General features: G+C 58.8%; 2 protein-coding genes and 1 long non-coding RNA gene across 4 annotated transcripts; 2 read left to right on the forward strand and 1 right to left on the reverse strand.

Annotated features, from left to right (window-relative positions):
• Positions 1 to 8298: 8298 nt before the first annotated feature.
• Positions 8299 to 11596, reverse strand: CHRAC1 (chromatin accessibility complex subunit 1). Its single transcript, XM_037499954.2, is given in 4 exon segments — positions 8299 to 9501; positions 10121 to 10247; positions 11417 to 11502; positions 11505 to 11596. Coding segments are annotated over 4 exon segments (387 nt in total). The 5' UTR covers positions 11563 to 11596; the 3' UTR covers positions 8299 to 9385.
• Positions 11597 to 30712: 19116 nt separating this feature from the next.
• LOC129145257 (uncharacterized) lies at positions 30713 to 34543 on the forward strand. Its single transcript, XR_008550502.1, has 3 exons — positions 30713 to 30748; positions 31282 to 32245; positions 34238 to 34543. It is a non-coding gene; the product is annotated as an uncharacterized LOC129145257 (long non-coding RNA).
• Positions 34544 to 35663: 1120 nt separating this feature from the next.
• TRAPPC9 (trafficking protein particle complex subunit 9) lies at positions 35664 to 240436 on the forward strand. Of its 2 annotated transcripts, XM_054691956.1 has the most exons (23): positions 35664 to 35691; positions 41618 to 42211; positions 50242 to 50387; positions 52282 to 52410; positions 59871 to 59897; positions 69405 to 69526; positions 70301 to 70426; positions 77671 to 77887; positions 80411 to 80554; positions 90764 to 90890; positions 93435 to 93580; positions 94896 to 94981; positions 97294 to 97420; positions 99434 to 99566; positions 101241 to 101404; positions 101804 to 101956; positions 115364 to 115488; positions 173984 to 174126; positions 183538 to 183648; positions 199410 to 199562; positions 204924 to 205015; positions 239150 to 239370; positions 239796 to 240436. In XM_054691956.1, the coding sequence occupies exons 2-23, from the start codon at positions 41628 to 41630 to the stop codon at positions 239961 to 239963; spliced, it is 3444 nt and encodes a 1147-aa protein (XP_054547931.1). In that variant the 5' UTR covers positions 35664 to 35691; positions 41618 to 41627; the 3' UTR covers positions 239964 to 240436. The 2 variants fall into 2 exon arrangements, with proteins under 2 accessions (XP_054547931.1, XP_054547930.1); XM_054691955.1 differs by lacking the exons at positions 35664 to 35691; positions 59871 to 59897.
• Positions 240437 to 277737: the final 37301 nt, after the last annotated feature.

The raw sequence follows: 277737 nt of genomic DNA on the forward strand, positions 1-277737 counted from the left end.
TGTCAGAAATGGCCTGTGCCCACACGCAGCAGCCGGCCAGTGCCCACTGCCTCGCACATCTCTCCTCCCGGTGCCTGCGCCCTCCTCCCCGCCCCCGGAAGGTTGGTGTTTGCTTCCAGACACCCCCGCCCTGCTCTTCAGTGCCGGGGGCCGGGCTCGGCGGGGCAGCTGGCAGGCGTCTGGGTGTGCAGAGGTGGCTCTGCTCTCCTGCTGGCCACTCCTCAGACCCTCACTTTGGCACAGAGACATTCCCAGCACATCACGCCTGGAAGTCCTCGCCTACAACACCCGCTCGGGCCTTGCCGCCCTCCGTGCTGGGCGCTGCACCTCATTCTGCTGGGCCGGCGTCCTCCGTGGTCTTTAAGAACGTCTGTGACTCTGCCCCTGCCCCACTCGAGGCGCCGCGCATCTGCCTGGTCTCCTTGCAGCTGCCCCAGCAGGCAGCTCCGGGCTGCAGCGAGGCCTGCGCTTCCTTGCGCCCCAGGCTGTTAAGGGGCTTTTTGCAGGCACATCCCCAGAACCCGGGCCAGGGGCTCTCCCACCACCTTTGCATTCATGATCGGCTGTTTGATGAGCCAAGGGAAGGTTACTGGTGCTTTTGTTAACACTTTTCTATCTTACTGGTTGATGAGAAAACTGCAGCCGCCCATCAGGTCTCTTGGCGCCCTTGCTGGCATGTCCGAAGGGCTGAGTGCTCACCACTCCCCTCCCCTTCCGGGGGCTGGAGGAGGCTGATTTATCTCCTGCCTTTTGTGACCTCTTTGGATCTAAGGAGTTCAGAGTTCACGCTTAAAAGACCAAATACTAACACCCCCCACAGCCCCCCGTGAGTGTCTCCAGGAGCTCAAGGCAGAGCCCAGCCGCTTTCACCCCGAGTCTTCAAGGTTCTTGAAACCGTGAGTCAGCCCCGAGAGCGCCCACCCCTCGGGCCAGGGGCGCCACTAGCCGGAACGAGCAGGGGTGGCTCCTCTGCACACTGGAGGTTGCAGGGACAGTCCTGAGGGGTGTGGGGCAGGCCCACCGCCCAGGCAGCACCCAGACCCTCCCGGGTCTCGTGGGTACTGGCCCGAGCGTGTTCGGGAGCACCCAGGCTCAGACTGTGTGCCTTGCAAGTCCCGCCCTCAGTGTCCCTTCAGAGCCCTGCTGGGGCGGCGTATTTGTTGGGAAACTGGCCAGCACCTTCTGTCACTGGCCTGCCGCTGGAGCGCCTTGGGCCCTGCTGCTGGCTGCCGGGGCTGGGCACGCCGGGCCACGCCAGGAAAGTGTGCAAGGCCCTCTCTCAGCCATTGACCTGAACTTCGGCAAAACCCGGCGGGTTGGTTTCCAGCCTGTTAATGAGAACGCTGGGCGCCTGGAGCCAGACGGTCCAGGAGGGCGTGGGAACTGGCCTGACGAGGCCCCAGAGCCGCGCCTGAGGACGCCAGTGCGGCGCGCTCCCCCTTCCAGCCAGGGGTTGAGATGTTTCTTGGCTGATGCGCTAATTAAAGGCCACCCTTCCGGGTCAAGGTTGGGGGATGTTGGTGTCCAGGAAAGGAAGGGCTCACCGGGATTTCTTTGAGAACATAAACTCCTCAGTGGCTCCACTTGGCCTTTCCCTCCCGGCCCTGTGTGCGTGGACACGGCAGGGCCCTGGGCGCTGCTGGCTGCAGTTTGGGGTCCTCTCCAAGCCAGAGGCAGGGCGCCGCCGGGAGTGTACAGACTGGCCTCCGTGGAAGCTCCGGGCCCGAGCTTGATAGTGGGTTTTGATGTAGTTGTTGAAGGTGTGAATCCCAATTTTCTATCTGTAGAGGCAAGTGAGTTTTTACTTTTTAAAAACTTCTAAGAGAATAATTGTAAGTTTCTGTGCAGCAAAGTGGCTAATTATTCATTAAATACAAGAAAAGAATGTAGTGTCTAAATCCAGATCCTTCTTACCTCCGGTGTACTTCAGCTCACTCACCTAATGTGTATTGAGGGGTTTTGAACCCTGAGTTTTATCAACTTTTCTAGTTTTATTTTATTTTTATAAAATAATTGAAAAAGAACCAAAAATGAATTCAGAAGTTCCATAGATAGATCTTGTCCCTTCTTAATTTTCCACCGCGATAAAATATTTTAGAAGACATTTTGAATCAAAATGTATTATGGCCGTTCCGAGTTTACAGTTTTCTAAGAAGCTGAGCAGCCGGGGGTCCTGCCTCGCCGGCCTCGCCTGCGCCGCGGTGGGCCCTGGGCCGTGTGTCGTGCTTGCGATGGAGAACCGCGCCCTGCAGTTCTGTGCGTTGACTGTCCTGTGGAAGCTGGTGTGTGTGGACCGGGCCTGTCCGTATAGTTCCTCATTTGCTACGTGGACTGTAACATTCATGATAAGTCGCAGGACCGTTCGACCCTGCTCGGAGGCTACGTCCCCGTCTGGTTTCGTGCCCTGTGTGTCCTGAGGCGGCCGTGCTTGCCGATGCTGGGTGGTGACGCCACTTTACATTAAGCCTTAATCAGATGTTGAATTTGTAAGTTTCAGAGTATGCAAAAATACTAGGCAGCGTGAGTTCCACCGTCCGGTCAAGTTGCTCGATCAGAGTTCAGGTCGCCTTTTGGCCGCCGTTGCAAAGGGACAGTCAGCGCCGCGCGCTCCCCGGGGCTCGGCGGGGCGGGCGCCGGCCTTCGGAGATGGCCACTGCGCACTTCCGGCGCGGGCAGTCGGCAAGACCTGTCGTGAGAGTCTTGAGGCGTCTTCAGGGTTATTTTTAAATGTTTGGTTTTATTCCCTCCAGTCTGAGGTTTCTTTGCGGCTGACGGAGAGCATGATTTGGGAGTAGATCTTATTCGCAAACCTGCTTGTGTGCTCAGCTTTCTCCAGGTAGTGCCACCTGTCATGGCTTCTGCAGATGATGAAATGGATTTCTGTTTTTGTAAAAGCATCTTTAAATTTAGACACAAAATGGAGGGGACCCAGCTTTCTTTACAATGTGGATCTACCTCAGTTAAACAGTTGGGTGCTATTTACTAAGTCTGTCAAATTTAATTGGAAAAAGTAACCACAGTGAGCTGTAACTCCACACGAAGCTTGAAGTCATCATTTCTGTTTATTTAATAACTTTTATTTATTTTGTGCCTTTTGTGTTGAATCCTAATGCATTTTTAAAAAATCACTTTGAAACTAAGTATTTTATATTACCCGATTGGCCGTGGAATTCGATTGATTTCCCCCCCACCCCCAACCAACTACTCACACGTATTGGAATCCCAGCTGCCGTCTTGTAAACAGGAAAAAAAAATTATGTCCAAGAACAAATTTAGCATTTACAAACAATAAATTCCAAACTCTTCTATGCACATATTTATAACTATTACTTCATTTTCTGTGCCAATGAAGGGACGGCCGAAAAAAAAAATCGCAAGTACTCTTACCGTTGCTTCTGTAGCCCTCCGCGCCCCCTCTTCCTCTGGCATGTTTGTAAGGTTTATTTCATAAACAGCAAATGGACTGTTGTCAGTTTCCCGCTCCCGACCCACCTGGCAGAGGTGTTCGTGACCATCCAGAGGACCGGGGAGCGCGAGGCTGTGTGTGTGTTGGGGCGGGGCGGGGGGGGGGGCTGCACTCAGCAGCAGCCCCAGCATTTCTGTGACGTGAGGAAGTTTCCTGGCAGGTGAGGAGATACGACAGGAGATCGATGACTTTCCACGCTTTTCTATTTGGCAGTTTACAATTCTAGACTTTTCCTACTATGGCGATCTTTTTTAACTTAATTTTTTGGAGGTAACACAATATTTTGGAGTCTTTAGAATTTGATTTTGTACCAATAAGAAATAAAAATTAGGGCTCTTTCCTGTAGTCTGTAGTTTTACTATTTTAACGAGATCTCTGAATTTTACAAAGAGAACCAACATTCCTTAGTGGCGAAATTTTGGAAGTTGATTTGGGAGGCTTTTTGCTGCAGATCTCAAACGAAAAAAAGGGATGATGCTAGTGAAATGTTTTTAATTTTACACTTCCATCAGGTGGATACGTAAGCTATATTTTGTAAAGAGTAGATCATCCTTTGGTATGCTGCATATAAGATCGGCGTCGTTGCACTTTCTCGCTAATAATAAATGCCCTCCAATTGGCTGACCAGTAAGCATTTTGGTTTTTACCTATCAAGAGTACTTGGGGCAGGTGATTAAATTTCTATAGGTACCTCAAGAAAAAAGAACCTGAATATGCTGCATTTTGTTTCTTTAGCTTTTATATGTAGCATTTTGTTTTGCTCTTATTTTGTTTAGATGTATGCTTTTTGGACCCCAATAGACTGTTGAAAGAAATTTTAAAGTTACTCTTATAGGGATACAGTATCCTTTTTTTTTTTTTTTTTTAAACTTACTGCAATATCTGGTTCAAAGGTTACCCACCAGTAGAATAATACTTCACCCAAATGCACCAGAAAAAAGGATACCATGTTTATAAGCAGACAATAATGTTCCCAGTCCTTTCTGTTCACGCACTTGCTGGACTCTCCTCCATGGCCCCGTGGGTGGGCGCCTTTGTGGCCTACGTGCTCCGGGCAGACCCATACCACGGTGTGCTCCGGCGTCTGTGCGTTGGCAACACAGGTCTCCCGTGTGGCCATCGAGTAAGCAGCGTGACCCTAAAGGTACTGCTGGCGTCAGGCAGCCAGCTCCCCTGGTCTCTGGAAGCCAGTCTTCACATCTCTCTATCCCCAGCACACACCCGAAACTGCACAGGTAGGGGTGGTCTCGATTGACAAAAGATAAACTGGTGAAGAAAGCGAAAGGCTGAGACACTGAGCATCTATTGTCGTGTTTAAGCTTAGCCGGGTCCTTTCGAGTTTGTTTTACAGCTTACTAGGTTAAGTAGTTTGCACTATTTTGCAATAAATTCATGGAAAACCCAACAGTTACTTGTTTCGTTTCTTACTGTGTGTATATAAACTAATACTAAAAGTTTGGCATAGTGTTTTTCACCTCCTTACATAAACCTTAACATGCACAGAATGCTGTAAATCTGATAAAATATGATGTGAATGATATTTTATAAAGTTATTTTGTATGGTGTCAATTTTGTTTTGCCTCATAGTATGTCAGCAAAAAAAATAAAATAAAATTCCTCGTATTTACAGCTGCCTCTCCCAAAGGTCTCAAGTTACTTGCACTTTTTTTGGGGTTCTTCTACCTGCACAGGCGAGGGGCCAGGTCTCCACGGTGGGAGTGGCCTTCTAGGAGAGAAGTGAGGCCTGGCCCCCAAGCAGCGGGCCCGCCTTGAACAGGACGCTCAACAGTGCCAGGCGTTACCCCGGAGAATCTGGAGTTTAGGGCTGAAATCACAGGAATGAACTGGACAGAATAAAGAGGGTGTCCGGGACGAGTGGGGTGGCTCCACTCTAGCACCCATGAGAAAGGATGAAGGAAAGAGCTTTTCACCCCAGCCTGATCAAGTGCGAGGCCTGAGCTCCATTTGGGGGGATCAGCTGACCACATTTGGCTTCTCCATCTGTTGGGTCCCTTGCTCCCTGTGCGCTGGCTGCTTTGCACCCAGCGGTGCAGCTCCGAGCTGCCTGGGGGCCTCGCCATGGGTTTGACTTAGTACTGAAAGGAGTATGTGGTGTAGGGGAAGGAGGGTTGGTCTGAGAAGGTCCAAAAACGGCAGTAAGTCCTGGCTTAACATCGGTGTGAGTTCTGAGAAACTTGGAGACGAGCCATAAGGAGAGCAGTGAGGCCACGGGCCAGTTGATAGTTAAGTCCCTGGTCCTAAGAACATCCCGAACTTCTGAAGACCCAGAACGCTTGTGACCGCCAGCAACGGTTGCTAATTCACTTCTCAACCTGCGTCTCCTAGTCAGTGCCGCAGCAGCCCGAGCCCGTCGTGGCAGCTCCAGGTGCAAGGTGGGCCCCCACCCTGGACAAGACACTCACCCACTCGCTAGTCTGGGACAGGGAGACACGCCGTCAGCGCAGGCGCACGGCTCTGGGACACGGGCGGAAGCCAGGAAGACTCGGGGTCACACGCAGAGCACTTCCACGGCGGCCCCGCCCGGCAGCCGTGGGTCTTTCCTCAGCGTTAGGATAACCCTCAGCCGAGACGTTCCATTCTGGTGTCGCTTACAGCTGTTTTCTAATTTTTTCAAGGATAATGTGTTCATTGTAGAAAATGTGGAAATTGTGTTAAAGATGAAAATTTTAAATGATCTAATCACACTGACAGGTAATTACTGTTAACATTCTGGTGTGTTCTGTTTTTCAACAAAATCTGGTTTGTTTTCGTTGATGTCCAGGACCCTGTGCATCTTAGTACCCTAAACCGCGAAGCGCCTGTGCCCGCGGGCTCTGGAACGTGCCACAAACAAGGAATCTAGAGATTCGTGAGGTGTGCCGCAGCCGTCGGAAGCATGGCTTCCCTTACCACATTCCACACGGGGCTGCTTTGTTAACGTTTCCTGAGTGACGGTTACACCAACGGTCATGGCCTGACCGAGCGACAGGGGTGTATCGCTGGTAAGAAAACCATGAAGACGAGAAACAGCTGAGGGGGTCAGGCCGGCTGGGCATATGCACCGGAGGCGGAGCCATCTCCCTGGGGGACGTCCCTGCAGGAAACAGGACCGAGCAGTGAGGTGAGCGCCCAGGGCCCTGGCTGCCCAGTGAAGAGCGGACCCCATGGACAGCGGGGAGACAGCCAGTCTTCAAGCGGATGGTCCAGTTAAGTCTGGTCTTGAGCCCCGGCCTGCCACGTCCCAGGCATGCCTTGGACTCCTACCTGAGCTTCTGTTCCCTTCTCTGTGTAACGTGACTCCACCCGCCGCTGCGAGAGAGGAACAGGAAGAGGAACAGAGCACCAGCTCCCGACAGCCATTCCGGCGTCAGCGCTTTAACACTGACCAGGAAAAGGACACTCGCCTTCCTAAGACTAGGCGGTGGGAGAAGACCTGCAAAGACGGGGAGGAAGCCACTGAGGAAGCACCTGGAAGACTAGCATGTGGTTCAAGGAGAAGTAGGAAGGGTGTGCGCGCCCCACACCTCTGGAGCTCAAGGCTTACATGGGTGCAGGATGCTTCAGCCGGTTCGTCCGCTTTCTTCCCCGTAAGGGGTGTCTTAAGCAGCGTCACACTGCTGCAGGCAGGGAGACTGGAGCCCACCTACAGTGCTGAGAAGGCGGTGACACTGAATGTTGTGCCTCTGGGTGTGATTTTAGATACAACAACAAAAAAAGCATCCTCCAAGAAAAAAATTGGACTTCCTCAAAATTAAGAACTTCTGAAGAGAAAATAAGCAGAATTTCTGCTCTTGAAAGATGCTTTTAAAACGGACCACAGACTGGGAGAAAATATCTACGAGTCACAGTCACAAAGGACCTGTATTCAGAATGGCGAACTCTCAAAACTCAACAAAAAGACAACCCAGTGAAGAGACGGGTCAAACGTGTGTGCTTCCCGGAAGACCCACAGATGGTAGCTATACATGGAAAGCTGCTCGACACCATCTGTCGGGAAGAGAATGCAAAGCACACCCGCCAAGGTTTAACACAAAAGCCGAGAGCAAGTTTTGCAGAGGAAGCAGAGCAAGGAACTCTGCTTCGCGCTGGCGGGAAGACGGCACCGCCACTTGAGAGAAGTGTGGCAGTTCCTTCCAAATGCTCAAGTCTGCCTCTAAGCGTATTCTCCAGTGAGATGAGCTCCTGCGTCCGCACAGTCCCTGTACACAGGTGTGTCTAGGGCTCTGTTGGCAGCTGCCAAGGTCTAGAGGCACACTGAGAATGACCCAACTCTCCACACTGGCGTATCCAGAGTGGGCGCTGCCTCAGTGACGAGGACGACTATGGCACCTGCAACAAACTGGAGACCCTCAGGTGCATTCCCCACACCTGGAACACCAGACTCGGCCGCGCGCGGTGCAAGGCCATCGATGGCACTGTGGAGAGACAGCGGACACCAACCAGCCTACTCTCTCCGGATGGGCTGGAAACTGAGAATGGCTCTTACATTCTTACATGGCTGGAAGAAATCAAAAAATGTCATGACTCATGAAAATTATGCAAAATTCAAATTTCAGAAATAAACTTTGAATACAGCCACACTCGCTCCTGTATGTATTCTCTAAGTGGCTCTTCTAGAACCAGCAGAGCTGAGCAGCTATAACAGATCACACATCCCACAAATTGAAATATTTTTGCATGGGCCTTTCCAGAAAGTCTGCTGATTCCTGCTGCAGGAGCAAGAATAGCTCAGTGGCTGCAAAGATAAAGGGCAGATGCATTTCACCAGGAGGGGCTGGTGGGGAGGTGGCAGGATGGCTGGGGCCTTTGTTGCTGGGGCGGCGCCATGACTCGCATCGTCCAAACTCAGAACCACAAACCAAAAACTGGGTTTTGGAATATTTTATTTCAAACTCACAAAACATGAAGGACAGAGAATATCTGTGGTCGCCTGAGAACAGGACTGACACCCAAGGGGGGAAAAGGGGGGTGGTGGGCTGTGGATATCTTCATTGGTTACACACCCAGCAGACTGGACTCTAAAAGGTGATTTTACAAAATACAAATTGTTTTTGAAAGAGTGAGGAGTGTCAGAAACTAACCCTATGTAAAAAAAAATTAGGGCTTGGGTGGGGGTGTCAAAATAAAAATTGGGCCTATGGCTCTTATCTCTTTGTAGATAGTGGAAATCCTGAGGATATACAGAAGCGGACAGTAAAATGTGAGTTATCATCAACATACAAAATGTTTTTAAAAAATACGCTTATTCAGAAGAAATAATTCTTGTACCCAATAATTTGGTTTGGAATTTTTTTCTGGGGATGAAAGTGTTGGAAATGCTTTTTTTAAATATCACAAGTCCAAGAGAATAAGCAAGGCATTAGAATAGTTTCAAGACTAGTCCCACAAAATTTTACTGTAAAAATATGTCCAGTTCTTTAATAAGAAAATCTTATTTGCTTACAGTTTAAAAAATGGACTTTGGACCGTCAAAACAGGTTTTGAAGTACAAAAACGCAAATGTAACACGCTACCCACAAACTCTGTACTAGCAAAAGCTCAACCAAGCTGTTTACAAGAATTTCAAAATATACATACATGAATTTACACAACTGATATCGTAAGCTCTTCAAAATCTACCTATAAACTAAAAACCCAAACTATCTTTGCCTCCAGAGCCTCCCGCTGCGCTTTGCTTAGTACCGTGGCTCTCCCGGCCCCTCCGCCGCAGCAGAGGCCTGTCAGAGAGAGGCTGCTGTCTGGGTTACTCTCCTTTTGGCCACGAGGGTAGGTGCATCAGAGGTTCCGGCGCGGCCGAGAAAGAATGGAAACATCTCTGAGGGGAGGCTCGAGGCGCAGCAGTGCGCTCCCTCCGCAGTGTGGAGCTGATGTGGAGGGCCCTCAGCAGCAGGCTGATTTTTAAAGCACTTCTTTTTTGGTTTAGGACTCTGCTTCGTCTTCACTTGCATCATTGTCATTCTCTTCCTCATCTTCTTCCCTCTTCTCTTTAAGCATTTTCAGATATTTGCTAGCTAAAATCTTCTTTGGTAATATATCTTAAAAACATAAATCTGGCATCAGCAATTGGTTATGGTAGACCATGAACACAGCAATGCAAATTTCAAATGCACTAATTCCTATTTTCCAAAATAAGACAAAAATTGACTACACATCTGGGTGAGGTAGCAGGAGACTTGCACTGTCTTCCTGACCAATGCTAATGGGCCCGTTTCCATTCCACCGACTAGTCGAAAACCCCGCGCTTCTGCAAGCCAGCAGCAACCCCCTGCCCAAGCCCAGACAGCAGACTGGCCCGACGGGCAGACTTAAGCTCTCTTCAGCTGTGGCCCACACAAATTGCCCACGGACACTACTGTCAGTTTCCCCGTTTCCGAGAACAGAGTTTTCCCTTCAGTGAGAGGACACCTGAAGGGGTGGGTCTGCAGGATCTACACCCAAACATCCCTGTGCAGATGTTGCTGCCATTATGGTTCCAGGTGGCCCACACTGCAGACATACTGAGAACTGCAAATGTCTCCCTGGGCAAGGTCAGGGCACACTTGGGCATCTGGGAAAAGCAGCAAGACGTTATTTCAACAAAAGCAGGGAAAAGGGGGGTAAAGGCTGCAAATTACTAAGTATTTTTATACTATGTTTCAAAGGCTAAGTAAGTACCTGCAAGAAACTGGAAGGTTTCCGATTCCTCTGCAGTATGTGACAGGTCATTGTAAGTGAGAGCTTTCTTTTCTTTTCCACTGCCATGTCTGTAGGAGTGGGTGGCTAGATACTGGACAAAGAGTTCCTAAAACAGAAGGAAAAGATAAAAGTGGTGGGCCTAGCGCCGCGCTGTGGAGCTGCCCGCAGCCTCTAACCGGCGGCCGGCGAGGGTCCCACATGGCGCGCAGACCTCGCCTGCCGCCCGCCGCTCCCTCAGCAGTGAACCTCGTCGGTCTGCCTGCTCTGCTCCCCGCTCTGGCTCTGGTGGATTCTCACCCTCCCGCGCTTCTGACTGTGCCCAGTGCTTGTGTAAATCAATCTTTTTTAAAAATGTGCTTTGAAAATTACCACAGAATTAAAGAAAGAAACGTAAGTTGAGAGGACCGCAAATGATCTCGATCCCTCAAATTACAGGAAATCACGGGAAATACGAAGTCAGAAAGCAAAGCCACATGGAGGCTGGTGGAGAAACAGCATCTCCCTGAAGCTCGGATTCTAACCTGCGGGGCGTGCTGAGGAGACTAACGCCAGGTCCACCCCCGCGGCGGAGGCGGAGGCCCCGGGGCGTGCGGCTCGGTCCCGGGCCGGGGAGGCAGGGGGTGCGCGGGAAGCCCCCTCCCGCGGCGCCCGGGGCCCGAGGCGGGGCTGCCGGTCTCGGCCGAGGCGGCCACGCGAGCCAGCGCCCGCCAGCGCCCGCGCGCCGCGGCGGGGGGACCGCGCCGCCGAGTACGGGCTTCCGGCCCCCGACGGGGCCAGCCCGGGGCGTCCACTGCCCCCGTGAGCAGCTCGGCCGCGCACGCCGAGACACAGAGCGGAAGGGAGACAAGGGCGGGCCGCGGGGCCCGAGGTCCCGGCGCCGCCGGAGAGCCCTGAGGAGATTCGCGCCAGCCAGCGTCGCAGCCCGGGCGACGACCGCCCGAGGCAGGGCGGGAGCGGCGCGCTGGCGAGGGAGCGAGCCCGGGGCAGGGCGGGAGCGGCGCGCGAAGCAGGGCGGGAGCGGCGCGCGAGGCAGACGGGAGCGGCGCGCTGGCCAGGGAGCGAGCCCGGGCAGGGCGGGAGCGGCGCGGGGTGGGCGGGCCAGCGAAGGAGGCGCGCGCGCGCGGCGTGGGCGGAGCGGAGGCGCCGCGCGGGGCGGCGCGCGCGTGCCCGCGGAGGGCGTCCGGCGGCGCGCAGGCCGGAGGGGCCTGGACGCTGCGGCGGAGCCGGGCGGGCGGGGACCCCCTCCCCTCGGTCCCCGCGCGTGGCCCGCCTCACCGTGGCCTTGGCCGTGAGCACCAGCGCCTCCTGGTTGATGCTGGACACCTCGGGGGAGCTCTTCATGATGACGCGAATGCGGGACAGGGCAGCGACACGAGCCGCTGCTCACCGCACTTGTCTTTGCCGGCGACCACGTCCGCCATCTTTGCGCCCCTGCCCCGGGGCGGCCGCCGGGGACCCGACCGCGAGCGCGCCTCCGCCCGCCGCCCGCCGCGAGGTGGCCGGCCGAGGGTGCAGGAGCGACGTCCCGCTGCCCCGTGGGAGTTGTAGTGTCGGGGAGGCGCGGCCGCGGGCACCCGCCGCCGCCTCGCCGGGGCTGGACTACAAGTCCCGTGGTGCCTCGCGCCAGCACGCCCCGAGGCTGCGCAGAAGGGCGACAGGGCGGGGGCGCGCGCCGCCCTCGGGGGCGGAGGGCGGGGGGGCGGGGGGCGGGCGCGTCCTCCCTCCCGCGGGGGTCGGGGCCCGGGATGAGGAGGCGCCGCCGCGGTGCGGCCAGGCCGGCTCGGGCCGCGCGGGGCGGGCAGCAGCGCGCAGGGGCTGCGGGGCTCCGGCCCTGCGGCGCGCGGGGGTCGAGGCGTGACCAGGCCGCGCCGGCGGGGTTTGCACGTGCTGAGCCTGCGCCGAGAGGGGGGCCCCTTGCCGAGAGGGGGGCGCTGCCGGAGGACACGGGGCCGAGGTCTAAGCGCCCCGGGGCGCTGGCGGCGCGTCCCCGACGGGAGCAGCGGGCGGGAGGCGCCTCGGCGGGGTGAGGCGAGGCCGCCGCCGGGGCGAGCCTGCCCAGGGCTGCCGGGTAGTGGAGCGAGCGGACGGACCGGGGCCACGTCTCCCGAGGAGAGGCGCGAGCCCAGCCAGGCCGACCGGGAGATGCCGTCGCCTGGAGCAGAACCAGGGCCGCGTCCACGGAGCCGCGGGGGGGCTGTCCCCGAGGAGGCGCCGACGAAGGGCCCGAGCGCTGCTGGCGAGTGAGCGGCGGCGCCGACCCGCCCTCAGCAGAGCTGCCCCGCAAGGGCGCTGGTCTCTCTGCGCGCCTGGGCCGGGTGGCTCGGCCCGGCCTGTGAAGCTGAGCGCCCAGCGCCTGGCCCTGTCAGCGGCGAGTCGTCCGGCGCCCGCCGCCCGCGTCCGTCAGGGGCCAGGGCCGCGGCCGCGGGGAGGGGAAGGCGCTGGCTCGCCTGCCGAGTCTCCTCCCGCTGCAGCGGCTGGTCAGGCCAGTCAACTTTGATGTCAGAGCTGATGTGGAAAGAGTCTAGAATATTCAGAGCCGGTCTTGTGTCACCCTCCTGACTTCTCGTCCGCCCGTCGCGTAGGTAGCGGTTCCAGCTGCCACTCGCGCTGGTGGAACTTGTTCCTGCGAGTTTAGTGGCTTCTGAAAATGACCTGCTCTCAGTCTTCCTGAGGAGCCGACCCCAGGGGAAAGTCCTCTCACAGCTGCCTCAGCAGTGACCCAGTAGCCTTAGCGCCTGCTGCGCGCTGCGTGCCTCAGGCGAAGGGTAAGAAGGCCGGCGGCAGCGCCAGCGCCATCAGGTCCTTGAAGAGTGTGTCATTTGATGTAGCTTTGTTACCAAGGTAATGAGGGGCCTCCCCAGTGGCGCAGCAGGTTGAGCGCAGCCTCTGCAGCGCGGGTTCGATTCCCGGCCCGCCAGGGAGATTCCCACATGGCGCGGCAGACTCCTGTCACGCCCGCTGCTCCCCTCGGCAGTGTACTTCGGTCCTTCTGCCTGTTCTGCTCCCTTCTCTGTCTCTGGTGAGTTCTCACCCTCCCGCACCTGTACCCAGTTCTTGTATAAGTAAATAAATCTTTAAAAAAAAAGTTAATGAGAAAGACGGCTTGATTCCCACCAGGCCCCTCGTCTGTGTGGTTTGCACATTCTCCCGTGTCCTCGTGAGTTTTTCCTGAAAACTCCGGTTTCCCCCCATGTGCCAGAGATGTGCTCGTGAGAGTCATTGGCATGTCTCCACCCTCTAGTCTCGGTAAGTGAGATGCTCCCTGCCGTGAAGGGGCACCCTGCCCAAGTGGGGTCCTGCCTTGCACCCTGACCTGGCTCCAGCCACCCAATACCCTGAGCTAGAACAAGAGGGTTGGAAAATGAGTGGATGAGGCATCCAAGCGACTGGCGCCCGAAGTGCTCTGGGGCTTTATTTACAACTTCGGCGCGTGTAAATGCGCCGTTGGAACTTAGCTCCGCCGCTCTTAACCTGTACTGAAACTGGTATTACACGCCCTTCCCGTCAAAGCCACACTCGCCCGGGACCCTCGGACCTGCTGGTCCCACCAGGCACAAGGGGCACAAGGGGCAGCCAGTGGGCAAGGCAGCTGTAGTCACCTCCCACGGAGCTTTCAAGTGCAAGGGAGACAGAAGGCAGGGCCTCTCCGACGGGGAGCGCTGTGTGGTGGGCCGCGGTGGGAGTGAGGGATCGGCCTGAGGAGCCGCTGGGCTCCGCAGAAGAGGAGGCAGAGCAGCCGTGCCTTGGGGAAGCAAGGCCGGTGGGAGGCCTGAGGCCTGGCGGTCCTGCTGAGCAATGGGAAGCGCAGCTTGGAAGTAGGGAGCAGGCCCCGCTGCAGCCCCGCCCCAGGAGGCTGTGCCCGCCTGCCCTTGCTGAGCAGAGGCCCGAGGCCCGTCAGCCCTGGGTTCAGCCCGGGCACTCCTTTCCCTTCACACTCCGGGCAGAACCTGCCACACAGGGGGCCTTTGGGTCACCGAGAAGCGGGCCGCCCTGTGGGTGTGTTTTCAAGCTCTCCGATGTTCTGTTTCTCAGGCTGTTCTGGGGTGAGAGTTGTCATTCTCTTCGGGCGCATTTGAGAGCGGGGGGGATAAGATGCGGACCGAGCACAGGAGAGGCATCTGGAGAGCAGAGGGAAGGAGGAAGAGGGAAGCAGCCGCAGTGGGGGTGGCAGGGGACCCTGAAGTCACTGTCACGCTGAGGAGGAGGAGGGCGGAGGAGACCCTCAGAAGAGGGGTGTGCGCACCTCTTCGAAATGAGCGCTCCAGCCTAGGGCCAGAGGCGGCAGGCGGGCCGCAGTGGAGGCTCTGGAGGCGCCCTGCGATGGGCAGGGGTCGGTGTCTGGGCAGGGGTCGGTGTCGCTGTCAGCTGGTCACCAGCCTCAGGAGGGAGCCGCTCGTGCTGAGGCGCGGTTCCCATCCTTGCCTGCGGCCTCCTGTCCCTGTAGCGCAGGACTCCAGACGCCGCTGGCTCCTGGCTGGGGCCGCAGCGGGAGGGAGGGCGGCGCACTGGCACTGCCCACGAGGTGGCCCTGCGCGGTGGGCGAGCGCCAGCAGCAGCTTCCCCCAGGGCTCTGCTCTGTGGCCGGTGGGCGCCGGGGCTCGGGCCGGGCAGCACCAGCCCTGCTCTCGCGCCCCCCCGGCAGTCCCGGCGTCCCGGAGAGCCGTTCTTGGGCCGGTCCCGCTCCGTCGCGAGCCGCGGCCGCTGCGCCAGCTTTCCTCATTGAAGGCTGGAACCAGCACCCACGGTGCTTGGAAGCGGGCCGGCGGGGACGGGCCGGGGCTGGGCATCTGAAGGGGTGGTGCCGTGCAGAGGCGGCCTCTCCGGCAGCAAGCCTGGCGCAACAGTCACTGCAGTTCCCCTCTGTCGCCGGCCGGCCGGAGTGCCCGCTGAAGGCAGCCTGCCGCCCAGGGCCCAGGGCTTGGCCCGAGTGGAGACTTGTGGGTAGGCTGCCTCGGATGGCGCTGCGGACCTTTCAGAAAGAGGAGCGAGCTGCTCGTGGCCTCCCACGTCTGTGCTCGCCCCACGCGATGCTTCTCCTCACCAGCTCTTTGCCCTGATGTTGGGGTTCTGGGAATTAGATCGGGGGGGAGTTGGTGGGATGCAAGAAAACCTTAAACCCCGCACTTTGTCCGTGAAGGCCACCCCTCTCCCCACCTTGCCTGAGGAGATTGTCTTTGGCTGCTTGAAGTGCTGTTAATGAGCTCACCAGCAGTTCTCACCTGGCAGGGGCATGCTGCCCTTGATCCAGGCTTCTCCTCGATCCAGTCTCTAACTGGAGCCGGATCCCCACATGCCCAGGGAAACCACTGCAAAACCCAGCACGCTGAAGGCGCAGTGGGATATTCTTGCACTTGTAGCAGAAGAAATTGGGGAGATTCTAAGGTGTCAGGTGGCTGGAGAGAGCCTAAGTCGGCTTGAGCTGAACTTGTCAGCAGAGCTGACTTGGCAGAGATTCTGCATCTGGGAGCGCCTGAGGGTTTGCTTCACCTGGGCAGAGTGAGTTGGGCCTTCTGGCCTACCCTGGGGGCTTTGTTGACTTTCAGGGACTCCCTGATCTTCATTCCCCTGGGCCGCTCTGGCCCCTGATAACAGCAGAAAAGATAACTGGGGTGTCTGTGTAGATGGCGCTTTGTGGGGAGTGGGCACAGCGGGTGGAGCAGGGCAGCAGCTTCACATTTGCGATGACCCTGGTGGAGAGCGAATGCCAGGCGGGGAGAGCCCCTGTGACCCGAGCTGTAATGCACCATGGGGGGGGGGTGGTGGCGGGGGAGGTTGATGTATACACAATGCCAGCCTTGGGCAAGCCCCAGGGGCACAAGTGAGTGGCCTGAGTCCCAGAGCACCTCCCCCACCTCACAATAATGACCTCATGGGGATTCTTTGTGGGCAGAAAAGCAAAGAAGAGGGCCTCCCTGGTGGTGTAAGGGTTAAATCTCAGCACTAGGAAGCTGTCAGCAGTTCGATTTCCAGCCAGGGAGCAAACCCACAGGTGCCCTAGACCTCTCCTGTCTCCCCACTGCTCCCCTCAGCAGTGGATTTCAGTAGATCTGCCTGTTGTGTTCCCCACTCTGTCTCTGGTGGATCCTCTCACCCCCCGCATCTCTGGTATGCACTCCAGTTCTTGTACATATAAATAAATCTTTTTTTAAAAAAAATAAAGGCAGGGAATGGTTAGTAAGTTAGACACCAACCAGTGTCTACCAAAGTCCCGCCGTTGCCCAAGATGGCGCTCGCGCATCTAGCGTGACGAGTGGGGAGGTCGGGCCGCGCTGGCCTTGCCGCGGCACAGTCAGTGCCACATGAGCCGCGTGCTTCTGTGTTTGCCACCGGCCCCTCCCTCTCTCACTTACCTGTTTTACCCACTTCACTGCCTGCTTGGCCCCTGATTTAGGACATTGTTTTCTAGAGGGATCTGCATGCTTGTTTCTCCTACTGGGCTGGCACAGTCTTGGCATGAAAATGGAAATGGAAAAAAAACCAAACAAACAAAAAAGGCCCATCCAAAATAGCTGGGTTTATTACAGGAGAGAAGAGGCAAAGTCTTCGCCATCAGAAAGACCCGAGCCCAGTCATCCCTCTGGCCTCCTAGCTCCCCCAGTCCGGTTCTCAGTTTCCTCGTTGGTGAAAGGGGGGTGATAGCATCTGGCCTCAGCATCGCCAAGAAGCACATGTGAACTCACACATAAAGCCCCAGGCCAAAGCCACGGAAGCCCCCAGTCCCTTCTCCGAGGGGGACAACCTAACTTGAAATGAAGTTGGGATAGAATTAGGAAGGCAGGGCCTCCCTGGTGGCGCAGCGGGTTGAGCGCCATGCTGTGAAGCTGTCCGCAGGTTCTGCAGTGCAGGTTTGATCCCGGCCAGCTGGCGAGAATACCACATGGCGCAGCAGACCTCTCCTGTCGCGCCCGCTGCTCCCCTCAGCAGTGGATTTCTGTCATCTGCCTGTTCTGCTCCCCACTCTGTCTCTGGTGAATCCTCTCACTCTCCTGTGTCTCTGGCCTGTACCCAGCTCTTGTATAAAAATAAATAAATCTTAAAAAAAAAAAGCATCAGGAAGGCAGGGCCTCCCTGGTGGTACAAGAGGTTAAGATGCAGCACCATGAAGCCATCAGCAGCCTCTGCAGCACGAGTTCAATCCTGGCCAGGGAGCAGACCCACCTGGAGCAGCAGACCTCTCCTGTCTCCCCATCGCTCCCCTCAGCAGTGGATTTCAGTGGATCCGCCTGTTCTGCTCCCTGCTCTGTCTCTGGGGAATCCTCTCACCCACTGCATCTCTGGTCTACACCCCAGCTCTTGTATGCATAAATAAATAAATCTTTAAAAAAAAAAAAGAATTAGGAAGGGAGATTTTAAGAGCTGAGGTCATGTCTTACTATCTGCATGGCTGGAAGTGCTTAGTAAATATTTAATAATGATAATAATGATCATTTAGCTCTGTAGAATATCATTACACAAATTATAAAATGTAAGTTATGCCAGACTGTCATTACGGATCAGGCCTGAACCCAGGGAGAATGAGGAGCACACCAGAGCCCACTCTAGGGCGACCGCAGCCGAGAGAGCCTGAGAGCCCCACGCGGGGTGGGGGGATTGTGGGAGGCCTGGCATCTTGGCAAGAGGGCAGAGGGAGCAGTCTGGACCACAGGGAGAAGTTGTGGGAGCCAGGCCACAGAGCCAGGAGGTCCCGGATGGGCTGTGGACACGGCATTGAGCTTTCGGCAGATCAACAAGAGCTGATATATGATAAAAAAACAGTAACAATAATACATGATATAGGGGTCTTCCTGGTGGCACAAGGGGGTAAGTCTCAGCACTATGAAGCTATCTGCAGCCACTGTAGCACGAGTTCGATCCCCAGCCAGGGAGCTGACCCACCTGGCACAGCAGACCTCTCCTGTCTCCCCGCTGCTCCCCTCAGCAGTGTATTTCAGTCAATCTGCCTATTCTGCTCCCCACTCTGTCTCTGGTGAATCCTCTCACCCACCCCCCGACACCTCGGCCTGTACCCAGTTCTTGAATGCATAAATAAATCTTTAAAAAAATAAAATAAAGCTGACCTTTGAAGCCATGTTTAAATGTAGAATTCAGTGGCGTCAAGCACATTACATTGTCTTGCAGCCTCCAGAATTTTCTCATGTCTACAAACTGAACCTCTGTCCCCATAAACACCCCAATCCCTGGCAACACTCTCCCACCCTCTGTGTCTGTGATCCCGGCTGCTGTGGTGGCTATGGAGGAGGGGGCTTGCCACGCCGTCCTTCAGTGGCTGACGTCACCCAGCATGTTTCCAAGTTTCGCCCCATTTTAACATGTTAGAATCGCCTTCCTTGTTAATAATGTTCCATTGTGTGTACACAACACCTGTTTTCAGTTTTTTAATCTGTCCACCCTTGGTGAACTCTTGGGCCACTTCTCCCTTTTGACTACTCTGAATGGCACTGCTGTGACCCAGGGTGTGGGGTGCTGAGGCTCTGCTTCCAGCTGCTTGGGGCAGCTGCCAGGAAGCACAGTTGCTGGGTCACGTGGTCATTCTATGTTTAATTTCGGAGGCACCACCGCACTGATTTTTGCAACAGCTGCACCATTTTACATTCCCACCAGCAGTGTGTGTGGGCTCCAATTTCTCCACATTCTACCTAGTTCTTATTTTCTGTTTTTTCCCTGAAAACATCGCCATGGGCGTGAAGTCATAGCTCATGGTGTGGCTGCGTGTTTCTGTGCTCATTAGTGAGTTCAGTGTATTTTCACAGGTTTATTGGCCATTTGTACATCTTCTTTGGAGAAATGTCCATTTAAGTCCTTTACTCATTTGTGTGCGCGTGTGTGTGTAGTTGAGTTGTAGGAGTTCTTTTTTTTTTTTTAAGATTTATTTATTGGGCCTCCCCTGGTGGCGCAGACAGTTGAACAAGGCACTGTGAAGCTATCCACAGCCTCTGCAGCACCAATTCGATCCCGGCCTGCCAGCGAGGTTCCCACATGGTGCAGCAGACCTCTCCTGTCATGCCTGCTGTTCCCCTCAGCAGTGTATTTTGTCAGTCTGCCTGTTCTGTTCCCCGCTCTGTCTCTGGTGCATCCCTTCACCCTTCCGCGCATCTGGCCTGTACCCCAGTTCTTGTATAAATAAATCTTTTTTTTAAAGATTTATTTATGCATACAGAGCTGGGGTGCAGGCCAGAGGTGCAGGAGTGAGAGGATGCACCAGAGACAGAATGGGGAGCAGAACAGGCAGATCTACTGAAATACACTGCTGAGGGGAGCAGCGGGGAGACAGGAGAGGTCTGTTGTGCTGTGTATGTCAGCTCCCAGGCCGGGAATCGAACTCAGGCTTAACCTGAGACTTAACCCCTAGGCCACCAGGGAGGCCCTTGGGATGAATTTTTCTATTTCTGCAAAAGGTGGTGGTTGAAGGGGCCTCCCTGGTAGTGCAAGGGGTTAAGACACAACCTATGAAGCTATCCGCAACCACTGCATCGTGAATTCAATCCCCGGCCAGGGAGCTACCCACATGGCACAGCAGACCGCTCCTGACTCATCTGCTGCTCCCCTCAGCAGTGTATTTCAGTGGATCTGCCTGTTCTGTTCCCCACTCTGTTTCTGGTGAATCCTCTCACACACACCCCATACCTCTGGCCTATACCCCAGTTCTTGTATGCATAAATAAATACATCTTTAAAAAAAAAAAGTGGTGGCTGAAGTCAAGGGCAAGTTACTCAGTCTTGCTGGGTGTCTCCCATGGATACAGGAGGTACACGTGTCATTATTAAGTTTCATTTTGGCTTTTAATCTTGCCATCCGGTCTGATGCTTGAACCCAGAGGGGTAAAGGATTCCCTTTGCACAGGTGACCAGACGGGAGTGTTGCTATCCCATGCCATCTGCGTTAGCGGTGACATCGGAAGGAAGGCTGGCCACAGTCCCATCTGTGGTTAGGACTGCAGGGAGGCAATGGCCAGGATGCAAGCCCAGCCGGGGGGAGCCGTGCGAAGGGATAAGGGGCAGGTAGGAGTCAGAATCAGCTTTGACGCAGGAAGTGCACCATTATATCCATGGAGCCTGCCCTCGGGTCTGTAGAATTGAGTTCTTGACTCATAACCCACAAAACTCTTAATTCTACCCACAGGGATTAGGCTCAGAAACCCCTGGCAGGGATCAGGGCCCCCAGAGCTCAAAGCAATGACCCAGGTGGGACTAGAGTGAGCCCAGGAGCCCTTGAAAGGGAAAGAGGAAGAGGCGGGCAGAGAGAGGCCAGGAAAGCGGAAGCAGCAGGAGGAGAGGCTTACTGGCTTGGGAGAGGGGAGGGCCTGACAGCCTGTGGGGATGTGGGGCCTCGGTCCCACATCTGCAAGGAACCTCACTCCTTCCAAGATGCAGACGAGCTCAGAATGGCCGTGCCCCTCGGCTTTCCCCCCTCCTCCCCGACACCCTCACTCGCTCAGCCTCTATCTCCCCGCAATTCCAGCAACAGAAGGCCAGTACCCTCCGCAGCTCCCTCGCCTGGGGGTGAGGGTGGGGCACCCCAGCCCTGCTTTCTGGAGTCCTGGCACTGGTCTTTTCCCGCCTGAGGCTTGAACATGGGCAGGATGGCAAAGCTGCATAAAGGCCGAGCTGCTTGGCTTGGCCCAAGGAAAGCTCAGATATGCGAGTGCGTGTTCAAGAAAAAACACCAAGTGCTGACCCACTTTTTCCTGGCTGCTCCGGCTCAGACACATCCCTCTAAAAGGAAATTTATTTCCAGTACACGCTGTTCCCAGGGCTGACATCACCACCTCCGCGGGCAGGAGTGGGACTTACTGGAGCACTCGGTGCATCCAGCATCTGATAATGGAGCCGACGTTCTGCACGGAGCTGGGGTTTGCTTTGTTTTTCCTGCGTCGGCCTGGAGTGGAGGGGCTGAGGTTTGGTCAGAAGGGCTGCACAGTGGTCACCCACAGCCTGGTCCTCCAGGGTAAGCCTTGGGGTCACAAAATAGGACAACTGCCTTATGGCACAGACACCAAAGCTGCCCGGTTCCTGGGACCAAGGTGCCCCTGGAAGACCTCCCAGGGCCTGTGTCTGGAAAGGCCTGGGTGGGTCCAGGTGGTGGCCCTGAGCCGTCTCTGAGGCCCACCTGCACCCCGAGGCGAGATGCAGCAGGTAAGGGGCGAGATCGAGAACTTGGACTGGAGTTGGACTGCTGAGGCCTGGGCTCTCCGCTTACTGAGGAAGGACCTCACGTGAGGCTCCCTTGTCCCCCTGTAAATGGGGGTGGTGTCAGTTTCCTATTGTGGCTGTAAAAAGTCACCCCAGTTGCTTAAACAGCACACGTTCATTATCTGTACATTCTGGAGGACAGAGGCCTGAAATCAGAGCATCATCAGGACTGAGTGCCTCCTGCAGGCCGGCGGGGAGGCTGCTGCAGGACCCCAAGACCCAACCCTGAGGGCCAAGCCTCCTGCTGGGGAGCCCCAGGCTAGCAGGAATTCAGCCAATAGCGGGAAAAACAGCCTCCAGCTGCAGAGGCTTCTGGCTCTCAGGCAAGGACTCCAGAGCCAGCTGAAACCTGTTGGCTGCCTGAGGAGGATGGCAGAGGCTGACCCAGAAGCCACCGGGCCCCATCCCGCATGTGCGCCGCCGCTGTAGCAGAGCACCACAGACGGAGGTGCCCCAGGGGCGAGGCCTAGTTTCTCCCAGGGCTCTGCTGGGCTTGCAGGCGCCCCCCTCTCGCTGTGTCTGCTCGAGGGCTTTCCTCTCTGCCTGTCTGGGCCGTAATCTCCTTTTCTTCTGAGGACACCAGCCAGATTGAGTTAGGGTCCCCCTTTTAACACTCTTACCTCTGTAAGGGTCCTGCTTCCAAATGCTGAGCCCTGGGGCGAAGGCGTTGACATGCAACGCTGGGAGGGACCATTCTGCCCGGGGCTTCGCAGGCCAGCGAGTCAGCCTGAGGCTCTGCTTCACGTTCAAAGGCAATGAAAAAGGAGGAGCTCCTAGTGGAGCATCTTGGCCATCTGTCGGATGGACACCCCCATCTGGGCGTTCACCCCCGCTGGGAAATGGAGCCCTTCTCTGCCTTTGAGGCACTGAGCTGAGACTCAGGAGCATAGAATTCAGGGGTCACACACCCAAACCCAAAGGAGACTCCCAGTCATCCTAGGGTGTCCCGGAACCCCCCGGAGAGGCGCTGCCCGCCCTGTCTTCAGCCTGTGAGGCCAAGAGCCGCCCACTCCCTGGGGACTGAGGAGGCCTCTTTAGGAAAGAGAAGACCAACGTGTCCCGAGCTGCCAGTGCAAATGCCTCTGAGCCCGCACCGGCCTCCAGGGCGCCTCCGCCCGCCAATGCCGCCACTTGGGGGGGGGGGGTTTCCTTTTGGGGACTTTGTAGTTTTTATACCAAATACTGTTTCAAGATTCAGAATTTTAAAAATTTTTTTTGCTCTTTGCTTATTTACAAATAATTAAAAAAAATAACCACTGTGCTGAGATAAAATCCACACGCCAGAAAATCCCTGAGGGCGTGGGCGGTAGTCGCGCGTGTTCACACCGGCGCGGGCCTGCGGGTGCGTCTGGGTCTTCATCCGGCCACTTTAGAATGTGTTCATCGCCCCAAAATCAGCCCCATGCCTGTTAGCAGAGCCTCCTCGTTGTTCCCGGCACCCCCAGGTCTGTCTTCTGACTCTAGACTTCCCTGTCTGGGCGTCCCCTGTGGGGGGCCTTTTATGATGTGTGACCTTGGAGCCCGGCTGCTCTCACTAACAGGCGACCCCGGGTTCACGCGTGCTGTGGGGTCACGTCATGCCCTCTGTTGTTGAGGGGGCATGAGGGCCCACTTGAGGGACCCGTGGGTCGTTTCCTCCTCGGCCTCGGGGAGCGCTGCTGTGGCTGCTCCCGTGGGGCACGGGCCAGGGTTTTCACTCCTTGGGCGTCTGGGAGTGGAATCGTGGGTCCTGGGGCGCTGCTGCGCTTCACCTTTTGAGGAGTTGCCAGATTGTTTCCCACTTTCCAGCCCCACTAGCAGTCGGGAGGTCCCCAGCTTCTCTCCACCCTCCACACAAGCACCTCAGCTGTCTGTTAATTCTGGTCGCGCTGGCGGGAGGTGCGGGGCCTCCCGTGGCCTTAGTCAGCATTTTCCTGATGCCAAGTGTCTTTTTGTGCTAGTTGGTCATTTTTTTGGAGAAATATCTAGCCAGAAGATTCTTTTTCTACTTTTCAGTCGGGCCATTTGAGTTGTCACAGTCCAGCAGGTGTGTGGATGTAGCGCTTTCTCGGTACATGTTTGCAGTTTTTCTTCATTCTGGGTCCTGTCCCTTCTGTTCTGGTGCTGTCTCCTCACTTTCTTTCTTTCTTTTTTTTTTTAAAAAAGATTTATTTATTTATGCAAGAACCAGGGTACAGGCCAGAGGCGCTGGAGGGTGAGAGGATTCACTAGAGACAGAGTGGGGAACAGAACAGGCAGAAGGACTGAAATACACAGCTGAGGAGAGCAGTGGGTGAGACAAGAGGTCTGCCATGCCATGTGGGTATCTCCCTGGCTGGCTGGGAATTGAACCCATACTTCAGAGGCTGTGGACAGCTTCACAGCACTGCGCTCAACCCACTGCACCAGCAGGGAAGCCCTCTTGTGTCTGTTTTTATGCAAATGCCATACTGGTTTGAATATTGTAGCTTTGTCATAAAGCTTAAATTCAGAAGTGTGATTCCTCAAGTTTTGTTCTTTTTCAGGCTACCCAGGGCTTTTATGAGTCCTGGAAATTTTTATGACTTTATTCTATTTATGTGAAACATGCCTTTAAAAGCTTGATAGGGATTGAACTGAATCTGCAGATCATTTTGCATCATATGGACATCTTAGCCATATTAATTCTTCAATTCATGAACAGGGAATATCTTTCCAGTTGTAGAAGAGCACTGGTCATACTGTCAGCACTCAGTACCCGATAGTCATGAAGAGGAGAGATCTGTTCCCTCATAGCCGGTGCCTTGACCCCTTGAGCTCTCCCCGGGCCTTCAGGTCATCCTCGCATCTCAGGGGTTCTGATTCAAGCTTGCTTTCCCAAGATGCACCCCATATTCTATGACCATTTCTCTTTTACTTATGCGATAACCATCCACTGAAGTCTTCACCTGCTCCCCGTCTCTGCTGGAGAGGAAGCTCGAGAGGTGGCTTGAGTCAGATGTGCGGACAGTCAAGCAGAGTGTGCGGCGGAAGTCTCAGGACCGGGAGATAGAGGTGACTGAAGGAGCCTCCAGGACAGAGGAATGGCCTCTGCCGGAGGAGGAAAGGGAGGTTGCCCAAAGGGTGAAGGAGACTGAATTAAGACTCGGTGAGTGAGTAGGCCTCCCCTGGCGGCGCAGGCGGTTGAGCGCCGCGCTGTGAAGCTGTCCACAGCCTCTGCAGCGCTGCTTCAATCCCGGCCAGCTGGCGAGGGTCCCACATGGCGCGGCAGACCTCTCCTGTCGCGCCCGCTGTTCCCCTCAGCAGTGTATTTGGTCAGTCTGCCTGTTCTGCTCCCCGCTCTGTCTCTGGTCACCCTCCTGTGCATCTGGCCTGTACCCCAGTTCTTGTCTAAATAAATGAATAAATCTTAAAAAAAAAAAAAAAGACTCGGTGAGTAGAAATTTAATGGTCATGGTAGAGAAGAGAAAGAAAGAGAGCAGTGTCTGCAAGAACCCAGCCGTTGGGAAGGTGACATTCAGAAGCTGGAGTAGTTGAGCATGCTGGGACCACCGCGTGAGGGTCGAGACGCTAGGGGCGAGGCTGGGCTGGCAGGCAGGGAGCAGTTTTTAAAGCAACCCTCTGGAGGTCTAAGTCTCATGGCCTACACAGCACTGGTCAGAAGAGCACGCTTTGGTGGCTTTTAGTGTTCATGGAGTTGAAAACAACCGGACAGCAATTTTTGAAATCCGTGTAAGGTCCTATTGAAGGTGGCCTCCCTGGTGCCCCCTAAAGTGCCTTTGGGAGGCTGTACACATACATGAAGACATGAAGCACAGGGTTTGAGTCCTGGCAGGAAAGAAAAAAGGCAGCAGCCTTTGCCCTGAGCAAGGCGTGAACTACAGCAAGTGTCTATGGATGGCGAGGGAGGGAAAGGAGCCTCCCAACACCCCCGCCCTGCACAGGCCAAACTCTGTAACTGGGCTTGGGTCTTGCTATCCAAGCAAAGGCCACTCTGTGGCCCCCGCAGGCCTTCTCCCATGGAGGTGGGACAGGCCAGGTGCCCAGAGGATCCCTGGGGAGGCAGCGAAAGGAGCCCTTGCAGAGAGCAGCTTAGGGTTCTTGTTTGCAGTGGTACTTTTTTAAGTGGTGGGGGGAGACTCAGGGGCAGGAACGGAGAACAAACGCCTTGGGCTCAGAGGCTGAGCTGAGCCGAGCCGCTCTCATGGAAGGCTTGTTTTCTTAGCTGCCCCACGATGATCTGGACGAGAGGATGAGGAGAGGAAATGGTTCTGCACGTACAGGCTGAGTTTCCTGTTCTCGGGCCAGGGGAGCAGTTGCTTTCCAAACTTGGCTGTGCTTTTAAAAATACACATTCAAGGCCACACCTCTGCTGTCCTCCAGGGAGTCTGGTCAGGTCCGGAAACGGGGCTGTATTTTTAACTGCCGGACTCTTTGTATCCTCCTTTGAATAATTGTTGGATAACTTGAAACTTGTGTCAAGTACAGTACAAATAGCTTGTTTTCCTGAACCATATTGACGCAGGAAGCTGTTGCCCGAACAGCCCTAAACAGTGATAGTGCGTATTTCCCCCAGCAGCTCACCTCTTCATCGCCACAGCTCACACACCGGGAAGTCACTGCTGATGCAGTGTTAGGTCTGGCCCTCCGCCTCCATTCAGCTCCTACCACCTGTTCCAGTAATTTGTTTTTGGCAAAACGATCTAGAATGTCCTCCTCTTCTTTAATCTAGAAGATCTACTCTGTCTTCCTTGGGCTCACAGATTCTGAAGCTCACAGGTCAATTATTTTATAGGATGTCCATTGTTTCTTCATGGTTAACTCCAGCCCCTGCATCGAGGGCAGGAATGTGGCAGAAGCGCGTGGTCCTGTCAGGCGGTGAGCGATTGAGATGATTATATTTGGCCCATGACCTTTGATTCAGCTTGACTGGAATCTTTTTTTGTTAAATTGAAGGATTGAGTCACGACTGACATACGTGCTGTGCAAGTTTAAGGCGTGCATTGTTGATATGATGCACTTTCGTGTTGTGTGACCTACACTCAAGCGTGGTGATGGATCACAGACGCCTGCATCTCCTCACGCAGCTGCCCTTCCTACCCTGCGGTCAGAACAGGTAAGATCTGCCGCCTCAGCGAGTCCCCGTGACACAGTGTCCTTGACTGTACTCACAGGCTGCCGGTGGATCCCCGGGTCTCTCCCCGGCCCACCCCTCTCCCACCTAGCTCCATCCTGCTGTTTCTCTCCCTCCCTCTCTCTCTTTTCTACTCTTTCTGTGAGTGATGTGAATCCTCTTCAGAGGAGGAAGGAAAGACATGGCTACAGCATGGATGACTGAGGTTTAGACCTGTTTAGGGGTGATATGTGACCACCAGGGAGGATTTCCCAGGGTCAGGCTTGTTGCTTCATTCTGGATGTGCTGACCCCGGCGATTCCTCCCAATGTGGGAAACTCAGCTGTGGCAATGGGCGTCTTGTGGGCAATTTGTGGCAGTGGGGCGTCTGCATTCGTTATTTCCTGAAAATTTTTTTACTTGATCAATGCTATTTGAATCATTTGATCTGTTATTTGAATAATTCAGATAGATCCTGCATCAAGTTCGCAGGGAGCAGACACATAGCCTCCATCTTCCCTTTAAAAAATAGCCTAATGCAATTCACACACACAAAAGGTATAAAGAATAATATCAATTAGATAATAATAGCTTGATTTTTAAGACACATTATTTCAAATTAGATTATATGTTATTGTATAGGCAACATATATAAATATACCAATATAATGTAATTCTCAACCCATCCAGTACGAGAATTAAGCCTATTCAGTTAAATCTCTTGTGAATTTTTTCCTAGCTTCGGTATTTTTCTTTTCCTAAATTTGCACAGAATACACTGCTGCCTCCCTTGATAGAGTGACAAAATCCAGGCCTCCCTGGTGGCGCAGGCAGCTGAGTGCAGTGCTGTGAAGCTGTTCGCAGCCTCTGCAGTGCGGGTTCGATCCCAGCCAGCCAGGGAGCTACCCACCTGGCACAGCAGACCCCTCCTGTCTCCCCGCTGCTCCCCTCAGCAGCGCATTTCAGTCAGTCTGCCTGCTCTGTTCCCCACTCTGTCTCTGGGGAATCCTCTCACCCCGCCATATCTCTGGCCTGTACCCCAGCTCTTGTATGCATAAATAAATAAACCTTTAAAAAGTGACAAAATCCTAGGTTTTTGAGGCAACTAGGTCCTCATTCAGGCCTGCAGGGATGGCTGGTGTTCCTTGAGTAGCTACCTAGCTTATTTTGCCACCTGGTGGTCAGATTTGGAATTGCAGTTGCTCCAATGGTACTAGGATTTTTCTCTTTGACGTTTTTTCATATTTAAACAGTATTTTGAAATGTAAAATCAGATTTTTTTTGAGTTGGATGTATTATAACTTACATTTACAAATATTTAAAAAATATTTATTTATTTATGCATACAAGAACTGGGGTACAGGCCAGAGGTGCAGGGGGTGAGAGGATTCCCCAGAGACAGAGCGGGGAGCAGAACAGGCAGATCCACTGAGACACACTGCTGAGGGGAGCAGCGGGGAGACAGGAGAGGTCTGCCGCACCATGTGGGTTGCTCCGTGGCTAGGGATCAAAGTCATGCTGCAGAGGCTGGTGATAGCTTCATAGGCTGCGTCTTAACACCTTGAGCCACCAGGGAGGTCCTTACAAGTCTTCTTGTTCTACAAATGGCCACCACATATTGGTGGGAGAGCTTAAGTGCTAGCTGCTCACGTTTATAATTTTTCAGTCTTTTTTATACAGTTTCTGTGTGTGTGTGTGTGTGTGTGGGGGTGGTGAGTATGTACATGCTTGTGCATATTTGGGGACTCCTTTTTGGTAATTCCAAAAATTCATTGCTAACATATATATATATATATATATATATATATATATATATAAAGATTTTTTTTTAAAGAGGCATGTATTTTTATTTATTTGTTTGTTTGTTTGTTTATACAAGCACTGGGTGCAGTCAGAAGTGCGGGAGGGTGAGAGAATTCACCAGAGCCAGAGCGGGGAGCAGAGCAGGCAGAAGGACCGAAGGACACTGCTGAGGGGAGCAGCGGGAGGCAGGAGGGGTCTGCGCGCCATGTGGGACCCTCCTCCGGTGGCCGGGGAGTAGCTGGGGATCGAACCGGCACCGCAGAGTCTGCGGGCAGCTTCGCAACCCAGTCCTCAACCACAGCGCCACCAGGGAGGTCCTATATTTTAAGATTTTTAAAAAACATTATTTATTTATTTATATAAGCACTGGGTACAGTCAGAAGCACAGGAGGGTGAGAGAATTCACCAGAACTAGAGCGGGGAGCAGAACAGGCAGACTGACGAAATACACTGCTGAGGGGAGCAGCAGGCGGCAGGAGAGGTCTGCGCACCATGTGGGATCCTTGCCGGCAGCCGGGAATCGAACCAGTGCTGCAGAGACTGCGGGCAGCTTTGCAGCCCAGCGCTCAACCGCTGTGCCACCAGGGGAGGCCCTGTTGCTAATATATGACACCTACTTTGGAAGATGTTAGCGTGAAAAAATAATTATCTGGATGGCAAATTAATCCAGTGCTTTTGATTATATTTCACAAAACAGGAAGTCTCTTTATTCATCTATAAAGGAAGGAAACCTAGTATAGTAAACAATATTTACTGATCACTGATTATCTGCTTGGTGAACACATTATTTCCCAGAAAGTCTCACAGTGCAGGTGCATTGTGTAAGATGAAGTAACAGTAAACATGTACTAGGCTATATGGTAAATGTTCTTGAGATGTCTGTGGATGTTAAATTCGCTCATGAAGAATAGATTACATGTGAAATTTCATCTCCAAAAATTCATGAATCACTAAATTACAATAGAAAAATAGTAACATTTGCAGTGGAGAAACTTGGCAGGCTCCACCTTAGCCAAGTGACTTAACATCACAGTGAGACAAACCAAAGCTGTGTGCCTCTGATGTAACTGCAAGAAGGACTCACCTCACTTGGCAAAATGTTTTAGAAATAACACAGCCTGGGCCTCCCTGGTGGCACAGAGGTTATAGTCTCAGTGCTCTCAAGCTATTGCCAGCCACTGCAGCATGAGTTCCATCCCCGGCCAGGGAGCAACTCACATGGTGCAGCAGACCTCTCCTGTCTGCCTGCTGCTCCCCTCAGCAGTGGATTTCAGTCAGTCTGCCTGTTCTGTTCCCCGCTCTGTCTCTGGTGAATCCTCTCACCCCCACCACCTCTGGCCTGCACCCCAGTTCTTGTATGCATAAATAAATCTTTAAAAAAAAAAACAACACACAACCAGAATCTAACCATGAGAAAAAGCGTTGGGCAAACTCAAATTGGGACCATTCCACAAAATACCTGATTTGCATTATCCCAACATAATAGGATCATGAAAGACACAGAAACTCAGAAATTGTTACAAAGGAAAGGATACAAAAAAATGTGTCAACTAATTGTAACCTGTGGTCCTGGACCGGACAGGGGGAAATGGCTACAAAGTATTTTTAGGGCAGATATTTATCTCTATCTTTATCTTGAAATATAAAACAAATGAAGCAAAAAAAGTTACCAGCTGGTGAACACGGAGGTGTGGGGGAGTGCTTTTTACAATTCGTGCCGGTTTTCAGCTTTTGAAATTGTATATTGCAAAGTTACTCTTCCAGGGCCTCCCCTGGTGGCCCTGGGCTGTGAAGCTGCCCGCAGCCTCCGCAGCACCGGTTCGATCCCGGCCGCCGGCGAGGGCCCCACATGGCGCGCAGACCTCTCCTGCCCCCGCTGCTCCCCTCAGCAGCGTCCTTCGGTCCTTCTGCCTGCTCTGCCCCCCGCTCTCGCTCTGGTGGATCCGCTCACCGCCCCCCACCTCTGACTGTGCCCCGGCTCTTGCGTGCATAAATAAGCAAATCTTTAAAAAAAAAAAAGTGTCCCCAAAGTAACAAGGTCCTTGAGAACACAGCACTGGTCTCCTTAAAAATAATTAATTTCCCCCCAGAAGTCGGACGAGTGACCACCCTCGCAGGCCACAGGCCTGGCTGCGGGGGCGGGAGGAGCCCCGGAGGTCGGGGAGCGGGGCGCGCCCGGCGGGGGCCCGGGGCTGCGAACACCGGCCAGGCCGGGCACGGACGGGCCCGGCCGGGGAGGGCGAGGACGCACGCGGGGCCCGCCGGCCGGGGCCGGGCGGACAGGGGCCGGGCGGGGCGCGAGGGGCGCAGGGGGGCGCGGGGGGCGGGCAGCGCTCTCCGCGTCGGCGTCCCCGCGGCAGGCGGCCCGGCCCGGCCGCCCGCAGGCCCCGCCGCCTCGGACTCGGGGAGGCGCGGCGAGGAGCGCGGTCGCCAGGGCAACGGGCGCGGGCCGCCGTCCTTCCGCCCGCGCCGTGCGTCACTTCCCGTCGCCGGCCGCGGCTCCGCCTGCGCGCGCAGAGCTTCCCGCTGGGGCCGCCTCTTCAGGTCTGAGGCGGGTCCTCGTGGGGCTGTCGGCAGCCGAAAGGGTGTTCGGTGTTGCGGGTGGGCCCGGCGTGGGGGGAGGCGGGAGGGACTCGGCTTCCGCTTCGCGGCCGATCGCATTCCCTGGGCGCCGCGGGGCCCGATCCCTCCCCGCCGCCAGGCCTGGAGCATGCGCACTGCTCCCGCGGCGGGGTTTGCGATCCGCGCTCCGGGATTTCCGCGCAGCCGGGCTGGAGCCACAAGGGCGGCGGGGGCGTGGCAGGGGGGTGGGTGGGCGGGGCGGGCGAGCCGGGCGTGGATTGGTCAGGAAGAAACCGGGAGGCGGAGCCGCCCCAGACCCCGTGGCGGGCTCTGGGGCTCCGTTCATTCATTGTTAGTCTGAATGGAATGATTCCCGCACGCTTCCCGGGCGCGCCGCGCGGGAGCTGGTGCCAGGCGCTGGGGAGCTCGGCGATGAGTCGGTCGCGGTCCCTGCCCTGCGGGAACCCACGATTTGGCTGGCACTGCGCGGTGTCCCCACCTGTGTTTCTTTGCAGGCTTGTCCCTTCTCCACCGCAGGCTGGCGTGGGTTGGTTTTGCACGGGGAGCTCACATCCAGCCTTTCCGGCCCCTGGGGCCTCTGGCGCGTGCCCAGGTCCTCGAGCAGCAGCGGAGTCCCAATGTTACGGAGAAGCCCCCATATAAAACTTGGGTTCCTGGCTGTGGGTTCTCACTTGCGCGCTTACAAGGGACTTATGAATACTCCACTACAGGCGCACACAAAAGGGTAATAAAAGGTTTATTTACAAGGGAAAAAGGAATTAAGGAAAATGTACAACTCAGGGAGAAAATAGGGAAATAAAGTCTTTCATGCGTCCTACCGGATCCGCCGACCTGGAAACCCAAAGGCACTCTCAGAGCTGGCCGGACGCTGCGAGCTGGTGGGGAGCCAAAATGGGGGACCCCTCCAAAGCCCACGTGTCTGGCTTTATACCAACCTGGCTGCTGAACCCCACCCTCAGGTCCCAGCCACCTTCCCTTAGTGGGATGGGATTTGGAGTTCCCAGTGGCTTTGGTTTTGGCCTGGGGTGGGGGTGGAATCCACAAAGCCCATATGGAATTAGCTTTAGGACAGCCTTTCCCCCCTAACACCAACAGGGTGGCCCCTCCCATCACTGCACATTCACCCCTGAAAGAAGAGTGGTTATCTGCAGGGGCTTGCGAGGTTGCAGACCAGCTTTGGCCCTCATTAGTTTGTGGGACTTCGGCCTGTGGTGGTCCGGCCTGGCTGACACTCCAATCGATCTGAATAGTCTAGGGTGCAGGAAGTCCTAAGCCAAAACCAAAAGTTTGACTTCAGATCTACAGCACCTTCCCCAACTAACATATCGGTAATAAACTTGACTGGTAACTATCCATTGTTTCATTCCTGTGTCTGATTTTTTCAGTTCCACTCAGAAAGGGGAGAAGAAATGCTATTGTTTCGTCATCTTTAATGAGAACTGCTTCGTAAGGTCACAAGTGAGTGAATTATATGAGAAATGTGTGCCAAGTACATTTGGCATTACCTGTCAGGTAAATGGTGGCTACCACGATGTGTGATTTTGAGAGAACAGATGTGACTAGATGTCCTGTTCAAGTGTCTGGCCCATAAGTAAGGGTAGTTAAAAAAATGAATCTTTTCTCTCTCAGCTTGGGAACTTGAACCTCCAGGTGAGACATGGCACTATGGACAGGTGTCCATGTGCACTGCAGGGCAGGAGAGAGTCTTAGAACAAGGATAGGCACAAGGAGCTCTTTAATTCTGTCTGGGAATCAGAATCCCAAGAAGGGCCCCTGGTGGTGCAAGGGGTTAAGTCTCAGACTATGAAGCTATTGGCAGCCACTGTAGCAGACTTTAATCCCTGGCCAGGGAGTTACCCTCATGGCTCAGCAGACCTCTCCTGTCCAGCCCACTGCTCGCCTCATCAGTGTATTTCAGTGGATCCGCCTGTTCTGCTCCCCGCTCTGTCTCTGGTAAATCCTCTTACCCCACGCACCTCTGGCCTATACCCCAGCTCTTATATGCATAAATAAATATACCTAATAAAAAAAAAGAATGCTGCGATTCAAAGCAACAGGCTTTACACAGAGCAGTACTGATGTTACGCTAGCTGAACACTTTCAGCCAGGACAACAGGCATAAACTTGGATCGTCACCAGCAAATCAAATTAATGAGGTCACCTTATCCCAAAGCCATACAAGGGACAAATGACATACTTGAGGTGGAATTTAGGTCTGTCCTAGAGTGCTTTCTCATACTTGGCTTTATTTAATACTGATAACGATCCTATGACGTAATCCTCTCTCCTGTTAGATGAAGACATTAAGGTTATTTTCGCAGTTAGCTATGGAGCAGGTGCTCCCACCTGTGCTGCTGACTCCAGTTGCAGCGGTAGTTCTCAGCACCCCGTAGCCTCTGGGTACTGGCCTTCTTTAAGTTTCCATTGGATGTTTCAGGGAAGCATATTCTGGCTCATTTGACTGTAGAACTTTCTAACACGGCCCTGTATCATCAAACTTCTGTCTCTGTCAGGACATCTGTGTGGGGACCTGTTGTTAGTTTGAGGTTGGGCCTCATGGTTTTAGAGGCTCCTTCCAGTCCAACTTCACATCTCTACAAATTCTGTGAGAACAGATTTTGGTATATTTGAATTCCTGACATTCAGAGGAGGTACTTGGGAAATGTTAATGCTCTCAAAGGAGCACAAGCCCAGGAGCAAGTGAGTCCTAGAACTGGTCAGGACATCCCCATTTGATGGCTGTGGGACTTAAGCAAGTCTGACATTCTCAGAGGTGTGGTGTTTTAAAAAATGCAGAACAAGACCTCCCTGGTGGTGCAAGTGGTTAAGCACAGCACTCTGAAGCTATCTGCCAGCCGGCCAGGGAGCTACCCACACGGCAGCAGACCTCTCCTGTCTCGCCCGCTGCTCCCCTCAGCAGTGTATTTCAGTCAGTCTGCCTGTTCTGCTCCCCGCTCTGTCTCTGGTGAATCCTCTGACCGCCCCCACCATCTCTGGCCTGTACCCCAGTGCTTGTATGCATAAATAAATAAATATTTTCACAAAATGTAGAATAGCTTCCTCTTCCTGTCTCCCCCTCACCCAGCTTTTCTGGGACAATAAAATATAAGGAACATGATAAACAAATAAATACTGTACAAAAATAGTAATTTTCCTTTTGCCAGAAATCAGTCTTGCTTTCCAAATTCCATTTGTGGAGGCGATAAGAACAGAGAAGAGCCATGGAAAGAGCCAGGTCATGCAGCCGGACAGGTGGACTTGAATCCCTAAATAGCTAGCACCAGCCACTTGTGCGACCCCAGCCAAGTGGTGTGTCCTGTCTGGACCTCAGGGCTAAGAATAGTTACCTTCTATGGGACTTAAGAAGATGTGTAAACTAAATTGAAGCTCTCTTTCTGACACACAGACCTCCAAAAAAAGGTCCCTTAACATCTGTTTTCTGCATTGTAGGACTGTCAACCCGCACCCTAAACCATGGCTCAATACCCTGGTGGCTTTGTGTGGTGTCCTGAGGTTTCCTCCCTCAGCATCTCTGTTGAAAACCTTTCCTGCCTGCATGCTGGAATTCCACTCTGCCTGTTTGGGCCTGAAGCTGTGTTCTCTTTATAACTCATTTCTACTCCTTGGAAAAGGATTCAATAAAAGCTTAATTGGTTTTCCACTGGTCCTGGGCAAGATGAGTGTTAGCATATTATTATTTTATAGAAACATGAATAATAAAATAAGTCATAAGTCATGAAACAGCACTGGGCACATAGCAAAGTCAATAAATGTTTCATTTGAAGAAAAGTGACGGCTCCCTTTCTCCTTGCTGCTGTATTTGCAGAAATAACCACTCCTGTCCTCCATCATGAGGTGGTGGTTTTTTTTTTTAATAAAAAAAATCCATGCATATGGTAAAATAGGTATTTTAAACAGATATTTTAAACAGGTATTTTAAACAGATCACAAAAACACACAAGAGAAAGAAGGTTTTGCTGGTCTCTGCTTTCCTAGCCTTCCCTGGGAGATGCTATTATTTGCAATTCCTTGTGTATCTTTCCAAATATGCATATTCCAACGTATGTATGTAAATTCTTTCTTAAGTTTATTGCTTTATTTTTAACATAGAGACTTTAAATCTTTAAGTGGATTCTGCCCCTAGATAGCTGGGGTCCTGGGCCCTGGAACTAGGGACAGCTGCCCTGCCCTGGGGGTGCGGGTGGGGGCGGGGGGCTGTTTGCAGCCCGGGCTGTGGACGGATTGCTGGGCCCTGAAGCCAGGAGCGGCGCCATCCATCAGGGAGGAGCCCAGGCGCTGTGCGGGCAGCTCGGCGCGCCCGGGGACCCTCCTCAGCTCTCGCCAGCCTCTGCAACAGTTCCGATCAGCTCGCCCCCGGGCGGGAGGTCACCGGACTGTGCCTCAGTTTCCCAGCCTGTGACGGGGCGCGTTTATGCTCCGCACAGGAGTCGTTCTGCGCCGGCCGGACGGTGCCCGCGCCGCTCGGCCCTGGACCCGAGCCCGGTCGGGCTCCGGGCTGTGATGCTGAGGGGCTCGCCGGGGCCTGTGCCCGAGGGCCGGAGCCTGCAGTCAGGCCGGCGGCCCGGGTTGAAGGGGGCCCCGGCGGCTGAAGCTTCTCTTTGTTCCACTGCGGCCCCTCGGGCCTCCTCCTCCCGCCCCCCGCGCCCCGCCCCCCGCTCCTCCCGCCCCCCGCGCCCCGCCCCTCTCTCCCCGCCCCGGGTCTCCCCGCCCCCGCCTCCCCGGCCGCGGCTCTGCCAAAACCCGGAGCGGATCGCCGGCCCGGGACGGGATCGCGCATGCGCAGGGCGGGGCCGGCGCGGCGCCGTCGGAAGCTCCGGGCCGGGGAAGCGGCCGCGGACGCCGCCTCGCCCGCCGCGCAGGCCGGGCCGCGACGCCGGCGCCAGGTGGGTCCCGCCGGGCCTCGGGCGGGCGGCGGGCGGCGGGCGGGCGCTCGTGAGGGCGAGGCCGCGCGCGTCGGGCTGAGGGGCCCGCCTGCCGCCCGCGGGTCCGGCCGCACCTGCGTCCCCCGCGCACCTGCCCGGCGCCCCCCGGCGCCCCCGGCCGCCCCCCGCCGCCCCCGGCGCCCCCTCCTCGCCTCGCCGCCCCGGCCCCTCCCCGTCTCCTCTGCCCCAAGCGCTGCTCGGCGGGGCGGCGTCCCGGGGCCCCGCGGGGACCCTCCCGAGAGGGCGCGGGAAGCGGGGCGCACCTGGGCTTCCCGCCGCGGCCGCCCGCGCCGCCGGCTCCTGCCTCGGGACGGGGCGCCCGACACCTCCTCGCGTGTCCGGAGACGGCGTCAGAGGGCGGAAAGCAGAGCTGGGGGTGACCCGCCCCCCGCCCCCCGGGGGTCTGAAGGCCGCGCCCCGGCCCGGAGCCGCCCGGGGGGTAGCGCAGCCCCGAGGACCTCGGGAGGGGGTTCCCTTCGTTTCTCCTGAACTGTGGGGGCCTGCGACGAGGGGGACGAGGGCCGTCGGGACACGGTGGGGAAGTGTCGGCTCTGCCCAGGTGCTGTTCACAGGTGTCAGGTCCCCCCCTTGAGGACGGTGTGCAGGTCAGTGGCGTGGCCTCTGGTCACCGGGGCGCCGCCAGCACATTGCGGACTTTTCCTCGCTCCAAACCTCATGTTCCTGTTATTCTCCCCCGCACACCCCCTGCAGCCACACGTTTACTGTCTGTCTAGACTCGCGTATTGGGGCCGGTCCTGAGAACTGAAGCACACGCAGGTGAGCTGTTGTGCCGGCCGCTCCGCGTTCTCAAGGTTGGTCCTATGGAGGCAGCGCCAGTGCTTTATTCCTTGTTATGGCTGGCTAGTAGTCTGCCAGTGGGTAAGCCACGTTTTGTTTATTCATCCATTGATAGACTTTCGTGTGGCTCCTACTTCTTGCCTGTTACAGAAAATACAGCTGTGGACATAGGTGTGCAGGGCGTTTGGTGGGCGTATGTTTCAGACCTCTCTGCTGTGACCTAGGAGCAGATTTACGTTGTGCGTGGTAACTCTACATGGAAGCTTTTGAGGAATCGACAAATTAAAGGGGTATATTTTTGATGTTCCAATGTCTGTATCAGATTGGTCCGGCCACCAGAACTGCCTCCAAGCTCCGTCTTATGCTGTAAGCCTCGTGGAAACCCACGGAAAATCCTGGACCCTGGAGCTTGACTCCTGGAGCGTGTCCCTTGCAGATTAGGAGAACTTGAGCTCAGGCTTCTTCAAGATGGATGATGTTGATGCTTGTTTTTTTTGCTCGTTGTGAAGTCTGACTATGAGTCCAGTGCAGTTCCTTGTGGGAACCTTGTAGGAGAAAAACTTCCTGCTGTGTTAGGTGCATGTTTCAAATTCAGGGCAAAAATGAACAAGAAATTTGCAGAACTGCTTCAGGGCAAACTCCTGTTTGAGGTTGATAGGATTACTGACCTGCAGCATGGATTAGATTGCTGGTGTGATTTGCCACGCCTTCTTAGACCTGGAAGGGACCTGGGCCTCTCTGGGGCACAGGGGTTAAAGTCTCAGTGCTATGAAGCTATCGACAGCTACTCGGTCTCGGTAAATCGTCTCCCAAGCCCTGCACTTCTGGCCTGCTCCCCAGTTCTTCCATGCATGCATAAATAAATAAAATAAATCTATTTTTTTAAAAGATTTATTTTATACGAGAACCGGGGTACAGGCCAGGTGCGTGAGAGGGTGAGAGGATTCACCAGGGACAGAGTGGGGAGCAGAACAGGCAGACTGACAAAATACACTGCTGAGGGGAGCAGCGGGCGAGACAGGAGAGATCTGCTCGTTATGTGGGTTGCTCTGAGGCCGGCGGGGATCGAACTGGCACTGCAGAGGCTGCGGACAGCTTCAGAGCGCTGCGCTCAACCACCTGCGCCACCAGGGAGGCCCAATAAAATAAATCTTAAAAAAAAAAAGAACTGGAAGGGACCCAGCGGGATCATGGAGTCAGGGTGCCATAGTGGTTTAGATGTCACAGATCGGTAAATCCCAGAAAACGGCAGCATCAATAACAGCATTGTCCTTTTTAATTTTTATGTGGTTAGACAGTGAAAACACAACCACCATCTACTTTGACCATCGTTTTACAAAAGCTGGAATGCATTGACATTGAAACACGAGGAAGTTCAGAACCTAAAAATAAGTAGCAGTAATAGGTAATATATATGAGACACGAAGTTGGTGTAAGTGTGGTTTTATGAAAAGCTCATATGTTATTCTTACTTTTTTGGTTTTGCTTCAGGCCAGAGAAATTGAGCCCTCCTGTCCTCAGCCCCGAGTCCAGACCTGTATCTGTAGACGCCGGCCTTTTGGTGTTTCTGTGATTTTGGTCAGAGAAGGGTATTGCAGAAACAGCAGATAATCTACTGGCGGGTGAGAAGGGCTGAGACCAGGCTCTCTAACTAGACAACCTGCTGAAAACTAGGCCAGGAACTCTTCGAGGTTGGGTCGTCTTCCTTTCTTGAAATACATCTTCGTGAAGTGTGCGGTGTCAATGTGTGGGTGCGAGAGTCGCCACCCCGGTGTCTGCCCTCCAGCTAGGAACACTCGTCTGTTACTTCTGAAGCCTGTTTCCCTCCCAGCCTGCGCTGCTCCTTGCCACCCCGGTTACAACTCTTCGGGTTTATTTTTTCTCTAGCGCCTTGTCATAAGTGTCAGTACCCTGAAGAGTACACTGTTTGGAGGGGCCCGTGTTAGAACTTGATGTGAGTGGAATTGCACTGCTGGTGTTACCCGTGACTTGCTTTATTTGTCCCTCCATCTTGCTTTTGCCGTTCATCATGCTGCTGCATTTTACCCGCAGGTCATTCATTTTTTCTATGGTACCTGATCGTGCCAAAAGACCACACTTTATTTGTTCTTCCTCTTGATGGTGGACATTTGTTTCGTCTCTAGTTCTGGCTCTGTGAGCCTTTGCTTGTGCCTGTGGCCGGCCAGATCCCAGTCTCTCTAGCCGGCGAATTGCCGGGCGTAGGATGAACCACTCTTCTCGTCTGCCTGTCTGTCTGCCTGTCTCGTAGGAGAGGTGCCTTTGGGCTGCCTTTTGCAAACACTCGGTGTTTTCCATACCTAAACCGTTTGGTCTGTACACCCATGTCCTCAGCATTATTCACAGTAGCCCAAAGGTAGAAAGAACCCAAGCGACCTTGAGGAATAAGTAAATAAAATGACGTGCTCATCCACTGGAGGGGTTTCGGCTGGAGGGAGGGGTATGCTGCCGAGGCTCAGCGCAGACAATGAGGCCTGCGGTTCCTTCTCACCAAGTAGAACTATTGATACTTACGAGTCCACTTATATGAAGTCCCTAGAGCAGTTAGATCCATAAGGATAGGAAGTAGAATGGGGGGTGCCAGGGGCTGGAGGAGGGGGTCAGGCAGCCACTGGGGTGCAGAGTTTCAGTTGGGGAAGATGAGAAAGCTCTGGAGATGGCGACACAGAATGTAAATGCACGGGATGCTGCAGAAATTACATGAAAAATGCTAATTTTTATGTCTATTTTACCACAATCATTTTTTTTTTTTTTTGGTCAGTATGGTGGGTGTGACAGGGCCTGACACTGTGATTTTGACTTTGCTTTTCCGAGCACCGTGGAGGTGGGGCCTCATCTGTCCAAGCCTCGCTGCTGGTTTCCTCTCCGAGCCGCCTGCTTGCCCCTCGGCCCGTCCTCCTGGTGTTCCTCCTGGCACAAGCCTCTCTTCCTCAGGCTGCGCCTTGCCCCGGGGCCCGCCTGCAGGAGAGCCAGCACCTTCCTCCTGCCCTGTCGCCTCCCCCGCGAGTCACGGGGGCCTGTGTGTGTGGGTCTAGCTCTGGGCTCAGTTAGGGTCCGGTTTTCTCTTTACCCCTTGGTCAGTACTGGGCGGACGGCAGCTTTTCATTTGTTCTTTTTCCCCACCCACCAGTTAGTGGAGCTATAATCCACACGCCTCATAGGTCCCTCATTTAAATGTAAAATTCAGGGGTTCTCACTGTGTTAGCAGTGCTGTGCGCCACCACCACAGCCAGCTTTAGAGCATTCCAGCACCCTGGCCCCTGGGAGCAGCTGTATCCAGTCTTGGGGCACATGCTTCCCCCACTGTGGTCTTTGGAGGGGTTTCTTTCTTTTTTTTTTTTTTTTAAGATTTGTTTATTTATACAAGCACTGAGTATAGTCAGAAGCGCGGGAGGGTGAGAGGATTCACCAGATCCAGAGCGGGGAGCAGAGCAGGCAGAAGGACCGAAGCACACTGCTGAGGGGAGCAGTGGGCGGCAGGAGAGGTCCGCGTGCCATGTGGGACCCTCGCCCGGCGGCCGGGGATCAAACCGGTGCTGCAGAGGCTGGGGGCAGCTTCGCAGCCCAGTGCTCAACCGCTGTGCCACCAGGGGAGGCCCCGGGGTTTCTTGGTTACTGACTGCACATTAACTTGTCCCATTCTGGGAATCCTGGTAGGAATCCTGATCAGAACGGCTGTGTGCCCGTGTCGAGTTGGGGGATTCACGTCTTCATGACATCACATGTCCACTCGTGAGTGTGCCCGAGCCTGTGTCTTTCCTGGGGCTCAGGAGGTCCTCACTAACTGTTGGGGATGTGAGTGACCAGGTCACACATTGTTAGTTTCAGCTGCAGCCTTTCACAAGCGAGAATGCTCAACGTCAGTCAAAGGGGTGACTCAGAGTGACCCCCAGAGCTCGAGCCAACTGGATGGACTTGGTGCTTGTCACCGGAGTTCTCTGCCACCTACCCCAGGCGTTCTTTGCGTGCTGAAAGGTCTGTGTTTGGGGAACTCTGCCTGGCGTGGTGCTGGCCCAGAGTGCCGCCCAGCACACGCTGGAACGGGGGAAATGCAGTAGTGTTGGAATTTCCTTTATGCTCAAGAGTCTCAGTTTCTACAACCTGTTAGCCCTGCCTGTAGCCTGAAGTTTGGACACAAACATTGAACCACTTGAGGACTTGTCTTTGCCTGGTACTGTGCAGAGAGCCTTGTGTGATTTTTTTCCTTCTCTAACACTCGTCCTCCTGGGCCTTCTCGTTCCTTCGTGCGTTAGTGCTGCCCGCGGCTTGCCCGGGGCCTGGAGGCCGTCCTTGTTCCATAAGGCCTTTCCCTCAGCTGCCCGGGCCCCCTCGCTTTTGTGCACAGCAAGCCTCAGACTTGTCTTTCAGTTTCTCTTAAACCCAAGACTGCTTTTGAGAAACACGGGCCTCTCAGCTCCACCCTCATGCCAACCCTTGTGGTTCTGATATGCCCCCACGGGCTTCCATAGATCCTTGTTGAAAGTGGGTGTGAATTTGGTTCTTTCCAAGGTGACTTTCCAGAGTGGTGCAGCAGAGACTCTTCGAGAGTTCCTGCTGGGAGGGGCGGGCAGGGCAACATCGCCCTTCAGTGGCAGGCTGGAGTGCGTGCTTGGGTTTAAATCTGCCTCTGCTGTGGCCTCTGACCTTGTGCAAGTCATCAGCCTCTCTCTGCCTGGGTTTCGTCTGTAAAGTTGAGGTGCTATTTAAAGGATTACATGAAATAATTTACATATATGCCAGTTCTGTTCCAGGCAGAAGCAAAATATATTGGGGGACTAGGGATTCCTTTTTCAAAAAAATCTCACTCACACCCCTCCATCCACCCATCCTCCCACCCATCCAGACATTTCTGAGAACTGGCTCTGCCTGGCTACTTGGTGAGGGACCCAGAATGCAGGCCCGTCCCTGCAGGGGCTCAAGTCCACAGCTCCCCTTTGCGGTAGACCCTGCTAGCCTCTCCCTGCCTAAGGGCCGGAGGCGCCGTCTAGCCCCCCCAGGCCCTGCCTGGCATGTGTGCGGGTCAGAATGGCCACTGGGGCGCCTCTAAGTCTCCCTTTTTCTCTCGGAGCAGGGGCTTCACCATGAGCGTTCCCGACTACATGCAGTGTGCCGAGGACCACCAGACCCTCCTGGTGGTGGTGCAGCCGGTGGGCGTCGTCTCGGAGGAGAACTTCTTCCGCGTGTACCGCAGGATCTGCGCCGTGAGCCAGGTCAGCGTGCGTGACTCGCAGCGCCAGCTCTGCATCCGCTACCGCCACCACTACCCGCCCGAAAACAACGAGTGGGGCGACTTCCAGGCGCACCGCAAGGTGGTGGGCCTCATCACTGTCACCGACTGCTTCTCGGCTGAGGACTGGCCACAGACCTTCGAGAAGTTCCACGTGCAGAAGGAGCTGTACGGTGCCACGCTCTATGACTCACGCCTCCTGGTCTTCGGGCTGCAGGGCGATGTGGCCGAGCAGCCACGCACCGATGTGGCCTTCTACCCCAGCTACGACGACTGCGCCTCGGTGGAGCGGCGCGTGGAGGACTTCATCGAGTCGCTCTTCATCGTGCTGGAGTCCAAGCGCCTGGACAGGGCCACCGACAAGTCCGGGGACAAGATCCCCCTCCTCTGTGTCCCCTTTGAGAAAAAGGACTTTGTGGGACTGGACACAGACAGTAGGTAAGTTTACCCGGTGCCCCGGCACCCTTGGCTTCGCCTGGGTTGCTGCCTCCCGTCAGGCAGAAGCAGATGGGGGACTGGATTGCAGCCAGGGCAGGTGGGTGTTCCAGCTCCCGAAAATGACAGCTTCTGGTTCAGGGAGATATTTTAGGGCTAGTGGGTGTAGCTGTGCCCTCCTTTTCAGTCAGGACCCCTCGGGGCTGCCCCCGCTGCTGTCCAGTAGGTGCCCCTGGGTGGCAGGTCTGGGCTGAGATGTATGTAGGTGGCCGGCATCGGGTTACACACTTAGTGCAGGCAGAGGGGCCCAGACACCTCATTCATGTTTGTATCCAGATTACCTGTCAGAGCCGTAATATTCTATACATACTGGGTTAAATAAAATTTATTATTCAAATCAGCCCTGAGTGTTTTGCTTTTAATGTGGCAACCAGAAGACCCAAATGGACCTGAGTGGCCGCGTCCTGTTCCTACTGGGCGTCGTGGCCAAGAGCACAGGAGGAAGGTCTGTACGCCTTGCGCCTCTGCTCTGTCCAAGAGACGCTGGCTCTGAGTGGCGACAGAGGCAGGAGGTTGTAAGGTGGAGCGGAGCCCCATCTCCTGCCTGCCAGCCGCGAGTCACATTCCTCCGTGCTTGGGGGTCAGCTGAGCCGCCAGGGGCTCAGCATCCTGGCCCAGGGGGAGGAGTCTCTGGGGTGCCAGGCAGTGTGGGACAGAGCAGGAAGTGGCCGGTCCTCACATTTTCCCTGCAGTTCAGTCTATGTCTTTCCCTGCATCAGAACAGCAGGCTAGCTTGTCCTGGTCTCTGAGCTCTTCTCTTTACTGCCCTGGCAGAAGGGGCCAGAGGTCAAGATAGGGCCTTGGCAGTCCCCTTTGCTAGGCAGAGCCGGGTGACTGCTGCCCAGGCATGGCCCCGCGCCTTGCGAGGATCCTGCTGCGGTGTGCTGGTAGCGCCCCTGCACATGCTCAGCACCTCTCGACTTTGCCTGAGTTCAGACACCGACTGTGCTGGTTGGCATGCCAGGGAGCGTGTCCAGGTCAAGGAGCCAGGCCAGGTCAGCCCTGCGAGTCAGCAGCAGAGCCTCCCAAACCACACCTGAGCAGCCCGAGCCACACCTGCCTGGGTGGTTTCGCCTCCTTACCTGGGCGTCCCGTGGCCTCAGGAAAGGGCAGGGCGTGACTGTGTTCTGCCCTCGAGGTGGCCCTCTGAGCTCCCTGCTGGAGCTCCCTGCTGGCTCCCTTCTCTCGTCTTGGGGCCGAGGGGCCTGGGCTTAGACTCCTGGGTGCTGTTGAGGGCAGAGCAGCGGGCACTGGGTGCCTCCTGGGCTGCACCGGCCCCTCCTGCTGGGCCTCGGTGGTCGGGCGGGGAAGGGCTGGTGGCTCCACCACCCACACCCAGCCATGCGGGCTGGGAACCCTGCCCAGACCTCCTGCCCGGCACCTTCTCCTTTGCCATACAAGGCACCGGGAGGTTTTGCTCACTAACCTCTTGACTTGGAGGGTGCAGGCCCACCTGAAAGTGCCAGCTCACTTTTGCCTTTGAAAGTGGGGGACATTTTCAGGAATGACGGGACTGTTTCAGGACCGGGCCTGGCCTGCGAGGGTGACACGTGTTTGGGGAGCGGCCCCGCTCTGGACGCAGACCTGGGCTGAGCCTCCCGCCCGCTGGTCCGAGCTGTCCTAGTGGGACCCCCATCCCGGCAGCCTGTGAGCGTGAGTCACCTATGACCTCCCGTCACATGGTGTCCCCGAGCCCCTGTTGACCTCACTGCCCTGCGTCCTCTGACCTTGAACCCGTGATGCGGCGCCGGAGCAGAGCCCTGCTCTCACCTGCAGCTCTGCAGGCGTAAGACGTGTCCAGCGGGCAAAGAGATCGCGTTTTGTGGCTCTGAGGACCTGTCTCCACACGGGTCGGGCTTGGGCTCCACATGCTGACCTGCTGACAGGTCCGGCTCCCCCCGCCCCCCAGGCGTCCTGCCCCGAGCTCCCGGGAGCCGCACTTGCAGTGTAGCCGTCAAGTCACTTTTGTTCTGGTGTGTTTCTAATTTTTGCTTGTTCCTCTTTCTTTTCTTTTTCTTTTCTTTTTTTCTGTCATACCGCCCTGTGAGTATGTTGTTGGGTCTGAAAAGGTAGGCTGCGAACGGATCGCCTTGGAGCAGCTAGTGCGCCCGCGCTGCCCCCGCGCCAGCCCCGCTTGGCAGCGAGCAGCTGCCCAGGCCGCGTCCGCCCGGCAGCTCTGTTTTCCGAGTTTTGAAGCGTTAGCTTTTTGTTTCACAGCACATAATGCACGGGTGTTTGATTCCGTTAGAGCACCCGCTTCGGTCTGATTCAGCGCTGCGCGCCCGGCGAGCCTCGCCGACTGCGGTTTGTGTTGAGGAAGTGAGATGCTGGCGCACCAGGCGGCTGCAGGGGCGTTTCGCGGGCGCCTTTGACTGGGGAAGCGGAGGGTGCAGAGCCTGCTTGCCCTGGCTGTGGCATGGCCACGAAAGGCGCCTTGCCGGCTGCCCGGTGCGTGCTGGGGCAGGTGTGCCGCCGTGGGCCTGGCAGAGGACGCAGCTCCAGCTTCTCTTTTGCTTCTCCCTTGAGCATGGCCTGCCCTTCCCCTCCCCCGGCCGCGTTCCTGCACATGGGGCCGAGGCTCCTCTGAAATGTCATTGGGCTTTGCCCCCTCTGTGAGGGTGACTTTCCCGGGGATCAGGAGAATCCCTTCTAGCTACTAGAACTCGCCTTCTAGATAGCGAGTTCATCGGTTTCTTGGGGGCCAGGTACTCCCATAATTACAGTAGTCCCCTCTGCTCCAGGGCCTGGCTGGCGGGTCACGCATCCTAACTTTTAGCCCCGGGTTGGCAGGACGTAGCTGTCTCTGGCCTGCCCTCTTGGCCTCCTTCTCAGCGGACCTGTCAGGGGACGCAGGGCTCCCCTTAGGGGTGACTCTGCACACGTTTTCCTTGACCTTGCTGGATCCTGCCCCAGGCCCTGGGGGACCACGGCTGGCAGAGGCCTTCAGAACGGAAGTGGTAGGCCTGGCTACTACGGACGGGGCAGGCGGTGCAGACCGGGCATGTGTGAGGCTATTACTGACAGGGGGAGGCTAGGGGCTGCCTGCTGGGGTCCAGTTCCAGAGCCCACGCTGATGTACTGTTTGGAGGCCTGTTGGATGTTCAATGACGTCTTCAGGATCCTGGCGCTTGGTGAGGGGCGCGTGCAGACACATGTCACTACCAGCGCTGAGCTTGGGCTTCACTCTGGGATGTGGTGAGCCCTCGAGCCCTCGAGGGGTGGGGGTCGGAGGCGACCAGGCCTCATCCCTGGTGCTCCTGGTGACCGGGCTGGGAGGGGGCCGGGTCACGGAGGTTAGTGTGTGAGTGCAAGGAGCTCAGGGGGTTCAGGAATTGATGTGATTTGTCCTAAAGGGCTGGGGTGGGGCAGCTATTAAGAAAGCCTGATGGGGGGGTAACTGGACCAGACTTACATCTTAGAGTGATGCCCTGCAGGGTGGAGGTAGAACCTCCTTAGCAGTGGAGTTGCCTGTGCACATGCGTGTGTGTGTGCACGTGTGTGTTAATGCCATCCTTGGGGGGGGGGGAGACGGGCCTGAGGAGGGTGGGTACCCCGCCCAGTGCACTCTCTCCCCATGGACCAGAAGGGCGGAGAGAAGATCCGAGGAGAGGGGGAAGGGATTGGTCTTTCCATCTGGAATGGTCTTTCCCTCCAGCCAAGCAACTCCAGTGAGCTCCATTGCTCCGGTGGAGGAGGTGGCTCTGTGTTGATCCATAAGTGCAAGGCCCTGTATGGACGGACACACAGATGAGTAAGCCGCTGTCCCTGGGCTTGTGGCTTCTCAGGGGTGCGATGTAAGTGTGGGGGAGAAAGGGGCGGGAGGGGAGCTGGCACACAGCGCAGGCCCTCAGCACCCCGTGGAGTTGCTCGCATCACAGCAGGGCCTCGGAGGGGCTGGGGCAGGCTGGCTCAGTGGAGCAGGAAGCATTCTCAGAGAGGCCAAGCGCACAGTCCAGTTCTGCACAGCCAGCAGGTGCTTGACAGGACCCCACACCGGCTTGCTCAAGGGTGCGCCCCCTTCCAGTGCGCTGTCCCCCCTGCCAATTCTGTTACTTCCTTCTATCCCTGGATGGGCGGCAGAGCAGGCGGGAGCCTCTGGGGGGGGGGGGGGAAGTCTCTTACTGAATTGCTGCAGGCCCGGCCCTGGAAGCAAGGGCTTCGCATTCCCCAGAGCAAGGATTTTGCTTCACTGCTGTGATAATGACATGGGTGCAAAATAAAAGCTTAGAAGCTTCTGGACTTGTAATGCAAACTTAGAAGCTTCTGGACTTGTAATGCAAACTTTGCAGTTTCCCCAGGCATACTCGGTTCCAGCAGAGTGCCAGGCAGGTTGGGCCTAGGTGTGCTCTTCACCTGCTGAGGTCTGAGTATTCAGTTCAGACGGAGGGAAGTGACGTCAGGAAACGACATCAGGACTTGGTTCTTTATCGGACCGGCTGCGGCATCGGCTGGTGGTCCCCGTGGTAGCTGGAGCCTAGGACACAACATGGCCTCCTCCTTTCTCTGGGGACTTAGGGCATCTCCTGCAGAACCTGAGCTCTGCCTCCCTCCCAGGCATTTGTCTGATTGCAATTACCCGAGGCAGTTAATCCAGGCTCCTGCGCCCCCAGTTATTCCAGAGAAAAATTATCAGCTGTTGCTAGTCTTTGGCTATGCAAAGAATTCTAAAACTATGTAATAAAATAAAGGTTGCCTTGATCAAAGTTCCTTTGGATTTTATTTATTTATTTTATTTTATTTTAGTTTTTTTAAAGAGGCATGTATTTTATTTATTTATTTATTTATTTGTTTGTTTGTTTGTTTGTTTATACAAGCACTGGGTACAGTTAGAAGCGCGGGAGGGTGAGAGAATTCACCAGAGCCAGAGCGGGGGGCAGAGCAGGCAGAAGGACCGAAGCACACTGCTGAGGGGAGCAGCGGGCGGCAGGAGAGGTCTGCGTTCCATGTGGGACCCTCCTCCGGTGGCCGGGGAGCAGCCGGGGATTGAACCGGCGCCGCAGAGGCTTCGGGCAGCTTCGCAACCCAGTGCTCAACCGCTGCGCCACCGGGGAGGCCCTGGGTTTTATTTAAAAAAAAATTTTTTAAGGTTTATTTATTCATGCATATAAGAACTGGGGTACAGACCAGGGGTTCAGGGGGTCAGAAGATTCACCAGAGACAGTGGGGAGCAGAACAGGCAGACTGACTGGAAAACACTGCTGAGGGGTGCAGCAGGCAAGACAGGAGAGGTCTGCTGCACCATGTGGGTCACCTCCCTGGCCAGCTGGGGATAGAACTCGTGCTGCAGAGGCTGCGGACAGCTTCACAGTGCTGCGCTTAACCTCTTGCACCACCAGGGAGGCCCGGCCTTTGGATTTGAATTGCAAACTTGGGTTGAGCAGTTCTAGCTTTTCTTTGAGTTGAATATATATTATTTCAGGAAAATCAGTTTTTGGGCTAGAATACCAAGCTCTTGTTTTGTGAGCCACATTTGAATTTTAATTGACTTTAAAAGAGAGAAGGAAGTTCAGATTGCTGCCTCCTGCCACAGCCTTGAGACTGAGTTAGGTGCTTGGTTACAGCCCCTAGAAGGACGCAATTCCTGTGGAGCCTGCCGGTCCTTACCTGTGATTCAGTCATGACTGATTTTAGACCACAAGGAAATAGGGTGTATCGGGTTGATGTTTTTTTATCCCACTTTAAATCTAATTCCTTTAACCCGGTGTTTATGCCTTGCTCGGGAAATAACCTGAAATAACTTTCAAGTTCTGTTGCTCTTGGCTTTGAAGTTCATTATTGGTGTTAAAATTGACGACAAGTTAATGGCATCCTCTCAGTATTTGAATTCTGTGTTAGCTTTCAGTTTATTTGCAAAAACAAAATATAAAAAAACCCAAAAACTTTATTAGCTGCTTGTCTCCATGCTTTTTTCCCACGTTTTAAGAGGGCGGGTTTAGGAGGAAAAGGAGGAAGCGGAAGGGTCGGCGGGCAGGGGCTGCTGACCAGCTTCCCTTTCCGGGGCCCTGCACGCCCCGCCTTCGTTACGCTCGTCCAGCCGCCCCCTGGCTTGATGACTTTAATTGCTGCATGTGTAAGAGTTTGGGACGAGTAGAGAGACTTAAGATCAAACTGATTTCACCCTCCTCAAGGAAAGGCTCCGCGCCTTTTTGCAAAGAGGATTCTGGTCAGAAAGCTCCTATTCTGAACGTTAAGTGAAAATTGGCTTAACGTGTGTTAGCTGCTTTTCCACATCATAGCTAACTAGACATTTAATTGTCAAAATTCCATTTTCTGCTTCTTTCTGTGCTTTTCAAGGCTTGGGACAGAATTGTTTACAATCTCGAGATGGTCTTGGGGCGCAGATCATTGCGAGGGTTCAGCACTTTAATTTGTGTACATCTGAGGCAGGTTTACCTTTTTTTTTGTATGTGTTTTGGAGAATTTCCCCAAGTATCAGGATTCATTCTATTTTTATGTCATTTAAAATATTTTATATATATATTTGAACCCTGTGACCTTTAAGCATCTTACATTTGTCATCGGGACACCTGTGTGGCAGCGCGCCTAGCGCTCAGGTGTAGGTGGCTGAGGGCCAGCCTGCGCGGCCACGCCGTCATGTCCACCTGCAGCTCCCAGGCGTTCTTCCCCGTGCCACTGCCCTCGTGGGAGCAATTATGAGAGTATTTTGATGACTCCTTTTTGTAAAATCCCTGTTTTCAGAACTAATTGCTTGTGATTACAGTGATAATATTTTTTATTTCAAAAATGTTCTGGGCCATACTTTGCTGCTGCAGGTGTGCGCCTCGTCCAGTGCCCGTGACGGCGCAGTGCTTGCTCCTTTTGAAGAGTTAAGTCTGGGGCAGGCCAGCCGCGATGTCACCTAGTCTTTTTTTTTCTTTTAAAGATTTATTTTCTTTATTTTTGTGTAGAAGAGCTGGGGTACAGGCCAGAGGTGCAGGGGTGAGAGGACTCTCCAGAGATGGAGTGGGGAGCAGAACAGGCAGCTCTTCATAGGGCTGAGACTTAACCACTGCACCCCCCAGGGAAGTCCTGTTGCCTGCTCTTAGGGGGAGGATTTTTAGGGACCACCCCAGCCCTGCCCCGCTGCTGAGATGCTCCCGAGGAAGCCTGGTGCTTTCTGTCCTCTCCCCTCTGCTCAGGATCTCACAGTTCAGTCCACACTTGGAACAGGAAGGCTGGCCTCCAGGCCCGTGAGCGTTGGCTGAACCCCGGCTAGCGTTAGGGCTGACGGATCGAGCAGTCTGGTGGGACGGAGAGCAGTGCATCCCTTTGGCTGGAAACTCACATCTTTTTGGATTTCCAGAGAGGTTTTTATTCTTGCTAAGGTTGCTTTTTTGGTGCGGGAGCGGGTAATAGTTATCATTTCTATTTAAGGAATCATATCCTTTAAGAAATCTAATATTCAAAAGACTAGAGATATTTATTTGGTATAGTTTCTTTGGCTCCTGAGTTGACATGGAGGTAGAAGCCTTTGCATTATTTAATAGCACATCCTGGCCGATGTTTAAGAGCTGTTAGTGAGTGTCCTCCCGCCCCCCAGTGCTTTATTAACATGTGCCCCGAAACGGGAGATAAAGGTCTTGCTTGCAGAAGCCAAGAGGCTGGCTTACAGCAGGCAGCACAGCTCTCTAAAGCAATATCAGGTTCGAAGTTGAGAACATGGGCGATAGTTAACTTTTTTAAGGAGCGAAGCAGAAACTTGTGGCACCATGGTGATGGGACGGTGAGGAGGAGGAAGCCGCCCTCCTGTCCGAGTGTGTGGGGCAGGCGGCCTGGCTGCCCGCCACTTGGGGGGCAGCTCGGCAGTGGCGTTGCCGTGGGGCCTGTCCGCTCGCATCCTGGCCGTGCCGCTGCTGGCTTCTGCTCCAGAGTGCCTCCACGCAGGGCGCCTTGGCGGGGAGGGTGGCGTGCTGGCCCGCGTGCTGGGGCAGGCCGTGCGCGGCAGCGACACTTGTCCACGCCTTCTCTTGCAGACATTACAAGAAGCGGTGCCAGGGGCGCATGCGGAAGCACGTGGGGGACCTGTGCCTGCAGGCCGGCATGCTGCAGGACGCGCTGGTGCACTACCACATGTCCGTGGAGCTCCTGCGCTCCGTCAACGACTTCCTGTGGCTAGGAGGTAAGGCGGGGACGGAGGTGGCTGTCCTTGTGGGGATGCCCCGGGAAGGAGGTCGGGGAGAGGCAGTGAGCCCACCGGCTCTGCATGGGTGTCTGGGGTGACTGCCCACCCAGGTCCGAGATACTCCCGTGCCCCCTGCGGAGTGGCAGCCCCGCGCTGTCCCTGACACGTGCTCTCAGAACCTCCCCGACGGCCGCGCGGCAATGAACACGGCCTCAGAGGGGCCGGATGTGCCAGGCCGCTCTGTGCCGTGCAGGATGGGCAGGACAGCCAGACCCGTGGTGGCCACCGTCACGTGGTTGCTCGCCGGGACTAGTGAGAGGACCCCGGGGGTGACTACTAATAGGAGTGGGGTTTCTCTTGGGGTGACAAACCTTGTGGTATTAGAGGTGATGGCGGCAATTGTACACTTGGAGTGGGTATGTGCTGTGGCGTGTGCAGCACCTCTCAGTTTAAGAAACTAAAAAAGCAGGAGCCTGCGTCAGGGGCCACTTCTCCGACCCCTGCGGGTAACAGGCCGCAGCTTTGCTGTGCTGGAGAACCCTGTCCTGGTGCGCCCTCCTGCAGGAAGCCCGGCTTCCCCGCAGGCCTGGCTCCTGCAGCTGCTGCAGACAGGCCTGGGCTGGGCAGGGCCAAGTGTGTTCCTTCCTGGAAGTGGCTGCATGGCCGAGGGCACCTCTGTCAGCCCTTCTGATAGGGCCAGCGTGAGGGGTGGAGACTGAGCTCTCTTCCAGAAGATTCACAGAAGGCATCAGGCACATCAGGGGTAAGAGCTGATGCAATGGGTGCAGTGCCACTGTCTGGCCTCTTACAGCGGAGAGGGAAACGTGGGAGAGAGGGGTGGCAACTCGGGGCCCATAGGAAAGAGAACGAACAAAGGACCGGAGGGCAGGATGTGAGGGTTTCTTTGTTTTCTTGGAAGAAAGTCTAGACGCCTGTCAGTGAGGCGGGTGCACGGCGTCCCAGGGGCCGTGAGGTCAGGAGGAGGAACGGCCCCCCTCCTGCCCCGCCCCACACGGGGTCCGGGGGAGAGTGTGTGGTGCGGTGGGCGCTGCGTCTCCCGCCAGCCTCACACAGGCACGTAACGTGCAGACGCCGCCGCCCCAGAGCCCGGCGCCTGGATGAGCTAGCCAGGGCAGGGGCCTGCAAAGGAGAAGCTGCGCTGCCAGGCCTCGTCTTTGTTTTGAAAAATGTAATTTCCCAGAAAAATTTAACATTTAATGGGCTTAAAATACTTTTAAAGGAATCAGCACATAAACATTTAAACCCTTTCCAGTGTTGTTTCCAAAACCATAGAGAGCCGTCGTGCCTGCACGGAACAAAGCTCTCTGGCCCCGGTGACCGGGCGTCCGGGTCCCGGACCGACTCTGAGCACCTGAGCGGGTGATGACAGAGGCGCCCTGGTGGGGCTCGCCCGGCGGGGCAGGGCTGAGGTGCCCAGGCCATGACGAGGGAGGGAAGCCACACGTACCGGCTCTCTGAGGAGGACACGTCCGCCGGCCCTTGCTCCAGAGGGAAGGCAGCTGCCAGGCGTAGGGCGAGAGGTTTCCCGTCCGGCCTCGGCCACATCAGCCAGGCTGCTTCTGCCCCTCTTCGGGGTGTGATGGTGCGGTTGCCGAGCATCCCTTGCTGGGAGTGTGGGGCAGTGGGTGGGCCTGTGCCCTCAGGGAAACCGCCAGTGTGAGTCTTCTGTGTGACCTGCCTGGGCACGGCCCGCAGAGACAATGGTGGCCCGTTGCTGTCCAGATTAGACCGGCCGTGGAGGTTTAGTGTTTGTTTTGGGGAAAAACTGGCACTTCCAAAAATAAACTGTTCTGCTCATTCCTAGCCACTGCAGTCTGGGCCACAGACGTACTAATCGTACCTTGTTCTGGTTTTGTCTCTAAACGCCCAGCTGCCCTGGAAGGGCTCTGCTCCGCTTCTGTCATCTACCACTACCCCGGTGGCACTGGCGGCCCGGCCGGAGGCCGAAGGTTCCAGGCTGGGGTGCTTCCTGCCGAGGCAGCCAACAGACACCGGCCAGGTAAGCCCCGCTGGCCGCCTCGCCCGGCCTGCCTCTCCACGCCTCCCCCCGCTCCCGCCCGCCTCTGCTTCCCAGCGAGGCCTGATGATCCTGAAATCAGGTTTGCTACGTTGGAAATCTAGCACAAGACGTTTTCTTCTGGCTTTATTGACTATTTATTGCTGTTTTGAATCTTAGTGAACAATATTAATGGGTGGCAGTGACGGGCTGACTTCAGGGATGCTGGCATGACGTGGCGTGGTGGGCTAACCGCCAAGAGTCATGCCTGGGTCTTTTTCTTGATTTCTATGATTTGGTGAAGCTGCTCCCAGATGCCAGTTTTCGCAGCAGATTCAGGGCCTGAGCGCGGTTTCCTGTGTCCTGGGTGAGGCGGATCCTTACCGGGTTCAGGCTGCCCTGCGCGTGCCTCTTGGCTCAGAGGGGAGTGAGGTGTCTGCGGAGAAGCAGACCCAGATTTGCTTGCCGAATGACCTTGCCCCTGTGCTGGCGCGGGGTGCGGCTGTCCCAGGGTGGGGTCTCAACGGTAACAGCAGGAGTCGATACATCAGACAGCGCAGTGTTTCTGATCCATGAGCTTTTTCTATGTGTGTTTCCCCCAGAGAGAGCCTGCTGTAGCTGATGTGTACTGGATGGAGATGCCTGGATCTCCCCTCTGGGGGCTCCCGGGCTGTGCCGAGTGCAGAGGCTGCCTCCTCGGGCTGGCTGCTGTGGCGGCTGCCACAATGCAGGGCCATTCTGGAAGGGGTGGAGGGGATTCTCGGGGGTCCCACCTTCCTCAGTGCAGCTTCCCGATGACATCAGTTGCCTTGGTGGTTTGCAAGGAGAGTCAGCCGGCTGGGAGGGGGAGAGCAGAGGGCTTGGGGGCGCTGCCGTCTGTTCCTCTGAGGTGTTCCCCACCTGTGTCTGCTGGTGTGGCAGCAGCTGTCCCTGGAACGAGACCGCAACTTGTCGGTCATGTCCACCCTGGGCTGCTGCTGTGGGCTGACATCCCCACTGGTCCGGGAAGGGGCGGCCTCTGTTCCCCAGGCGTGCCTCCCGCTGCTCCCCGAGTGAAGAGGAGTGCAGGGACCTCCCACCCATGTGATTAGCTCCTCTAGAAAGCCCCAGGGCGGTGCCATTTCTTCCCCCGTTTCTTCCCCACGCTGAATGGAGGCAGCAGAACTTTTGAAAGACTGCTCTGCCCGCTGCAGTGCATCGTCTTCACTTAGCTTTGCAAATTGGAAGTTTGACCACTGAAGACAGTCTTAGGGACACGTCCAGCAGAGGATGGGCGAGGCTGGTCTTAGCGGAGAGGGCGGCCTCCTGCCTCCGAGGAGTGAGGGTCCAGACCCACCGGTGTGCTTGGCCTCGGGCTCTGACTTCCAGACCTGATGGTGGTGGGGCCTCCTCTTACGCCAGAATTCACAGCGTCACAATCTTTTTTTTTTTTTAAAGATTTATTTATTTATGCACACAAGAGCTGGGGTACAGGTCAGAGGTGCGGGAGGGTGAGAGGATTCACCAGAGACAGAGTGGGGAGCAGAACAGGCAGACTGACTGAAATACACTGCTGAGGGGAGCAGCGGGCAAGACAGGAGAGGTCTGATGCGCCCTGTGGGTCAGCTCCCTGGCCGGCTGGGGGTAGAACTCGTGTTGCAGTGCTGTGGATAGCTTCACAGTACTGCGACTTAATCCCTTGCACTACTAGGGAGGCCCCCCACGGTGTCACAACCTGAGGTGAAGACCAAACTTATCACTTTATACCTCCTGGATTTATACCTCTAGGTAAAGTTTTTTCCAACAGAAACATGGTTGGAATGTCCAGTCACTTAGTATCATTGTGGCCTAGGGCAAGTTGTTTAATCTCTCTGTGCCTCAGTTTCCTTATCTGTAAAGAGAGAAAGGTAACACTATTCTTACCTCCCAAGGTCCTCAGGAAGCCTGCATGAGACACACCTGCAGACCGGGCGTGCCCCACGCTGGCGCCCCGTCAGGGCCGGGAGCTGCTGTCCCCGTTGTTGCTGACAGGCAGGAGTTTAAGGCTTAGTCCTGTGACTCCATGGATAACGTGAGGAGACTGGACCATCCAGGCTGCATAGTTTCCAAGTAGATTCCGCCTGAAAATAGAACTGCTGTAGCTTCGAAAAGAATTCTATAGTCCCTGCCTCACTTTGCTTTAATTCTCTTTCTGTTTTGATTAAAAAAATGTTTTTACTTTCTTAATATTCAAAAATTAGAGGACACTAGTTTTGTTTTGAGACTTGTCCATGAGCCTGTGAGTGAGTCTGTAATTAATGGACACAACTTGGAGTATCAAAACCAGACATTCTGCAGTCAGTCCAGAAGGAGCGGCTTGCTGACTGTCAGTGTTTCTCCTTAGTGGCTGCTTCCACCTCCCAGTCTTCCTTAGCTGACTAACAGTCGTCATCGTCTTCATCGGTGAAAGTAGCTCCGAGTTGCTCAGCGCCCACCAGGTCAGCGGCTCTGCCCAGTGCTTTCCTCTGCGGACTTGGCCTTGTTAGTGGCTCTGTGTGGCCTGGGTTGGGGGCAGTTAAGGTTTCAAGAGATGAGACGACTTGCCACAGCCCCGTGGGCTGTGGTCCTGAGCTTGGCCGGGTTGGTGTGGCTGCATGCATCGAGACGGCTCCTCGGCCAGCCGCACGCTCCTGAGGGACAGATTTGAGTGGTGTCGGCCCGCCAAGGCCGAAAAGGAAAGACCTTGCTGAGATATGGAATTAAACACCAACATTCTCACAACATTCTCCACCAAAATGTTAATGTTTTTTATTCGAACTCCGTAAGCACTAAAAACAAAACATTAGAAAGGCTCACGGTGCAAAACGCAAGGGAGCTCTGACAGTCCAGCCTTTACGGCCACTCGCTCGTTTCCCTGCACTGGCGCTTGTCAGAGAGACAGCCGTGGAGGCCGAGCTGGCCTCGTGGTGTCTTTCATGTGGCAGGAAGGATGAAGGCAGCGAGGCCGAGAGAAGGGACGCCACCACGCCCTCTTACTCCTGACGAGATGTGGGGCCTGTCGGGTTTGTTGATGGCCTGAGCATCTTTCCTCATCTGTGACAGTTGAATAATATCATTTACCTCCTTTGATGTGTTAAATTCCCATATACACACAGCGCTTGAGAGAGGCCTGGTGAAAACTTGCTGTCACAATAAGGTAGTTTGTGTAGAAGCATCAACTTGCATACTGAGGAGGGTGGACTGTCTCTGATGGAGATTCAGCTCATTCATGCTGGCAGTACACAGGGGCATGATCAGAGTGATAGGATTCAGTACATTTTTTTTGCAGTATGAAATCGGTGTCATTCTCATCCAATAGGGAATAGCATAGATGCCTTAGGCTGGAGGGTTTACTGATTAGTCGTACAGAATATATATATATATATTTTTTTTTTTTCAGAATATATATTTTTGCAGGTCCAAGTTCACATCATCATGTAATCATCCGCTAACACCTTAAAATTCCTAGGCCTTTGACCAAAGCCATTACGTCTAGAAAAATTGATATGGAGCTAATCGGGGAATTTTGTGACTGAAGAAAATCCTGATTCTTTCCTCTTCTCATTATGGGTTAAAAGAAATCATCATGTTGATTTGACATGTGTCACTTTTCCCTTGTAGCAGGAAAAAGAGGGGACCTTGTTAAATGACTCACGCCGTTTCAATATGTAAATGAACATTTCTGTATTTCAACAAAACGGGGCAGTTTATAGTAATGAGTCCTGCCAGAAGAACTTTGCAAGACACTTAGACCCCTCCTGCTGGAAGGCGCAGACGTGGCTTTATGAAAATGGCATCAGTATAGGCCCCTGGGTTTTGGAGCGGTACCTGACACTAGCACTGGGAGCCAGCTTTGCCCCCGAGGGCTGGAAGGGCAGGCCCCGGCCTCGCCTCCCTGTCTGTGCAGCCAGCCCAGACGGATGCCCAGACTCCTCCCAGCTGCAGGACTGGCTTCCGTGAGCCTCCGCTTGCTTGCGGCCAGGAGCACCGAAGACCCCAGACTCAGCACCGCACGTGCTCCTGTCTGGAGAAGGGCAAGCCCTGGCAGCGGTCTCTGAGCGTCCCTTCCATGGCTTCTGACCGCAGGCAAGTTTTTGGCGGCCTCCTTTCCAGCAACGCGGGAAGCCGCTGTTGGGCCATAGGTGGCGCCGTTGCACTTTACGAAGTTCTTCCTCCAGTTTGTGAAGAAGACTCACGCTAGCCTGGGGCTCCTTTAATTTGATTTCCTGGACTAATGTTTCAGAATAGCACAGTGTCCCTTATGTGTCAATACCTGGAAGAAGCGTTCTAGCCTTGTCTTATTTTTGTTCTGTCCTCACAGCGTGAGAATTTCAGATGTGCTGTGTGAACGATGGTTGTATCAGAATCTAGCCAGCCGTGATTTTTAAAAAAGATTTATCTTATTTATTTATGCATACAAAACTGGGGTGTAGGCCAGAGGTGTGGGGGGGTGAGAGGATTCCCCAGAGACAGAGTGGGGAGCAGAACAGGCGGGTCCACAGAGATACACTGCTGAGGGGAGCAGCGGGGAGACAGGAGAAGTCTGCTGTGCCGTGTGGGATGCTCCGTGGCTGGGGATCGAACTCATGACGTGGTGTCTGTGGATTGCTTAACCCCTGCATCACCAGGGAGGCCCCCAGCTGTGATTTTGTAACCAAGACAGACACAGCCCCTGGACCACCTTAAAGTTGAAACACACCCAGCCCCGCAGCATGGAGGCAGGGCAGGGAGCCGGGGTTCCGGGGAGAAAGGCCAGCTCTGACTTGGCAGTGGGGCTGCTGTCACCCAGCCTGGGGACTCAGCCGCTTCCTTGGTTTCCCTCACTGTGGGGTGGGCAGCCAAGTACCTGCCGTGCAGGGCTGTGGGCAGTGGAGAGGTGGTGTCAAGGATTAGTAGCGAGATTACCCACCAGAGAGCTCAGGGGTTTTGCTTGCCATTTTGTACGAAGCCCCCCCTTACTAAGGAGTTCAAGGGGAGAAGGGCTTTGTGAAAGACCGTCCTGGGGGGACACTGCAGGAGGGGGCTCCTCTGTGCAAAGTCAGCAGCAGCGTGAGGCAGGGCTCAGCTCCCCTCTCAGCTCCCTTGCACCTCCCAGAAGCCCCAGAAGGCTTTCTAAGTTAATATGTGTTGGGGCTTAAGGGGGCCCCGATAATTCCACTGCCATTTTTTACACCTGTCAGCTGAGAGGTGAGACAAGAGGGCAGTGGAGACCCAAAATGTCACCTTTATTACTGATGAGGCCACGGTCTTCCTGAACTTCAGGGATACTGGAAAAGGGGTGTCTTCGTACTGGATCCCAGAACCTGACAGACACCCCCAGTTTCAGGCAGCTCTGGGCCCCAGTGGGGGTGCTTCCTGAGGGGTCTGGCACCCAGGGGGCACCAGCTCCCGAATGTCCTCAGTCCATGCACATGAGGAGGACCAGCTGCGGGCGGGGGGCCGGGCGTGGGAGGAGCCTTCCTCCTGGACAGTGAAGCAGTGGGGACGAAGTGTCTTCTCTGCCCCCTGCCAGCAGGTCATGGGGTGTGCCCCAGGAATTTGTAAATAGGGAAATAAGAACATCCTTTGGGGCTCAGACCAGCAAGGAAATACGAAAGATGATTAGTGTGGGGGTTTTGTAAAGCCCCTTGGTAGTTAGCATTTGCCGAGAGTTTACTTGCAATGCACGTTATTCTCAGTGTTTTATGGGAGGCGAATTTAACCCTTTAATGCTGCTACAACCCGTGAGATGGGTTCGATTATTCTCATTTTGCAGACATGGAAACTGAGGCACAGTGAGGGTAAGTAAGTTGGCCACGGTCACAGAGCTAGTGTGTGGCAGAGCAGGGACTCACACCCCGGCGGTTCGGCGTGGCGCCATGCTACAGAGCTTGCACGTCTGGGATCTCAGTGTCCGCAGCGGCCGGGGGGCTGGTCCTGAGACTTGGGGGGTGGAGAGGCCCGCGAGTGTCATAGTTGTCTTGGCCTCTTACCGAGGAGAGCCACTGTGACCAGTCCTCGTTGTTAGTGTAGGCAGCCAGTCTGTCCCTGTAACAGAAACAGAACCCACAGGTTAATCTAGAGCACCCCCTTCTCTGCTTCTGTGTGTGCTGGCTGCCTTCTTCCCGGCCCGAGCTGGGCCTGCAGGAGAACGCGCGCTGAGGCTTTTATGTCTCCTCCGTGTAAGTCAGGCCTCCGGCCTTCTGACATCAGTCTGTTCTGAGTTTGGTTGATGTGAGTCCAGTCTGTGGCAGCCTGACGAATACTGATAATCAAATTTCTGAGGACATTGAGGTACTTCTACCCCGAGACCTGGCTGGAGGGTGTCCCTTTGCTCACGGTGTGATCTCTGCACGCAGCACCCCACTTGCCCAGAAGCGCTCCGTGAGCGTAGAGGCTGTGGCACGGTGTAATAGATTTGGCCAGATTGTTCACGGAACAAAATGTTTGTAGGGTTGTCTGGAAATCTATAATTCCCCAAGGTCCCGCACAACCAGCTGTCTCCCCGCTGCTGCTCTGTCAGCTCAGGTCAGGACCTCGGTGTCTCGGAGCGAGACAGGCGTCCTCGCCGTGCCTGGCCTGCCGCTGGGTCTCTGTAGGGCGCTCGTTGGCACTGCGGGCATGAGCTTGGACGGTGCTTGTGCTCATGGTCAGCGTGGTTTCCAGGTGGCGGTGATTTTTAGCCTGCATTTAAAAAATAGAGATTGCGGTTCACAAGACGGCTCTGACAGAGGACTGTGGCGTGGCCCTGGCCCCTCGCAGACCACGTGAACGTGCTGGCTCCGGTAAGGGGCTACGCCACAGGTCCCTTCTGGGACCTTGTTAACGTGTTTAAAGAGAGCAGAGCTGGAGGGGACAACGCTGTGGGGACCAGTGTCTCTGGGGAGGCTGCTTTTCCCATGGGAGCTGCGTGCTCGGGAGAAGGCTAACTGGGCACTTGGTATCTGGAGCGTTACCAGCTCCTCAGGCTTTCAGAGCCTTCTTGGTGATGAGGAAGTTAATTTTTTGTGTTTTAAACTAATAACAAAGCTATCTTCTACAAGTTAGAAACGCTGACCTTGATGCAGTTTCCAGTAACAATATATGTTTGCGAGCGAGAGAATGTGAGTGTGTGCGTGTAAGAGTTGGGGGGACCAGAGAGAAGCCTCTGCCTGTCCCCCCTCTCCTAGGTGAGGGCACATGTCTGCAGAGTAGCTGAATCTCCTTTCGCAGTTCGGCTCATTTGTGGCAGTGACGCCCTCACGTTGGAGGAGACTTGGGGAGGGGAGCTCAGGAGGGGGTGGGAGGGGCACTAGCAGCCCCTCTTTGCTGTCCCCCGCGGAAGCGGGAGGCCGCTGCACTTACAACGCACCGTTCCTCAGAATCGCTCCTCTCGAGTTAGAACTGGCTCGGATTTTTTCAAGTGAATTATGAAATACACTTAGTCGTTATCTGTGAAAGTGGTTTTGCTTTCCAAATAAGAGACCATGATCTGTTCTTTCTTCCAGGGGCACAGGAGGTTCTCATTGACCCAGGTACAGCATCTGTGTTCTCAGTCTCTCTCCATGCTTTGTTAAGTGCTTGCTTCGTGGTGCTGCGAATGAGTGGTTGAAATTTCTGGACTGTGATTTTTGGAACATTCTGATTTAAGAGAATTAAATCAGAACTGTTAAAAACCTGATTATCGTTTCATCCTTGTTTAATGGGGCGCCCTGTGATTTCTGTTGTCTGTGAAAGAGGGACAATCTCCCCCTCGCATGTGAAGTGAATGATTTGCAAAGTGTGCCTTTAAACCTCCTTGAATGCACTGAGCATGCTTGTCCGGTTAATTTTGAATTTATTCATGGTAATGACTTTGCTCTGATTCTGTGGTTTATGCTCTTTATGCTCCTCTCAACATGAATTTTAATTCTCAATTGCATTTTGTTTTATGTTCTTAACAGGCAAAGGATTTTTCCTTTTTTTTTTTTCCACAGAGGTGGGTTCTCTTTCCCCTCTTAACACTGCCTGGAATGAATTCAGCCCAGACCCCTTTTATTGCAGCACTTAATTATCCATGGTGAGCTCTTTTAACTTTCAGGCTTCCAGAAACTGACCACAGTAGAATAACAAAGAAGCGAAGAAGGCCCGTCCTTGGGAGAACCGGCACCCGATAGCCACGCATGCCCGCTGGGCCCCGGCGCCCCGCTCCTGTCTTCTGTGTCCGGGCGTGCAGACCGTTCCTCCCTTGTCTGTGCTCAACCTTTCTCCAGGCCTGAGCTTCGCAGCGCTTCCTGCTGGGGTGTGCTCGGGCTCTGTTTCCAGGAGGCCTGAGCTGCGGGTGGGAACTCAGCTGAGATGGTCTGAGGGACAGTTGTCATGCTGGGTGTGCTGGGGCACGACCTCGGGGAGTCCCCAGGCTGATCTGGCGAGTGGTGCCTGCTGGGAAGTGTGGGTTTGCGTGGGGGCGGTTCACCTGCAGAGGATCCGACGCTAGTAGGCGCCTGAGCGTGAGCGGGAAAATAGCATACGTGTTTTTATCTCTGAAACTTTTCAAAATAAGGGTATATGGAGACGCAGTTGAGTGTGGAGTGGGGGTAGAAGCGGGGTGTCTTGGGGTTTGGCCACAGGGATAAGTCGAGGTGCTGCTATAAGGCCCAAGCCAGCGGGGAGGCTGCAGACCGGAGGCTGCAGACCGGAGGCGTCTCTGGTGCTGCGGCCTAGATGCCGGACTTGCTGCTGCCTGACTTGACAGCTACCTGCCGGGGGTAGGGGTCAGGTCAAGGGCGCTGCCCCTGCTCTCCCCACCTCCGATCCACCCCCGCTTGCTTCGGGCCTGGAGCTGGCCTTCAGCTGCCCTCTTCCCCTCAGAGCCGCGCTGCGCCTCAGGCCTCTTCTCTCTCAAAACACCAGCAGACACAGGTGGCTGATGTGTGGTGGGGAGGCTCTCCCAGCTCTGGGGCCATGTAATATGATTCCTCTTAGCTTCTAAATCTGAATGGCACCCCCTGCCATTCCAGTCACAGAATTGTGGGCCCGGGAAGCCAGCCCGAGTCCATGGTTCGGTTCAGCTTGGGACTGTAATGGATGGAGCATTCACAGCAGTGGTTTCAGAATTTCCTCTTTTTTGCTACCTGCTTTCCCCATGCCGTTTGGAACCCCAGAAGAAGAGTTTGGGGGTGTTGGGCCTCCTCCAGTCATTCTAGCAGCTAGATGCCCCACCCCAGGCCCCTCGAAACAGAGCACTTCCTGGTGCCAACTGCTGCTTCCCGGCGCCCATCCCATCCTGTGCATTCCCTGAAGCAGCTGCTTCAGGCAGAGCGACCTGTGGGCAACCTCAGGGAGCTCAGCCGTGCTCCTCCCACTTTCAGGCAAGGGGCGTCTCCTCTTTCTGGAAAGCACATCGCAGGTACGCGCTAGGTGCCGTGTGCCAAGACTCCTGTTTCTAAAGACACGTGCCGCTTACGTGGGCGGTGATGGTCAGCTCGCTCCCAGCCCCCTGACCCTTGCCACCGGCAGTCTTAGGACATCGGCATCACCCCCACAGGCCGCCCTGAACTGCCCTCCCCCGCCCTCCCCCAGCCCCAGGCACCCACCCCAACGGTCCTGGCGGGCGGTGAGCGCGGAGCCCTGCTCTCCAGGCCGAGTGCCATCCGTCGCGTGTGGACGGGCCTGTCTGCCCGGTCATCAGTTCACAGACATTCGCTGCCACCCCCCAGCTGCAGGCGTGACGGCACTGTGAGCGTCAGTTTTTGTGTGGCCAGAGGTTTCCAGCGGTCCTGGGGATGCTGAGCTCTGCGGCAGCCAGTGCTGAGCTTCCTGAGGAGCCGCCAGGTTCTTGTCCCCGCTGGTGGCCCTGTTCAATTCCTCGCCGGTGTGGGGCACTTGCCCTCGGCCTCCCTGCGCCTCCCTGCCCCGGTCCTGCCCCACCAGGGCGGAACTTCCCTGGTCTCGAGTGCCCCAGCTTTCCCGTGCTCCGGGGCCGTTGTGTGTTTTCTTTGGGAAACGTCTACTCGCGTCCTTTATTACCCCTTTTTAATTGGGTTGTTTGTGTTTTTATGAGTAAGTTGTCAGTCTTCTTTTATATTCTAGATGTAAGTCCTTTATCCAGTGTATAATTTGCGAGACTTTTCTCCTTTTTTTGTGTTGTCTTTTCACTTTTTGACGGTGCCCTTTACCCTTTGCTGCTGTCCAGTTTATCACGTGTCCTTTGTGCTTTGGCAGCATAGTGAAGGCCCACGATATTTATGTAATCTACACGTGAGGCAGTTTAGCCCTTCCAGCGGCTCTAGGAGTAGGTGCTGTGGCACCCCCAGTCTCTAGGCGAGGAAGCTGAGAGCGAGAGAAGGTCGAAGATGTGTTTGAGGGCCCAGCTGGTCAGGGTGATGTGGGCCTCAGAGGCACCACATTGTCCCCCTGCAGGAACCTCTTCCTAACAGCGCCTTGCTGCTTTGGTTTCTTACTGGGCTTTTTCTTGTGGGGAATTTCATCTTTGTTTACCTTGCAGAAGTCGGTGTGGGTTTAAGTGTAACCCAGGGGGAAGCTTGCTGTCAGAGAATTTCTGCAGAACAGGACCCCTCCCTCCCCCCCCAAATGTGCCATTTACATGGATTTGAGTTGAAGACAATTGAGACCCAGTAAATTCAAGAAAAAATTTTTTTTTAAAGATTTATTTATTTATGCTGGGTACAGGCCAGAGATGCGGGCAGGTGAGAGGGGAGACAGGAGAGGTCTGCTGTGCCATGTGGGTAGCTCCATGGCTCGCCAGGGATCAAACTCTGTGCTGCAGGGGCTGCAGATTGCACAATAGTGCGGCGCTTAACCCCTTGCGCCACCAGGGCGGCCAAAGAAAACAATCTTTTTAACACTACTTAACTACCTGAAAGCATTTTGGAAGGGGTCCTGGCTCAGAGGAACTGTTGGGAGCTGACTTTTTGTCCAGATGGCCTAGCTGTGTGCAGCATGAGCGCCAGCATCGAATTCCCAAGCATCTGCTCTTCTTACCTGTGATCACCCTGGGACTTCTCTCCTTCCCCGAAGGTCCCACCCCTCCCCACTTTAGCACAGCGGGACGACCGCCCCCCCCCCCCCCCCCCGCCAAGGGCCGACGTCTCTGGGGTCTCATGTATTTTTTTGGGGGCCCCCATGTGCATGTAAATAAATTTGATTTTCTCTTGTTACCCTGTCAGTTAGATTGCTAGACCAGCAAGGACCCAGACAGGAGGAAGGGGACACACCCCCCCTCCCCACGCCTGTGGCGGCTGGCGGACCCAGCATGTCTGCCCACGCCTCCTCTGACCCGCCACGAGAAGCAGAGCCGTGGCTGCGGGTGTTCAGGGGAAGACTTTGATCCATTGCTTTCTGCTGACAAGGGAAGCAACCCCCCGTGCCAGGCTTCCAGAACAGTCGCCGTCTGCCTGCCTCTTGTTTTCTTGACTCGCGGTGTTCAGACGGTGCTGGGGGTGCTACAGACAGTGCGCGGGCTCGTGACTCACCATCTGCCCTGGCAGAACTGCCACAGCAGCCCCTGTTCATTTCGCAGGGAAGAGGGCTTCTCAGGTCTGTTTCAGGACCCCGGGATTTTGCGAAGACAGCCACGAACCGCTGGTGTCCCGCTGGCGCCAGGTCCCTCCTGGACACGCTCGGGTCCCCTCGCCAAGCAGATCATCAGTAGATTTGACAGGAGAAGTGTGACATTGATTTTTTGTCTTAATTCAAATAGTCTCCCTCGGCTAAGGCTACTAATGCTAACAAGTGAACGAAACTAGTCTTGCTCTTGAATGTGGCCCGGACAGAGCCTGCATGTCTGTTCCGCTTCTCGGAGCCCTTGCAGCGTCTCAGCAGTGCGCGAGCTGTGTTAGAGGCCCGTCGCGTGTCTGCGGCCGGAAGCGGCTTCATCCTGACTGTCCACAGACTCCCACTGTCTCCCGGGAAAGGCCTCCCTCCTGTGATGCTGAGCTCGTGTCAGAATGACGGGGGTTGTGATCTCCAGGGCTTTCCTCGCCAGGTTTTGAAGTTTGCTATCAAGTATCGTTGTGGTAACATTGCTTGTTTATATTTTGGAGGTGTGGGGTCCCCCCTTCAGGGGTTGTGACCATAACACCCCCACCCCCAAGCACCCCTAGACCCCCTCCACAGTCCACTGTGCTCCCTCCCCACTCAGTCAGAATTTTAGAAAGTGAATTCGTTTAAGTGTTGTAAAAGTTTCCCTAGAAACTTGATATTTGTGCTTTTGGGTTTTTAATTGATGAAAAATTTAAATGCATTCTTATTTATAAGCAGTTGTTTTCCACTAGGTATTTGTATACTCATTCTTAATGATGGGGAATGATTGTGTTAAGAGAGCACCTGATTTTTCTGTAATGTGAAAGTCATATTTGTGGTAGAGAACTGAGACAATATGGAGAAAGTAAATTTAAAGTGCTCTCCCCCACCTGGGACAAGTGGTAGTGAGCTTTGAAGTTGGGAGTTTTTCATCCTCCAACCTGTTCTTTTCTTTCTTTCCTTTTTTTTTTTTAAGATTTATTTATACAAGCACTGGGTACCGTCAGAAGCGCGGGAGGATAAGAGGATTCACCAGAGCCAGAGCGGGGAACAGAGCAGGCAGACTGACGACATACACTGCTCAGGGGAGCAGCGGGCTACAGGAGAGGTCTGTGTACCATGTGGGACCCTCGCCTGGCGGCCGGGGATTGAACCGTGCTGCAGAGGCTGCTGGCAGCTTCGCAACCCAGTGCTCAACCGCTGCGCCACCGGGAGGCCCCAACCTTGTTCTTCTTGTCCAAGGTTTTTTGCTTATTATGAGTTCCTTGAATCTTCTATATGAATTTTAGAATTAATTAGTCAATTTCTACAAAGAATCCAACTGGATTTTGATAGGGATGATATTGAATTTAGAATCCATTTGGGGAACATTGCCAATTTTAAGAATTTGAAAATAAAGAAAATGAAGGCAATATTAAAAGTCCCACTAGCGATTGGGGCATTGCTGTTAATATTTTAATTGTAACAGTGAAATTAAAAAAGGGAATATTGTGTCTTCTAATTCATGAACAGGTGATTTCTTTCCTTTTTTTTTTAAGGAAAGAATATTAATTTAAACCAGCAATGTACTGAATTTTGAGAGTATCATTCCATACTTTTTTGGTTAAAACTTTCCTACAAGTATTTTATTTTTTTGATGATATTGGGAGTAGAAGGGTTTTCATAATTTCATTTTCAGATTGTGTACTACAACTGTATGGAAATATAATTAATTTTTGTATATTGGTCTTCTATCCTACAGCCTCGCTGAACTCATTTATTAGATGTAATAGTCATTTAGTGGGTTCCTTAGAATTTTTTCTATGCAAGAACATATCCTGAAAACAGATATTTGTACTTTTTCCTTCCAATCTGCATACTTCTACTTAATTTTCTTGCCAGATTGTCATGGCTATATAACTTCCAATAGCTTGTCCAATAGTTGTGGTGAGAGAGGCCATCTTTGTCTTATTCATGACTTTTGGGAGAGGGAAACGTTTAGTCTTTTACATCAAGTATGATGTTTGCATTTTTTTATATGTTTATTCTTTAGTATTCTAATATAAAGAAGAGGTTTCCTTTCTCTCTCCACATCCACCCACCCATCCATCTATCCAAGTACCCACCCACCCACCCTCCTGTCATTACTGCTGTGGACTCATGGATGCTTGTTTCATTCCACGAGTGCTGACCCCCTGCTGTTCTGCTGTGCTTTGTAGTGCATTGGCAAGGGGGGTGAGAGGACACCCTTCAAGCCAGCTCCCCCTGGCCAAACCTGTCCTTCTTATATTGAGCACTTCCTCACTTTCTTGGTCAAGATATATGTGTACATTTTATGCTTTTTCTGTCCCATCTCTAAAATCGGACATTTCTCTACAGTGTTTTCACTGTTTTTGCTGGACAATGGCATTGAGAAGCCCAAATTGGAGCACTCACATGCTCATTGCCTTGACGGTCATCATTGCCTCACCCCTTTGGGACTTTCATGCTGCTGTCCGCGACCATGAGGACAACCTAGTTCCAGTCCTGAGCCCCGGGTTCTTCATGGCCTTTACGCACACTCGTGGCACCAGCCCTCTGTGATACACGCTGCAGACGTTTTCTCCCAAGTTACTGATTGTTTTGGCCTTCTGGCATTTTCCTGAGTTTTTATGTGACTAAGTCAACCTGATTGTGAAACGGCTGTTGGCTGGAGTTATCCAGTCAGAGGGCCTTCCCCACACCCTGAGGCTGGAGGGACTCAGCACGTTGTTGGAGCTTCTTCGTGCTTGGAGCGAGGCCGGCTTGGACTTCCTCTTCGTGTTTGGCGTCGGCGTGGGCCTGCTTCCATCTTCTCCCAGTGACCAACAGGTGTCCCTGTGCCGCTGCCCAGTGGCCCATCTCGGCCCGCTGTGAGGCCTGGAGGGGTTTCTTTTTCTTTTTTTTTTTTTTTAATATTTATTTATTTATTTATACAAGCACTGGGTACAGTCAGAAGCGCAGGAGGGTGAGAGAATTCACCAGAGCCAGAGCGGGGAGCAGAGCAGGCAGAAGGACCGAAGGACACTGCTGAGGGAGCAGCGGGCGGCAGGAGAGGTCTGCGCGCCATATGGGACCCTCCTTCGGTGGCCGGGGAGCAGCCGGGGATAAAACCGGTGCTGCAGAGGCTGCGGGCAGCTTCACAACCCAGCGCTCAACCACTGCGCCACCGGGGAGGCCCAGGAGGGGTTTCTTGCACACATGCGGCCTGTGTGATGCAGGTGTGGAGCCTCCCGGTCCTGCTGCCCCCTGAGGGCAGCTTGTCTGCTGTCCAGGTTGGCCTGCGGGCGTGGCCGGAGCGTGGCCTCGCGGTCTGCCCCGGGGGACTCCTCTTGCCCTCTGGTTCCTCTGTGTCTGGCGGCCTTGTGGCTCTCGCTCTCCTGCCTCTTATTTCTGCTTTGCCTCCTCCTGTCATCTGCACCTGTCTTGGGCCTTGTGTGTGGTAGGAGCTCGGCAGCTCTCCCTTGCAGCTCTTGAATGGGTCATCTCATGATTGTTGGGTTGGTTCTTGCCTCATGTCTCCCCTGTGCCTTCCACTCCTGCAGTCTGGGCTCCACCTCGGCCTGGTGCTCAGACCCTGTCCACAGCCTTCAGGCTGGGCCTTGGTGGTTGCTCACTCCCAAGGATCTCGGCAATGTGGTGTGGGGCGTGGGGCCACAGAATGTCGAAAGGCATCTTGAAGGACCGAACCTACGGCTGCTGCTGTTTTCAGAGCTGGTTGTTCTTTTGCTGACGAAATCCAGTCTGCTTGCCCCCTAAGTCTCCGGTGAGCTGCGCCCTGTTCCCTCAGACTATGTAGTTCTGGGGCTACACAGGGCACTGTGTCCCAGTCGCCATCCGGAGTTGTGAGCCGTTAAATGAACTCTCGTCATCAACGATGCCCTTTCTTCAAAAGATGGGGGGTCATTCTCCCCTCCTCCCTGGCTGGGGACCTTTCTAGCACTCTGACCGTGTCTGCCGTGTGGAGGAGATGAGGGCCGTGAGCCTCATTATCCATGAGCCTCTGCCATCTTTTCCTTCCTTTCTCTAAGCAGGAGCGTAAGATCCAGCAGCGACAAGCTGCATCAGCCTACCTGTCGTGCGCTACATGTTCTTTAACCAGAAACAGGTGGTCACCCGTGAGGCACGTTGCGTGTAAGGGTGCAGTGCGGAGGACTTGGGCCCACGAGGGGCCCTGTGCAGGAGGAAGGAGCTCCGGGGCCTGGAGAACGAGTGGGGATCCCACCCCTCTGAGATGCTCCACGGATGCTGTGGGGCGGGGCGTGCGTGGCACCCCCAGCACAGTCCTGGCTCCTCGGTCATGCAAAAACACGTGGCTTTGGTGGTGACGGTGTCACCAGCACCCCACGGGGAACCTGGGTGCTCCAGAGGGCGCCTTGCAGCTTGGGATGGAATTTCATTACTGTGAGGACCCTGGGATTGTGTTGTTGGGTCTTGCTGATTTGAATCTATTTTTTAAAAAGTCTGTATTTTTAGATTTTTTCCAAGCATAACCCTTTCTGTTATTACTGTCCTAGCTGTGTTTTCTCAAATGTGCAGGAAAACAAAACCCCAAGCCCCCGCCTCTTCCTGCTTCTCTTGTAGTTCTTTCTTCCCTGACCAGAAGAAGATTTTGCCTATGAAATTTTATTGAGCTCCTTTCTGGAATCTCACTGTCCTTCTGCCCACCTGTCCACTTATTCCTGTCTTGCTCCAAAAAGCATCAAGAGAGGCAGCTTGCGGAAGAGTAGGACGTGGAGTGCGCAGTGAGGCCCTCCTGAGCCGGGCAATGGGTGAGGGTTTGCCTGGTTGCGGGCAGGGCGAGGCGCAGGCCCTGGGCCCAGAGTTACCAGGGTTGATGGCAGGTGCCCAGGCCCCCGGCTGCCGGGAGACAGAGGTGCTTGTGGGTTTGTTGTGCCTGTGAGATAAACCGTGGGCAGGAGGACCCAGCTTGTCCTGCTCCTGAGGGTTCGCAGAATGTTTGGGGCATTTCTGTGAAATCAAAGACTTTACCCCCCTCCCCATTCTGTTAATGCACGTTTCCCAGAGCTCTTTGCCATGTGAGTTTGATGGCTGGAGAATTCGGGGTTGCCCAGAAACAGAAAACGACCCACCGCAGGACACTGGCAGTTAGCGGTCATCGTGGTCAGTGCCTCACGGTTCGGGAGATGCCTTCCTGTCCTCTGTCTCCATCTGAGGAGCTGCTGTGTGTTCTGTGCGCGTCCAGGGTGTGAGACCGGTGGGCGGAGCTGTCTGCAGAGAGCCCAGCCAGTGTTGGTGGACGGGTCACTTCACATGATGCGTTTCATGGTCTTTACTGAAGCTTCAGCAGGGAGGACATTTGCTCTGAGTCAACAACGCTGGATGCGACTCTTTGATGCTGAGACAGGGCTATACGAGCCGCGGGGTCTTTAAAAACAGTCTTGTTACTTAAATTGCAGTAGGGATATCTAAACTTTATCTTATTTGTGTCCCTCTCTTAAACTCACACAGGAGCGGGACAGGAAAAACCAAAGATTACCGTTTCCTCCTCTGGTTTGCAGGCGCCCTCACCACCAATGGCATCAACGCCGACACGAGCGCCGAGATTGGGCGTGCAAAGAACTGCCTCAGCCCCGAGGACATCATCGACAGATACAAGGAGGCCATCTCCTACTACAGCAAGGTGATGGCGCCGCTTTGCGAGCCCTGTGTGGCTTTAGCCGGAAGCTCTGACTTCACGTTGTGTGCGGCCCGACTTCCCCACGCTGCCCAGAGCACCCTTGCGGTCACTGAAATGCAGTGACAGGACTAGTGTTTGCACACTCCCAGATTGGTGGCAAGCACCACACCCATACATGGCCCTAGCCCCCCCGCCCTGGCCACCTCCCTCTCTGAGGGAGAAGCAGCACCCGAGCGACTGCCGAGTCCCCAGTCCCTCGTGGGCTCCCCGGGCCAGGTTGGGCACTCTGCCGTGTTGCCCTGGAGTGCGGCGAAGCCCCTGCTCCCTCCTTCCCTTGTCTCTGCTTGCCCTCCGCTTGCCCCTCACCTTGGGGCCGTCACGGGGTTGAGCAGCAGGAACGAGTAGCTGAGACAGAAATCAGAAAGCCAGGGACAAAGACGAGATACGAGGAGCTAGAATTTTCGCAGCAAAGTGAAATGAATTCACAGCCAGTGCATTAACGCCGCAGGGGTGAGAGGGCCCAAGGTGTGTGGAGACGGGGGTGTGACGGGGCGCGCAGCCATGTGGCCCCTGAGGCTGTTGTGCAGTTTGGTAAATGTCCCCGTCATGCTCACGTCACTTGGCCATGTGCACGCGCGTTTCTGTGGCGCACCAGCCCACCCGGTCCCGGCAGCCCCTCCAACCAGGGCCGCTCACGGGGCAGGGGCTGTCGGGGCCTCTGCAGCAGGACAGAACCTCTCCCCGCCGCGCTAACCTACGTGCCTCTCACCCCTGCAGTATAAGAACGCTGGAGTGATCGAGCTGGAAGCTTGCGTCAAAGCCGTGCGTGTCCTCGCCATCCAGAAGCGGAGCATGGAGGCGTCCGAATTCCTGCAGAACGCGGTCTACATTAATCTCCGACAGGTGGGTGTGCCTCTGCAGGGGCGGGGACGCGCCTTCTGGGACACCCCTGACAAACCCACGCGCCTGAGCGTGGTGGCTCCACCCACATGGCTGTTGCTCTCCGTCTTCTGTCGTGCTGCTCTGCGTCTCCGTGCTGTGGCCCTTTGCCTTCAGAGTTCAGAATTCTCTTTCTTTTCAAAAAATTTTGTTCCATTGGAGAAGCAGCTTTGCCCCGTTCCTGCTCCGTGACCTTGAACAAGCGTCTGTCCGCCACCTGGCTTTGTCCCTCGGGAAGTGGTTGCCATTTGTAACCCGTCCGGCTCCTTTTGCCAGCAGGCAACCCACAAATATTATTTAGTCCGAGTCTGGATAGGTTCCTAATAAAACAAAATCATTAGAACATTTATTACATAAGAACTAATTATGCACATACTTATTCCATAATTAGAACATTAGGACATAATAAATCGAAAACATTAGAACACGTCGCTAGTGCAAAACCCCAAAATTGGTGCCCTAGAAAGATTTGAGACTTCCAGCTAGTCCCACTTGGAGTTCACGGGAAAGGGCAGCAAAGACCCCAAGCAGGCCGCTTGCGTGCGGCGCGGGGCCGGGGCCCCGATGCAGGCTCTGGACAGCCCTTGTCGGTGAGTGCTTGGTGCGGTGGGGAGCAGGGCCTGATGGCAGGCCCAGCCCTCGCTGAGCTGGCCCTTCAGTCCCAGAGGCACACAGTTACGGGAGCTCGGGGTGCTGAGGAAGCAAGTGGCCCAAGGACCCAGTGACTTAGGTGGGGGAGGAGGGCCGGGGGTTCCCGCTGCCTGCGGGAGAGTGGAGAGAACCCCCAAGATGGGTGGGGAGAAGAGCGTCCCTCAGGGAGGGGGCTCTGCCGGTTCACGCTGGAAGGAAGCAGCCAGCAGGGGGCTGGTGGGGGGCAGCAGGGGTCCGGAGGGACCAGGTAGAGAGCTGGAGTTTGCTCTGAGAACGGTGGGCTTTGGCAGAGAGGCCGGGAGTGGGTAGAGTCTCTTTGTCTTGAATGGAGGCTGGCGCTGGAGGGAGCCACCCATGGGAGCAGCTGTCAGCAGCTGGACAGGCGAGTGCCCATCTGTGTGCTGGGCCCGAGGGAGGCCCCAGTCTGGCCTGTCTGGGGCCGGGTCATGCTGTGGGGTGAGGAGGGAAGATGGGACCTCAGGTGTGAAAAGACAGGCCTGTGGGCCTGGGGCTGAGGTTGTGGGGAGACCGAGCCTTGTGCCCACGTGTGTGAGTGTGTCTCTAGCACCCAGGTCCAGCACCCTCGCATTTTGCTGTCCTGACTGAGGAGCAGTTTCATTTTCTAAGTAGAAAGAAGTAAAGAGAAACCAGGGTTAATCGACACCTCGGGGCTCACGCGGCTCCTGCGTAGGCTTTGATGCCCCACATGTTTATGTCCGGAGCCTGGGGCTGAGTCTGGGTCCAGTCTTCCCACCCCTTAGCCGGCCTGTCTCTGCCCTCGGGCCCTCATCGTGGCCACTTTCCCAGCCACAGGACGGGGGTGAGGCCACCGAGTGGGTAAGCCTAGGTAGCTGCCTGCCTGACCCCGGAGGGGGAGACATCCAGAACAAAGCCAACACCCTAGCACAAGCGCTCGGACTGCAGGAGACAATGCCCCGAACCTGTCAGTTTTGGAGGGCAGAGCACAGGCAGCCAGTGAGCTGGCAGTGCCCCACAGAGGCCTGGCAGGGAGGGTTGGGAGACCTTCCCATAAAGCTGGGGGGTGCTTCGGTCACTGTGAAGGCGGCTGCCAGAAGAGGCCGCCTCAGTAGTGCTGGCGAATAGAGACCCCACCTCTGGGCTGTGTCCTTAGATCACTGACTGTGGTGTCAGGGTGTCTGCTGGGTGCTGGGCGCTGAGCCGGGCAGTGGATTTTGAGGGTGACCAGACCCAGGCACATGCCGCCTAGGGGGCCAGCTGAGGAGGTGCCTGCAGAGGTCAGGTGTGAGGAAAGCCCCCGAGGAGGGTCTCTATGGAGGGGAAACCAGTCGCCAAAGGACACAAGAGCCCTTTGAGGTGGGGGCTGGGAGCAAATGCACCTGGGCCTATACCCCGAGGGCCTGAGGATGGGGCATGGGAGGGACTATGCTGGAAAGGCAGGCTGGGGACATGTCCTGTAGGTTGCAGGTCCAAGCACAGAAGTGTAGGAGAGTCAGTCAGGTTGGCGCTGAGGGGCGGAGTCAGGGCTCCAGCCCCATCCTGCCACGTGGGAGCTGTGGGCCTTGAGCAACACCGTCTGTCTTTCTACCTGTTGAGATCTTCATCTGTACAGGAGAGAAACCCTGGGTCACAGGCGACTGGTGCTGGTGTGAGGCTCCCAGCCTCACACGGGACAGCCCAGGCGCTGTCCGTGTCTGCCCGGGAGGCCACCAGCCAGGCCGGAGGGCTTCGGGATGTGGTCAGTGAGAGCGGAAGGTGGCCACCCTGAGCCTGCGGGAGCCCCACTGCAGCCTCCCCTGCTTGCTGGGCTGGGTGGGGGAGACTGCAGGGCCCCCTGTCTGGGACTTGCTTGCCCCCAAGGACCAGTTGTCTTTGCAAGAGAGTGTTGAGCATCTGGGCCTGCTACCTAGCTGGCCTCACAGGTGGGGGGAATAGTGCAGATACTTCACCAAGTGGAATGTTTTTCCTTAACTTGCTCGCTCTGTCCTCCCTGACAACACTAGGGGTCAGCAGAGACCGCCGGAGGGCAGATTGCTGCTGCTGGGGCGGGCTGGCTGGCAGCCAAGCTCCCTGCCCTGCCTGAGTTCCCCCAACGTGACACTTCACTTTCCTTGACTCATCGCGGCTTTTGCCAGATGAGCAGACAGCAAAATAATGAGTTCTGGTGGGATTTTATAATAACAATAAAGCAGAGGGGTCTGTCATTTTTCTGAAATAGAATGGGCTTTTTGGTTCTTGATCAAGTGTGTTCCTTTGTGGAACTGATGAGTTGTATCTTCCTGGGGACGATCTTGACTAATGTGGAAATCTCGAAAGCGTTGGAGAAGCGATCGCTGCGGGTACCTCCTGCTCTGAGAAGCCCCGTGCAAACATGAAAACAGACAGACAATACCTTTGGTTGAATGGTGCAGGGCAGGGTGTCCGCCCCACAGGCACGGGTTTCTCTGCCTTTCGTAGGAATACGGACAGGTCTGTCTGGCCGTGTTCCCGAGAGCAGCTGAGGGTGATTATCCAGCTTCAGCACACAGCAGTGTGCGTTTTGCTTAATTACTATGTATAAATGAGTGTGTTGAGCAGGTAGATTTAAAAAAAAAAGATTTATTTATGCATACAAGAGCAGGGCAAAGGTGTGGGGGGTGAGAGGATTCACCAAAGACAGAGTGGGGAGCAGAGCAGGCAGACTGACTGAAATCCACTGCTGAGGGGAGCAGCGGATGAGATAGGAGAGGTCTGCCGCGCCATGTGGTTGCTCCCTGGCTGGCTGGGGATTGAACTTGTGCTGCAGAGGCTGCAGATTGCTTCATAGTGCGGTGCTTAACCCCTTGCGCCACCAGGGAGGCCAGATTTATTTATTTATCGATGCAAGAGCTGGGGCACAGGCCAGAGGTACAGGAGTGAGAGGATTCACCAGAGACCGAGTGGGGAGCAGAACAGGCGGATCCACTGAAATCCACGGCTGAGGGGAGCAGCGGGGAGACAGAAGAGGTCTGCTGCGCCATGTGGGTAGCTCCCTGGGATCAAACTCGTGTTGTATTGGCTGAGGATAGCTTCATATTGCTGTGCTTAACCCCTTGCGCCACCAGGGAGGCCCCATGAGCAGATAGATTTTATAGGCACATGTTGAGCCTATTAAAAAGGAGACAAACTTTGGTGCCCTTAGGATTCAAGCACCATTCATCACCGTGTGCCCTGGCCTACAGTGGCCCTGGCCTGCTGTGCGATCTCCCTGAGGCTGTTCACGAATCTGTGAGCGGGCTGCTGGAGTCGTCGTAAGCAGGCGTCACGTCAAGGTGCATGTGGAGCGCGGTGCCCCGCTGGGCCCGCCGAGAGCAATCAGTATGTGTCTGTCCTGTGGTGAGTCTGGGTGCCAGCGGCAGCTTGGGGTGCGTGGGCCAGTGAGTGGCACTTCACAGGCTGAGGACGCGCCCATTTTCTTGAAGCCCGTAACTCTGTATCACGTGCAGCGATGGCTGTGCACACGGGACAGCCAGGCTGAGAGCTGCAGGCTCTTCATTCCTAGGGTGACAGGGTCTCTGAGAAGCTGCTCCTTCCCTCGCTTACATAGCCCTAGAGTTGGGGCCGTGGGCAAGTCAGCTGTGGCCTCGGAGGCCGACCTGGGCCTGCTGCTTGCGCTTACAGCCTGGAGGAAGAAGCAGGCCCGGCGTGGACAGGCCTGGAGGAGGGGTCAGTTCTGCAAAGGAGGGAACTTGCCTGGCACAAAGGTGGGGGGACTGTGCAGCCCGGCGCTCTGGTGGTGTCAGCCCTAAGACTAGATCTGTCACCACCGAGGAGGGCGTGGGGAGCCCCCTGTCATGACTGAGGGGGACGCCAGCCATACTTATGCTACGTGAGCTCCTGCTTGTTGCAGGCATGTAACTAGGCGGGAGCAGATTTTGGCCACAGTCTTAGCTGTTGCTGAGCACTTTCTCATACGCAGTTTAGGGGCAAGGAACCTGGGGGTGGGGAGTTGCGGGCTGGGGTTCCCTGTCGGCACCGCCGTGGGCCCCTGCACCTCCTTGTCCCAGCCGTGTCGCTACCTCATGCTGGGCCCATTGATGGTAGGGAAGGACTTGTTTGAAAAACTAGGGAGAAAGCCCCACTCCTTAACAGATGTGGAACACCCTCGGGGGCCCCGTCTCTTCAGCCCCATGCCTGGCTTCTCCAGGCCTCTGTTCAGGGATGATTCTGGGCCACTGCAGAAGCTTTGGGCCCATGTGCCGTTGCCAAGGGTCTGTGACCTCTTGTCCCCAGTTAATTTTCTCTTCAAAGCCATTTGAATTTTCTGCAGGCCGCTCTGGCCAGATGGAAGAAGAGCCTCTTTAAGCATCTTGATGCAGTTCCTTGATGAGGCTGTTGCTAAGGAAACCTAGCCAACACCTGGGGACAGGCACAAAGTCCTTGTCACCGCAGAACTTGATGTCCGCTTAAGCTCCGAATCAGGGCGGTGGGGAGACTCAGAAAGGATCTCTAAGCTGGAAGGGCCCTGGGAGAGACCAGCTGGGTCCTGCTGCCCGGTGGAGTGGGTGAGGCGCTTGCCGCCAGGCCCTGGGGTGGCCTCAGATCCCCACTGGGAGCCCAGGAGGTGACGGGAGAGGGGCGAGTGGCTGTGTTGCCTGGGCTGGTCCGAGCTGCTGGGGTGAGCCCCATATGGACGTGTGTGGCTGGCAGACGCCGCTGTTGGCGCAACGTGACCTGACAGTGCCCTGGTGTCCTCCTTGGCTCAGGAGCCCTGGAGAGACAGACGCTGGGTCTCCCGGGTGAGGAAACCTACTCGCGCCTGCGTTCCTAGGGCCCAGCCGCCCTTGCCTACCCAGCCTCCTCCTCCTCGCCTGGATTTTTGTTGTTACATTGCATTTAGAGGATGGTTGAGACGCCTTCTTGGAATGAGGTGGCATGCAAAGTGTAAACAGAGCATAACAGATGCTGCTTTTAGAAATTCTCAGCTGTTTACCCCAGCAGTCGCTGAAAAACAGGCCTGAGAGCAGAACTGAGTGCTGTCACAGGCGGCGCCGCCTGCAGCCTGGACCGGGCCAGGCTCCCCTCTCTTGGCCAGGCAGGCAGTCTCGCCAGGGCCGGGCTCGGCCGTGTGTGTTGGGTGAAGTGGGGGTGGCATGCGGGGCCTCGGCCACAGCTCCGGCTCTCCCACCGCCGTGTTGGCCGCAATGGCAGGGACCTTTGCGGATGTGCGCGGGGTCGGGTCAGGAGCTTGGCACACGTTCCCGCGCCCAGCCTTGATGCCTCCTGTGTGGAGCCGCTGGCCACGTGTGATTTGCACAATTTAGAAAGATTTCAAAGCTTGTGGGAGTCGTGCTGTGCACAGTGCACCTTGCCCTAGGGGCTGGCGTTTGCCCATCAGCGCCGACTGCCTTGCGCGGGGCTCAGTGCGCTCTGGGGCCGGCTGGGCCAGCGCCGCCTCTGTTTATGGCGGGTGATACCCCACCCTGCAGGCTTCCCACGCTCTGCACGCTCATTCATCAGTGGATGGGTGTCGGGTTGTTTCCACCTTTGGCTATTTTGAATAAATGCTGCTGTGAACACTCTTGTGCAAATTTTCACGAGAACATGTGTCACCAATCCAGGTGGGTCTTTTCAGTTCCACCTGGGAGTGGAGTAGCTGAGTCACGCGGGAACGCTCTGGTTAACCTTGAGGTGCTGGGGCAGGTGGTGGATGCCGGCCTGGGCTTCAGGGCGTTAGTGTGGCAGCAGCACTGCATGGGCCAGAAGTCCATGTCCACTCGCCTCTGGTGAGTCTTGCTGCGGGCCTCAGGTGAGGACCTGGCAGGCCTGTGGGAGTGAGGCTGGAGGGAGGCACAGGGGAGCTCCGCTGGCAGAACCGAACTGTGGGCCTGTGCTGTGGATGTCCTGGGTGGTGGTGGTGGTGGTGGGGCGATGTGCCCTGGCTCGGCACGTGGCTCGCTGTGTCAGAGGCAGGGACACTGGTTCTGTCACTGCATGGCTGGGCGGCTTTGCACAGGCTCTTACTCTGCCTTGAGCTCTGAGTTTTCTTGTGTGCCAGTGGCAGTAACGGCGGGGCTGTCGCCTTGCTCACGGCAGGTGCGCTGGGTCGCTGGCGTCCGAGGCGCTGCTGGAGCACTGTTGGCATAGCACGTCCTGGGGCTGGTGGGGGAGCTCAGCGAGGTGGTGGGTGAAAGATGCCAGTGAAAGGCCCAGAGTCGTAGATGGTGTTGACAATTCACATTACTCGTGTGGGTCTGTTTATTTTCTGTTTTTGCAAAGTGTTGTTTGAGGGAAGTCCCTGCTCAAATCCCAGTGTCTGGGCTCACCCCCGTTATGAAGGAATTTAAGTAGTTGTCTTCCGTGCTAGCAAACTCTTGTTGCAGAGAATATGGGCCTTTTAGCAAAAAGACAGGATGACTCTTCCGTGGGGCTCGTAATAAGCTTCTAGAGCGTCCACGTGAATCGCTCCCGTGCTTTTCTTGGCGGGTGGAACGGCCGTTGTGGTCACTCCACTCTCCCTCTCTTCAGTGTTTCCCATTGTCTTTTTTTATGAAAAAGCTTTTAAAAAAGGTGTTCCCATTGTCACGTCTTTCAAAAGCCTTTCACTTTCTGTGCCCCAGCTCTCCGAGGAGGAGAAGATCCAGCGCTACAGCATCCTGTCCGAGCTGTACGAGCTGATCGGCTTCCACCGCAAGTCGGCCTTCTTCAAGCGCGTGGCGGCCATGCAGTGCGTGGCGCCCAGCGTGGCCGAGCCCGGCTGGCGGGCCTGCTACAAGCTGCTCCTGGAGACGCTCCCCGGCTACAGCCTGTCGCTCGACCCCAAGGACTTCAACAAAGGTGCTGGGCATCTGCGCCGGAGCGGAAAGGCTCTTCTTTGGTCAGCGGGAGCCGCCCGAGCGCCCGCTCCACTGCCGCGGGCGCGCCCCTGGCTGCACCAGGAGTCAGGATCCCCTCTGAGCGGGCATGGCGTGTCCTCCACACCTGCCCGAAAACCTAAGAACACTACTCGTAGTCCAGCTAAGTCAGCAAAAACCAACCCGGAGTGAGAATGCCTGGGAGCGTGCGGGTGCCGCTGCCACCCATGCCGGGCCTGACCTGCGCTCGCTGGAGGAGTGAAGCAGGCAACGTGTGGCCTTTGAAAATAACATAAATAGCACACTCCCAGCCACTCTCTCTTCTCGCGGGACACGCCCGCCATTTTGTGAAGGAGATGGGAGAGGGAGCCAGATCAGATAGCGGGAGGACATGATGCAGCTCAGCAGGCCCCATTCTAACAAGAACAGCGAGTCACCTTGAACCGCTCTTGACGGTGCCCCGAGGACTGGATGGAGACCCGCTGCAGGGTGGGAGGCAGCTGGCCAGGTCTCGGGACCTGTGCGTGCCCCCCCTCTGCGGGACGGGGCTTGCCTGCTGGGCCACGTGGGTCTCTGTCCGCGTGGCCACGCGGGAGGGTTTGCTCAGCCTTTCCCCACACAGGGAGTTAAATTTCCCGCAAGAACTCTTGGGGGGCAAGTGGATCTGCTCAAAGGTGACAGTTGGTGTTAGAAACTCTTACCTTGGCACATTTTTCAAATGCAGGAGTTAAAAATTTTATGACTGGGTCATATGCTGCAAATCTGTTTTAAGAATAAAATCCTTAAGATTCAGATTTTATAGGAGGAACAATTTGAATCACATAGAAATTATGACTAGTTCACTATTTCGTGTTAAGAAGATTTATACTCAGTCTCGCTCATAGGAGCTGAATCATTATCATTAAGAGCTCACTGAAGCGTGTTGGACTCCTAAGTGAGACAACCTGATGGGAAGGTCCGTTGAATTGGGTCACTTTGGAATCTGTCACGAGGTTGCCACGCTGACTTGGGCGTCTGAGTCCTTCTAAAGATCTCCCTGTTCCTTCGGCCTTTGACCGCAGCTCCTTTGGGTGGCGTGGGTGTGTTGCAGGGGCGTCTCCTCTGCTCTCCACCCCTGTTGTTGCTTGAAAGGCTCCGCCCCCTCTCCACCCCCAACTCTGGAGGATTCTGTGAGCCGACTGGTGGCTTTTGGTATGCGTCTGGGTCTGGTCAGTTCCCAGGACTTCAGTTAAGCAAATTCTGAGATAACTGAGATCTGTAGAGATTAGGGGCAGTGATACAACAAGCCTGTTGTCCAAGTTGAATGATCACCAAGGTGTTGCTGGATTGGTTTTTGCTCATTCCCAGTTGAGGGTTTTGACGGCAAACCCCAGACACCACGTGTCAGAGTGTAGGACTGAAGAGGGGCTCCTGCTTCGCAGGCTCTCGGCACGATGCGCCTGTGCTGAGTGCTTCTGCGCCGCACCCCTTGGGCCCGAGGGTACCTGATAGCAGGCCCAGCCGGCTGCAGGGAAATGAAGGGCTGACCAGAGAGTGGCCGGAGCTCACAGCCCTCCCCGCGCCTGCAGATAGCTTGGGGTCGGGGCGCACTTGGAGTGCAGCAGCACCTGGCGCTGGTCAGCTTGTGGGGCAGGGAGGGGAGGGTGGGGCTGTGAGAGGAGTAGCCCTCTCAGAGCTGGAAGCCTCGCTCCCCCGCCCCCGCTGCTGGGCACACCCTCCAGCAGGGGCTTATTTGTTTGGGTTCCTGCTGCCAGTCTTCTTCATGAAGGCTTTCAAGGTGGAAATACTTAAACAATACTGGTTGCCTTCCTGAGATGGGCTAGAGAACAGTGAACTCCTGTGATCCTGAAAAGACACGGCTCCATGGCTGTGCCTCGACCTCCCGCCTTTTATTTCAAATATGCTGCGTTCCCAACTTTTCTTTTTAAAAAGTTTTCAGTTTTTTTTTTTTTTAAAGATTTGTTTATTTATTTATACAAGCACTGGGTACAGTCAGAAGCGCGGGAGGGTGAGAGAATTCACCAGAGCCAGAGCGGGGAGCAGAGCAGGCAGAAGGGCCGAAGGACACTGCTGAGGGGAGCAGCGGGCGGCAGGAGAGGTCTGCGCGCCATGTGGGACCCTCCTCCGGTGGCCGGGGAGCAGCCGGGGATTGAACCGGCGCCGCAGAGGCTGCGGGCAGCTTCGCAACCCAGCGCTCAACTGCTGCGCCACTGGGGAGGCCCTGCGTTCCCAACTTTTCTTTCAGCTCACGCCACTGAAAACAATCTCTGTTTGGCTTCGTTGTAATTATTCCACATTGGGTTGTTTTGTCAATTGTGTCTTCGCATTTCTAACACGCGGGCACGTTGCTTCCTGGGGGTGGGCAGCCCAGGAGGTTCCACTGCATTTGCTGGCGGAGCCGGAGCCATTGGTCTTCGGGCACCGGTCTCAGGGCGAAGTAACCCGCTCTGAGAGGGACCTGTGCGGGGCCTGTCACCCTCGCTGAGGCCCGTGACTGTCGTTGCAGGCATGCACCGGGGCTGGGCCGCCGTCCAGATGCGGCTGCTCCACGAGCTGGTCTATGCCTCCCGCAGGATGGGGACCCCTGCCCTCTCCGTCCGGCACCTGTCCTTCCTGCTGCAGACCATGCTGGATTTTCTGTCGGATCAAGGTGAGTGGGCGGGCGTGAGTGGGTGGGTTCGCTGCTGTTGGCCCCGCTGGTAGGAGACACCTGCTTACACCGGCCTGGGTGTCCCTGCTGCCCCCTCACGCCTGAGGCGCGGCTCCCTCGTGCCAGCCCAGGGTCTCTTTCTCCACCCGGCTTCCAGCCTCCAGCACGGGCTCCCCCGGGCTCCTGCATTGCAGGCCCCACATGCCAGAACCTGACATTGAGGGAGAGGGTGCCCAGCTAGGCATGGGCCCCTGCCATCTTGTGACCAGTGCCCCCCACTTTGTGTCCTCGGGAATCCCATCTTACTCCCAGAACCAGAGGCGGACAGTGCTGGTGCTCACGTCACCTGGCATCTGCTCAGGTTGAGGCCACTTTCTGCTGCACTTTCCCTGGTCGTCTCACCTGTGTCCCCCACGTCAGCTGCATCTTGGGCTTCGGCCATGGTCTGTTTATTTCCAACCCCATTCCCGACTGTTTACTTCCCCGGCTGGACGTCGCTCGCTCGGGCAGGCCACGGGCCACAGTCAGCACACCCCAGAGGGACTGTGTGCTGGGCTCAGGGCGGGCCCAGGATGTGGAGGTGACCCTGTGCTCTTGGGATCAGCACCCATGCAGGGCCAGGAGTGAGGTGGACAGACCCCCACGCCCCAGTTCTCACCAGTTTGAGAGCCTGTGTCTGTACACGTGAGGGCAGCGTGCTGCTCTGTCCCTTTCCTGTGATGGTGGTGATCCCGTCCAGGGTCGTGGGGCGCCCCTGTCTCCCAGGTGGTCTGAGGGCCAGTGGTGTATGGCAGGACCTCCCCGTGACTGAGCTCTGAGCTCCACCATGGCACTTGCAAGCCGGGGCCTGGTTGCCTTTAAGATCACGAAGTAGCTCACCGCCTCCGGGAAGCTGTTCCAAGCGAGGCGCAGAAAACCTCCAGCACAGACGCGACACTAACACACGTTGGTGTTTTAAGCAGAAAAAAATGAGAACCCTAGTTTAGGACGCGGTTCCAAGGCACGCCCAGGAGCCCCGTCGGCTCCTCTCGTGTGTCTCCTGCCTGCCGTTTCTTTTGGCTGCTTCACACCAGACCTGTGAGCTGCCTTGGACGTCAGGCACGCCCTCCCGGCGGCAGCAGCTGCTGGCCCCGCACTCCTCAGAGACGACTCCCAGAGGGCCCCACGCCGCCTGTGCTGGCTGCGCCCCCTCCGCAGGTGTCTGCAAGCCGTCAGACCTCGTGGTTACTTGTGTCCTCCTGTGTGTGGGGCCCCAGGGACCCCGCCAGACACAGCTGGAGAGAGGTCCCAGCATCGCCTCCTGTGTGTGCCGCCCTTTACCTTCAGTGTCACCTTTGAGTGGCGTTTCCTTCATGCCACCTGCAGGCCCAGCAGTGGGAGCTGCTGGATGATGTGCAGTGAGTGAGGGACAGAGGAGCAGGCAGAGCTCCCGGGACAGCCAGAGCCTGGTGTGGGGCTGGGCCCTGCTGGCCCCTCTGTTGCTCATGTATGAATTTCTGCTTTTGGTTAGTGAGTAGCTCTCCCCGGCCCCTGAGGGTGCTGCCCACCCTGCTGCTGGTCCGCTGGGAGTTCTTGAGCCTCCCCATGGCCCAGGACCCAGTGTTCAGCAGTCATTCTGAGTAGACCCAGTTTCTAGTGATGTCCGCACCCAGGGCCCTTGGCTGTGGGTCTGTTCTCCTGGTGCCACATCCCCCAGGCCTCCCACTGAGGTGTGTCCAGCGTCACGCAGCTGAGTCCTGATCCAGTGGGCCCGGACCAGAGCAGCCCACCTCCGCCTGCCTCACCTCCAAGGTGTCCTCTCTGCGCGTCCTCCTGCCCGTGGCAGGGCCTGCCCTGCCCTGTCTCGCTACCACACGGCTCCTGTCTCCACTCTTGACCGCCCCTGGGAAGCCTTTCGCGGTCCCGGGCCGACGAGGCATTCCTGTTGCTTCTCTTCCCTGTCTTGCCGTTCTGGGGACAGGCATGCACCCCCCCCCCCCGGCCCCCGCGAGCCCTGTGCAAGCAGAGCTGGCTGGCTACCTGAGGCCGTTTTAACCAATGATCTGAGGACTCTTGAGTGTAAAGGAGATGAACCTGGACCTTTGATCCCATCCGACAATTAGCTGGCTCCCGAAAGGCCTGCGTGGGATGGCATTTGGCTAATTGGAGTCCTCTGAGAAAAGGGCAGAAGCCAGGAGGTGGGAGAGGTCCTTTCCACTCACCTCCACCTCTCGTCACCGCAACCCTCAGATCAATAATTAAGTTCTTCCTGGGCCTTCATTTTCTCATTTGCACAACTAGGATGTTACAAATTGTATGAGTTTGTTATTTTAATGGCAGAAGTTATAATTTATCGAATGACCTTTCTTCTGGGGCGCTCGTGGCATGTTGGTGGAGTTGATAATTAACATTTCTAAATATCGCTGCATTGAAATTAAGTGCGGGCTGGAAGAGCAGCCGAGGAAGAAAAATGATGATACTGGGCTTGACGAGGGCACCCTCTGGCCGCCTTCTGTGAGCAAACGGTCCTGGTTCCCTGCGGCTGAAGACGCGCAGTCCAGGACGGTGCCCCCGCCCGTGTGGGGAAGGCGGCAGCGCTGCAGTTTCTCGGGACGGGCCCCAGTCCAGGATCCCGCCACCGCCTGCAGGGCGGGCGTGGGGCTGCCCTCGGGAAGCCTGGCTGTGGCGCTTCGCATGGTCACTGGCTTGAAAGAACTGTGGAAAGACCGAGGCGTGAGGAAGGGCCTGCTGAGGCCGTGGGAAGAGCTCTGCATCCTGGGAGCCCTGCTGCAGTGTGGGGCGTTGGCAGTCGTGCGGTGCTGTGCCGGCGGCGGGGGTGCTGCCTCTTCCCCAGTCTAGCTGCTTTGCTAGGCCGGCTGGGACTGCGCCGGCTCCGCGGGCCGTCCGTTGGGCTGGAAGGGCTCTGCGGCTGCAGGCCCGTGTTTGCTGGAGGACTCTGGGTTTCGTGGAAAACCTGCATGAGCTCCCGTGCCCCTCTGACAGGTGGGGCCGTCACAGGTTGGCCTCAGCGCACCAGCTCCCAGACAGCCTCCCTGGAGCAGAACTTGCCTGAAGCTGTCTCTCCGTGTGCTGATGGCTCGGTTCTCCCCCCATGCAGCTCCTCAGCCTCTCCCTGTACCACGCCCTTCACCCCTGCGGCACCCTCAGTTTCCAAAGCGGCGGCTGCTTCTCGCTGCTCCCAGCACCGATCAACAAGACCCAGTGCGTCTGGCAATTCCTCCTTTGGCTTCCAGGACGCCTGCTGGTCCCTTCTGAGTCTCACTGCCTGGTTGTCGCCTGACCCCCACGGGGTAGAGCTGGGCCTCACCACTGGCCTGCCGCCGCCTCTGTCTGCTCCCACTCCCGGGCGATTTCTCTCTGTCCATGCCTTGAAATGCCCTTTAGACCCCAGGGGCTCTTAAATAAACTTCTGTGCCCCTGACTCTCCCCACACTTCTTCCCACACAGCTGTCTAACTTGGACTTGACCTTTCCAATAGAAGCTCATCTTTATTTCCTCCCGAAGATGCGCGTCACCTGTTGTCACCTGCAGTCCAGTAACATCCTTTGTCTCCGAGTCTTCTTTTCTCACACCCACCTCTGCCCTCCGGGGCCCTCCTTGGTGATCAGCACTCTCCCTGCCCTGGCCCCTGGCCCTGGCCCCCAGGAGGCCTGTTCCAGCACCGCCACGTCCAGCCCGGCTACGCTCACCATCCTGCCTTCCGAGTGGAAGGCGTCCCTCTGATTCTGGTGGAACCAAGTGGTTTCTCTGGGGAGTGTCGGGTGGGGTGGTCGGTGTGATTCTGGCGCGGGTGTCTTGGGAAGCAGGGCGGACGGCTGTCCGTCAGGACCTGCACTCCATCCTGCACGCGCTCAGGAGGGGAGAAGACGCGTCCTCTCAGGGCCGGTGCATGTGTGTTCTCGGTGCCGAGCCGGCTCCGCGGTGTAGGCTGACGGGTGCGTGACGCGCCGTGATCCCACACCCGATTCCTTCCTCCGGGTCCCTTCTCCCTTCCGTTTTCCTGCTCCATTCCTGCCTCCTGCTGGGGCTGTCCTGCACCTCTCAGGGCAGGAACCCCCCACCAGTCTTGTTCCCGGAGGCCTTCCCTGGACCTTTGAGACCGGCTGTGCCCTGGGAGGGAACTGGCCCTCGGAACATTTTACATATGAACCACGAAACTGCAGTGTGCAGTGTCTTGTGCTTGGCGGGATGGCTGCTGGGACCCCGGGACCCCAGAGCTGGGCTGCGGGCTGGGCCGGCTGTTCAGGAGGGACAGCCGACCTCGCTGTCCGGGGCAGGGGGAGGGTACCCGCGCGACTTCCGGCCTCTGTGGACTGAGCCTGCCTCCCATGTCTTCCGCTGCCCACAGTCGCTTTGACAGTCCCTGTCCTCAGCGTTGCTCCTCTGTGAGCTGGGTGTGCTGGGCGCCATCTAGGGTCAGCGGGCAGCGAGCGCGGCAGGCCTCCTCTGCGGGCTTCCCCACCCACAGGGGTTGTGCTGGCCTGGCTTGCCGGCCGAGCTAGCTGTTCTTTCTGTTCTCTCCTCAAAAGCAGCACCTTGGAGATGCAGAGGCAACGACACGACTTTGCTGTGGTGAAGGTGTCGGGTCCTGGGAGTGGCCGTGGTTGGTGTGGCCTGTGAGCTGGGTGCTGGGGAGTGCCTGGTGCCTGAACCCCTTCACGATTGCTCGGAGGGGGTGACTTTGAGCGGGTCTCATGGTGAAGACCACCCAGCCGGCCTCTGGGCTCTGGCAGTGTTGGGGGGACCTGGGAGCCGAGCCTCATCTGCTTGACTGTGTCCTCTCCATCCTAATGCTCGAGTTTCTCCCGGGGGGGGGGGGTCCCTTCGCCCCTCACACTCACATTCTCAACACCTGTTCCTTGGGTGGGTGCTCAGCTCTTGACACCGTGTCCAGTCCTGGCTTTGCTCTTGTCTACCCAGTCTCCACACGGAAGCCAGAGCCGTCTCGGCGTGCAAAGGGAGCCGGTCTCTGTCCCTGCAGCCCTGGCAGCGGCCGCCCGCCGAGCGCCTGAGCCCTCCGCCCTGCCGGCTTCACTCTCCTCCAGCCGCAGAGGCTGTTTCTCGCCCCCGCCTCGGTGACCTCCAGGCTTGACCTGTGTCCTTTGCTTTCCCCACTGAGCTCTGTCCTTGTTCTTTGTTCCCTGAGTGATGGGAAGGTGCTGGAGCCTCCCTGGCGCCTCCCGCCTCACCTTAGCCCATTCATCACGTCCTGAGGATGATTCCAGGCCGGTCCCTTAAGGGGCCACGAGCTCATCCGGAGCCCTTGGGATGGGGCCGTTTCTTCTTCGCCTTCCTCTGCTTTCAGACAGTGCCTTCACTAGAAGGTGGAAGTGCAGACCTAGATCAATGGAACTTTGTCTTTCTCGGGTTATTTCTTATGAGGCGCTCATCGGGGCCCGCAGGCGAGGACACTGGGGTGAGGAGACGGCGTCTTTGAAGGGCTGGGCCTCGAGCGAGTAAGGCAAGGCTCTTCCGAGCAGGGCGGTCCGCAGTGTTCACTCTCAAAAGGGTGAGTGAGGTGGGAAAGTTTTAGGCGCAGCCCAGCACGGCCACTTACCCCAGCGAGCACCCCGGGGGACCACGGACTCGCTGGGAGCGAGCACCTCCTGCACCCCAGCTTGCTCCTCTGTGCCAGGGGCACAGCAGCTGCTCCTCTTTCACCATTTCCAGGGACGATTTCGTGAGAACGGTGCCTGGCGGGCAGCATGTCCCCACCGGTGGCCACTGCCCCTCCTGAGCAGGCCCCGAGCAGCTCTGAGGCCAGGACAGACCGTGGCCGCCCGAAGCAGCCCCCCACTCTGTCAGGACAAGGGAACCCCAAGACTTTATTCCACTGACTTTCGGGTGCTGGTTCTTTGCTCAGACGCAGGATTCATAAACACAGCCTGGCTTTTCTTTGTAGAACTCTCCTCATGTAGGGGCAGGGCGGGCAGGGGGCCGGGGGCCAGGAGGCTGCCAGCCCCAGCCCCGTCGAATCTTTACTCTTTGACTCTCGCTGGCGTCGTCTCGCAGCCCCGCCTCACCACACTCACTGCCTCTCTTGGCCGCACTCACCGTCTCTCTGAGCCGTCCTCCTGGCTGAGTGACGCCGCCCTTACAGCCTCCGCCTCCAGGCTCAGCTGTGACCACTCGCACGGCCCACACCATGCTGCAGGTGCCCACCATCAGGCCCGCGGGCCCCGCGCCCACGCTCACAGGCGCGTACTGCATTAACACGATGGAGGCTGTGGGTGGTAGCCAGAGACCAGCAGCGTAAAAGCCTGACCAGTCCACTTAGCCCACAGCTGAAAATTCACCTTAAGCATTTTTGAAATCCTTTGTTACTTGCAAGCATCAGCAGAAAGGCAAGACGGTGCCGAACTCCCGCGGGCGAGGCTTCATGGTCTCAGCGTCCTTGTACTGCTTCCTTTTTTTTTAAATTTGTTTTGTTTTTTTAAATAAACTTATTTTGTAAGTGCAGTTTTGCTTTCTGTTCTTGGTGCAGCTTGACAGTTTCCATATTACGTATTGCAGACACTTTATAAATGTCCTTTTTAATGATTGCATAAATTTCCATTATGTTCCTGGTTCATAACCGATCAAATCATTTACTTCATAATTGGATGTGAAGATTCTTTTAAATTATTTATCGTCTCTGTTCTTAAGATTATTTCTCCTACTGGGTGTTATATTGAGAACACTACAGATACTTAAGATTTTTCTAGATAGGGTTTTAAATTGATGGCTATCTAATAAGTTGACGGCTTAACATAATTGCCTTTCATCTTGCAGAGCTTGTTAATATACTTGCAAAGAGCGAGGAAAAATGTTTAATCTCCTGGTGGACTTGAGTGATTGCTTGAGGGATCCCAACCCGTCGCATGTAATTTCAGTGGAAAACAAGGGGAGCTGGCGCTGACAGAGGTGGTTGGCAGGCTCGAATTGAGGGCGGTGCCCGCGAAGGACGGCCTGTCTTGCGACACGCACACCTCGGACATGCCCGGGTGGGTCCAGAGCTGTCGGCCGCGTGTCCGAGGGAAGGGCTGACAGAGAACAGCTGACCGAGACGGAAGCCGCATCAAGCCACTACTGCCTCCTGACCTTGTTCTGCATTTACAGCTCATAACAAAGAAACCCCTTTACTGTTTAAGCCAGTTTCAGTTTTGTTTCTGTTACTTGCAATCTAAAAATCTTAAAATGATGCACCTTAACCTTGAAACATCATTCGTGTTTAAAGTAGGTAAATGACTTGGATCTTTAAAATGGCACTTGGTATATGTTCTGTCTTCCTATTTTTGGGTAGAATTAGTGAACTTCATATCACAAGAGCAAAGGGTCTAAAGAACTTCTAAGGTTACAGTTTTGTCTTCACGTGATTTAAACTATCACAATGACTTTATTCTTTCAAACTAACCCAGTGCACTTAATTTCAGGTCAACGGTGTTGACATTATTTTAGATTTTTAAAAGCAATTGAAATACCTTATGAAGTAATTGTGCTTTGTATTGTGAATGCACAAAGCACCCAGGGAGATAAGCTCTCCGCTGGAGAGTCACCCAGCGCTTCTGCTCCGTGGAAGCTTTGAGTCTTGGTGGAGTACAAAGCATCGGAGCAATTTTCTGATAAAATTACTTCTTTACTCCAGCCTTAATCTGGGCTCATTTTATTAGCATACGTAACTTTTACGGCCCCCTTAGCATTTAGAGAGCAGTAGGAACTTTATTCTGGACTGGGCCTGGAAACAGCCGTTCTTTGAGGAAAATGCACGGCCGTGGGTGCCCTGCCATGCTGTCCTTGTACAAAGAAAGGGTGTCTTTGTACACAGAGTCTCTCGATTTAGGTGGTTCTTTATTCCTAGAATTCTTGTTTGACCCTTTTTTTAGGAATATGGGTTCTCGAGTGAATTTTCCTATCTTGCTGTCTGCTAAAGACCGTGTTAATCCATTAATTAAAAATCTGGCACTACTCTCTGCGCGGCCTGTGGACCTGCTGCTATCCCTGCTGGTAACTGTGGCATGCTAGCTGGCTCACCTGGCCCCTGGAAGGTGGACGGTTGGGAGTCCATGGAGAGCTTCTGGGCCCTCTCCTGTCTCTTCGCTACCTGCCAAGAGGCAGATCGTTGTATAGGGCCCGCCCACCGCCGCACTGGCCGAGGCTCCGCAGCCTCTGAGAAGCCGTTCTCGTTATCTGGCCTCGGCGTGTTTCCTCGGGTCCCTGCTCCTCTGGGCCCCACGCCCATGTTTCTCTCTACAGTGAGGAGGCCGCTGAGACGGGCCTCCTGGGATATTAAGATAATTTTTTCTTGTGTCATTTTTGATTACCCTCCCCACCCCTGCCAAGGAATGCCTTTCTTTCACTGCGATTTGATGGCCGACGGTCATTTAGAATATTCCGCTGTCCTTTTACTGAGTAGAGAATGTGCACTTTTTGTTCCTGAGCTAGGTGATTTGTGTACCCCCCCTTTTTTCTTGATCAGCTTTTCTACGGGTTCATCTATTGTATTATTCTTCCGGAGAACCAACCTTCCCCCACCTTCTTTTAAAATTAAAGTAACATCGCGTCGTAACATACAAGTCTCAGGAGCCTCCTTGAGCAGCCATGCGTGTGCCCCACATGTTCCCCACGGAAGCTCATGTCCCTCCACCCCGGCGCCCCCACTTGCTCTCCCCCTTTAGACCCCTGGAGGGTCTGAACGCCCCTCAGCCCTCTGCTCCCCTCGGTGCTCCCATCTCGTGAGGGCGCCCACGAGCCACTGTCCTCCCTCTGCCCTCCCCTGCACGCTCCCCTCCGGCCCGCGGCGTCTGGGGCAGGGCTGGGCGGCCCGGGGCGCGCTCACCCGCATCTGACCCCCAGCTGGCGCTGGCGCTGGCGCTGGCTCTGGCTCTTCCCAGCTTCAGAGAACCAGGTTTTGATTTTGATAATTTAAAAATTGTTTACTGTTTTTATCGATTGTTTCCTTTCTCTTTCTTTTAGATTTAATTTCATGTTTTTTTCTCCAGCTTTCACAACGGAAACTTACATAATTTATTTTGGGTGCTCTTCTTTTCTAACATCAGCACTTAAAGCTGTAAATTTCCCTTTGTGCGCTGCTGCAGGCCCATCTCATATATTTTGATGTTGTGCTTTTATTGCCTGTTAGTTAGAAATATTTCTCAAATTTTCCTTGTGTACTTTTTGTCCGCGTGTTGCTTGAATTTCAAGCATCTGGAGTTTCCGTGGCAGTGTGCTTGCTGCTTCTGCTCCGATGCCGTGTGGCGAGGGGCGACTCCTCTGGCTCCAGCCCAGTGGGATTTCCTGAGGCTTGGTTTGTGGCTCAGCGTGTTCCGACGGTTTGTCCACGCGCACTCAAAAGCCCTTGATGCCAGTTAGAGGTGGCGGCGATTCGTTGCACCTGCCGTAGCCTTCCCCACCGCCCGCTTCTTTCAGTCATTTTAACAGAGAAAATCATGGCTTTTTCATGGCTGTAGTCACAACAGGTGTTGCTTCCCAATGGGAGCTCCGCTATTCCCAAATTTCTGACCTCTCCCAGACGGGCGGAGAGAAGATGTGGGCTGCAGGCCAAGCGCAGGATGGTCCTGTGGCTGCACTGTCTCAGTTTCCTTGTTTGCAAAATGGCCCTGTGTTCGGACCAGTGCTTTGGGCCCTGGAACGGTGACGAGCCACGGAGTCTGGGGGCTGCGGGACACCCCACAGTAAGCAAACGTGAGGTGCTGCCCTGTGCCCTCTTCTCCCTCCTGGTGAAGGGCGTGGGGACGGGTGGAGAAAAGCAGCCTTATCCCACTGAGCTTGCGTTTGCCTCCTGAGCGTTGACTCCAGGTCATCCCCCTCCACACCTGCTGTGCAGGTAGATGCCGTGTCCCTGGGGCGGGCTTGACGCTTTGCTTGGTGCTCTGCTTTGTGCCTGTCACCACTGTGGAGATCCTTGTCAGGTCATAAAATGTGCCGGTTCTTGGCCCTGTGTGACTACAGACTTCCTTGGAATCTAGTCAGGATTTATTTTCTTGAAAATGGACCCGCCTAGGAGATACAGCCTGCTTTTCATCCAGAGGGCTGTGAGTGCAGCAGCTGCCAGTGGCCACTGCAACGGGCTCAGTCAAAGCCCCACTCTGTCCCCAGCTCTGGGTTATGGCGCCTGTGTTTCTGCATTGTCGGGGTTGGGTTAATAATTTAATTTTTGCCACCTTTGCTTTTGTCGCATGCATCGTTATCTTGTTCCTGTTTTCTGTGCAGAAAAGAAAGACGTGACGCAGAGCCTGGAGAGTTACACCTCCAAGTGCCCCGGGACAATGGAGCTCATCAGCCTCCCAGATGGCCTCGTCCTGCCACCTGTGCCCTTCACCAAGCTCCCCATTGTCAGGTGAGCCGGGCTGCCGGCGGAGGGGCTGCCAGCGGGACACCATGCGGCCGTGGCTCTGGAAGCCGCCATCCCTGGCTGGCTGTGCATGTGGCGCAGCAGCCCCTGAGAGCAGGCCTGTCAAGCGTGGGTATTTCCTAGGTGAGGGAGGCACGCTGGTGACGTCACGTTGCACACATAATGCGCTCTCAGCCCATTACCCTGTGAGCTGCAGCTCCCCAAAGGGGCCGTCCTGACAGGGGCTCTTGTGCTGGAACTCCTTGAGGGAACCACCCTGTCATGGGGTCAAGGATGCTGCCGCTGCTCGGCCCTGGCCCAGACTGCAGGCCAGCGTGCCTGCTGGGCCTTCCGGCTGGAGCTGCAGTGGGGCGCGTTCATGTGGGGTCAGGGCTTGCTGCCCTTTTTTTTTTTAGTTAAATACTAGAAAAGACTTTCTTATTACTGTTTTATCTGCTCCTTGATCGGGGTCATTCCTAAATTCACACAGCCTAGTGCTACAGAACATCCCGAGCCTAAGGAACATTCTAGATGTTTGATGCTGCTTTGGCATCTCCAGGCTCTCTGGCCTTTTGTCAGGCTGGGGCCGTGCTGGCTGGTCAGTGGAGCGCAGGACATGCTGTGCCTGTCCTTGCAGACTCGAAGCAGCGCAGCAGAAGATCGAGCTCTTGGGTTAGTTCCTCGCCAGCCTGTGGCCTTGAACCTTGGCCTCTGAGCCAGTGTCCTCAGCTTTAAAAATGGCTTTTAAAATCATCCCTCTTGAGGGCTGTGTTTAGCCGAGCTGGTGCTCACAGCAGCCTGGAGCACGTAGTCGGTGGTCAGGAAATCTCAGCGCTTGAAGACATGTTACACCTACATTTTAAAATAGCACATTGCTTAAAAAAATAGTATAATATTAACATGTTAATTCTTTAACTGTCTGAAAACATCAGCTTAAACAGATTGGGTAAAAGCATAATAGTCTGGCACTTAGGCAGATACTGCTAGGTCCGCTGTGGGCACTGAGTTTTGCGGCGTCTCTCACCAGTGGTGTCTCCGCGGCCCGGGCCGTATGGGGGTGCTTGGCCCGGCGGCCGGCACCTTTTCTGCTGCTCGGTGTCGTCAGCGCAGTTTTTAATAATCTGATTTTATGCACTGCCCACCGTCTGGTAGGTGTTCCCAGTGGGTTTGTAAAGAAATGAGCCCTGTGTGTTTTGATGACTCAGTTGTCGTGCCAGTCACACATGATCCCACAAAATCCGGAAATACTACACAGGCTTGGGTGTGGGGACCCAGGGGGCGACTCTTCAGCCGCAAGGGCATTGGCCCCGTTGGCAAAATGAAAGAATTGAAAAGCCCGAGCGCCTGGCCGCCTGCTTGCCTCGCGTGTCCTCCAGGGCCCTCTGCAGCTGGCTCTGTCCCCAGCTCTGAACGCGAGCCCCTCACTCCTCGATCCATAGACCCCACACCTGTGTGCAGGTACTTAAGAGGAGGCCGAGTGTGCCAACGGGTTTTATACCTCGGTTCAGGCTTTGCCTCCCTACTCTGCCTGGTGGTACTCACTCATCTTTCAGTTTCCTTCAGGAATTGTCTCCTCCATAAAGCCTTTCTTTGAAGCCTGCCTAGTGAACTATGAATTATTTCAGCTGCAGAGAGCAGAGAACCTTACCGTGGACAGCCCCTGCAGTGGTTATTTCCATGTTTATTAGGAAGGGGGCCTCCGTGCAACTCTGTCTTTACCTCACGACCGCCAGATGGCTGCTGTAGCTCCAGAGAACACATCTGCATGCAGGGCAGGAAGACCAAGGGAGGGGTCGGGGCAGGGATGCTTAGTGTTTGTTTGCTAGGAAAACAAAATGCTCCTGGCAGATTCTGCCCGCCTCACTGAGGAGGAGTGTGTCTCTGGCCGCCTCCAGCTGTGACAGGCTGAGGAGACAGGTGTAGTACAGCTCTCCCGGCCTCTGCCATGCATGTGGGCTGGGGGACGGGATCCGAAGCCGGTGTGCCTTGGCCCTCCGACAGCCTGTCTGCCCCGCTTTCTCCCTCAGCACTTGCAGAGGGGACTGTGTGTCACTGTTGGCAGCTGCTCCCCGGCTCATTAAACTGGGATTTAAGGAACCCCCTTCATGTGAAATTGGAGAAGTCATTGTTCTCCCTTTGGTGGGCTTGCACTCAGATCCCATTAGGGCCCAGGAGCGCACCCACGCCGCCAGAGCCTTCTCTGCAGGCGGGTCTCATTCAGGTGCCAGGTGTGCCTCCTCGTGGGCCACCCGACTGTCCCCTGCCAGCTCTGACTTTTGTTGTTTGAATGTGTTAAGCTGAATCTGAATTGTGACGTCGCTCTCACGATGCTGCCATGTGACTTTATTTACCTACAATTGCTATCATCAAAAGCCGGGGAGTCTCCGTGAGTTGGGGAGTCTCCGTGAGTCTGAGCGTCTCCGCGAGTCTGTGCGCCCCCGCCCATGGTCCAGCCGCTCTTTGTTTTTCTAACACGTGGCACTTGGTGTGTTTATGCCCACGCGAAGCCAACCAGGCAGGTGACGTGTTTGTGTCCACTTGAAACAACAGGCACGTGAAGCTGCTGAACCTCCCTGCCAGCCTGCGGCCCCAGAAGGTGAAGAGCTTGCTGGGGCAGGGCGTGTCGGCCAAGAGCCCCTTCATCTACTCGCCCATCATCGCGCACAGCCGCGGGGAGGAGCGCAGCAAGAAGATCGGTAGGCCTGGCTGGCCAGCGGCTGCCTCCCTCCCTCCCTCCCCGCCTGGGTGTCTGACACTCGCCTTTAGTCCTGCCCGTGCGCGGGCAAGTGTACACGGGTGTGCTGGTGTGAGCGCACGCTCATGGGTGCAGAATTATTACGAATTTGGAGATGGCAGCAGCGGGACCTGGACCAAATGTGGCCTCTGAACCTGGCCTCGCTCCCGTGGCCACTCCTCTGAAACCCGCTCTGCCTTTTCATTCTCGTCCCCCGGTCCTAAGCAGTGGGGCCTCTCCGCGGGAGAATGCTGCTCTGGCTCATCGCGGGGGCTTCCGCGCAGTCCAGGATGCGCTGGGCGCTCACTCTGCTGCTCACCGCCCTGCCTTTTCGTGAAGCCCAAGCAAGCGCATGGCTGTGCAAGGGCTTCTTAAACAGCCTCCCGGGGAGGCTTATTTCATGGCCTTCAGGGTGCCGGCTCTGGGTACCGCACAGGCCAGGCAGCGCCTGTGTAGTCTCTGCGCCAGCTGCCCCACATGGCGTTTGGGAAGGTGGCGTCTGCATGGTAGCACTATGGGTGCTGATCAGCCCCTGGGCCATCCTAGATCCCCATGAGCGCCAGGGCCTGGACTTGGGTGCTGCCGCCCGCTCACCTGCTGCGGGCTCCTGGGCTCATCCATTAATCTCTTTGGCCTTGAGATGCTTGAATCTGTCTCTTCGGGAAGCGTTTCCCCATGAGGACTTTACTGATTAGATCAGGCCCACCCAGGAGACTCTCCCTTTTGATAAACTCCAAGTCCACTTACTGGAAACGTAATTGTGTCTGCCAAATCCCTCCCCCCAGTCATGTGACCCATCTGATCACTAACCATGCCCAGGAGCTCCCGTCTGTCTTACATGAGCCAAAATGGCTGTCCTGGTCACACGTGGGGGTTGTGGGGGGAGAGGTACGTGGCAGGTGCACCCAGGCTGGGGATCTTGGGGGAGTCACATCAGAATAGAGCCTCACTGGTGTTGAGCTCAGTGGCCTGGGTGGTCTCTCTGTCTCAGGGCGGGGGTAGGGCAGCCAGCTTCCCACGTACTGCCTCTTGGCCAGCGAAGTTCTGTCACCTAACGTGCTGTCCGATTGGTCTGGTTTTGCGGAGCTGCGCTGGGTGTGCCGGTGTGAGTCAGCCCCGCAGAGCGGGGACGGCGCCCATCACATCCCCTCCCGCCAGCGGCGGCTTTGCCTGATTGTTTCAAGGTGGTCACCGGTACGCGGACCAGCAGAGGCGTGATTGAAGCGCCGAGAGCCGTGGGAAACGCCAGCTAACCCGCCTCTGTGCTGTGCTCCTAGATTTCCAGTGGGTCCAAGGAGACGTGTGCGAGGTGCAGCTGATGGTGTACAACCCGATGCCCTTTGAACTCAGGGTTGAAAACATGGTACGTGTCCCCCGTCGTCTGACCCGGGCTTTACAGCATCACGGGGGCACGTCCTGTGGGGTGCGCCCGTGTGCATGTCTGGGCCACAAAGCATGAGATGCCCTCAGCTCTGTCTGGTCTTGGAGCTGACTCAGTGGGGAGATCCTTCCTGTGGGCGCACGGGCGCCGCCGACTGGCCTGCGCCTGCCCTGCCTGCGCGTCTGCCTTGCTTGTTGCCACAGGCGGTCAGGTAATCCAGGCCTAGTAAGGGCCAGTGCGGGCTGGCAAGAGTTTAAGTTCCCATCGGCCTTCAGTTTCTGTTCTGTGGCGGGTGCTAGAGGCTCCCTCTGCAGGGGTGTCCGATGGAGTCCCCCCCTTGATTCCTGTTCAGCGGGAAGTTGCTGAGGACTAGCTCTCCAAGCTCATGCTGACACTGCCAGGGCAAAGCCAGCCGCCCCACGAGTCTTCTGACACTCACCTCCCGTCCTGCTCTGTGTCTTCTCAGAGACCTGCAAGCTCGGTGTCGAGACAGCCGGCACACTTTCAGCATTCCACGACTGGCATTGGGGTGCCAGGTGGGCTTTCTGTTCAATGTCTTGCTGAGTGCCCATGCCCTTGGGTGAGGCTCTGGGCCCTGGCCGCTGCCCTGACGGCCCTCAGGGTGCGGTGGGGGTGCCCGTGGAGAGATAGGGAGAGCTTCGGGGAGACCTGCTGGCTCAGCTGAGATCCAGGCTGAGTCTTAGTTCTCCAGGCAGGCCGGAAGCTGTTGAAGACGGTGTCTAGGGAGCCGGCCTCAGGCATGGCTTCCCCAAATCAGCTCGAGCTCTTAGACACTTGGCTGAAGACTCAGCTCACCGTCCTGTGGTCACGCAGAGTGGACCTTTGAGGATGAGCATTTTCTTCCTCCTGCTGTACAGGGTCACGTTTGTTTGACTATTTGGCTATTGGGTCAGGCCTGTCAGACTTTCTGGGCATAATGGTTGTTTAGAGAGTTTTCCCCAAGTGTTAAGTTAGTGTATTCCTGCCGTTCTTCCTTACTGTAGAGGCAGGATGGGCCCAGGGCAGGATCTCTAGGATTCAAGCAGATGGGTGAAGGAGGGAGTCCTGGAGCCCTCGGTGGCTTTTGCAGGTTTTATTATTAACCAGATACACAGCAGGTGGGGGTGCCGGGGGGCCAGGAGGCTGGTAGTCCTCCTAGCCCCCAGAAAATCTTCACTCTTTCTGGGCTCTCCGGCGTTCTCTCGTGCCCTCTCTTTCGCTCTCGTTTCTTATGCTATTCTGCTCTCTGCTCTGCTGGCGTCCCCTTGACGCCGCCCTTATAAGCCCGGTCTCAGCCCAGGTGTATCCACTTACATAGGCCCACACCCTACTCCAGGTGCCCGCCATTAGGCATCACTCAGGACCGCAGGGATCCATCATCCATCCTAATGACGGGAGGGCAGAAAAGCCTGATCCTTTTTTACCTTGCCCTACACTTACACATCTGTTTTTTTGTCTTAAGAAGTAGCTTTCATTTTTAACAGGTTTAAAAAGAACATGAATTTTAAAATAAAAAATTAGAAAAAAACCCCAAAGAACAAAATAAAAATTTCTAGTAGGACAAAGCCCACAAATCATGGTCTCAGGTTTAAAAAATTGAAACAGGAATTATTTCAAGCATAGGAGATATTATGGAGAATGATAAATACTCACGTAATCCACCATTCACTTTTAGCAAATGTTAGCAGTTGTCCATATTTGCTTTAGCTGTTTTAAAAAGAAATAAAATGCCAATATATTTGGCTTAGAGAAAATAACCCTGTAACTGACCTCTACCTCCGCCCTGGCCCGTGTCCGGGGTGCATGCAGCAGCTCTTAACCTGGCTCAGGTGTGCTCTCTGCCGCGGGGGCTGTTTGCCTCCGGGTGCATTCTGTGGACCGAGCTGGGGTGTGTGTGTGTGTGTGTGTGTGTGGTGTGTGTGTGTGTGTGTGTGGTGTGTGTGTGTGCGCGTGTGCGCGCGCGTACGCGCATACACAGCATGCACTGACACGGGTGCCGGGACGTGCAGACACGCCGTGCCCGTGCGTGTGCAGCACACACAGGAAAGCGGTGCGTTCCCATTTAGATCCCCATTTTATAAAACAACAAAGCAAACATCGAAGACGCAGCAAGCGGGCCGGCACCAGGCTGGGGCTGCCTGAGCAGCTCGGCGCTCTCCTTCCGGGACTGGCTCGTGTTCCTCCCACCTTCAGGCCTTTCAGAAAGGGCGCCAGCTCTTCTCCCTGGCGACGCCTGCCTGCACCACAGTCCCAAGACCCAGGCTGCGCTTCTCAGGCCGCCCTTCTTGCCGCAGGGGCTCCTGACGAGCGGAGTGGAGTTCGAGTCTCTGCCTGCAGCGCTCTCCTTGCCAGCCGAGTCCGGCCTCTACCCCGTCACGCTGGTCGGAGTCCCGCAGACGACCGGGACGATCTCTGTGAATGGTAAGGACGGCTCCTCCGGGTCTTCAGTGGGCTGCTGAGCTGTGTCCTGCCTCAGCGACTCCCCTCTTAGTTCTGGAAACACCCAGTGCCAAGCCTTGCCCAGGTGTGTGCGCCCTTTGACGTCCTGCCCAGCTATGCTGGCCCCTGCGCCTCCCCCGTTTCCTGGCTCAGAGTCCCTGCCCCGGAGCTGCCCCAGTGTCCAAGCCCTGGGCCAGGAGAGCCGCGCTCCTCCGCGCATTGCTCACGTGACTGCGTGCTTGCTGGCCTGGTCTGGCTGGCTCCACTGACCCCCAGCGCCGGCACACAGTAGGTCTTCAGTACGTGTTTGTTTGCGTGAGCCTTCCCTGGGAAAGGGCACTCACCATCACGGGGTGAGTTAGGAGGGGCTCCCTAGGGCCTGTGGGAACATGGGGAGCCAGAACTGAGAAGGCGGCCGGGAGCCAATTGTGAACTGTCCTAACTGGTGAGTTGGGGGCTGGGGTTCCAGGCCTGGGCCATTAGCGACGGCAGGAGAGGACATGGGGCGCTGGAGAAGTGGGCTGGCCCAGAACGACTGGCCCCGGTGCGGGGTGCGCTGCTGTGGGGGTCTAGGCAGAGGCAGACCCAGAGGCCTTGTAAATTCCGCCAAGGGAGTCCGTTGGCTTCTCCCGAGGCCTGGGCACTGCTGCCTTGTTTGGCTCGTGGGGACGGAGGGCTCGGTGGGCGGTTTGGGGTGCCCTTCAGGCTGCTGTGCGGAGGATGGGCAGCGGAGCAGGGTGAGCAGCTGGGCAGCTGCAACCTGATCTGGAAAGCACCCGCACCCCCACCCACCCAGCACACTCAGCTCTGCGCAGCTCCGGGGGATATGCCAGAGACCCCTCGCCGGGACTGAGCAGGGCGAAGGAGAGAGGTTAGGGGGAGGCAGTGAGGCCGGTGGGCTTGAGTCAGGGCGGGCGGCCGCCGGCAGGAGGCGAAGCCCGAGCGCAGGCAGCTCTTCCTGGGTGCGGGCTGGTGGGGCACCCATGGGTGTGCCCTGGTGAAGGCAGCACCGGCCCCCGTGAGCAGACTTGGGCCTGTCGCCCAGCGTGGCTGTCTCCAGGCTATGCGTGCCCTTGGCCGTCCCGTCGCACCCAGCAGTGCGCAGGAAAAGGAAAACTTGGACTTTCGTGGAGAAATGGACAGCAGAGGCTGAGCTGACAGAGCCATGTTGTACGAGGCTTTATAGAAAGAAAAGTGTGAGAGGGAGTTATTGTCAGATGTGGGTTTCCTGGGAAGAAAACGTTTGCAAGTTAAAGAAGTCTTTTAAGAAACATAGTTGTCAAGAAGGAAATGTGGGTGCTGGAGCTACTTTGGGAGCCTCGTTCACAGCGGGCAGAAGGTGAGGGGAGCGGAGAGACGCCCCTGGGCCCGGAGCCCGCGGCCCGAGCCTGCTCTGTGAGTGGGCCGTGGGGCCCGGTGAGCCCAGAGGAGCTGCCGCTTTGCCTCCAGACCCTTCCAGTTGTTTATAATAATCATCTCTCGAAAATTCAGAAGCCAATTTAAAACTGTGCTTAAACAATTTCAAGTGCTTACCTGGCGGGGGCGGGAGATGCGCTGACTTAGACCACAGCGCGCGCGGGCCGCAGCTAGATCCGTGGTCGGCACCTGCGCTTTCATCTTTCACATACTTAGCAAGCCACGCGCGCTCTGGGAAGGAGCTCACACTGGCTGCTGCTCTCATGTCAGCGCTGGAGACATTTGAAAAGCAGATTAGCCAAGGGATGAGTCCCGATTAAACCGCGCGGTGTTGCTGGTTGACAGACTTTCCTGGGGACGCTTGTGTTTCCACCTGTCCGCCGTGTGCCCTGGCCACTGCTCTCGCCGTCGGGGGGCCCAGGGGCTCGGTGGGGGCGAGTGGGAGCCGGCTGAGACTGGTTGGTGATGGTGCCCGAGCCTGAACTCAGCTCCTGTCCCCCGGGGCAGGGGCCGCCTCCGGGCTGGGTGGGACGCGAGCCTTTCCAGGAAGTGGTGCCAGCGTTCCCTTTTGTGCCCCAGGTTACCACACCACGGTCTTCGGCGTCTTCAGTGACTGCTTGCTGGACAACCTCCCGGGGGTGAAGACCAGCGGCTCCACCGTGGAAGTCATCCCTGCCCTGCCCAGACTCCAGATCAGCACGTCTCTGCCCAGGTGGGGGCAGTGCAGGGCTTCCGAAGGCACCTTGGCGAGAGGCGGCACCGAGGACTTGAGTGGTCGTAGTTGTGATCACGGGGGCGGGAGGCTTCCCCAGGCCGCCAGCAGGAACACGCTGCTTGGCTGAATTGGAACAGACTTGGGGTGTTGCTCCTCAGGATTACAACAAACTGTGACATTAGCCTTTGGAATCATACTTTTTCTGAAAAAAGGCTAAGCTTTTAGGGAATATGAGGAAAAGTTCTTAAAGAAGATTTTTTGACACTACAGGAAAGTATAAAGAAGAAAGGAAAATGACTCTCAGGTGGCCCCAGGCAGTGGTTCTGGACATGCTGTGGTTTTCCAGCAGGTGTGCGTCCTTTTATTCTAGACACATGTGTGTCTGAGTAGCTGAGGTGCACTACCTTAGTGTAGGGCCATCCAACTCCTTGGCACAGCCGTATGACACAAGCTGAAACATTTCTATCTTTTTTTTTTTTTTCAAAGATTTATTTATTTATGCGTACAAGTTCTGGAGTGTAAGCCAGAGGTGCGGGGAGGTGAGAGGATTCACCAGAGAGAGTGGGGAACAGAACAGGCAGACTGACTGAAATACACTGCTGAGGGGAGCCGTGGGCGAGGCAGGAGAGGTCTGCTGCGCCATGTGGTTTGCTCCCTGGCCAGCCAGGGATCGAACTCTTGCTGCAGTGGCTGGCCATAGCTTGATGGTGCAGTCTTTAACCCCTGCGCCACCAGGGAGGCCCAACATTTCTATTTTAATTGTTTCACAAAAGTGTATCATTCAGATATTTCCCCCTTGCATAACCATTTCCTTCCTCTTAGAATTTGGGATTGTCTTAATTTTTCCTCATGTGATTAATGCTTTAATGGACATCCTTTTGGCTGTTTTTGTGAAGCATATCTTGGGATTTTCTGACATGTTTCAAAGCTCACTGACCTGTTTAAAGGGCCTCTTCGGTAGCCAGGTATGGTGCCAGCTGCTGATCTGTTAGAATAAATGCGGGGCCAGGGCCTCCCTGCAGGCAGTTATGGCCACTGGAGAGACCGGCAGGTAGCCAGACCCTCCTGGGCCACCACGTTAGACTGATGGGGTCATTCAGGTGCTGAGGGAGGGATTTCTTCTACAAGGTGGCCTCGAGTGTAGTGTGAGGCAAGCAAGGAAGAATCGGCCTAGTATAATGGGTCGGCAGTAGGCTTCCCCGCAAACAGAGCTACTTTTTACCTGGACCTCAAGCCTGTTGTTTTTCTTGAATCAGTGAGAATGGCTCATTTACCTTTTCTTCTTAAATCTATGGATTTTCCCAAGACAATTCTGAGCAAGAGGTTTTTACTATTTTTTTAAGAGACATGCTCTCAGATCATTTGAATTAACTTTGTTTCTCTTTTGCCTGCACATCATCCAGCAGTTAAGTATTTTACAGCATCATGCAAGCAGGAGACACTGAGACCCCGGATGTGGGGCGGGGGGGAGTCACTGTGTGTCTGACACATCAGGGGCCGGGGAGGCGCCTGAGTTGGGGCTCACCCCCAATGGCCTGGTGCTGAAAGGTTCAAGGCCAGGTTTTCCTGGCTCTATTTCTGAAAGGCACAATTGTGGTGGGCCTCTGACTTGATGCAATTCTAAATGCCAAGTTTTACAATTTGTGTTCTTATTTATTACTGTTATTTTAGATCCGCACACTCACTGCAGCCTTCCTCAGGGGACGAAGTATCTACTAATGTGTCCGTCCAGCTGTACAATGGAGAAACGCAGCAACTTGTCATTAAATTGGAAAATATTGGCATGGAACCTTTGGAGAAACTGGAAGTCACGTCAAAAATTCTCACTACGAAAGGTGGGCATTTTTGAACAGTTCTTAACTGCGTTTTAACAGTAATTTAAACAGAAATGTTTATTCCCTTTAATTTGCAGTTTAAGTTCTGGCTGTCGCCCACCCACTCCCCGACCCCAGGCAGACAGTCCCAACTCCCCTGGCATGTTCCTCTCTGTAGAGTGTGGTCACACTTGGGTCATTATCCTTCCTGCCCCAAATTGTAATACTGCCTGCATCACGCCTCACAGCCTCCTCCCGGGCCTCCCTCCCAGGCACAGCGACTGCTTCCATGCCCACGATTCTGGAATGTTCTCCAAACTTTGCTCTATCATGTATTCAGTGCTTTGCTTTTTGGAGCGATTGGTGAGTCTCACTGTCTTGGTGAAGCGGCTTCAATCCCCATTGTTGCTGTCATTGTAGAAAAACTGTATGGCGACTTCTTGAGCTGGAAGCTGGAAGAGGCCCTTGCCCAGTTCCCTCTGCAGCCCGGGAAGGTGGCCACTTTCACCGTCAACATCAAAGTGAAGCTGGATTTCTCCTGCCAGGAGAGCCTCCTCCAAGACCTCAGTGACGGTAAGCGCCTTCCCAGCCTTGCCCGTCCTGGTCCCTGACGCATGGCTGCAGCCGTCAGCCCTGGCTGCTGCCCATCATCCACTGACCGGCTGCCGGACGCTTCTCCTGGTGCATGCTGCCGAGCAGGCTGCTGTGTGTAAGGGAGGTGTATAGCAGAACCGCTTTTCATCACACCGATGTCCTCAGCGACGGTGCTCCTGGTGGCGTCTCTGCCCTCAATCTGAGTGAAATTGCAGTGTGGGATTTGCCGTCTGGGGAGATACCTTCTCCTGTCTTAGACAAAACCAAATCGAAGAGCTCTAGGCTCTGGATTACCAAGGTCAAATTCGCTCCTGTGAGGCTGGCCTCATTTCCGGTCGCTTAGAGGAGCGCGTGCGAGTCAGACGGCTCCCTCCTATCGGTGCGCTTAATAGCAGCCTGGCCCGTGTGAGCAAATCCTAGCGTCTGATACTCGGAATCTTAGTGGCCATCATAGTGGGCAGGGTGGGCCCGGAGCCCATGGGGCAGGGGCAGCTGGCGCCTGCTTCTGTAGCCCAGCTGGGAGCCAGCAGGATGTGTGTAGCCTGAACTCAGTGGCAGAGGCTTCTCTGTAGCTCCTTGACCTGGGAGGTGGCCTGGGTGTGACTTACCCCCCTGGCAGCGTCAGAAACCCCCAGTGATGGCCCCCGCTGGCCCCGGCCTGTTTTTCAGGCTCGGGCTCACATCAAATATGGCTACTGGAACTGGATGCCACTTTTTCAGTGTGCAGCCATAAATAAGCGTCACGCCATCCAGGATACTGAATTCAGTGTGGACTGGAGACAGATGGGAGACAATTAGTATTTATTGAGCATTGTCAGAGACCACATGGAAGGTCTGGATTAGCCACTTTTGGAGTGTTATTTCTATTTAATATTCCCCAACAACCCTATAAAGTAGATGGTTTTGCAAAGATGATTCCTATTTTGTAAAAGCATGTGGGAGGACTATTCTACATTAAGGGAAATTGAAGAGTTATAACAATCAGATGCTATATGCAATCTTTAGTCATGTCCTCGGCTAAAAGAAAGTCTAAAGACATTTTTGGGACAATTGGCAAATTGAATATGTATTGTGTGGTATTTAATATCATTGTATCAATGACAAATTTCTTGGGAGTGACAAGGAAATTGAAACAGTAGCAGGATGTTCTTGTTCTTGGGGAGCATATGCTGAAGTATTTGAGGGTGAAATCTGATTATGCCTGCACTTTAATATGGTTCAGAAAAGTAAGAGTCTTGAATGTGAATAGAGAGAGGAATAAAATACATGTCAAATTATTAAAAATGAGGGACTTTGGATAAAGGGTGTAACTTCTTTGTGGATTTGCTTTTTTCAAATAAAAAGTTGGAGGAAGGGATGACTTTGTAGAGGCCTGCTTTGGCCCAGTAAGTCTCAATTTCCAAATGAGTCCTCGGAAAGTAGAGTGCCCCCCATTTCTCCAGCTCTACGGGAGGTTTTCTGTCTTCCACGCGCAACTGGCCGTGGGTTGAAGTCAACTGTTCATGTAGAAAATGGTGTATTCTTTTGCTACTTAAAATACCTAGAAATCTCTGATTTCTTGAATTTTCTGTTTAAGATACAGAAATCTTGGTAGGTGGTGGTGAATGTCGCAGGATTTGGACATCCCTGAGTTACCCCATAGAGTAGATGAGTAACTGGGAAAACCAAACACCCACAGGCACAGCATGCCTCCAAGCCAGATACCTGGGTGTCTCCCTGGGGCCCCGAACATAAGCAGATGCGGACACACTGGCTCCCTCTGGACCTGTATCTGCACCGTGCGGGGTGCGTGGGGCACGGTCACTGCCGGACGCGGGAGTCGCTGGGCGGCCGTGGGCCAGGCTGGAACGCGGAGGGGTTGGCACACTCTGAGGGAGGGATCGCGAGGGTTCCTGTAGACAGAGACCCGACTGGAGAGAAGCTGCTGGAGTAGATGGGGTGGGAGAGTAGGGACAAGGGGGGTCCGCTGAGAGAGGGGGCGCGCGCTCCCGAGAGCACAGGGAGAAGAGGCAGAGCGAGGGCCTAGGAAGCTGTCCCCTTCTCCTCTTCGACGCGCTCTTGTGAGCGGCCCCGGGTGAGGTCGAATCTGCTCAACGTGGATGTAAGGAAAACACAGTGAGGAGCAACGTGGCCTACGGACGGAGCGCGGGGCGCGGACAAACGTGCTCTAAAGCTGGTGAAACAGTAAAGTGCTTCAGAAGAAGCTGGAGTTGTTGAGGAGTGATGACAGGTTCGAGAAACAGCATCCGAAGTAGAAAAACTCAGAAACGAGCTGGGTGGCACTCAGGAGGGAATTAGAACTACAAGAAACAGTTTTTTTTCCCTTCCAGCAACGCAGTCTCCGTGAGTGGCTCTACCTCACAAATAATGCCTTAGGAGAAACAGGTGACAGGCCCAATAAAAAAGAATTGAGGTAAAAATGATTAAAGTGACATGTTTAGAAGACGGCCAAAGAAAAGCTGACATATACAAGGGCCCCCCTCACCCCCCATCCTCCCGTATCCTCTGCTATGGCGGCCCCCGAGTAGGGGAGTGGTGACGTGGTAAAAGGATCAATCAAAACTTTTCTGAAATTAATTAAAAATAAAGTCCTGGGAGGGGCAAATTCTGTGATTTCAGGTCAAAATAGCAAGTAGTTTATAAAGTAAAGACAGCCCGATCATCCCTGGCCTTTGGGACAGCGCCAGTGTAAGCCGGAAGAGCGACGCGTGCCTGACACACGTGTGGTGAGGAGTGAGCGGGCGAGCCGGGCGCGGAGGGCACAGGCCGCCCCACAGGGCTCGTGTCCTGGCGCTGCCTCCTTGGGCTCTGCTGGAGGAGGCACCAGGCTCCCCAGCGGGCCCCTGGGAGGAGGACATTGGGGCGCGTTTAACCTCCAGTGGCTTGTGCAGCTCGACCGTGCTGGGGGTCCCCCCACAGCGCAGCACCTGCAGTAACTGGAACGACGGGGGGAGGGGGCTGCATGCACAGGCGTTTTTCAAAAATTGTTTCGGTTTATGTTTGTCCCTGGCGTGGTTGAGGTAACTGGCCCGCAGTGTGGGTCTAGGGGTGCAGGCTCCAGACATGGCCTGTGGGGGATTGGTTGGCACACCGGGGCTGCTAGCGCCCCTTCACCGCATAGTCCCTTCTCCGTGTTGCACTTCTCTTGGGGGAGCAGGCGGAAGAGGCCCCCGTCATGGGGGCTGAACCTTGGCCCCATATCTCCCCCTCCTGGGCCTGAGCTTGACCAGGCTCGCCAGGCGCCTCCTGTGTGCAGCCCACGCAGAGGGGCTTGCTGAGATGCAGACTCCTGGCCACCCCGCTCTTCCAGAGTCACCTCTGCGGGCCCAGGCGGGTCTGTTTCTCTGACAGGTGCCCATGGTGGTTTCAGTGGTTTTATGCCAGCCCCTCAGCAAATAGGCTCAACAGTCGCCTTCAACATGTGGGCCATGCAGAACACTTGTGGTCCACAAAGGCCTCCCCTTGGCCACACCGCTTCCCTGCCAGGCTCCTGTCTTCCGTCTGTGAGGCTGTTCCTAACACTTTGTCCTCACCCTTGTGTCGCGTTTGTCCTAAATGATTTTCACAGCCCCTAAAACGAGAATCCCAGCGCTGTACTAATCTGGAATCTTTCTGCTCCTGTATTTTTCACTGGCTCCCTGACCTTTTCACCCAGCGGTCCCCAAAGCACCTCAAATTCAACCTCTGGAAACTGGTGGGTGCCGGCCACTGCCCGCCCACTGGTCTTTCCCTGCCTGCTCGGTTGACAGTCGCTCCCCTCCCCCGCTCAGCGCCAGGAAGAGACACTGAGGGTCCGTCGGGGCGGTGGAGATGGAGAGGTCGCCCGAGTGTCACCCGGGGTGGTGGCTGACGGGGACAGTTCAGGGGACAGCACCGATGACAGGAGCGAGCCAGGGCTGGGCAGGAGTGCCCATGCCCTGTGAGGCAGGAGTGGGGGCCCCCTTCCCTGCAGGCCGTCGCCAAGCACTTGAAGCGTTTGCAGCATGAGCTGGTCAAGCCGTTGCGCGTTCCTCTTAGAACTTACTCTGTCCCCACGGAAACATCATCTCCTCCTGCCGGAGATCTCCCTCGCGTATTGAGCTGAAGGGAAGTTGGAACTGGCTCAGTTCTTGGTCCCAAGCTGGAGACTTGTGTAAAAAACAACTGGATTTACATCTGGCGAGTCATTATGTTGTGCTTCTCCCTGATGTAGTGATAATGGCTCTTTCTCTTACTGTAGCCGGATCGGTTTATTCGAGAGCGGTCCCCAGGGAGCAGACACACGCGTCCCTCTCCCCTGCCAGCGTGCTCGGGAATGGGGCCGCTGGTTCAGCGTCTTCACTCTGGTCTGCTGCTCCCCTTGAAAAGAAAGACTAGTATTTGGAAATCTCTGTCTTATTTTATGAAGAACAGTGACTCATCTTGACTTACCCAGAAATCAAAGACAAAGGTAGTTGGACTCTTAATACAATAATATTTCTTTTTTTCTGTATATTTCCTAGATGCCCGAGGCTTTCACAAGTGTACGTTATTTAAAAAGGCCAGGGATTTTGTTCAAACTTCACTCTTTTCCTGAGGCCTGAGAGGATAGGGCTGGAAAGAGCCAGCAGTTTACTGGGGCAGGCTCTCAGGCCCCTCCCGCGGGGGCTTCTCTGGCCTCCGGGTCTGGGCTCCGCACCCCAGTGCGCACCTCCCTGCCAGCAGCAGTTCCCAGAGCGGTCACTGGTCTGTCTCCCCATGTGGTGCCCACCTTGCTGAACCCCAGCTCTAGCCTCAAGCCTGTGGTGAGCTCTGCCCAGGCTCACGTGGCTCCTGTTTCACCGGATGAGTTTCCTCCCTGACATCCTGCACTTCCTCTGCGCCCCCGTCCTTTCCAGACCTCATCTGCCTCTTCTGCTCAGACCACTTCAGTGACCACCTCCCACCCAGTGCAGTCCAGGCCACTCCCTGCGTCCTGGTAACCTCTGTCCCGAGGCTGGGTTTCCTCCAGAGCCTCGAGTGATGGTCTCTGCTGCACCCTAGCCCCCTTACCCCACTTGCGGGCAGAAGGCTTTGACCACAGGAGAGAGAGAGGGAGGCGGGTCTTCCCAGCTAGCAGCTGGGGGAAGGCTCAGAACCTGCTTTATCTTCCCAGCGAGCGTCCAGTGCCAAGCCTGCCCGAGGCGGGGCCTCAGTCTGTTACCCACACAAGCTTGACCGATTCGCTGCACTGTCCAGCTGAGCCTTGTTCGGCCTTTTATGGTTTCCTTCGTGGCATCTGGGCGAGTGCGGGGCCCCGCTCCCCCTGCAGGTGCCGTCCGCAGGTTCCAGACTAGCTTCCTTCTGCCCCAGCTCCCAGTCAGTCGAAGAAAAGTCCTTATTTTGCAGTTTGTCTGGCTGTTTTGTCTAAAGAGGGGAGCCAGGCTGTAGCGGCGGGAAGGCCTCAGGGCAGGTTCTCTGTGACCGGAGCAGACGGGGTAAAGGAGGAGGGAGTCCTGGAGCCCTCGGTGGCTTTTGCCGACTTTTATTGGGATTTACCAGGCACACGGCAGACAGGCTGGCCAGGAGGCTGGCGGCCACCCCAGCCCCTGGCAAGTGTTCACTCTTCTAGGGCTCCCTGACTTCTCTCGAGGCCTCTGCTTCTCTGCTCGTCCACTCTCCTGTTCCGTTCCTTGACTCTTGCTCTGGCCTGGTCTCTCTCTTGTTCCTTCTGCTGGTGTCCCCATGACGCCGCCCTTATAAGCACAGTCTTAGCCCGGGTGTATCCATTTACGTATACCTGCAGCGGATTCAGGACCGCAGATCCATCATCCATCCTAATGGCAGGAGGGCAGAAAAGCCTGATACCTTTTATTTACCCTATACATGCTTTTTCAGCTCTGCCCTCTTCTGAGCCCAAGGCTGCATCCACAGCTTGTATTTTAATTCAGAGCCGAGATCATCTTCGGGTCTGCGGGCCACCTGGCAGGTCACACACGGCTCCGTTTGTGCTCAGGGGTGGCGGGCCGCAGCGCCTCGGAAAGGCTGACGAGGCTCGGGACAGTGTGCCCGCCCTTCCTCAGCCAGGTCTTGGCACTGGGTTTCTAAGTGTTTCCAGCCCTTTTCTCCGTATCCACCGTCCCTGCTCTGGCCCAAGTCCCGACTGTTTCTCTCCTTTACCTGCTTAGTCTCTGCTGGCTCTCCTGCGGCTCATCCCGCACCATTTTCTGTCTTCCACCACAGTGCTCTCCCCGAGCGGATCTGCCTGCGCCCTGTCCACTGTACATTCCCAAAGGCAGTCCCAGCCCCCTGGCTCTCGCGTTGGGCCCTGCTAGTTCTATCTCAGGAACAAGGCCAACCGAGAAGCTCCAGTGCTGGGGAGCTGGTCCAGGCTAAGGGCCGTGGGGTGTGGAGTGTGGGACATAGGGAGCAGCTGGGCATCTGGGTGGAGCAGTGGGTGGGACAGGAAGAGAGGAAGCTAAATAAAGGAAGCTGTTTTCCCCCTACCAGAAAGGGACCAGGCAGGGTCGGGCTGCCCTGGGTGGAGCAAAGAAGGGAAGCTGACTCCTCCCTCTCTTTGCCTGTCTGTGCTCCTGGGAGCACAGTGGCCTCTAGCTGGGAGAAGGCTGGCAGGCAGGGGTGGGGCAGGCATAGTTGGGAACAGGTGGCTGAACTTCCTGGCCTTGTGGGGGCTGTCAGCGGTCGTGAGAACGTGCTCCAGGTATGTGGTCCTGGGTCAGGAGGGAGCCCAGTGGGCACATGCGTGGCCCCCATGCCTAGTCTTGACTGTCCAGGTGCAGGTATGGAGGAGCAAGTGGATGGCTTTGGCCTTGCGTGTGGTTTTGAGAGGAGAGAGATGGTGCAGGGCCGGGTGCTTTCCAGGGAGGGCTATAGGTCTAGACGCGGCCAGCCTGCTGCCTGTCTGTGTTACTGGGGTGCAGCCACGTGGGTGTTTATGGGTGGCAACAGCTGCTTTTGCCCCCAAGCACCAGCCTGAGTAGCTGCGACAGCGACCTGAGGCCACCACAGCCCAAAGTGCTTGTTTTATTTGTGAGGTCACGCTGGTTTACCACGTGGTTGTAGGTGTCTGGCGCACAGCCTTGTAAACCACCGTCTGTATCCACGACGTTACACTCTTCACCGCCCACCCGACCACTCTGACCCCGTCTTCCTTTGTTCCGTTTTTTTCTCCTCCTGTGTTTGTCTTGCTGTGGGAATTAAACCACCTAAGACCTCTCTGAGGCCTGTGTTGAGGAGTTACTGCCTGTGCTTCCTTCTGTGTATTTCATGGCCTCAGGTCTCACTCCAGGTCTTGACCTGAGTTGACTCAGGGTCCGTGTCTGGAGGAGAGAGAGCTCCAGCGTCGCTCTCCTTGTGCGGCTGTCCGGGTTCCGGCAGTATTTGTTGACGAGAAAGCACTTCGCCACGTTGTCTTCAATTAGCTGTCCGTGCTTACGTGGGTTTGTTTCTGGGCTCTTGAGTCTGTCCCATCAATCTGTGCCTTAGTCCCTTGCTGTGCGGCTTTGGCTGCTATTGTTTGTGAAGCCCCAGGGATCTGCGACCTGAGCTGAGCGTGGCCCCGTGACAAGCCGCAGGGGAGGCAGGAGACCGAGGGTGCGAGCCGCGGGGGCAGCGAGCGCTGGCCAGGCCGAGCAGCGTCCTCGGGGCTGCCTGTGCCCTATGCTCTGTCGCCGGCGAGCAGGACCTGCAGCACTGTCTCTGGGCTGGTTCTCTCTGGACCTGCCCGGTTCTGAGTGAGCGAGCCGCTCTCTGTAGGTGTGAAGCAGGCGCGGCTGATTCGGAGCCAGCCCTTGAGCTGCTGGGGCTTTCTTGAGGCTATTTTTTTTTTTTATATTCCCCATACAATTGCAACCCCCTGATTTTGACCCCAATCCCTCCTTTCCCCGCCCCCCACCAAAGTGTGTCTCTGGCTCATAGTTGTTTGTTGATTTTGATTTTCACTTTCTTATAGTTATTCTTTTTCCTGGTCCCTTATGTAGGTTTTCTAGATTCCTGCTATGAGTGAGACCATCGGTATTTTTCTTTTTCTTTCTGGCTTATTTTGCTGAGCATGATCCCTTCCAGCGCCATCCATGTTGCTGTAAATGGCATGTGTTTATCTTTTTTGAATGCTGAGTAATATTCCACGGTGTATATGGACCACATCTTCTTGATCCAGTCATCTATTTTTGGGCATTTGGGCTGTTTCCAAAGCTTAGCCATTGTAAACAGTGCTGCTATAAACATAGGGGTGCAGGTGCTCTTTGGAATTACTGTTTCTGTGTCCTTTGGGTAGATACCTAGGAGTGGAATTGCTGGATCCTATGGAAGCTCTATGTTTAGTAGGTCGAGGAATCTCCACACAGCTCTCCATAGTGGTTGGACCAGTTTGCACTCCCACCAGCAGTGCAGGAGGGTTCCTTTCTCTCCACATTCTTGAGGCTATTTTATGATAACCGGTGGGCTTTCTGGGCGCCCATGGATTTGATAAATAAATGAAAAAGGATCTTCAAAATATACTCCACCTGGAGCAGCTTGCTCTGCCAAAGCCCTGGAGGGGGGTTGCCGCTGCCTTTGCTTTTGGTCAGTGTCTTACTCTAGTCACATTCTATTCTGGTTCACTTCAGACACCTGTCACAAGAGAAGCGTGTATTCAGCCACGAGCCCCTGTCTCTGTTGAGAGTGTGAGGAGTGGACACACTGTGGTGGATGTGGGGCCTCCCGGGGGTCCGCTGGCCACGTCGTGGGCTGCCCAGGCACCGGGTGTGCCTGGCACCACAGGCCCGCCTGGCAGCTGGCCGTGGCTACGGACCCCCGCCCTGAGTTCTGGTCCCAGCTCTGCTCTGGGGAGGTCTGGGGTAGCTGGTCATCCCCCTGGAACCTCGGCCTCCTGAACAACAAATTAGGCCTCTCTGGGACTGCGGGCTCTTCCGCCGCCAGGTCTTGCTCACAGCCGCCCGGCCCTGCCGAGTCCATGCTGCGGTGCGCTGCGCTCGAGGGAGACGTGGTGCTTGAGAATCAGAATCGTATTTCTGAATTGCCTGCAGAGCTGCTCTTGACAGAACCTGTGAAATCCTCCCTAAGGCCAAATCTGGTCCGCCCCGTTCTATCCCCTCTGCCCCGAATCCACTCAGCGTCCTGCTAGGCGCCGTCTGTTGTGACTTACTTTGTCTTGTCTTCCCGCTAACTGCCTGTTCCCTGTGCCCTGCTCTGCTTGGGATCGCCTGCGTTGGAAATTTGGCCGAATGAGTGAGCAGAGCCTTGGCCCCTTCACCCCCGGCAGGCGAACCGGTGGGCGTGTCCACCCCATGCTGTAGCGGCCAGTCCCTCTGCACCCCTTCTGTCCAGCCCTGGCACTTGGCGTCCAGCAGCAGCACTGAGGCGTCCTCTCCACAGCTGGTCTGCAGCCGCTGGGTCCCCCGTTTCCAGCAGGACAGGCCTTCCAAGCCCGTCTCGGGCATCTCCTGCTGCCGGCCTGGCATTGTCCGTTTCTTGGAGAAGCGCTTGCTTCTCCTAGTGGGGAGAGGGCATTTCGAGAACACAGCCTGGACGTGAGGGTCGTGGCTTCCAGGTCTTCAGGGGACGGGGCTGGTCACACACAGGCTCGTGGAACCAGATGTTTATATGGACTTTTTGTTTGAGATGAAAGCCATTACGCGTTCACGCTGGCCATCAGTTCAGGCTCAGGAATAAAGGGTTTAAAATGCTTTTACTTTTTCTGTATTACGTGTGTGTCTCTTCCATGCTAAAATTCCTGCTCCTTACGACTCAAAGGAGCCGTAGAAATAGGATCCCCTGATCCCTCATCGACCTTACCTGACGTCACGTGCCGTGCCCCCCACCCCTCCCAGCAGGGGTCCTGCCACCGTGGAGCTAATCATGATTGTTGTGCCCACTCTTAACACTTTTTCCCTATTTTTAAAATCACCCTGGTGCCGGGCACTGGGCCCCGCTCGGCCTCCCCTCCGCGGGTTTGCCCTGGTGCTGGCGTCAGCCGTTAGTCTCGCAGCTTTGATGTTTAAAGCCTGTGCTCCGAGGGGTTACAGGGGTCCCGTCGCCAGTAGTATTCTTTACACTTTGAAGTAAGTTTCAGTGATCCAATGTCTGGTGCACATTTTCTTTTCTCTGGTGCATTAAATATTCCTTTTTTTTTTTTGTCTTAAAGTGTTGCTGCCAACATCTGACAATCACTTGATTTTCTTTCCCTTTCAATTAACTCGCTGTTTGTGTAGGTGCCTGAGCTTTTCTTTCATCTTAAATTCAGTGTTTTCACTAAAATAAATCCTTGTGTTGGTTGGTATTCTTAGGTACTTGATGTGCTCTTTCAGTCTTTTCCTTTGTAATTTTAAGAGAGTTTTTTTTTTTTAATACTGTGCATTGAGGTAATGTTGATTTATAGCACTGTATATGATTTAGGGGTGCAGGTTCACCCCCTTCAGGTGTATGTTGCCACACCCACCACCAGAGCCCCGGTAATTCTACACTACAGTCCAAGCGGCTTCTCCCCTCTTAGCTTCACTCAATCCCCTCTGCTGGCCTCAACTCTGTAGTCAGATTTTAAGGGTTTAGTTTATTTTGGCTTTTGTCTGTTCCTGTGTTAGCTTTTCATCTTCCACACCAGTGACATCATCCTGCTTTGCCTTTCTCTTGACTTACCTCACTTAGCATCTTCCCTTCCAGCTCCATCTGTATTGTCGCAAATGGCAAGACTTTTCCTTTTTCACAGCCGAATAGTACTCCACCCAGTGTATAGTCTTCTTCACCCGCTGCTCTGTCACTGGACACCAACAGTTTCAGATTTGCTGAAGAGATGCAAACAGTGCAGGAGTCCTGTGTGCCCTTCCTCCAGGTTTTCCGAAACACCCCTTATAGCACTGTGTGCATTTATAAGATGGAGTTTAATTTAGCTTGTAATTTTCCTTTTGTCACCTCGTTTTGGAAGTTTTCCATTTCTGATGTTTGTTTCTCTTTCATCTCTCATGTCTGTATCATCGTCTTCATGTCTTTTAGCTTGTTTTGAAGAAAAAGGTTTCTCTTTTGATCATTTCCTCTGCCCTGGTCTTTCTGGCACTGAGTGTAGGGATTTTATGGCGCCCTGCAACCTTCTTTTTGTCTTCTGATGGCTTGGCTTGGGTTTGATACTTTGCTCTGCTTGTTTTTATGTAGAAATGGCTTTTTTCTTCAGCTAAGCTAGCAGAAGGGATGACTGATTATATACATATTACATGCAGCCACAGCTGAGAGCAGAACCGTCTAGGGTGTCACAGCTCCAGGGCCAATGACCAACAGGGACTGGCTTCAAAATGGTCATGGCGGGCCTCCCCGGTGGCGCAGCGGTTGAGCACTGGGTTGCGAAACTGCGCGCGGCCTCTGCGGCGCCGGTTCGATCCCTGGCTGCTCCCCGGCCACCAGAGGAGGGTCCCACATGGCGCGCAGACCTCTCCTGCCGCCCGCTGCTCCCCTCAGCAGTGTACTTCGGTCCTTCTGCCTGCTCTGCTCCCCGCTCTGGCTCTGGTGAATTCTCTCACCCTCCCGCGCTTCTGACTGTACCCAGTGCTTGTATAAACAAAACAAACAAACAAACCAGCAAACAAGTAAATAAAGCATGCCTCTATAAAAAAAAAACAAAAAAAAAAAAAACAAAAAAAAAAAAAAAAAAAAAAACAAAAAAAAAAAAACAAAATGGTCATGGCGATTCGGTGGCGATGGGTGTTCTAGATCCACCGAGCCGCGTCCCAGACAGCAGCACCAGCCCTGCACCCGCCTGGCCCTGGGCTCCCGCTTCCTTAAGTCCACCCTGTGGCCTACACAGGTGCTCCAGTTTCCTCTGCCTCATCCGTCTTTGTGCTTCAGTTTCGCTTTGGCCTCTTCCTTCATGAGGCCCTCATGGCATCAAGGCTTACGATGATGGTGCCCAGGCTGCGTTGGCACTGGTTTTGTGGTGTGGCGGGTGGAAGCCTGGGCCTCAGTAGCTGCAGGCTAAAGTGCAGTGGCCTGCTCCTGAGGTGTCCTGGCGCCTTTCTCCACTCCTGCGCCTCCCCAGTTTCCATGACATTCACACCAGTCCCCTTCGCCCGGACCCTCGTCCTGGAAGATGGCCTGTGCGCTGGGATAGGCTCCGGGTTGGCTTCCTCCCCTCCATCGAGCTTCCCTGTCGGCGCCTGGATTCCACCTGCTTTTGCAGTGGACAGGATCCCCCGAGTCCAGCTGCTGTCCCCTGCCTGCCACGCCATGCACCAAAGCTTTGCTGGCAGTTTCCCAGAGGCCCCGCGTTCCCCTTTTTCCTTTTGTGTGTGCGCTGGCACCACCAAGGTCTTGGGCTCGTGGCTCACCTGCTGGCTGTAGTCCTGTGGGCAGCTCCACACGTGACGGACCCAGCTCCTCACACACCTCGTGTGGGATCGTGAGAGGTGATGAAGGACATCTTGCCACCACCTGCAACTGTGGTTTGCACCTGCCCTTTTGCTGCTTAATGTCAGTGAAAAACTAACTTCTGTGCTGTGCTCCTAACACATGCTCCTCCAAGGCTGGAACAGCCCCCCTTGTCCAGGAGTGGCTCTTCTTTATGATGAGTCCGCCTCTTTTGGGCGTGAAAGGTCCTTCAATGGTCACAGCAGAGTGGTTTTAGGGGGTCGGGGCCTGAAGAAAAGCCAGAGCAGCTTTTTTTCATCTCCGCAGCGGTTCTGCTGTGCAGCCTTGTCCGGCCTGGCCGGAGTGGCCTGAGCAAGCCCTTGCCCGAAACAGCAGACACGGCTCACCCCACAGCCTGCGGCGGCTGAGACGGGCAACTTCCTAAAACGAGAACCACCCGTAAAGCCGACAGTCCAAAGGCATCCTCCTTCCTTGTGGAGAGGAAGCTGCCTTGCAGGCGCCACAGATGTCTCCCGTGTGCAGTGACGGCAGCAAGCGGGGACCCAGCTGCAGCCTCTGTGAGGGGGGCCTGCAGAGGGGAGGCGTTCGCGCCCCTGCGTCAGCCCGGCTGTCGGAGCCCTGCTGTCAGCTCGCGAGACCTCTTGGCAGACCCGCTGGGGTGCGAGGGCTCCAAAGCCAAGGACACCAGGATGTCCTTGGTGATGCCACAAGTAGGACCCATGGGCGTGGGCGCTCTGTGGAGGTTACAGCGACTGGGGTCCCGTTCAGAGGAACAGCTTCTTGGGATTGGGTGAGGAGGTGGCTGGAGTCGAAGGTGGTGGAGCCCCCACGAAAGTGGGAGAAGAGTTCCAGATGAAGCGGAAGGTCACAGTGGGCCTGGCCCCAGCACAGCTAGCGGGACGCTGGTCACCGCCGGGAGCCCCCGGGGCCGGCGCAGAGCTGACGCCTGTAGCACACAGGACAGGAAGGAGGACACAGGGACGCGCCTGCCCGATGTTCTTCGTTCTTGGGTAAAATCTCCCGCACTTAGACGAATCAAGCTAACTTGTGCCTCGAATTCCCTGTTCTTGTTTCCAGATGGAATCAGCGTGAGTGGGTTTCCCCTGTGCAGCCCCTTCCGGCAGGTGGTGAGGCCCCGCGCTGAGAGCAGACCCGGGAACCCGCCCGAGGGCAGCAGGCCGGGGGACGCGAGCCCCGTGAAGGTGAGTGGGTCCCACGCGGTGGATCGTCTGCCCCGCCTCGTCCTGGCGGCTCCTGCCCAAGCTTTTGGGAGGCAAAATTTTGATTTTTCCAGGAGGGACTGAAGTATGCATCTGAGGCGGAATTGCATTTGTGGAAAGCAGAGTTTGTGGAAAGCTGGTTTCTTCGTGGTTTTCATTCCTTGGAATGCTATAGAAAGCAGTTGCGATGACACTCGTGCCTTGTGTTTGGTGTTGAGAACTCTTGTTTCCTTGCAACGTGGGGGAATTGTGGGTTGAATCAAGGATGGCAACAGTTAAAGTAGAATATTTCCTGCTTCCTTCCTGTTCACTTGAAAATCCTGTACTGCTTGATTTTAGTTCAGCTATTTATCCTTTAAACTTTACTTATCCCGTGGTGTTGCCTCCCCCTGGCTGCTGTGTCAGCACTGAGGAGGCCAGGGTGCCCGGGAGTGGCCGGTGCCTGCAGGCATAGGACTGGGCCCCAGTGAATGCAGGGCCGTCCTGGGGCTTGAGGATGTCAGCAGCCTGATGGCTCAGAGCTGTAGCTGGCGCCCACAGCAAGGTCACCAGAAGTGACCGTCCAGGTGAGCCTGCCTGCAGGACCCCCTTTGTGGGGGCATTTGCAGTTCCCATGCAGAGTTGGCAGGGCTTTGGCTGATGAGATCCCACTTCTAGGAGCGTAGTTATGAGCAGTGGTACAGGGATTTGGAGGGTTGGGTGCTGTGGTGAAGGCATGGTGGGGGTACGTGGTCACTGTCTGACGAGAGGGTGCCCCAGGGTAACGAGCCAGTTTGGGCTGGCAGAGGCACCTTGTGCTGCCGAAGGCAGGGCCGTGTCGGCTCTCACTGCCAGCCTGTTGAGTTTCTGGCTGGTCTGACCTGGCCCAGCCTGCGATGCTGTCGAGCTCCAGTGGTGCTGGGCTGAGTGCAGGTGAGCAGCTCATGCTGCAGGCATTGGGGCGTCTGTTCTGGCACTGCCAGCTGTTATTTGCCCCATCTTCCTGAAGCAGGAGTGATGTGATTTCACTGGAAACCAGCAGCCCTGTGAAATGGACGCCGAGGCATGGCGTAGTCATGGAAACAGGCGACGCAGTGAGAGCAGCTTCTGGGACGCCCCCCAACAAGTGAGGGAGAGATCAGGTGTTTCTTCAGAGTTCCAAAGAGTTCTTCCCCCACCAGCCAGCATCACTGCCCATGGTCAGGTCTGCTTGTCCACAGTCCTCGTGTGGAATCTTTCCGGGCCGCACGCAGACCTGTGTGGATGGGGTGACCAGACCCCATGTGGCCGTGGGCCAGGCGCTGCAGTGTGGCCTCTCCGCCCTCAGTTTCCCCGTCTGTAAAATGGAACAATCTTGCTTCCTTCACAGAGTTGTTGGGATGTTGAATAAGATGCGGAAAGACCCTGGTGGGGATGAGGCTAAAACTGCGTCAGTAGTCATGTTCAGGAGCAAAGAGGCAGGACTTCAAAAGAGAAAAGTGCGGTTGGCAAGTGAGCTGGTAGCCTGGGAGCAGCCTGGGAACAGGCAGGGCACTGGTGCTGGTTCTGGCCAGGCACTTTGGCTGCTGGGCCCTGCTTTCCCTGACCAGGGAGGCCAGTACCTCCCTTCTGAGGGAGACACAGGTGCACAGAATGTGGCCGCGTGACCTGGAGGTACTTCTGAGGGGAGCCCAGCTCTGGCATACCCATCCTGGGTTGCAGAAACACCCAGGGAATGGCTTGAACTGCGTCACTTTGCTGGTCGGAAGCAGCCAGCTGACAGCCGCAAGACAGCGCCACAGAAAACACAGGTCCAGGGCCTCCCCGGTGGCGCAGTGGTGGAGCGCTGGGTTGCGAGGCTGCCTGCAGCCTCTGCAGCGCCGGTTCGATCCCCAGCTGCTCCCCGGCCACCGGAGGAGGGTCCCACATGGCGCGCAGACCTCTCCTGCCGCCCGCTGCTCCCCTCAGCAGTGTACTTCGTCCTTCTGCCTGCTCTGCTCCCCGTTCTGGCTCAGTGAATTCTCTCCCCCTCCCGCGCTTCTGACTGTACCCAGTGCTTGTATAAATAAATAAATAAATCTTTAAAAAAAAAAAAAAAAAAAAAAAAAAAAAAAAAGAAAACACAGGTCCAGCCAGACCCCGGAGCAGGAAGCCCTTGGAGAGCCTGGGTGGGCTGCCAGCCGCCAGCAGAGCCGGGGCGCACCCCGCAGTCATTATGCCGTGTGGGTGCCAGGTGTGGTCCAGCCCCCCACCTGCAGTGCTGCTGTTCGGACACTGCACATGGGTAGCCAGGCCTGCTGGAAAGCACTTTGGAATCCTAACAAAACTGAAGTTTGTCCAGAGGCGGGGAGCCAGGCACACTGGGTCTTGGGCCTCTTGGTTCATGCCCTCCCTTTTGACATCTGGCCACACCACAGCCATGCAGCTTCCCTGTGGGTACCCACACGGGGCCGCTTGGGTTTGCACCTGGAAGGCAGGTGAGGACCCTGCACACTCCGCAGCCCCTGCGGCTCTGACCCACCGGATCCTCCCTGCAGAGGGGGGAAGAGTCATTTTTCTCACAGGGGTGCTGGCGCAGGCCACTGGGACGATATGTGGGCAGGTGTTTAAGGGCACCTGGCCCAGAGGAGGGCCCAAAGGGGGCCTGGCTGAGGGGACAGCCGGAGGGCAAGCTCAAGGTGTCTCCTTCGGGTCTCCCGCTGGAGAGTGAGCAGGTGGAGGGCCGGCTTGTCTCCTCTGGGTGGTGACTTGCCCACGGCCACAGCCCACTCAGCTTCCACCCGGGCAGCCCCTCCAGGCCCGCCACACTGCTGGAGAATGCTGCCTTCTTGTCCTTGTGCTCTTGTCCGGGCCCGGCTCCTGACCGTCGGGATGAAGTAGTCAGCCTTCCTTCATCGGGCGTGGCGGTAGCAGAAGGCGTTTCATCCGTGCCCTTGACCACAGCAAGGGAGTCTTCTAAAGCAGTCGTTTGTTAATTTGTTAATAACAAAGTAAATTATAAGAAGTTACAGCCTGCAAGCCAACAAAGGATGTAAAGTCTAATAACAAATAATATTCAGTGGGTCCAAAGGGAGGAATAAGGAGAGCGAAAACCCCACAAAGGGACATGGACAGAGAGAAATTAAATGTGGAGGTGATGGGGACAAGCCACATCGGTAATCGCATCAACAGCAGTGTCGTGCCCTCAGTGAAGGCAGCGGCTGTCGCGCTCCGTAAAGCAAGACCTGACTTCCGCTGCCTCTACATCCTGAATCTTCGACATAGACACAGGTGGACTGAAAGGAAATCGGCGGGACAGGGACGCATGCGTGCACTAGCGGCAGGGCCTGGGGTGGCGACACTGGCGGCAGAGCAGGGAGCACAGAGGGTGTGTGTTCCCAGGCAGCACACCGCTGCTGGGACTGTGCCTGTGCAGCCGCAGAGCCTCGGTGTAGGAAGTGAAACCTGCTCCAGCCGCAGAGCTCAGCACTCACGGAGTCGCCCTCCTTGGTCAGCGGAGAGGCAGAGGGTTCGGCACCACCGCCCACCACTCGCACTCGCACACAGGACACACATTCTCTCAGGAGCACAGGGACCCCAACTCGCCCACGTTGGGTGTGATGGTGGGTTTGTGTGTGATCTTGGCCGTGGTCTCCAGCTGTTTGGTCAAACATTTGATGCTGCTGGAAGCTGTTTTGTAGATGTGGTCGGCCTCTAAACCTGTGGGAAACGGGACGTGTTGTGAGAGAGTCCCCTCGATCACGGGGGTGGGCCCTGTCTAAGCCAAGGCCCTCGGGCAAAAGCTGAGTTTCCTGCAGAAGGAATTCTACCTCGAGGGTGTTGCATCCTGCCTCAGTGTCCAGCCTGCCAGCTGCCACACAAATTTCAAACTCGGCAACCGCCACTATCTCGTAGGTCAATTTCTGAAAATAAAACAAATGTCTGTATGTGCATGCACACGCGCACCAGATCCCCCACACAAGCCCTCTTGGTTCTGGGGATCTGTCTCTCTGCAGAGCCCTGCTTGATAGAGAGGGCCACAGAGCAAAGCTCAATAAATTTAAAAGGATTTCCATTTTACAAAGTGGTAATTTTTCTTAACTGTCAGAAGATAAAAATAGAAACCAGTGAAAAACAGAGCTCTGAAAAAAACGCTCTAACATTTGGAAACAAAATGACTCACTGATAATTAACCCATGGCCAAAAAAGGGAATGAAATTAGAAAGCATTTGAAACAAATGAAAACACCACATATCAGTTGTGGATGGGAGACGGAGAATACTTAGTCCATGTTGGACTAGAATTCTCTCAGTCCATAGGCCTCAGCCTGAGCTTTAAGAAAGTAGGAGAAAAACTTGAAAATTGAAACTAAAATTGTGGAAATGAGGCCTAAAAATGTGGAGATAATAAAAATTAGAGCAAATTCAGTGAATCAGGGAACAAAAAAATACTATACAGTAAGGGAAACCAGAAGCTTATTCTTTAAGAAAACTTGCCAGCTGCTGCCTGATTATTCAGAGAAAAAAAGACACAAATCATGGCTGTTAGGGGCTGAAGAGGAGGCATCACAGCATGTCGTACAGGTGCTGGCAGGGCGGCAGCGCTGTGTCATGGACAACAAACATTTATTGACAAGAAATCAGGAAAATTGGAAACAGAGGTGAAGTGGACACGTTCTTTGCCGGGCGAAGTACCAGAGCTCTGAGAGAGAGAGACAGAGGGTCTGAGCAGTCCTACAGCCATTCAGGGAGTAGATTAAAAAAAAAATAAACCTTGCATAGAGAAATTCCAGGCCTAGGTGGCTTTCCTTACACATCTTTCCAAATGGCGAAGGACAGAATAAGGTTAATTTTGTGTCAGCTGTTTTCCAGGAAAATTGGAAAGAGGGAGCACTCCTGGCTGGTTCTCTGAGGGTGGCAGCAGCTGGTGTCCGCAGGCCGGTGGCAGGGGCTGCTGCAGCCGCGAGCTCACCAGGGACAGACACCGCAGGCCACATTTGTTTCTGCTCACACAGTGGCTTTCCTAGTCATTTGCAGTCGACAGCCACTTTTTTTCTTTTTCTTTCACCATTTACTTGTTTATTCAATCATTAATTTACATCAGTTGCACTCAAGTGTATCTATTTTATACTTTGGATAACAATCAATATTATGTTATCCTTTTTTAATTTAAATTTTATTTTTCATATTCCCCATACAATTACAACCCCCTTATTTTGACCCCAAGGCACCTGAGCTGGAGAACAGATCTGGGATTCATGTCCTTCAGCTGACGCTTAGCGGCGGGAGACAGTGAGTGGGGAACGGACCCAGGGAGGTGGCCGGTGCGTGTGGATGCAGCTCCACGGCCCTTCCCCCGCCCCTGCACACTCACACACATGACCTGGGGCTGCAGCCCACAAGCCCCGCGTGGAGCGGGCAGCAGAGGGCAGCTTGAGTCCAGGGGGTGGCAGGGGTGACTGGCGGAGGCCGCACTCCTCTGGGAACCTCGGTATTTTCCAGCCTCAGTGTCACTGTGTGTTTCAGGTTGTTACTCTGGAGGAAGTTCTTTCTCAGGTCCTTGGGCGCTTGGCAGGCTCCCGGTCTACCCTCAGGGCAAGCTCTGGTGCTCCTGTGTCTGCTTGCCTTCTCCCGGCACCCCGGCTCTGCAGTCTCACCTCTGTTGTCCTTCTGGGCTCTGTCCTCAGGTCCTGCAGCCGCCAGCACCTCAGGGCCACTGGCGAGGCTCGCCTTTGCGGGACTGTCCACCTGGCACAGTCAGCCTTTGGTAGATCTTTCTGGATCCAGAAGTGTCAGATGGCTTGGCCAAGTGTCCAGTCTCAGTGGTGTTCTTTGCTCTGCGTGATGCTCTTCAGCAGCAAGGCGAAGGGAGTTCTGACGACAGTCAGAGGAGAGCTAATGTCATGTGACAAGTCATCACTTTGGCCTTTGCAGGGAGGAATGGGCCTTGAGTCGGGGGTGGTGGGGTGGTGGTGAAGCTCTGACCCGCTGTTATGTTTTCATGACTGTGAGCGACCTGTCTGGAAGACTCTGCCAGGAAAACTGAAAGGTGCTCAGCCTGGGTTGTGCAAAAGTGACCTGTCTTCTTCGCCAGGCATTGCCACCAGTGACAGATGGTCCCACAGCCTTTTGGGCCTGGAGGTGGCAGGATGAGGCGTCCCCCAGCGGGGAGGGGACAGTGTAGCAGGCCACTTGTTCAGGGGCCGTTTCATGCCCAAGGATGCAGGCTGGTGACAGGCATGGGCTAGAGAGGGGCGCTGGCCGGAGGCTGGACCGGGGTGCACAGAGATTTCCCACTGGCAGCAGCACCTGCAGGAGGCTTCTCCCACCATGACGGCTTTACATTACTCAAGTGGAAGCAACTGAACATCTTCGAAAGATTAAATAATATGCCCAGAGTCCAGCAGTCCCCAGTGGAAGTTCAAATCAGACCCAGATGTACCTGTCCCCAAAGCCTGTGCTGTCCCTGCTGTGGCACAAGCCTCTGTGTCATCTTCTGGGCTCGGACCGGGCCCTGACGACTCTCGCCCTGTTCCAGAGCAGCGGAGATGAGCCTTTCCGCCTATCTGACCCTCTGCTCTCAGGCGGTGAGAAGCAGATAATGAGACTTCCTCCCGGCCCGGAGGAGAGGCGTGTGCTGTCAGCCCTGCTCAGTGAGAAAAGCTCACAAAGTGGCAAATCCAGTTCAGTTCCAAATCATTTCTAATCTGTCCCAGGAATTGTTACAGAGACAGGAAGTTTCTTTCTATAGAGTTTAAGTATAAAAGCTTCAAAGAATCCTTTAATCTGCTTAACAATTTCAAAAGTTAATAAGAAATTTGAAGATGTGGGCAGAGTCTCCTGCTTGTGAAATTCTAAACAGACATTAAGGAGAGAGCTCAGAAGAATGTTCCTTGAGCTTCCATGAGCCTTCCAGGACTTGTCTTCCATGATGGCCACTGTACATCAGATTCCGCCCCCAACCCCGCCCACACTTCACCCCTTGGCTCACTCAGCAGCCATCTGTGAGGGGCGTCAGTGCCCCGGTTCTGGGTGCTGGGGTCTGTGGGCTTCCCGCAGCAGAGGGTGTCCGCGCACACAGGCAGGGGCCAGTGGTGCTGTGAGAGCAAGGGGTGGGGACGCCTGCTGTCTCGGGCGAAGCAGCTCAGCCCAGTCTGTCAGAGCCGCGCGCAGCTGTCAGCAGATTCCACGCAGCTGGGACTTGCTGGAGCCACCGGCATCGCGGCCCAGCGCGGCTGGTCCCAGCTCTGTGCAGCTGCCCAGAGCAGCGCTGGTCAGTGCTTCATGCAGCTTCGCGTTTCCAGCACCGGGGACAGCGCAGACGTGCACGCTGCTGCCAGTTCTTGTTGAATGAACCAAAAAGAACATGAAATAGTTTCCGAAGAATCTCTGTGTGGGGCTGGGGTGGGGTGGGGGGGTAGGGAGTGTTGTGTCTGCACATGGAGGGGGGGCGGGGGTTTGGCCCTGATCTGAGTCATACTCCGTGATGTCCGTCAGTGTTACGTCACTAAATTAATCAATGAAAACAAAAGCTCAGGAATAAAAGACATGAAGTTGCGGGGAAAGGACCGCTGTGCTTCTCGGTCCCTCTGCTCTTAATCACACGTTGCATTTGCTCCTCCTGGCGCCTGGAGGCAGCCTTGGTCATCGCCAGCCATGCGGGCCTCCAGCAGGGCCCCGGCCGTCCAGTCCTCGGCTTGTGGTGCAGCTGGTCTGGTGGAGCCTGCGTTTCTGATGAGTCCCTGGCTGAGCCGCTGCTGCTGGCACAGGACGCTGGAGGACCACTGCCTTGGGCCCGAAGCACTTTTTGATGAGCTGCGTCTCACTTTGCATTTCTTTTTTTTTTTTTTAAACAAATCTTCAGAGTAGATTGTAAGCCTGAAGCACAGCTCTGGCCTCTCTGGCGTCCTCACCGCAGGGTCACTCACACGTCAGCTCTCTAAGTAGCTCGCTTTGAGGCGCCCCAGTGACGGACAGTCCTGGGTTCCTGGGGTGGTGTTTCATCAGACTTTATGATAACAGACACAAAATTAAAGTTAATTCTAGGCACCATTAAAATGCTCATTTGGGGGACAGTCTTGAAACGCCTGTCTGGGAGGTATGCAGACCTGCTGGCCTGCTTTGTGGCTCAGGGTGCCTGCCGGGGCTCACCGGCAGGACCCGGGGCCCAGCCCTCCGTGCGGGGCGGGGCTTGCGGACAGCCGTCTTGGAAGCCGTCTCGAGTTGGTGGCCAGAGCGCCCTTAGATGGTGGGAGAATCGGGCAGTGGGGAGTGGGTCCCTTCTGTTCCTGCCCCAAGGAGGACGGGTCACGTCAGCTCTGCAGAAGGAGCGACAGTGGCTGTCACGTCTGCGTTGGTTAAGCCATGAAACGCCAGCCCGTGGACTTGGGCCGAGGGTCACGTCACAGAATGTGCTGAGTCACACACCAAGGCCACCTCCTTGGTCACTGAACAGTCCAAGCAGTTTACATAGTGACCACATTAAACAAGATTCTGCCCCCTCCCCAGACTGCAAGTCTCTCTACTGTTGAAATGGGCAAAATGGGGTGGTGGGGCGGGGAAGAAATCGTTTGGCACCAGGAACCCTGGGGTGACTGTAGCCTCCTTTCACTCACCTGGGTGAGCCAAGCAGCTCCTCAGCACCCGCCGCAGGGCACCCGCCTGCCAGAAGCACCCACCGTGGCGCAGAGCCAGGCCCCTCCACTCTGGGCTCCTGTGTTATTGCCACTTGATGGAGTCCTCTGGCAGCTTCCTGTGCATCACCCCAGGAGACCCGACTCCACACACACTGCTCTCTCGTGTCCCTTCCCCGTGCCTAGCAGAATGCACGCCTGGCACATACCGGGTGCTCTGTCGGCTAGACAGAGGTCGGGCCGACTCCTGCGGAGGGGGAGCGGGAGGCGCCTCCCCTGACAGAGAGGGCAGGCGTTCCCAGCTGAGGCCCGGCCTGAGCAACAGCAAGTCTCATGGGCTGCCCTGCCCTGGAGCGAGTCCACTGTGTGCTTGGGCGTGAAACGACACAGCAGAAAGCAGCCCAGGAGCCCTCGAAAACGCCAGACTGTCACATGGGCAGTGGGGCGATCTTGAGACCACAGGGAGCCGTATCTCGCGGCCCTCCCCGGCCAGGAATTGTCGGCTCTGTGACCCAGAGCTCGGATCCGCTGGACTGTGTCCTTGCTGTGCCAGAGACGCCGTGCAGGGTGACCCAGCGCCCACCCATGTCAGCACACAAGATGAGGCGTGACCGGGAAGGGCGTTGCTGATAAACACCAGAGCAGTGAGAAGAAAGAAAATGCAGGACGAGACGGAGACAGTTTCTAGGTGCTGTCGGAGAGACTCACAGCAGTCTCTGAACGGGAGATAATTGTCTTTGCGAAGCTTCTATTCTGCCGAGAGTTTTGGAGAAGTCAGGAACGCATGTTGGCTTTTCTCAAGTGCCTTTCATGTGTCTTCTGAGACGATCGTGTGTTTTTTCTTTATCAGTTTGTCAATGTAGTCACTTGCACCAACTAGTTTCAGAACATGAAAGTGCCCTCACGTGCTGGCTACATACAGGTCCCCCACTCCTGAAAGCAGGGCGCCCCTATTTGGTGTGTTTATGTAGGTTATTTTTTGGGTTCTGGAATGTTCAAACATTTCCCCAGAGAAGTGATAGTAACATTATCCCAGACCACCTCCCACCCCGCCACCAAATAAGCTGCCAAATCCTAGCAAGCAGGACTGCTCAGAAAACCTGTCACCCCACCGGTCTCACTAGCATCCTTTTTGGCCTGGGAAATAAATCTGACAAGGGTGAAAGGTCTTTGTGGTGGAACAGTGCAGGGGAGATGCCGAGGCCTGCGCTGAGGCCCGGGGAGTGGGGCAGTGATGGAGGTGGTGCATCTGGAGCTTCTCCCAGTACCACCCACATTCCTTGTGCTGGGAAAGCGCTGAGTATGAGGCATCTCAGGACCTGGGAGCAGCCAGGCCAGTAGGGGACCGGACACGAACACTACACGGAAGTGACGCGATGTGGGCTACTTCCCCTGGCAAGCTGTGTTGGGGTCTGGCCATAGCTCAGCAGGGAGCGCCGCCTCTGGCGGGGGTGGGGGTGGAGAAGGGGTGCAGCCTGCATGGTCTGCGTGGTCCCGCTGGTGCTCCCGGGCGTTTTGTGTTGGGGTGCTTTCCAGGCCCACCTCTGCCCGGGCCTCCACCCCTCCTCCTGCCCTCCTGGCCTGGGGGGTGAGAATCTGTGGCCCCAGAGGCTGGTATCCTGACACATGGTATGTCCCCAAAGAGCAGCTGGGGATGCGGCAAAGATTCAGAACCAGCAAGTGAGACAAGTTGTCGCTGCAGCGGGGGTGGGAGAGTTGGTGGCTCAGCCAGGCCTGGTTGAGTCAAGATGCCGCCCCCACAACCCTGGTCACACCCCTGGGCGTTTGCTCTGCATGTTTCAAAATGGACACGTGCGTGCTGCAAAGGCAGGTGGTGTAGTGGTGTGTGATGTGATGTGTGGCGCCTTCTGCATAAATAAATAAAAATACATCTTAAATAAAAAGCCACTGTGGGCTGCATTTTCGCATGCCACATGGTTCATCTAGAAACTTTCTCCCAAGCAATTCAGGAGTGGAGGGGTGTGAGGCCCTGAGGCCTGACCCCCAGGTGGGACACTTGCTTTACCACTGCTGTGTCAGCAGCTCTGCCCAGGGCGCTTGGGGAAACCTCACAGCGAGCGGCCGCTGCCTGTTATTAGCAGTGCAGACTGTTCCTGGCAGCTTCCCTCTCACACACCGTGTTTTGTTTCCGCTCCTTAAGGCAGACGAGGTGGGGCAGGTTTTGCCGGCGCCGCACTGAGTGCTGAGTGCGGCCCAGCTGCTTGCCCGGCCTGGAGCCCCTGCCATGGCTGCCCCCTTCCCCAGGGCCCTTGACCGTCAGCCTGGTCTGGGCTGACACATTCTGTAGCCTGTACAAGGAACTGGTTTTTAAGGCTGAACTGAACACAGATGTTTTAGATTTTTTTTTTAAGATTTATTTTATTTATGCATACAAGAACTGGGGTGCAGGCCAGAGGTGCAGGGGGTGAGTGGGCTCCCCAGAGACATTGTGGGGAGCAGAACAGGCAGATCTACTGAGACACACTGCTGAGGGGAGCAGCGGGGAGACAGGAGAGGTCTGCTGCGCCCTGGGGGGCCAGCTCCCTGGCCAGGGATTGAACTCAGGCAGCGTTGGCTAGCGATAGCTTGGTAGTGCTGAGGCTTAACCCCTGCGCCCCCAGGGAGGCTCTAGATTCTTTCTATTAACCACAGCTCCAAGGCATTACCATTTTTTAAGAAGAGAAGGGATATACTTTATCAAATGCCCATGTTGAGCCAGAACACCCACGGTTTCATGTAATCCTCACGACAGTCCTGGTGCCAGACGTTCCCCTCCCGTCAGGGATGCTTAGGCCCAGGCAGTGAGCCTTTTCTAGCTGGGAGGTGGGAGGTGGGAGGAGCAGCAGGAGGCTTGCACACAGGGCTTCTCTGTGCTCCCCACCGCACCAAGGGTGTGCGCCAGGGACACTGGCCTGCTCCCGGCAGCCTAGTGTGATTGCAGGGTGGGGGGCCAGGAAAGGCCTTTTGCTCTAATGGTTGACCTGGGGTCACATTCTGGGGTCTAGCACTGTCTGCCAACAAGTTACTCAGCTTCTGTGAGCCTCACTTTTGATTTTTTTGTAAAATGGGAATGACGTGGGTCTAGAAAGTCCTCGTGAGAATAGAAAATGCACATGCAGCATCTTGCACATAGTAGGTCCTCCATAAAAGTGTTTCCCTTTGTTCCTAGTGGTCAAAGTGAGCAGAAATGCACTTGTGCCTGGGGAGAGGGCAGATGCTGAGGATTTTAGGGGCTGTTCTGACCTCCCCTCCAAGCCCCACCCTTCACTGCTGTCAGCTAATTTGGCCTCTGTCAGAAACTGCAATTCTGCTTCTTTGAGGACAGGGCTTTCCGGAGTGTGGCTGAGTACTTGACAGTGAACGTGAGCGTCCAGTTGTTGGGGGAGCCCTGGACCGTGTGCCTGTGAATTGCCGGCGCGCGCGCTTTGCTTTTCCATGTAGATCTCGGTTCTTACATCCGTGACCTTCCTTGGGTAAAGTCTGGGCAGCAGCACTGAGTAAGTTCTTGCATTGGCTGAAAATATTTTTGGATAAATCACTTCTCAAATTTCTCAAGTAAGGAAGTGGGGAAGAAATGACAGATGAGAAGCTGCAGCTTTTCTTCTGTTAAAGAAAAAGGGGCTTTTGGCTGCTTTCTCTCTGGCATTCCTTTGCGTGGTGCAGCCTTTACTCGGGAGAGACAAGTCATCCCCTCTGCGCTGCGGTGCACGCTGGGCGTCAATACCGCCTCAGGACCAGGAGCACCTGCTTGGAATTGAGACTATGTGAAATAGGTAATTCATCAGGATCCAGTGGGATTTATTCTAAAAATATGAGTTTGATTAAAAACTCAAAATTCAATTACAATAATTCACCATATTAACAGACTAAAGGAGGATAAAATCTGTGCTCACATAATATATAAAACATGCCTTTTTAAAAAAGATTTATTTATTTGTTTATACAAGCACTGGGTACAGTCAGAAGCGTGGGAGGGTCAGAGAATTCACCAGAGCCAGAGCGGGGAACAGAACAGGCAGACTGATGAAGTACACTGCTGAGGGGAGCAGCAGGTGCAGCAGGAGTGATCTGCATGCCATGTGGGACTTAATGGCAGCCGGGGATCGACCTGGTGCTGCAGAAGTTGCGGGCAGCTTTGCAGCCCGGTGCTCAACCACTGCGCCACTGGGGAGGTCCCCCCTTTTTTTTAAGATTTATTTTTTTACAAGAACTGGGGTACAGGTCAGAGGTGTGGGAGGGTGAGAGAACGCATTTTTAAGAATGCATTGTCATGTACATAGAAAATTCTAAGGAATTTACAAAAGCCTGCTAGAAGAATAGAAGAATTGAGTAATTTTAACAAGGTAACAAGCTACAAGGTTGATAAACAGCAATCAATTTTATTTTAATATGTTATTAATGAAAATTTAGGAAATGGAATTAAGGTTCCAATGCCATTTGTAAAACATAAATACATTTACTTTAGGGGAATATTTAAGAAAGTATGTGCAAGAGCCATACATTGTAAATTATAAAAGGGTTTTTGAGACAACAAAGACCCCGATAAACAGAGAGACAGTGAAAGATGTGCGTGTTCATGGGTACATGTCATCCTAATGTTAGGATGACAGTTCTTTCCAAATTGATTCTTAGATTCTAAGTGAGTTTAATCAAAATTACAGCAGGCTTAAAACAAACTGATTACTGAATCTAAAATTTATATGGAAATGCACAGGCCCTGAAATATCCCAGACAGCAAAGTTAGAGTAATCAAGACAGTGTGGTGCTGGCAGAAGGTAAACACACAGACTTCTGGGAACAAGGTAGGGAGATGGAGCAACAGGCCCATTCATGGACAGCCCACTGATTGTGGCCAGAATGCCCAGGCAGGTGAAAGGGGGAGAAGGTGAACTGTTGGAATAAATGACACTAGAACAGTTGATGACCAATATGCAAAAAGTTATCTTCAACTCTCACTCCTCACATACATAAAAATTAAATAAAAATCGATCACCATAGACCTACATTTAAAAGATAAAGGTGGTAAAATTTCTAGAAGAAAATATTGGGAAAAATCTCAATCTCGAGGGTACACAAAGTCTTCTTGGGACACACACAAAACAGCACGGACCATAACAGACAAACTTACAAATGAGTCTTTGTGGACATTGAAAGCGTCTGCTCTCCAGAAGCCACTTTCAGGAAATGAGAGTCAGTCTTAGCCTTGGCTTCAGTATTTGCAAAACCTCTTTCTGGTCAAAGATTTGATTCCAGGGTGCATGTAAAACTCTTCCAGCTCAAAATGAGAAGACAAGAGCCTGTTTTTTAAAACAGGCAAGAGATTAGACTGACTACTTGTGGGGTAAGTGAATTAATCAGGTTTTTTATGCCACTAGCCTCTGAGGCTGTCACCTATGGTCTTGAGCGTGTTAATGCGGAGACACTTGGGAGCACGGGTCTGGGCCAGTGGTGCCTGATTCTGGACACCTGGAGCATGGGTGTGCACGAATGTGTAAGTGTGCACCCCTGCGCCTAGAGGCTCGGGTACAGGCAGTGGCAGCAGAGAGGAAGATGCGGGTGTGACTACAGAAGAACTGAGGTAACAAGACGACGCGTGTGAGAGCATGCTAGAGAGAGCCCAGAGGAAGTGTGTCAACATTCATGGGGGCCTGGGAGGCTCAGCCTGCCTTCCAGCCCCCCTGCCTGGCGCACCTGTGCTCCTGGGTCCCTGAGAGCGCTGAAGCCTGAAAAACCCTCCGAGGGCTCCGGGACGCTCTTTATCTGTCTGCCCCAATCGATCGTGAGCCTGCCCTGTTGCTGGCACTAGAGTGGCAAGTAAGTATATGAAGAGCTCGGTGTCATTTGTCAAACTAAAACCAGGAGGGCATCCGTCATACACCTGTTAGAGCGACTCCCACCAAGAAGGAGACGACTCCATGTGCTGGCGAGGACATGCAGGAGCCGGGCTCTTGACTGAGCAACTGACTGTGCCATACGAGCCTAAAAGCTCTGCGGACTGCTCTGATGCCAATTTCTGCTGTTCCCCTTCCCTCAAGGAAAAGGAAAAATCACTCAGGGACTCTCAGCCTAATAAGAAAATCATAATTCAGAGCCCAGTTTCCTTGGAAACTACTGGATGGATTTCCTTTGGTGTCCTTCTGTGGGCTGTGTCTCCTGCACCTGGCGTGTTCTCCATGGCAGAGGGTGACGGGCCATCGGCTGGAGGTTACAGGGCAGTGCGTGGAGTCTGGGATTTGATGGCCGAAGCCAGGCAACCCCAAGAACCAGATTCTTTTCTATTAAACTCGAGATTTTAAAATATCTTCAACTTTCTATCACAGTCAAAAACCACCCATAGCGGCACTGGACATCAGCCTGGCAGAGCCTCGAAATGGCGAACACATTTCCCGCATGACCTAGCTGCCCCACCCAAGGCACTGGCCCAAGGGAACGGCAAAGGTGTGTCCGCAGAGAAACTGAGCAGAGTGTGCCCGGCGGTGTCAGCCATGACCGCGGAAGCTGGCGCCCGTGTTTGCTGATGACAGATGAACATGCAGGACGGTTTTATCCAAGCCACTGAGGAGTGAAGATGTGCAGCAGGCCCCCACACCACGGAGCGTGAGCCACCGGTCACAGGGCCTGAGTTGTGGACGCACAGGAACATCCAGAAGCGGGGGGTTGCCAGGGCCTCTGGGAAGGGAGAGGGGAATGAGGCGTGCAGGGGTGCTTTGGGGGATGATGATGCGCTCTGGCATCGGATAATGGTGATGGCTCCCCACCCTGTAATCTGCTGAAGCCACGGGATGTCGGCGCTTCAGAAGGGATGTCAGTTACGCAACATAAATGACCCCTAACGTTAAGCCCTTTTCTCCTTCATTTCTTTTCTTGTTATCTCCTCCTCCCAGCCTCCTCCCCCACACCTTCTGAATAATGATTCTAATAACGGGACTGCCATTTATTAGGCTCCCGCCCCTGTCATCTACTGTGCTAGGCTCTTAATGCCCACAGGACCCCCCTTTACAGATGCTAGGGTCGTCAGGGTGCCGAGATGCTGAACCCCTTACCAGTTTCATACACAAGAGGCCCCAGAGCCAGAATTTGAAGCAAGATTTGTCTGACTTCCACCTCCTGTCGCCCCATTCAAATATATCTCCCTGGCATACACGCTCAGTGAGTGGCTAGCCAAGTTCAGCCCTGACCTGCAGGCATCCTAGATTAGGGAGAGAAGATTTCTTGCAGGCAGCAAGCAGCTCATCTGCTGAAGGTGTGTGGAAGGCAAAGGAGTTGTGCTCTGCAGTCAGTTCAAGCACCCGCTATTTCACGTTGAGAGGGGCCGCAGAAGCTGTCTCCACCCCAAGAAGTCTAGTTAGTGACCCCTGTCTCCACCCAGCCTGCCCGCCCTCCCCTCCCCCATGCCTGCTCCCTCCTGCTTCCCTCTGCAGTTGTAAGGTGTTAACCAAAAGCCTTCCCTGCTAATAGGTAGTGCATAGGCCAGCACACATCTAGCAAAACTGCAGCCCCACAGGCTGGCCTCAGCCCATCCAGGGCAGGCTGAGCCTCTTTGGCGTGTCCTTCTCCACAGTCACTCTCAGATCTGGTCTCGGGTCCTCGGCTCCAAGTACTGTGCGCCTTGTAGCTGGCCAGCTGGCTGCGGTTTCTTCCCTGAGCCACCCGCTGCTCATCTGCCAGCAAGGGTGGTGGCTCAGAGGCAGTTTCTGCAGTGAGCCCATTGGCCCCAACCACCCAGCCGGCAGTGTTGACTTTGGTCCAGTTAACGTTAATCTCGGTGACCCTCAGTTTAATCACTACGGGATTGGGAATGAGCACTTTCTTTGTAGGTTTAGGCGGGTGATTGTTTTTAATAACGGTAATGGCTTACTTTATTGCATGTTTACTGTGTGCTGGAGACTTTCTAAGCTCATGGAGAGCATTCAACACAGCGCTAGGCATTTAGCGAAGTGCCCAGTAAGTGCCAACTGCTATTACTGTGATTGTGTATCTTCTAAAAATCACATTTAATCAGGCTATTCCTTTCTTAAGTCCTTGTCCATTGTCTACCAGAGATGATTCAAGCTGGCATCAAAGGCCTTTTTCAGTCTGATACAATTCTGGCTTTTCATTTTTATCTCTCATGGCTGTCCTTCCTCTCCCAGGAATACTCCTCTGCTCAGCAGATGCTCTGCCCAGTGTACTGTATTTCAGATGTACCCGCGCTGTCAGCTCCAGCTCAGTGTCTTTCCCTCACCTTGCCCTTCTCTTCCCGATCACGGCAGCCCTCCCTGCTCTGTACGTCCCTTGCCGTTTACACGGACTGCAGTGGGGGCTTTTACGGCACTGAGTCCCCATCACTTGTTTGCTTATGCTCCGGACGCCGACTCGGCCTTTCTCCAAGTCTGGTTCTCGTCTTTGCCGTGTGGCACCCATGCAGTTCATACCGATATTTTATGTTCTCCCAGGACACCAGCCCCCCTGGGAAGGCAGAGGCCTTATATTCTGTGTCTTCAATCCTTAGGCCATCCTGCAGGAGTGCCTGGACGTGGTGTGGCCGTACCCTGCACCAGAATGTGACCCGCGCCGCGCGCCCCACCCCTCCCCTTCCAGGTCTCGGCTCTGGGGGGCTGCAGGGAAGCTGGACACCAGGGCCGGGGCCTTGGACCGTGGGCGGCCCAGGAGCCATCGCACCTCGCCCGCCGGCTCGTGCTGGCGGGGGAAACACGAGGAGGCTGCAGGGGCCTGCCCCGCCGGCCGCCGAGGCCCACGGGTCAGGCCGCGGCTGGACAGGGAGGCGGTGCCGCCGTGGGCGGGGCCTGCAGCGCCCTGGAGGCCTCGAGGAGGCGTGTCGGGGGCGTGGCTGTGGGCGGGACCACAAACACTGGGTCAGGAGGCGTGCAAGGGGCGTGGCCTGCGCCCGCCCTGTTGGCCTTCAGGAGGCGTGGTGGGGGCGTGGCTGTGGGCGGGGCCTTACGCACCCTATTGGCGGTCAGGAGGCGGTCGGGGCGGGGCCTGCACAGCCACGTTGGCCTTCGGGAGGCGTGGCAGGGGCGGGGGCGTGGGCGGGGCCTTGCAGCCCCTTGGCCGGCGGGGGCGTGGCGTGGGCGGGGCCTTGCAGCTCTCTTGGCTGGGGGGCGTGGCGGGGGCGTGGCCGCGGGCGGGCGGGCCGCTCCTGGCTCCGCTGAGGCGAGGACAAGGTTTCTCCCCGCGTCCCCTGCAGCAGGGGTGGGGGTGGGTGCTCGGATGGGCGCCCGAGCCGTGTGCCCGACGCCGTCCCCAGCGTCCAGCCTGCGCGTTCCTGCCTGGCGTCCAGTCGCCTGCCCCGCGGGGCCCCCAGCCGCCCGTCTCCAGGTGGTTCCCCCAGAGTGGGTCATCGGGTCTCCGCGTGGAGACGTGGAGGTGGGGGTCCGCCTGCAGGGTCGCACCCCGTCTCCCACGGCGCTTGTTTCCTGCAGCTGCTGCCACTCTCGGCTCCCAAGTGGGGACCGCGCTGTCTCCCTGCAGCCTCTGCCCCGGGGTCCCGAGGGGTCGGGGTCTCGCAGAACTTGTGCTTCTGTGAGCCCGGTTTCCCCGCCTGGAGAACAGGCAGGACGCGGTCCCTCCGCAGGGGTACGGGGTGTGCAGCTGCTGCCACCGTGACCCACAGGAGGGCTGAGGCCCTTCCCCTGGAGACCTCGAGGACAGCCGTGTCGCCGGCCCCTTCCCCCATCCCCTTGTGGGGCAGCGTCCTGAGGGGGCTTGCTGCACAGCAGAGAGAGGAAGCTGTGGGTCGTGCACAGGTTTAAGTTGCTGCGGGCCCCGGGGGCCTTGCCTAGTGGCTTTTAATAAATGCTTCAGAGAATGACTGGTGTGAGCTGTCTCCAGGGAGCTCGTGTCCCCCGCGAGACACACAGGCCAAGCAGCAGGGAATGGGGAGAGCGCCGGGGAGGCACGTGAGCGTGAAAGTGTAAGTAAGATCGCATCACTGTTAGTTTTTTTGTGGTGGGCATGGATTATACTTGTAGTAAAAACAGTTATTGAATGCAAATCGAAACCACGGCCGGGTACCATTTCACACCCACTGGGATAGCTATTATCTAAAAAGGGGGAAATACAGAGTGTGGGTGAGGAATGGAACCCAGTCACATTGCTGGCAGGGTGTGAAATGGCTCAACTGCCGTGGAAACAGCTTGGCGGTTCCTCAGGAAGGTAACAGATTTGCCCCGATCAGGCGGCCGACTCCTGGTTGTCTACCCAGGAACTGGAAGCAGGTGTTCAGGGTAATGCACGTGCACTCATGTTCGTTCACTCCAGCGGACAGGAGGGTTCAGCTGGCCGCCGCTGCCGTGGAGGGACAAGCAGGCCCAGGTGGACTCAGCCGCTCTGGGACGAAGTGCTGGCAGGTCATGCGGTGCCGGGGAAGACGCCGCTGACTCGGGTTTCCAGCTGAGAGCCTGTGAGACAAGCGGGTGGCAGTTCTGAGGGGCTGGGGTGTCGGAGTGAGGAGAGACTGCTTTCCTTTCGGGGGATGGACAGTTCTGGATCTGGATAGAAATGCTTGTCTCACAACATCGTGAATGTGTTACCTGCTCCACCTTAAAATGGCTCACTCGGTGTTTCATAACTTTACCTCCATAAAAAGCTAGCTTGGGGAATGTAAAAGACCCGTGATCACCTTGACAGGCCATGTGTGGTGACAAGGGGTCAGGAGACCACACTGACGGGACCCCTGGCTGCCTGTGACCCTCTGTGCCCACTCTGGGCCTCGCTGGGCCGGCTGCAGTGGAGGAGAGCGCCCTGCTTTCAGCAGCGGGCGGTGGAAGCCTTTCCGCTCTCCTGCCCTCTGCGCTCCCCGCTGCAGCCGGCGGCCCCTCTCGTGCAGCGGCTGCGCAGACTCTGCCGCCCACGGCCCTGGCTACCGGGTGCTCCTGCGTGTGGGCCTCCCACTTCTCTACCTCCAGGTCCCGGGGCCAGAGCCCTCCAGGGATGGGAAGCCTCCCCTCCAGGGAGTTCTCACTCCCCTTCTTCTCCCTTCCCTCCCTCCCCCTCCCTTTGACTGTTCCTGTAGGATGCAGTTTACTGAAACCTGGGCAGCGACCATTTCCTGGGAGCCTTGCTGCGTTGCACGCTGTAGCCAGGTCTGTGGCTTGGAGACCGCGGCTTCCTTTCCAGACGCGCCCGGCGCTGCCTGCATTGCGCTGTGCCGCCACCGGGATCTTGCAGATACAAAGTGTGGAACTCCTGACGCAGTCCACTCAGTGATGGCGGCTCCGGCACCCGTTGGGGCTGGTTGGGCCTTGGGGAGAGCCCACAGTCCAACTGGACACTGGGCTGCGTCCCTTTGGGGCGCTGTGAGGTGGACACGGGTGCAGGTGGGCCATGCCCACTGAGGGCTCTGGACGCGAGGGGCCTGGCTCTGCCCGGGCAGCCGTCCTTACCTGCTCGGCCCAGCCTGGCCACAGGAGAGAGCAGCCCTGTTGGGCTGTGAGGGCCCCTGCCTCAGAGCAAACAGTCCTTTTAGGATTTATTTTAGAAATTGTGGTGCTGCATGCAGACCAACAGTTTACCCTCGTAGTCACATGTCAGGGTCCAGCTCAGTGGCATGGAGTCTGTTCACAGGGCTGTGTGGCCCTCACCATCGCCCACCCCCTTGCTGGGGCCGGGTGAAGCATGGACGGGTCTCTCCCTACTCATGGAGTTCTTGCTGAACACCTACTATGTGTCACTCACGGGGCTCTATTGGGGATGCAGTCCAGATAAAATGGTGTGTCCTGGTGACCTCAGGCTCTAAGGAGAAGCAGGCGACAGAGCCCAGTCTGGGTCAGAGTGTGGGAGGGCACGTGGGAAAGCCAGACGGCTCGGCAGCTTAGGGGACACCACTCAGGCTTATTCTGGCAGGGCCTCCGGTGGGGGCGGACTGTGTCTGTCCCCGTACCCTTCATTTGGACTTTCCTTACAACAAGCCAATGCATCCCTCGTCCCCATCTCACTTGGAGACTGGAGGTGAGTGGGCACAGTGCCCGGCAGAGTGGCAGGCCAGGGCCAGGCGGGTAGGGTGTGTTGTCATGGAAGGTGCTCAAGGCTGTGGCTCCCCTGTCCCAGGAAGGCCACATGGGGCAGTGCCCGTGGAGAGCTGCATTTTCAGGGGGAGGCACAAGGAAACGCACACTGCCGGGCCTGGGCCTGGGGGCTGCTGGGGCTGGAGGTGGGCCTGGGCCTGGGGGCAGGATGTGGGCCGTGGTTAGGGGTTCTGCTTGTGTGGTTGCTCCGGATGCCCTGCTGGCCTGTCCCAGTGGGGTCTGCTCTCTCCTGTCAAGGCCTCTCCTTGCATAGGGTTAGACCTGAGCCTGCCCTCAGGGCTCCGTGGTGGACCGTGCAGGTGACTGTCACATTGCAGCGGCATACTGGAGGGACTCTGCTGCCTCTTGCTGGCCTGTCCTGCTCTGGGAGCCATGAGTGTGCACGGGTGCAGGGGGTAGGGCTCCCCCAGGCTGTGGAGCAGGGGTCATGTCTGCAGGTGGCCTGTGTTCTGTCCCTCTACAGGGAGGAGGGGGGTGGGGTTAGGGCTGCTAGCGGTTGTTGAACTCTAGAGCTCCTCAAGTGAGGCTCACAGCAGTTCTCTGCACCCCGGAGTCCTGTACCAGGGCACAGTGGGGCGCTCACAACCCTGAATGACCGAGTCATTCCAGATTTCTGTCCTGCCCTGGGCCCGGGGCGCCTCCGGGTGGCCTGGCTGCTGGTCATTGGCTGCGGCGGCAGCCCCAGCAATTCGTGCTGTGTCTCCCCCTCGGTGGATGTCCAGCGTGGTGGCCCCTGCTCCCCTCCAGTGACTACTAGCAGGCAGGGAACAGAGGCTGCTGGCTCCTGTGGCATCTCGTCCGCCCGAGGCGCGCGGCTGCAGTTCCCCCTGCCGCCACACAGGGCTGCCCTTCCTCAGGGAACAGCGCGGGCCTCCCTGCTCAGGAGCCGGGGTGATGGGCGGGGCGGCGCAAGCCTCTCCCGCAAGTACAGCTGACTCTGCCCGGATTTGCAGAGCCAGTGACCTGATTTCCTTCCCTCCCTTGGCTGAATGGCTTGGGTGAGCTCCAGAAGACATTCTGGCGTCATCCACGAAACCTCGCTGCTTTTAACACGCGGACTCCGGTCCCCTGGCCCCCCCTGAAGGTGTCCCAGCCTGTGCTGGCCCCTCTCGGCCTTAGCCCCGTTCCCCGGTGGCTTTCCCTGGAGGGCTGTGGCAGTGCAGACCGGAGCCCACCTGCTCGCTTTGTCCTCGTTTCAGGCACTGGGGAGGAGGAGACAGTGGGGCGGAGTCCACGTGGGACACCCCCTCCTACCCCTGTCCCGGGCCATCCTCTCCGACCCCTGCCCTGCGTCCTCCCTCCCTGACGGTGGGCGTCTGGGCTGTGGCTGGTCCCGCTGGTCTTGATCAACCTTTATCATCCCTTAGTCTTGGTGGTCTCTGCCCGCTCCGACGGCCCGGGGGCTAGTTCCTTTGGCCCAACCATATCCACTGCCCTGGCCTCGACGGCTCAGCTTCCGTGTGGGAAGCGAGCGTGACCGTAGTCGTGCGTGCCCACGCGGGGCCTGTGAGGACAGAAGAGGCGCTTGGCCGGGGAGCAGGTGGTGAGGCGGGACTGTCTGAGTCCTCTCATCGGCCCTGGCTACTAAACCACCTCCGCCCGCACATCCGCACCTCAGGCCCACTCTTGGTTTCGCACACGGGGTCACGTCCACAAAACCTTGGGCGACCCGGGATTCATGGGCAACTGCTCCGTGGGTGGAGATTTATCCTCGTTTCACCAGCACGGTGACCGGCCTGTCCCAGAGGTGGACTCAGCGGCCCAGTCGCTGGCCTGGGGGAGCTCAGGGAGCCATGGGCACCTGTGGGCATCTCCGTCCGCGTAGGGTGGGCCCTCCACTGAGGGCTGTGTCCTGGGAACGCCCCCTCAGGGGACGCGCCTGTCTCTTCGGAGCCTGGGGGAGTGCAGGCTGAAAGGGTGAGACCCTGTGTGTGTGGTCTGTTTTCGTCATGTCGACCTCCACAGGGCGCCTCCCAGGGGTGGCTCCTCCAGGACGTGAGCTCACAGGCTGCAGCGTGGCCAGTCCGCGGAGCAGCAGTCTGCAGTCCCTGCAGGTCGGGAGCGGCATGTGTGGACGGCTGAGCAGAAGCAGAGAGTGACTCCACGCGGTGCCTCATGTCATTGTCTTGTGCTTGGGGGGGGGGGTGCCGGGGCTGGGGTCTGGCCTGCCCATCAGCAGGCGCAGGGACGTGATGCTGGACACAGGTCTGCAGGCGGGGAGCCTGAGGCCCTCTCTGAACTGCAGCGAGGTTGCTGGAAGGCACAACCTGGGAGGGGCGCCTCCTGGAGGCCCCTGCCAGGGCCAGGGGCAGGGCTAGGGTCTGGGCAGGGGCAAGGCCAGGGCAGGGCAGGGTCACCTTGTTGGTGTCCTGCTCCCACCTGCGCCAGCATGTGGTGTAAAGTAGCATCTCTGTAAACTTCTCCTGCCTCCAGAGCGGTGGGGTGGAGGCTGCACACGAGAGGGGTGTGCTCTTGCCCTGTAGCCCGGCTCGGGCGCCCACACAGGCTGTGAGCACTGGCGGGGCCTGGCCACCGGCTCGCTGCTCCCCTGGACGTCCCCTCCCTCGAAGGTGCCTCAGCTCTAGTTTCCTCTTCTGTAAGTGAACTCGGACTTATTTTGAGAATCAAAGTAGTAAGTATAAAATGCCTGTAGTACGGTGAAGTGTTGGTGCTTAAGTTATGTCTGTCTCTGTGTGTCTGTCAGTCTGTCAATTGTCTGTCGTAATTATGCTCATTTAGACTAGACTGATGTTCACACTTCAGATAAAAATAACTGATAACCTCCGTAAGTTCTGATTTATTCTTTGATTTCCTGTCTTCCTGCCATGAAGTTATCAAGCTATACATAAATATTATGACTCTGGTGACAAAGGAGTTGAAACGGTGCTTCTTACCTGACACGGCCAGCGTGTCTCCGTGCGCCTGGGCGGGGGCTCTGCGGGCACTGGCCGGGCCGCGTCTCCACCGGGGGAGCCCCGCCGAGGGGCAGGCCTTGAGAGCTGTGGACGCGCACGTGTGCCGGGAGCGGCCGTGCTGTCCCCATGGTGGGGGGAGGCCTTGGAAGGTGGGCGGGGAGCGGCCCGGGTGTGTGCTCGGTGCGGCGGGGACGCGGGTGGGAGACAGCGTGGTCGCCCGGGAAGCACTGGCACTTTACTGAGTTTCCCATATTTGAAGTCATACTTAGCTGTTTAGTATAATACCGCAGCGGGGAGTAGAGCGTGGACCCCAAATGGAGGAGAGGCAACGATACAGGGAGAGAGGAGCCATCGATTCTCGAGCAGGAGTGGAAGGCAGCAGCCCTTGCCGCGCCGCTGTGTGACCTGGCGGTGATCGCACACGCTTCTTGAGTCCAGTTACCGGAATCAGGCTGCACAACGAGCTCCCAGCCCCATCTTTTCCTCTGAGAAAACTGGGGCTCCAGGAGACGAGGTCACCTGCCCGCAGTCGCGGAGTCCGGGAATGACGGGGCAGGTGGCGTCAGAGTCTGGAGAGGGGAGCGTGCTGGCCTCCACCATCGTGTACCAGCGCTGTGGGCAGGGCGGTGGGCCCTGTCGTCAGCGTGGAAGCAGCATTTTATGAGCTGTTTAGAAGCTCTATTTACTGTGAAACGTTACAGCATTGTTCTTTAAAAAAAAAAAAATAGTTTTAGGGCCTCCCTGGTGGCGCAGCGGTAAGCCTCAGTGGCTGTTCGCAGCCACTGCAGCACAAGTTTGATCCTCGGCCAGGGAGCTGACCTACAGGGCACAGCAGACCCCTCCTGTCTCCCCGCGGCTCCCCTCAGCAGTGTATTTCAGTAGATCCCCCTGTTTTGCTCCCCACTCTGTCTCTGCAGAGTCCTCTCACCCCTGCACCTCTGGCCTGCTCCCCAGCTTTTGTATAAATAAATAAAATAAATAAATAAATAAATAAATCATAATAAATAAATAAATAAAATAAATAAATAAAATCTTAAATAAAAATAAATAAATAAATAAAAAATCATAAATAAATAAATAAATAAAATAAAATCTTAAAAAAAATAGTTTTAACAGCAGTTGGTTTCTAGAAGCAAACTTTGTGGCTGGAGCTCTCCAAGTTGCGGGAACATGAAGCTGACTTGATGTGAGTTCAGGTGAAGAGCGTGTAGGCGCATAGGCGCCCGCCTGCCCGCAGGCTGTGGCTGCACCGTCTGAGAGGCCCCATTCTCCCCCCAGCCCAGCTTGGGGCCTGGCGCTGTGTGTGGCAGGTGGTGTCCGCCGCGGCCTCGGGGTGTGGGCAGAGCCGCCCCCGCACGCACAGGGCTGAGGAGACAGAGAGGCCCCCACCGGCACGCGGCTGCTGAGGGGCTTAAATATGTGACGTTTCTGAACACTTCGTTCTTAGAAATTGTTGGTTGTGAAAACTCAACTGCTGCGTTGAACACTCAGCCACGTGTTGATTGCATTGACTCAAGCCTGCTCCAGGCCAGGTGTCCGCCGGGAGCCTTAGTGAAGACTGCCCGGTTCCAGGTAACAAGCCCTGAGCTGTGAAGCTGAGTGCAGGGGGACAGCGAGGGAGGAGGTCCTAAAGGGCCGCCGGAATTCCAGCCGGGGCGCCGGCAAGGCCCTGCTTAGCCAGACTCGGCCTCGCCAGTGAAGGGCTTAGGTGTGAGAGCAAACTTAAAAGAAAACCGGAAATACCTCTGTGAGTAAAAAACATGATGAACATTTCATAAAATAAAATAATAAATTAGAAGCAGTTAGCTGGGTGCTGGGCCCAAAATTCACTGATGAGTAAGATTTTAGTACAAGGCAAGAAACCTAAATAAAATGCTAGCATATTACGTTCTTCTGGGTATGAAAGAAATGATGTCACGGCCAAGGAGGCTTTGTCTTAGAACTGTGTCACACATTAGGCTTCAAATTAAGTACGGAAAAGACAAGCAGTTACAGAGAAGTTCAATGAAATCAAACATACAATAACAGCTCTCGGTGGCCTGAGACCGCGGGGCAGCGTGTTCATGAAGGGCGTGGGGCACGCCGCAGGGAGCGGGACTCAGCGAGCCCGACGGGGCATCTGCGCCACGTTATCCCAGTTCAGCGCAGGCAGTGAGAGAGGACAGAGACTCGTGGGGGCATGAACCAGGGTGGGAGGGTCAGAAGTGTCCTTCCTCTTGGACAATGGAATTGTCTACGGGAAAGTCAAGAGACTGTTGGGTTGCGAGATGTCAGCAAGTTTTCTTGATTCGAGATAAAAACTAGTAGTTTATCTCCACCAATAAAACCAGCCAGAAAATACAGTTTAAATCATTCTCATTCACAATCTCCATCAATACTCGAAGGCACCTTGAAAAAAATCAAACAGCACACGAAGGCCTTTATGACATCGTTCAGGGTAGACGGAGACCTGGCGAAGAGGCGGGCTCGGTGCTGCGGAGAGGTCAGCTGATTTCCAGGCTAACCTACAGATCACATGGAAGTCCTTGCAACGTTCCAGTGGGAGTTTTTAAACCGACTTGACAAGCTAATCTGGGAACTCATGCAGGAGAAGAAGGAGCAGGAACGGTCAGGAGAAGCCAAGAATGTGATCCGGCTCTGGGGGTCTCGCCCAGGGGACAGCAGAGATGCTGAGGTAGAGTAAGAGCAGCCGATGCATGCCCACGGGCTGCCAGACCATGGGGACGTGACAGGCCCTGCTCAGCCCTCGTGGGAAGCATCGTTGCTTCATCTCTGAAAGGAAATCCATTTTGCAGCCGATGATGTCTTATGGTTGTTGTCAGCCAGATGGCAGACCTAGCATAGTTTTATAGAAGCGTTCTGGTGAGTCTTGCAGAATTCATGGGCTATGGAGTGGCAGGGGCATTGGAAATCAATGGGAGAAAGTAAGAATCTGTTCATGAACAAGGCTGGAACATCTGGAAGAAGTCATACCATGTTCCTTGACTACCGCAGCAGAATCAGCGTTGGTGGGGTGAGCAGCGACGTCGGGGAGCGGAACGTGCCCCCCGCGGTGGAGCCTGCCGTGGCCGCTGCTCCAGTGACTCCAGGGGGCGAGAGGCTTGACGTATAAGGCACACATTATAAAGGAAGACACTGACCAGCCTGCTGGCATTTAGTCTTTTCCAAATTCTGCAAAGGAAACTGTGGACACAATTTCAAGCTAAATCACATGTGCGTTCCGTGTTAGGCTTTATCTCAAGTGACGAAAAGTTCAAAGAACAGAGAGAGAGGCCACGGAGAGATGTGCCCAGCACATGTCCCAGGAGGGATGGGCATGGAGACTGTCAGGGGGTGCCCTGATCCTGGAGGGTGGCAGAGCCGGGCAGGCCTTGCCCAGAAGAGGAGAGTGAGCCGGCGCAACCTTCCCGCCCGCACGGCCTTGCTGCTGCTCCTGTCGGCCTGGCTGCTCATCGGTGCCTGCATCCACCCTGTGATGGAAGGTTTTTAATAGGGCTTTGTGAACAGAGCACGCTGCTGTACCCCAATAGCTACCTCCTCGCCTCCACCCCGCCCTCCTGCTTTCCAACCCCCCATCCCGCCGCCATGATGTCGCCTCTGTCCCCTGTCTGCTGCCCTCTCCTCCTGAGGGTGGAGCTTTTGACTGTGGTGTCTTCTGGGTGTTGAGCTCCGTGCCTGGCACGTTACTACGTATGTGTAGAGTAAGTGGGCGGCTGGGCGATGGGTGCGTGAGGTAGGAACAGTTTGGCATTTGTGAAATAGACACCTAGTAGATTAGGCAAATTAAATGAAGAAAGTAAAGCAGTACTGGGTACAGCGGGAGGTGGCCGAGCGGCACTCTGCGAACACTGGCCAGCCTGCGGTCTGCGGCCCGAGGGGCTGTGTTTGTAGCCCGGTTCGCCTGCCTCGCGGCCGTTCCATCGAGACGCTCCTGCAGAGGGGCACATCCAGGGGGGACTGCTGTGCAGCAGGGGCCAGAGGCTCGGGACGCAGGCGGGCGGTGAGGCCCACGAGTCCATACTCCACACGGCAGGTGACGTGCAGCCAGAGGGGCAGCGCTGAGGGTCGGCGTTCGCAGAATAAAGCCGTTTGTCTGACCCCACAGAACAACGTGTCCACACACGTGCCGTGCACATGAGGATGTGTGTGGAGGACAAGGCCCGTCCCGATGGCGGCCCCTCCAAGGAGGACCACGGGGCCTGGGGGTTCCCTGTAAGTGACCGTGGCGAGGGGGAGACGAGCAAGGACCTGCAGGTGTGGGCGCGGGGATGCTGGTCATCAGTTCTGCAGTATTTAAGTTTTACGTCTAGAGATCTGGATTCAAGTTCTGGTGCTGGCTGTCCGGCCCCGGGAAGCTCACCCAGCACTTCCTGGGCGTCGTCTCGCGTGTTTCACGGCCCCCGTGAGGCTGTTCCTGTTGCCTCCACTCCAAGTGGACACTGAGACTTGAGCGTGAGGGCAGCGGACATCACTGATGGAGAGACCCAAGTCTGTCCTTGGCGCTGACCAGACTGGCCCCTGGGGACCCCGTGCTGGGTCACCACTGCTGTGGGGCGCGCCCCTTCTTCCTTTGGCAGGCCTCCCCTGGCCACATACTCCCCCCCCACCCCGCACACCTGCTTTAGGGCTTTTGACGTGACTCTTCCTCTTGGCTGCCAGTAAGATGGGGCCCTGACAGCTGCATTGGAGGAGCGCCCGCCCCGGGCCAGCAGGCGGCGGCCCCGTCGGTGTCCGTGCCCAGGGTGAGCTCGGGCATGCACCCTCTCGCTCGTCCAGCAGGGCTGCCCGAGCTGCACTAACCTCTGTGCATGCGGAGTGTGGAAACAGCCCTTGCCTGCCAGAGGCTTCTAATTCAGTTGAGCTGGGGAGACAGTGAGGGAAAGAGGAAGAACACGCAAGAGTTTGCGCTGCTCGGTGCCAGGCATTCTCCCCGGACAGCCCTGAGTGAGACGTGGCATTGTAAGTAAAGTGACGAAGGCTTGGAGAGTTTGCTTTAGTTATGCAGGAAGCAAATCCCTTGGCCAGGCAGGAGTTGAAGCCTGCAACTGCCTGCCCCAGCCCCTGCTCCCTGTAGACTAGCTGTCCCTGTCGTACCAAGGGGTGAAAATCAGAGGAGGCTGCATGGAAGCAGTGGCCTCAAAAGGGGCCTGCTGGCCGCGGGGGAAACTGCTGTTCTCCCCGGACCACACACGCCTCACGCCCCTGTTCTCGCGGGAGCAGCTCCTGGGGAGCGCGGCATGGGCGGCCCTGGGGGGGGGGTGTCCTGCTGTGGGGGCCAGCTGTCCAAGCTGGACCTGCGAATGGCTGCTCTCGCTGTTTCGGGGAACGTCTTTTTGGGTGTGATAGTGGAAGGGAAGGTCCTCACGTGCCCCGTAGTCTATTGTGTGCCTCCAACGCTGCCTTCTCGGCACTTGGAAAACAGAAAATTAAAAACGATCCTGTGTGTGTGAGCGTGTGCGCGAGAGGCAGCGTTTCTGAGGACACGTCTCCACTGCAAGCGTGTGGAGCTATTTTTAGGCCTCCTTTCTCCCAGCAGTGCTGTTTAAAGATTCAGCTCAGGCTGCTAATAGGTATATTTATAACCATTCTGTCGACTGCCCCAGCATGAACGCTGCTGCGGAGGATGCTATTCTGGGAGGCGGTTGCCGTGGTTACCATTAACCCTTCTGCGGCGGCTGCGTCTGTCAGCTGCGGTGCTCGCCGGGGCTCGGCTGTGTTTGCACACACACACTTTGACATGGGAGGGAGAGCGCGTGCGTTTTATGCTTAAACGGTGAACAAACTGCATAGACGTAGCAGCTGCACCCGTCATTAATACAACTGGAGGTTCCATCTCTGCCCTTAAAAAAGAGAACAGTGAGGTTCGCTTTGTCAGCGGGGGCCAGACCCCCCCCCTGCGAAAGTGATTTTTAGAATTTGCATATAAACTCGCCGGTGAGGAGAAAGGTTTCCTGAGAGACGTCGCTGCAGCCTCACTACCTGCCACCCCTCGAGCCTGACAACGCGTTGATCTAGAGGGACCCTCTTCCCCCTATTGACGTCCATCCCGAGCCACCCCAGCTCTCGGGAGGCCGCCCTCGGGCGTGCTTGTGAGAAAGGGCCCCCTGGCCGGTGGGCTCTGGCCTCGGGGGGTGCTGTTTGAGAAGGGGGCTGCTTCCCTGACCCGCGGCAGCGTCGGGCGAAGAGGGACCAGGTTGTGATACCATGCTGGCCCGCAGAACAAAGTCAGTGTTACGAAAGATAGCAGTAGTGTTCCAGAGAGGCACGAAGGTTGCCGTTCAGCCTGACCTCGAGGACCTGCTGTGGTTAGCACAGGGGCGCGACGAAGAGGACACCAGGGACGAGCCCTGGGGGCAGTGACCGCAGGTCGGGCTTGGGAAGGTCCTGGGTGTGGTTGAAGCTGAGGGGCCCCCGCAGGCGGGGCGGGGAGGGCGGGGCTCAGCCCGCGAGGAGCAGAGGCCCTTCTGGGGAGTGGCCGTCCACTAGGTTTGGGCAGAAAAGCTGACTTGGCTCGGCCCCTCTCTCCGGAAGACAGCCGGGGCCGGCGGGCGAGGCAGCGCAGGCAGGAGGACGGTGCGGCGCGCGCGTTTGGGGTGGAATTCTGAAATGTGCTGAATTTTTAATTGCTACGTGAGAGCCCTTGGCTGAATGGGATTGTCTCCCCTTCATTGACTGAAACGTATGAAAGAGGCTTTTCATGCTCTTGTTAAGTGCCAGATGCAGGGCCAGGCATGGGGGCGCAGGCGGTAGGTGTGTTTTCTCCCTCCCTTCCCCTCTTTGCCCCTCTCCCCCCAGTAGGAAATGGGGGTGATTCCTGCTGTTGAGACGGCGGACATCACCGGGAGAGGGGCCTCCTGGGGGCAGCCTGTCTCGGAACAAGCCTCCGTCAAGCGTCTCTCGAGCGTGGAGGGCGTGTTTTGAGGGGCGGTGACAGGCCCTGCTGGGAGCTGGAGGTCTCCAGCCCAAGCCCCGCTCTTTGGCTCTGACCTCCACGTGTGCAGAGTGAGGAGGAAGGAGGGGTCAGCTCTGGGTTTTCCAAGTGACCCTCTGTCTCTTGGGCTCCACCCGCCCTCTGTGCACCCCCACGCTGGTCCCCTGCCCGGCCTCTGAGCGCCCCCTGTGCTGCCCTCTCGGTGGCCTTATCCTCCATAGGCCCTCCCCGCCCCCGCGTCTCCCGTCCCCCTCCCCCATCAGATGGTAGCTCCCTCCCGAAGGGCGAGAGCTGGTCTGGGTAGTCCGTGTGTTCCAGTCCCTACCAGGGAGCTTGGCGTCCAGTGGGCGTCAGACAGAGGCCCGTGGAAGACAGACTGAGCCACAGTTAGCAGGTTTCCACAGGATCGACTTGAGACATACCAAAAAGGTGTGGCGACGCCGACACTGGTCCGTCCAAAGCTCTGCCCTGAGGTGGGCTCCCGCTTTCTCTTTCAGACGGCGCCTCCGTCACTGGGTGTTCGTGGCCCAGGGAGAAGGTGACCACAGTGGCAGACATGTGAATCCAGGGGGAATCTTCAGGAACGGTCTAACGCTTTCTGATTAGGAGTGTGTTTGTGCATGAGGGTGCCCGTTCTGAGACCCGCGGAGCAGGTAGCGATGATCCCGGCCGGCCGGAGCTGAGGCTCCGGACCCCGCAGCCCTGGTGCGCCCGCCCCCTGCCGTCCGGGCCCGGAGCCTGGGCGTGGGCCGGCGCCTCTGGTGCTGGGCTGGCAAGTGGCGGCGGGCGGCTGGACAGTGCTTGTTCATGCGTGGCCCACAGAGCTCCTGGGGGTGGGGCTGCCCTCCATCCACAGCTTCATCAGGGGAGAAGTGGGAGCAAGTTGTAAATCAGGTGAGAGTGCACCCCAAAGGGGAGACGGTCGCTGGAGCAAGTGGGACCCCGGGCCGGGCAGCGGCAAACTGGAGGATGTGCCTGTGTTCTCAGGGCGTGGCCGTCGTTCCTGCGCTCACACCGAGGGTGGGGCTGTCCCCGGCCTCAGTGATGGAGGAGGGAGGGCGTCCGTCGGCCTCACTCTCAGGAGCTGGCTGCGGAGCTCCAGACGCGCTCAGCCTGCCGGTGCCCTGTCTCAGCGGTTGTCACGTGAGCGTCACCCCCTGCGCGTTCCTCCCCCTTGGCTGAGCTGCACACGGGGGTGCAGAGCAGAGCAGGAGTGCTCCCCGTCTAGAGGGTGAGCTCACGGGCGACAGGCCATCACCGAAGCGTGTGGCGTAGTGGACCCGTCACAACGACCCCCGTCTCGGGCGCCCTCGAGAAAGTGGACGTGGTCCTGCCGGCGGGGCGCCGGGCCAGTGCTGGGAGGTCTGTTACGGTGGTGTCTGCCAGGTTTCGGCACCAGGAAGCCACTGGAATTCATGGGCATCTTGCAGGATGGTGCCCGAGCGTGTGTCAGGGCCTGCGCCTGTCGCTTTCAGTCCAGCCCGGTGTGCGGTGCCCCGGGAGTCCAGGGCTCCCCTCCACAGCCCTCGCGGGGAGTCGGCCCAGGTAGCCGGAGCCTCTTGTCCTCACTACTCTGCTCTGGCTAAATACATTATCCTAATTAAATGTTGCTCTTTCATTAAAATTCCACAGTGCTGTAATTCAAATTCGAAAGCTGCTATTTTGACAGATGATGTCATTTAATTTTAGGATCATTGTGTTTCTGTGTTCAACTGCGGACTAAATTGGACCCTATCTCGGCGCTTTTAGACATTATAAAATATTACATTTTTATGAGTATCTGATTAACTTGGCACGATGGGCTGTTTGAATTCCTGTCCACTGATATTCTTTCAGAGAACCTCTTGACAGGATGGGGCGTTGCTCACTCCTGGCGCTGGCTTGGACCCGCTGCTGAGTGAGTCCGGGTCTGGAGTGACTGGACTCCTCCTGTGTAGGGTCCCAGACTGTCTCGTGCTGAAATGCCCTGCGGGAGCCCGGTGCCACCCCCCTTCCTCTCCTCACCTGGTTGCTCCCAGGCCTTCTTGACCGTCTCTTCTGAGTCTGCTCTACGTAGGTGCTTCGCTGCAGTGACATCCGCCAGGCGGCTCACGGGTGCGTTGAGACAGACGGTTGGGGTGTAGAATATTTCTACACCCTCCCCCCGTTTTCCTGGGCCCCTTCCCACCGTCCCTCACCCTCATTCCCAGGCAGCGCTTACACTTTCTGTAATTACTAGGTAGCCTTGGCTTCTCTAGAGAGGGGTCTGAGTGGCTGCTGCCCTCTGCTGAGTGTCGTGCGCGTCTGTGGTCTGTGTCCTCGCTGCTCTGCTGGGGCGAGGCCCTGCCATGCCCCCTGGGTCCCCACCGGCGTGCTTTTCGGGCAGCTCTCCTGCCCAGACCCACTCTCTCTGGCGCCTCCCGCACGGAGGGGGGCGGGGCACACAGGCGTGAGCTGGGTGGTGACAGGAGTCGCCGGAGGGCCCCGGGTGTCACTCGGATGCAGGGACGCTGCTTACGGACGCCTGGCTCCTGCTGGACGCAGCGCAGGGCTCTGCAGAGGGGCCTTCAGCAAGTGCTGGTGAAATTTAAGCCATTGATCTTCCATCAAAGGACTTGCAGTTAAGTCTACAGTGGGATGGGCACAGTTTTGCCTTCGGTAATGACTTCACAGTGTGCCTGTAATTATAGCATTGTCGAGAAACTGGGCCATCACTCTTGCGTCCCTTCTGTCACCACTGCCGCCGTCGCTGTGCCTCCCCCGGCCCCCCTCCTGCACCTGGAGACACTTTTCATCCTGGTCTCCCTCTCTCTGGTCGGGTTTACCCGGCCATGCTCCCCCTCACTGCCAGGGTCTCCAACTTGTCCGGTGAAGATCTGATGGCAGCTCCCCCAGCCTCTGGACGAACACCCCAGGTCCCTGGAGATCCAAGCCGTCTTCCCGCTCTCACTTCCGCAGCCCTGTCTCCTGACACTGTCATGCCAGGGCTGGGTGCCCTCTGCCTTGCCTTGTGTCTGCACCCTGCGCTCTCTCCCGCAAGCACTTTCCACTGTACCCTCCATGCCCATATGCGGCTTGGCGAGGCTTGGCGAGGTCCTTCTTCTCCCTCGTGATGGGACCAGCTTCCTCCTCGGGGAGGCCTCCCTCACTCTCAGCCCTGTAGGCAGTGCGCGCAGACCCCTCGCAGCCTCCACGCGGCATGCACTCGTTGGATTTTGTTCCCTAACTTCAAAAAATATGCGCCTTTGTGACCTCAGAACGCGGCTCAGTATTTGTCGATGGCATGTGCTTCATGTAATTTGGTCGAATTAATGAAAGGATGAATGAATGAATGATTGAGAGCTTTGCAATGAACTGGGCGGAATTGAAAAATCTTAAAAGAGGGAGCTATTTAAAATTTCTTTCTGGGAGAAACGCGCTACATTGTATTAATTAACTCAGAAGCTTGCAAATCAGGGAACTGCTAACGATCTCTTTTTCCAGTTACTGAAGAGAGGAGCTGGCAGCCTCCCTGCTTCATTCATCATTTTCAGCGTAGGTCTGACTGTGCTTATTTTTCTGGTAAATAAGGAAAAGAAATCATACCACATTTTGAGTCACAGAGAGGTTTTCTCGGAGTCCAAATGCGCCTTCGTTTCTGTTTTGCAGGTGCGCACGACTCGTCTCCAGCCCCAGGCTGGGCCTCCTCTCCTGGCATCTGCCGGGGTGCCGGCAAGCAGCGCTAACGCCCGGGGGCTTTTCAAAACAAGTCCCAGAGAAAACTCCCGTCTAGGGGTCCGATGCTCACAGCTTGAGCATCGCTGGGCACTTGATGTGTGGAACGAGGCACTTGGGAGTCAGCACAAGGCCCAGAGCTTTGGGGCCCAGTCTCCCAGGCTCTGAGACGAGGCAGAAGAGGGGCGTCGGAGGCCGGCGAAGGTGAATGCTGCCAGAAGCCCTAAACACTTCTGTGGGAACCCAGTTGTGAGAGAGGGGGTTCCTTCTGGCTTAGATGAACGTGGGAGATTTTAACAGTGGAGTGATGTTTGGAGTCAAAAGGCCCAGCTGAAATCCCTGTCTTACTTGCTCATCAGCCACCCTGGAGAAGTTGCTTGACTTCTTATCTCGCTTTTTAACCTCTAAATGGGAATGCTGTATTATTGTCTACCAAGGTGTGTGCACGTGGGTGATGAAACAGGATAGAAGTGCTGTAAGGGATTAAATGCTTGCAATTCCTTTGTTGAAGCTGGCTCTTAGACTCTGGGTGGGAATAATACAGGAAGGTACTTAGAGCTCTCGGCTTGGGGGCCAAGAGAAAGCAGGTGTTTGCAAGTAGGCGTGGCACCTGGGCCTGGCTTGTCTTGGGGTGCTGGGCGGGTGGCATGGCCGAGGCGTGGGAGACTGTGGGCGTGGCCTTGGGTGTGGGCGTGGCATGTGGCGTGACCTCAGTCATGGGCGTGGCATGTGGGCTCGCCGTGGGCGTGGCCTTGGGTGGTGCGGCACTGTGGCTGCAGGCGGGGCCAGGCAAAGTCCAGGCTGCCCTCTCTGCGGGTTGGTGGTGTGGTGGGCACTCAGGGTGGAAAGGTGACTGAAGGAGCCTATCTCGGGGCGACTCTGAAAGGACTTCTGTTTTGCCTTATCACATGTTGCGTTTTGTCCTGCTAAATCATCATCCTGATTAGTTTCCCTAGGCCGAGCATAAGCTGATCCTGAGTTTTCCCCGTTTGTTCCAACTGACAACCCTCCGGCCACGTGTGCCGGCCGCAGGCTGGCCTGGGCCCCGCTGTGTGCTCTGGCTTCTGCTCCTCCTGTCTCCTGTGGGTGCCTTCCAGCACTGCCCCCACTCACCGCTGCCCCGGCTGTTCCCCTGCTGCACACCTGCGAGGGGCCTGTCAGAACGTAGGCCCTAGATTGCAGTTTGCACAATAACCTAGCCGCTGTCGTCAGCTCGAGAGGGAAGGCAGCTTGTGTGTCTGCTGGTGGGCCCAGGGGTCAGGGCAGGGCCAGCCTCCAGGCCCTCAGCTTCAGCTCCAGAGACACAAGCATAGCAGCAAGAGCCTCTGTCTGTCTGTCTCTGGCTGCTTGTCCCTCCTTTGTCTTCCTCTTCTCACCGGCTCCTCTGCACCCCCACACTGGGTCCACACTGCTCCAGGGGAAATAGCAGCCCGACCGACGCCTCCCTCAGCCCATTCCAGCCTTTTGGGAGGAAACTTTCTTGGCCCAGCTTCCCTTAAGTGTCCTGCCCTGGTCCTGCCACCCAGGACCCAGGAGTCAGTAGTGATGTCATGGCTGTCAGTGGCCTTGTTTGCACACAGGAACGCAGATTTCAAAGCAAGATGGGCTTTGTTAGGCAGAGACCCACAGGTACGCCCAGGTGACCAGGCCCTTGACTCCTGCTCTGTCCCAGGGCCCTTGGCGGCCATCACAGTTGCAGAGGACTTTCATCATTCATCCTTCAGTGGTAGGTGCTGGCTCGGTCTACGAGAAGTGTGGTCGTGAGTTCCTCTCCGGCCTTGTTCTGTCCGGCCTTTGATGAACTAGCTGTCCCCTCCTGTCCCTGGCTTGTGGATGTCCTGTGGGTGCTGAGCTATCGCGTTCCTGCCCCTTGGGCGAGAGTGTCCTCCTAGATCATCCCTTGGGCGGCACCCCAAGCTGTCCTGCCTCCTGGCTTGTAACATGAGATCAACAGGCACCATCTCGTGGGATTTTTGTGAGAAAGTAGGTTTCTGTGGGCTTTGTGAGAGCTCACATTGCTGTGCAGATGCAATTCCAAATTGCCAGCGACTGCAGGTATGTGACCGTTGGGTCACCGGAGACGGAGCACAGCTCGCTGTTGGTCTCGCAGGCCTTCAGCATGGGGCTTGCTTTCCCGACGATGCGCACTTGGTGCTGTGCACTTTAACATGTCGCTGAACCAGACTCTGCTTCCCGAATTCCTTTTCAGAGGAAAAACACTGAGCTTACCCTGGCTGCTTCTGAGTCCCATCAGGCACGTGCTGCAGGCGGTTTCACTTCCTGCAGATTTATTACTTTCATTCCTTGGCACTAAATCCAAGCTGCCATGATACACCTGCTGTGTGCCAAGCTCTCTGTGCACCAGCTCACTTGTACCCTTGTGCCAGCCAGCAAAGAGCGTGCCGTCGCCCCCACCGCACAGATGGAGAAACTGAGTCTGAGCAAGTGAAAATGACTGGCCTAGGAGTCAGCCCAACTCCCAGACTCCAGAGACCCCCCCACTTGTCCCTTCCACACCCCGCTGGCTCCCGCTTTCCAACAAGGGCACGTTGCAGCTTGGGGAAGACGACCCCTCTGCTTCACTGCGGTGGCCCTGGCATGTGTCGGGAGCTGCGGTACCACCGGGGTCATGTGGGGCGCTCAGTCCTGCCTGCCCTCCTCGGGCCTTGGGGAGCCTTGAAGTGCATCAGGAACCCTAGGATTGGGGCCCACGGCGTCTGCAGGTGAGCCGCCCACATCCTTTTCTGGCCAACTGAGTCAACATCGCCCTGTCCCTCGAGAGCCCATCTCGCTGCCATCTGCCGCCAGAAGGGTGCGCCCGGAGCCGGCGGCCTGGGTGGCTGCTGCTCACAGTCGCAGCAGGCATTTATTGTTTTTAAAAAACAACAGTGCTGTGAATCAGTTTTAGTGCTTGAGAGAGATCTGTGTCTCTGTGGAATGGCCTCCGAAAATTTGTAAATTACAGGCGTCGGCATCAATAAAATAATGATGGCGCCAAACCAGTGAGTCACGGTCTCCCCAGGTTCTGTGCGATCCCTGCCGCCTGCCGCTCCCGAGCACTCGAGGGGAGGGGACATCCGTGGACGTGGCCTGCCCGCGGGCCTCATCACTCTCAGGTGTGCACTTCCTGCCTCTGAAAGCTGCCCCGGGCTTCTTCCAGCAGGTGGGGCACAACAGCCCCTGCCCCCATCTTCTCTATCGCTGCCAGCACGGCCCCTCTGAAGGCGCCTGCACCTCACACCTGCTGCAGACTTGAGGTCACAGCTTACCACCACCCCAGGCCTCTGCTCCCCGGCCTCCGCCCTCCAGTGTGGGTGGCTGCACCCCTCACCGAGCCTCCCCCTCCAGAGCAGTGTGTTGTCCCCAGACCCACTGTGCCTCGTCACCCGACTTTCTCAGTGCCCACTGCCCGCTCTGCCCGCCACGGCCCCCCACCCGTGTCTCTGGCTCGCCCTCAAGGTCTTGCTCAGCTGCTGCCTCTCCTGCGATCTCTCCTCCCCGTGATGCCCACAGTCTGGAAAGTCTCATTAGCACCCGCTCTGTGCCAGGCGGTGCTGAGGGTGTCTGTCCTGCCTCGCGTGCCACATGGTCCCTCCAGGGCCAGTCACTGGCCGTCTGAAGGAGAAACAGAGTGCCAGGCCCCTCAGCCCCGGAGCCGGCACTGGCCAGGCTCTCTGTTCTGCCCCCATTCCTTTCCCCTTTGCCCCCCCACCTGCGTCCCCGTGTCTATCAAGGACCGCTGGCTTTTAGAAGCATTGCTCTGTTGCTGTTCACTGTAATATCCAGCGTTTGCTGTCGTCATTCTGACTTGCTTTCTGCACATTGTCCCCGTGACGCCGTCCGTGGCGCCCTCCGTGGCGCCGCCCTGTGCCCCGAGCACATGCTGAGCGTGTTCAGCAGCCTGGACAGGGCGTCTCCAGGGGCCGCGGTGGCTCCTGTGTCCGGGTTGCGTGGGTAGCAGGGCACGCTGGAGTGGGTAGGTTTTCAAGTTTGTTTTTGCTCTTCCACTGATGCCCAGGAGGCGGGCGCGGGGTCTTACGGAATTTCCATTGGGATTTTGTGAGGTGAATCCAGGTCGCGTTACAAGGTGACCGCACCAGCTCACGCTCCCACCCCAATGTCACGGCCTCCTCTTCCCCCGTGTCCTGTCCAGCGCGTGCTGTGGGGGGTCCTCTTGAGAGGCGCTGTTCTCAGCGGGGAGAGGGGTGTCGCGCTATGGCCGCTGGTCGACCACGGCCCCTCCAGAGTCCGAGTCGGGGCCACGTGGTCTCCTCTTCTGGCTCCCCACGTGATGTGGGGGGTTCCGGCCTCTCAGCTCTCTCCTGTGCTCTCGCTGTGGGCCCGCAGTGAACGTGGAGTGAATGGCTCGTAAATAATTAATAAGTAGAGAATTATGTGAAAGAGGATTTTTTTCTTCAGTGTCAGCAAAGAGGAAGTCAAGAACTCGAGGCTGTGTCCAGAACGCAGCGGGACAGACGTGGCCTTGGGGTCAGACGGATGGGTCTGCAGCAGCTTGGCCTACGGCAGGGCCCTGAGCTTTGTGTCCTGCCCCGAGTGGGGCTCTCGCCCTGGGTTCCTGAGACCAGGGGACAGTGCTTGTCCCAGCTGCTCTACCGGTGGCTCCTCAGAGGCCTGCTGAGCAGCGGCCTGAGCTGAGCCCGGCGGCACGAGCGGACGTGACGTGGCGGAGTGCAGCTTGCCCCCGCTCCCCCAGCTCCACCCACCGCCCTTCCTCGCGCCTTCCAGACGGAACCAGCCGGCACGTCCCATGTCTGGGCCTGTCCTTTTTATTATGACTCCTCTGTTTATGACCGAGGAGAGGGGTACCCCAAAACATCCTTTCTAGAGGAAGCGGTGACTATTTCATGGGGTGCACGTGTCCCCCTCTGGCCGCTGCCTCCCCAAAGCCTCCTTCCCAGCCGGTGCGGCACGTGTGCCTCCTTAACAGCCACTTTGCAGTCATGAATATTTTAAGGCGTGTGTCTGCTCACTGCCCTGTCTATTAGTCTAGCAAGAGGGTCCCTTTCTGGACGAAGCCGCACCAAGAGGAGGTGACTGAGCAGAACGTGCACCGAGGCGTCACTGCTGGAGCGGGGCGGGGGGCGTGCTGGCCTGCTGCTTGCTCTTTTGGCCTTATTTTGGTCTCTTTTGGATCAGAGACGCCTCTGAGTCTCTAATAAGGGTCATGGATCATTTCTCCCTGTGATGTCAGGGGGCTCTCAATGTCGCAGATCCCGTGGGGCTCAGGACGCAAACTCCCAGCGCGACGGAGGCCCCACCTGTGGAGGGGCGCTCCTGCAGACGTGAGTTGAGCCTGGACCAGGCACCCGGCACTTGGCTAGTTGCTGGGATGTAGAGGGGAGTGTGCTGGGCCTCCCGCACTGAGAGGGTGCCGAGAAGGTGGACTGGCCCTGGGTATCTCCTTGGTGCTGGGCCCCACTGGAGCCCTCGTGCCTAGAACACAGGCCTTCTTTTCCCATAAGAGGAAACTGAGCCTCCAGCATTGAAACGACTTTCCCAAGGTCACCCAGCTACAGGTAGAAACTCTTAGTCAAGGTTTCTCTCACGCCAGCTCACGGCTTCACGAGGATGTAGCTTGCACTTACTCTCCTGGGTGCTTTGGTGCCCAGCCTGGCCCACCTCAGCCCTGGACGTCAGTCTTGGCATCGTGTTGAGTCCTAGCCTGATGCCCTCTCTGCAGGGACAGAGCTGGCGTGCAGGTGCCTGCGCCGGGCCTCTTCCTGCATCCTGTCTGCTCTTCCCGTAACTGCTGGGAAAATCTTCAGACCTTGTGTCAGAAACAGCTTCCCAGCACCTGTTGCTACCAGCGATATTTCCAGCTTTTCCTGTCAACTACTGCCTGACTCAAAAACGCAAACCTGGTATCCACTGCGCCTTGGCCTTGATCCTGGCGGTGCCACAGCCTTTGCTCGGGCGCTGAGCACGGGAGTGAGCAGCCCTGGCTGTGGCGGGCAGACCGCGCCTTTGTGGGAAGGTTGAACTGAGCCCTGGGACTCGCCAGCCAGCGTTCTGTGCTGGTGTTCTGTTTGGTCCAGACTCTACGCTGCGAAATCTACATTCTGTTTGGTCAGTTCTGCAGACGTAGGCCTTTCGTCACACCTTCCCGTCAACCCTGCTTGCAAGGGAAGGCGAGGGACACACCCTCTGCTCCCCAGGTGACTTGGCCCTCCTGGGTGCTCTACGAACTCCAGGCTCCCCAGCATGTAGTTATGGGTGCTCAGCCTTCCCGGGTCCGAGGGGAGGGCACAGCCCAGCTCTAAGACAACGCTGCCCGCCAGCTCCCCTTCACTTCAGGGACCCCCCCCCCGCCCCCGTCTATGACATGTTGGAAGTAGCTGCAGGGCACGTGCTCGGTGGAGAGCACTGGGCGAGTCAGTCGCCACCTCAGGACCCTGCTCCGCCCACCTCCTCGCTGCATGGGAAACTCATCACCTTCATCGAGGCTTCCCGTCCACAGTGGCGCCCCTGTGAAGCCAATGCTGTCCTCTCCTGGTGCCCTCGCGATGCCACTGCTGTCCTTCCGTCATCTCTGATGCCACTCCACAATGCTTGTGTACACCCCCTTCCCGGGTGTGCTCCCTCCTTTATCTGCCTGGAAAACCCTCATTCTTTGCCGCCTGGCTGAGAGGGGAAGCTGGGATCCTGCCGCTGGCCCCAGGCCTCTGTGCCTGCACGGCCTCCAGGGCCAGCGCTGAGCTCGCCCCCCCCCCCCGTCATCCCTGTCTCGGGGCTTTTCCCGGTGGGCCACTTCCTCCCTGCTCTCGGCGTGGCGCGGCGCTGGGTACACAGGATGAGCACTGAGTAAATGTTCAGCGGATGAATAAACATGCGCGGAGGGCCGGCCGGTGTCTGGGCTCAGAGCTGTGTGCTCACGCGCCACCCGACAGCTTCATTTATAGGCCCACCGGCACAGTTTCCGTAGCCGGGGCCCGAGGCCTGTGGGCACGACTCCCCGCCCCGGGACGGGCGTCAGGCTGCCAGGCCCCAGCCCCGGGCCTGTCACTTCCAGGCTGGCAGGACCTCCCTGTCGCCGCCTGCGAGCCTCGGCGCTGCCACCTGCTAGGGACACAGAAGGCGCGTCTCCCGCTATCGCGAGGACTCGCGCACTGCAGCCCGCGGGCTTTGCCACGGTGCTGTCCTCGCGGGTGCCGCGCCCATGCGTGTCCCTCGCGTTCGTGTCCGCTCTTCAGCTGCGGTCTGCTCGTCGCTCTCCCACGGCGCCCCAGCATCTCTGCGGTCGGTTTCTCGTGCAGTTCTTTGTGGGGGGCAGTGCAGCGCCATCCCTGTGACGCCCGCCCACCCCCCGAGCGGGAACAGCCTGCCTGTCCCCGGGGTGGGGGCGGCCGGCCGGCTCGGTTCTTCCTGAGACACGCCGTTCGTTCTGGCCTGCGCGAGGAGACGGAGGCCTGGAGACGGCCCGAGTGGGGCGGCCGCAGCGGAGCTGGCAGAGGCCCGGGCAGGGGGCCCGGGGGAGGGTGGCCAGGGCTCTGGGGCTGGACAGAGACAGCTGGCGGGGGTGGGGGGGAGACCGGTCTGGGGGGTGGGAGGGGCGGCCTCTGTCCCCGGGCTGTGGGAGATCGCAGCAGCGAGAGGAGCCCGCTGTGCAGAGCAGTCCTGGGCTGAGCCAGTTTTTAAGTCTGTTATTTTTGTAACTGAAGCGCAGCAGGCGGGACGCGGCTCAGAGCCCTTTGAAGTTGCTTCCAAGGCCCAGCACCCTGCGTGGCTGCCGACTCTCTGCGTCTTTCATCCGGCTCTTACCCGCACCCCGGCAGCTAATTAGCTCTCACACGTTAACTCCCTCCGCGACTTTATAATGAGGGTCCCTCCTCTTCCAAAGGCACCTGCTGGCTTCTGCAGGAAACACTTTGGTGCCTGAAAGAAGCGGCGAGTAACTAACTGCCCGCCTGTGGGTGACGCTGAAAGGTCCTTCCTTTGAGCAAACTGACAGCAGCTCCGGGAGGCCCTTGGGCTCCACCAGCCGCATCTGCCTCTCTCCAGAGCCCCACACCGTGAGGTCCCCTCCTGGCCACCAGGCCTCGCTGTCCAGCCCCTCCCGCCTCACCTCTGGGCATATGTTCGAGATTTGGTGTCCCCTGCTAGGTCCTGGGGCTACGGAGTCCCTTATCAGAGTCCCTTCCTTATCTTTTTTTTTTTAAGATTTATTTATTTATGCACACAAGAGCTGGGGTGCAGGCCAGGGGTGTAGGGGTGAGAGGACTCCCCAGATACAGAGTGAGGAGCAGAACAGGCGGATCCACTGAAATGCACTGCTGAGGGGAGCAGCGGGGAGACAGGAGGGGTCTGCTGCGCCCTGTGGGTAGCTCCCTGGCCAGGATCCCACTCAGGCCACAGTGGCTGGGGATAGTTTGATAGCGCGAGATTGAACCCCTCCGTCACCAGGAGGCCCAGAGTCCCTTGTCTTTCTCATCAGAATCTCCCCCCACCCATACTTTGTTCATATTTTCCGTGGGGCTCTCCATCCTCACCAGCAACCCCCTCCAGGGGGCATCGCCTGAACCAGTCTTTGGCTTCCACCCCCGATTACAGTTAGACTGTGGGGAAAGCTCAGTGATTCTTTAGGGGTGTTCTCTTGGGCCAGTGAGACCCCCACCCCCGGGCTGTGTTCACAGATCCCTCTGCAGGGGAAGGTTGGAGAATCTGCTTCCTTAGAGCCTTTGAAGCCATGGCCTGCGGTCCCAGGACTGCGCCAGAACTGAAGCACTTCCCGTCATGGTCAGCGTTACTGTCAGCGTCATATTAAGGGCCACGTCATAATCCACTAAGTCACCAGAATAGTCTAAGTGTTCTCCTGAACTGTTGGTCACCAGGCTACTGCCCTTCTTACTGCTGACTTGGCAAACGCTGTTGGGATGAGCTCACCTCGGGAAGAATCTGTGCACGTTCTAGGCCGTGCTCTTAGTGTGGATTCGCGGTGGCAGATGCTTACCCCAGGGTCACGGGCCTTTCCAAGTCCATGGTCACCGCTGTCAGATTGCCCCCCAGAAAAGCTGTGCCCTTTCAGCACCACCAACTGTGTTGGAGAACGTTTGTCCAGCCCCCACGCTGGATGTTGTCATTATTAAAACCTCAAACAAATGTAAGCTTAACCGAAACGCGTGATTTTGACCTTCAGGTGCATGATCTCAAGTTAAATGAGACCATTTTGGCTTCTTTTGTGTAACAAAGCATTGCAGAAAAGAATGCATTTTACAGTGTCTTGCAAAAGCTTTATTTCCAGCAGAAAAATTAATTTGAGCGTCGGGCTGTGCACACATGAAGTTAATAATGGTTTGTCAAGGGCCGGCTATTCACGCCAGTATTTCAAGCTGGGCAATATTTCAAGACGGCATCCTTAACCCGTCACCCCCTTCCTTTTGTGTCTTTGTCACCACCGTAATGTTAATTAGCTCGTTAAAATGCACTCAGACGTCAGGATAGCGACACTCTCCTCTCTCACGGATCTTTATTATTTGGCCGTGTGGGTGCCCTGGCCTCTCCCGCTGACGGGCGCTGGAGCCAGGGCAGAGTCCAGCCCGAAGCCACACCTCACACGCCAGAGCCTCTTCCTTTACATTCTAGTGGGGAGCACTGTTGGGCCTGGGTCGTAAAAAACTACGCTCTTTTGTGCCCATCACAGAACCCGATGGTTCTCACGCGTCTCCTTCTGGCTGTCACGCACTCAGCAGAGGAATCGCGGTCCAAATGTGAAACCTTATCTGAAAGTTTCAGTGGCGCAGCGGTTGAGCGCTGGGTTGCAAAGCTGCCCGCAGCCTCTGCAGCGCCAGTTCAATCCCCGGCAGCCGGTGAGGGTCCCACATGGCGCGCAGACCTCTCCTGCCGCCCGCTGCTCCCCTCAGCAGTGTCCTTCAGTCCTTCTGCCTGCTCTGCTCCCCACTCTGGCTCTGGTGAATCCTCTCACCCTCCCGCGCTTCTGACTGTACCCAGTGCTTGCATAAATAAATAAATCTTTAAAAAAAAATATGAAAGTTTCAGAAGAAATATTTGTCAATTTGGGTTTGGTGGCGTCTCATGAGCCGTGGTTCCAGGTCACGATGTACATAGGAACGATTGATAAACTGTACCCCACTATGCAAAACTTCTGTGTACCCCTCTAGGATAAGCTGTACCCCATTAGGATAAGCTGTACCCTACTAGGGTAAGCTGTATCCCAGTAGGATAAGATGTACCTCAGTAGGATGCAGAACTTCTGTGTACCCCACTAGGATAAGCTGTACCTCCCTGGGGTGGGCATCTGGACCCCAAGGTCTGACCTGGAGCCCTGAGCCTCCATCCCTCAGCCACCTGGCGCGGAGTCGCAGACTCGGACTTAGCATCCGCACGGTGGCGAGTCCTGCCCTCCGCTTACCTCGCCGAGCACGACACAGGTGCGAACTTCTGGAGCGCGATGGACGGTGTCTGCGGGGGCTGCGTCGGCCCCTCGGCTGCTGGGGTGCTGTCTGCGCCGGGACCAGACGCTGCTGGGGCCGCTGGCTCGTGCGCTTCAGGAAGTGATTTTGTAAATGTTATTTTAAAATCTCTTGTCTTTCTAGTTTTTTTTTTTTAATTATCAATATATTGTGACTGCAAGGAAAATTCACGGGTGAATCACTTGATACAGAACACAGATTAGATAATCACACTCGCATCGACAGTGGGAGGCTCATGCATAATTCAGGCAGTTAATACTCGCTGATTTAATTTATTAGGCTCTGTTCCCGTGCCAGGCGCGATTGCTGTACCAGTGAGGACCCAACAAGGGTCCTGGGTGCGCCGTTTGTGGTAAACTAATTAGACGCTGATTGCCACCTGCAAAATACAGATGGACTAATTAAGCTACTTTGACTTCGGAATGCTGCAATACAGGTGATCACCTGTGCTTGTTTGAGCCACTGGCCTCGGTGCGTTAGGAGGATGGCAGAGTTTGAATTGTTCTTTTGAATGAGGAATATTGAAAGTGACAGTCATGTATGCATAAGTAGGGGTGAGCCCTCAGCCAGAATCGCCTGCACCTGTGAAAGCTTCTGTCACCTGGGTGCCTGCTCAGCAGCGTTTGCAGGGATGCGAGGTGGCCAGGTGGGTCCTGCAGCCCCACTGGTGCTGGTGACCTCGGGGCTGCCCTCAGGGCAGATGCCACAGCCGCCTGTCCTCACCCCACCCCGGAGGGAGCTGTCAGATTCTTCTTCAGTGGCTCGAATGTCACTTCTCCGTGGAGCCTTCCCCAGGCAGCCCTGACCTGGTCCTGAGTGCAGGACAGCACTGGAGGTGTGAGGAGGAATCTGTCCTAACCCTTGCTTGCATGTAAGGATGACAATCCCCGTACAAGGTGATGCAGGGAGAGTCACGCAGCCTGTGCCACCTGTGGAGGTAGCGTGGGCACGCAGCTGTGAAGGCAGGCGTAAACACCGGGAGTCAGGGACGCCTGCGTTCTGTTGAGCGGCTATGTGACTAAAATGGTGAAGCAGAGGAAATATTTTTCAGCCGCTCAAGCTTCACTCCCCTGTCCTCCTGGGCATACTCCCCAGGTGCGCCTGGCGCGGTGCAGTGTGTCTGCAGGTGGCTTGGACGCTGCCGGCGGCTGCTCAAGCGAAGGAGGCAGCGTCCCTCTCCAGCCAGCCGTCTCCTCCCACCGACGATGGAGTCTCTTATAGACTCGGGTAGTTTCTCTCCCATCTGCGCCTTTGGACACTTTATAGCTGGTGCCTGGACTCTTCTGCCTGTGGGAGGTGTTGTGGTCAGGGGGATGGACAGTTCCCCCGGGGCAATTCTCACAAGGGACCCTTGGTTTTACCTGCTTTCTAAAAGCTGTGGGTCTTGGCCCGGCACCTGGCTCCTCAGCTCGGCTCCCTGCGCTCACAGATGCCCTCCGGCTGTCCAGGGGCAGGCACGTGGGACGTGGCACAGGCCTTGCTCAGGGAGCTCCCAGCCTCGGGTCGCTGCCTCCATCTTCACCTAGGCCTGCCTCCCTGGCTACGCCAGCTCTCCTTCCTGGTGGTGGGCGCTGCCCGCGTCGGCTGAGCCCAGCCTCGTGGACCGTCATTGTCAGCAGGAGCAAGTGTCTCACAGTGAGAAGGTCCCGCCGGCCCAGGGAGGGGTGCGCTCATGGATGGCTGTGACCAATGGCAGCTCATGTCACGGTGGCCCCCACCGCGTGGGTAGCGGTGGTGGGGGTTGGAGGAAATCTTGGTGAGGAGCAGGTGCATGGGGGAGATGAACAGGTGGGGTGCACGAGCCGGGGGCGCCTTGGCCACGCCTGCTCTCTGCGTCATGGAGCTGGCAGGATGCTGGGCTCGTGGTGAGCCCAGAGCCGCCCCTGCCCCACCCCTGCCCCCAGAGGTCAGGCTTGGCTGGACTCTGCTGCCTCTGAATCACCCCCACCTGTGTCAGAAGAGCTTCTCAACTGGAAAAGGAACCACAAGTTGAAAGAACCAGAAAGCAAGGCAAGTGACCAGGCGGTCAGGAGTATTAATGCAAGATGAACAGCCATATGCCCACAGCTTCGCCTTTTTATCACAGGGGGACGACGTTTCATTGCTAAAATTACCAGCCTTCTCCATTGTGCACAGCCTGTGTTGTCAGAGGAGAGAGCAGAGTTAGGTAAAAATAGCAGGTCGGCCCTTCCCTCCGTGACGAGGACATCCGGTCCCCTCGCGTCCCCACGGCCAGACCTGGTTTCATGGCCTGGCCCGGTGCAAAGGGGCAGCGTCCCTGTGCTGGAGGCACATCCGATGTCACCCTCCTGTAACCTGACGTCCACGCCAGGCCCAGAGGGACACTTACAGAGACCCACCCAGGAGCTCAGGTCATGCCACAGCAGCTGAGCGAGGCCAGCCCACGCCAGGCCCGTGGCGTTGGGGTCTCCTTGGCCTCTGCCCTCCCCGGAGCCCGCCAGCCCTCGGGGCTCCAGGCAGGCGTGTCCGTTGGACTCTACAGAGACCCTGTGGGGCCTCGCACGCAGGCCCTCAGCTTGGCATCCCTGCCTGGTGGGCTGCGCCTACATCCTCAGGCCATTCAAGTGCCTTCTTGTCCTGCCGTGGTTTCCTGTCCTTCGCCCCGTTATCACTGAACTCTCCAACTCCTGTCCCGCGGGCTATAGCCTCTGTGGCTGACACGCCGCTGTGTCAAACAGGAACCGGTAAAAGGCCGGCCCTTCCAGTGACCGCTGTTGTGTGAACACAAGGTGTTTTTTGTAGTTTTTAGGAAGAGGTCATGGGCTTCCTGTGTCATTGGCACGGGATTTGCTTCTCCTGCCACATGTAGCAGTGGAGGTGGGCAAGGCAGGCCCTCGCGCACGACCCTGGGGGAGGGCGTGCGGCTCTGGTGCAGTCACTGGCCCACCCGCCGCTGGCACGCTCCCTGCAGGATGACAGCTGCCCGGAGGAGAGCAAACGCCTTTCCCGGAAGGGGCAAGGCCCTAGTTCTGCCACTTCTCTTCACCGGAGCGTGGACTTCTGACCGCAGCACAAAGGGAGCGGGGCGAGCAGGTGTAGAACTGGGAGCGTGTGTGGGGTGCAGGCTGGGAGGGTGCCACCTGAGCCCCAACACGGCCAAGCAGGAGTGTGAACCTTCCAGGCCCAGGGCCCACTTGTCCTCAAGCTGCCTACTCTAGAGAAGACACGAAGTCACCTTTGCGGCTGGGCCACTTGCAGCTGCCATCAGTGCAGCACCCCACAGCACTCCGCGGCATCCTGTGGCACCCCACGGCACCTGTTCTGGGGTGTGGTTTGGCGCCCTGAGCACGGAGGGTCCTGGGGATGCCTCTGTGAGCCCCGGCCTGTGGTTTTTGGGGCCCAGGCTGCTGCTCTCCCTGTGACTTGACCCTGCCAGCCGGCATTCCGCCCCCTTCCGCAACGGAAACGGAGGCCGGAGCATCCCAGCAGCTTCCTCCACGCTGCCTTCAGGGGGCAGGGCGCCCGGGGCCAGCGCGCCGTGGCTCTGAGGCGGTCCGAGCTTTAAAGGCGGTCAGCTGTCTTGGTTTCTTCTGACCCAACTTCTCACTTGGCGTGATAAAGTTGTTCCCAGCAGCATTTCAAGGAACTGGAAGTAACTTTATTTTTTTACTTTGGTAGAGAATTCCCTCGATGTAAGGGCGGGAGCCCACGTAGCTGGGCGCAAACACCCCCAGACTGGGCGCGGGAAGGAGGTGGTGCGGGCACCTGCTGGGCACGACCGGGCCCTGGAGGTGATGACCCGCATGGGGACAGCTGTGGGGTGCGTGTCACTGGCCTCAGCAGCCGGTGGCCAACTTGCCTTCAGGGGTCACCACTGAAACACTGGCCAGGTGGAGAGTCCCTGGAGCCGCACATCCCCGACGGCAGGGCCACCTCCCGAGGGTGTGGGTGGGCACTGTCGCACAAGCGGAGATGCTTGCTCTCGCCTGGCGGCTCAGCCCCCGCGCCCAGGCCGACGGCACAGCCCTTGGCACCCAGGTGTGGGCCTGTGTGGGCTGGGACATGCAAATGGGGTGCCCGCCCTCCTCCTGCCTTCACTGGTGGGGCCTCTTCCGTGGGGAGAAGTGTCCTCTCTCTCTTCATTCTGCTCCCCGTGGAGGATCCCGGATGTCTGATGTCCGCTGTGCATGAGAAACCGTCTTGCTGCCACTTATTGCGCCGCGGATCTCAGACATGATGGTTGTGCTTTCTTCCCTTTTCACCAGTTTCCTGTATTTCTCTCCTTGGAAGTGGAAAGACTTTGCTGGAGGAACACTGTGGCTGGGAAACGCTTCTTCTGCGTTTGCAGTGGTGACTTTGAACTGGCCTGTACCACCTTCCGGCGGGGCCCAGAATGCCCTCCCTCCCCGGCCCGTCCTGGGCGCGCTGCCTGCCGTCAGCCTGGCCCGAGCCCGGGGGCTGGGGACGCGCCCTGCCCCCTCCTCTGCCGGGTCTCTTGCCCGGATTACACTGAAAAGAAAGCAGTTGGTGCCTCTGGGCCGGGAACGTTCACACTCGTGCTGCGTCTTATGTAAGAGTGAGACGTAGTGGCAGATCGTGAGCTGTGCGTCTCCCCTCCGCGTCTGCTACCCAGAACTTCTCAGCAGCCCGATCCCGGCTTGTGTGAGGGACCAGCCATCCTGAGCGCCTTTAAATCACTTAAGTGCTCTCTGTGGGTCGCTGAGCACACGTCTGGGCGTGAAACTGCTCCTTTCCCGAGGAGATGGTGTTTTGTTCTGAAAGGAAAAACAAAGGCGGCTCTTCACCGTGCGTTGCATGTGGTGGGCTCCGGCCTCTGATGCAGGCGAGGGCCATGGGGCACCGACCGCTGGCTGGGCAGACCCTGAGCCGCTGCTGCCCGTCTGGCCAGAGGAGAGGCTGGGAGCCCATCCTGCGGCAGGCGCGGGGCCAGGCTGGGAGGCCTGTGCCCTTCTCCCTGGCTCCCCCACACAGCGGCCCCAGGGCGGAGGAAGCCGGGCTGTCCGTGCAGCGGGCTCCGTAGCAGGACCAGGGGACACACTGTGGGGACATGACGGCTGCTCTCCAGGCTCCCGGTCCTGCCTCTGCTCCTCAGCCTGCGCCCGCATTGGTGCCACGTCCCCCTTTGGCGTGAGGGCGGAGCTCCCCGCGTGTGCCGCTGAGGTCTGTGTCCAGGTTGAGTTCGTCTCTTGGGGTGCGACTTAGCTGGAGACGCCACAACCCAGGGCTCTTACAAAAGCACTTGACCGTTGGAGAGGGGCGGGGACACGGAGACAGGGACGCGGGAGCCCCCTACTCCGTCCTCGCTGGCTTGGAAGCCTGAGCTGCTGCACGTTGCTCTGGGGCCTCCGGGCTTGTGCCCGCGCCGGTGCAGCCCCACCCGAGAGCATGTTTCCTGGAGGACGGAGGACGCTGACGTCCTGTGCCCTCACCCCAGGGCTTCGTCTGGCCGCTCGACCCCACCTACCCTGGCCCAGCGTCTCCGCCCACCCATGTGACTCCTTTGCGACTGGCGTTATCTTGCCGCTCTCTGTCTTTGGGGGCTCCTCCTGGGTGGGTGCAGCCACAAAGGCACACTAAGCACACAGGGCGCGTTTCCTCGCACACAGCTGAGCGTCAGGGAATCAGTGGCATCTGCGGACGCGCAGGCTGCATGTACAGTAGAGATCGATTCTCCCAGGGCCTGCAGTCCTTGCCAGCCCCCCGGGGTCCCCTTAATGCTTGTGTGCGTGCAGTAGGTGTGTTCCGAGCCCCCCAGGCCGGGAGCCAGGCTGGGGCCTGCGTGTGGAGGGACCTGGCATCTCCACGGGCGCGACAGTTTCTCGGGGCCTGCCTGCGACCTGCAGGGCCTTGAGAGCTGGGCAGACTGAATTCTGCACGGACACCTGGGGGGTTAGTGGGGCACGTTAGAAATGCGGGGTTTCTTTATGGGCCACTGAGAGGCCGCGGGGCAGAGGCCACAGGGCAGAGGCCGTGGGAGTGTGTTGGGAGTCGGCGTCCGTGTGAGGCACGTCTGCTGGTCAGTTGTGACTTTCTTTTTGCCACTGTAGCTCAGCAGGCAAAGTCCGGCCTCCCTGCGGCCTGCACAGCTCCCTCTCCCCGCTTCGCGCTGGTCAGCCGCGCTGGCCGGCCTTGCCCCGAGCCTCAACCGGTTCTTCTCCTCTCGGCCTCTCCAGAGCTGCCTGGCCCTCTGCTCACACTCTCAGCAGGGCCTGTAGCCCCGTGTCCAGCCCAGGGTGACCACTCAGTGATTGTCTTTTGAACAGACCGAGTGACTCTCCGCTGCCTTGTGGAGGAGCGGGGGGAAGGGGAGCTGAACAGACAGCCCTCCCGGGGGGGCACCTGGGTTTGAGGGGTGCCCAGCTGCCACCCGGCATGTGGTCTGTTTGGGAACTGTGGAGAGGCACCTGCGGGGGTGCGTGGTCCACCACTGCAGAGGCCTCAGGGCCGCCTGTCCACGTCGTCCTGCCGAGTAGAGGACCATGTCCTCACCCCCAAGGTGAGCCCCGGACTCTGGAGGCCAGCAGGGTGCCGGGGGGGTGAGGGAAGGCTGGAGCCCCTTGATCCCTGCTTTCCTCTGCTTTCCAGTCGGGGCTGTTTCCTTTGGCTCCACCTGTGGGGCCTGGGTCTCCGCGTGGGGCCCCAGGCCTCAGGCTTCAGTGTAGTCCTCATTCCACTTACAAGTTCCACAGTGTGTGAGGGCCTCGGGCTGTGAAACGAGCCTCCAGGGGCCCCTCCCGGTCTGGTCAGGGCTGGGGCGGGGGCGGGGGCGGGGGATGCTGATCACTGTGATCGTGGCCTCTGGAGCAGGTGGGGCTGGGTCAGGCCTGCAGGCTTGTGTCCCTGTACCCGGGGGCTGTGTGCTGTGTGAACCCTGGCCTGGACGGGGTGAGGGGCTCCTCTGGGCCCTGCTCTGGTGGGGACAGAAGGAAGGAGAGCAGGGTTCCCCACAAAGACACGACCCGGGACGGGCCACTCATTTCCCTCCCCTGCCAGGCGGGCCCATGCGCTGTGCTCTGCAGGGCGGTTTTGAGACCCGCCGTGAGCTCTTGGGTCCGTGCGGCGCAGTCGGTGGCCCGGCAAGGCGGTTGCCCTCTCCACTGCTTTTCCTGCTGGTCAGGATGTCTGGAGCCCTCCCCAAAAGGGGGCACTTTATGGGCCAGAAGAGGAAACTCTGGGCCCAGAGCAGCCTGCACGGGTGCAGCCAGAGCCCGCAGCCCCTCCCTAAGCCTCAGGGAGACCCGGGGTCCCCCGCTCTGGCCTGCTGTGCTGGCTGAGCCGGAGAGTGATCTGTGGAGCAGCTCCGAAGTGGGCCCCGCTGCGCCAGAGAAACAGCCTCCCGGGCGGGGTGTCACCAGGTCGCCAGCTGGGGGCCTCCAGGCTCCACGGCTGGCAAAGCAGGCGGAGTTTCCGCGTTCGTTTTTTCTGCCTCAAACTTTTTATTTCATTGAAGCGATCTTGGTCCAAGAGGTTATGTAAGTTTTGGGTTACAATCCAGCAGCCGTACCTGCCGGCCGAGGTCCTGTCCCCCCCACCCCGTGTGTTCTCAAGAGCCAAGAGCGCGTTTTGTTTGTTTATCTCCCACTTCCGAGGGGGCGGGAGGCCCTTCCCGGCGCAGCCCAGCCCGGCGGTCCCCCGAGGCCTCATCTTCCGTTCGTGGCTGAGCAGCGCCCGCCGCGCCCACACGCCGCATCTTCTCATCGGCACCTGTCGGCGCCCCAGACCGTCTCGCTGGGCTCTGGAGAGCGGGGCTGCGGCCCGCGTGGGGTCAGTGCGCGCGCGCCTTTCCTTCGGGTCAACCCCAGAAGCAGGAGGCTGCCGCTGTGGCATTTCTAGTCTTAATTTTTTTCAGGAATTGCTGTGCTGTTTGGAAAGTTTCTGTTTTCTATTTAAAGAGGGAAATTTGCAGGAGTGGGAAGAAGCAAAGGCCACGGGCTAGGAGGGTTGTGTAACCAAGAAGATCAGCAGAGAGGAACTAAACGGGAGCAGCGCGCTCCGAGCGAGCGGGCCTGGCTGGCTGGCCCCGGCCGGCTGCTGCCACACGCCCTTTCCCAGCTGCCCACGGGCTCTCCGCAGGGCCCGGGCGCCGGGCGAGCGTGCAGGTCGGGGGTCAGAGCCCAGCTGGTGCCTTGGGACCTTGTGGCCCAAATATCTCCCTGAAAGGGGGCACCCCGCCGAGACCTTCCTTAGGAGGCCTGGGAATCTTCTAAAAAGCACCTGCAACTATCCATCCTTGAGGCCGCGCGTACTCAGCAAGGTCGTGACAGAGTTTGCAAACTTTCAGTTCTTTTTAAAGCCCCAGGCTCCAGCACCCTTGGTTTGTTGATTCTTAACGCCGAACTTTGAAAAATTTCAAGCAGGAAGCTGAGAAGATGGTGTGTGAGCCTTTGTGCCCATCCTGCTTCCTTTTGGGGGCCGCCTGGCCTCAGCCTGCAGATGGGGGACACCCGGGCCGGCCCCTCTGAGCTCAGCTCGCGGACGCTCTTGTCTCGGGGTCACTCCCTGACGGCTGAGGCTCCTGGTGCCGAGGGCTCCTCATCCCCCCAGAGGGACCGGGGCGGTAGGGAGGCCTGGGCTCCTCGCCTGCCCCTTTCTGGATCCCTGCTGCCCGGGTAGAAGATGGGGTGCCTGGCCTGATCACTTCAAGGCCCCTTTTAGGCCTGACTTGCTGAAGCCAAACTCGCCTCATCTTTGGGTGGGAGGAGGGGCCGGCCCGCCTGCCTGCGGCCTCCTGACCGCGGCTCTCTGCCGGCACCCCTGGGTGGCACAAGCTCACGCTTTGCCAGGGTGGGCAGCCCAGCCTCTCGCTGCGTCCGTGTGTTCCCTTGCTGGGCACAGCCTGTCTTGGCACCACCCTGATCCCCTTCTTTGGGGCCCACATGCAGAACCTCTTGGGGGCCACAGCCCGCAGGTGTTGGGGGCCGTGCTGGCAGGGGAACCCTCGGGCTGCAGCTCCTCCTCTGCCCTGGGGGCTGGTCAGCCCGGGAGGCCACACCGGGTCCACCATGAAGCTGTAGCCGGGTTCACACTTGGAAACTGGCTTGAACAGGCAGCCGTGGGAGGTGACGTGGCCCCGAGGGAAGCTTCCTGCCATGGAGGGACGCCCTCCTTGTGGTTCCAGGAGTCCTGGGCCTCCGTGTGTCCTGGACGCCTGCGAGGAGGCGCGTGGTCTCGGCCGGGGGCGCTTTCTGTGTGTCTTACAACTACAGCGCGGGCAGCAGGAGTCCGTGCTTACAGCTAGAGGTCGTCACAGATGTGGAAAGGGCGGAAGTTACGATTCATTCTAATTGTGAGTTCGGAACTTGGGGCGTCACTGTGAACGCTCTGTGACACTCCTGTGTGTTCTTGTCTGTGTGTGTATCCTTATCCCGACAGTCATGTATTTCTCTATGGAAAATGGATATAGAAACAGGCCTTAATATATCCGAGTGAGCCTGTAGAGACGTAGCTGTACAGTTCCGCGTTCATGCAGCCTGTGTGCATCTGTGAGCACACAACCTGCGAGCATGGCTAGATGTAGACACACGTACTCCTCAGGTTTTTTTTAAAGATTTATTTATGCATACAAGAACTGGGGTGTAGGCCAGAGGTGCCGGGGTGGGGGGTGGTGAGAAGATTCACCAGAGACAGAGTGGGGAGCAGAACAGGCAGACTGACTGAAATCCACTGCTGAGGGGAGCAGTGGGCGAGACAGGAGAGGTGGGTAGCTCCCTGTGGGTAGCTCCCTGGCCGATGGGGATCGAACTCGTGCTGCAGAGGCTGCGGACAGCTTCACAGTGCTACGCTTAACCCCTGCGCCGCCAAGGAGGCCCTCATGTGAGTGTGGCTAGATGCAGACATGCGCACTCCTCAGCGTTGCTCACTGCACAGTGCCGGGAAGCGAGTGTCTTCGCTTTGCCCTGGGCACAGCCGACACCTGCTCTTGTTCTCTGCTGAGAAGACTGAGCCTCTTCTGCGCAGAGGCTTATTTTCAGGGCAGGGAAGCTACTGGACGAGCCTGGAACACCTTGTCCCGTGAAGCAGGTCGTGCTCGAGGAGTGGCGGGGCTGCTGGAGGACCAGCCTTCGGCTCCACAGGTGCCCGGCCGGGGGCCATCAGGGCGGCAGCCACAACACCTGTGAGGGGCGGGGCAGGCCCTTGGGTGAAATAATCCCAGAATCCACACGGGCACCTGCCACCGAGGACGTGAACGGGGGAGAAAACCACCTCCTTGCAGCCGACTCAGGAGTGTGAGTGATGTCAGAAAGCCACCAATGGAGGCTACAGCGAGTGGGTAACAATTTAGTGAAGAAAACACGCGCGTTAATTATTAATTACGAAGGGAGAAACAGCAGCTAGACAACAGAGAGGGCTTGCAGGCACCTTCTCACGCCTGTCTGCCTGAGAGAGGGACACTGGCGTAGAATATTGGGGCAAAATGTGAACAAGTGTTGAATTGGGCTGACAGGGAGGTTTGGATTTTTATTATTTAACTTTCAACTTTCCTGCCACCTTTGACACTGAAGTTAAGAGGTTAAAAGAGGGGCCCCCCGAGGGCCTGGGGGTTCAGTCTCAGCACTGTCACTGCTAAGGCCTGAGTCCATCCTGGCCAGGGAGCTGACGCACAGGGCGCAGGAGACCTCTCCTGTCCACCCGCTGCTCCCCTCAGCAGTGGATTTCAGTGGACCCGCCTGTTCTGCTCCCCACTCTGTCTCTGGGGAATCCTCTCATCCCCCACACCTCTGGCCTGTGCCCCAGTTCTTCTAATAAACAAATGTTTAAAAAAAGAGGTTAAGATAACCTTTAAAGTGGTAGATGAACACGGGAGCACGCTCTCATAACTGCAGTGCGTGGGGTGTTTTTAACCATAATTCAGGGCTCATAAAAAAAAAAAAAAAACAGGCGCAAACGATTGATGCACTAAATACAAGAAGATAAAAAATTCCTGCAAGGCAAAAACATCATTAATAAAGCCCAGGACAGTGGCCAACTGTGAAAATATTTGCAGTTTATATACAAGCAAGGAGTGATTTTCTTCGCATGTTGAGCTTCCTAGAAATCTGGAAGGAAAGAAGTCCTGCAGGTCAATAAAACAATGGTCAACAGCATGAACATGCGTCAGGGAAAGGCAAGAAAGTAGCCCCTGGAGCCCCAGTCAGAGCTTTGGGCTGGCCCCGCGGTCCTCACCCTGCCACCACCCCGTGCCGAGCCGCCGGGCAGGGGCTGCTTCTTGGCTGCTGCTGCTCAGGCCCCGCTGCTGCGCGCCGCGGACGGGTGTCTGGTCCGCAGTCAGAGGCGTCGAGGTGCAGTTAACACAGAGAGAGGCGGCCCAGAGGCGGTTAGCTAGGACGTGGCGCTGCGGACCTCTGTCATCTGTAGGGCTGGCCTCTTGGGGATTGAGCCCCCGCTGGACCTGCTGGGCCCACACATTCGACTTATGAAGTGAATCACAAACTGCGAGTGATTTCAGGTCACAGCACAGAAACAGCAGAAGGGGGTATGAGGACAGGTCCGACCCGGGTCTTTCAAAATTGGAGACCTGTTCCTCAGACGTGTGTGCACTGGCCAGGGGCCTGTCCAGCGGTGACTGACTCTGGCCCTTCTCTCCGTTGGATGAGGCACCGAGGAGCACCAGGGCTGTGCCTCTGGAACGGACAGTCCCAATTCACCTAAGAGCAGAGCAGGACTGCTGGCCGCCAGGTGTGGCTGACGTGTCCCGGGCGAGGTTACTGACCCCCCAGAAGGGCATGGCTGTCTCAGGTTCCTGTGGCATTTTGACCACAGTGAAGCATGACCTCCTGCCATCTCTGCTGGGAACCTGCACACCCCAAGGCCCACATGGACCTCAGCATGGCCGTCCCTCAGGGGCACGGCAGCTGGGGCATGGCAGCTGGGGCGTCTTGCTTTGCTGTCTGCAAGTGCTCGTGCGCCTGTGAACAGTCAGCCTCTGTCTAAAGTCAGCTCAGCGAGTCGGATTCCCTGAAATGCAGCCGCACGACCCCTCCCACACGCCTCTCCTGTGCCCAGCACCAGCCCGCTCCAGAGTCTCCCTGTTACCTCCTGAAGTTACCTCTGTGGTCAGCCGGCCCAGCAGCTGCCGCCTGGCGTTTTGTCGCGGGGCCCAGCCCTCCCCAGTCTAGTGCCCGCAGCCCCCTCGGCCCCTCACTCAGGAGTGCTGTGCCCTCGCGCCCGGTCTTTGCCCCAGGCTGTGCCGAGCAGGACATCAGGTGGCTGGACCGGACGCTTGCGATGGCTCCACCGTGGGGGCAGGGTTGACCTCGGACAGCGGGAGCAGCGGCTGCACCGGTACCGCAGACTCCACTTCCTGAGGCCTGGAGGACTCCACGGGAAGGTGGGCACGGATGGAGCAGCGGGGCCGGGGCTTGTGCAGAGGGCGCGGAGCTTCAGCCTGTGCAGATGGAGCAGCACTGCTGGAGGTGGCGGAGGAGCCACGCGGCGTGGACAGGCTGGTCACCCGTGCTGCGTGGAGGGCGTTCAGGTGGCAGATTTCTCCGTATGCTCTGCTAGGACTGAAAAAAAATGTGAAAGCAAAGGGCACGACTCCCGGTCGCGTCTCCCTCCTACTCTAAGCCACGCGGCCCGTGTCGGCGTGAGCTGCCGGGAGTACGGACCCCACGCCACCGGGCTGCTGCCTGGTGAGCCGCCTCGCTTCCGCCTCGTGTCTGCCGGGGTCTAGGGGGGCAGATGAGTTTGTGGCCTCTTGAACAGCCAGAGACTGAGGCGCAGATGCTGAGGTGGCTGACCTGCTACCTGTCCTCCGGCCGGCGCCTCGCTGACTCTGGGGTGCTGTCAGCACCTCCCTGGCCCTCGAGTCCTGCATGGGCGCTCTGGGCAGCATGCACCTGCTCTCTCTGTGTTGCGCTCTGCGGTGGGGTTGGGGATGGGGTGGGGGTGTCTCGCCGTTGGAGAGCCGGGATGGCTCAGCAGCCGAGAGCGGGCTTCCGACCGACGGGGGGAGGGCTCCTCTCTCTTGTCCTGCCTCAGTCCGGTGGTGCCTGGGTCTTGCGGGCGGGGAGCTTTCGGCCTCGCTCTCCTCCCCACAGCAGCCTGGCGCTGCCTAGCTGGGGGCGCCCTGCCCTGGAGCTGCTGACCCCTGAAGGTTTGGGCTGATCCTGGCTCAGGAAGGGCTCCTGGCCCTCCCAGCACTTCTGCCTCCCCCAAGCCCCCCAGAATGGATATTTACCCTACCCCTGCGCCCTTGGCAGCTGCCACCGCTCCCCCAGGAGCCCAGGTTTTCTCCCCACCACCCCCATTAATGAGCTGCTGTTGTCTTGGAGCTTAGGATTTTGCTTCATAGTGGGTGGGGTGGGGTGGGGTGGGGTGGGGGCTGGGCTTGCCTGTCCTGTGGTGGGGGCCCCCTTTGCTGTCCTTCCCTCCAGAGTCCTCCAGGTGAGCACCCCAGGGTGGGGGGTGCACACCTGTCTGGGCTCCCAGGTCTTCACTCTCCTCAGAGGCCCTGCTGGGCCCATAGCATCCCCGGCGGGGCCTGTTGCTCCCTGGCCCTCTGGCTCTGTGGCTGCCCTTAACCTTAGCTCTGCCACGTTCAAGGACACTCACGACCTGACCCGAGTGGGCTTCCCTGGCTGTCGCCCAGGGCCAGACTCTCTCTCTCTGCTCTAAGCCCCACCGGCCCCATCTCTGTGAGCAAGCCAGGCCCATGTCAGCACGTCTCCTGAAACGCCATGTCCAGCCACAGAAGGACTCTGGAGTCCTTCTCTGTTTTCATACCTGGGCTGGGAACTGTGGGTGTGGACGCCGGGCGTCTAGGAGAGGTGACACCAGGTGCCAGCTGTCCAGCGCGGCGAGGTGGCTGGGGCTGCGCCTGTCCCCCTGGGGGGCTTGTCCCCAGCCTGGCCTTCTGAACAACGCCCATCAGAGTGGAGCACTAATGGCCACATTTTGCATCTTCCCAGACCCTGGAAGCGATCCTGAACTTCAAGTACTCAGGAGGCCCGGGCCACGTCGAGGGCTACTACCGGAGCCTGTCGCTGGGGCTGCACGTGGAGGCCGAGCCGTCCGTTGTCTTCACCCGCGTCAGCACTCTGCCGGCCACCAGGTGAGCGGCCCCTGCCCGAGCCCTGCTTTGCCCGATGGCGCCACCTCACCCTTGTGCTCCGCATTCACCGTGGCCCCCCCTCAGACCCTGCTGGTGGCCAAGTGGCTCTGCCTCCCTGGAATTTGGGTGGCCCCAGGGAGCAGGGGTGTGTGGCGGCATCTGCCGGAGGTTGTGAGCGGAGAGCACACTGTCATCAGGGCCTGAGTGTGGTGTCCCTGTGAGGCTGTGCCGCCCGCTTGCGTCCCCTATCCGGTCCTGGTCCAGGCTGGTCCTGCTGCCCCGAGCAGGGGCTTGAGGCTGGCCATGTGACTCGGGGCCTCCCACGGGGTCTGAGGTCTCCCTGTGTCCCTGTGGCATCCCTGTAAGACTCATGTGCAGTGCCTGACCATCCAGCATCTCAGCACCCCGTTTCTGGAGCACCCCCTGGCCTGGAGCAGTGGTTCCTTTCTGCCCGAGGAGCCCTGCTGTCTCCTACCTACGTCCCAGGCCTAGGCTTCTCCCAGGGACAGAGAAATTCAACAGTTTCTCTCTTTCAAACTCAGAAGTGGCTTCTCAAATGTCAGTAGATGACCATTTCTCACCTCAGACTAACTGGTGATGAACTGGGAGTCGGGGCTCTGGGGGTGCGGGGTGGAACCCTGGCCTGGATCCCTGCCCCTTAAGCAGCTGCTGGGCCCGGTGCACATCTGGATCGCCGACCGGTGGGGCCTCCCGTCTGTTGGGGCTACTCAGAGATGTTCACTCTTGCGGAGCTGGGGCTGCCGTGCAGCTTGAGCCCAGGAGAGCACCCCGTGCAGCCCCTCCTGGCCTCCCTGGAGGGCGCCAGGGCGCTGTCGCCACAGGAGGGTGGGCGTCAGACGCCCTTGGGAGAGAGAGCCACGAACACTTTGCCTTTCGGAGAAAGACGGTTTTCCTTCCCAGCCGGTGGAAAATTGTTTCAGTGGAAATGAACGGCCTGGCTGCTGCTGCTTAGCCTTCACCCAGCACATGTTCAGTGCAGAGCCCAGGTCTTTGCCTGCCAAGACCGGCCTCTGTTTTGATTTGTCTGCAGTGCCCGAGCTCTGGCCTGGGAAGCCTGAGCATTTGTGCCAGCAGAGCCGGGAGAGGGCCTGGGTCTTTCTGTGCGTGGACTGGGCCTGCCCGCCTACCCACCCACCTGCCTCTCTGGCTGCCGTGGCCATAGTCGGAGTCTGGGGAACAGCACAGGTTGTTGCTTCCTTGTTTTCCCCAGTCACTGTCTGGCTTCCCTGGCAGGGCCCTGCAGCTCCCAGTAACCTAAGACGAGGCGGTGCCGCCTCCGGACTGCAGGCACACCGGGGAACCCCACCCCCAGCTTCTGAGTCCCCAGCCTGGTGGCCTCAGGCACTCCCTTTGGAGCACGTTGCTTGTCCCTGCTCTTGGGGCCGAGATCATGCGTCTCTTAATGCCCTCTGTCCGTTCCTGCTAAGTCAGATTGCTCCCCAGTTCTGCGAACTGAGCCTCAGAAGTGCCTCCTGATGGCATTGCCAGCACTACCACCAGTCTTGGGTTCCCCAGGCATGCTCCTTCACCACCCCGAGACACAAGTGTCCCCAGGCCACTGTCTGGGTTCTTCCCAGGTGATCTAGCTCAAAGTCTCCCCATCCTGGGGGGCACCTTTATCCCTGGTGCCCTGGCAGGTCAGAAGAAAGGTCTGTTGGGCATGACGAGCCGCTGCATGTCCTGCGTGGTGGTCACGGCGTGGGAGCGCCAGCTCTGCGTCCTTGTGGGTGCCACCTGGACCTGGCGCCGAGCGCCTCCACGTGAGCATACACATACCATCGGGGAGCACATCTGTTTGTTGCTGGAGACGTCTGGCACGGTGCCAAGGAAAGTGCCGTGGTGTTTCTCCCCGCGGATGCTGGAGGACGGTGGAGTCGGTAGGCCCTGGGCTCCTGTTCCCTGGCTGGAGTCTGAGCGCTGGAGGCGTGCCCGGGTCCGGGCCTCGGAGCTGGTACACACAGCTCACTGTGGGGCCAAGTGAGGACGTAAGGACGATCGGGCGTGAAAAACCAAGACTGCATTTATTCAAGTGTCTTTTGTGTAAAAGTCGTGACTTTGAAAAAATATTTAAGCTCCGTTTCCCTTGGAGACCTGTACAAGTTGCATGGCCTGACCACAGCAAACTACAGGCATCTCGGGCGCTTGACTTCTGCGGTGGATTGAAGTGGACGTGCCAGGATGCCTTGTGAGCTCATTACGTCTCAACCTGCTCACAGGGGAAGACGTTTCGCTTAAAATCATCATCTGGGGCAGGCATTCCAGAGAGCCCATGTCAGCACACCCGCACAGGAAGCAGGCCCTGAGGGGCGCACACCCCTGGCCCCCGCCTGGCCCTGAGGCTGCTGTGCACGGACAGCTGGGCGCACGCGTGGCCATCGGTGCCCCGAGCAGGCCGGGAGGCTGAACACATGGAAGGTGGCTCTGCTGCTGATGCGAGCTAGGCCGTGTGCTCTGCTCTGGAGTCAGACTGCGAGGGGCATGAAGCTCCTGCCCCGGCCACCTGGGCTTCCCGGGTCTGGCCGTGGGCCGCTGTGCCTCCTCCTCAGTGAGCTTTCGGTGGTGCCGCTGGAGGCAGGGACACCTATGTGCAGGCCTGCCCTAGTCTAGGGGACCCTGGACCTCCAGAGCACCCTTTGAAGCCGGCTTTCCTCTCGGCCTGTGGACTGGCCTCCTGCGTCGCGCGTGAGGTGTCACTCGTGGCCTTTGGTGCCCTGACTTGTGCTTTCTGCCCCACTTGTACCGAGCCTGGCATCCTGCCCCTGCCTCCCGTCCCTCCCTGGAGACCGCTCAGCCCCGCCCCGCTCACCGGGTGGTGAAAGAATCAAACTAAACACGCAGGGGCAGCTTCTCCGAGCAGAGGGGTGCAGAAGCACCGTGCAGAGGTGCTTGTTACCGACTCCGTAGGGGGCCGTCACAGCTCTCAGCTGACGCCTATTTGGAAGATCAGTTGCTTTGGATTGGCTTTTTGCACCGAGCTGCGCTAATGTGGTTAGGGAGTGGAAATGGATTGGGCCCGCTGCCCTGCTGGACGCCGAGCCTCCTCCCTCCCAGCCTGGTGCGGAGAACCAGCAGAGGAGCAGAGGAGCAGAGGCCAGGAGAGAAGGCCAGGGAGCCCAGAAAGACTGAAGACTGGGCTGGGAGGCCTGCCAGGCCCCTGGCCCCCCGGACCCCTGCCTGCCGTGTACCTGGTCAATCCCAATAAAAGCCTGCAAAGCCACCGAGGGCTCCAGGACTCTCCACCTGTCTGCTCGATCACAGAGAACCCGCCCTGTGCCATCCGCCGCTACAGCCTGCCACGACCAGCCCGCCGGGCCGTCCCCCTGATTATTGGCGTGTGTGGATCCGCTCCCCCTGCCCAGGGGTCAGCGGTCAGGAGCCCATGTCCCGCCTTTGCTCACAGGCATTGGGGGCTTTTATGTCCTCCTGACGTGTCACTGAATTAGTAAGATCCGCACGTGTAAGAGGCCCATTTTCACATTGCCCTGTTATTAAATTTGCTGATGTTTGTTTGAAAACTATCAGTTTTCACGACTTAAGGGCCTTCTGTTAACAAGTGGCACACACTGCTTGGCGTGTTTGAAGTCTGAAGCCTCAACACCGAGCAGAGGGGCCCGCGCTGGCCTGGGACCGGCCTGCCGTGCGGGCACCGTGTGTCACGCCCACCGTGTGTCCCCAGACCCTGCCCTGGGCGGGTGTCCCAGCCCCCACCGGTGCTCAGCACAGGGGGGCCTGGTCGTGCACCCCTTCGTCACAGGCTCCTCATCTCTCTCCCGCTCGTCTCCCCAACACGTTCCAGGGCCCCGCTCGCCCCTCCCTTCCCATGGGACTGCCTGGCCAGAGGGCAGAGAGCGGGTGGGACTGTCCTGGGCCTCCGCTCCTGGGGCAGGGAGCGCTTCCCACCGGGTGCGCGTGGCTCCCTCCTGTTCCTGCCAGGAAGGGGGGACAGGAGACTCGGGGGTCCCGTCCCGTGCTCGGCGCCGCGCCTCCTGGGGGCAGGGGCGTCCTCAGCGCTGCGTGCGGGCCTGGAGGGCAGTGAAAACTCACCCCCACGGGAGGAACTTGGACTCTGGCCTCCTCCCCCAGCCCACCTTCCACGACTTGCTCCCGAGTCTCCGTAGCCGCCCGCGCTGGAGCCGTGATTTCTAGCTGCGCCGCGAGAGAGACCGCGGGTTCTTTGTGCTGCTCTGTCTTCTCCACAATTGAAATTCAACTTGAAAAAAAAAAAAAAAAAACCCACCAAAGCAATGCATGTCATTCATCTGCTTTAAACTCTAAAAATAGCTTCCCGTCAGCTTAGAATAGCTCTGAACCCTTTCACGCCCTTCCTCCAGCGGTGATTTTCTGCCTCTCCCCCCGCCCGCTCCGCCCTGATCCCCCGGCCTCGAGATCTGGCCATTAGCGCGTCTCCTCAGGAGCAGCCCCGAGACCATCACACGACAGCTTGGTCTCGTGGCTCAAGTCAAATGGTCTTCCTTGAGGCCCTCCTCTGCCCCGCCGAGGCCAGCTTCTATCCCTGCTCTGCTCTCAGGAGATGCGCTTCACTGTGGAAATACATCTGCATCACAGGTGCTGTTCTCTGCCTCACGTCCTGGCCCGCCGCACCCTGCAGCCATCGCTGTGGCAACGGGCTTATGCAGGGGTGACCTGGCAGCACCTCGCCTCAGCTGGCTGAGTGCCTCGGCATTTCTGGAAAATTCTAAATGCCTGCTCAGAGCTGCAGCCTGGGGCGGGCGTGAAGCATGAGAGCACTGACCCCATGGGGGAGGCTTGACCAGCGAGTCCAGCGCCTGGCAGAGAATCCCCCCTTGCCTCGGATGCCCAGTTCTGAGGCACAGTCCCCAGGACTCCTCGGGGGACCAGTGGGGGAGCCCACCACACGCAGGGTCCAGGGACAGCACCCCTCCTCCGCCCTGCTCTGCTCGCTCCCTCCTACCCCCACCCCTGCACCAGCTCTTCCCTCAGGCTCTGCTTTTGGGGGACCCCAGGCCAAGTCAGTATTCTAAGCCACCTGGGAGCACTTTATATAAAGCATGCCAGGTAGAAACAACAGGACGGGGCATAACCTACCCGCAGCACAGATTTCTCAACTTTGGACATTTCGCTAAGGCGTGTTTGCCCCGATTCTTCCAGTTGAAAGGATTGGAATGTGACAGTTCTCTGTGACACTGTCCCCTCCCTGCCACTCGCGCCCGGAGTGACCGCCACCTGCCAGTGGGCGTTCTAAGCGGTGTAGTGCACTCGGGGCTTTAAGCTTGAGACAACTGCGTGCCGTGCTGAATGCACCCGTGTCCCTGCTCACCCGACTCCACCAGCACGAGGCTCCCTGCCGAGGCCCGTCGGTCTCCTCAACTGCACACTCCTCGGGGCGGCTCCAGGGGTGGCCGTGCCAGCTGCGGGGTCCGCTCTGGCCGCCATGCACTCAGGTAAAAGCAGTTCTGTGGTTTTATAAATAATGCTGCAGTGAACACCTTAGAATCCGTCCTGTGCTGAACTCACAGGAGCCGATGGAGGCTCAAGCCTCAGGGCTGGGCTGTGGGTCAGAGAGGGGGACCGTGTTCTGTGCTCCCAAGCGGCGGGGCGCACATCCCCCACTTCTTGTTGATCTACATCTTAGCCAACACCTGGTGTCGGAGCCCTTGGCGCTGTTTCCAGGGGGAGGGGAGGGGGGAGGTGTGGGAAGCAGCATGTTTGGGTTTCTCTCCATTCCTTAACTCCCAGCAGCCCTTGTCTCCGCACGGACACCACCTGGCAGGGTTGAGGGGATAGTGTGGGTTTGAGGTGGATTTCCCTGGCAGTCAGTGATGTTAAGGCGCCTTTTCAAGTGCCTGTTGGCCATTTCATGTCTTCTTTTGAGAAATGTCTGTTCAAGGCCTTAGGCAGTAATTAATATTTTAACCAGGTTTTTTTTTTTTTTTGAGTTGTCAGAGTTCCTTAGACAGCGGTTAAGTCCCATCAGACGCGCGGCCTCCAAACACCCGCGGTGCTGACCGCCCTGTGCGCCGCTGCTTTCCTTTGCTGTGCTGGAGCCTTTCCGTTCAGGACAACGCCCTCGTCTGTTATTTTTCCAGCTGCCCGTGCTTGTGGGTTCCTCCAGAATCATTGCCCAAATGTCAAAGGCTTCCCGCCGCTTTTCTTCTAGTAGTTCTGCAGTTTCAAGCCTGCTGTCCGTGCCCTTAATCCATTTTACGGTAACTTTTTATAGATGAGGGAAGAGCAGCAGGTGCATTCTTCTGCATTTGAGGATCCAGTGGGTCACCCCGCTGCTGGAGAGAGTAGCCCGCCTCCCCCGTGTGCGCCTGGTCCCCTCTCTCAAGCCCACTTCACAGTGTGTGTGTCTCGTAGTGCGTGTGAGAAACCCTTCTCACTTTCAAAGTCGTCAGCTATCCACCTGCGTTTTCTTGTGGAGGATTTTAGGTGTTGCCTTTTATGTCTAGTTATTCAGTCTATTCGGAGTTTACTTTTGTTCATGGTGGAAGGGAGTGATAGCATTTCTGTCTGCATTAATTATTTGCGCCAACACTGTTCAGTGCACACTTCTCTCTAATCAGCACCACCATCGTGGCCACATGTCCAGCCCCCAAATGTCCAGACGTCTGTTCTGGGCTGTTCACTCATAACTTTATGGCAATTTTTGACATCGGCTTGGCAGACTCCCGCCCCCAAATCTTCCTCATCTTTGTTTTTCATGTTCGTAGCCCTCTGGTCTTACAAATAAATTTTTTGTTTGACCAAAACTAAAACTTTGTTGGGATTTTTTATTGAGTTGTATTGAGTTTACATAATACTGAGAAGAGGTGGCTCTTCAAAAATGTCATCTTCCCATCCTGGAACATAACTTTTGCATTTATTCATCTTCCTTAATATCATGCTATAAAACTTGAGCACTTTCTCCATAATTGTTTCCTCTATATCCATCGTGTTAGATTTATTCCTCGGTGCCTTGCTTTTGTAAATGTGTTTTCTTAAAAGCTGTATCTTGTGACCGACTGGGTTGGGTTGATGTGGAGGAGCAGCGCCGCCTTTGCGCGGCCTTACCCCTCTGTATTCAGCAACTTCACAGACCCGCTTTTCCTCATTATATAAAATTGTCAAAATAGTTTATTTAACATTTTCTCACCCCCCCATCTTTCTGTCCCTCCTCCCTCCTATCAGGGTGATGTCCATGAGAGCAGAGACTCTCTCTGTGTCGCTCACCCCCATGACCGAGCGCCTGCAGCGGTGCCTGGCATAGGGCAGGTGCCCGGTTGGTGTGTGCCTGGTTAGCTGAGCTAAGCCGTACTCAGGTGGGGTGGGTGCATTTTCGCCTCAAGGAGGCTCTGCACACCGTCCTCCCTGCCTGGAATGAACACCCCCCACCACCCGCAGCCTCGGCCCCTTCCCTAAACCACGATTCCCCAGATAATCATGCTGATTCCCAGAACGTTCCCCCCGCTGGGCCTCGGCCCTGCTCTCCCCACCGCGGAGGTGGCCCCTCCCAGCTGGCGCTCCTGGACCTGCCGGCACCTCAGGACTTGGAGCCAGGAACAAGCAAACCAAGGACCCGGCAAGAATCCAAAGCAAACTGTGTGTTCGCTAAGAGCATCAGTCTTTCAGCAAGTCGTCGCGTGAGGTGGCCGTGCCCAGCGGGGCGTCCCGGCGGGCAGGGCGTGAGGCTGCAGGCCCCGGGGACCGTGGCCCCCTGGTGCCCGGCCGTGGGCCCGGCTGCGTCCCGAGTGAAGACCGCGTGTTTGAACCTCCTCTGCTTGTAACCATCACTTGGGTTTTCCTCTGCGGATAATGACTTTCGCGTTTCCTTTTCTGATGACAGGTTTGCTGTGATGGAGGCTCTCACGACGCTTTGACAGGGGCGGATTAGGCATCCGCCCCGGGGAGCCCGCTTCTCTGTGCGCCGCCGAGTGAAGAGGCGCTTGTAGGCAGCTGTCAGCGTTAATGAATATTTTCCGAGTGCTAAACGTCAGGGGGGGGGGGGCACCCCCAGGGAGCCCAGACTTGGGCGGCGGCTGAGCACTGGGGGACGAGGAATAGGTTCCTTTGATGCGCCTACCCGAGGGGGAGGGTGGGTGGGTGCTGCACACGCGCCTCTGGCCTTTGGGGATGGCTGTGTTTGTGTACATGTGTGCACACACGTGCCAGCCCCCTGGCGAGTGATGGGACCCTGCACCCAGAGTCCTTCTCCGGGAGGATGGGACGGGCAGCACAGGGAGTATGGTTCTCCCCTCCTGAGCCTCGTCTCCCTGCCCACCCCAGCGGGGCTTGAAAGGCCTGGTGATGACGATCAGGGCGGGTGCCGCTGCCCTGGGCCTCCGCCCCTCCCTCAGAGCCCGCAGAGCCTGGCCTCACGCTGCAGGAAACACAGACTTCAGGCCCCCTGTGGAGGGCTGCGATTTGAAGTCACGCTGGGCTGTCAGTGGCCCAGGGGCCAGCCTGAGCCCCTTCCTCCTGCACTGGCATCTCCTGCTTCTGGGGGCGGATAGTGGTCCGGGCGGACCCATCCCTGCTCCCCTACCTGTTCTCCAGGTCAGGCCTGTGGCTGCGGTGAGCTGTGGCACCACAGCACCCGCTGGGACCCTGGGGCGGGGCACTGAGCTGGCTTTGGGCCCGTGCTGGGCTATGAGGGACCCACGCAGCGGCGTGAGGACGGGCAGTGTTGGCTGCATAGCTGGGGAGCCTGCTGGGCAGCGGGGGATGGTGGGGCTGCCTCGGTGGCTCACAGCTCATCCTCTCCCGACTCCTCCTGGCTCCCATGCTGCAGCCACTCTTGAGACGTGTGCTGGTCACCTCTGAGCGGCGGCTGTGCGCTTCCTGGCGTCCTGCTCATCTCCAGGGAGGGGCGGCGCGGCTGACACCTTCTCCCCTCCAGGCCTGTCGTCGTGGGACAGAAGGTCCCAGACCCTGTCCTCCTGGCTGAGCCGTGCTGCCCCCCCCGCCCACCCCCTTGGTCCTGCCCGAGGGTGCATCCTTGGGTGGTGACTGGGTGCTCCGAGGACCAGAGCACCAGCCCTTAAGTGGTACAGCCCGTGGGCAGTATGGGCTCACAGGGGCCTCCTGGGGTGCCCCGTGGCAGCGCCACCATGAGCTGGGGTCCTTCCTTTCTCCTCGTGTGGTAGGGAGAACCGGGGAGTGTTTCCACATGTGGGTCCCTCTCCCGGCAACACGCTTGCCCGTGACTGTTGCAGCCCCCACGGCTGTGCCTGACACCCCATGCTCTGCCTATAGAAACCCGGGAACTCTTGCCAGTGGCTCGTGACTCTTGGAATGGGGTGAGTGCCGTGCTCCTCACCCTTGTCAGCTGGCTGAGCCGCTCATGCTTGAGGCTAGGAGGGCTTGTGCCCCTGCTCCATCGCCGGCCTCCTTGGCTGGGGTGAGCTGACCTTCTTGTCTCTCCCGCAGCACCCGGCAGTGCCACCTGCTGCTGGACGTCTTCAACTCCACGGACCACGAGCTGGCGGTGACTGCCCGGAGTGATGAGGAGCTGATCCTGCACCCCAGCGAGTGCCAGCGGTAAGTGCCTACCCTGTGCCACCTTGCCGTCCTCAGCGTCCCCTGGGGAGGCCCTCACTGTGCCCCCAGACCTCGTCCCTGCCGAGGTGTCACAGCACAGTTCTAGGCTGTGCAAAAATCAGATGTGGTTTCAAATTGAAGCCAAGTGTAGGGTGAGGCAGAGCTGGGCGGGCGCATCTCGGGGCAGCCCACTGAGCCATGGGGACCCCTGGGCCGCCCTTTCACTGCGCAGCCCTCAAGGAACCTGCGCCTGGGGGTGCTGGGGGTTGATGTGGGGGCAGCAGAGCCCATGGAAAGCAAGGTGGGACAGCCTGGGCTTGGGAAGGGTGCAGTGTGGCCCAAGCCCAGGTCCCAGGCCTGGGGAGTGAAACTGATGGGGAGGCCAGGCTTGGGGGTGCCCCCAGGGGTGGAGCTTGGAGACCTTGGGAGAAGCCTCTGTGGTAGTGGCCCCTCCTGCCCTGTGGCCTCTCCCGGCCAGTCCTGGACTCCACGCCCAGCTTGGGTTCACGGTGCACCTGTGGCCCGGAAGGGGGGTTTCTAGGCGATGTCATGTTGTGCCCCTGTCTGGGCACTGTGGGGGCGCCCCTTCCAGTCCGTTGTGCTTCACTGTGGGTCAGTGCTGCAGCGGCAGGGATGCCAACTCGGGGGGCGCTGTAGCCAGCGAGGGACGTGGGCAGCAGCCGTGGCTCCCGCCGGCTCTGGGCGCCGTGATGGAGCAACAGGGGTGGGTGGAGGCTGTGGGGCGCACTAGGAGGTGAAGCAGGTCTAGGAGGCTGCCGTGGCAGCGTCTCCCATCGAGGGTGTTTGCTGGAAATCCTCTCGAGTTCGTTGAAAATTTTTCATAGAATAAAGTTGAAAAAAATAAGCTGATGAAAAAAATAGCTAAGCCTCCCCCCTCCCTGCCCTCCCCCGGCCCCCCCCCCCCCAGGAACGGTCCCAGGCGCCTCCGGCGTTGTTCACACGCACACCGTGTCTTACTCCTTGTGTGGTGTTTATTTACATCCACGGCCATTATTTTTCGAGTTGTTTTTTGAAATAACATAGCCGGCTCCTCCTCACGTGTGTCTTTTTATAACCGTCTTCAGGGCTAAAGATAAGCTCCGCGCTTTCTTCTCGGTGCTGCTTATATTGCAGGGCTTGACGGCCCCACTTACCCCTCTCCACGCTGCTCCTCCGCGGCGGTCGGTTACCTGGCTGTGTTAATGACGCCCTTGCGGAGTCTGGCCTTGGAGCCCCGAGGGACCCGTGGGGGCTGGTCCTGGCTCCTGCAGGCCCCGTGGCCTGGGGCACGGACGCCTTTCTCTGAGCAGAGCGCAGACACTCACCAGATCTCCTTGTCCCGGCCCCTGCAGAGGGCCAGCCCTGGGGTGGGGGCGGGCATGGGGTGGTGTCCCTGGGCAGAGGGACAGGTCTCCCCAGGTGCCTCCTGGGGTCTAAGCTCTGGCAGCTTCCTGGCCAGGGCGAGTCCCCGGAGTCGTGTCCGTCTCACCTTTCTCTGCCCTTGTCTTTCTTGTCTCGATGTTTTGCTGTAGCCTGAGATCCCAAAGGATAAATAAACATGAGTCTGGTCTTCCTGTGACACCAGGAGAGAGCGAGTTTTGGAAAAAAGTCTCAATTGCCAGCTTGTTGTGAACCCGGCTCATGCTCAGCAGCGAGGCTGAGCAACGTTCCCAGCCCCGTCGGCAAATGATCCCAGTCTAGCCCTGTGTCTCAGGCTGCCTCCTTGCTCAGCTTAAGTTGCTTAAATTCTCATTTCTCAGTGCTCCTAACTCACGCATTCTTTATTCATTCATAAAATATTCATTCAGCAGATATTGATACCTGGAGAGCTTGCTGTGTCCCCTGAGGGAGGCTCCAGGGGGGCTCAGGGGCGTGGACGAGGGCCTCTCCTGGGTGGGTGGGCGGTGGCAGCTGAGTGGCGAGTGTCCTGCAGCTGGGGCGGCCCTGCCCCTCCTGTCCCCAGGTGGGGGGCCAGTGACCCGCCATCCTGCAGCCCCCTGGTGGCTCTCTCGGAGCCTAATGTAGTGGGTACACAGGGCGCCTTTCCAGACCCGCCTCTTCCGCTCGGTCCAGCACCTGGAGAGCCCCCGTGTCTTTGGGGGTGGGAGCCCCTTGTCATTCTGAGTAATGTTCCAGAGACTGGGGCATGGGCTTGTTTTTCCCGGCACCTGCTGAGGTGCAGCCTGGGGGCTTCCGCGTTCTGCTGTTAGAATTCTCTCCTTGTTCAGGTTGTCGCGTGGACTTAAGTTTTCAGCTCCTTTCGGTAAACACCGAGCAGTGCCGTGGCTGGATTGCGGGTCAGGAGGGTGCGTACGTCGTAAGAATCCCTGTGTGTGTTGAAAGCACAGCCCTGTGCACCCTGCTTTGTGCTTTCAGCAGACGCTTCCAGTTGTTCCGTAGGAGAAAAAGGCAAATGAAAATGCCAAGACAACTCGACACGGTGCTGTCAGGGCCGGGCCCCGCTGTCGAGACCTGCCGCCTCTTTCTGGCGCTCTCGCCTGCCCGGGCGGCCTGATGCCTTCTTCAGCCTTGAAGACCCAAATCATCCCCCAGGAACCCTCTGGGCTCCCCTCATGACCTAGAAATGCGGAGGTTAGGACTGGGCGCAGGCGCGGTCTCTCGTGTCCAGCTCCCTGTGGCCAGAGGCCCTTGTCTCACCTGCCCGTGGACCATACCCTTAAATGTGAAGTTCTGTATTCTTTAAACAGTGGGGCCACTGTTTCCCCGTGTCCACCTTCCCAGCCCCCGGAGGCAGTGGGGTCTGGAGGGGGCACTTGGTTGGAGAAGGTGCCCAGCACTGTGGCAGCAGGAGACAGTGGGTGGCAGCGGCAGTGGGTGGCAGTGCCAGTGGGTGGCAGTGGGTGGCAGCGGGTGGTAGCAGTACTCGACCCGTCACGGTTGCCGCTCTGCGTGCTGCCGACCGGTGGTGGTCCGCTGGGCCCCTCCTCTGTGGGGAGGCAACCGTGGGCGGCGGGCTGCGTCCGTGTGCCTCACTCTTGTGCTCTGCCGGCTCGCCTCCTGCGTGCTGCTGGACGCCGCCGGTGTCCACTGGCTGCTCACAGGCTCCTGTTGGGGCGCCGCCCCCTCCCTCCCTTCCCTCTGTGTCCCTGTGTGGCCTCTGCTGGCCCCATCCCTGCTGCTGGGCCCGGCCCCGGCGCTGCTCTGCCTCCTCCAGCCGCCCAGGAATGGGCTTTCTCGCCCTCTCTGAAACAGCCCATTAGCCCTCCCAAAATAGCACGTCCCTTTTTGAAAATAAGAAAACATACGCGGAAAATGATGTTCTAATTTAGGCTTAGCCCCACCCCCGGGATAATGCGCTACCTCCACGCGGCCCGTCTCCGCGTCTCGGCCACTTTACACGAAATTGGGATTGTCTGGGCGCCCGCCTTCCCCCACCGTAATGGCCGTGTATGTCCGTCAGGAGCACGCGTCCATGGCCTCACCCGTCAGGAGCATGGCCTGCTGCGGCAGTGACCCGGCCCTGCAGCGCCATCCCCAGAACCCCTGAGCCACCCCCAAGCGGCCCACGCAGGGGTCACTCGGCCGCATGCCAGACGCCCTGGCTTCCTCATTGGCCTGGGGGCTCCTCTCCTCCTTTGGGGCACTGAGTTCAGCCCAGGGCCGCACCCCAGCTCTGTCCCGGCATCGTCATGCCTTTGCAGGGACAGGTCTGCCTCTCCACTCGCCCCCTCTCCCCAGGGCCGCCCCCGCCCGGGTCCTGGACAGCAGGGACCCAGCTGCCCTGCCAGCCACGCAGGCCGGCAGCCGGCGCACAGAGCCGTTCGTCGGTGGGCGAGCAGCCGCAGGCCCCCGCTTTTCTTTTTCAATTGCGCTTGTTCTCAGAAATGAACTCTGCTCCGCGTAACCTCTCTGTAGGCCCGTGACCGTGTCAGCAGAGGATGGAGACGTGGATAGAAGCCGATCATCTCATGAAGTCCTGGCCCTGGCCATCCTCGCCTGGCCCACTGCCCGCCTGCCGCGGGCCCTGTGCTCTCTGGTGGGTGGGAGGCACCCCCTCCCCACACCGGCTGGCCCGCCGGGGGTCAGGCTGAGGTCCTGCTCTGTCACATGCTGGTGCAGACTGTGGGGCTGGCCCCCACACTCCTGTCCCACCGCAGGGCCATCAGCCAACCCTGTCCCCTGGTACCTGGAGGGGAGGAGACATGACGTACCCCACTGTGGGCCTGCAAGCCCTGGCCCAGCATGGCCGTGCGCGAGCCCCGAGGTGGCCTGTCCCCGACGGCTGCCCTGAGCAGGGCCTGGCACGTCCCTCTGCTGAAGGCTCAGGCTGCCCCCTGGGCCCCATCGGGCTGTGCCTCCTCCCTTCCAGGTCCAAGCCGCCAGCCCTGGCGTCGCCCCCCGACACCCTCAGCCTTTTTCACTTTGTGTCACGCTGCAGGGACAGTGCTGCAGACGCTGGCAGGTTCCCCATGAGTAAGGGGAGTGTGGAGGCACAAATCTGCCCGAGTTCTGGTTTCTAGTTGGATGTGTGGCAGAGCAGCTCTTAATTTTTGACGCTTTCTCTGACAGGCCATCATCACCTGTGCAGAGGGATGAATCAGTCATGTTTTCAGAGTGAAACAGGCTTAATTTCTCACAGTCCATTCCTGTCTCCTTCCTTCTCTCCCACGGGGACGCGCAGCCCTCGGTGACCCAGTGATAGGACGTGATGGCCGGCCAGGGCCCTGGCCCTGTCAAGACGGGCGGACATACTGTTGGGGCCTGCATGCGTCCCCTGGGCTGCCTGTGCCATCTCAGGACACGTGTGGTCATGCAGCCGGGTCCACCTCATGCCCACGGCCCTGAGCAGACAAGCAGCATGCGGAGAAGGGGTCTTCCCGACCACTGAGGGCTCGGCTCAGAGCTCCGCACAACTCTGGGGGGATGCTGGGGCCTGTGTCTGCTTGACTGTAGGGGAGTGGCCTGGTCCCCTTTCAGCTGCAAGATTTCACACGCTGTGGGTGGGGCTCCGGGCAGCCTCATGTTAGAGGTGCTGGTGAGACAGCGTCCATCCTCTGGCTGGGGTCCAAGCCACGCGATTCCATTGGCGAACCCCGCCTTTGGAGGCTGTTCTTGCGTGTGCCTGCCTGCTCGGAGCCTCCCCGTGATGTGGGTGTCTGGCTCCCAGCTTCCATGGTGGCGGGCGCTCAGTGGCGGGCGCTCAGCGGTGACCCTCTGCTGGGACTGCCCCATGTCAGCCTTTGGGGAGTGAACTCCAACCCGCGAGGTGACATCTGCCCTGCAGAGCTAGCTGGGGTTGGCACACCCTCCAAGCTCCTGCCCGCAGGGGAGGGTCAGCGTGAAGCTTTGGTGCCCATGGGCCATGCCTGCAAGTGTTCGTCCTGCCAGCCTCTGTTATCAAGTAAAGGGGAGTTGGGGGGCAACACCAGGTTGCCAATGATGTAGCTCCTGTCTGTCTAGCTTGAGCCCATGGCACAGCCCCGTGTGGCCTCCTTTGCACCCCCTCCTTTCAGCCCCTGCTGGTCATGTTCCGGTTCCGACCCCACTCACTATGGTCTGTGGAAAAGGAGATCTCTTTGCTTAATAAGTTCCCTCCATCGTGGGGCCAAGCCTGGAATTGCTCCTGGGTATTTGACAGGTCTGGGAGGATTGAAGTTGTCTTTGCGTATTGATCTCGTCACTGTTACCTGCCTGTCCTCGCAGCGTCCGGCTGGAGCAGGAGGCATCAGCAGCTCGCCTGTCTGCTCAGACGCCCGCGCGCAGTGCTGCCTCGAATGCAAAGCAGGCCCTCCCTTCCAGAGCTTTGATCCACCCATTCACTGCCTTGTTCTCATTTTGCTCCGAGCCTCCCGCTGCCACCTACCCAGTGAGCTCTGCCAGAGAGGGCTCCCTTCGGAGGCGGTCAGCTGTTCCCGCCACTGTCACCTCCCACGTCACGGCAGGTGCTTCTGCCCCCGCCCCAAGGGCACCCCCTCACCCAGCCCAGTCAGAATGGGGGCGAGTGTGTATTCAGCAGGCTCAGGCAGTGGGGTGTGTCCCTCGCGAGTCTCAGCCCTTCTCATAGCATCTCCACGTCCAGGCGACCCTTGGACGAGCCCAGTGGTCACTCCAGTCCAGCCCGTGCTGGGCTGCCCTTGAGGCTAAGGACTTCCTGCGCATCGCCCTGGGCGCAGAGACGCCGGAACCCGCTCGTCATTCCCGCGGCTTCTGTGTGTTGAGTCCTGCAACCCAGCTGGGGAGCCCCCACCTCTGACCTGCACAGAGTCCCCACTACATGCACCCGCCTCATGGAGGGCGAGACGGAGTCTGAAGCATGTGAGGCAGGGGAGGCTGGGCCGCACAGTCCCAGCCCCTCTGGTGCGTGGTCCATGCTCGGACACCAGAGGAGGCCGCACAGCCTGGCTGCGAGGCTCTAGGCGGCGCTCTGCTGCTCCACCGGCAGGGCGGTGCCGCTCGGTCCTCCGGCCCTGGGGGGCTGTGGCAGGAGCCAGCGCTGTCTGCTCAGCCCGCCGCCCCAGTCCCTAACCCTCATCCCAGAAGTGGGAGCTTGGAGTTGACATGCTTATTTTTGAAGCAAGAAAGGGCCTTAGAGGCCAGATGACTTCCCTGGATGGCAGGCGCCTCAGGGGAGCTGGGATGTGCCGGCAGGCTCCTGCCTCCCTCCGCTGCGGGAGCTCCTGTCTGGACAAGGGACAGGCTCCCCGCCCCCTGCCCCCCAGGCGGGGCACAGCCCTTTGGGCGTGTGGGAGGGAAATCTGACTTAGCTGTTTCTGCCGTGTTCCCCATTTAACTCGGGAAGCGTGAGGTTTAACTGGGAATCGATGGAATGTGTAATCGGATGTAATAGCACCTTTTTACTAATGGCGGCCGATTTAGTACAATTGAGACATTTTGTTGACAAAATGGGAGTGTTTCTCTGCTTTAAAACCCGTCAGCTCTGCCAGGAGGCTCCCGCTGGGGAGGTGACGTCTCAGCCGCACGCAGGCTCTGGGTCCTCTCAGTCTGGCCGCCCTTTCCTGCAGCACTTGCCGTGTGCCGGGCATTGGCCAGAGGCCAGGGCTGGCAGGCCACGCGCTGCTCATCAGAGGACTCGGTCACGTGGGGAGGAGGCGGCTCGCCGTGCTGAGCTTCTCGACGTCTGCTGCAGCACTGAGGGGTGAGACAGAGCGGGCACGAGGTGGCGCCAGCAGGTGAAGGTGAGGCAGAAGAGCGGGGTGCCGGTGAGGGGAAGGGGTGCTGGTGAGGCAGAAGAGCGAGGCAGGGTGCCGGCGAGGTGAAGTGAGTGCCGCAGGAGGCGGCTCATGAAGGGTGGCAGCTCCTCGGCTGGACGGGGGTGTCCACGCAGGCCTGTCCTTGAGGGGAGGCGGTCAGTGCCAGCTGGTGCTGCTGTGTTGCTGACGGTGCTAGTGTGGTCCTGTGAGAGCTTCCTCAGAATAGCTGAGTTTTAAATAAGGAGGTGGAGTTCAGGCGTGAAGGCCTTGCGTAAGGAGGCCCCGGAGTTCAGGTCTTTCTGGGACCACCACACCCCTCATGCGGGCCTGCGGGCCCGGCCGCTCCAGCCTGTCCCACCTAAACTCAGCCCTTCGGCCAGTGCCAGCCTCCAACACAGAGCTGAGGCCCACCCTGACTTTGAGGTGCCAGTGGGAAGGTCGAGTAGTTATCGCGACAGCATGGAGGGGCCTGGCCTTGCCGCTGGCTTTCGTACTGGGATGCACAGGTCAGCGACACGCGTGGGAGGGCCCCCAGGACACTCTCCAGAGTCCCAGCCTGAAGGCTGCACCTGCCAGAGAGCATGGTCCGGCAGCGGGGACCCGGCACGGCTGGGCTCTCCCTGGGACGGGGGCGTCCTGGGGTGTGAGAGTCTTTGTGTCGGTGGACACGGGCCCCTGACCCCTGGCGCTTCGGCCAAGCCCACGTCCTGGTCTGCGGGATGCAGAGCCGGGCAGTGATGGCATTCATCATGGGGATGGGGGAAGCCGAGCTCACTGTGTCCTGGTGGAGGAAGGCCAGGGCAGGAGCACCCCCTCACATGGCGCGCTGGCCTGGGCCCGCCCCTCCTGAGAACCCTCTGCCCTGCCAGGCAAGGCCCCTCACCCCAAGGTGGGTTGGAGCAGCGTGGGCCGGGAAGGTGGGACGTTGGTGTCGCACGGGAAGACAAAGGCAGACGCTGCGGGCCGGTGTCCGGGGCTCAGCCCCACCTCCTGGGAACTGTGTAGTCGCGGGGGGTGTTACTTCCGAGCCGGCGACCGGGCGCTGTCGTCCCTCTGCGCCGTCCAGCCTTTGCATCGCCTTTGAGGCCTCCGCTGTCCTTGGCCCCAGCACCCTGGGGTCGGCTACCCGCTGACCCATCTGTGGCTGTTCCACAAAAGCTATTTCGGGGTTCTTCAACTCTGTCGGCGCCTTTGCTTCTGATTAGCTCGATGCGGGAGCTGCCACGGTCTGTCTTAAATCCAGATGTCAAAAATACTTGCGCGCATCCCTCTCGCCTGCCTTCTTTAGCAGCACGCGCGGGCCAGGCCGCCCGAGATGTTCCAGTTCTTTATTCGCTGCCTCTTCATCTCCCTGGGCCTGGGCTCACATGCGGCGTCTGATGCTGCCGGGGGGCCGCTGGGGGCTCCGGGTCATGGCTCCCGCCTTCGCCTCCCCGCGGTGCCGTGGGGGGCCCAGGGCTGGAGGAGGAAGGTCGCCCCTGGTTTTGGAGGCTTGGGCCCAGCCGTGGCTCTGGCTTTTCCTAGGCCTCGGGTGTCTCCGTGTTGGGGGAGCAGCCCTGGTGTGCCCTGGCCGCCCCTGCCCCAGCTCCTGGAAGGCCGGCCAGCCTCATCCTTTCTGAGCCTGCTCCCTCGCGTGCTGGGGCACAGGGAGGACTGCGTGTGGCTCCGTGCGGTGTGCATTCCGGTCGTCACAGCACTGAAGAAGGTGCCCCGACAGTGGGTCCCCCAGGCCCCGCCCCTCTGACACCCCTCTCCTGCAGTGTTTCCGATTTCCTCTCCTCAGAGCTTGCCAGGAGCACGTGCGCTGCGGGGCCCCGGCCAGCTGCGAGCAGTGAGGGGCAGGTGGCACCCGAGGAGGCTCGAGCACCTTCGTGTCTGGTCCCTGCTCACCTCTCGGCTTTGTCCCTTTCCATCCCCCTCCCTCCAGCTGGACTGATGCCCAGTGTCCCTCGCTGCCCTTCTCACACTCTCTGCCAGCGATGGGCCCAGGACCTGGGGACCCTCACCCTGCTCCCCTCCTTCCTGTCTCAGCCACCGGCCACTTCTCCCCAACTGTCCCTGAAGCTGCAGGGCCAGGATCCCAGAGCCTCCCGGGCCTCCTAAAGGCAGAGCCTGATCACAGCTGACCACAGCCCCCCCCGGCCACTCCCAGGGTCCCAAAGCCCCTGGAGGTTGAGGTCGTCCAGTGTCCCCAGGCAGCAGGGGTGGGGCCGGCAATGGGCCAGCTGCCCTGTGCATCTGAGGGGTTGCCCGGGTGGCTTGTCCCGTGCTCCTGGCTCTCCCTGCGGCATGCCTTGCCCTTACCTGGGAAGGTGGGAGCAGCGGGGGCTTTGGAGCCTTGAGAGTTGTGTCCGCCTTTGTCCCTCGGGGCCCCCACTGTCCTGTTGTGCACGGCCAGGCTTGGCGAGGGTAGTGCCCGGGCGCCTGGGCCTTTCAACTTGGCTCCCCAAGAGTGAGCTGCAGGGGACGTGGCCAAGGGGCCCAGCGCTGGCCTGTGAGCTCCCACCCCGAGTCTAGCAAGCTTCACCTGGAGCAATAGTGGGGGAACCCGAGAACCTGTTCCAAGGCCAGTTCTCACCTGAGGAGACCAGGAGTCATTGCCTGCCACCTCGGGCCCCGAGCTCTGTGCTCTCATGGCCTTTTCCAGCAGCCCGAGCTGAGCGTGAGGCTGGGGAACGTGAGGATTCGCTCAGGTACCCACGACGTCAAGCAGGGAGGCTTCAGACAGCCTGACCCTGCCACAGCTAGTGGTTGCTCCTGGCCCTGCACCCACTTAGGTGGGGAGCGTGCCCTCTTCGGGGGAGGGCGTGGGGCGACGTGCCGGGCACATCTGAGCCGGGACAGGCCCAGGCAGAAAACGGGGCCCTCAGACTCCGAAAGACCAGCAAGTGGTCTGACAGGCATCCGAACCCTGATGCAGACGTCCCCACGGGGGAGGAGACCCTGAGGCCGGCTGCCACAGCGAGCAGGCTGGGAAAGCCGGGTGATCTGTGGGGTTAATGGACAGGGGAGGCCCTGCCTTGGCCAAGCCCCCGCTTGCTGGGGGTCTGTGGCTGGGTCAGGCAGGAGGCGGGGGAGTGGGACCAGACGCCTCCTCGGTCCCGTGGGTGGTGGCTTCCACACTGTCCTCTGGGGCCTGGACCTGGGCCTTGCCGGGCTGAGGAGACGTGGAGGCCTCACTCACGTTCACGCTGGGCTCAGTGAAATGTTTGCGGACACAGCCCAGTGAGCGAGAAGAACACACGAAATAGCATTTATCTGGCATTTTATGCTCTCAAGACGGCTTCTGAAATGCTGCCCACTTGATCTTTGTTAGGATAACTATCTTTAATAGCCACGCCTCCTGCTGAGACGTGGCTCCCTGGGCGCCTGCTGGAGCTGGGCCGTGATGGTGTCCGTGGCCTGGAGCCTTCTCCTCACCCGCCAGGCAGCAGCCATCATTTTTTTTTTTTAAAAAGATTTATTTATGCATACAAAAGCTGGGGTGCAGGCCAGAGATGCAGGGGATGAGAGGATCCACCAGAGACAGAGTGGGGAGCAGAACAGACAGACGGACCAAAGACACTGCTGAGGGGAGTAGCGGGTGAAGAGGTCTGCCACGCCATGTGGGTAGTAGCTCCCTGGCCGGGGATCGAACACGTGCCGCAGTGGCTGCAGACAGCTTCATAGGTTGTGTCTTAATCCCTTGTGCCACCAGGGAGGCCCAGCAGCCATTGTTTTGAGCACCCGGAACTTTTCAGGTGGCTCAGACCGGCTGTGCCCATGCAGGACTGAGACCCACAGACCCCTGACCGCTGGCCGCAGGGCAGGCACAGAGTGCGGGTGGAGCCAGGTCCGTGAAGCTGAGAAGCCTCCACGATCCTTCACCACCGGAAGGCCCCCGTTGGAGGCCAGCTGGCTCACGCTCCGTCGGAGCAGAGCCGGGCCTTGCTCTGGGGAAGCCGCCCTGAAGGGCCCGGCTGCCCTGCCTGTCTGGGGCTGCTCGCACTGCGGGCCACACGATAGGAAGGAGAAGCCAGCCCTGGGGAGAGGCAGAGGACGTCCCTTAACAGTGACCCGGGAAGCGGGACTGCAGCCCGCGCGGCCGCAGCGTGGAGAGGCAGGGCTGGGCGCCCGGGCCCTGAGAGGAGATCTCGTTTTACTAAGCGCCGTCTTCTGTGCGAGGAAGGGCTCGCAGGTCTTGAAACAGACGTTCACCTACAGAGATGCAAGGTGGGGTGTTGCTCCCTGGAAACGCCGGCCGAGGAGCCACAGTCTCTGCAGCCCCCTCGGACGCAGGAGGGGACGCAGGTCCCGGGGTACAGGTGCGTCGGGCGGAGCTTTGTCATCACGGGGCCTCCTCACTGGCCCCCTCTGCGGGCGGGTGCTCCGCACTCCGATTCGGGCAGCACGTTCCGAGCCGTCGGCCGCTCTTTCGAGAAGCTGTCTTAGTGGCAAGTGGCCCCTGTCCACTGAGATCACCCTGCTCCGAACCCTTGACCTTGGCTGAGCTCACGGAGTTGAGGGGGACCCCAGACAACCCTCAGCTCACAGGTGAGGACTCGAGACTCAGGTGAGCTGAGAACCCGAGTCGGAGGCTTCAGACCGGGAGGGAGGGGCCTGCTGACCAAGTGGCTTTCTCCGGGCTAGAGGACCTCCCGCCTGGCGCGGAGCGCCCCCAGGAGGGGCGGGTGGAGGGGTCTGCACCTCGGTCCCCGGCCCCCAGGCCTGGCTTGCTGGTCAGATGCACTGACCCGGTGCAGCCCTGTCCTCGCAGGGGACAGGCCCAGCCAGCATGGGCGCAGGCTGCGTGCTGACCCGGGGACGGGGCGCGTTTCCAGTGCCTGCCTGGGGCTCAGGGCGTGGACACCTGCCTGGGAGCCTCTGTCTTAGGCGCCCGGGTTGGGCTCTCCCCGTGGCTGGGACCCTCCCGCTGTGTCTCTGCGCCTGGCCAGATGGCGGAGGTTGGGGGCCGCTGGCGCCGGTGACCCCCCGCGATGTGCTGCAGCCCTGAGGGCGTGGCCAGCGTGGGATGTAGTGTAGCTTTTCCATGACACATAATAATAGGGTGGAGGGCGTGGGGTTTTTTTTTTAAAAACCATCCTTGATCTGTGAGGCTTATGGAGAAGCCCCCGCCCGCCCCTGGCTGGGCGTGGCCCGTGTCAGGCCCCAGCCGCCCTCCCGGCTCGGCGCCCCCCTCCGGAGCCTGGCCGCTGCCCTCCCGCCCGGCCGGACCTTCGTTCTGACACGCAGAGCGGGCGGGCGAGCGGCACCTCAGCCGGCCCCCGCGTGAGGCTCCCGAATACCCAGCCCGCGGCTATCAGTCATCTCCCAATGAAAGTTCAATTTCATTATGTGTGGCTCGTCCTTCTAAATCCGACTCCTTGATGTGTATTTAAATGTCATCGTCATGACCTCCCAGGGGCGCGTATCAGCTGCTCAAAGGCTGAATCACACGCGATGGTATTTTAAAATCCAGCGCTTTTTTATAGACTTCAGAAATCACAGCACCTTTTTTTAGCGCCAACTCTTGACTATTATTGTCACATTTAGCCATAAAATTAAACATGAAAATTGGCATTCGATAGTATTAATTCTATTCGACGCCAACGCACCGACGTTGCGGTGCGTGAGCAGAGTCTGCGGGGAGCAGAGTCGCGTGGTGGCGGGTCCTGTGTGGGGAGGCGGCCTTGCGGCACCGGCCGTGCGGACCTGCCCCCACCTCAGCTCCCGCTCGGGCCCTGGCGTCTCCCCGCCCTCAGCACCCACCTGGACCTGGGGCCGGGGGCGCGGCAGCAGGGTCTGCTTACAGAGGCGGACTTGTTCGGGGACAGACATATCTTAGTGACTTTGCACAAGCCCGGCTGGGGTGTCCGCCAGGTGAAGGAGGCGACACGGTGCTGGGCACGGTGAGGCCCCTACACCGAGCGGTGGCTGCGCAGCCCAGGCATGGGTATCTGAGGCCCGCACGGCAGCCAAGCCTCTGGAGCGGCCTGCGTCGTGGCCTCTGCTCCAGGTCTGGAGAGGGTGCGGGGCCTTGGTCACGCGTGTGGGCCGGGCCCGCCTCCCTCGGGGCTCCCAGTCCAGTCCCTTTAACGAAGCGGGGGGCATGAGCCACAAACAACCTCCTTTAGGGAGCTGCCTGGCGTGGGGTGGCTGAGCAGGGCGCCTCTCCCCTCTGCTCATCAGGAGAGCCTGGCGCTTGCACCCGCAGGCCCGGAAAGGTGAAAGTTATTAGTTCCTCCGGTGACCAGGCGATGAGCTGACACGGCCTCTGCAGGGGCCCCGGGAAATACTCTGACCTTTCGTTTGAAGGGAGCACTGGTCTGCTTGGCTCCCGCGAGGTGGGGGGGCCGGAAGAGCTCTCCTGGGTGGGAAATTAGAGGCGTCCTTGCCGCCCTTGTAGACGGGGCACACAGGGCCGAAGATCAGCGGCTGGCGGACTCCTGGAAGATGCCCGCCTGGGGAGGAGCTCAGGCCTGCGCGTTCAGACGCGGGTCGCGGCTCCTCCTTTTGCCAGCAAAATGAAGACTTGATCCTGGGGGGCGCGGGCGCGGGCGCAGGGCGGGCACCGCCCCCAGGTGTGCCTGGGGGATCCTCCGCGCTCACCTCCCAGCGCCGCTGTTTTCAGCCTTCGGGTCGGCAATTCCGCGTCTGAAACGGAGCCTGGCGTCACGGACATGTCTGTTTTGGCTTTTTTCAACCTTTTTTTTTTTTTAAAACAAACCCCCGAGTTTGGACTCGTCGAGGGATTCTTAAGTGCATTGCGCTCAGTCACGTGTGGGGTGTTTTGCAGACATCTCCGTGCTGGGAAAGCGTTTCTGGGAAAGGGAGGGACTTACAGGGGGTTTAGAGCGGGCGCGTGCGGTCGGCCTTGGGTGTGGCCCGCGCGGCTCTGCAAAGTGATTCAAACTGTGTTAATGTTTAAATGCCTAGAAAAGAGACCAGAGTCGAGATGCTAACAGAATACAAGATTCTGAGTGCCTTCAGCCCTTTTTTATGTTCCTCTGCTTCCCTGATGTTGTACAGCTCCGTCCACTCTGTCCTGGCGGGGAGGAGTCCTGTGGTTTTCACATGCTTGTTGCTCAAGGAGTCCTGGGCTCTGCTCCCGTGGGCGTGCGGGGCGTCCTGGGCTCTGTTCCCGCGGGCGTGCGGGGTGTCCTGGGCTCTGCTAATGCTGGTGTGCGAGGTACCCTGGGCCAGCTGGCCAGGCCGTTCCCTGCTGTAGACTGAGGGTGTGTGGACACTCGTGATCTCTCTAGCTGTCGTGGCTACAGGGAGTTTGATCTTGTCGTGAGCCCCCAGCCCCCCGCAGAGCTCCCTGTCTGTCACCTGCATGTAAAGGCCACACCTCCAGGCCAAGAAGCGTGTGCTGGGCTGGGCTGGGCTGAGGATTTTGGCCAAAGCACAGCCCATGGGGTCATACAGATGTCAGTCATTGGCCTCACTGTGGTTCTCAGTTGTTGCCAGTGCCTGGGGGTCCGACGTGAAGACAGCTCCCCTCTTCCAGGGAGGGGAGGTTTCCAGCACCCGCGGGCTGCAGCCCTGGCCTAAGTGAACATCAGGTCGGGATGTGAAGGCCCGGGCGGGGGCAAGGCTGGCCCTGTCTGGTTGTGGAGACGAGGGCTGGGTCAGGCGAGGGGCCCAGGGAAGCTCTGAGATCACCATCCACCAGCTCAGTGGCCCCGGGACAGCAGCGTGCGGGGCTTACTCTAGACCTGGGAGGCGGGGTTCCCTGCCCGGAGGCTCTGCCCTAGGGAGCTGAGTTCCAGGGGGACCGATAGACAATTAACAGATCTAAAAATAAGGATTTACAGCTCATGACAAATGCTATGACAGAAATAGACTGGAGGCTGCAGGGGCAATGGGTGAGGGGAGGCGAGGGGGCTGGGAATCCGGGGGATCTCGGGGAAGCTCCGACCTAGAGGATGAAGGGGCCCAGCTGGTTCACGGGCCAGTGACTTCCCAGCACAGGGAGCAGTGTGTGTGCAGGCTGAGGCAGGAGGAGCCTGCTGTCTTCTAGAAACTGCTGGAAGTCAAGAGGGCTGGGCATTGGTCAATAAGGGGGTGCAGGTTTTGTGGAGGCTGTGATACTTGAGCAGAAACCGAGGGTGGATGGACATAGCTTAAAACACAAGTGGGCTCCTGGCACACGCTGGCAGGAGACGGGGTGCTAGAGCGGCAGGGGCCTGGCCCCTGTGAGCAGGACGCTCCTGGGTGAGGCCGAAGGGCGGGATGGCAGGGAGGGCTTGGATGCCGAGTTGGGGATTTGCAGGGGCTTGGGGATCTGCAGGGCTCAGCCATTGTCCATTGTCGCACTCTGGGATCCTCCCCGCTGGGCAGGGTCAGCTCCCGAGTCTAGGCTTGGGATGCCGCGCCCCTCCCAGGCTGCACTCTGGCCAGGTCTTCATTTCTGAGCCACGAGTTGAACCAGCCCTGAAGGCAGCGCTACCCTGGGACTCTGTTATTTCATTTTCTCGGGATGAATCCGTTATGAATTACTGACGTTAATGATTCATTATCCAGCCTCACGCTGGCATGTGCCAACTCTCCCACAGGCAGCAGAAGAAATTGCCCAATTGATTAATTCTCTGCTGTTTCTCCTCCTAGAATGGCGATTCAAGTGGACAAGTTCAACTTTGAGAGTATCCCCGAGTCCCCCGGGGAGAAGGGGCAGTTTGCAAACTCAAAGCAGCTGGAAGCCGCGCGGCAGGAGGCCCGGGGCCTGGAGATCAACAACAGGCTGGGGCTCCGCTGGACCATCATATCCTTTCTTTCAGACACCCACTGGCCCCAGGTCGGGGCCATGGCTCTGGGACTGGCCAGTGCACCAGCATCCCCCCGACACCTGCCACCCCAGAGGCCCTACCTGGTGCAGGCGATTCCGGGGGGCATGGGCCTGCTGGGGCAGGCAGAGCCTGTGTCTCGGGAGCACGTGTTTCTTGCCAGGGTTGAGATTCATCAGCGACAGACCTAAGGGCCACCTATGGGCACTGGGCTTGAGTGTCACAGACTGATGGCTGAAATAGGATGGCCTGGAAATGGAAATTGGGGGCACCACTTGCGAGGCCTGCAGATGCTGTCCTACAAGGCTGAAGGGTCAGAGGACAGTGTGGTGGGGTGTTTGGTCAGATTGCTGGCCCCCTGGACTTCAGCTCGGTGCCCAGCTTGTGGTTAGTGCAGGGGCTGTTTGTCGAGGCACTAGAGAGGCTGAGGTGCAGGACGAGGTAAGAATCGCCCCCGTCTCGCGCCTCGGGCTGAGTCAATGGACCCAGAGGAAATCGAGGCTCTTGCAGCGGAAGGCTCATGCCTGTGCCCACCCTTGGCCTGGTCAGCGAGCCCCCCTTGCTGTGCTGGGCCTTGAGATGCTCTGGCTAAGGGGAAGGACAGACAGAGCAAGGGACACTTGGGGTGCAGCCTGGAAGGGCAGACAGGCGCTTCCTATGGAGAGGCTGGCGAGGGTGCAGTGCCTCGGCACGTCCCAGGGACTGCAAAGCAGCAACCCCCAACTCCAGGGGACGCTGGAGGCAGGGGCGGCAGATGGGGCTCTCAGTCCTGCCGGGGAGACAGGCGGGCTGAGACGACGCGTACAAAAACCTTTGTGCACGACAAGGCTCTGCCCAGATGTGCTGGTGGCTGCCCGTGACATGAGGCCAGTCCTGGCGCCCTCGCCTGCCCTTCTCTAAACCGGCTCTCGCCAGAGTCGCACCACCCTGCCACCACCAGCACAGGCTGTGGGCTCAGCAGGTCCTTTGGGGTGAACAGGGGTGTGGACAGCAGAGCGAGGGGCCCGTGGAGGTGGTGGGTGGATCCTCGCGCTCACCCTTCCCAGCCACGGGGCCTTGGCGAAGTTACTTGGCAACCCTGAAGCCCAACGTTGTGAGGACTGTCTGTGAGGACCTGTAGGTAACTCCCACAAGGTGCCCTCTGAGTGCCTGCTGTGTGCCAGGCACAGTGCTGGGGACCAGGCCACCACTCCTTGCTCTCCAGGACTTGGCGCTGAGTCTTCTGAGTTCTTCCATCAGACGGCAGCACAAGCAGTGAGGCTGATGGAGGAGCGGCTGCCGCTGGCTGGCCTGCAGGCAGGGGAGCTGGAGCAAGTTCGAAAAGCCAGGGTCAGCCCCACACCCCGAGCTCCGAGGCTGGAGGCCTAGTGAGCTCTGGGGACTCCAGGTAACCCAGCTAGCAGAACCTCTGAGGCAGGCAACGGCTAGCGTGGAGGGGCTTGAGGGGATTTTGTGGCCTCTCAGGAGGGAGACAGAACCTGCCTTGCGAGGCTCAGAGGCAGGGTGAGTGGGCCAACCTGATCTGGGAACAAGATTTCTCGAGCTTGGACACACAGGGTGGTCAGTCTTTGCTCGTGGTTGTGGTCTGGACCAGCAAAGCCTCTGCAGCACACCTGCCTCCTGAGCGAGGGGCAGCAGGGGCACTCGGGGCCAGAGGCCCACTGACCACGTGGGAGCCCAGCACTGCCTCCCAGGGGACTAGAAAGGGCTTGAGGGGAGGCCGCTCTTCAGCACCACGGAGAGCTCCGGGCGGCGGCCCGGGCAGGAGGCGGGTGTCCCGTTCTGGCTCCAGGCCTCCTGTGGGGAACTGGCATGTTGACAGCAACGTGTGGGAGAGCGAGGGCCAGCTCAGCGGGCCTTGGTCCTACCACTCCCTGGCTGTTGAGCTTTCTTAGTCTCCTCACGGCACAGTGACGTTGACACAGAGAGGAAAACAGCCGTCCCCACGCCCGTAGGCCCACCATGCTCTCAGCTCTTAATGAAAACAGTGAGTGTTAAATGGAGACGGCGCATATTCGGCACTCACCGCAGGCGCGCTCACGGGAAATGTTCTTTCTGGTAGAACTAATGATAGGAATTATTGTCGCCGTCATCATCATTTTCAGACCTCGTACCGAAGTGCCGGGTCTGTGTCTGTAAGAGCCAGCGGCCGGCCAGCTCCGCCAGCATCCTGTCGCTGGTCGCTGCCCGTCCGCCGGCTCTGAGTCGCTGCTCCCAGACTCACGCCGACGCTGTCTCAGCAGCTTGTGGGGCTACGGGGGGGCCGGGGGGGTGCTGCTAGCAGGTAAGTGGCTTTATTAGTGCAGCTGTATAATTTTATGGCTCGTGCCCGAAAGGAAAGGCATACAGGAGCACGCTGCTGGAGGGCTTCCAAGGCCCCGGTGCCATTCAGCAACTTCGCGATTACTCACACGCCTCTCGCTCACCATTCCAGAGCCCCCGTCCTGCCGTGCTCCACCAGGCGCTTGTCTGCAAGCACCGGGGTGCCCTCTGCCTCCAAAGCTTGGCGTGATTTATTTTTAATTAGAGGGAGTAATATGCTACAGTCTGAAGTCTCAACTTCCTACAAGTGAAAATCACCCCTGGAGAGAATCCGGATCAGGAAGCGCAGAAGCGCATGTGGTCATCCCGATGTGTGGTCCGGAGCGCGGCTCTGACTGTCTGGTGCGGCCTGGCCCCTGGTGGTTGCCCATGCAGGATCAGCGAGCAGGTGCAGAATGGCTGCCCTCACCCCCAGGGAGGCTGGAGTCAGGCTGGGGCCCGCCAGATGTCTGCGCCCTCCCTGCACCAGGCAGGTGCTCCTCTTTTCCTTCAGAAAAGCTGGCCCTTCTTCCCTGATGACTCTCTTCCCGCCACGGTCCTCACCAGAACTAATTTAATATGGCGCATTGTGCATTAAAATAAGAATATTCGAATCTGTGGGTTGAAAGGAAGCAAAACAATCATCCCCTTGTCTTCCGCAGGAGCCCAGCAGCACACAGACTTTCCCAGACGCTGCCTCCCTCGCACCCAGCGTGCCCTCTGGGAAGGCTCAGGGCCTGGGCGTGAGCGGGCTGCCCCTCTCCGCGGGCTTGCCTGCGGTTTGCACAGGTCCCGTCTCCACGCCTGGGCTGGGAGGGAGCCAGAGCATCACACCTCTAGGGTACCTGCTGCATCCCACCGGGACGCCAGGGCCCTGGGCTCATTCTGGGTTCTGGGGAGAACAAGTGGTTCCCTGGAGGTCACGGTTCACAGTGGAGCCCATCCCCGCTTCCTGCCGTAACACAGGAGACAGGCCCCTCCAGTGGGCCAGCCCCTGCTCCCTGCGAGCCTGACCACCTGCCCAGGGCCTGAGGTGGGCTTCGAGGAGAAGCCCCCCTACGAGGGGGTGAGATGGGCAGGGCCAGCAATCCTGGAGAGAGAGGTGGCGCCCGTGCTGAGGCTGGGCCGGACGCCTCACCTGGAAGCCACACCGGCCTTGGCACAGCCCACTCGTGCCAGTCATCGCTGCGTGGGGGTGAAGCCAAACAACGGGAGACCAGACATGCCGGGCAGGTCATCTGGGATGCCCCAGAGCCTATGCAGCAGACACAGGCTCAGGGACGGCTTCCTGGAGGAGGTGGGTCCAAGTGGGGAAGCGAAGGATGAGCAGCCAGGAGGGCGAAGGGGGCGGGAGAAGCACCTCCAGGCAAAGAGCACAGCATGCGGGGCAGCGCAGGGTCGGGGGAAGCATCTCTAGGCAGAGAGTGCAGCATGCGGGGCGGCGCAGGGTCGGGAGTGCGCAGCTCTGTGAAAGCTGAGAGTCCAGACTAACTGCAGGCCCTAGCTGGAGGGGCGGGCTTCCTGAGTGCCCTCCCTGGAAGCTGTGGTTCCCCTCTGGGACCCGCTGCTCTTGGGGGCCCTCACGTCTGTGCAGCTCTCTGCAGCTGCTGGGCTGCACTGCGGTGGGGTGATGGCCTCGCTATGCCTAGACACCCCCATCGCACCAGCAGATGATCACCATGGGCCCTGGGCTTTGATCCTTCTGGCCCTGGTGCCCTTGGCTCCCAGCCTTGCCCCCTCACCTCTGTCTGCAGAGCATTAGTCCACACCACCGCCTGCAGGCCTGGCGAGCGCCTTGGCTCATTTCTGTGTCATCGTCCCCAGAATGTGAGCCTCACATCTGCAGGATCCGTCCTCCTCACCCCTGCCCGGCCCTGTCCACACGCCCTGTGCGTGGGATGCGGTTATCTTGCTACAGGAAGGAAGAAGGGGTCGCCCCACTCTCCATCACGGGAGAATGCCAGGGGTAGTCTGTTCTCCTCAGGCCAGTTCTGGCCACTCCTCACGTGGGCTGACGCGCTCCTGGAAAACTCTACATTTCAGTGGTAACAGGATGGTGGACAGCACTCACTTGGCGACTTTTAGCTGCCATCTCCCTGTGGGCTGTGGCTTCTAGAAGTGCCTGATGATGCGCGGCTGCAGCCTGTCCCTAGCCCTTCTTTCAGCAGGACCTGGGAGTGATGGGGATGTCAGCTGCAGCCCGAACACTGCACTTAGTCTGCGCTGGAGAAGGGAGCCAGGCTGCCGGCCCCGAGCCTCAGGCACAGGCTGTTGAGGGCCAGTGCTGGAGACTTCCAGTTTCTGCTTCTCCAAGGCTAATTTCTTCACCCAGCGCTGCCTGCTGCGAGACTTTGGCCCCTCCGTTGCGAGCTCTGCTAAGCGAGCCTCTCCGTAACGACACGTGTGACTACAGCGAGATGTGTGTGTGGCAGGACAGGCCCGGGAGCGCGTGACGCCACCGCGAGTCAAGAAACGCGTCTCGTGTCACTGGACGGGGCCAAGCTCGCAGGCTTCCTTGAGCAAAAACGGCCAGTTTTCCTTCTCACCCGGCAAGAACCGCTGTTGCATTGAGATGATCCCAGTGGATTAAATTACTAGATCAGGGCGAGGAGCAGACACATGCTGGGTCCCTCTGCCGGCTTCCCACACGCTAGTTCTTGTCTGGCTTTGTTGATGGGACAAACGCCAGCACGTTTTTGAGGCCGCGTTGTGACCTCACGGGACTGGCTCCCCCAGCAGGGCAGGATGGCCACGGAGGGGGAGCCTCACTGCCCTGAGAGCGTAGGCCTGGTCCTGGTTTATGGGGCCGGTCACCAGGGCAGGGTGGAGGGAGCAGGCAGGGTCTGATTCTCACAGCACCAGGAAGGGAACTGGCACCACCTTGGAGTCAAGGTCTTGGCCATAGGTTGGGCCCTCCATGGAGCAGTGGGGAGACACAGCCAGGGGCATGACTTCCGGCCCTCAGGTCTCTGTAGAAACTTCTAGCACTTCTGGCCCCGGGGCTTCGCTGGAACCGAGTTTTCCTTGACTGCACTCACCCTTCTCTGAAGCGCACGGGCGAGGCGAGCGTGGAAGGCCTCCTGAACCAGCTGGTGCTGGAGCACCTGCAGCTGGCGCCGCTGCAGTGGGGTGAGTACTGCCGGCGCCTCAGCCCGCGGGCCAGTTCTCCAGCCGCGCTGCGGGCGTCACTGATGGCGGGGCGGGGAGGCCTTCGCGGCGCTGCACCCACGTCGTTGCGCACCAGCGGAGCTTTGAGCGTACGTCAGCGTCTCCGGGAGCACCTTGTCCTGTGGCACGGGCTGGGAAAGGGCTTGTGCCCTCAGAGGGGTTGATGGGGGCCATGTTCCGCCATCTGTTGAGGCTCGGGACCGCGTCGTGTGGGCGGGTCGCGGGCGGAGATGCCAGGTCAGATCTGAGTGGTGGTATCGGTCGCTTCTGCTCCTGCCGCTCCCGCGGCCTGGACTTGGGGGGCTTTCCAGGTTTGCTCGCGGAAGAGTATTTCCTAACCCCCTTAACTTAGCTTGGCGTGCACCCCCGAGTGGTCACCCCCAGCATGGAGGCCGTGTGCCTGAACCCCTAGGAGCCCCGGGCGTGCCTTTCTGGGCAGCAGTCCCACACGTAGTTGTGAAGCAAACTAAATGTCGGAGTTTGTTGAAGGGAGAGGCTTGATGCTTCTCCGGGAGTGGCCTCACCCTGCCACCTGTTTTGGGTCAAATACAGTCAGTTAACATGTCTTTGTTTACCCCGGAAAGCACTGCAAATTAGCGTCTGGCCTCTTCTCCGCTTTGTTAATAAGCTTGATCTCCCCCTTTCTGAAGCTAGAGAAAGGAAAGGAGCCCCCTCTTGAAGCGCTGAGCATCCCCCCCTCGCCCCCAGCAGTTTGAGAGCACACTCTCCCCCTTGCCCCACGGGCGGCTGCGGACAGGCCCGGTCTCCTGGGGCGGCCTCCCCCTCGCTGGCCCAGCCCGGGAGGCAGGAAGGGTGGCGTTTCCTCAGGCGGGGTCTTCCCAAGGCTTCCCCCCGCCGCAGCTTTCCTGGGCTGGGGTGTCACGCGGTGTCGTGTCCTGGGTGCACCTGAGGAGGGTCAGGCACCAACCTGCTGCCCCAGGATGGGGACGGGCCCCAGTAATTCTGTCCCGTGGGAGTCCACACGCAGGGACGCGGCCTTCCCTGTGAGTGAGGGGCCATGGTGGGCACCGGCGCCTGGACGCTGAGAGCACAGCGACTCTGAGGGTGGGTCTCCCCTGCCCCCGTGTTCCTGTGGGCAGCCCCAGCCCCCGCACATGCCCACAGGCTGCTGGGGGCCCTGACTTGGGTGCGTGACCGAAGGGGCACCTAGGAGCAGAGACCAGGGAGAAGCTGGGAGCAGGATGAGGCTCCTGGTGCCCTGCAAGCCAGCTGCTGTCCGGCCACGAAGGACGCCCTCTGCGGGCGTGCTGTCAGCACAGTGTTAAGTAGGCGTGCGGGGAGAGGAAGGTTCTGGAACTGACGCAGCAAAGGTGCATGAGGGTCAGCCTCTGCTCCTGACTCGCCGCCTCGCTGTTCTGCTTGCCCCAGCCAGGCACAGTCATCAGGTGATGCCGGGTCCTCCCAGCCGCTGGCCCCGGAGCAGGGGCTACTCTCACCAGGGGCAAACGGGGAAACTGAGGCTCGGAGGCCAGCACTTGCCCAAGGCCTCAGGAGAGGTCAGTGCTGGGTCACCCCCTCGCAGCCTGGGCAGAAGCCCAGGTGGCAGGAGGACACCCAGGCGATTGCGAGTTTCAGACGAAGAAAAGGTTTCCAGTGTGACCACGGCCTTGCAGCTCGTGTTGCCCCTCTGGCGCGCACTGGGACACTCGGGGACGTGTGCAGTAGTGGGGAGGGGAGGGGAGCTCTGGGAAGTTAGAGCTGGGGAGGATGTTGGCTTGGCTCTGACGCCCATCAGCGCAGAAGAGTCCAGAAGCTGGGCAGGGTGGCCAGAGGCAGGAAGGCTGTGGGCTTGGATGTTGCGATGTGTGTGTTTGAGTCCCACTGGGCCTGTAGCACCCCACCTGCGTCTCCCGCGTCTGGTGAGAAGAGGGGGGACCAACTAGAGGGACCCTCAGGACGCCTACCCGGCTGTGGGCTCACAACCCTGCCCTGAGCACTGGCCATGGTCAGCCCTGGTCAGCGGGTTGGGGGTCACTTGCACTTTCCACCCAGGGTTTATTGGGGTGTCACCCCACTAAGTTGGGGAGTCCGCACTGGTGTCTGGAAGGGGTCTCTGCCCTGGCTTCTCGGGGGGACAGAAGCTGTGCCTGGGGATCACCCTGGGCCACAGCTGCGTCCCCACCTGCCCGCCCTGCCCTCCCCTGGCACAGGCCTCCTCCAGAAACGGCCGTGGCCTCTTCCTGTGTGGTGTGTCACGTGCCCTCTAGTACGTGCTAGGCCGCGTCCGATGAACACTTTCATACACAAGTTTTCGTTGGTTTTCTGATGATCCCAGCTTTCTGGTTTGGAGTTACAAAGTCGAAAGATGTGAACGTCTAAGGCTCTTGGGCTATTTTGTCAAGTGATTATGTGACTGTTGCTTGTGATGTGTGGACGGTGATTTTCTCATCCGAGTTGTGAGCACAGAGCTGCAAGGCAGGGCCGGGCAGGGCTGGGGGCTGACATGGGCCAGGCCCTTCTCGGGGCTTCGGCGTGCCTTGCAGAGAGCATGGAGTGGGGTGTGCTCGGTCCTACCTGGACCACCTGCAACAGCCACAGGAACAAGCGTCCTTAGATGTGTCGTGGGAGCACCGGTGGGTGAAAAGATGACAGAACTTGTCCCCAAGACCGCCACCCCTGCCTCTGGTCTGCTCCCGGGGGTCCAGAGTCCTCACCTCCACATGAGTGACCCTCTCAACTTGACCCCAACCGTGTTCCTCTCCTGCCTAAAAGGTTTCCTTGGCTCCCTGGGCCCCTGGCTGAGAAGGCCCCCTGAGAGCACCGTCATCTCCCTGTGCGCATCCCTCGCCCTCTACCACGGCCGCAGGGCCCGCGTGGCATGCAGCCTCCCCCTCCTCGACCCCCCCACCCCTGGCTGGGCTGCCTGTGCTCTCTTGTGCCTCCAGCCTCTGCAGGGCGCACCCTCAAGTGCCGCCTGTGGACGGCCCTGCTCCTGAGCGCCTAGGGGCTCATGAGAGTCGAGGGTAACACAGGGCCCGGCCTCGGATGCCTCCTCCCTGGGCGCCCAGCTCTGTGCGGTAACCCCACGCCTTGGGCACTGGCTGGCTAGTGACAGTGGCCTTGTCATTGGTGAGGCTGATGTGGAGGTTTCTGGTCTGGCCCTTGCGGCACTGGAATCAGCTTCCAGAATGGGATCCCCGGGCTTCAGGGGGCTTTGCGTGGAGCAGCCCTTGGGCCCACAGTGGCTAGGCTGCTCCCATCACCACTGGCTGAGGAGCCATGAGCAGGACTCTGGGTGCCCCATGCCACACCACCTGCCCCAGCACAGCTCCCAGGGTCAGCGTGCAGCCTGATGGCGCCAAGGTTGTGTCATGGGCCGGTGGGCTGCTGGGAGCCACGGCCTGAGCCGGTCTTGCTGGGCAGAGGCACGCTGGGGCACACCTCAGGCCTCCCTCCGGGCCTGGTGCCGCTCTCCCACGTGCCTGCTGCCCTCATCCTCTGGCCAAGCTTGGCTGGCCTCTTCCCCGTTCCTGGCACTGTGCTGGCTTGTGGGTGGAGCTGGTGTGGTGTCCACTGAAAGTGCAAGGACAAATGACCAGGCGGGGCTGCCTCTGGCCGCCCTGGCCCTTCCCCTGCCGCGGCAGGAGCTGCCACACCATCACGAGGAAGGAAGCGCAGCTCACTGCCACTGGGGCTGCGGCTTGCTGTCACCCACGTGCCTTTCCTATTTCTGGAAGCATGAACTTTATTATGCAGAAAGCCGCTTTGCTTACTAAGCAGGAGCAGGCTTCCCTGCAGTGAGAGGTCTCTGTGGGTCATTGGGATGGTGAGTGATACCAATCCCCGCTTCCGAAGAAGGACACCCAGGGTGGCCTGGACGCTGGGCATGGGGTGGCACGAAGGCGCCCTGTGCTGCCGGCGGGGCCTCAGGAGCCATGGGAGCCGGCAGGTGGCATGGTCGGGGCGGGCATCCGGCTCAGCCTTGGGTGGCTGGTCCGAGACAGTCACTCTCTGCACTGGGCCCAGTCCAGGCCTCTGGGGCAGGCGCGGGAAGATGAGGTTGCACTGCCCCCGCCCCGGGAGGCTCCAGGGCTGCGGGCTTGGCACTCACAGGGTGTTGAGGGTAGAGAATGTTCTCGGAGCCTTGTCTGGGGGTGAGTAGGGAGAATTCTTGGAAGAAGTAGGGGATGAGGCTAAAAATAGAGGCAGAATTCCAGAAGGCAAACACAAGGAAGCTATCTAGGTGGAGATGGCAGATGAGCCCCAGCCGAGGGGGACCGGGCGAGGTTGCTTAAGGGGCGAGTGTCCCAGCCCCCAGCTGGGCAGAGCTCCCTGGCTCTGGCCTTGGCGAAGTTCAGAGTGCCTGCCCAGTGGCAGGACTCCGCGGGTGCCCCTGGTGACCACAGGAATGTGACCTCCCCCCCCACAGTAGCATCTACCTGGTGTGCCAGTTCATCCAGAGCCTTTGGGGGCACTGCTCACGTCAGACTGCAGCGTGCAGAGGGGAAGATTCGGGATTTCATGAAGTTGACGAGAACGTGCAGGGGGCGCTGCTGGTGGGCTGCAGTGCCCATGGGTGTGAATGCCGCGCGGGAAGTGGTGGTTTGTCTCACATGCTTCAATTCTTAAAGCCTTTTTACTTCACACACCACTGGCTCCCATTGTCCCAGAAGCCAAGCTCCCAAGTGAGGCCTGTAGGCCAGGCCTGGTCACCCCTGCTGGCCCCTGGCCTCCCCTGTGCCTGGCTGAGCCATGTGCAATTCCAGATACTCTCCCTCCACCCCCAGGCCAGTGCCCGCAGTGCCCACCACTCCCTGCTCCTCTCGCACACGTGGCTTTTGAGCCAGTTGCCCCGGCCAGGCTTCCGGGGCACACGCCGGCTGGGCAGCCGGCTGTCCTGTGTACTCTCACAGACGGCCAGCCCTCCCGGGCATGTCTGTGTCCCCAGCCGAGCACCGTGCCGGGTTCGGTGCAGGTGCTCCCAGAGGGCTTGAATGAGTTGGTGAGTGCGTGCTGGGGCAGAGGGGCCCACGGCGACTCTTGAATGAACAGATGTGTGAGCGAGCGAGGGAGTCTATGCGTGAGCGAGCGAGGGAGCGTGCGCGTGAGCGAGGGAGTGAATGTTCGGATGAATGAGCGTGGGGCCGTTTGGATGAATGAGTGAGCACATCCTTGCTTTGCCTGCTCCTTCCCTCGGCTCCGCCCCCTTCCCCAGCCAGCCCTTGTCTGACAGGCCCAGGTTTGACATGGCAGGAAATTAATTCTGAAAGCGAGTCTGTCACAGTCACACATGGAGCCAGCGCTCAGATGTGGTTAACACGGCTGCTCGTGAGAAGGGAAATTCATCAATGTGCTTGCTCGCCCCTCCCGCTCCAGTGCAGCCCTGTGCTGTCGACCCGTGTTCCGGGGCCCTGGGGCGCCCAGGCCCCTCCTAGCCCGCTGGGGGTCCCCATTTAGACATCAGAGTGGGGCCCACACCTGTTCATCGGCCCCAGCACGGCGAGGCCCAGGAGCCCCCGGGGAGAGGTCTGCAGTCTGAGCGAGGCCTCGGCTCTCCCAGCTCCCGCACCTCTGGCCCCGGGCTCCTGGCTCAGCCTCTCCGGCCTGTTATTCATCAGTGGCCGGGCCAGCTCTGGCTGCAAGGTAACAGGCTGTCCGGCTGCCTCCCGGGTGTGTTTGTGGAGGCTGCGCGGTCTCCCGCCTCTTCTCGGAGGAGACTGAACAAACAGTGGTTTAATAATTGACGCGCGGCCTCAGGAGCTCTCCCCGCGCCTCTGAAGAGGACTGATCGCAGAGGAGGGAGCCAGAGTCCCAGAGTGGGGAGCATGGTGGCTCTGGCGTCCAGCTGGCAGGGGGTGGCAGGCCAGGTGACTCGGGGGAGGCGCAGCCAGCCTGGGTCTCCGAGTGTGTGGCAGGTGCCCCACCACTGACCTCAGTGCCCGCTGGGCACCACCTTTGCTGAGGTCATGGAGATCCCACCGCTGGGCTCCTCTGGGACGTTGCGCCAGGAGAGAAAGGAAAGGGGTTCACCAGGGGAGCAGCACTTGCTCCCATTGTCCCGTGTGCCTGGAATAGCCTGAACCCTCCTTGTGGCCCCTCAGACAAAGGCAGGAGGCGAGGGTGTGGCCAGGAAAGCCCATCCCGGAGGCTGTGGGGGCTGGAGGCCTGGAGCAGACTCAGGCACAGGTGTCGGGGCCCCGGGGAGGGGGGGCCTGAAGCCCCTGCACAGAGCTGTGAGCCAGCAGGCAAAACACCCCTGCATGATGCCATCAGTGCCTGTTGTCTGCAGAGCCCGGTACCGAGCAGGTGTGGCGGCCAGCCTGCACGGGCAGCCTGCGGGCCGGAGGTGCCCGGTCCAGAGACACCCACGCGCAGCCAGGGGAGGGCTGCGAGGGGAGAGAAGCCGCCAGGACATGCTTATTCTGGAGGGCGGCCCTGGGCTCCTCCGTCTCTCTCTGGAGCGCCCCCATTCATCTCAGGACATGGGTGTCTGTTTCAGGCCCTGGGGTCTGCGCACACACGTGCGGGTTCATGCGGCCGGAGCCGCGTCTCTGCATTCGCGTCTGTCTGTAGGAAGAGACCTCTTTGGACACATCTGTGGGCAGCGTCCCCACGGCGCCTCCCACCTGGCCGCGCGGCTCTGTCCTGGCTGCGCTCTGGGTGACCCCTCCCTGCCGGTGCCCGCCGAGTGGCCGCGGTCGCTCTCTGTAGTCAGCAGGGAGGCGTGTGGGCTTCAGGGCAGGGAGACAGGTGTCATGTTCCCCCGCAGGGCTGTTGGGAAGTTTGCGGAGGGTGTGCCCGTCCGGGTGGCGTGCGCCCGGCAGCGCTGGGGACCCGGAAGCCAGCTGTGCGTGAGGTTTGGCGCGCGCCCCACAGGCCCAGCTGTCTGGTGCTAGGCTGTCATCTGCTAGATTCTTCCATCAGCTGTTTCCGTTCTCTGCCCTTCTCCCGAAACGCCCGTCAGAAGGCCGTGTAGCCCGAGTGACCTGCCCAGGAAGGAGACGGTGGGTGGGGCTTCTGGGCACAGGCCCTGCGTCCCGGCTGGAATCCTCTCGGGACCGTGTTCAGGCCCAGTGATAAAAGCCCAGCTGGTGACCCCCGCTGTCCTGAGACCTCTGCCGGGTGACACAGGACTCAAGCCAGGGCTAGGGAGGCTCCGTGCTTTGGTGGTCTTTTGTCTGGGAGGGGTCTTCAAATGCGCCTCCCTCCAGCCCCTGCAGAGGGGTGCCCGGAGGCTCGCATGGCCCCCCGCATCCAGGCTGGGTCCCATCTTCCGAGGGGGTCCTGCAGTCACCGGCAGTGAGTGTGCGCTGGCGGCTCTGGCACGCAGGTGTGGCTGCGATGCTTGCGCCCGGGGCCCTGGCTGTCCCTGGCTGATTCTGGCCCCGGCCTGGATGAGCCCCTCTGGGTGCCCGCTAGTATTGTGTGCATGAGACCGCAGCGCCCTGTCCTCCTCTGACCGCAGCCCAGCATTGGGCTCGGTGGCAGGCCCCGGTGTGGGAGGACGGGCGCCGCTCTCGGCCCGCCTGAGTCTCGCAGCTGCGCACGGCTCCTTCTGCCCTGGCCAGGGGTGGCCTTGGGCTGCTGCAGGCCCTGGCTTGGGGTCACTTCTGCTGCCCCGTCGTGACCGCGTGATAGAGCGGCTCTTTGGCCCGGGTTACTGGACGGCCTTGGGCTTCTCGACACCTTTGGATGCTCAGCTTGTGTGATGGAAAAGACGCAGCTTGGATGTGGTGGCGAAGCACCAGACCCCGCGTGTGTGCTGGGCATCGCGCCATCCCGCTCAGCCCGGGCCTCCCTGGGCGGCCGCGCAGGGTGGGCGCAGTGATGGGGGGGCGGGTGGGGCTTCGTCCTGTGTCCCTCCCCGGGCCCTGGGCTCCCAGCCTCGCCCTGCAGCTCCTGAGCCCAGAGCCAGCTGCCGGCCTGTGGGAACGGGAGCGCCGTGGACAGCCGTGCCTTCCTCAGAGCCAGGGACGTCCCGTGGGAGAGCTGGTTTCTCTAAGTAGTTTGCAAATCCCTGTTCGCTTCATTCCTGAAGCGACGTGTTCATCGCATCTGCTGTGTTGAGTTAGGTGATTTGCCTTCTCCCACCAGAGTCACTCAGTTGGGAGGAATCGAGCCCGAGGCTGAGGCTGGGGGGGTTTGCGGGCGGGGTACCGGCCGCGGATGGGAAGACGCAGCAGAGGGGCCCGTGTCACCGCCCCGCCCTGGTGGTGCCGGGGCTGTAGTGACCCGTGGGTGATGGCACTTACTGTGGGGGGCTTCGGAGCAGCCCTGCTCTCTCCTCTCCTAGTGGAGCATCTTTCTAGAATGCACGTGTGTCCACCCCCCGCCCTCGTCTGTCTCCCGCCCTGCCGGCCCTTCTGTTCTTCCTGGGAAGTGATGAAGGTTGGGGGACCCTGGCCCCACACCCCGTAGTGCAGGGACTGCTGCTGGAGGAGGCTCAGAGCCAGCAGGTCTCACCCGCCCCTGCGCTGGGCCCTGTGCTGGAGGCGCCGGGTGGAGCCACACCAGGGGAGCGGGTTGACGCCCTGCTTCTCGCGCAGGGACAGCGGGCTGGAGGCGCGGGCCCCGGGCAGGGGAGCCGCCACCCATGGAGGGCCCTTGAGCTCGTCCTTCTGGTCACGGGGCTCCTTTGGGTTCCGGCCGCCCTGTGCCTTTGGGGGTGCTGTGGAAGCCTGAGGACCCCGGGCGAGGCCCTCTGGAGGGTGGACATGGGGTGCCAGGGAGCCCTCCTGTGCGTGGCCCTCCTGGGGCTGGGGCAGCCCTAACAAGTGGCCACAGACTTGGTGGCGCCCAGGTACAGGAATCGGAGGTCAGCAGTGGGGCCGCTGCCTGCTGCGCTCTCTGGAGGCACCAGGGAAGCCCCGTTCCTCGCCGCTGCTGCTTTCCAGAGGCCGCGCACACGCCCTGGGCTCCAAGCGGCGGGGTGGGAAGCCTCCGGCTCACAGCCCTCTCCCTCACCTCGCACCCCTCTCTGCCACCTCCGGGGACCCTGTGAGGATGTCGGACACACCTGGAGAGCCCAGGCTGCCCGCCCACATGCACACCGGCGCCCTGGAACCATGATGCGGCTGCAGCTTCCTGCCCCCTCGCCAGCTGGCATCCTGTGGGCGCCGGGGCCGGGCTCCCTCGGCCTCCCGGCTGCTGAAAAGGCTGATATTCGGGGATGCGGGGGCCCGAGCAGGCGGGGCAGGACTGGCCTTGTGACCCGCGGGAGCCCCGGAGTCCGGCCCCGCCTGGGAGACGAGGGCGCCACCTGCGCCGCTCACCCCACGGGCTCCTCACCCGCGGCCGCGTGGATGGCGCTTTTCATTGAAATGAAAGTCTCAGCGACGGCCGGAGAGCTCCCTGCGCGCCCGGGGCAGCCGGCGGGACGGAGCTGTCTGGGCAGTCGCTCGTGTGAGCTCGGCTGCCGTGGGTCGGGGCGGAGCTACCGGCCTACAGATGTCGTCCCTCCCGGGCTCTGGCGTCCGTCCGGCTACTGGAGCAGATCTGGCCGTTTCCTAAGCTCCCGCCACCTAAAGCCGCGGGGGTGCTGGGGCCCGGCCCACCCTGTTTCTAAAGATCCCCCTTGGGGACAGGCAGGCCGCACCCTAGCGGCAGCCTCCTGCTCCCTGGTGGGCTCAAGGGTGCGCTTGCCCCGGCGGCAGCAGAGCCCTTCCCGGCTCCTTCCCAGACAGCGCGGAGCCAGGCTGTGCGCTCGGGCCTGCTGGACGCTCGGGCCTGCTGGACGCTCGGGCCTGCTGGACGCTCGGGCCTGCTGGACGCTCGGGCCTGCTGGCCTGTGTGCCGGGAGGGGCCGGAGGGGCGGTGTGTGCACAGTGGTGTGCTCCTTCTCGCCCGGCTCAGTGTTGGGTGAGCGCCCCCTCCCTGCCGGACGGGGCTGGGTGCCTGTCCTCCACTCCCACTGCCCCCAGCCTGCCAGCCTGCCCAGGCTGGGGTGGCTGCATTTGGCCCGCCTGCCTGTCCCCCTCCTGTCTGGCCTCAGTGGCTACATCCATGCTGGCGGGTCTCGGGGCGGCAGGTTAGACTCCTGTGCTGGACCTGGCCTGGGCAGAGGCCCCCTGTGGCCCCGGAGCTCCCAGCACACGCTCCCTGGAGCAGAGCGTCGCCTGTGAAGTGCAGGAAGAGGTGGCGGCCCTGCCCTTGGCCGGCTCCCAAGGGCCCCGGTGGGGGTGGGGTCTGCGTGGTGGGGTGGGTCAAGCCCCCACAACTGGGTTCAGTTGACAAACGTCCTGGGCGCTGGGGTCCGCGGGGCGTCGTGCTGTCCACGCCTAGCTGCTCCCGCGGGGCGGGAGGTGGTGCAGGGGCCCAGCTGGCGGCTTCTCTTGGACCACGCTGGACGGTGGCAGTGAATCTGCAGCCACCTGCCAGGCGGGAGGCCTGGCCCAGGCTGTTCTCCAACAGGAAGCAGCAGAGAGACTTAGGGGCCGGAACGTGCCTCCCTGCAGCTGCCCGAGGCGAGGCCGGCACTGTCCCTTGGGAGCAGATCTGCCCGTGTCTGAGGTTCCAGCCCGGACCTGGGGGTTTGTGCTGCGAGTCCCCGCAGGCTGGTGCCTGCTGCATGCTCCGCTGTGCTCCCAGCGCCGCCCCCTCCCAGCGCCTCTGGGCCACCGGGTGAGGGTCCTGGCGCCTTGGCCAGCCTGGCTCTGGGTCAGAGGTCACAGGACGAGGGGCCTCCAGTCCCGTGGAGTGTCCGGACAGTGCCGTGAGAGGCTGGTCTGGCTGACACCCGCAGGGGTGGCTTGCACCTCGTTTTACAGAGAACAAGGCTGGTCGCTTGGCCCGCCTCGCCCGCCGCAGTGGGGGCCAGAAGCCCCGCAAGGCCGCAGTCCCAGGCTCGTGCTCCTGCGCGTCCAGGGCATGTCCCGAAATTATGGGCCGTCGACGACAAGCAGGCTCTGTGTGCACAGCACCTGGGAGCCCCGCTGCCCTGAGGGGTGCTCCCGTGTGGGGGTCTGGCCCTTGGCCCCGTAACGTGGTGGGCAGGGCACGTCTCTGAGCCGACTGAGCTCGCAGCGCGGTGCCCGGGGCGGTGGGTGGCACGGGGGCCCCCAGCAGTGGCAGGTGGTCAGGGCGGCCGGGGATGCCCCTCAAGCCTCCCCAGGACCAGGCAGATGGACCAAAGGCCGATGAGCGTCTGTGGCATTGTTCCTGCCTCCACAGCCCTGCTCGCTTGGGCTTTGCAGCCGGCAAGGAAAGGGCCCCAGAACCCCTAGTCCCAGCAGTACTGGCCCCTTGGGCATCATGGGGGCCACCAGGGTTGTGACCTGGTGAATGGCTGAGCGTGTCATCCAGGTCGGCCCTAGTGCCAGGAACACGCTGTGTGGCGTTAACACTTCTGGTGAAAGAGAACTAGCATTTGCTTTATTACTCACTCAACGAACATCTCTCTGGTGCTGTTTGCCAAGCCTGGGGGGTACATTAGTTGCTCCTGGCCCGGGCTCCGTCTTCCAGGCGGGGGGCTGGGCTCCCGCCCAGCAGGCCAGCCACTTGGGCGTGCGTTCCCCCTGGCTCAGGTGGCCCAGGCCCTCAAGTCGCACTCACCCAGCTCGTGTGCCAGCCCTGCGGCCACGGCGGCTGCAGCCAGCTCACCTTGGCACACAGCGGCCAGTGAGGGCTAGGAGAACGCGCGCTGCCACGGAACGTGCCATCCGAGAGGGGAGGCCACTTATTTTTATCTCTGTGCTGGTGTCTGGCCTAGGGCTGGCTCTTCCCACCTTGGAATGTTCCGCGCTCACCCTCCCTGAGCACGGGCCGTCCATGCTCCTTCCTTCCTTCCTTCCTTATCTTGCTAACTGGGCCCAGCCTCCTGGGGAAGTGACCTGAGGGTGGGCAGCAGCCCTTGGGGCAGGAGTGGGGAAGGGGGGAGGTGCCCACGGCCGTGCAGGGCAGCCACTGCTGCAGACTCGGGGTACCTGTGCGTGGTCAGAGATGGGGCCCCTGGGACCAGGCGTCCATCCGCTCACGGGTCTTTGCTTCCCTCGCATGGACTTCCTGGTTGACAGCCCTCGGGCTCCCCCCCCACCAGCTCTTGCTGGTGCCCTCAGTGTCCTGGGGGCAGGGCTGGCTCTCTGTGCCCCAGTGGCCAGTACGGTGTCTTCCAGGTGCTGTGCTTGCTGGACATTGAAGGGCCATGTGCCCACACCCGCCACAGCGCTGCTGGCAAAGGGGGAGTGTTTCAGGCCCTGGACAGCTTGAACCAAAGGCCAGCCGTGGGCAGCCAAGCGACTCTCCTTGCAATGCGTTTGGTACCTTTGGTAGATGTTCCCACCACACCAGGAATGGGGAGCCACTGTCCCCAAACCAGAGGGCAGGGGCCTTTTACCAGTCTGGGGGTCAGTTGACCCCATGGTTGTGAGGCTGGCCGACCTGGGCCAAGGCTGCCCGCCCCCTACCCACTGGCTGTAGCAGGGGCCGGAGGGAAGAGGGAGAGGCTGGAGACCAGGCTCCCTGCAGCGCCTGGACAGCAGCCTGGTGGGAAGGGGCCACCTGCACTGCTATAAACATGCCTCTGACGGGCTTGAGAGGTCCCAGTGGGCCCCGGCGGGGAAGCAGCCCCCAGGTGGGGACAGCGGTGGCCTCTGAGGTAATGTGGGCGTGTCCGGCCATCGCAGCCCATTGCCTGGTCCTGGGGAGGCCCAGCCCAGACGGAAAGTAGGCCCAGAGGCCGCGTCTCCAATCCCGGGGGCAAGTGGCCCGGGGCTGCGTCTTCGGGTGTGCTGGGGGCATCTCCAAGCCGCCCCGTGTCTGCGGAGCTTGCGGCCCAGCAGGAAGGAAGCTGTCGAGGAGGTGCGGCGTCACGGAAGAGCCACCGCTGCGTGGGGCGGCCTGGCCGCGGGGGGGCTTGAGGAGGCCTCTGGGCTCCAGTCCTCGGTGTCATCTTTCCGAGGGGAGACAGACAGAGCGGCCGTGCCGCCCGGCCCCTGGCTCCCTGGAGGCGGGCTCGCCGCCATGCTCAGCCACAAGAGCCGGCGCTCTGCAGATCGTATTCTTTAGTTGACAAAATAAAATCTCTCCAATTAGAAGCAGCCACTTGAAAGAGCATTTGTTTCTTCTCAGAACAAATTACATGTTTGCTCTGGTTTCTCGAGCCGTGGTCCCTGCCCACGGAAGCGCAGCAGGACGCTCCCGAGGACTTGCGGGCGTCCCGGCCAGGGCTGGCGCTCGGGGCCTGAGTCCCTGGGGCTGCGGCGTCCTGGCTGGAGCAGCTCGGGGGCCGGACGGCCTGGCCGCTCTGCCTCCCACACCCCCTGTCAAAGGGGCCCAGGCCTGCAGCCTGCTGGGCCCGGGGAGCCCCGGGACACGTGCACCCCACAGCCCGGGGGTAGCGCCACAGCAGGACCTCAGGTGTCTGAGAGGGAGAGTGAATTCCTTCCCCGGGAACGCTGCTCTTGGTGCAAAATACCATGTATTCATAAACCCCCAATTTATCCAGACAGCCCGCGGGACCAGCTCACGTCCCATCCAGAGCCTTGGGCGTGACCGAGCCTGCCCAGCACCACACCAGCCGTCCCGCCTGCCCCCCGAGCCAACATCGGCTTTCTAGGGATGCCTTTTTTTTTAAATCTTTGGTAATTTTTTAAAAAGTGTCATGTCTTCCCAAAGCAGCAAGGCTTGGAGTCTCTTCGTTCCGCTCTGACAGCTCTTATCCATCTCCCCCTTAATTAAAGAAAGCAGATTTGGCTGCAGTGCCCCTTATCAGCTGTCAGCCGGCTCGAGGGGCTCACGGTGGCAGCGAGTGGCCGCCTCGCCACTCCGTGCCCATCCCCCAGGACTGTCGGGGTGCTGTGTGGACGGAAGCGGCTTCCTCAGGTGGGGGGCAGACGCGCACAGAGCGGGCAGAGGCGCCGTGAGCTCCGGCGTGGGAGATGCGAGATGATGACGAGGGGGACTGGCCAGGAAGGGGTTCAGGATTCTCCGGCCCGGTGGTTTTCAGCATTTATTAGTCACACGCGATGCGTCTGCCGGCAGCCCTCGTGCAGATCGGGTCGAGCAGTTCTGCCTCCGCTGAGGGGAGGGCAGAGAGCTGCTCCGATCCGTGGAGACTCCAAGGTGGGTTCAGCCCACCCCGATCTGTCCCCCAGTTTACACACCAGCGCTCGGGTGGTGTTCACAGCCAGGCGCATCAGCAGCAAAGTCCCCCGGGCAGAATGGCCCAAGTACGCAGGCCGGCTCTGCCGAGGACGCGGCCCTGCTGCCCTGTCCAGGCGACCATGCTGGAGGACAGCCAGCACCCACGCACGGGCAGAAGCTGGACCCCTCGCAGCTGGCGGTGGACAGTGGGCATCGCTGGGCCTGGCCCTGCAGCCAGCATGGCCCCTGCGTGGGGCCGAGCTATAGCCTCTCTTACGTTCTAGAGCCCGACTCTGCTCCTGACTCATGTCCCTGGGCCTGAGCCCACACTGACCGAGGGAGGGCAGGCGCGGGACTGGTCATACCCAGGACAGCAGGAGCCTGGGACCTCATAGGCTTCCGGGTCTGAGTGCAAGTGGAGGCCCTTCCGCCCCCTCACCCCTGCAGTTGGGGTGCCCGGGCAGCTGCTGGGACAGGCTCCTTCTTGTCAGCGTTGAGGTGGCCGCTGGGAGAGCGGTTCGGAGTGGAAGGGGAGGGGCGGCAGCCTGCCAGTGGGGTAGGAGAACTCTCTGGAGAAACCGCGGCTCGAGCCCCTCTGATGGCAAAATCTGAAAGCTAAGGAGTTTGCTGGGGTCAGGACGTGCCAGGCATCCAGAAGGCTCTCAGGCTGGCATTGAGGTGGTCAGGGCTCTCACTGGAGGCTGCGGGAAGAGCTGCCCTCCTCGCTCTCGTTGGCAGAACATGGACCATGGGACTGAGGTCTCGTTTCCACAGCTGCCCGCTCTGTGCCCCCTCCCCGCCCTACCCCACCCCACGCAGCATCAAAGCCTCTTCTGAGGCCAGACCCCCCACCATGCCTCGTGCCTTGAGGGGCAGCGCCACTGTGTCCACGCATGCTGCGGGCGGGGGGGGGGTTCCCACAGGGGAGGCTCGGGTGCAGCTTGCAGTCCTGCCCGCCACAGCGGGGACAGCAGGCCCCCAAGGCCAGGGCCGCAGGCAAGCGTCCTAGACAACACTTCAGCACTGGGGGTGCACGTGGGCGGGGACCCAGCAGCTGACCCCCTCACCAGCTGCGTGCCGGCCGCGACTCCAGGTCAGAGGCTTAGGCCCCCACATCCGTGCTGCGGCGAGTCCGGAAAGACACGTTCCTGAGAGCACGCCCTCCGTAAGCGACGCTGTCCTTCCCGGAGGAGGCTGTGCTGGCCAGGTCTGCACCCGGCGCTTTGCACGAAATGAGATGGTTTTAAAGCAGCCCCCGTGTCCTGCCTGGTCCCCTGAGCCGTGGCTGTGAGCAGGCGCCCTGGGGTGGTGACTGGCGGGGGCTGAGGCAGAGTGGGTGAGCTGGGGTGGAACGTGGGTCTCCCTGCTCCGCGGAGAACTGTCAGGTGGTGTGTGTGAGTGTGCGTGTGTGCGCTCCAGCACCAGCGTCCCCCAACGGCAGGCAGGATCCCTGGTGCCTCTTCTCTGCCCCCTTCCACTGTCCCCCTTGGTTCAGGCCTCTGCTCCCACAGTGGGGGAAGTTCCTGCTCCCCTGCTTGGCCGTGCATAGCTCCCCCAGCTCAGCAGCCTCTCCTGCAGCCCCTGACCCGGGAGAAGCCCCGGGATCTCCCCCATGTCACCTCCGGGTGGCCGGCGTAGGCACCCCCTGCCCGGGCCAGAGCGGCAGGGGCGCACCCAGTGTCCCGCAGGTGCAGCAGAAGTGGGGAGCAACGCCTCCGGCCCGGGCAGCCCTGCGCGCTCTCAGCAGCTCGCCAGAGTCCCTTGGTTTGAGTTCAGGAGCAGGCGGCTCCCAGGGCCCCCGCGGGGTCTGTGTCACCAGCCCTGTCCTGGCTGAAAACAATCCAAGAAAAGCAATTTCCTGCCGGTGAAGTGACCTTTTCCTCAGAATTTATTATGGAAATTCAATCTCCCTTTTTATTGGGGATGCTCTAATTGGTCCCCCAAGGAGGGAGGGCAGGGCCAGCCCCTCCCCAGTCCTGCAGGTCCCCTGGGTGCGTCGTGGCCCCGCGGCGAGCCGCTGGCAGGAGACTGGAGCACCACCCCCCAGGTCTGTCCGGTGTCCCCTCGCTCGGTCCACAGCTGGCCTGTCCCCACGGCGCCCCACCTGCCCGGGCCCAGAGCAGAGATACTTACCTCTACTCCTTCACCCCGCTGGACGTGGAGCTTGGTGGCTGAGTTTTGCTTGGAAACAAAGGAAAACAGAACCCAACCAGCGTGGTCCAGGCCCGAGCAAGGGCGGGTCGTGTCCACGGGCTTCGCGCTCAGAATCCAGTGAGCTCTGGATGTCAACGGGCCTGTCCAGGGAATAATTTCTCACCCACACCCCAAACTTTAGGGCTGGAAAGAGAGAAACAGGAGCCACCCGTGCTTCCCCACCTCCCAGCTCTGCTTGACCCCAAAGTTCAGGAGGTGACAGCACCCTCTCCCCCAACCTTCCCGGGACTCCAGGAGAAAGCAACCCCTCTCTGGCCTCAGTGGTTTCTGCCTGCTCCCCAGACCCCGAATCCTGCCTGCCCCGGCCCTCAACTGCAAGTCCTAGCCCCGGGCGTGGCCTTACCCCTGCACCAGCACCCCCGCCCTGGGTTTCCGTGGAGCCCTGGTTCCTCATGACGCTGCGACAAGGGCAGGGTGCTTGGCCTGCGCGTAGACCTCCTTGCGCACACGTGAGGGCTCTGAGGAGTCCCGGCGTCAGGTCCCGCGTCACCCCGGCCAGCCCCCAGCACAGCCCGGGCCTTCACAGGGGCGGCGCAGCGAGCCCTTGGAGCTGGGCTCCCGGAGCGCGGTGGCCCTACCGCGGCGGCCTCCTGCTCCGCCGTCCCGGTCCCTGCCCAGTTTGCAGGCGTCGGCACATCCCCCGCCTCCCCCGCCTCCCGAGGCAGAGCAGACTCAGGAAACTGCCGCCCCAGACCCGACTGCCCCGTCCCGGGGCCGCGGCGGGGGCCGGGTGGCCCTCTGCTGCCCGTGCTGCAGGCCTCCACGCAGCGTCTCTGGAACCTTCCAGAAGCAGTGAGGGCCTCTGCTCCAGCGCGCTTTCCGGCACGCCGTCCTCGAGGCGCCGCTGCACGGGTGTGACGGGACTGGAGGCCGCTTTCCCCAGGCTGGGGCGCCGCCGCCTGCGTGGTGTTCTCTGGGTCGTGGAACCTCGCCCGGGTCCTTCGCTCCACCGTCCACACCCGAGGCCGCCCTCTGAGCTCCTCCGCCAGGGCTCCCTCGGGTAGCTCCCCTCGTGGGCTCTGGACGGGTTTTGTCGATCAAAACTTACATGGCCCGGGAATAATTTGTCCGCTGCCGCGCTGCGCGGGGAAGGCTGGCCGCTGCCCCCAAGGCACGAGGGCACAGGGGCCTCCCAGCGCCCCGAGAAACCCCGGGCTCCCCTGGTCAGCCCACTGTGACTCTCGTGGTGAGCAGAGCAGCGGGTGGGGGGTGGGCAAGCGGCACCTTCAGATCGCTGGGACCGATGAGAACCGACCCGGCCTGGGGCAGCCCCGGGGACATTTCTGCGCAGGCCGGTCTCCGAGCCCCGCGCGGCGGCGGCAGAGCCCTGGATTTGATCAGCAGAGCTGAGCTCCCAGTGTCAGTGCTTGCAGGGGGCTCCGGCCCCTGTTCCAACAGGGCTAAACTCATCTCTGGGAAAATAGACTGTGTCTGAGGCCTAATCATAGGCATTAAAGCCATTAATTAGTAATAAGATTCAATTTCCCGGTGTCCTTGCCGGGGCGTGTGTCCTGATGGAGAGATTGTGCGGCCGATTCCACAGATGCGCCCGCAGACACCTGCTGTTCCACCAGCAACGACACGTCGCCCGTCCCCAGCCCGCCAGGCCCCAAGTAACCCCATTACCGGGAAGGATGATCCTCGCCGAGTGTCCTTCCTGCGGGGCGGGCGGCGCGGGGGCGCGGGCAGGCCAGGCTGAGCCGCCTTAATCACGTTACGGATTTCAGATGTTCAGTTCAGGCCTGCTAATGAAATGGATGGGCCAGGCCGGGCACTGAGAGCCGCTCAATAGGTGACCATCTTGTCCTCCCCAATGACACGGTCTCTGGCCTCCCCCGCGCCTGCCTCTGGAGCAGGGCCAAAGGTGCACTCACCTGTGAGCCCAGGAACCCACGCGAGCAAACAGCCGGGGGTGCTGGCTGCCCAGGGCAGGGGGTGGGGGGATGGCGCTCCCCCCAGCTGGATGAGCGGTGGCTTCACGTTGGCCCCACCTCCGCCACCCGAGACGGGCCCAAGGCCCACCACTCAGGGGTCTCCAGGTGACAGGAGATGCTGTCAGTAGGTGTGGACGTACAGGAAGCCCTCAAAGGCAGGTGTAGCCAGCCTCGTTTTCAAATGTACCTCACCGAGGCTAAGACTGAAGAAGCCTGGGGGCAGGCGGGTGAAGGTGGGTGAAGGCGGGCCAGGCCAAGCCTCAGCCGGACAGTGCCCTCTGCAGACTGGAGAGTCGAGGGCTTTGTGTCTGGGCTCTTTGTCTGGACTGTTCTCCTAGACCCCTGCTCTGACCTGCAGAGGGGCCTCTGGCCCGGTCCCCAAGCAGGGTGGCGGCCCTTGCAGGCCCAGCATCAGGGTGCACTTGGAAGCCCCGGGAAGGCAGGCTGCTTGGCTGTGCTAGTGCCCCGTGAGGCCATCTCCTGCGCCACAGGCCTGTGGACCTGGTGCCCAGCGAGGACTGTGGAAGGAGCTGGTGCCCTCAGGAGGGAACCGCCGGGCTCTCCTTCCCAGTCCTGCACAGCTCTGCTGCGTCTGTTCTTTTCCTGGCAAGGAAGGTGGACATCCAGGTGGCATCCAGGCCGGGCCCGGGCCAGAGCCTCCGCAGCTGCCCCCGCTCATATGGACGGTGCCCCAAGACCTGCGGGAGGGGACCCTGGTGCACTCGTGGGCCTCAGGCTGCCCTGGGAGAGGCCCCATCCTCACTGAGCTCCTGCCACTCCTATGAAGGGTGAAGACAGGGTCCACGGAGGCTCCGACCCCAGGGAGGCTGTGGGGGTTGGGGAAGAGGCCCCAGTGCTGGGCGGCCTCTGGGGGCAGGAGGTGGTCAGCAGGTGCCAGGGCGGGGCGGGGGCTGCCTGCTGGCTGGGGCCCGCGGCGGGTTGGGTGTGGGGGCAGCAGGTTGTCCTGTACTGGGAGTCCTCCCTGCTCCTCCTTGGCTGCTCCCTCCCGTCTCTGCCCTGCCTGATGGTTAGCGGTTTTGACAGGCCGGGCTATTTTTAGAAACCTGTTCCCACTGCTTTTCCCTGTGGGAAAAGGAAAGCAAGTTAAATTTTAAATGAGCCCGCCCGTCCCCTGCCCTCCCCTCGCACACACGGTGGCCACTCACGGCGTGGGGCTGAGGGCCGGGCGCAGGGCAGGAGGGGCTCGGAGGGGTTCGGGGAGGGCGGTGGGTCCGCACTCCTGGGCCTGCCGGGGCCTTGCTCTGTGCTCTGGGCCTTGCGCCGACGGTTTCCTTCCGCTTTCTTCGGGCCCAGTTGTTCTTCCTCTCCCAGTTTCTCAAAGTGGAAGCTGAAATCATCTATTTTAGACTTTTCTGTGTTTTTCTAATAGGTGTTTCGTTCTGCAAATTTCCTGGTCAACATTTGCTGTTTTTGGCATCTCGCATGTTTCCGTGTGTTGAGGTTTCATTTTCACTGAGTTCAAACCATCACCAATTTCCCATTTCTTCTTTGGCGCGAAAGTTACGGGGAAGTAAGTTCAGTTTCTAAACGTGTGGGGAATTTCCAGGTCCTTTTCTGTTATTGATGGGTGACGCGTCGCTGTTGCCGGAGGACACGCTGCGTGTGACATGGATCCCATCAGGCTTCTAGCTGAAAGCGCGACCTGTCTTGGTGAATACTGCACGCTGGAAACAACGTATATCCCGCTGTTTGGGGTAGGAGGCTTCGTAACTGTTGCTTAGGTCAGGTGGTTGGACCTGGCTCATTCTCTGTTCACGCCTCTCCATCACTGAGGAGGGGGCTCTGAAATGCCCAACCACCACGGCAGGTGTCTGTCATTCTCCTGGCAAGTCTGGCAGATGTTACTTCACAAATTTTGAAGGTCTGTTCATTAGGTGTGTAACCATTTGGGATTCTCGCGTCCTCCTGATGACTTGACCCCTTTATCATAAAGTCGTGAAATGAGCTTGTTCTTCTCGTTCAGTGTTTCTTAGATCTTTCATCTCAGCTTTGCTGCTTTCCTCAAACAGACCTTCTGCATGGCTATTTTTAATTTATTTCTCATTATTTCATTTTCTGGGGAGCTTTTGTACATGGTATTATGCTTTTAATTTCAAATTCTACTTGCTCATTGCTAGTTATCGGAGAGCAGTTAGCTCCCATGTATTCATCTTTTCCCCTGCAATCTGGCTGCGACTGTTTATGAGCTCGAGTTGTCTTTCTCACGTCTTCTGCATCTTCTACATAGACAGTCATGTCACTGGCAAATAAACTGTTTATCTTCTCTGTTTGGCTTATAGTTTTGTCTCTTTCTACATTATTTTCGTGATGGTTTTCGGGTCTCTGGTACACGTCTCTATCTTGAAGAGCCATCGGACAATAGATTCGAAGGGGCTGGTAATGTGATAGTGGGATAGTTTCAGCCCTTCCCTCTAGACTTTCATGTGATTATTGTCAGAAGTTTTATTTGTATGTAAGTTGTAAATGCCACAGAATGTTGTTTATTTATTAAAAGAAATTGGATTTCCCCAGGGGGGGTCCCCATTTGCTGTGCCTTCATTGCTTCACGCGGATCCATGTTTCCATGTGGTGTCATTTTTCTGGTGCCTGGAAGACGTTAAAAAAACACTTCCCAAAGCACAGACCTGCCACTGCTAAATCCTTCCTGCTTTGCATTTTGGGGAAAGCCTTGACTTCACCTTAGTTTTTTAGAGTTTTTCCCCTGAGTGTTAAATTCTAGGCTAGCGGTCCCCACACCTGCCCACCCAGCACTCAGGATGCCCCCCACGTTGTCTGAGGGGAGCATGCTGTCGTTTTACCTCCACCCTCTGGATGTCCCATGCCATTTTCCTCCGGCTGCAGGGAAGATCTTTGCCTTTCTCACCGGGTGTGAGCCCCAGGACTGTAGTATGCCGCGGTATGTGTGTCTCGTATTTCACATGCTAAGGACTTGTTTAGCTGGGGGCTGTAGTCTTTACAGATTTGGGGGGAGTTTTGGCCATTATTTCTCCTGTCTTCTTACGTCTTCCTCTTCTCTCCTGTCCTGCGGGAGACTCCAATCGCAGATAGGTTTGCTAACTTGAAATTTTTCAAGGGATTGCTGACATCCTTTTTACATATTTTTTCTCTTTGTCTGTCATTTTGGAGAGTTTCTACTGCCTTGTCTTCAAGTGTACTTACCTTTTCTTCTGCGGCGTAAAATTATCAGCCCATCCAGCTTATCTCAGATGCCGAACATTTCGTTGACACACGTTTGATGGGGTCTTTTTTGTGTCCTCCATGTCATTCTTGCTTGGACGTGTGGAATACCGCTATCGTCATTGTTCCAGTGCCCCCATTTGCTGGCTCTGACATTTGTGTCAGCTCTGGGCCTGTTGTGATGGGCTTCGCCCCTTCATCACTGTGGATCCTATTTTCCTGCTTCTTTGCACGCCTGGTAACAGTTCATTGGCTGCCAGACGTTGTCAATGTTACCTTATTGGGTGTTGGATATAAATATCCTTGAGATTCTGGGACGTGGTTTCATTACTTAGAAACTGTTGTGCCATTTTCAATTTTTTTTTTCAGGCAGGGCAGAAAAGTGTTTAGTTGAGGGCTAATTATTTCCCGCTATAGAGAGGAGAGCTTTTTAACTACGCCAACATCTTATGATCGTGATGCTTGCTGTCTGCCGTGGGAACAGACGCGGTTCCTGGCTCCGTGTTAGCCACAGACCCGGCTTCCTAGCCCTTGTGGTAAGTACCCAGCCCGGGTACTACAGTATTTCGCTGGGTACTTGAAGGAGACCCCCATAGAGCCCTGTTCTCCACCCCGCCTCCTCCTCTCCAGCGTGTGTTCTGCAACTGCTAGCCACCTTCATTGCCCTGGACCCTCAACTCCATACCCCAAACTCAGAGTCTGCAGGAGGCCCTGTGCCCCCTCCCTGGGGTGTGGCCCAGATACTCTCCAGGCCTGAGCTGGTTTCCTCCCGGGGCTCCCTGCACTGGCATCTCTTCTCCAAGGGATCGCTGTAGTGTGTTGCCCATGGCCAGTGTCTTCAGAAAGTTTCATGTATTTCATCTGTTTCATTTTGCCTTTCCGGGGAGGGTCCGTCCGTCCTTGTGGCCCCTATGTGCCGGGAAGGGGTGCCTTTCCCGCCACCTGTTTGCGCTGATTTCCTCTCGCCAAAGCATGTGTTTCTTTTTTTTTAAAAGATTTATTATTTCTTTTATTTATTTATACAAGCACTGGGTACAGTCAGAAGCGCGGGAGGGTGAGAGAATTCACCAGAGCCAGAGCGGGGAGCAGAGCAGGCAGAAGGGCCGAAGGACACTGCTGAGGGAGCAGCGGGCGGCAGGAGAGGTCCGCGCGCCATGCGGGACCCTCCTCCGGTGGCCGGGGAGCAGCCGGGGATCGAACCGGCGCCGCAGAGGCTGCAGGCAGCTTCGCAACCCAGCGCTCAACCGCTGCGCCACCGGGGAGGCCCCAAAGCATGTGTTTCTACGTGAGAAGCCTCGTGGCCAGTAGGGACAACCTCATCACCAGGGTCAAGGGAGCTTGCTGCTTGAGGAAGTGCTCGCCGCAGGCCAGAGTGCCGGCTAGAGCCAGCGCCCTGTGTCATCTGGGACTTTCTTGGAGCCCCTAAGGAACCTGACAGCTCCCGTGGGAAAACCTAACAGCTCTGAAGCCCGGCCCTGGATCGGCAGACAGGCACAGGGCGCGCAGCTGCCCCGGGAGCGCGGCTGGGTGTGGGGAGTGGACAGGCAGGTGCTTGCTGTCTGCCGAGCCTTGAAACAGAAGCCCAGGGAAAAGGCGAGTGTGTCCTTTTCTTTTTGGCCGTGAGGCAGACAGAGGACTCTTCCCGGAATGTCACTCCCCTTCCGAGGCAGGGCTGTCGCTGCCCGGCGCGGCCTGCCGCACCTGAGGGAGTGCTGTCTCCCCCACGGCAACTGGCAAAACAGGTGCTTCCTTTGCCTTTCTAATTTCTTTCTTTCTAGAAATTTATGTTTTCTTTCCAAGAGTGCCTGGCACCTAGGCAGAGCTGAATTAAAGGTGGGAGGTTGGGAAGTGTTGATGGGTGGCAGGCTGGCTGGGTGGCTGAGGGGGCAGGGCTGCCCTGCCCAGAGGCCCGGAGGCCCCAAGGCCCCGGGACCCGAGGGGGCGGCAGGTTCAGGCCCTGGCAGGGACCGAGTCTGGCTGTGGGACCTGGGTGGGGAGCAGCCCATCCTTGCCTGGGAACTCACCCACCTCAGTTTCCCTTTGGTGCAGTCTGTTTGGGCCTCTGACTCTGGACTTGAGCCTGCTGCTCTGTGTGGGGAGGTTCTAGCCTCAGGACGACTCTGCCTAGGTAGTCAGGGCCTCCGGCAGCCATTGAGGGTTTTACCTTCATCTGCTTTCATTTCAGTGGTCCAAACTAGCTCTGGACACCATCTGGTTTTTACTTTAGCGATATCTAGCTGTGCCCGGCGGTGGGCTAGCCTGTCCAGCGTCTCACGCCCCGCCTGCTAGCCGCTCCGCCGAGGAGGCCAGCGTCCCATCAGAGCTGGCCCTGAGCACGAGCTGCCCAGAAGCCCGGCCGGGCTCCAGCGAGAGCCCACGAGGGAGAGCCTGCAGGCCCTGCTCCCCGCGCCCACCTGCTCCGCGGAGCTGCCTGCGGAGACATGCTGGCGTGGCAGTGTGGGGGGAATGTTTCAGGCCCTGATCAAAAACACGGGTCCTTCACTCTCTCGAGAGCCCTGGGTGGAGCTGAGCCAATCAAGGCTTTATGAGAGACCCCTGCGCTGGGGAGCAGCACTGGGAAGAGAATTCAGCCCGGCTGCTCTGGGGCATAGGGGAGAGGTTTGCAGGGCGGGGCCGGGGTGAGCCCTGGAGAGCGGGGGACGGCTTGCTCTGGGCTCAGGGCTCCTGGGCACAGACACGTTACACCCCAGCTGCAGTGTGGGCTCTTGACCGCCGCCCCCCAGGAAATGGTGACATCATCATCCGTCAGGATCTAGCGCTTTTTATCTAGCTTGGTGCCTTGGTCACTGTGGTGGCCGCACTGTTTGGACAGGATGTTGGGACAGGGCTCGTCAGCCGTGATTCCGTCCACCTGTTCAAACAGGACTTGGGCAGCCCTTATCTCTGGCGCACGCCTCTTTTTCCTCCGCTGCGTCCGGAAGGTGAGCGCAGGACTCAGGCAGCATCCTCAACCCCCTCCCCAGGCCAGACCGGGGGAGGGGAGGGGTGTTGGGCTGGGCGAGGGGCTGTGGGTCCCTCACGAGGCCCCAGCCTGGGCTGCCTTCTTTCCCGAGGTCCTAGGAGCAGGGGCAGCCCCGCGGGCTCTGAGCTCCCAGCCCCCTGCGGGGCCCCGGACCACGCCTCTCCCCACTAGGAGGGACGTGGGGGCTGCTGGGGGCCCCAGCCCTTCTAGAGCAAGCACAGATAGTGCCGAGCCTCACCTCTCACCCCCACGAGGGGTGGCCCCGAGCTTCCTTGCCTCATCTGTGGAGGAGCTACCCTCTGTCCTGCTGGGCCGCTGTCAGGGGGCTGGGTCCCGGCTGCCCGAGGGCTCCGTGGGCTCTTGGGGCCTTGGCCCGGTGTGCACGCCTCTGGTGACTGTCCAGGGCTGGCTGGGGGCACGGGGTCATGACCGTCCTACCCCACTTCTGGCCCAGGGCAGCTCTGGGCACCAGGGAGCGCCGGTGGTAGCTATTTATGATCGGTCCCTTCGATTTTTCTTTTTTAAGACGCATTTTAGCAAACTTACAAAAGACAAAGCTAACTCAGGCTCTACCTACGACAGGGTGCGTGCGCTGCCGCGGGGCCCGCTGCTCTCTGCCCACTGCCGCCTGCGTCTCTGTCCACGTGTTATCTTAAACCCGCCGGCCCTAGTGCCATTTAATTTGAGTTTTAGTTTTATTCTTAATCTTATTACTGATTCTATTCTGTGCCTCGTGTATTTCTTTTAAAAATTATCAAGATGTATTCGCTGCTTAGGCTGCCCGAACAAAACACCACAGACGGGGCAGCTCAAACTAGAAATGCATCTTCTCACGGTTCTGGAGGAAAAAAGTCCAAGGTCCAGGCGCCAGCAGGCTGGTCCTCCCAGGCCTGTCTCCTGGCGGTGGCCGCGGCCTCTCCCGGTGTCCGCACGGGGCGTCCCTCTGCGTGTGTCCTGCGTGTGTCTCCTATAGGAGCCCCCGTCATGCGGACCCAGACCCACCTTGGGAGCCCGTGTTTACAGGTCCCGTCCCCCCACACACACAGGCCCTCCAGCCCGGCCCACCCTTGGGCGGCCCCGCCCACGGCACGGCCCCGCCCACCAGAGGCCCCGCCCGTCTCGTGGCGCCACCTGCCCCTCTCAGGTCAGTCTGCTGCCCTCAGCCAGCCCGGGTGGGCTGCAGGTGGACGTGCTTGTGTGCAGCTTGGGGAGTGTCCCTGTCCCCAGCCTTCCTCTGGCCAGGACTCCGCCACGCATGTGCCCCCACCCCGCGTGCGCCGCAGCCTGCCCTGCAGCCGGGAAGCCAGGCGATGGCTTGGGGCCAGCCGGCCAGCCTCTGGGGGATGGGGCCGGGGAGCAGGGCCCTGCTGGGGGCTTGCAGAGCTGGGGGTGCAGGCCAGGGAGAGGGCAGCAGGAGCCCAGCACAGGGGTGGGGGAGACAGCACGGTCCCAGCCTGGGACCCGCAGGCAAGGCACACGCCAGCTTTGGGGCCAGGGACCCCCAGGTTCAATCGCTGGGTTTGCCACACTTGGTCAAGTGGCGCCGGCCCTGCCTGGTGAGCCACTGCCTGCGGCCCCTCCACCACGCGGGGGCGCGTTTCTCCCTGTTCAGCCCAGACCCCGGCACTCTCCTGGGCGCCTTCCCCGACTCTGTGTGCCAGTCCTCTGGCGGGGAGCCCGCGTGCCCATCAGCAGACAAGAAGGTGGGCGCTCTGGCCTCTGACAGGGCTCACCCAGGCCTCCACTCACATCTGCGCCCAGCTGTCCTCCCCACGGGCTGAGGGCCCCAGCCTGGTGGCCATGGACAGCGTCTCTGCATGGGGCTGCGTGGACGTGTGGGCCATGTATGCCCCGCTGTCTCGGGCAGTGGTCTCCTGGCCTCCTGGCCCCCACAGCCGTGCCAGGTGGCAGGCAGAACCCCACCTCCCGGCTCCCCTCCCCCAGGCCACCCCGCCTGAAGGCCCAGGTTGGTCCCACTCGAGGGTGGACACGCAGGGGAAGTTGGGAGTGTCCCCACCAGGAGCTCCCAGCTGCCTGGGTTGCCTCTCCAGCTTGCCTTAATTTTAATTTAATTCCCTTTAATCTTTAATGAAAAGTTGTAAAAGTAAATTATTTACCCAAGAGAGCCAAACGGCTCCTCAGGAGCTGTTCCCTACTGGAGGGTAATTACACGTGCGCGCCTCGAGCACTCACCCTCCCCTGGCAGAGGGGGTGCTTTCTGGCTTACAGCTAATTAGCTACCTCAATAGCTGTGAGACTCACAGCGTTTGTGGATCGAGAGCACAGCTTTGGCCTCACACAGTGCACCTCCTGACGAGGGCCATGGGGAGCGGGAGCCTGTGACTGGCCCCGTGACCCCCAGCTGGGCTCCCTGGAAGAAAGCAGCACTCAGGATCCAGGACAGGTGGGGCCCCTCAGGGTCTCCAGCCACCTCCTGCCAGAGCCAGCACCTCCAGACAGCCCTTCTTAGCAGTGCCTGGGCCCAAAGGTGGAGGGAGGGCAGTGGGGGGCCTCTTTGCCCTAAGACCCTGGCCCCCAACACCGACCCCCTCCCCTGGCTTTATCCATGCTCCTAACCTTTTATCCATGCTCTCTCTTTGTCCATAGACATTAAAGTAGTGAAATAAATTCTAAATGTCTGCACTAAGGGAAACCGTACTTGGCCAAGTTGGTCTTGACCCATAGGCGTGAGCGTGCAGGGAAGGTAGTGCGTGGGGTTGTGTGTGTATGTGTGTGCACATGAGAGGGGGGATGGGGTTGTCCTTGCCTCTGAGCTGCCCAACAGCCAAAGAGAAAAGGTCAGCTATTGGCTTTCATTGGTGAGGAGGGAAAATGTGCCGCTCATTGAGTGCCTGACAGTGGCTCTGCTGGCACTGGAGAAATGGCCCTTTTTACGATCCACTTTTTTCTTTTTTTAAAGATTATTTATTTATACAAGCACTGGGTACAGCCAGAAGCGCGGGAGGGCGAGAGAATTCACCAGAGCCAGAGCGGGGAGCAGAGCAGGCAGAAGGACCGAGGTACACTGCTGAGGGGAGCAGCGGGCGGCAGGAGAGGTCTGCGCGCCATGTGGGACCCTCCTCCGGTGGCCGGGGAGCAGCCTGGGATCGAACCGGCGCTGCAGAGGCTGGGGGCAGCGTCGCAACCCAGCGCTCAACTGCTGCGCCACCAGGGGAGACCCTACGATCCACTTTTCATTGGACACTAGTTTCTTGCTAGATCTGCCTGTTCCCCTTTCCAAAGCCAGCTTTGTGGGGGGCGTGTGAAGCACATAACAGACCCCACCTCCTGCCCCACCAGCTCTCGTCTCCATCTCAAGGCCCGGCTATTTTTTTTCCCACTTGAACGTCTGTTGTTTCATCTAAAGAGTGACAAAGCGCCTTGATTAATTCCTCAGCCAACCCTGGCCCAAATCAAATTTGATTCTAGAATCTAAGCGCACCTACCCAAGATTTATGTTGAAGGCAAAACCTGGTGTGTCTCGTGAAGTTTAAAATTGAAACGTGTTCCGGCTGCCTACTTCGACTCTTCCCGGCCTTTGCCTCATTAATTGCTTCTGCATTATTCTTAAGTCTGCACAATTTGGATCCCAAACTAGACCGGGTACCTGAAGTCTATTCAGCTGCCTGGTTGGTGTAGCCTCTGAAGGCAGGGCCCGCGGGGTGCGTTGAGGTGGGCGATGGCTTGCTGGAGTGGGAGCCCGAGGTGGGGCAGGCCTCCCCCAGGCCCAGCCACCTGCTGAAGGAGGCGTGAGCAGCTGCCAGGGAAGCCAGCTGAGCAGGAAAGTGCCGGGTCAGTCCTCGTAGCCCCTGACTGGCCCCTGAGCTGGGCTGCTGGCGCTTCCGGGGTTTCCTTCAGCCCTAGGGGCCAGGCTGTGCAGGCTTCCCCCCACCCACCTCACACCTGGCTCTGCTCCTCAGCCAGGCCCCACCCAGAAGAAGGGAGGCAGGGGTGGGGCAGGTAAAGACCAGCTCCTGCAAACCCTGTCACAGGCCAGCGAGGCAGCGAGCCCAGGGGGCAGCGAGCCCCCCAGCAGCGTGACCCAGGTTGGTGCCATCAGGGAATGCAAATCAACCCCGAGAAGCTGCGGGCTCCCGCTCCAGGCGGCTGGGAGCAAACCAGATGGAGTGCGCGGTCGGGAGGATGCGGGAACCCCTGCTCTGCGGGCGGGGATGCAAACGCTGCGGCCACTTGGGGAGACAGCGGGCGGTCCTTGAAGGGGATCCACGGAACTCCACGACCCAGCCGTTCCACACCCCAGAGAGGCAGAAGCCTGAGTCCACACAAGCCTTGTCCGCCAGTGCTCATAGCAGCCGCGCGGCCGAGCTTGGTTGCAAGCCGAGCTCCCGGCAGGTGAGCGGTCAGCAGAGTGTGGCGCGTCCAGCCAGGCGCGGGCTCCGACGCCGCTGCTCCCTGGTGGGCCTTGACAACAGACGTGGTCACCAAGCGTCCCGGGAAAGGCCAGGGTACAGGGGCTGTAGAGCTGGATGCCCACGAGAGGTTGTCCAGGCCGGGCACTGGGGACAGGAGGGTGGTGGGGGCCTGAGGGGGCAGGGGTGACACCACGCCGTCCGTGACGGTGGTTCCGTGATGTGGGGGGTGTATTAGCTGTGGATTTAATGGGCGCGCTGTGTGGTTTGTAAATCGTACCTCGACAAAGGAAGGTGTTTATTTTTTATTTATTTATTTTTAAAAAGATTTATTTTATTTATTTATTTATACACGCACTGGGTACAGTCAGAAGCGCGGGAGGGTGAGAGGATTCACCAGAGCCAGAGCGGGGAGCAGAGCAGGCAGAAGGACCGAAGGACACTGCTGAGGGGAGCAGCGGGCGGCAGGAGAGGTCTGCGCGCCATGCGGGACCCTCCTCCGGTGGCCGGGGAGCAGCCTGGGATCGAACCGGCGCTGCAGAGGCTGCGGGCGGCTTCGCAACCCAGCGCTCAACCGCTGTGCCACCAGGGAGGCCCAGGAAGAAGGTGTTTAAAACAAACAGAACACAGGCCCGGGGGGCCAGGGTCTGGTGGGCGCGGGGCACTCACCCGGGTACTGGGCGGCCGTGTGGCCTCCGTGGAAGGGAGCAGTGACGTGTCGCCGGTCGTGCTGTCTGGAGGTGGAAGAGACGCGTTGTGGTGCCGGTAGAGCAGTGGCCGGGGTGCCGGGGCCACAGGGTGAGAAGTGGGGTGTGGTGACCACGAGGGGGGGTGCTGTGCGTGGGGGAGGAGTTGGGAGGCCTGGGCAGGGCGTCCCTCCCCGCACTCTCACCCGGCTCCGCCTGGGCTCGCCCGTCACGCTGACGTCTGGAGGGACATGCACGTGCTTGGTAGCCCGGCAGAGCCAGGGCGGGACCCCACTCCCGGAGGCGCCCAGAAGGCCGGCTCCTCAGAACCCGAGCAGAACCGGGGAGAAGCAGCCTTTGGCCGAGACCAGGCGGGGTCCTCAGCTAGCCCTGGCCCCGCTCCAGGCGCCCACGTGGGAAGTGCCTTCCCAGCCTCTGCCCCCCCTGCCCCCATGCAGGCCCGCCAGCCCCCACCCCGGGGTGCAGTATCCCCCGCCGGCTCCCTCGCCTGGCCACCCTCGGCCAGATCGTGCTGGCAGCGCGCGGGCTCCTCCGCGCTGTCCCTGCCCTCCCCTCGGCTCCTTCTATTTATAGCCCGAGCCGCTGGCAGACACGCCGTGCTGGAGCATAAACGTGGGGGCGGTTTCGGGAGGGATTTCTGGGCCGAGCAAAATTAAGTCCGTGACTCGGGCTGGTATTAAAAGCGAAGGGGAAGTGGGGACGGGCGGCGGGGGGCGATGACCGGGGCCGGATTTAATGCTCTGCGGGAAGAGACTAGCCCGGCCCGGGGGATTTCTTCCAACGCGAGGTCCCCTGCGCGCTCAGCGCCTCCGGGAGAGCTGGCCCGCGAGCCGGGGCGCCAGAGCGGGGCCAGGACGTGGGTCCCGACACCCTCTGTGCGGGGCACGGCCCTGCCCCGCTGGGATGACGGGCAGGGTGGGGCCGGATTTGAGCCCAGGCACCCCCGCCCCCAAGCCCACCGGTCCACGCTCCCACATCCGCCCATCGCTTGGCCAACGCCTGCGAAATGGGTGTGAGCGGGTCCGCCCGTGCCTGCCGAGTGTGAGTGGACGGGGGTGTGGACGGTGCTGGAGAAGCAGACGGGGAAGGGGGCGCTGCTGAGGGGCACGAGAAAGGGGAACCAGAAGGTGTGGAGGTGACAAGGTCTTTCCTGCTCTTTTCCACCCCCGGGAGCTGTGGGAAGGCCCGGCCGCCCCAGGGACTCAGCAAATGCAGCGGAGCCCGGACGCTGTGGGCTGGGGCCGGCACCTGGGGTTTAGGAGCTGCGGGGTGGGGGTGGGGGCAGAAGCCCCCAATGGCAGCTCCCGAGTCTGGCGCTTTTTATCGGGATTTGACACTCGCCCTCTAGCCTTGCCGGGGAGGCGGCTGCTGCCTCTCCAGCGGGGGAAAGCGAGGCTCAGCTGCACAGACGTGATGTGAGGCCAGGCTCTGCCCGGCCCCCTCTTGGAAGGGGCTCTGCCCAGCCTCACTGACCCCACCTTGACAGCTGCAAGAGTGGCGGTCAGCGTGGAAGCTCAGTTCTGGAGCCAGAGTCTGAACTCCGCACGCCCTGGGAAGGCCCCTGGGGGTGTGAGGAGCCATCGGCCAGGCCTCCCCACACTCACAGGTCCCTGCCCCTCCCCGGGGCCAGGCCACACTGGCTGGTCTGCGCAGACGCAGAGCAGGCGCTCGCCCACCACCTCCTGACCACCCGCCTGGCGTCGGCCTCAGTGTGACTGAGCAGTGGTGCACCCAGGCCTGTGGGTGGAAGGGGCGGACTGTGGTCTCCCTGGCGCCCCTGACCCTCCTGGGGGCATCACAGGTGGGAGAGTCCTGCTGGGAGGTGGCAGGCCGAGCCCCCAGCCCTGCCGTCCCCATGCTCCCAGGTGATTTAGAAGCTGCTCCCCAACAGCTAACCTTTGAGGATTTTTCCAGTTATTTCTTCCGGCTCCTTCCTAGGGAGGCTGTGGCTCGCCGGTGGCCAGCCCTGACTCCCTCTCCTCGGGTGTCAGCTGCTCCGCAGCCTTGCTGAACCGGCCCTTCTCCAGCAGGGCGCCCAGCTGGCCTGGTCCGGGGCCAGAGGAGGGAATTAATTGCCGCAAGGCATGTGCAGGGCCTTAGTGCTGACGGGGCTGAAACCCCACTTGAGCACAGCCGCCGCCGGCGGCATCATTACTATCATTAGATTCATTTCCACCAGAGTCTTAATTAACACCCATGGGTCCCAGGAGGGGCGGCCATGGCACCCTTTTAAATCCAGGAAGCGCATCAGACTCTCAGGGAGAACTTGGGCCTCTCTTCTGCTGTGCTCTGCTGTTCCCCGCCGGGGATGTGGGGGGTGGGGGTGATGATCAGATTTGGTGCCCTGGGACCTGGATCTGGAAGAAAATGGCTGCTTTTGTGGGGGACAGAAAGTCACCAGTGTGGTGGCAACTATCAGGGCAGCCAGCTCTGGGGTCTGTCACCAACTGTCCCAGTTTGCCACCACCTAGGGCTCCAGGGGCCAGCAGAGCTGGGAGCCAGGGCAGGATTAAAAGGGGCAACTCAGCAGATGGGCTGCAGGGAAAATGAGAAAGCGGAGACGTGGGCGTAGCCACCCTCCACGGGTTCACCGATTTGCACATAATGTATTTTTCCCACACCTGCTCGTTCCACCTCACCTCCCATTTGATTGAGAGGTTCGGACTGCCCTGGTGGGTGGAGCGCACTGTTCATCAGGTGTCCCTGAGGCCCTCGAAACAGGGGAGGAACCACAAATAGCAATCGCACGAGCCCACAGGGCAGCCTTCACAGTCCGCTTCTCGGGCAGGAAGCAGGCCAAGGCGGACGCCGCTGCCCAGGACACTCTAGACCCCGAGCCAGCACTCGCATGCACTCACCCCGGCCCACTGGGCCACGCGGCATGATCTCGTCACACTGTTAGGGGCTGTCAGTTCCATCTATGGAAGAGGAAGCGGAGGCTGGAACCGAGGGCACCTGTGTGGGGTTGCGGGCGGAGACGTGGCCCCGCGAGCGCCTGTGTCAGAACAGAGCAGCCGGGAGACGGAAGAGCCGGTCTCTGTGTGCATGTCTGTGATGTACCAGACCCCTTTTGAAGTGCCTTCTGGCACTACGGAGGAACCAGTGCGGGGTCCCAGCAACCCCAAATTTATTCCAACCTGGCCAGGCTCACCTCACGTGCCCCTGCACATCCCCGAGTGTAGATGCGGCCAAAGCAAGGCACTGAGGGCAAATCATAGCCTTGACAACATGTCGGAAAAGAGAAAAGTGTCCTTTCCTCCTGGCGCCCAGCCTGCTGCCCTCCCCTTCCTGCTTGAGCGAAAGGCCCCTCCTCTGGGTCGTCTAGGGGCCCCTCATCCCGGAATCCTCATTGACGTCTCAGCGTGGCTGAACTCCTGCCTTATCCCTCCCATCGTGAACTTCTCGATGCTGGAACTCAGTCATCACCTTCACACACTCACACTTTTATGCTTCTCACACGCTCTCACCATCCACACACGCTCTCTCACATTCACACACCCACACACGCTCTCGCACATGCGTCTCTCACAAGCTGACTCACACGCTCATGTCCATTCATGAATGCTCGCTCATCACTCAGCGCCACAGTGAGAATGTTCTGGAATAACGCCTGCCCCACACCAGTCATCACCCTCCTTCCACGGGGGCCCCACAGCTGCTGGGGACGAGGGTCAGCCTGGTGTCAGGAGCAGCTGCCTCCGTGCAGGACCCTGGCATGATGGTCAAGCTCATGACGAGTCCTCCAAGGGCAGGGAATGATTGATTGGGAATGATTCCAGTCACCTGTGCTCTTCCGACGGGGGGAGGGTCGCACCAGGCCTGATCTCCAGGGTTGGGCCAACAACCAGGTGACCTCCCTGCAGGAGGGTCCCCCGACATCGGCATCCAGGTGGGGCATATTCACACAGGCAGGACGGAGACAGCAGGAATCTAGGCTCTCTCCGCTCTGGAGGCTGGAGTCCAAATTCAAGATGTGAGCAGGTTGTGCTCCCTGTGGAGGCCCAAGTGGAGGAAGCTGGCCGCCGCCTCCTGCCTGGGGCTGTGGCTGCACCCTCCAGCCTCTGCCTCCCCCTTCCATGTCTCTTTGAATCTGTCTTCCCTTCTCTTCTGTCCCTTTTCTTGTCATTCTCAAATCCCACCCGGGGTCTCCAGCCTGAGGGCTCCACCTGCTCTCAAAGCAGGTTCCCCAGGCCACCCCCCACCCTTCTCGAATGCTCCGTAGTTGTGTGTGTGGCTGACGCCCCGCCAGGTGCCTGCCTGCCCCGCCTTCCAAGAACGCCCCGCCACAGGCTGACCATCTTAAGTTTCTCACCTGCTTTCCGGGCCCGTGGCCAGAGCTCAGACCCTCCATGTGGGCAGGCCAGGGGTACCTGGGAGGCCTTTGGGACCCCTAAATGATCCCTGGACATCTCGGCCCCTCCAGCATCGCTCAGGCACACCCCCCCACCCCAGGTTACAGTTCTGGCCTCCATGCCAGCCTGCGTTTCGGACAAACAGGGCCTGGGCCCCACCTCTGTGTCCCCGACACCTGGCCTGGCATGGAGGGGACCTCTGGCTGGAAAGGAGTGCGTGAGGAGGGGCGAGTGGAGCGGGCAGCAAGGGGCTGCCGGGCACTGCCCCCAACAGCCCGTGTCCCGTGTCGCTTGCAGACGTGCTGGTGGACGGAGTGCCCTGTGACTGCGAGGCCACAGCCTGCCGGGTGGGCGACCCCGTGCGCCTGGAGGTGCGGCTGACCAACCAGAGCCCGCGCAGCGTGGGGCCCTTCGCCCTGACCGTGGTCCCCTTCCAGGACCACCAGAACGGCGCGCACAACTACGACCTGCAGCACGCGGTCTCCTTCGTGGGCTCCAGCACCTTCTACCTGGATGCGGTGCGTGGCGGCCTGGCACCCCTGCCCCCCCCACCCCGGCGCCCCCGCCCCGCCACCCCGGTGCCCCCACCCCAGCGGCCGGCGTCTGCCCTGAGTGGAACCGGTGAGCAGGCCCCGGGGCGGGGCTGTGCGCCGCGTGTTTCTGCGCTGCCGCAGCCCCCCCATCCTGTACCACTGCCCCTCCTGGCGGGCCTCACCCCGGCCCCCACCTCCCAACCAAACAGCACAGCCCCCCTCCCTCCCCTAACCCCCCCACTACCTGGACCCCCCACTGTCCGAGGAGAGACGTGCCCTCCTTCAGAGAGGGCAGCTGGAGATGGAGCCCCGGATGGGGCGTGGGAGCAAGGCTGGGCCCCCGGCCCGTGTCCAGCGGCTTCAGGGTCTCCCCGTGGCTGCTGGTCGGGCTGACGCCTCTTCCTCCGCAGGTGCAGCCGGCCGGGCAGTCTGCCTGCCTCGGGGCCCTCCTCTTCCTCTACACAGGCGACTTCTTCCTGCACATCCGCTTCCACGAGGACTGCTCGAGCAAGGAGCTGCCGCCGTCCTGGTTCTGCCTGCCCAGCGTGCACCTGCGGGCCCTGGAGGCCCAGGCCTAGCGCCGCCGTCGGCCCTGCCCCCGCGGGCACAGGTGTGCCCCACGCCCCGGCAGCCTCCCCCTTTCTCCTGCAGCCTCCTGGGCTCCAGACTTGGCAGCCTCACCTGTCCCCGCCGCCCCCAGCGCCCCCAGCTGGAGCCTGGTGCTGGCCAGAGCCCAGGGGATGGTGCCACCCTGTCCGGTCCTGGGGCCTGGGGCTCACAGCTCAGCCTGCCCTGGGAGGGGAGGGTGCGCGTGAGGGAGGGGTGCAGCCGGTGCGCCTGGGGAGCTCCTTACCCTGGATACTCGGAATCTCTCAGGCAGGCACCGGGGCACGGGAGGCGGCGCTGGGGTTAGCGCAGGGGCTTGCGGCCAAGCCCGAGCCAGCAGCCCAGCCCCCAGGCTGCCCCCGTCTCCACCCCAGGAGCTCTGTGCACTGCGGCCACTTCTCAATAAAGGGCCTCCCCGTCCCTCCGCTGGTCCATGCGTCCAACCGCGTCCATGCGTTGTCCCCGCCTGGCGTGGCCACGGCGGGCTCCCTCACGCCTCTGTGCCGCCATTTCCTCATCTGTGAAGCAGGACGATGCAGCCTCGGGCTGGTGCGGGTCGTGTCTGGCCTGGAGCCGGGCATGTGGGCATCCAGTGGACGGTAGGCGCGAGGCAGTCTTGGCCTTCTCCTGCCAGCCCTGCGGCCTTGCAGCACGGCCCTCCACCCGCCGCCAGCCCCGCACCCACCCGTCAGTCTCCAGAGCCCACCCCCCGCGGGAGCAGGAGAGATGGCACTTTTGTGGGGCCCCCAAGTGCTCTGCGCTGTCCAGGTGGGTGCTCTGGACAGGCAGGACCCCACTTCTACCAGGGGAAAAACAGTGAGCAGAAACAGGACAGGATGTGCTTTGGGATGTGTTTATCAGCACACACCACAACACACCCCCCCCACACACCCCCATACCCCCCCCACACACACTGAGTCAGTACGAGGCCTCAAGTTGGACAAGCAGGTCGGTGCCTCAGGTTAAGGTGTCTCAGGTGATGCGAGCCTGGGCCGTGTCTTGCTCTCTGGTAAAGCCCCGCAGGGCCCCTGCAGGCGCCCCGTCTCCATGGAAAGGCCCCACCCCCCACCCCCAGCAGAAGGAGGGCCTGGGCCGCCAGGACAGCGGGAGTGGGCTCGAGCTGCGGTCCCGCGGAGGGCAGACGCCTCCTCGCTGCAGCCTGCCTTGCTGAGCCAAGGGCGAGTGGCCGCGGTGACCGCCGGGAGGGGGTGGTGAGGGGGCGTCTGTGCCCTGGGGAGGGAGGCCCGGAGCAGGGACACAGCTGCAGGAAGCCCTACGCTCTCTGTGCGGGGCCGGCGTCTGTAAAAGTGTTTCTAGAAACGACCTTTAGACCCGGAGAAGAGCAGGGTGGTTACGGGAGTGGGGGGCGGTGCGGGCGGGGGAGGCCGAGCTGGGGGAACTCCTGGTGCTCACACAGTGCCGAAGCCACGGTGGGTCCGTGACATTTTAGGAAATAAAAACGGCCGAGAGAGAATCTCAGGTGTCCGGCGCTCGCGAGGAAGCTGACCGCGCGGAGCAGGAGCTTCCGTGACGGACGGTGCGGCCGCGGCCGTGCAGCTGTGCGCCGGGCAGCCCCTGCGGATGGCGGGTGCACGACATGTGTGCGAACTGGAGGAGATACACTCCTCCCTTGCCGTGGCCACCTCCTCTGGGGCCGAGGAGGGGTCAGCTGGGTGCAGGTCAAGGGCTTTTTGAAAGTGTAGCAGAGAGACCGAGGCGGCAGGCGCTAGAGACGGGAGCGCTGAGGTGCGGAGACAGGAACGGGACGGGAGCTACATGGAGGCCTGGGGCGCTGACTGCGTGGTCAGTGTGGATGTGACGGTCACTCTAACATTTCCTGTATGTTTTGCTCCTAACACACGCTTATGCACATGTGCACGCATGCACACCCCCCCCGAGTGGCGCTGAATGCCGCGAGAACGGAGTCTCAGGGTTGGAGGCACAGTTGTCTTCCTGGAGGAGGGGGTTGTAGAAATAACCCGGGTACCCTGAAAACTGACCCACAGGCGTCTGCACAGACCCCGCTGTCCTGAGTGGAGGAGATCCGGGCAGGATGGCTGCGAGTGTGCAGAGGCGTGTGCTGGGTGGGGGCCGGCGGGCCCGGGAGCCGTGCATGGTGGCTGCCTGGCAGCACGTGGCTGCCTCCCCTGGCCATGGAGCTGGGCGAGCAGGTGGCGGTGGAGGCGGAGGCCCGGGGCAGGCGCCTGAGTGGCAGCTCAGAGTCCTGGTTCTCCCAGGTGCCTGAGCCACCGGCTCCTGGGCAGCACCGCAGCCCTCAGCATCTGACCGCCCAGGGGCAGGGGAGACAGAGCCGGGAAAGACCAGGTCCTTCTCACCAGCCGAGCAGCTGGGTTTGCCCCCCGACACGTGCTCCCTTTGGGCTGGACAGGCCCGCGGTGGCCCCATAGCCGCCCAGCGGCCATGCTGTGTCACCTGAGGTTCATCCAGCAGAGCACGGCTGACAGGAGGACGTCTGCGCTGCCAGCCCTGCCCTGAGACCCCGGCCGAGTTACTTCAGTTATGCTGCAAGTTTTGTCTGCATGAGTGGAGACAAAAATGCTCATTTCCCAGGCATGTTCATGCTCCCAGGTTGATCTGACCCCGGTGTCTAGCACATGGTCGCACCTCCTCGATGAACGCGTCTGCCCCTTCCACTCACTCGCGGATCCCCATCCACACGGCCGCCCTGGTGCTGGAATCTCCGCATGACATCACCGGCCTCCCTGAGACCTCTGGTGGGTGAATTTGTTGGGTGACATGAGTAAGATGAAACAGGCCTCCCGGCGCCCACAGGAAGGGACTGCCCCCCCCAGGGGGCCTCTGACTCGGGTAAAGGCCGGACTGTGACGGTTTCCAAAGATGCGGGCATCAGCTGAGCCTCTGAACCTGCTAGCCTGGAGGCCACTGGCATTCTGATGTCTTAAGGACCAGCGTGGCCCCAGGAAGCAGAGAAGAGGGCGAGGTGCACGCTTTCACCTGGCTCCTGGGCCTCTGAACGATGAATCTCAGGATGAAGAAAAACGATAGAAATAAAAAGCGGTGTCAACACAGTGAACTAAGACCCAGAGTAAAGCCTCTTAGGAAAACAACAACAACAACTAAGAATCATGGTAAATACATTTTAAAAAAATGTAAAAAAAAAAAACAAACCTGCGAGTGCCCCCACGAGCTGGCAAGAGAGAAAGATCAGTCCAGTGCCTGTGAGCAGGCAAGCTCCAGGGGCCGCGGTGCCACCACACCAGCTTGGACTGCGGGAGTTTATGCCAGGGCGGTAGCATCAGTTTTCAAAGACTTACAAAGCTGCAAGGGAGAAATCCACCTGGGGCCCACGGGTGAGGACCCAGCAGGAGGCTGCTACCGTTGATTGGAGAGCCCAAAGGATCAGGTCCCTAAGGGTGAGCTGAACAGAATCCCCCCAAGTCACTCAGAGACTGGAAATGAAACTCCTTTGCAACCTGAATTGGCCTCCCCGGACTCCGTGGACCCAGACAGTAAGTGGTTCATTGATTTGAAACTGGTCCTCCCATATACCACCCCCGCCACATGGCAGACATCTTTTCTGAAGGAAAAGTAAACACATCTTTTCTGAAGGAATCCCCTGTTGTCCAAAATCTCCAAGAGTTTCTACAAGGAAAATTAGCAATTCTGGATTTAAGTAGAAAGTCGTCATCGACACCAGGAAACAACGCGCCGTGCACGAGAGCCAGAAGGGACAAACCAGCAACCCGGGGCTTGAAGAGGGCCAGGTGTCGGGTTTACCAGACAGGCTCTATAAGATCTGCTCACCATGTTACAAGAAATGAAAACTGTTACAATGGGCAAAGAGCTAGAGCATCATAAAATAATCATCTGGATTCCCTATAACTAAAGAATAAAATTGAAGTTAAATACTTAGTAAATCGGTTGAAGAACAGATTAAATTCAGTTTAAGAAAGAACAAGGAATGGAAGATAGAATTGAATGTTATCATAAGGCAGCCCAAAAAATAGGAGACTTAAGAAAACATGGAGGACAAAGCAAGAAACTCGCACAGATTCCGAACCCGTCTAACCGGGGTTACAGGAAGAGAGGCTAGAATGGGAAGGAGCCGAAGTCGGCGGGAACGGAGGACTTCTCAGAACTGATGAAAACGAATTCCACATATTTAAGAAGCCCATAGCATGACATTTACAACACACAGTGACACATCGTGATACAAAGTCAAAAATCAGATGCAAGGGGACGATCCTGAAAGGAGCTAGAGAGACAAGACCAATTCCCTCCACGGCAGGGGCAGTGTGACCGGCAGCTGACTGCTCCTCAGCAAAAACGAAATCAAGGAGCCAGTAGATTAATATCTGAGAACATGCTGAGAAACAGGAGTACTTTTTAATAGTTGAAATCACATTTTCGTATACGAAGTTAACTTTTCCACCACCGGAACCTCATTAAAGGAAATCTAAAGAATGAACCTCAGGCAGAGGGAATTTGACACCAGGTGGAATGTCAGAGATGCAAGAAAGAAAGAAGAACAGATAAAGCAGCGCATTTGTGGTAACTCCACATTGACTGTACGAGAGGTATGAATTATGGTTAAAACAATAGAATTAACATGTATAGCAAGATAATACATAAATGGTGGTAAAGGGACAACTGGAATCAAAGTGTCCTAGTAATCAAGTTCAGAGGTGCAGGAGGAGGAGAAAGATGCTGATTAATTTAGACTTACGCTTTGGCGTTTTAATTATGGAAGTTTCAATTTCTGTAGTAACCACTGAAAAAATGAGAAATAGCATGGGCAGCTTATAAGCTAGAGAACCAAAAAAAGGGGGGGTTGGATAATTTTCTTTCATTCCATCTGAAAGAAAAAAAGATCAGAGAAATAAATGGATATGGCAGAAAACAAACCATTTTAATGTTGTCATCATAATATATTTGAGGAAATGAGACCACATGGTTAAGGGCCACCCATGAAACTTGCTATCAAATAAGTTGTAGAATATATTTAAGTATATCATTGCTTATAATAAGGTAAAATGAATTACATATTCCAGATAACATTATAGTCAAGTTTATGATGTTTACAAGAGAATTAAGACATAAAGATATAGACAGTTGAAAGAAAATGATGTATCAGAAAAATTCAAATGACAAGAATATCAAAAGCCAAAAATATTTTTAGTAGTAAAGTCAACAATGTCATGGTAAAAGTAAAACTCATTGTAAAAGTAATAACTCATTAGAAAATTATAATAATGTCAAACGTGTATGTAGCTGTTAATATAATCTCATTATCAGGAGGATTTTCAGCAGAAACTTTAGAGGTCAGAAGAGAGTGGTATGATATATAGTCAGTATTGAAAGAAATTTGCAACTTTGACTTTTATTACCAACCAGGTTAACTTTCAGATTAAAGGACAGATTAAGAGTTTTCACAGGTTAGCCGATGCTAAAGAAATATATTATCACTAAACTGGATTTGCAAAATTATTTAAAAGAAATACTTTATCTGAACTGAAAAACTGGCACAAACATCAAGAAAATATAAGTTTAAAAAAAATCTCACTAGATCAGGTAAATGCACACTAAAAGTAGTAGATCAATCACTTAGAAAGCAAGCATGGGGCCTCCCTGGTGGCGCAGCGGTTGAGCGTTGGCATGCGAAGCTGCCCGCAGCCTCTGCAGTGCTGGTTCGATGATCCCCGGCCACCGGGCGAGGGTCCCACATGGCGCGCAGACCTCTCCTGCTGCCCGCCGCTCCCCTCAGCAGTGTACTTCATCAGTCTGCCTGTTCGGTTCCCCACTCTGGCTCTGGTGAATCCTCTCATCCTCCCGCGCTTCTGACTGTGCCCAGTGCTTGTATAAATAAATAAAAAATAATTAAAAAAAAAAGAAAGCAAGCATGAAGATTAAAAGACAAAAACAGAACCTCTCAGTAACCAGAAAGCAAAAATCTAGAGTAAACACACAAAAGAAAATGAATCTAAATCTGTCATTAAAGGAATCCATCAAACCTCAAGGGGAGGGAGAAAAGGATGAAAGGAACAGAGCAGAGCCACAGTAACAGCCAGAGAACGATGAACAAAATGGCAAGAAATACCCACATACAATAAATGCAGACCAAAACACTGCATACAGAAAATACACCCTCTTGAATGTAAACAGACTGGTATTTGCATAGAATCACAAAAATCTTCAAGTAGTTTCCTGACTTCAACTGTGTTACAAAGCTATAGTCACCAACGTAGTGTGGTATCAACATCCAAACAGACATACAGAAAACGGAACAGAATTGAGACTCCAGCGATAAACCCACATGGAAACGGACGACTAATTTACAAGAGAGACGCCAGGCTGAGGGCTGACAATGGAGAAAGAAAAGTCTCCTCAATAACTGCCGTTGGGAAAACTGGACAGTCACCTGGGAAAGAAGGAAACTTCCCCATTCTCTTATCCCACATGCAACAATTAATCACAACAGATTACAGACTTGAATCTAACACTTGGAACAATACAATACGTAGAAGAAAATATTGGCCGTAGGCAGCTCAACATCAGCCTTGCAGTTGTCTCTGTGGACCCACCTCCAATGACATGGGAATGAAAAACAAATAGAAACAAACCGGCCACACCAAGCTAGAAAGCTTCTACACCGCGAGAGGCAGCAGCATCAAAACAGAAAGGCAGTGTGCCGAGTGAGAGGACATGCTCACAACCCCTGCCTCAGGCGGGCTCAACGAAGAGCTCATACGATTCCACAACCAACAGCCCAGATGCAAGAGGGGAAGTGGATCTGAATAGACACTTCTCGGGAGAAGAAGCACACGCAGACCACCCCTCGGCTCACGGGAAGACGCTCATGGCCACTTGCCATTAGGGAAACGTAAATCACAGCCACATGCACCCCCACCCTTACACCAGCCCAAGACGGGACCCGAGACGAGACAGCACATGCTGGCGAGGGCGAGGAGATGCGGGTGGGGATGTAACGCGGGGCAGCCGCTGTGGAGAACGGCATGAAGATTTCGAAAAAGAAAATTCCAGATTAGAAATTCAAGTGATCCAGTCTTTCCACCTGTGGGTATTTATCCAACGCTTATGAAAACACTATTCTGAGGCGACAGAGTCACTCCTTTGTCCACTGCAGCAGTATTTAGAAGAGCCGAGGCATGGGAACAGCCTCGGTTGGTCAATGGATAAAAAAGATGTGTGTGCACAAAACGGAGTACTATTTTTGCTATAAAAAAGGATGAAACCTGAATGAATAAAACAAAACAAAACTTTCAGACCAAAAGAAGTAAATAACTAGTTACGGAAAGGAAGCGGGGGGGGGGGGTAAAGTGGGTACAAAAGGTGAAGCATGTGGCTGGCGATGGATGGAAACTAGGATTCTGCGGTGAGCACAAGGCAGTCTGTTCTATGCAGGGGTTGCTTGAAAAGGCTGCACACATGACCCCCAGCCAGTGTTATAAACCAGACTACATCAACAGAAAAGCAAAGAGCAAACCTCCCCAATCTGTAGAGTAAAAAGAAAATACACAACAAAAATAGAGCTGAAATCTTGTGTTTGCGACAGGAATGGATCTTGAGTTTGTTATACTAAGTGCAGCACATCAGGCTGGGAAAGAGAAGTATCACATGAGTTCACTCACACGTGGAAGGTAAATAAACAGAGTAAAGCAAAAACGAACAGAATGGTGGCCAGCGGAGCGTAATCAGATGGAGGGGGGACCAGGAAAAGGTGGTCAATTGCAGGGCAGTACAGATGTCGAAGTAGAAAGCTGCACATCTGAAAAAATAAAAAATACAGCTTCGAATGCACAAAGCAAAACCTGATAGGATAATGCAATAAGGAGAAATAGATAAACCTCTCAGGACCTACAAGTTCAAGGTGACAAAGATTAGCAAAGATACAGAAGACCTGAAAAATTCAACCAGGAGATTGATTTAATGAGCTGGTGATCTAGAAGAATTCATTCCACAACTGCAGAAAACATTTGGTCGAGCACCTATGTTGAGACTTGCTGTAGGACTCGGCACGTAGCTGGATTTGTCACCCACATACACTGCCAGGACCCAGTGTGGCTAAGTCAGACTTCAGCCACAAAAACCTTATCGCAAAGGTCTCATTTGTTCGGCAATCAGGAAACACTTCTAGGTAACTTGGACTTGAATGGAGAAACATCGTGGAGCAGGAAATGCGAAGGTTGACGGTTAATGTGAGTACACAGCACAGCTGTGTGCCGCGGGTATAGCAGCATTTAGAGGGATGCTTTATAAACTTAAATGCTTACATTCAAAAGAGGAAAGTGTGAAAATTAACTAAGCACCATCCCCAGGAACTGAAAAAGATGGCAGAAGAGATCAAAGAAAATAGAAGGATATAATAAAGATAAGGTTATAAATTAATAAAATAAGAAAGAGACACACAATAGCGAATGTCAAAGGTGGTTTCATGAAACGGCTAATAAAACGGAGAAAGCTCTGACTGGTCTACCAGAGGGAAAAGAAATGGTACAAACAGCCACATGACAAATAGCGGGGGCATCAGATACAGCACACGGCAGTGGGAAGACAGTAGAAGAGGAAATTACGAGGAACACACCAAGGAACTTGAAGACTCAGAGGAAATATACATTTTCTAGAAAAACATAGAAATTAAAATCTATCATAATAAATAGACTGAATAATCCTACAGCCCTTATGGAAATCACATCAGTAGTTTAAAAATCCTTCCGAGAAGAAAGCCGAGCCCGGGTAGTTTTTACCAGTTTTGATTCGAGGAGAATGACATTCCGGTGATACACAAAATGTTTCTGAATGTAGGAAAAGAGGAAAAACACTCCGGTGTTTGTTTAATAAGGCTCCTAGAACCTTGGTATTAAAGTCTGACAAAGACAGCATAAGGAAATAAAGTTTTAAGCTCAATCATGCATTATTTTATAGATGTAAAAATTCTAATGTGAATATTAGTGAACGGGTTTCGCGACGTGTGAAAGATGGCATGCCATCTCCAGGGTGAGCTTCTGCAGCGAATACAAGGTTGGTTTTACATGCAAAGACTATAAATGAATCCACCCTTTAACAAATTAAAGAAGAAACATCATAGGCTCATCTTTGTCGATGTGGAAAATGTTTTCGATGAAAGTCTCCCCTTTTGTGATCAAAAATCCCCAAACCCAGAAAGAACCGTTATCATTCTAGGTCTAGAAGAGACTCCCCTGGTCCCGATAAGAGGATTTCTATTTTAGATGCTAAATACAACACGCCTGATTCTTTATGTGGACCTGTCAGTGCTCTCTTGACGATCAGGAACCAAACAAGGATGCTCATTCTTTTACTTACTCAGCATTGGACAGGCGGCCCTCACAGCCCCCGCACGCAAACAGAAGGACACATCAAAGGCCCCAGGGCTAGAAAGAAAGAAACGAAGCTGTGTTATCTGCACATCATGGGATTTATCATATTTTTTAAATACTAGAGACACTGGACCCACGTACATACCATACACAAATATCTGTTCTAGGTGAAGCCTACATGTGAAAGGCAAGCAGAAAGCATTGTGGCTACTTTTATGGTCTTTGGGTAGAGAGGGGTTTCCGAGGACCGACAAAAAAACAAGCTATAGAATGACAAGTTCGGCTATCTTCAAATTTTAAAAGTTTTGTTCATCACAAGGTACCATTAAGTTGGAAGGACACGTCACAAACGGAGAGCGATATGAGGAGAGGCTGGCATCGCAAGGAGATTCTCCAGCCTGGAGATAATGTGAGCCACGTCCCGGGACACCCCCAGCCCACGGAAGAGACCTACAGCTACGGGTCCCCGCGGGCAGCAATGGGCGCGGCTCCCATGGGGGGCGAGCCCCTAGTACAGGGGACGTGGGCCTGTCCGGCGACCCAGAGTCCCTGCCAAACCTTGGGGGCGATTTAGTAGCTTGTGCCACATGGGCCGCGTGACAGAATGTGTATGGCAGAATTCTTCATAGTAGGGAGCAGCACGTAAGCTCTTATGCCCCGTGGAGGACGGAATGTGTACACTGTGGCAGAATCACAGCGCAGAACACAGTCTCCGTGCGGAACACCAGGGATGCACTTCAGAAACACAAGGCAGCAGGAGTGGAGCCGGCACGGGAGCCTCCACGCAACAGGACGAGAATTACGAAGCTCTAAACGCAAATGGGCGTCTCCATTAAGGATCTATACACAGCTTGTTTAAAAAAACCTATAAAGACAAATAAGTAAGTACCACAGAATTGAGCCTGCTGACTCCCTCTGAGGGAGCGCAGGAGGGTGGGGCTTGGGGAGGGAAAGAGACTTTGGGGGTTCGCTGATGTTCTTACCAGCTCCCCTGAGCAGAGGCAACTTGCGTCTCTTCAAAAATTGAGACGTTCCATTTAGGCCCAGGCGGTAGGAGGCCAAAGATGCGGCTTTTGGTACAAAGGAAAACCATTCTTTGGTGTGGATTCAGCAAACCGATAAAGAAATCTTTCTTTCTTCCACCTTTAGCATTTAGTTTGCCATTTCAAACCTGCTGATTAATCCCACCATGTTGCCGGCAGCTGCCCAGGCCAGCGCCTCTGGAAATGGGCTAAGCTGGAGTCAGGGGCAGCGGCCCGCAGCGGGGCCGGGAGGACCCAGCGCCGGTCTTGGCCCGTAGCTCAGGGGCAGGGTCTGCAAAGTCATGACCACCCCAGCAGCAAGCTGGTGGCGGAGCTGGGCCCAGAGCCCCGGTCTCCTGACACCCCATCCAGTGCCTGTTCCGTGGCCCTGGCCTTTTCCGGATAAAAGGCCTGCAGCCCTTCCACGGGCCGGGAGCCACGGGGGATGGCCCGTGTCCTTCCGTGCTGCCATTGAGAGTGTTCTCCGGGCCATGTCAGCGGGGCCCAGAGCTGGCGCCCCCTCTCATCTGAGAGCTCAGTCAAACCTCAGTGACAGGCCTATCTGCTCCCACGCGGCCGCCGTGAGAATTCAGTGACATCCGCTGTTTCACACCCCGCGTCTCGTGCATGGCGCTCGATTAAAAACAGAATTCCCCCCGGCTTCCCCTCAGCGGGTTTCAAATCACGAGGGAGTTGGAATGTTTGAAAGACGCGCAGACAATATTACCTCTTAAGTAATTTAGAAACAAAGCCCCGTGACATCGCCGTGTCCGATCTTGGCATGTCCTGACAGGTGTGTCTCCGTGCTGTCCAGTCCTGTTTATTGGAGCCCCTAATCATTTCCTGAGCTGTCCTTCCTCCCGTCGTGCCAGATGATGCCCAGAGAAAGGGGGTGACGCGAGGCCTGTAGGTCCCCAGCCACACCCAGTCCCTGCCCCCAAGCTGGAGGGTAATATAGCGTGCGTCGCTGTTCTGGGTAGTTGCTGGGATCTGTTTGCTAGTATTTTCTTTCTAAAATTCACCTTACATCTGGCTGCCATTGGTCTGTACCTCCCTTACGCTACATTATTTGTATTAAATTAATTTCAGAAGCACAGAACAAGGGAATTCCCCTTCTATCTTATGCCGCCATCAAATAGTTTAAACAGCGGGGAAATGGATCGTTATTTAGAAATTAGATAAAACTCGGCGGCGAGCCTGTCAGTTCTGGTCCTTTTCACTGCTGGATCTCTGGTCACCTTCTAATCTCGTCTACGGTAATTGTCTATTAAAATTTTCATTTTTTCTTGGACTGATTTTGGTAATTTGCTTTTACTAGGAAATCATCCATTTCCCTGAGGTTCTCAATTTGCTATCACAGAGTTGCATATAATATTCTCATAATTATTTTTATCTCCCTGGATCTGTACTTCTGTTGGCATGTCTGCCTTCTCAGGCCTCACCCTGTCTAATTTTGCTCTCTCCAGTCTCCATCATTGGACTCACGGGGGTTTTTTCTATTTTATTAGCCGTTGCAAAGAACAAGTTTTTGCATTTACTTATTCTTTCTACTATTTAAATTTTTTCTATTTCAACCATTTCAATTCTCTATCAATTCCCTTTTTCTTATTGCTTTCTCTCATTTCTTGACACCAGCCCTGAAAACGCTGTTGGGTCTAGTCTCTCCCTGTGGCCCGGGGAGGCCTCTGGGGCGGCCTGACTCTAAGCGGTGCTAATTTTGCTCCATATGCTTTAACATGAGCTATTTCTATTTTCTTCGTTTTCTCTTGGGTCCAAGGGTTATTTAGGAATATTTTAAACTTGTCCGTAAAGTGTTTTTTGCTGCCCCTCTTTTTTATTTATTTCTCTTGTATTAGATAGGACCCCGCATGGGGTCTGGGGAAAACGTGGTTGTTCTTGAATGTGGATTCGTGTTCGTGGTGACGGTTCTCAGCGGTGACGGTTCTGTCACAGTTGTCACGGTGGCCTTTGGGCGCGGGAGAATGTATTCCGTGTTTGACTGTGTGGCCGGAGTCTGGGCTCTGCCGTGTGCCTCTGACAAACAGCGTGTCATTTCTCTCTCTCCTTTGCTTGTGGAATCCAGTGTGACGGTGTCTGCCTGTTAACGGGAGGCTCTTGCTCTTTGCACTGAACATGCAAACGCGTGTGTTTCACGTGCTTCCTACGATGCTCTGTTGCCAGTCATCTGGCCTCATTGTCCTCATCTGCGGTGGTCGACCTCTGGGTACCCCCACGCCAGGCCCGGGGCGCCCAGGGAACCCCAGGGAGTCGGTGCAGCTGAGGAGCCCAGTTCCTGCTCTCAGCGCCCGCGGGGCCCCTCCATTTCCCCTGTTAACTCGGAGGTCCCTCCCGCGCCCTTCTTTTATGGGCTGAACGCTGTGTCTCCCCCAAATTCATGTGTTGAGGCCCAGGCCTGGTTATATTTGGAGATGGGGCCTCGAAGGTGGTAATTAAAGTTAACCACGAGGCCATAAGGGTAGGGCTGATAGAAAGAAAATCCTTGCAGAAGAGATACCAGCGCCCTCGCGCCCTCCCCACCCCCTCCCGTCCCCCAGCTGCGCTCCGGGAAGGGCACAAGCGCCCCACCTGCAAGCCCGGGGACAAAACCTCGGCGAAACCAGCCGCCGCCTGGCCTTGGCCTCCGGCCTCAGCCTGTGAGAAATAAAGGCGGGTGTGCGAGCCTTCAGGATGGCGTTGGTCGCGGCCGCCGCGCCACCTGCCCTCGGGTGCTGGCCCAGGGCGCCCCGCCCGGACAACAGAGGCGCGTCCCGGCTGTCGGCTGAAAACGAGGTGCCAGCCGATGGACACAAGACGGTCTGTTTCCCCCAGTTATTCCTCCTCGGGCTACGAAGATGGCACGTGTGGGATTCTCCGAATTTCCTCCGCTCTCCGCCCTCTCAGAGTTGAGATGCTTTAAAGTTGGCCCCCCGCCCCCGCCGGTGATCGCAGCCGCCGCTGAGCTGGACTTTCACAACAGAAGAGCAGTGGTGCCCCCCAGGAGCCCTGCTTCCGGCTCCGTGACACCGCGCGGGGCCACCGGCCGCCCTGGGGGGGCTGGGCCCGCACATGGGGACCCGCTCGCCGCTGCCTTCCGTCTTGCGGACTCCTCTGCCGCTCACCTCGGGCGGGCTGGCCGGGGCCTGGGGACTGTGCGCCCAGCGTCGCCCTCCGCCTCCCAGGTGCGTGTGGGCTCGTCGGGGTCAGGTGCTCGGGTGAGTGTGCCGGCCACGGACGTCCCAGGCCTGGCCACGTGACAGGTTTGTCCAAAATGAAGTGGCCAGAAGTGACGGAGGACATTTCTGGGCGGAAGCCGGGAGATCCGTCGGCCCCTGCCCCGTGAGGGATCAGGGAGCCGCTGCCCGGGGGCGTGCGAGGCCTGGGTCTCGGAGCGACCTCACGGCCCGGTAGCTGCCCGCTGGCATGAGTGGGCAGAAGACTTTGTAAGTGAAAGCACTGATTTTCTGCCGCTTCTCTTGGCTTCCAGTCCCCCAAACCCAACGCCACCGGCCTGGGGGGACTGATCAACAGGCGTTTATTTCTCACAGTGCCAGAGGCTGGAGTCCAAGGCCAGGGGCCTCCCCGCAGCCAGTGTGGGAGAGGTGGGGCTCTGGTGGGAACGCGGGCCCCCCTGAGAGCAGCCCCGGCATTGGGGCGGCCAGGGTGTGGGGCAGCTGTGCCCGGTGCAGCCTCCAAGCCTTTCCAGTCTTCACACTTGCAAGTCCTTGGGGACTTTCTTCCTCAGAGAGCTCCCCAGACAGGATGCCGGCAGGATGCGGGTGCCCCCCACACCCTCGAATGCCCGGAAGTTCTGGTCTCATCAGCTCGAGGCACCTGCCCATGCCTGGCCTGTCCACCTGCTGGGTCCGCCTCAAACAAGCCAACCTCAGGGCCTTTGTATCTACTGCTCCCCCTGCCGGGACGCCCCGCCAGCCTCAGTGCCAGCGCGCTGTCCGCCGGGAGGCCGGCCCTGACCACCGCAACCACCGCGTCTCTGGCCACGTCCACACACCCCTTCTCCCTGCCCGCCCCATCTTCTCACCCTCCGCAGTTCTGTCTGCGGCTGCACCCGCTGGTTAACCTCCTTATCGCCTGTTCTCCCTGCAGCCACCCTGACACTGGCCCGCCCATGGGTGCCGAGAGCAGGCACTGGATTTTTCAGCTGCACAGGCTCCCTGAGGTTCCCCGGGAGCCCCAGGCCTGCCTTGGGGGTACCCAGAGGTAGATGAAGTTCCATCTCTACTCCATGGAGACCTACAGGAGGAGACGCACACCCTGCGCCCTCGCCTGCCCGTGCCTGCTCATGCGCAGAGTGAGCGTGAACGTTGAGGATTGGCCGCTCCTTGACTTTGGGACTAGAAGGCAATGTCCCCTCTGCTGGGAAGTCCTCTGGGGTTCTCTCGTCCTAGCAGATCTAGGGTCCCCCGGCCTTGAGCAGGCCCCACGGGTCTCCCCCCCCTGACCATTCAGGTCTCCCATCCATCTGGCATCACTGACCCCAGGACCCACCCAGCACAGAGACCCCCGGTCTGACAGGTGATGTTGGGGCAGAGGATGACTCAGAGACACAGAAGGTCCCCCCAGAGGCTCCCTGGAATCTCCTGAGGCCGCGGGGCATTCACTCAGCTCGACGCTTCCGAGCCTGCTCTGCGCTGGGGACCAGATGGATCAGACACAGGCGCGGCCTTGGGAGCTCGAGGGCGGGCCCTAGTGCAGGACCCTGTGCCAGCGTGAGGACAGGGGGCGCACAGCTGTCCACACCCAGCCGGGGGGCCCGCGAGGCTTCCTGAGGACGTGCCGGGCAACGGGGGTTCCAGAAACACCCAGCCCCTCTTCCCTCCCTGGGAGTCGGCCCGTGCCATGCACAGCGCGCACCTGCAGCTCCCCAAAATAGCAGCGGCGTGTACAGGACCCGTCGTGCCGAAGTCGCTGCCACCTCGCCGCTTTTGCAAAAATACCTTCTGCCACGAAAGGTGAAAATGGCAGAGGCGAGAACCAGGCTTCTGAAAAGGGAAAATATTTAAACACCTTCCGCAGGGATCTGTAAACGCCGGCGCAGACACAGGAAGGCGCCACGTGACCGCCAGAGTTAGCTCGAGGGAGCTGCGAGGGGTAGGTCTCACCGCGAGGCGCGCCCGCCGGGCCGTGGGGGCTGGCACCGCCGGGCCGGCGGGCAGTGGGCTGCAGCGGGCGGCGCGCCCTTACGCTGGGGGGAGAATCCACGCTGCCCCGCCCGGGGACAGGCCCCTGCCAGGAGCCCACACGCGCCTCACTTCCTCAGACGGGAGGACCCTCCCCTCTGGAGACAGCGAGGAGAGAGGCACAGAGGCCCTCGCTGCCCAAGGTCACCCGGGAGGCAGCGCCGGCCTTGGGTTTGGACCCTGCGCCAGAACCGCTGCCTCCTGCGCAGCCCCGGCCGACGGTGGATCTGGGAGCCCTGCGGGTTGGCGTGATGGACCAACCGGTCCTACTGGGGGTGCATTTTAGAGAGGGGCTACTTTGCGGCGCACCCCCAGACCTCGCTCCCTGCGCCCAGATCCCCGGGCTGGGGAAGTGGTTCCCGGGACCGGCTCCTGCAGCCGCCTCTGCCCAAAGGCTGGTCCCCGGGCGGCCCGCGGGAGGTGCCGTCCGGCTTTACCGGCTCGAGGGAAGGAGCCCAGAGACCCTCAGGATCACGGAGGAGCCCTCGCGGTGGACACAGCGGGCCCCGAGATGCCTCCAGAGCTGTGTCTCGGGCCAGCCTGGGGTCCTGGTCTACGGGCCGATCGCCAGGGCGGGGTGTTGGCGGGTTGGGGCTTTGCCAGGGTCGCTCCGGGACAGGAAGGTAACAAACAGGGGCCGGGTTCCAGGCCCCGTGACAGGAGCTTCCAGGCCCCGTGACAGTCAAACAGGACTGTCTGGAGCTGGTGCCTGTTCACTTGCTGGCAACTCTGAAGCCCTGACCCTCGCTGTGTGAGCCGGTGCCCCCAAACTGCAGCCACAGACCCTTCCTCAGTGACACCCTTCCGTCCCCGAGCAGCGTCGGGGGCTCCGGCTGCGGCTGCAGAGCCCTCCCCGCTGGACTCTGCCCCACTGGAGGGCCACGGTGCCACCCACCCACCGCTTCAGTCCAGGCTGCCAGGCTTCGGTGAGGTCCCCAACACTGGGAGCAGCAGAGGGCTGTGGCCCCAGCCCCCTCAAGAAAGGGTAGATGCATCCCAGCTGCTGCCTGATGTGGGGCCACTGGACGTGGTGCCTTGCTTCCTCCCTCTGGAAAAAGGGGGTGATGGTTCTGCACCCCCAGCCTGTGTTCAGAGAGGCAGCATTCATGTGAGCAGCGCATCCTGGGGGCCACCAGCTGCCCTCAGAGCCGGCCCCAGGCAGCGCTGGCCCACAGGCCCACGTGGGCACCTGGCCCCGGCCCGGGAGGCCTGGCCCGGGTGCTGTTCCCTCCCTGCTCCCTTCAACTAGCAGGAGAACCTGTTTTCACAGACACATGACCCCGGTGGCAGGAGCACTGGACTGGGAGTCCAGTCCACCCTGACCCACTGTGGGACAGGGTACCCCAGCTCCCAGGGCATGCCCCTCCCGGTGTGCGTGCAGGACCCAGCCGGTAGAGAGGGTTATAAAACCGGGGTGTTCTCTAGTACCCAGTGGGCCTTTTCTCAAGGAGGCCCGAGGTTCAGGGAGACCAGGGTCGGCCCCTGGAGGACCACAGACAGCGGCCAGCTGGCAGGCCCCGGCGTCTCACCCCGAAACACAGCGGCCCAAGCCTTTTGCTCCCCGAGCGGGGGGACTGGCATCCCAGAGCCGGCACCCCCTCTGCCTGGCGCACAGAAATGTCCCCCGGACTCTCATCGGCTGAGGGGCCAGCCGGCCCAGCCAGTCTCTGTGGCCAGGGCAGGCCCGGGCTCTGAGTGGCCGCACCTGAGCTCCGCATGCACCTCTGGCTGGGCCGGCTGGGTCCTTGGGGAAACGGGCTGAGAGGGAGCCCCCACCCGCTCCTGGACTGTCACTAGGCAGGGACCCGCGGTGCCAGCCGAGCGCCGCCCCGGGATGAGCGCTGGGGACGCGTCCCGGCTGGCGCTGCGCCCCCGCAGGCCCGAACTCGGGGAGCAGGCTGCGGCGCATCGGGAGGCGCGGGTGTGAAGGGCCGGCAGGCAGGAACGCCCTCGGCACCCCCAGATCCAGCTTGTTCCCCTCGAGTGCAAGGCTGCGCCTGGGAGGAGGAAGGGAGGGAGCCCCGGGGACGGGGACAGGGCGGTGACCAGGGCTCCAAGAACTTGGGGTTGGAAGGCAGGGGGCCCGGAGAGGCCTGGGGGAGCCTCACGCGCGGCCTTGCCGGGCGCTGACCAGCTCCCGCGCGCAGCGGGCTCGGACGCGCTCCCGGGCCGGCCGGGCTCCTGCAGGCCGCGGGGCCAGGGCCGTCGCGGAGCCCGCGGTCTGGGGCGGACGCGCCCCCCGGCCCGCCCCTGCCCCGGGGCCCTCGGGCCGGGGCGGCTCGCGCTGGGCGGCCTCGGGCCGGAGTCCAGTGCCCCCTGGTGGCGCGGGCGGGCGGCGGCCCCGGGGCGCGGGGAGCGAGGGGCGCGGGCGCGCGAGGCGAGGCGGCTGGGGCTCCGTCGGGCCGGCCGGGCGCAGGCGGCCACCAGCCGCGGGAACCTGCCCCGCCGCGGTGACTCACGGCGGCCGGCGCAGCCGTCGAGCGCGGGGGCCTCGGTTTCCAAAACGAATCCTGGGGAGAGCGGCTGGGGTGGGGGGAGCCTCCCGCCCCGCGCGCGCCGAGGGTGTCCGCAGACTCGGGGGAGGCGCGGTGGCCGGGAGCCCCCCCCCGCGCAGGCTCCCCTGCCTGCGGGGCGCGGGCTCCGCCGGTCCCCGAGTGGGTGCGCGTCCCCCCGGCCCGGAGCCTCGCGTTCGCGCTGCACCCGGAGCCCCCGCGGGCGCGGAACCTCAGGGGTCGCAGCCCCCCAGCCCGTGAGTGCCTGAGGGTTGAGTCTGGTGCCCAGGCCTCTGGGCACCCCCCGGGCTCGCCCCGGACCCCTCACCACCCCGCCGGCCGGGCAGGGCCGCCCCTCTGCGCCACCACCTCCTCCTCGGCCGGGCTCCCGAGGGGTTGGGGTTGGGGTGTCTGGAGGTCGCCGCGGCTTTGCCCCACCCACGTGCTCAGGAGGCTCCCCTGCCCAAGAGACTCAGGGGGGACAGTGGCCAGCGGGCTTCCCCTCGCGGCCTGGAGGACATGGGGCGCCAGGCGGAGGCGCAGGAGCCGGAGCGGGAACAGGACGAGGCCGGCGGGGCCCGCGCGCCCTCGGGACACAGGCCCTGCGGGCGCTCCGGGGGCGGGGGGGGGCGGGTCGCGCTGTTCCGGGGGCACCCCGCGCCCAGCCTTGAGAACCAGGGGGTGTTTCTCGGAAAATCCACAGAGGGGAGGCCCGGACCCCACGAGGGCGCCCGCGCGCGGGGCCGGCCCGGTCGGAGGCTGCCCGCGGACCCCCCGCGCGCCCCGGCGGAGCCCCTGCCCCACGTGCCCGCGCCGGGCGGCTAGCCCGAGGGGGCGCAAGAGCGGCGCTCCCGGGTGCGCCCCCGCCCGCTCCCCGCTCCCCTCCGGGCCTCGACTCGTCCGCCGGCTTCTCCGCCAGAACCCGGGCCCCCGCCCGGCCCCTCCGCCCGCCCCCTCCAACTCTCCGCCCGCGCGTCTGCCCGCGCCCTCGCGGACGCGGCGGGAAGGACCCGAGCGACCCCGCGCGCCGCCCCCCGCGGCCCCCGCGGCCCCGCCCCCCCCGCCCACTCGGGCGCCGCCCGCCCCCGCCCGCCCCCGCCGGGCTCCCCGCGTGCGCCCCGCGCCGCGCCCGGGCTGCAGCCGGAGCCGCCGCGCCGCCTCGCCAGCTGGCGGGGACCGGGCGGGGGGGCGCCCGGAGGCCGCGGGAGGGCGGGGAGGGGGAGGCCGCGCCTCGGCGCAGCCCGGCCCCCGCCCCCCGCGGCCCTCCCGCCGAGCGGGGCCGCCGCGCGCGCGCACGCACACAACCCGCGCGCCCCGGCACACGCGGGCGCACACTCGCCACACGCGCGCCGCCCGGGCGCCCTCCGGCGCGCACGCACGCGGCGCCCCGGGCAGACCCGCCGCGGCCGCCGCCCGGACGCGCGCCCCGCGCGGCCCCTGCGCCCGCCCCGCCGCGCCGCGAGCCCCCCGCGCCCGCCGCCGCCCGCGCGCCCCAGGAGCGGGCTGGACGCCCGCCGCCGCCGCGCCGCCCCCCGCCGCCCGCCGGCCCCCGCCGCCGCGCCCCGGGGCCGAGCGCGGCCAACTTCGCGGGCCGGCGGCGCCGGCGCGGGGCGCGCGGGGCGCGCGGGGGCGCGGGGCTCGGGCCGCCCCCGCGCCGCACCTGCCCGGGCCCTCGCGGCCGGGCTCGGGCTCCGGGGGCGCCGCGCGCCGCAAACTTTCCCGCGCCCCGCCCCGAGGGCCGCGGAGGGGCCGGGGGGCGGGTCCCGCGGGGCGCGCTCGGCGCCGCCGGCTCCGCGCGGGGCGCCGCCGCCCCGGAGCCCGACCCCGAGGGCGCGGGCCGCGGGGCCGCCCGGCCGCGCCCCGGCCCCCGCCCCCGCGCCGGCCGGCCGCCCGGGGGGGCGCGGGGCCGGGCGGGGGGGCGCGGGCGCGGGCGGCGGCGGGGGGGCCGCGGCGCATGGCCCTGCGCACTGGGGCGGGCCGCGCGGCCGGGTCTGGCGCAGGGCGGCGGCGCTGCTCCCCGACGCCCGGCCCCCGCCGCCCGCCCGCGCCCGCGCCCGCCCGCCCGGCCCGCCCGCCGGCCCCGCGCGGCGGCGGCGGCCCCGGCGCAGGGGGCCCCGCGGCCCCCCCGCCCCCCGCCCCCCCGCGGCCGCCGCGGCCGCCGCCGCCGCCGGCAACTTGGAGGCGGCGGAGGAGGCGGCCGGGGCCCCGGCGCCGCAGTGGGACGCGCGCGGCTGCGAGCCTGCGGGACATGCCCCCCGCGCCGGCGCCCTGCTGGCGGCCATGAAGAGGCAGAACGCGCGGACCCTGGCCCTCATCGCCTGCACCTTCACCTACCTGCTGGTGGGCGCCGCCGTCTTCGACGCGCTCGAGTCGGACCACGAGATGCGCGAGGAGGAGCAGCTCAAGGCCGAGGAGGCGCGTCTCCGCGGCAAGTACAACATGAGCGGCGAGGACTACCGGCAGCTGGAGCTGGTCATCCTGCGCGCAGAGCCGCACCGCGCGGGCGTGCAGTGGCGCTTCGCCGGCTCCTTCTACTTTGCCATCACGGTCATCACCACCATCGGTGAGCGCCCCCGCGCCCCGCGCCCCCGCCCCCCGCGCGCCCCGCGCGCCCCGGCCGGGACCCCCGGCCCCTCCCGCCGCCGTCTGGGCCGGCGCGAGCGCGCGGGAGCCGGAGCCGGAGCCGGAGCCGGAGCCGGAGGGCGGAGGCGCCACTTTCGCGGGGCGCGCGGCGCTAAGAATAACCCGCGCGGACGCCCACCCCCGCGCGGCCCGGCCCCGGCGGCGCGGCTCCCCCTCCCCGCGCGCGGAGAGGCCGCCCGGCCCGGCCCCGCCGGCGCCCCGACCCCGCGCCGCGGGCCGTGGGAGGCGCTGCCCCCCGCGCCGCCGCCCCCAGCCCAGGCAGGGCGCCAGCCCGCCCGCCGCCGCCGCGCCCGCCGCGCCGCCGCGCGCGCCGCTGCCGCGGGTCGGGGGCGGGGGCGCCGGGGCTGAGCCCCGCGGGGGCCGGGGGCCGGGGCGGGGGCCGGGGGCCGGGGCGGGTGGCACCTGCTGGCCCCCCCCGCCCCCCCCCCCGCCCTCACGCCGGCCAGGCAAGTCCGCGCGGTGGCCCGAGATCGGGGACACCAGCCCCAGCTTGGGCGAGCCCGGCTGGTGCCCCTCGGGGACTCCTGTGGGTTCCGGGGACCAGCCCCAGAGCAAGTCTCCGGTGGGCGCCGGGGCGGGCTCCGCACCCGGGGCCGGGCCGGGGCACGTTGCACCCGGGACCCGGGAAGGGGTCGGGCCCTTCCCCCAGGGGCGCCCCGAGCGTCCGCAGCCCGGGGGCCGGGAGCTCCGCCGCGCCCCAGCCCGGCGCCCGCCCGCGCGCGCGGTGCCCTCTCCCTGCCGCGCGGGGGGCGCTCCCCCGCCCCCAGTCTCCCCGCGGAGACACCCCTCCTCCCACCCCCTTTTCTGCCCCCCTGGCTTCTCCGGACCCCCTGCGATTCCCCCGTGTTTTCCTTTGTCTGGAGCGCCGCGGGCCGCGCGGAACGGGGTTTCTCGGTGCCATATGCAACAGGAAGCGCTGGCACAGGACGGCCTGGCTCGCGAGAGACTTTGGAGAGTCATCTCGTCTGAGATGTTTAATTCATCGGTGCAAGTTCTGCGACAGGGAAGGAAACCGTCCTTCTGTTGTCTGCACAGCCAGCTCGGCTCCAGCTCCCCGGCCCCGCTCGGGGGTGGACAGGAGAGCCTGTCCCTCTCGGCCGGCGCGGCCAGCGCTGGGCAGGGCCCGTGGGTCAGGGCCGCCCTGCCTGTCCCCGGGCTGGGGGGTGAGCCTGGTGGCCACGGCGCGGAGGTGCAGGGCGGCCGTCCTGGGGGCAGCCGCCGCTTTGCTGGAGCCCAGAGCCCCGTGTGCCTCGCTGACTGCCCGCCCGCGGGGGGCCCATGCCCCCCCAGGTGTGTGCCTCAGGGGATCCAGACCCAGGGCCGGTGATTGTGCTGGCGGCGCGTCGCAGCTGGGGGGCTGAGCCCCACCTCTGAGCAGCGGCTGCCGCAAAACTCAAAGGCAGAGGCGCGCGTGCCGGGGAGCAGATGGCCCGGCCGGAGCAAGTTCTCGACGGCCTCCTGGCGCTGCGGGCCGCCCTGGGCATGTGCCTGCGGGCTGAGCCCAAAGAGGCGCGTCAAGGAAGCGAGGCCGGGAGGAGAGGAGGTGCCCGCGGGCCAGGCGTGCAGGTGAGCGCCGCGCGGCCGGGGCAGCTGTGGACGGGCCGGGCCGGCCTCTGCCTCCTGGACTGGCGTCACCTGCTTCTCCAGGGAGCGGGGCCCGGCCCTGTCTGCCCGGAGGTGGGGGGGGCTCTGCTCGGCGCAGGCCTGGCTGGGAGCCTGAGTCCCGGGGTACCGGAGACCCCGGGTCGGTGCCCCGCTCCCCGCCTCGGTCTCCCCACCTGTCGGAGTCCGGCGCCGCCGCACCCCAGGTCCCCGGCGGGTCCGCCCTGGCCCTGGGTGCGAACGCGGCTGCCCTGGGCTGGGGGCCGCTCTGGGCCCTGAAAAGCTGTTCCGCCCAAGAGCTTGAATTTACAGGAAACAAAGCCCCTTTCTAGTTAGTTCTGTTTGTTTTCTTCTTTTTTAATATAAATGCAAATGAGGGTGCTCCCAGGCCTAGAGCAGGAACCGGCCCGCGCCCGGCCCCGAGGACTGTCTCCTGCTGGACAGGGATGTCTCGGCCGCTTGTCTTAGTCTGACCTCGAGCGATTTCTCCAGCTCCTCGTCCAGCTCCCCGCGAGGTGGGGCGGGGGCCCTGGCGCTGCCGGGAGCGGCACCTGATCGCGCCTCTGGGAAGAGGGTTTTCGGGACACGCGCCCTCGCCGCCTCGCCGCGGACCTGGCTCCGCTGGGCTCGCAGACGGGTCCCGCCGGGGAGGCCCGGTGGAGCAGGTGCAGGTCCGTCCTCCGTCGGCCCGGCCGCTCGCGCCGTGTGATGTCGGGGCCACCTGTGGCTCCTGCCCGGAGGTGACGTGGATGACTTGCACTCAGGTCACCCAGATCCTTGAACTCGGGCTGGGTTATGGTTTAGGGGGGCCGTCCCCGGCCCTCCCTGTCTGATTAGCAGGACCCTTGGGGTCTCCCCCAAGCTGTTGGTGGAATGGGGGGCTGTTGGGGCCACTGGGCCAGGCCCTGCTACATTGGATTTGAATCTCTCGGTGTGGGGTGAAGGCCCGGCCGGGTGAGGACCCCGGTGCTGGCCGGCTCGTCACCTCCCTACAGGAGATGCTTTGGGCCAAACCTGCGTCCCTTTCTAGCTGCTGCTCTTGGCACAACAGGGCTGGCACCTCCAGGGCATTTTTTTTTTAATGTGATTGAAGTCGCAGCCGCCTCTGGGATCATTAAAGTAAACGGCGCTCAGGATCCAGACCTCACCTGGCGGCTGGAGCGCAGCGCCCTGGCCTGCAGGGGAGGCGGGCGGGGAGGGAGGGGGGTGGGGTTTCGTTTGCCCCTCAGTTTGCAGAAGGGGAGACTGAGATCGGGACTGGCATCAGGAGTCCCCAGGCCCTGCAGCCAGGTGGCTGCCGCAGCCGCGGGTCACCCCCCCCCCGGGGGCTGGGGCTGCGCAGTCTGAGCTGGGCTCCCTGTGCCCTCCTGCCGCCCCGGCCCCCCCCCCCCCCCCCCCCCCCCCCCCCCCGGGCTGGGCCTCGGTGGACAGCGGCTCCTGTTCCCCTGGGGAGCAGGACGAGGAAGTTTCACCCAGTGGGAAGCATTTCTCTTTTCTTCCTGGCACTGCGGGGTGTTGTTTTGCCAAACGCAGCCCTGCCTCTGGGCTCTGGAGACAGTCTAGATGACAAGATAAGGAGGGAGGGGAGCGCAACCCAACAGTTGGCTGCTGCCCAGCTGCAGAGTGGGGACAGCTAAGCCCAGGGAGCTGCCCTGTCCCTGTCCTCCCCGCTGACCAGAGCCAGCGTTTCTCGGTGGCCCTCTGCACCCCTCATGGGTCCTCCCTCTCCAGGAAGTCCTCTTGGGCTTCTCCTGTGCCGGTCACAGCCAGCGCTTTGGCCCTGGCCTCTGTGTCCCCCGCTTGATTCCCGCGTCAAATGCAAGAACCATGTGTTCTTGCATCTTCACCCCCGCCCCCCGCCTGCCCCTGCCCAGTGCCTGGCATGCGGTGGCCGGCTCCTGAGGACCCCAGCGTGGAAGCCAGCCCAGTGGGCCAGCGGTGGTGCCACGGAGCACAGGCTTGCACACACCCGTGCTCACTCCACAAGCCCGGGGAGCACCGCCCCACGTTGCAGGAGAGGAAACTGAGGCGCGGCAGGGAATTGCACCAAGAAGACCTGGCCCTGCCCTGATTCGGGAGCCCCTCGCCACGGGCTTTGGTGACGCGCGTGTCCCGGGAGCCGGGGATGGATCTGTGGAATATTCCACCGTGTGTCTGCTTCTCCCTCTTCCTCTCCTGGTTAGGGAAGCTGCAGTCAGCTCTAGGGGAGGGGCCTGCCCACCCAGGCATCCTGGGCCGCACCTGGAGAAGTGGGGGTTCCCGTTCCTTGCTGGTGTGGCCGTGGGGAGTGGCTGGAAGCACAAGATGCCCCAGCAGCCCCCAGGCCAGTGCAGCCAAGGCGGGGCGGTGGCGCCAGCTCGAGTGAGCACAGCCTCTTCGCAGCTGCCCTGGAGCTGGTGGGGCGGCCACGGGGTGTCCTTTCGACCCTGGGGTGGAAAGAGTCAGCTCTCCCGGGGTGTCTGGAGACACCCCCTGCGTTCTCTGCACAGGGCGGGTGTCTGATGAGCCAGTGCTTGACGCCCATGCCCCCCCTTTTCTGGGGTCCTCGTTTACCTCCTCAGTCTAGGGAGGGGGTCATGGGCAGGAGCTGAGCCAGGCCTCCGCCCGCTCCTCCCCGCACGCACCTGTGTTCGCACCTCTCCCACCCAGTCCCCACGCGCGCTCGCCGGGGCCGCGCACCTGCCAGGGGCTCCTGCACCTGCTGTTCTCGGGCCACCTGTCCTGTCTGTGCCTCCCCCCAGCGCTCACGCCGCCCTCCGCTCACCTGCTCACTTGTCCCTCGTCACCGTGTCCTCCGGCGCCGCGTGTTGGGCACAGTGTGCCGGCAAGGAAGTAGCGTCGGGGGACAGGGACCCACCACCCCAAGTCCCATCTCAGCAGGATCTCAGCCTTGATGAGGGGGTCTCCGAGGGATCCCGGCCTCACGTCCTTCCCGCCAAATGGCCGGGAAGGAAATCCCACCCCCAGGCGCCGACCCCAGTCACTTCTGATTTTAAAACACTCGGCGGTGGACAGGGCGGGCGGCAATGACCGTCCGAGGAAGCCCCAGCCGAGGACGCCCCGGATCTCATCCGGACCCCAGCGGCTCAGCCGGGGCGAGCGAAGTCATGGAGCGCGGGAGCAACGCCGAGCGCGTCGAGGCAGGTCACGTGCTGACGCTCAGCTCAAGTACCACGCGGGGGGACGCGGACGACACTGACTGCGCCACGCTGATGAGGAGACCTGTGGAGAGAGCGGCGAGTCCACGGAACGGAGGGTCCCGATGCTCTCTGTCGGGGAGAAGGGGAGGGCGAGTCCAGGGGGTCCAGGAGACGCTGGGCACTGGGAGCCAGGGCAGACCGGCTGCCAGCCCCGGGGTACCTGCCCCCCTGAGTCAGCGTGCAGAGCAGCCCTGTGCTCTGTCTGTACGCGCGTTGCCAAAGGGGCAGCCTTGCCAAAAGACTGTTCCGTAACAGTCTTCAGGAATTTGGACAAAGCCCCAGCCCCGAGTTTCCTCCAGTCTGTCTTTGTAAGCTTGGTCCGTTTCCTCGGTCTGTGCACCCCAAGTCCTGTCTGTGCGGGGACAGCAAAACATCACCTCCTCTTTTCTAGGTGCTGTACTTCTGTTAATAGGTCCGGTTGGGAAGTGAGCTTTTCTGGGCAGCCGTCTGCCTGCATTGACCGGCTTGAGCTTCTAGTTCATGGAGGCTTCTGTTGTGTGCTGCTTTTTTTTCTTTTTAAAGATTTATTTATTTATACAAGCACTGGGCACAGTCAGAAGCGCGGGAGGGTGAGAGGACTCACCAGAGCCAGAGCGGGGAGCAGAGCAGGCAGAAGGACCGAAGGACACTGCTGAGGGGAGCAGCGGGCGGCAGGAGAGGTCTGCGCGCCATGTGGGACCCTCCTCCGGTGGCCGGGGTGCAGCCGGGGATCGAACCGGCGCTGCAGAGGCTGCGGGCAGCTTTGCAACCCAGCACCCAACCGCTGCGCCACCGGGGAGGCCCTGTTGTGTGCTTCTAAGCAGGAGTTTCTGTTTTGGATTGGTGTGAACCCAGGAATGGGCTGTGACGTTGATCTCTGAGTACAAAATGTTATTACATGCACTGGACCCAGAGAACAAGGAGTGGTTGATTGAAAAATTTGCAGTGGCAAGAGACGATGAGTAAATTCAGGAGCGTTTGTGAGTGCCCTGCCTGGCTTGTCAACACTGGGACGTCAGCCTCGGGGCCGGGCGGCCGAGGGATCCTCCCAGCAGATGGCAGTTTGCTGACCCTGGCCCCTCCCCAGCTGTGTGCCCCTGGGGTCTCACCTGCTGGAGCCAAGGCAGAGCCGAGGGCCAGCAGAGCCGAGGGCCAGGCGGAGGCTGCAGCCATGTGCTGCCCTCGGCTGGTGAAGGCGGGAGGTCATCTGTCGTGTGCGGCTTCCCAGCTCTGCCCCCCACAACCCACCCCCTCCTCTCTCTAACCCAGCGTGGGGTCCCCGCTGGAGCGCACCCTCAGAGGTGGACAAGCTCCCACTCCCCAGTGGGAAGAGACCGTCCGGCAAGGTGGGGTGTCAGGCTGGGGCTTTTGAAACGCCCAGCAGGATCCTAGCCGGGCTTTAGATTTTCCCAAGTCACCAGTCGGGAAAAGATGACTTTCCGGGGTACCACCGTCCTCTCTGCCACCACCTTCCCTGCCAGGAAGCCCCAGAGACCCCATTCCCTGCGGGGTCAGAGCTGCATCTGCAGGCCCCAGCCCCGTCTGAGCCTGCGGTTCCCAGCAGGCGGGGCACGAGCTGGAGTTCACCCTGCTTCCCGCGCCCACTCGTCCAGCCCCTTGGGCCAAGGGCATGCTCTGCGGCTGCACCCCGCGTGCCTGGGCTCCCGGAGCGCCTCTTGCGGGCTGCCCCCATGTTCCCCTGCGGCTGCAGGAGCACCCGTGTCCTTGGTGTTCAAGGGAGGCAGCGGGCGAGGTGCCCATCTTGCCAAAGGAGAGCTTAGAGGTGTGATCTCAGTCCCCAAGGCCGCAGCCGGGACAGGCTGTGTGCACGTGCCGGCGCCTGCTGAGGGAGCAGAGGGCCTTGGCTGCACGGGTCCTGCCAGGTGCCCAGGTATATCCGACACTCTCTGGAGGGGGTGAGGCCTCCGGGCAGACTGGCACCAGCTCTTCGCTCGCTGAGGGACATGAGGGATGGGGGGCGTTGTCATGGCACCCAGCCCTCCCTCCCCCTGGTGCACCCTCGGCCGACCCTCCTGGTCTGCCTCCCGGTGGCCCCCGCCCGCCACCTTCCCTGCCCCCCTACCCCTCTCCTGCCCACCTGTCACACCGCCTGTCCGACAGTTCCAACCTGGGACCTTGCCTGTGCTGTTCCTCCGCCCCGCCTGGCACAGCATGCTCACATCAGACACCCGGACTGTCCTTGTGTCGTCCCCGGGCACTGGTCAGTAGGTGACACTGGCTGCCTGGACTGTGCTGGCTCTGCTCACCTGCTAGCCCCTTGAGGGCAGGGGCCATGCCTTTTATTTCGGTCCCTAGCACTTGGCATGTACTGGCCCCAGACGGTGTTTGTTGATTGACTGCCTGATGGGTTGTCAGGAACAGGACACTGTAGTCAGGGACTAGGAATGTTAGTGAGTGTGCGAAGCGTGTGGCAGGGGTGTTTTTGGACTCTGTGAAGGTACAGAGGGTGGGCACCCCCAGGGTACTGTGGGTTTTAGGACGGCTGAGGGCGCAGAGGTGAGTCTGGGATGTGGAAACACGGGGGCACCGGCCACACCGAGGCAGCCTGCAGCCCTGAGGTAGTCCAGAAGGAAAAGAGAAGGGGTCTCATCTGCTTGTGGGGTCATGCCTCCCAGTGCTCCCCGACATCTTCCTGCCCTGGCAGCTCCGCTGCGGGGTCCTGTGTGTCTGTGCTGTTCTGGGGCCTGACAGATGTTGCCTCAGTGAAGTTCACCCCCTGCACACGCAGAGAGAAATACCTCAAGTCTCTCCATTGTACAGACCACAAGGCTAAGCCGTTTGCTCAAGGTCACGCGGCTCCAACAGGGCAGAGCCAGGCGGTCCAGCGGCGATGGGGCTGCCGAGGCCGTGCGTGCGGCTGCTCCACACAGGCGCTCACTTCCGTGGGGCGGTGACGTGTGGCGAATCACCCCCAAGCCCAGCGGCTCGAAACAGCAACCGCTCATTCTCCCTGGCGCGGTGGCTCAGCCCGGCTGCTCTTCCTCCTGCTGGGGTGCAGGCGCGGGGGCAGCTCTGCCCCACCCCTGCCGGGGCTCCCCCGGGAGGCAGACGCACGAGGGGGCCGTGGCGGCAGCGGGGTCTCTGCCCGCGTCCCACGTGCCGCTGGCCCAAAGCAAGTCACATCACGAGGCCCGGGGCGCGGCGGCTCCCCCTGTCCGCTGACCCGAGCGTGTCTCCCACCCCCAGACGCAGCAGGGAAAGGCCGTGGGGTGTCCACCTGCACCCCCCACCCCCGCTGCAACCGCAGCCTGGACTCTGGTCCCCGCGGTGAGCCGGGCATGGGGGGTGTGCGGCCGCCCCCGCGACCTGCTCCGCCGCCCGCCGGAACACACAGGCCGGGCCGCGGAGGGGACCGAGATTTCGTCTCTTCCAGGGCTGGAGGCCGGAGTCCAGGGCCCAGGTGTTGGCGGGCGGAGTCCACCGAGGCCTCCCTCCTTGTGTGCCGCTGGCCATCTCGGGCCCCGGGTGGGCGCGTGTCTGTGTCTTCCTCGCCTTTTCGCCGGAGGACACCGGGTTGTTGGGTGGAGGCCACCCACGTTGCCCCGTTTTCACGCAGTCACCTCTTGAAGAAACCCACCTCCTGCTGCGGCGGGGCTAGTGCTCCTGCGACGTGGGGGGACGCCGTCCGGCCCCCGCACCCTCCTGGGGCGGCCGTGGGCGTGGACGGAGGCGGTGGGCCTGGAGGCCTGGCCCGGGGCCTGATGGCCGAGTCACTCAGCACGGGATCCTGAGCTTTGCTTGCGGGGCCCGGGGGAGTTTGTTGCCGCGGCCTGTTCGCTGCTCCACGGTCACTCTCCGGTCTGCTCGCTTGGGGGTCAGGTGACCGCCAGGTCCCGCGGACCCCACCCGGGGCGTGTCCCGGAGGCCGGAGCTCAAGTCCCCGCCCGCCGGGTGCCCCTCGGCAGGCTTGGGGTGCGCGAAGTCTGTGCCTCTAAACTTTCTTCTTGATTGACTTTTTTAAACGAGCAGCACGCGGTACCTGTGTAATTCACGCTTCCACGTGTACTAGTGTTAAGTTTTTAAAATGTGCTGCGGCTGATTTCCGCGTGGACAGTGGTTACCCGCCGTGCGCGAGCCCCTGCCTTTCAGAGCCGTGCCGAGAACATCTCGAGGCGAGGCGAGGCGGAGGGCGCGGCTGGGATTTGCTCCACAGTCATCAGACTTGCGGGGCGGGGGGTGGGGGTTTCGATGCAACGAGCTTGGCCGTGGGCTGTACTTGTCGAGGGTCGGTGACTTGTACCTGCGTGGGGGGGATACGAATTTTTTAACCTACCTTAAAATATATTTGAAATTTCACGTAGTAGAAAGTTAAAAGAAATGGAAGGAAACCCGAAGCCGAGGTGGACGTCTCCGTCACGGCCCTCGGCCCCGTGGAGGCAGCAGCCCCGCACGCGTGCCGGGTGCACGAGGGGACGCGCCGCGCCTGTGCAGGGCCACGCGCCTTCCTGGGGCCTGGCCTTGCTCGACGGCGATTAGAACCAGCTGTCAACATATACTGGCCTTTTCAAAAAATCAGCTCTTGGTTTTACCGTATTAATCCGGTTACCTTTGACTTTTGCCTCCGCGTGGGCTAGTTCCTTAGTTCACGTTCTTCAGGTTTTTCTTTTCCCACCTTTACGCGCTGACAGCGACTCAGCTCTCTGTGTTTTGAGGGAATGTGTTAAAGGCTATACCTGTTCCTCCGTGTGCCACTTTGGCTGCATCTGATAGGGCTCTCGTTGAGACTTATTTGTAAGTTATTTACAAATGATTGTATTTTTTAATTCGAGTTTGAAGTGCGTGTTGTGCAGTGGCACGTGTCCACGTGTTACACTCGTACATACGGACACTTCTGTGTTAACGTAGTGATCAGGAGCGTGAGCGTTAGATCCAGACGGCTGGGGTGTCCAGACTGCTGGGGTGTCGCGCTGTCTTGGTCATTTGCTGTGCGACCTTAGGCGCGACCTTAGGCAGCCTCTCTGGGGCTGGGCTTTTGCCTGCTCTGAAGTGGTGACAACAGCAGGGATAATACTGGTAGGAGGAGCTCCCCAAATTGTTGAGCAGATTGACTTAGCTCGTGCATTCCAGGCATTAAGAACAGCCAACATTTACTGAGGATTCACTGTCTGGAGCCACATTCCTTGTATGTAATTCTGTATTTTAAAATTTATTGTTTTTTTCTTTATAGTCAAGGATTACTTTTTATAAAGTTCCGCAGACAGCGGGAAAGAACATTTATCTCCTTGGTGTGTGTAAAGTTCTGCAGAGATCTATTCAATCAAACTTGATCATTGTGTTATTTAACTTTATTGCAGGGGTTGAACACCGGTGCTCACTGATGAGAGTAGCTTGCACACACCTTGGGTGATACACGTGCAGTTTTAAAAAAATTTGTTACTATTTTGTGAGCCTTTATGCTTTCGCGGAGCAGGGGCTCCGACCACGTCCCCACAGGCCCGTTGTCACCAGTGGGGCGGCCTCGCTCAGTCCCTAGTGCCGGCTCCAGTGCGTCTCCGTGTGCACCCCAGTTGTGTGGTCACCCGACCGTTGTTGTTATTAGATCTACTTCATTCTGAGGGCGAGCCCTTAGTGGGGCTCTTAGTGGGTTGTCACGTGTAGTTCTGACACCTTTAGCTTTATGTCCTTTGAAGTTACGTGGCTGGATGCACGCGGGTCTGTGGCTGTCCTTGGTGGGGGTGAGTTTGCCTTTTATTGTGTCGGGTGGTTTTTTGCCTGAAGCTCTTTTCCCTGGTAGTGGTTCTGCGCCTGTTGCTGCTGTTAGCATTTCCTCCCCCCGCCCCCCCCTTTTCTCTTTTTAGCTCATTTTTACACTTTCTTTTCCAGGGGGATTTGGACGTGCTGTGCCACAAAAGCCGTGTCAGGAAGGTATGAGCCAGGCCCTGGCGTCGGGGAGGCACAGATTCGTGCACAGTAGCCTTCCTGGGGCAGTGGGAGAACCTGGGCTTTCTTGGCGCTTCCTGGGAGAAAGGGCAGAGGGAAGCTTGTCCGTGTCGTGGCTGCCTCGGCGTCCCGTCGAGTGTCCCGCCTGGGGCGTCATGAGGGTGTGCTGGTCGGGAACGGGGGTGAGGACCGCGCTGGGGTGCGGCGGCCTGGAGGCAGCCGGGTGGGAAGTCAGGGAGCTGGTGTTAGGGGTGTGCGGTCTCGGGCCATTGGGGGCCCAGCTCCTTGCCTCCTCCTGCCTTGTTTTCCTATTTGGGGTGCCCTCGGTCGTGTTCGGTCACTGCTCTGCTCCAGGCAGGAAGAGGGCGGAGGGCCGGAGGGCTGTGCTGGTGGAGGCCACGCTCTGTAGCTTCTGCTTCCGCTTCGCGGGCCGGGCTGGGTCCCTGGCCGTGCTCAGACCGTCCTGGCAGCCGCTGGGTGGAAGGGGGTGTGGCAGCGAGTTCCCCCTCACTGCCCAGGGGTCAGGGGCCTCGGGGACCCCCCGGTTCTCTGAGCCCTCAGCAGGGCCAGCTGCCCCCTCAGCAGCACGAGATGTTGGGGCCGATGTCCCTTGGCCGCCGGGCTCTATCTCCCCTGGGGCGCGGACCCTCCCCCCGACCAGGTGGGCCCCGAGGGTCTCAGCGGCTGCCGGTGGATCTGTGGGTGCAGACGGCGCGCGGCAGCGTGCCCAGCCCGTCCGGGCGGCCCCTGGGGAGGACGCTGGTGGAGACGGGGCCGAAACGGGAGGTGCTGAGGGAGAGGGGGGGGAGGGTGCGGCGGGGCCCCTCTGCAGAGGGAGCCCGGCGCTGGCCCGGAGCCTCCCCGTCTCCTTAAACCTCCGGGGCCGGCAGGGGCCGGACGAGGCAGGCGCTCGTGGCTCCCTCTGTCTCCTTCCTGTCCGCCAGGCCCGGCCCACTCTGTGATTTGGGGGAGCCCAGCTGCCCCTCCCTGCAGAAGCCCCCCTCCCCGAAGAAGGCCACCCCCTGGGTTTTCCGCCTCAGGTCCAGCGCGGCCGCCCCGGCTGGGCCCAAGAGCAGCGTCTGACGGTGGCTTCCTCTGGCGATGACCTGAGCGTTTGTTTCCAAAGGGTTTGGGGGTGCCCGGGGGAGGGCCCTCAGGCGTGACGCAACGCAGACCCTGCTCACCCGTGAGTCCTGCGCGCCGCGTGGAGGGACGTGCTCAAGGCTGGGGCTGCTGGGCCTCCGTGGGCCACCGGCCATCCCAGGTGGCTCCCGTGGCCTCAGCTCCTGGGGTCCCCCGGCCCCACCTGCTGTCTGCACCAGGCCCGGCGGAGACCGTCGTACTGGGGGAGGCGCTCCCGCCGTCCCTGCGCTCAGGCCCCGCCAGTGTGGCCCCGGCCCCCACCCGCCTGCGTGGCCTGGCCCCGGCGCCGCCCCCCTCCGCTCACTGAGCCCAGCTTCGTCCCAGCCCCCGGCACCACACAGGCCGCGGAGCATAGGTGTTGCGTGGACTTGGGCACACAGATGGAACAGCCGCCACTAGCACTAGATTTAATTGTTCTAGAATATTCTGCAGGTCTTGCAGAAAGGCAAGTTCCTGGAAAACAGCAGCCCAGAGTCTGGATGACGGGAGTTTGAAGAAGTGGGAGGCAGCTCTGTTGGGAGGGCAGCCCTGCTTCTGTGGGAGTTGGGGTTCTCCCCGCCCCTCATCCTCCCTGCTCCTCTGCGGCGCCTGCTGACTTGGCTGCTCTTCCTCCAAACCCCAGGGCACCTGTAGTGTCTGGCTGGGACCCGGTGGGGCTGCTGGCATCCCCTCCGGGGTACCCAGCACCCCACCCCATGATGCCAGGACTCTCTTTCCTTCTGTGCAGGGGAGCAGCTACTGCTGCACCTGCACAGCCCCGCTTCTCGGGTCAGCTTCCTCAGGCCAGCGGCCCTCATCCCAGCGCCCCAACCTCAGGGGTGCCAGGAAGTCTGCAGGGTCAATTCCAATCCCCTCAGGGATCCCCCTGCTCTCCCGGCTTCTTCCCGCCCCCGGCTGAGCTCTGGGTGCTGGTGCGGGTCTCCTGCCTCCGCCCCTGCTGGGGATGGGCCCTCTGCAGAGTCTCCGTCCAGCGAGACCTCCATAGTGGACGCGGCCTGGCCCCCACCCCTCCTGGCCCCTGCACAGAGTGTGTTCATGTGTGAAGTGGGCGGAGCACAGGCCCCCCCCAGGGATTCGTGAGATGATGTGGGTAAAGCAACGGTCGCTCCGGTCATGAGTGTGGATGAGGGTGCTGCTAGGGCCAGAGCTGGGGGATCAGACAAGACTCCCTGTGAAGGGAGAGCGTGTGGGGACTGAATTCCAACGCGGCGGTCAGGGATGTGCCGCGTAAGGTCAGACCAGGTGACGTAGGGAGCGGCGACCCACCTGGGGAGGGGTGGAGCAGCGCTCAGGGCGAGGGAGCCTCGTGGCGGTGCAAAGGCCCTGTGGCAGTCGAGGGACTGAAAGGAACTTGGGGATGAAGCCGGGGATAGAGTTCTGGGGGGTTCTGGGCGGTGGGAGGAGGGATTTGGGTTTTGCACTGCAGATTTGCGGCAAGAAGGGAAGAGAGCTGGCGTAGCTCTGACACTAGGTCACACCAACTGGGTTCAGCCAATTACCAGGGGGTGGCCCCCCCAAAGACCCCCCGCCCTGTGCTCTTGTCTGCTCGGCTCTGGAGCGGGGACAGTGGTGTGTCAACCCCAAAGAGCTGGGGATGGGTTCAAAGGGCAAAGGTGAGCCTGGTTGCCGCCTGGAGACCCGCCCCCCTCGGAGAGGCCAGCTGTGCGGCTGAGCCCGATGCAAGGAGGAAGCCACCCGGCTGCGGATGAGGGCCTGGAGGGGCGGGGGAGAGCCTGGGGGCTGCCGCCGTCCCCCGTCCCCCTTCCTTATGGACAGACGGAGGGCTCCACCGGGAGGGGGCAGCAGGCAGAGGCCTCCCCATCTCTCCTGGCTGGCCCCGCCCCGGGACTGGCCCGCACTGCTGACTGCCACACCCCTGTGGAGGCTGCAGGACCCCGCCCTGAGCGCTGGGGGTTCCTGGGGAGGTGACGTGGGGGCTGGGGGCAGACGCACCTGCCTGTGGCCTGGACGCAGGCTCATGCCTGACCCCGGGGGCCCTACCCCGTGGGCCGCCTGCAGAGGGCCGGCACGGAAACTTCCAGTCCCTCTGTTCCCCTCGCTGCTGCCAAGGCCAAGCCTGAGGCTGTGCTTGGCCGGCTCTGGGCAGGCATGTGCCAGCAGGAAGGAAGCTGCGGCTCTTGCCATCTCGGGCTCCCAAAGCTTGAGGCAGGGCCAGGTGGCACAGGGGAGGCGCCCTGGCGCGTGCAGGGTGCTCACCTCACCTGGGACACCCCAGCGCTCGCTAAATAACCGCAGCTGTGATGAGGCGTGGGGTGCACCTAAGTGCCCCGCCGGAGCCCGGGTGGGGTGGGGGGCTCGGCCCTTCTCCTTGCTCCTCCCTGCCCCGTGTCCGAGACAGCGCTGGGCACACGGGAGGGCGCGCGGAGCTAGTGAGCGAGCCTGCTGGGCCTGCTCTGCCCATGTAGCTGCTCGCCCGCTCCGGCTTCAGCCTCCCCGTGGAGGGGACCGGGCTTCTCTGAAAAGACCTGGGCTGGAGTCCTGTCCCCTGCCCTCCCTGGCCGTGTGGCCTGGGGCAAGCTCACTGGCCTCTCTGAGCGGTTTTCTCATCTGTAAAGCGGGGCTCCCAGCGTGGGCTGGCTAGGATGGTGTTGGGGGGGTGGGGCGGGGTGTCTGGCTGCCGCGCCTCCTGCTAGGCGGGCTCAGCCTTCCCAGGGCATCTCCACGGGACGTGCTGGGCCGAGCCGTGCCCCTGGGTCCGGAGACGGCCTTCTGTCTGCGAGGGACACTTGCCCGCAGCAGTGGAAGGCCCCCTGGCGGGACGGGGTCAGGCAGGCAGCGCTGGCTGCACCGGGCCCAGGGGCGTGACTGCGCCCCTGGCCCTGCCCCACATGGACTCCCAGGGTCACGACCAGATCAGGGGGTGCCCACGCCTGGCATTTCTAGCCAGGCCCTTTGTTGTCCCAAAGAAAACCGGGGTCTCTTAGTGAGGAAGGAGGGGTGGGGTGTCCAGAGGACGGCCTGCGAGCTGTCCCTGGGCATCGTGCTGGTCACGCTGAGGGGGGCCTAACACTCCACCGGGCAAGTGCGGCCGGAGGCTCCTGCTGGCCAGTGCAGACCGTCTGTGGTTCCTGCTCTGGCTCTGCCTTGGGGGCGTGGACCTGGCACCTCATCCCGGCCCTGCAGAAATCTCTGGAACAGCTGGCTCTGGATCACCCACACTTTGAAGGGCTGAGAGTGGGCCTGAGAGGCCCCCTGCCTCGTCAGCAGCCCGGACCCCTTTCCCAGGAGAGATGGGCACCCACACTGGGTGGCGTCTTGGCCCTGGATGCTTCCAGGGGTCCTGCTGAGCCTGAGTCGTCTGCGGGAGAGGGTGGCGCTGCAAAGCCCGCTAGTCTGCGGGTCCGGCAGGCGTGGGCAGTGGCAGGAGGGCAAGGAAGCCAGCTGCCCGCCGAGCAGGGCGCTCAGGCCGGGTGCTGGGCTGGCGGGCAGGGTACCCGGTGCCTGGGGCTCGGGAGTATCTGGCTTTTCTTCCTCCCTCCCTGGGCGGGCGTCTGGCCTCTTTCCACCTGTGCTGAGTGGCCGGCGTTTGCAGGAACTGGTGCTCACTGGACCCAGCGCTGCTTCTCAGACTGACCCGCAGGACGAGTGTGGAATGAGCCTGGGATTCAACAGGCCCTGCACCGGCGCTTCTTCCTGGTGGGACTCAGTGACTCAGTTTCCCCATCTGTGGTGTGGGGGGGTGTCCAGGGGGCGTGATGAGAAAGCTTCTAACACCCAGCACAGGCGCACATGCCCAGGGCCCCGTGCGGCCAGCCGGAGCTGGCGGAGGTCAGGTGGCCCTGGCTGGTGGGCAGAGGTGCCCCTGTGAGGGGCTTCACGACTTGTATGCCCACCTGGCGAGGCCAGCGGTGTCTGAGCGGCACCTCGCGTGCGGAAGGCATTGTTCCTGCAGGTGGGCAGGGTGCCCTGCGGGGCCCGCCGTCCCTCGCTGCTGCCGCGTGCCTGGTCAGCTGGTCAGCTCCTGTCCCCGCTTGAGTCCCTGAGTTCCCAGAATCTGCACTCGGCTGGTTGGGGGTGGGCGGCACGTGGGCCAGCTCTGGGGAGGTCGCCCCTCCGGCTGGACTCCGAGGGCCTGGACGCTCCTCAGCAGCAGGAGCTGGGTACGGCGGGGCTGGCCCGGTGCTGGCCGGCCTCTCGGGACTGGATATCGGGAGCCCCAGGCTGGGCCCTCGCCCGCCCTTGCAGGGCCACCTGGTCCGTGGCTGCGCCTGTGCCTTGGAAAGGGGCGCGGGCTTGGGGGGCTTAGAACCACCTGGCCTGGGGCTGCCGCTGCGCGCCCGAGGGCCGATGCAAGCCAAGGCCGGAGGCTCTTTGGGGAGAAACTCCTCATTTGCAGGGGCCTGTGCCGAGGGAGCCGGTGTCCTCACTGGCAGCCTTCACGAGAGCGTGTTGTGCGCAGCCCCGCCAGGGAGCTGGGGTCGCCGGTCCCCAGAGATCGCCCGGACAGGGGGAGACTGACAAGAACCGGCTCAGACGGTGCAGGGGGCGCCGGGAGGGAGCCCCGAGCGCTTCTTTAGCCATCCCTGGCCAGCTGCCCCCAGGCCTGTCCTGCGCCCCAGGGCTTGGCACACACACACACACACACACGTCTGTGCCCGCACATCAGTGCAGGGAGGGGGCTCGTCTCAAGGGCGCTGGGCCCTTCAGAGCCCAGGCCCCGCCCCCGCCGGTGGCCCCGCCCACCAGACTGGTGGCCCCGCCCCCGCCTGGTGGTCCCACTGTCTACTAGCCCCGCCCTCCAGCCTGCTGGCCCCGCCCCCTGCTGGCGGCCCCGCCCCTGCCCGCTGGCCCCGCCCCCGCCCGCTGGCCCCGCCCTCCCGCTGGCGGCCCCGCCCCGTCCTGTGACCGGCCTCCCCCAGGGCCTTGGCGCCTCTGCTGGGCTGGTCTGGGGGAGACCCCCAGGCGCAGGAGTCCAGGCACAGGCCCGGCACGGTGGGTCTGCCCCACGGCCCCCCGGTCAGGGCAGCCCGGATGCGACCTCGCTGCGGGGGCTGCGGGAAGTGGACTGTCGCTGTGAGCCCCGGAGGCCGCTGCCTGCGCTGGCCGGGCGTGGCGGGGGCTGCGGGTGGGCTCGTGGCCTCTGGAGCGGCTGGCCAGGCCGTGGAAGGTGACCGGGGCGCAGGGCGGGCCTGGGACAGGGCTGGCTGTAGGGGGAGAAGCCCAGGGGACGGGGCAGCGGGAGGACCTGCAGGAGGGCACGGAGCTCA

This window comes from Talpa occidentalis, unplaced genomic scaffold (assembly GCF_014898055.3).
Source record: "Talpa occidentalis isolate TD23 unplaced genomic scaffold, MPIMG_talOcc4v2.1, whole genome shotgun sequence".
NCBI classification, from domain to species: Eukaryota; Metazoa; Chordata; class Mammalia; order Eulipotyphla; family Talpidae; genus Talpa; species Talpa occidentalis.

Coding starts and splice junctions, on each gene's coding strand:
- TRAPPC9 (XM_054691956.1), top strand. CDS start 41,628: ATGAGCGTTCCCGACTACATGCAGTGTGCCGAGGACCACCAGACCCTC. Junction 59,898..69,404: donor GGAGGTTCTCATTGACCCAG/GTACAGCATCTG, acceptor TCTGGTTTGCAG/GCGCCCTCACCACCAATGGC. Junction 69,527..70,300: donor CCATCTCCTACTACAGCAAG/GTGATGGCGCCG, acceptor TCACCCCTGCAG/TATAAGAACGCTGGAGTGAT.